Source organism: Aricia agestis, chromosome Z (genome assembly GCF_905147365.1).
Source record: "Aricia agestis chromosome Z, ilAriAges1.1, whole genome shotgun sequence".
Taxonomy (NCBI): domain Eukaryota; kingdom Metazoa; phylum Arthropoda; class Insecta; order Lepidoptera; family Lycaenidae; genus Aricia; species Aricia agestis.
This window is the reverse complement of record NC_056428.1, coordinates 23,250,979-23,537,547: the sequence shown is the minus strand read 5'-3', so window position 1 is coordinate 23,537,547 and position 286,569 is coordinate 23,250,979. Positions and strand designations below refer to the sequence as shown.

The following is a 286,569-nucleotide window of genomic DNA, read 5'->3' as shown; positions in this document are numbered from 1 at the left end:
ATTTGGAACCCAAAATATCGCTATAATAAATGTCATATTTTTCATTCAACATTGCTATCATAATATGAACACGTCCTCCATGTTCGTGTGCGAATATCAAAATGAATCACCCCACGAATGTGTGAACGGTAGTTCGCGACAAAGTTCGCGACAGCATTCGTATACGAATGTTTCGTCCAATCAATGTCGAATGACGAGGCGAATAGCGAACGCGAATGTATAAATGCAGTATTATAGCTGTTATGGTCGGCTTTGCCTGTCCCGAGTCCCGAGTCCCGACCGGGACGAATAAAAAAAATAGTTATGGCAGGGCTTCAAATACCGGTATTTTTTCATAACGTTATTGCTTCAAGGGCATAGATAACGGTATGAACATTTACCCGCTACTAGAAATAACGGTAAAAATTGGAATTAATACCGGTAAATGTTATAACGGTAAATAGGATTTATAACGGTAAATATATGTTCTTTGATAACGTTACCTACCTTTTGTAAAATAAGTACTTAATTTAATCAGTCAATTCAGTATGCAGTATGCACAAAATTAAACTAGACGTGTCTGGTGACCAGTAGGTAGGTATAGGAAAAATGACGTCCAATGAGAATGACATGGTCAGTACTCAGTATCTTTGTTCAAATATTACTAATTTATGGTTTGTATAGTAAATTATTGTATTGTCAGAACGTGCGCCGTGCGCTGGCTGCCGGACTGACTCTGTTGTTTTGCAGACGACGGGGTGAGGTGGTACACAAAGCACACGACGAGTGGAGGCAGTCAGTTCAGGACGTTCGTTCTAGTGGAGATAGAGAGAATAGAACTAGCTGCCGCCTCGCGCCGCCGCGCCGTCTGCGTTACTGCATGTAAACTGGTTTGTGTGATCCACGGACGCCAGGGACCTGCGGAGCGGTCTTTTTGCCCTTGGTGTGCATTGGTAATACATGTTGTAGGATTCTTTGTGCTATCGTTCGCGGCGAAATTGCCCGGTCCGCCCCACCCCGTCGTGTGCAAAGCGCCTCTGATCCGACGCTCCTTAAAATATTCTCCGTGTTATAATACCTACATATTTTGTAAATGCTATCACATAATTCTGTGCTTCCTTTTTTAAATGTGTTGATATTTTTAACTACAGTCTACAAAATATATATGTATTAAACTTAGAATTCTAGTAATAAATACTAAGACATACAAATAATTATCCATATTTTGCCAATCCCCCGCATTCGCCACAATTAAAACAAGTAAATAAATACGGACATAGGTAGGTAGGACCTTGCATAATTTTCTGCATTCATTGACTAAACAAATTGCAGCACCATCTTGAATTGTTAAGTCAAAGTTTTTTTTTAATAAAAATAAGGGGGCGAACGAGCAAACGGGTCACTAGTAGCGTTAGCACGGCGACCAGCGGAAATGCGAAAGTATGGACAAACTGTGGAAATAAACCTAAGGTGCCGTTCCGATCTTTTTTCGTTCCGAAAAATTCAATTAAAATGCCACTTTATGACACACTATAGTATATGTCATAATGGAGGATATTATTTGAATTTTTAGAACTATAGTCTGTCATAAAGTGGCTTTTTAATTGAATTATTAGGAACTAAAAAAGATCAGAACGGCACCTTAAGTTTATCAGTTTGTGACTATAGTCTGTCATAAAGTGGCATTTTAATTAAATTTTTCGGAACGAAAAAAGATCGGAACGGCACCTTAGGTTTATTTCCACAGTTTGTCCATACTTTCGCATTTCTGCTGGTCGCCGTGCTAGCACTCCTGATGGAAAGCATCTTCCGTCACCCATGGACACTCGCAGCATCAGAAGAGCTGCAGGTGCGTTGCCGGCTTTTAAAGAGGGAATAGGCTAATAGGGGAGGGTAGGGAAGAGAAGGGAAGGGAATAGGGGAGGGGATTATGCCTTCGGTAAACTCACTCACTCGGCGAAACAGCGCAAGCGCTGTTTCACGCCGGTTTTCTATGAGAACGTGGTATTCATCCGGTCGAGCCGGCCCATTAGTGCCGAAGCATGGCTCTCCCACGTATAAAAAACTGGTGCTCGGAAGTTGGAAGTTGGGCTGCGAGTGAGATTTGGTGCACGACGCATACCGCATACCCGATACCAGAAAATATCGTTATATTTACCGGTATTTTCATAACGATATTTTTTGGTTATGTTACTAGATTTTGATAAAAAAAACCGTTATCTGGCTACCATTATGAAAATACCGGTACGTAACGATATTTTTTCGGGTATTCGATAACGTTATGAAGCCCTGAGTTATGGTTGGACGAATTAAAAAAAAGTAGTTATGGTCGGCAGTGTTGCCAACAATGGGGATTTCCCACTAAATTTAGTGGAAAAAAATAAATTTAGTGGTAGTTTTTAGGGGATAAAACATTTTGGGGATATTTTGGGGGTAAAATTTTTGAAGAATGGAATATTTTTTTCTATAACAACCTTAAAGTGGCTTTCGAATCTTTGCCGCGAGCGACCGCGACGGACGAAAATTCAAACGAAATGTCACTTTATGACAAAGGCTATAGGTTTCATTTTACTCAACCTCTAGCTTTTACGCCGCCGCCGCGCCGGCGGCAGCATGGGTCGCCACGCAAATGTCAGTAGAAAATGATACCTTTATAATATATTCTATATCATAAAGTAGCATTTTATTGGAATTTTTTACCGGTCGCGGTCGCTCGCGTTCGCGGCAAATATCCGAAACCCACCTTTATGATGGAACTGCCACACAAAGTACATATCTCTATAGTCTATGAGTCGTACCAGCTGACACTGCTGAGAGTAGGCTGACAGATTATTATATTTGTCGTTGTATGTAATGAAAAAAAGATTGAAGTATATTGGTAGGTATAATTAAAAACTGCTGGCCTGTTTGTTTGTTTGGCCTGTTGAAGGTGTATTTCAGCGTTTTGCGCGCTTAGTAGAACACACCCAAATTAATTGTTTTGATTTTTTGGGGAGTTTTGGTTGAAATTTAGTGGGTTTTGCAGTTGCTTTAGGGGGAAAATATTCTGAATAGTTGGCAACACTGATGGTCGGCCCAAAGAGAATGCTAATGCCAAGAAACTTTTGTAGCTGTTATTAAATTTTTGCTACAATTTTGTTTATTATCATATATAAAGCCCAGGTAAACATAAGCTACTACTTTTTATTTTACTCCAATTATAACTACCTATCAATCGCATTATAAATGTATCCATAAGTTCATACTACAAACAATGATAACAGCACTAATAACTCGAGCAAACTAACATCTCTGTCCGTTTCAATGTTTAATCATACCTAAAAATAGAAACGCATTGTGTTGCATCACACGAGAGCGTAAACGTGCGTGCATAACGTCAGTAATACCCTGAATTTGTTACAACTTACAGAGAAATGGAGAAGGGTGGCCAGCCACCACCTTATATGTGGAGTAATGTGCAAAGTATGCAGCCCCCTCCTGCTGCCCCGCCTAGCTACTCTCAAGCCGTTGGGGGAGTGGGCCCATCTAGCCCCTACACCCCACAATACTCACCTAGTAAGTATAAAATTATACTTAAATTTATAGAATAATAATAAAAATAATAATGACCTTCAAAGTATTTTTGAGTATGACTAACACATGCCCTTGTAACAGTTCTTTTGGAGTGGGAAGCTGTTATATATTCTAAATGTGTTTCCTCACTGTGTATGTAATATGTTGAAGATGATTTCAAAACATTGTCTTGTTTATTTAAAACACCTTAAAATTACTGTTATGTATCATACAGACAAACCTACTGAAACATTTCAAATGTCGTTAATATGAGTATTAATAATGTTTTCTATTTTCTATTCAAAAATATGACAAAGAATCTAAAGAAATCGGCCAAGTTCGTGTCAGACTCGCGCATGAAGGGTACCAATATAGAGCAAATGTAGGCAAAAAATTGTTTTTTTTGTATCGATAATATTAACTTACTTAATTAAAATTTAATTATTAATTATTAAAGTACAAATATTTATATTTGTACTTTAATAATTATTAATAAAATTATATAAGTATAAATAATCTTTAATTATAATTAAGTAAAGATTTTTGTGTATATTTCAAGTGCCTAGCTGTTACCATTATTGATTAGGAACAAAAAAACCTAAAAAAATAAAGTTTGTAGTATGGGATAAATATTAAATATTAATTTTATTGTATTTTTAGTATTTGTTGTTATAGCGGCAACAAAAATACACAAGCTGTGAACATTTCAGAAAAGCAGCAGTTCTTGAGTTACAGCCTGAAGACAGACAGACATCGAAGTCTCAGTAATAGGGTCCGTTTTTACTCTTTGGGTACAGAACCCTAAAAACGAATAATTATTGTTTGTTATGATGCTGGTTTATTATAATGTTCATCATTATTATTACCTCAATGCAATTATATTCATATAAAACTTGGAAGTTAGTTAAGTTTTAAACATCATGTTGCTTTTATCACATGTTTCCACTTATTATTATTTACCAGTAGTAAACAATTTAATTCAAAACTTTTTTCAGCATCAGGTCCTGCTATTGTCACAACAGTAGTGCCAGTCGGGTCCCAACCGACCCACATGATCTGCCCGAGTTGTCACGCTGAGATAAATACCGTCACCAAGAAGAAACCAGGACTCATTGCCTACATATCAAGTGCCATAATTGCCCTATTTTGGTATGTATTAATTGAATCATGAAAGAAACTGCATGAAATTACTTTTCTTAAAGTTTTAATGACTTTTAATGGCACAGCACAACAACACTTATAAATTCTATTATCTATCTCAAAGCCATGAATGAAAAAAATTTAATTTACATACTTAAAATTTTATAGGCTGTAATTATTGTGTCTTTCAGACAATTATTAACAGTTTGGACTGCTACTTTGAGATTAAATCTATACTAATATAATAAAGCGGAAGAGTTTGTTTGTTTGTTTGAACACGCTAATTTCAGGAACTACTGGTCCGATTTGAAAAATTATTTCTGTGTTAGATAGCCCATTTATTGAGGAAGGCTATAGGCTATATTTTATCACGCTAACACTAATAGGAGTGGAGAAATAGAGGAAAATGTGGAAAAAAAGGGGGAAATTATTTGAAAGGGCTTATCTACGAACTACTGGAGTAATTTTTCTGTTATTTGGCACATATAAGAATCAGACCACATAAAGGATCATTGGCTATTTTTTGTGGACTAATTTGTCTGTGAAATATATATTTTACGCGGGCTAATATTATATCTGGCAAAAACTTTCATTTTTTTTTTAATTTCAAATCATATTCCCATAAAGTCTCCATTTATGCAAAAAGACGGCAATTTTTTTTACTGTTACAACACTCATATGGTTATTGTGCTCTATTGCCCGGTTCCAATATACACAAAACGAATCGTTTTGCTTACGGATGGTAGATTCGAGGACGAGGCGTAACCCGAAAGTGTTTCTATAAAAAACGTTTCGTAAGCAAAGTTACCGTATGCTTGGTACCTGCGGATGGTAGGCGGTAGGGAGGGCTTTTATAACGGACCGTTAGGTTATTGTATGGGCATGGCAGCATGTGGCGTTTCTATAAATTATTTTGTTACGTCCAAGTTTACTAGACGATAGACGAGACATACCGCGCGAAATCAGGCGGTTGAACGTTGTTGTGTTCTTTAATATTGTGAGAAATACTCATGTCTCATTCAGACAGTGATCAGACTGATCTTAGTCATCTAGAAATTTTATCAGACTGGAATGGATCTGATTCCGACGAAAATAGTGGTAACAATCATAGGATCATTCAGATTTTTAGCTTAGATTTCGACTAGATAAACCGTGCGTTGAAAGCTTACTTGCTGAAAATATAATATACCCTTACTTAAAAGTGAAGGGAACCTGCAGGTATGTATGTAGTGACTGTTTTAATTTGTTGCTTAAAAATAGAATGATCAAAATTATTTTACTTTTGGTGCCTGGAAAGGAACCTACTTACGATGCACAGTGTGATAAAAACCTCAATTTTGTTCCACCTTGTTTTTCTTTCAAAATATTATAGTTGATAGCTATATAAACATTAGAGTAAAACTCCGAGATCGATATTCTTTATAATTTTTTTTAAAGAGAGTCAAATTGGCCTTTTCCGGGTCATTTTGCAAAAAAATTTAGTTTACAAAAAACTAATCAAGTAACATTATTTTTGTTTATACTTACTAATTGAATAAACACTTAATACTATACTTTTTTCCAAATTTGGTTAACCTACTGTGATCAAGTAGGGATATGTTAATTTATTTATTAATTTTAGTTTTTCATTATTTTAAGCATTTTAAATTTTAATTTTAAATATTATTTTAAATGTCAAATCAATGATCACAATATATAATAGGTATTTTGCGTTTTGTTCTCTTCGGCGATAATGGGTAAAACTTGGTAAAACTACATTTTCTACTAAAATGTTTTTTTTCTTCATCGTAACAAAGCAAATTAAATAAAACGCGGATTATTTAAGTGATTATTATGTGATCAAGCCGGTAATAAACATTGGTTACCATAAATTTGAAATGAGTAGGTCTTTAATATCAAAACGCAGTATTACCGTCGGGAGGGCTTCGGTTAGCGCGTTACTAACGACTGTTCGTAGCAGGTAGAAGCTAAAATAACTTTGTGAAACGCCTTTAACGGTTCGTTACCCGTAAGTGAAAAACGTTTGGTAGCTGATGTACAGTGACGATTCGTTAGATATAGGAACCGGGCATATAACAGTGTTTCCCAACCCCTGGGGGTCCGTGAGTATATGTATGGGGGTCCGCGGTGTTGTCTCTGGGCCATATATATTATAATCAGATTTTTTTACTGTTTATTTTATTAAGGGGGTCCCTAAAAACTGTACATAATTTCCTAGGGGACAGTGGCAGAAAAAGGTTGGGAAACACTGCTCTATAACATGCAGAAGTTACTAACACCTTGCTCGAAAATATGGAGGCGAAGTTGATTTTAGCATAATATTGTATAGTTTGTAGTGTAGTTTACCAAAGATAACATGGACCTTGTCATTTAATTTCCAGTTGTATCTGCGGATGCTGTCTTATCCCTTGCTGCATTGAAAGCTGTATGGATGTTCATCACAAGTGTCCCAACTGTGGGACTTATCTCGGCCGCTATAGAAGATAATTTATCTAATAATCTCTTCATATATTATATGCATGTTTAAGGAGTGATGTGAATTTACATATGCACAAAGATTTGCCGTGAATATAAAAAAAAAGTTTGCATGACTCTGAAAACGCCCCTACAAATGATCTGACTTTGCAATCTCTATTTTAAGAGTAGAGTACTGACTAAGTAGACTGATACTAGTTGTTGTTCATCACAGAATAATCACAATCATAGAAGTTAAATTGTAAAGAATATTATAAGTAATATTTTCCAGACATGTCTCATTAAGTAAGGGCTAGATTACAAAAGAATGGTTCAAAATGAACTTTCAAGAGTGGTGATGAGAAACGTGGCGCGATGCAGCTCCAAATTCAAATAAGTTCGATTTTGAATAGTCACCCTAAGAATGTTCCGTGTCACTTATCAATTTGTAATGCTGGAAATTATTCTATGAGCTGTACTATTATCCAGTTAAAAATATATTGCACTAAGCCTCTTTACTACCAATAATATTTAATTTAAGATGTAACAAAAAATATTTATATGGTATCTATTAATTTATAGCTAAGTAATATAAATAAGTGTCCTAACAAATCAGCATTTTTAATATTGATATTTTTATAATATTTACTTTTACAACTTTTATGTCCTTTACAATTTTAGTAGTGTACATAATATGTAGAAATAATCCTCTAACATAAGACTTGCCGTGTAACCTTAGAAGCAATATTTTTAATATTATGAAACTGTTGTCATATATAAGAAACAATAATTTCTTCCAGTTGATTTTCATCTATTTATTAATGTTGACTGATATGTAACTTGTTTGAATGCATGTAGTATTACTTTCTAAGATAGCCTGTTACCTGTATTGTGTTCTGAAAATCCTTAGGAAGTTGTGAATTGAATTTCAAGCTTTTTTATAAAACTTATAAATAAATATAATACATATTATTAATATGTTGTATGTTTTGCGATAATTTGTCACCTAAATACATGTATTTATATTTTTGTTAATAGTACTTGTGTGCAGTGTGTCCCTGTATAATCTATACAAGCAGGCAGCAGTTACTTTTCAGCTAGGTATAAACATAGTTTTAAGGACTTACATAATTTGACTTAATATATAGAATATTGTGATTAATGTTTAAAGGACTATACAACACTACCCTACTTGCCATTATTTAGGCGAGTATGCACCACTTATTTATATTAAAAGTTGTATTTTAATTATACTTACTGCAACTAAATTTACAATATATACATTGATTAACAACTTGTTTGCTTTTTCATTTAGTATTTACAACTCTTTGGACCATAATATGATAATTGATAAGGTATTGTGACTTGTAAGTTGTGCCTGAGAGTCAACTTATGAGAGTTATGAGTAATGCCTGATGACTGATCGACATGTACTTAGCAAAGAGAAGTCATGAAAACAAGTAGGTACCATTGAGGTTTTTTTTTTTGTTAATTCGTCCCGGTCGGGACAGGCAAAGGGAGCGTTGCCCATACAGCCATTTCTATATTTTCTCTATTTAATGAATGATAGTGAAGGCCGAAGCCAATTCTTTTATATTAACCATCTGTAATAGATTTTTCATCAGGCCGAAGCTAATTCTTTGATATCAATCATATGAATAATAAGTTTTTTCATCAGGCCGAAGCCATTTCTCATGTTTTGATAGTATTTTACTGTCCCTTCTTCGATTTGACATATTGCCGTCATTGGTCACAGGTGGGTGAAACTTTCGAACAAAAAAAATTGGGTTCCAAATTTAAACGTAGCAACTAAATTAAGTTGGATAATCTGTGCAATTTTTAAGCAAGATCGACTGTGATTGGTTGACAAAAAAGACGAAGAAGAAGTTTAAAACTCAAAGTTCGATTTTCAGTGAAAATTATTTTGTAGCAACTCTTTCAAAAATTGTAAATTAGTGGATTAATTATTGAAAACAAAAGGTAAGCCATTGTAAAATGTAAATATAACCGTAAATTTATAAATTGAAGCAAAACATAACTATGTCATACTGTGTTCTAATACAAAGTATGTCATAGTGATTATTTGCATAATTGTATAATAATTTACAACTTAAACTATAATAATATGAAAAAGATAGATTATTATTTCATGGAAAATATTATAATGTATCAGTATGTATGCAGTTAATTTCGAAAATGTTGAAATGTGTCTATTGATTTATTGTAGTAATTAATTGCACGTTAAGGTTATGATCTATAATTATTTATGTATGGAAATGTAGTAAATGAAAAACTTTTCATTAATTTCAGATTTTTAGGTCCCTGTACTAGTTTGCAACATTTTAGTCTGCAGGCAATGGTTGTTATGAAGATTTAAGGAGGAGGAGGAGGAAGGTATGGGATTATGAGAGGTGCGGCCACTAAGGGAAAATCCTCTGATCAAGTGAGGTGGTATACAGCTGGCCTGAGCCCACGCGATATATTTCAGCTGTCGTATGTACAAGGTATAACAAAACAAAGTAATAATACTTATGTGTGTATGTATAAAGATGCGCGTCCACTCGGAATCGGAGCGTAAGCAGCGGACGGATTTGTTGCCTAAACCTTGTGGATTAAATCTGTTTTATTGTTTTGTGTTTATTTAGCTATGTACAATATTTTTTATTGAAATAAAACATTTATTTGAGCTCATTTCTTTTTTTTTTTAATTTTTGGCATGTTTAGAGTGGAAGGTTTTGCACTTAAAAATTTTAACTTTAGTTTCAATTTAAAAAAATAATAAATGTTAATTTTTTTTCTTCTAAGTCCGACCTCTTGTTACGTAGTATATGACATTCTCTTTGATTGGTCATTGTTCTCATTATCTTGACTCTTGACAGATGCCTAAAAAGGCTAAAAAGTCTGATATTAAACAGTTCAAAGTTATGTACAACATTTTATTACTAAAACTAAGAAAAACGAGATGAAAAGCAAATATAAAAGAGAATTATTTACAACCACAAAGTACTTATATATAATTAGGAAATTTACAACACATAGGTACCATTGAGGAATATGATTCCTAGGCAGTTGACAGACCAACGCGACGTCATTTGGTCGGATCGTGTAAATATTTAATTTTAATTGTGATCTGTCGGCTGATTTTAACGTAACGCGACCAAACTACGTAAGAAGTTGATACTTAAGCAGATGGGGGACCCCATCTGCTTAGGTATCAACTTCTTTGATAGTACAATAATTCCTTTTGTCTAAAACAATAATAAGAAAAGGAATTCAAGTACTTTCTCGTGAGTTCCTGAATCGTGCAGCATGCTGCGTTACGTGGGGTTTTAAGTAGGTCAACTTGGGGAAGACCGGCATACTTTATTTGAAGTTGGCTTTGAGCTGCCCCTATTTTTGTAATGACTAGAAAGATGGTGTTCACAGTAGATGACAAAGTAATCTTTTATAAACCTAAAGAGGCCCATTCACGGAAGACTGCTGTGCAGTCCTGCCGTGAATGGGCCTCACTGATTGGTTCACACTCTGTGTTAGCGGCGGTAACGCCGAGTGTGAACCAATCAGTGAGGCCCATTCACGTGAATGGGCCCTTTTACACAGACGCTAGATGTACCCACGTATTAATTGTGTGGCAAATAAAGTTGATATTTCAAAGAAACATCTTGTAGACGGACTTTCCTAGTTTTGGGGCAAGTACAAGCCCATCTAAGCTCCGGTTGGAGTATAATTATTAATTATGGTCACAACTCACAGCATACATAATATAATTATTATGGTGTTGTGGGGGCCTTACCTTAACCTTATTCCACCTTTCTAAATTGCTTCCTAACAAAGATGCTAAATGATTTAGTCAGTCAGAAGCTAGACTTTTTCCGATTTAGTACACTAATTATAGGATCCTAACTTTCTAAATGCTATTCCAATTTTCACTTGACTTAATTTAGTTACTAAATCATTTAGACGTCTAAATTTAGTATTTAGCGCTTACTCTACTTATCCTAGCTAGGAAGTCCTAGCTAGGATCCTAAAAAATGTAGTCAAGTGGAATAACATTTAGAAAGCTAGGATCCTAGCTAGGATCCTAAATTGGAAATAAATTGGCTTTAAGCTGACTAAATCAGTGTTGCCAGATGGTTTCAACCTTTTATCTGTAGTGGGAACTGCTAAATCTGTATTAAAGTCAATTTATATTACGTTATAAGATCTGGAATCCATTCGTAGGTAATTTCTTGAGTCTGTTGGTTCCAAGTAGTTCAGAAAGTTCTGAATAATTCATAATTTTTCGTGGAGCAAAAATTCTTTCAACCATCTTTTTCGTCTTTTATTTATTTTTATTTTCATTGAGCCAACAGCTAAGCCTATGAGAAGACCAATTTTTTGTTGCTTTGATAGAACTGGACGCATTAAGAAGACGTCTGACCAAAATGACAACTGATTTCGTCACTAAATTAGGACAAAGGGAATAAGAAGCTTCTAATTAGTCTCCTATGTAGGATCCTAGCTAGGACTTCTAAATAGGACAAGTGAAATAAGCGCTAAAGGTGGAATAAGCGCTTAGTGCACTGGCTTAGTGTTATTTTTTGGGTTCAGGATTTTCAGGAATCAGGGCTATCATATATTTTTTTGACATGGGTAGGGTGTGTCATTTTTTTTCAACTTTCGATTATGTGGCAAAGTCTCTGGCAAAGTACACTCCCGGTGTCCTATGTTTTAGAAAAAAAAAACTTGTCTATGGTTGTCCGGCTGACCTTTGAAGTCTGCTGTCTGTGCTGTCTTGAATTTGGTCTTGAATGTGAACTGGAATTCTAAAATTGTTGTGTTTTTCTCATTTTATTAATTGTTTGATGAATAAAGTTTAACATTTATCAGAAATGTCTTGGTTGTTCGGATACAGTCGGCCTACTCAGCCGCCTGCTGATGAGCCACCGATGGATGGTGGAAATGCCGCTTCTGCTCCCGTAAACCTTACAAAAGCAGAGAAAAAGGCTATGGAAGCGTACAGATTCGACTCCAGTGCACTCGAGAGAGCTGCTGCTGCGGCCAAGGAGCTCGAGCGATCCAGTAAGTAGTCATGATTTTTGAATATAACATCACGTTTTCAAGTATTGCATAATGCAACTCTAACCTCAAATCTTATCATGATGATCGCATTTGGTACATGCTGAGCAAAATTTTTCTATATGTATTTTTTTAAAGTACTATATCATCACGAGCGATAACATTTTGTAAAAAAATAGTCTATGTTTAAATGCTATAAACTTGTATAAATTCCTATAGGACTTGTGTGTAGGGAAGATAGTACTATATTTTCTATATTTTTGCTCGGCTTTTGACTCACTGTGATGTAGTTTTATTTATTGCATGGGCGTAGCCAGGGGGAGGGTTTAGGGGGTTCACAAAATTAAAATAAGAACAGGCGTGCGGCATACCTTAATACTAAAAAATTGACTACACCCATGATTTAGTGTATTATACATTTCATTTGACACTGGTCAATGCTTATTCATTTTCAATACCTGCTATGCTGTTTGATTCTCAATGCTGGCAAATGTTGTAAAAATATTTTTTTTGTGAAATTCTAATGGGCCCTGCACTTAGTGATCTCATTAATTTCCAACCTTTTCTTAGTCAGGGACCACTATGATAAAAATAATCTGTAATCTACTCTGTAATAATCAATTTTAAACTTTAATAAAACCTCAGTTCCTGATTGTTGATGCTTGCAAATATTATAAAAATTTGGTACAAATATTTGAAATTATTTTTACACAATACTTACTACTCCACTCAGACTAACTTTAGGATATGACGTGTTTGCCAAAATCTGTACTGTTAATATTAATTAAACAAGTACAAATTAAACTACATTCAAATAAGACATGAAAGAAGCTTAAAACACTCACTAGATAAACTTCTTTATCTATCTGTAACATAATATTATTTAGAACAGCAATTTGTTATCGTAGTAACCTAATATTTATATACAGTAACCTAATATTTAAGATAGAGATTACAGTAAATATCTTATTTGTACTTATTTGTTACAGTAAATATTGTGTCAAAATCAACCATTCTTAATTATAATTTTTATATGAATAAAACAACAAGAAGCTTGTTTACACCCAAAAACATGTTTGTATTGATTGTTTCATTTCTTATGTATTTGATGTTGATTATTTGATCCTTCTTTCTTTTATTGAAAAAAAGAAGTTATCATATGCCTTAACCACTAGAAAATGGTAATTGTTTCTTTCACTTGCAGATTATAGCATTAAATTCATTAATCAGAAATAAAATATGTCCTTAGCACTTGTTATTATTATTATTAAATTATCATTTAATTATAAGAGTGCACTACCACTAGGCTGCATTTCCACCAGATATGTGTTGCAAGGAATGTGTTTTTAAGATCCAATAGCATTGCCTTGCTGAGCGATGTCATGGCAAGCTCACGTCAATGAAGCGATTCTATTAGTTCTTAAAGACACATTCCTCGCAACACATCTCTGGTGGAAAGGCAGCCTTAAGCTTGAAGTCATATTATTCTATTTTACTATAAAAATATATCTTAAACATAATATTGTCCTTTCACTCATATAAAACTAAAAATCTTATAGGGCATGCAAAGGAGGCATTGGAACTCAGTAAGCTGCAAGAAGCCACTCGCCAACAGGAGCAGATGGCCAAGATCAAAGAGTATGAAGCTGCTATTGAGCAATCCAAGGTGGAGCAAAAGAGGATCGATCATGAGGAGAGACGGAAAACACTACAGGTAATGATTTTTTTGTCTATTAAAGTTGTATATAACTTTAATAGACAAAAAATTAGTATATACGAGTATATATACTACAGTGTTTTTCAACCTGTGTCCTGTGGGTTCAAGCTTTTGTAGAGGGGTCGCCAGAGGTCAAGAGAACTATTTCAATAAAAAAATAATAAAGATGAAGAGACAAGATATAAACTAGCATGTATTCACATTTCACAAACATACATTCATGATAAAAAAGGGAAGGTTGTGGTTATTTTTCCATACCATCATGAAAAATTTTGAAATATACCGATGTACTTTGTATTTAGGTCTTAGGAATTAAGCACACTTCTATTAAGTCACTATCAGCGAGTGACTAGTTAAAATAACATAAATTTACATATTATGAGGTCAATTTGCACTGTGGACATACTACAAACTTAACACAAAATTAAATGCTTTTTCATATTACTAGTGTATTTGTACAAATTCAGGAAAAAGGGATTCAGAACAGCCAGAGATAGAGACAAATGGAATATTTTCTGTGTACTCTATCTTAATAGGTAATTTTATGGTCAGTGGAAAAAAGTTTTTATTTATTTTTTATGCAAATGCAGGAAGAAACTAAACAACATCAAATGAGAGCTCAGTACCAAGATCAGCTGGCAAAGAAGAGGTATGAGGAGCAACTCGTTCAGCAACAGAGGTCACAAGACGAGATATTGAAGAAGTAAGTTGATAATGCAAATTATTATTAAGTGCTACATGTTCCACAGCATTTTGTTTCCTTGAAATTAAAAAAATAAATAAAAACTTCATACATATCTTAATCAGATCAGTGCATGAAAATGAGGAGGTTTATTAATGGTCACTCTTAAGCATTTGTGTAAGTACCTAACTACTAACCCACAAAAAATGTTTTTCTTGACGTCTGTCTGACGGACAGACACGAAGTCTCAGTAATAGGGTCCCGTTTTTACCCTAACCTTAAAAAACGTTGACCAGGAGTAGGTAGTAGCTGATTATAAAAATGTGTTTTATAATCTACAGACAAGAGGAGAGTGTAGCTAAGCAGGAGGCACTCAGGCGGGCCACGATAGAGCACGAAATGGAACTTCGAGAGAAGAACAAACTCAAAGCTATCGAGGCAGAAGCCAGAGCCCGGGCCAAGGCTGACCGAGAGAACAGGGACATCACACTGGAGCAAATAAGACTCAAGGCTGCGGAGAATAGGACTACTATTTTGGAGAGTATACAGTGAGTATACTTGTTTGTCCTTTAGGCTGCCTTCACATTAAGTCGCGAGTCGCGCGGCTGCCGCACTACTCGCGACTTAATGTGAAGGCAGCCTTAGATAAAACTGAAGAAACTTTAGGTTTCATGTTACGTGTCACTGTTACAGAGAGATCAATTTTTTTCTATTTTGTCTTAATTAAACCACAATTAAGACAAAATTGAGAAAATGAGTTATTAATTAAGCACATAACTTAAATAACACACTTAAGCGTGTTGCTAAAACTATAGTTTGTCTAGACTTTTTACCGTTTTGCATAATTTGTTTGTTCACACTGAGGGCCCTATAGCACATCGACTTTAACGCTTGTTAGTCGCATTTGTAACGCGTTTCCTTATCTTCTCCCTAATCGCGTTACGTAATACTCGTAAAAACTTCCAATGGATCTACAATAAGTACCATCGAGGAAATTGATTCCTAGGCAGTTGACCTACGACATATTATGGTCGGCTTATGTCAATTCAATGTTAGCTGTGATCGGTCGGATGATTTTGACATATTATCGCGACCAAATTACGTAGGTCCGCCATCTGAATCAACTTCTCTGATAGTAATAGGATGAAGTAGATAAACATTTTATAACATAAGGGTAATTGCTATTAATATTTTCCCTTATTCCTTTATAATTTGAACAAGCATTGTAACGTACTTTATCATCTGACTATACATAAAATCCACATTTTTTGATTCCAAACTTTTTCACGGTCCTAAAGCCCCCATTTATGAAAAAGATGTAACTAACAATTTTCAAATTGTTAATTACCCACCCACAGACATGAGGGGCCTCATGTCTTCAATTGTATCCATTTCTTGTTAAACAGGACAGCTGGTAGCGTCATCGGCACGGGTCTCAACGCCCTCGTCACAGACTGGGACAAGACGCTAGCTGCGGCCGGCGGTCTCTCGCTGCTCGCACTCGGCGTGTACTCGGCTAAAGGAGCCACCTCGGTGACAGCTCGCTTCATCGAGGCGAGAATCGGTATGTGATAGCCTAGCTGGATATATAAATAGGCCGTATAGGTCGCCGCCAAGAGGCGGCAGCGTCCTACGGGGCCATAAATTTCGTACATGGAGAATAAAGTGGCCTACACTGTTACCTCTTCACGCCGCAAACCGCTGAAATGGTTTTGCTGAAATTTGGTATGGTGATCCTTTGAGTCCCGGGAATAGGACAGTTTTTATCCCGGAAATATACACGTTCTCCAGTGTGCTATGTTTCACAGGCAAACCGACTCTCGTGAACGAGACCTCAAGATTCTCCCTACTGGAGGCAGTCAAGCATCCCATACTGACGGTGTCCAAGGCAGTAGCAGCTTTCAGGAAACCCTCGGATGCCCTAGCCGGGGTGGTCCTAGCGCCAACCCTCGAGAGACGGTTGAGGGATATTGCCATAGCGACCAAGAATACCAGAGTCAATAGGGGATTCTACAGAAATTTACTCATGTACGGGCCCCCCGGTACGGGCAAAACGTTGTTCTCCAAAGTAAGTTTTTAACCACATTGGAGATACTATCAGAGGCATACATTCTAGGCAGGACGGACCTACGTAATTTGGTTGCGTTGTATCAAACGCAGCCGATAAATCACTAACATTGAATTGACACAACCTGACAAAATGATGTGGGTCCACCATCTGCCTATGAATAAAATTCTTCGTCATTGCTTGAAAAAGATCTAACATTGTAAAAAAAAAATTGTCAGTACAATACCTCATATTCATTATTATTATTATGGAAGTCGAGTGGAAGGACGGTCATTGCAGTTAGTGTGGAGCTAAAAATACTTTGGCATTCATAATTTTAAGTTTATATTTGTCTTAGATAATTGGGGCATTTTCTTTTATGCAAGGGCAATACATCTTAAAATTATTACAATTACTATTAATTCGGCCAAAAACACAATTTTAAGGATTAATAAATAGCTGAATACTGAATATTATAAAGTAAAAATTCATATTTTGTATAGTCATTAGCCAACATTACTCTCAGCCTAAACTCTTTAAAGAAGTTTTTTTGTATTCTCTTTAGAAATTGGCAAAGCATTCTGGTATGGAGTACGCTATAATGACTGGTGGTGATGTGGCCCCAATGGGCAAAGATGCAGTGGCGGCTATACACAAAGTGTTCGACTGGGCCAACACCAGCAGAAAAGGTGAGTCTTATCGGTTGCCTGATATGTACTATCAGGGAAGTTGATTCATAGGATGGCGGACCTACGTAATAGACTAGACAGAACTAAGACTTCAAACAAGCGGGCGAATCTACGCGAGTTGGGTGCTAATGTCACTTTGAACATGTTTCACAATGCTTAGGCGGATGAGATGATTTATAACGACCGCCATTCTCAAATTAGGTTCAACATTTTTATTTTTTATTTACCAAATAAGATATACGATTATTAAACTTAATTTAAACAGCATTTAAAGCTAATGAGGTTTGTGCAATGCTATACAGTCCTATTCACAGGTGTGTTTATAAATTAAACAAACTACAAAATATTATATTAGAAGTTGGCACTATAAAGTTATTTTAAATACGTGTTTATAATAGGGATGAAGACAAGGTCAAAGATTAGCGAATTTTGTTAATAAAATAAAGAAATCACGGTAAAAAATGTATTTTTTTTTGCTATGCGCCTTCAAAGTTGGATATTCAAGTCGAATTTTTTTTCAATTAAATTTCTTAATATTTGTATACAATTCGATAACTTATGCAATTAAAAGCAACTTTTGTTATGAAACCACTTTCATAAACGCAATATTTAATATACCTGTCGAACAAAGTTGTCTCCCGATTCGTACAAACTACGAAAGACTGACGTCATACTTTCGTAGCACTTTGTATAGGGCGTTTCAGGCAGGTATTTTTTATGAGGTATTTGAATTGTCATATCTTGGTGAATTTTTATGCTATCAGAGTCATTCTTTCAGCAATGTTTCTATTTTTTAAGTATCTTTCAATTACCGATAAGAAAAATAAAAAGTCATCATGCCTATTAGGAACAAGATAGATAAATATAATTTTAATAAAGCGACTACTGAATCTGTAATTTAGTAGTCAATTTATTTTACGAAAATGTTTTTATTTGCAGGCGTACTTCTATTCATTGACGAAGCAGATGCGTTTCTACGCAAGCGGTCATCGGAGCATATAAGCGAAGACCTCAGAGCGGCTCTTAACGCATTCCTCTACCGCACCTCAGACCAGAGCAGCAGAATTATGTTGGTCCTGGCCTCGAACACTCCCCAGCAGTTCGATTCGGCAATCAACGATCGTTTGGACAAGATGATTGAGTTCGGACTGCCCGGGTATGAGGAGAGGGAAAGACTTATACGGCTGTACTTCGATAAGTTTGTGCTGCAACCCGCTAGTGAAGGCAAGAGGTATGGTTCGGCAGTATTATCTTTTTGATTAAAATAGTTTGCAGGTTAAGTTGACCAATGATGCCTATATGTATATTAAAAATACATATTAGTTAAAACCATCCTATGTCCTTCCCAAGGACTCCAAGTATCCTATAACCAAATTTAATGAAAACAGCATCACACTTGCACAAGCATGCTATAGCTATATTTTGGTCGTACGTTGTCTACCTCGTGTAGCAAACAACGCACGTTTCTGATTCCGATCCCAACAAAAACACGATTGCAAATATTTACAAAGGCGGGATTAATGCTTTGCGATTTCTACCAGCCAATCTTATGGTGATCATGAAAAGGTATAATAGACACATTCCTTACAATAAACTTTACTTACTAAAGCTACAGTTACACATTCATGATTATTTCAAGCACCTAAAAACCTAGCAAATGCTGATTACGAGCATGTGTGTCCACTGTCCATGCATTGCTCAAAATAAGCATGCTTATTTCGAGCATGCTCAAAAATCGACAGGCTTACGATTTTAGAGCATGCTACCTGCGGCGCTGGTGGCGGGGGGCATGGTTTAAGTACGTGTTGACAGGTTTGTGGTGGTATCAATCAGTTTTTCTCTTATAATAAGCATGCTTAATAGAAGCAAATGTATCGAGTTCGAACAGCATGCCTGTTTTAAGCATGCTAATAAGCATGCTGGTTTTGAGCATGTGTAACTGTACCTTAACTTCTGTTTCAGGCGTCTAAGCGTGGACCAATTTGACTATGGTGGTTTGTGCAAGAACTTGGCTGAGCGCACCGCTGGTATGTCAGGGCGAGCGCTCTCCAAGCTCGGTGTGGCTTGGCAGGCGGCTGCCTACGCGTCCGATGACGGTAGACTCACTGAACAGATGTGTATCGAGATTTGTGATGATGCTGTGAGGGATCATAGACAGAAGGTGAGTGTTTCTCTTGAATGTTGTAAGATTTTTTTGTTTATGTGTTTTTTTTAATAGGTACTTTTAGTAACAATATATGATGTAATTTTATCTATACGACTCGACTCGTCCAAACGTAGAAAGGATTCTGAGCCGGCACCTAGACGGTCAATTGTAATATCACGCTTCAATTTTTTGAAGTTTATTTGACAATTAGATTGAAAGCGCGCGGTGTTCAATATCGACCCAAGACGGTCATACACGTATTGCGTAATATACGCAATACGTGTTATTGCGCCATAAAATTGCTCGTCTAGGGGCCCGCTAATGCTACTTGCAACATTTTTGACATTTATTCGCAAAATATAGTCAAACTTTACATCCAGAATATATCTCTGTTGTCTAGTAAATAATAAAATGTTGAACATAAATGGTTAAAAATATGTTTTGATTAAAATAGACTGGACCAAGCTGTGCATTTTAAATATTTTAATTTATCCACAGATGGAATGGTTATCGGCCGAAGAGAAGAGTCGGAGTATGATGCCGTATCTCCTCGACCTGCCGCCACTAGAAAAACCAGAAGAAGAAAAGATAGAAAGAGAAGAAAAGATAGAAAAGGAAGAAAAGATTGAGAAGCAGACGAAAGGCAAAGCGCAGAAGAGCAAAAAAGACAAGGAACCAGAATCGGACAAGTGACCAAAAGAAAATACTATTTCCAATCACAAAAATAACTGTGATACAAGTGTGTATGATTTCACCATAACTAAACTACCAAGTAATATTGTGCTGACTGATCATGATATGATTATATTACAAGAGTTGTCGTTACGGTTGAAAAGTAAAATTAAATAAGGTGAAATATCCTATTTAGGAACTGCAACCAATTCATGTCTTTAAAATTAATATCAGCTGTTTTATCCGCAGTGTATAAATGTGTACTTGCTTTACCATAGTGTATACTGTATACAACCATTAGACATGTGTTTTGTATAACACCGTATATATAAAAAAATATATGCAGTAGTATATTATAAATGCAACTGACATAATATTTAACGAAAACAAATTCAAGCACAAATTTCGTGATCTTTAAATAATAAAATATCATTAAAAGGCAATTTAGATGCAATAATATTCCATTTGAACCAATTTTGTATTTTGAATGCACTGCCAGTGTGTTTGAAAATGTAGCATTTAAAATATATATTCTGCATTTCAATTACCTTTTAAAATATTTTGACGGATTGTAACATTCAAACTTCAAAATAAAATTTAAGATACTAAGGGCCTGTTTCACAACTTTTTTGTCAGATTCTTCATACTTGATCTGTCAAGTTAATTGGTATAACTTTTCATGGTTGTTTGTCCTTGTCTGTCTTGGGACTTTTCCAATTTGTCGGACAAAGACAAACCAAGTATAATAATTGTATTAGTAGTACATTTGTACTAAAACTAAATAGTTTATATTATATACCTACTTCGTTTTGATTTCTTTTGACCGAAATGTTAACAAAGTATGGGTGGCTATAACACAAAAAAATCTTAAGTGTGGCTAACCCGTGACATTTAAATTGGTATTAATTGTCACGGGTTAACCGCGGTTAAGATTTATTTTTTGTTTCCATTTAAAACAAAATTAATTAAAACAGAGTATATTATGTAATTTAAGGAATCAAGTTCTATTGAGTCCTTTTATTTTATTGAAATATCTGTTTATAATGTTTTGTATGAAGCATGGAATGATAAGTAATAAAAAAAGATAAAACTATACTTAGCAATCTGTAAATTCTAATGATAGGAGCATGGCTTTTAAATATTAAACAATTAATACATAACATGTATATGTCGCAGCCGACTGGTTTAAATAGCCGTTCAATCAAACAGCTAGCCCTTTGACTGAACAACGCCATTCAATCACACGTCTAGCTTCAATATTGAATATTTTAGTCGCTCAAAACGTTCAACACTACAGCTGATTCAAAAGCCGCCGTCTTATTGAAGTAGTTCAGCGCGCACCGCTGCGGCGCTAGGTGCGTTATATTTACAATATGGCGTCAACTAGCAGGTGTTTGTTGGTGTTTGTGGTTGTTTTTCGGAAAGAAAGTAGTTATTACGGGATTATGAAATGGATGGACGCAGCCCCCCCCCCCCCAAAAGGGGGGTAGGGGGGGCATAGCCCCCCGTCAAAACAAAAACAAACACAATCCAGAAAGTTTAAAAGTTGGTTAGGTTAGGTTAGAACTTAGACCACAACACAGAGGTAGCCGAGCGAGCGTGCTGCGGCAGCAGCCGGCGACCGTCGTCAAATAAAAGGGGGGCTCGGGGGGCATAGCCCCCCGCCAAACAATCCAGAAAGTCCAAAAGTAGGTTTGGTTAGAACTGTGACTGTTCTGCGGCAGCAGCCGGCGACCGTCACAAAACACGCCTCAGAATTTTTTATTTTTACTTATTGCATTAAACTTTTGGTCACCCCTTTAAAACTTAATCCGAGAATAATCTTTCAAAAAAATACAAAAAGTTTTCCTATTCTCCCAAATTACATATTAAGCTAATGGCCGCCCTAGCTAATTTGCCATTAAATCAGTTGGCTAAGCGTCGTCTAACTGTAGTGTTGAACGTTGTAGTCAACAAGTCGGCTAAACGACGTATAGCCGTGTGATTGAATGGCGTTGTTCAGTCAAAGGGCTAGCTGTTTGATTGAACGGCTATTTAAGCCAGTCGGCTGCGACATATACACTGTAATGTTTCGGAGATTTCTTAAAATATAAAAAGCAGTGCTTTTCGTGGACTTAGTATATACAATATTTTATAAAAGAAAGTACAATACCAAAGTAGAAATGTTATTTGGCGATATTATGTAAGTTATAATAATGGATACAAAATACGAAAATAAATTAGGAATACACTATAGAACTCTTAACTCATTCGCACGGACAATTTTTTAATTCTATATTAATACCTACTAAATAGAAAAGGCCTACTTGAAAATATGAATATAGCAGTAGCTTGTACATACTAGTGATAAAACCATGTTTGCTTGCAAAAAATCGGTTGCGGGACACAAAGAAATTTTTCTATTTTTGTCAATATTTTCTCAAAAGTTTGATAAATCATTGGACGAATTTCTTTCCTGCGACGTGACTAAATTTCCGTACTAATGTAACAGTAAACAAAATAACAGAATTATTAAGTCAACTTGTTATTTTGTCTAAACATTAAAGTGTATGCACAAAAGTCGTGATACAAACTCCTTGAAACGGAGAAAGAAAAAGAAAAGAAGCAAAATAATTAAACACTCGCTCGCTTCGAGCCTAGCTTTTAAAATGCTTTGAGCTGTGAAAAGTCGCGCTGGGTCAAATGTATAATAGCCGTAAAAGTAGTAAATTGTTCGTGTGAATGTAGCATAAAATATGTAAGATGTAACTGCTTTTTGCATTGTTCAAACATGCATACTGTTTATAGGAGGTGTGATTGGTTTACTTTAGGTATCTAGATGTTGTTATGTTGTTGGTATAATATAATATTACCTTTATTATAATTATTGTTTAAAGTCATTCGCTGTTTTATTTCATTCATTTTAAATCTGTGATTATATTTGTTACTTGACCAAAATTACTACATAGCTGCATAGCATACCTACTAGTTGGTACTTTATTTGTAAGGTATATGGAAATATTTTGACAAGGATAATAGTATACTATATTAATTATTATTGCATACCAAGTATGCAATCTTGTAGCACCTCCATCGTGGGTATCGCAGACACAAAAGATTTTCAACTGTTATGCGGCAGTCGGCTGCCGCTTGGGGATTGATGAGTTAATTCACTTAAGTATGTTTTTAAGGAGTGCTGAGAAGAAAATAAAATATACTATAATTATTATGATTTATGATATTCTATTCGCTTTGCATTGAGTAATCAATACAATGGTCTATCTACAAAATGTGAACATAGCTTAGCGCATCGGTATTACATTTCGACAATACATTATTTTAATAAAATGTTATAATAATAATTCGCAAATAGCAATATGATTATGAACATAGAGGAAAGAATGAACAATTATGCTCCCTGAGATCATATCAAAGGGTTTCGTGGTTGGTTACCGCTGTCGATCCTGGCGACAGAGTTACAGGGGTGGGAATGTGGTGGGTCAATGCCCTTAAAATTAGGAAGGAGAAATAAAAGGCACTGTACACGTATAACTATATTACAAAATGATGTTTAATGTTTCTTCTTATGTATAAAACGTGACGTTATTATACTCTCATAACAGCCGTCAAGGATTGTTTATGTAATTTCTGATATAATAAACTCCCTTACTAAGTAAAATAAGTTAACGAAAAACTATATAAAGTTTTATTCTTGCCTGATACATTGGAGAAATCGCTTGGTATTTTTTATTAGTAACGGTGTTAATTAAGAATTGAAACCTACACATTTTATAGATTTAAAATTATTATTTTAAATCAATAAATCGTGTTAAAAGATTTAAAATACAATTAGATATAGGGCGTTCGCTGCGTTGAGACTTGAGCGTGTGCCCGGCGCGGCTGCCCGTCGCAGGCGCCCGCGCCGTGCGCTCGCCATAGTACTCGTGCGACGGCTGAGTGCTGACCCGCCCAACGCAGCGCTGCTCTATAAGATGACATGAAACAAGCACGCCTCACGTGTGGCCGCGCCGGGCGCACGCTTAACGCAGCGAACGCCCATAATCATATAATTAAAGGTTGTACCTTCCCTCATTATGTTTCAATTTTCAGTGAAAATGTAGGAATTCTATAGTCTTCTCTCGTCAAATAACAAGATTTGTTAATCATCAGTCCAATAGGATATATTATTGGTGCAATGTTTTGACGCTAGAGTGCAGCATTAGCATATACAGTAAACAAAAAGTTTTGTTCGATATTTCTGATAATATTCTGATATGACGTGTGCAACATGTCGGATTATTTACTGTATAGTTTTTATTATTCGTTGCTGTATGTGCTAGTAGCCCCCTCTGCTCCGACCGTTGCGTTACATTGCCTATTGATGAAAGCCATTTTGACACTTGCAGTGGCGGCTCGCTGCAGACTTAACGACATTATAGACAAGTATAATACTACCAATATAATATTGAGAAGTAGTCACGTCTTCTCTGCGATTACGTAGAAACATCTCCTCTTCATAATATTAGTACAATGCATCAACAAACAGTGGGTCTGTATGATGGATAATTTTTTTCCCACATATATCATATATATTATACCTACGAAATGGACTAGACTTAGCCAATGACTTGGATACATTTTTTGAATTAATAAGTAAACACTTTTTTTCTGAATACCTCAGACCAAGTATTTAATTTGCAAAAAAATATTTAGCTTATGTTTAAAGTATGTATTTTAACAAAAGATTAACACTTAATCTTTTATTAAGCGCTCCCTAGGCTGCTTATTATAACAAAAAATTATCACTAAATCTTTTGTTAAAATATGGTGCGTTTTACAAATATTGTGTTATACAAATTTTGTTAAACAGTGCGTTATACAAATAGTGAAAGAAATAACAACATAAGTATTTAATTTACTATTAGCTTTTACAGGCATTTCTAAAATCTCCATAATTTTCGTTATTAGATACAGTTTATAATAATGTAAAGTACATTTTACATGGCATATTCTGATATGCATCATTATTGTCATATTTTAACATTTTGTCCAGCAAAACATCTAAATTATAATTGAAAGTGTGACGGCCTCGGAAACATATTATTATATTAATTATTACTTAACACAGAATCTGTATGAAGTTTATGTGTGAATATTCATTAAAATTAAGAAACCATTAAATATCTCTGAGTGCGAATTTTAGAGTAAGTATACTTTTTTATTAAACGCAGATTTAAGTGTGTGGTGGACACTTTAAATTCAATTCTAATTCTGATTCAGATCATAAAGTTAATATACCTAGCGGAATAGAGAAACAAAGGCCTGAGCAAGAGAGATGTCACTATCAGTAACACTCCGTGGTAAAAAGAGACGTGTGATACAGCAATCTTTTTTGACGTCCAGTCGGCACGTGCCACACATTGACAATTTAATCTCATAGAAATCATGTTCAATCATGCTTGTGTAATTGTATATGTACACATATTTTTACATACAGATGAAACCAATTTCGGTTTCGTTTGACAGCTCGAGATTGTTGCTCTATTCCGCTAGGTATATTAACTTTATGATTCAGACAGAGGGCGACTAACAGATTTCTTTGCCATTATTGACTGAGAATTAGATCAGTATTATTTATACAATGATAAGATAAAGACATTTATAAGGAACATCTAGGGCTTTATCCAAGGTTATAAAATAATATTATAATGATTCGTAAAATGATCCTCCTACTATTTACGCAAGAGTAAAAATAATAACAAGAAATATCGAGACGATTGCATAACACTACTTAACAAAATACTTAATTAATAATTTAGTAAGTTTATAATAATTGTTACCGTTAATGTGCGTAAACCAGTTAGACTGCAGATTAACTAGGTATTTTGTAGATTGTTATCTGGGTGAGTCAGTTAAAGTGCAGAAAGTTAATTATATTCTCAAATAAACAGAAAAACACCAATCAAAACAACAACAGTCAACAGTCTTAGGTTGACAAACTTAAGTCAAAGTTTTTAGGACTTTTACGATGGAGGAGAATGCAAGCTAACTACTATAAAGAGCAAATATATAAGCTTTTTTTACTTTTTCACACTTTAACGCATGGTATCAGGGAATCTGCAGATTACCTAGGTAATGTGCACGTTAACGGTAACATAATATGTTAATAATAATTTAGTACTTATTAATAAAGTAATTTTTCAACCATTACGGTACATAATTTTTTCAAGTTTTTATTTCGGGTAAAATTTTACCCAACGGTGTTAGTTATGTAACAAAAAATCACAATGTTACTTGAGTGCTAATGATAAATAAAATTTAATTAGTATGTACATATACAATATTTACAGATTGAAATATTAACTTAATTGATAGCTTACTTTGATCTGTTAGAATACGAATGCTAACCGTAATTCTTGAAATAACTAATTATAGCATATTAAAATTATTAATCATATATTTTAACATTTAATTAACTTCATGTGAAAAATAGCATATAGTCGAATTTTTATAATATTATGTTTGGCTTTTCTGCTTAAAATTAATAGATTATTTGTATGATAGTGTTGATAATATTCATATACTTACTTATATGCAAACATACTTAGATAAGCAGTTGTTGATCATTTGATAAATACTTGCTGCTTCCTATAGTGTGATTGTAGCACAATGATATAATATTATTCTGAATGAGTATATCATTTTGGCAAATAGAAGATTTTTTAGGAAATTTAAAAATTTCAGAGCTGTGTTATCATATTTCACAGGAAACACTATGTATATATTTTTTAATTAAATTATCCTTTTTACCAGATGTGTATAGTCTGTCAAAGTGAAGAAATTAAAAAGTGGCAACATCGTAGTGTCATCCCTTTTTTCTTAGATTGATTTGAAAGGGATGACACTATGATGTTGCCACTTTTTAATTTCTTCACTTTTTTGACAGACTATATATGCTGTATTTAAACTCTCAAAAACGACACACTAACATTTTCAAAATATCCTTTTTTATATTTTTTATAAAAAATTTCAAAGCCGCATTCACAATAACTGTTATATTGTTTTTAAAAATGCGAGGTTACAATAAACGTTTCCAAATATGTAGTAAATATAAAAGGCCGCTATGTACTTTTCGAAGTCATCTGGTTGAATAATAAATATATGATATTTGATTGAAAGAATAGTGAATACATTGAATAAAACCATTTAATTTTATGACTAAAGGACAACTCGTCAATTATTTCACTGTAAATTAAATGGTTTCATTCAATGAGCTAGTTATTCAATCAAATAGAAGATTTAACTAGACGACTGCGACATATTGACAACGTTACATTGCAATAATTTCGCTAACAAATTTCATATGACCAACGCCAATAATGTTAAAGTCCACACAGGCGCAAAGCGGCATTGTGGCATATTATATATAAAATATTTATGTACAAATACATTTTGCATGGCATATAATATTTTGTGAACCAGTCAAAGCACATATTATTATTATAATGAGGATACAACAGGCACTATATTACTATAGTACAAACAGGGCGGGACCGTGAGCTTACGAGGCCCTGGACTGAAACTACTTAGGGCCACAACATTTTAACTGTCATTTCGTAGTATCAACACCTTAATTGTATAATAAACCTTGATCGTAGGATACCAACAAAAATTTTGAAGTCTTTCGTATTATTGTCTATTTTTGACTTAGCTGGGGTGCGGAGGCCCTTGAAATCATGGGGCCCTGGGCTTAACCCCAAATAGCCATATGGTAGATCCGGCCCTGTACATAATCAGCATATTAATTGACAATAATTGTGCTTTTTTCGTTCTAGATGACGCCCGCAACTCCGTTGCCAATTTCGTTTACCGCGCCACCGTACATTTTTCGAGATAAAAAGTATCCTATATTTCAAATTTCAGCTAAATCGGTTCAGCGGTTTGGGCGTGGCAGGTAACAGACAGACACACTGTCGCATTTATGATATTAGTACATGGGCGTACCGAGGGGGAGGGGGGGGGGGGGGCAGGGGGGGCAGCCGCCCCCCCTGGATCATGTTGACGTCCCTACTAAGTACTTTTATCTATAAAAATTAAAAATTAAGAAAACTTTTTGCCATTTGTTTGCAATACAATATTTTTACAACTAAAAATTATGAATTTTTTATTCTTTATAAGCACCTAGCTAATGAAAAATCTGATTTGCCCCCCCCCTGGCCCAGAACCTGGGTACGCCCATGTATTGGTAGGTATGGATAACACATATTTATGCATTCTTATTATGATCCATCCTCCTTCAGACGATTAATATTAATCACATTATCTAAAAACGCACATGAAATGTGAAATAAACATATTAATAAATTTATAAAACAAAATCTGACAATGTAAATTGATACTACTTTATTATAATATAGTCTACGAATAATAAAAATTAAGTACTCCCATATTTCAACCGTTTTGGATTTGGTTCCTTTTCGCACATTAAAATATGACAATAGCTACGAAACACTAACAATGTTTGGCCTTTACGAAATGCCGTTGACAATAATTGTCACTTCTATAAATACACAAAATTGTATACCGAATACATACATAAAGTATGCATGTATTCTAGGGTTGCTGAGGATTCCTCTTCCGCTTCCTCATAATGAGGAAGTTCCGCAATATTTTGAGTTCCTCAACCGCTACCGCATCCTCATAAATAAAAATAAAAAATCCTCTTCCGCTATCGCTTTCTTAAAATTTAAGAGGAATTTATGAGGAATTCCACTGCGCATGCGCGTCGCGTATCCAATCATGGCAACGCACACGCCAGAGCCAGAGAATTGTATTATTCACTCATCTTTTTTGAAGTGCAAACTTCTTTAGCGGCGTTGAGCACTTTTGTGGGATGGGTAAAAACTGTGAAACTCGCGTCAGATTCTCGTGCTGATCGAAAAACCGTAAGACGGTTGGAGAGTAGTGTTGTAACATTGAAATCGATTAATCGAACAATCTTTTTTTTTCGATTGTCGATATTTTTTAATCGATTGTAAGGGTTTCGATTAATTAAAAAAATCGATTTTCATAAAAAATGGATTAAGAATTTAATCGATTGTGAGGGTTTCGATTAATTAAAGAAATCGATATATTAAAATCGATTTTCATAAAAAAAAGGTTAAAAAAATTGTAAGGCTTTTGATTTATTAAAAAAAACGATTTTTAAAAATCGATTTTCATAAAAATGGGTTAAAAATTTAATCGATTGTAAGGGTTTCGATTAATTAAAAAAATGATTTTTTTAAAATCGATTTTCATAAAAAATGGGTAAAAAAAAATAAATTTCATAAAAAATGGGTTAATAATCAAGTTTTCAATTCTGCCGGCACTCCCGGAGTGCAACCCGTCTTTTTTTGTGTTGTGTATGTTACTGAACTCCTCCTTAATTGCTGGACCGATTTTGATGATTCTTAATTGTGTGTGTTTTGAGAATGGTTTAGATTCATAGTTTGGTCCACTGGAAAATGCCCTTTTAATTAATTTTTGTGTAATGTATGTACCTAGTTATGTACAGACAGAACAAAGACTTTTGGGTTGGGTCCGCTAGTATTTATAATTTCCTATCATCCTCTTCCTCATCCGCTTCCTCTTCCGCTTCCTCATCCGCATCCTCTTCCTCAAAAAAATATCCTCCTCCTCATCCGCACCCTCTAAATTTGCGCGTGAAAATTCCTCTTCCTCCTCCTCTTCCTCATAATCACTTTCTCAACAACCCTGATGTATTCGGTACACTAACAATCTTTGGCCTTTACGAAATAAAGCCGTTGACAATAATTGTCACTTTTATAAACACACAAAATTGTATACCGAATACATGCATGAAGTATGCATGTATTCGGGTCTCATTTTGTAGACTCGCGGAACAAATTTTTGACAGTTACTATTCCTTAGTTTTTTTATTCGTAGTATACAGTGAAATTTTCAATACTCATTCGCAGCAAAAATCACAATAGATATCGCATTTCAATACATATTTAAATATATCACATCGCTTGTGCACCTGTGTGAAACAGCCTTTATATAAACAAGAAATCTTATGATGTTGATATGAATTTACACAATCTAAAATTCGTATTAAACTGTAAATTCCCCACTACACGTCAAGGATGTTTGCACACCGACGGCGATGTACGCAAAACAGATGTCTCAAGTTCTAAATGATCTAAAGAACAAGATTGCATTCATAACTCAATACGTAATTTTTTGTGGGTTGATACACAAATGCCTAACAGACGTCGAGATGAGAGTGATAGACTGAGTCTGGAACCTAAATAAAAATGTTTGGCTCAACTCACACTCGGGCAGAGTCGAAGCGACGCGTCCGGCGACGTGTCAAGTACTATCAGAGAAGTTGATTCATAGACAGATGGAGGAGCTACGTAGTTTGGTCGCGTTATGTCAAACCATCCTTATAGTTCTTCTATTTAAGTACAAATTTCTGCTATGAAAATATGGAAGAGTGCATTCACGCCACCATACTATGAACTATCACAGTAGTTTGTACCTAAATACTGTATAACAATCGAGATAAATAGTATGCTGTAGACGGAAAAATATTATGACACGTCGCGTCGCTTCGATTTTGCCCCAGTGTCAGTTAAGCCTAAAACAAACAATTACGTGAAATACCCTTCTGTTAAGCAACACACAATTATGTAAGTTTATTTTCGAATAAAAAATATGGTTATGTTTTTAGCTGTTAGAGCCATTACTCATAAAACTATCAGCACAATCTGGCAACGATGTTCATATTTACCTATGGCCTAAGGGCTCTTATAATATTATCATAGGACAACGCAAAATTACACAAACATCAGTGGTGACACCTCTGAGTCTTTCATACTTTTAAAATTTGAGGCCACGGTGCTGCCTCATCGTAGGCCATGGTGGTTTAAAGGCCTTAAGCGCTCCTATTGGTTATACACGGCCTTAAACGCCCTTGCCCCTTATTGATGATATTACACGACCTTAAACTTAAACGCCCTCATTGGTGACACCGGCCTTAAGCCTTAAGCGGCCTTATTGGTGACACACGGCCTTAAGCCTTAAGCGGCTCTATTGGTGACACACGGCCTTAAGTGCCCTTAAGCTTAAGCGCCCATTTAGGTGACACCACATTGGCCTTCACTTTAAGCACTCCTATTGGTGAAGCAGCACGAACTCTGCGCGGGTGGCTCATCATCAACCACCAGTACTCTGGAGTTTCTGGTGTTGTCTGTCTGTGTGTTCTCCTCAGATTTCACCACCATCTCCTGAGTTAGCTCCAGAAATAGCTCTTCGACTCCTTGGTTGAGTTTGGCCGATGTGTGGAAATGTTTAGCACCGACTTTCTCCGCGTAACTGTAAAGATATAGATTGTTAAAACTTTGAAGCAATAAAATATCGTTAGTTCAATGTTATGCATTCGCACTCGCTGCAAGTAAATATATACCTAATACTTATTTATTATACAAAATATTCTTAATATTATTTATCATTTTATAATGACTGGAATTGGCGTAAGGTATATCACAAACAATACACATTGAGTTAAATTCAAAATAGTTCTAACTCAAAAATAGTTCATACTGTAACATAACTTTTTCTTATAATAACAAAATAATATATTAATAATGCGCAGGAATCAGATTATTAAAATAATAACCACAACAATGTTGAAGTGGTTAATATTGCATTTCCAAGGTTACAGTCAACGCATAAGAACGTCATAAGAACTTATAAACGCATATTACATGAATACTGTTTTTTTGATTTGACACATGAGTTTATGCAAATCGATGTAATGTAATACACACAGACAGATTAAACAATTTTTAATTATGTTAACACTTAAAAAGGTGTAACTCTTTTTAAATGTTAAAAACAGATCTTTTGCGTATTTAATTGCAATTGATAAGCAGAATATAAACAGTAGTATGTTTTTAAATACTGTTGATAAACTCACAAAGATGCTAAAATGTATTATACATGTGAAAATGCGTCTGTATTTTGATGGTAATGAAAATACTTTAAGGCCCGAGAAAGGATATAGCAGTGGTTCTTACTTCTTACCCTTTTAGTTATGAGGGACCAATTTACCAAATGTTTATCTTGCCGGGGAACACCCAGTTGGTTTACCTAAATTAAGGGTTGTTTGATAAAGAAAAAAAGGAAAGCTTTATAATAATTAGCACTCATTTATTTTTAATTTGGCAAAAATTACAATTGGCTAAATTGGCAAAAAAGTTACAGATTTTTATTTAATGTGATTTTGTGACTGCATTCTCTCTACTAAGATGGCTTCGCGGACCACTTGGAAAGCCTCAAGGGACCACTAGTAGTCCGCGGGCCACCGGTTAAGAACCACTGGGATATAGGATAGTTTTTGCGGCGAATACGGTTTCCGCGCGATAAACTAACTTCTGCACACAGAAGTTGCAGGTAGCATCTACTCAATAACTACAAGCATTATTATCTATAGTCACATTTGGCCTATATGACAATACATTTTACAAGACATATAATCAAGATAGTATTATATAATTATATTTTTCAAATATTATATCTACTATCTTGATTCTAGTCCCTGACAATAATGAAAGTAGCAAGCCCCATAGTCTTGTTAGACTATAGAGTAAAGTGTAAACCCTTGTTGCTTTATCATAATATATTACCAATTAAATTAATACTATTCAAATAATCGACTATCAAAAATCAATAATCAATAAAATTAATAATCTGCGCATTCACTATGAAGCGAGGCAGAATTTCCAAAAAATCGCGAAAAAATGTACGGTTACGCTTAATTTTTCTGTCTGTTACAGAGTTCACCAAGTCAGACGCTTGATGTCTTGATAAACTTTCGTACAAGCGATAGCGCGATGTAACTAACTGACAGCGACATCTAGCTGAGTAAACAGAACTAACGAGTAGGCCGACTCAGAAGTCAGAAGAGATCTCGATACGTTTGACCGTTGACGTAGTATGGTCCTGTCCACATCTCCACGTCACGACGTCGTCAACTTGGAAGTTGGAACGGTGCGGTAACGTGGCACGGTACGTTGACGTGACGTGCAAATCTAAGTTAACGTAACGTAAAATGCATGTCACGATATAGGTAGCAACATTAGTAGAACTGCTACATTCTTCTGTCTTCACTACTGATCTAGATGTGGACCACACAATACGTATTCTGCTTTTGCTATTGTTAAAAACGGAGAAAGTGAAGAAAAAAGACGTGCATTTTTACATTACGTTTACGTAAATTTACACGTCACGTCAACGTACCGTGCCACGTTTAACCGCACCGTTCCACGTTGATGACGTCGTGACGTGGATATGTGGACAGGCGCTAAGTCATATCGGTCGGCGCGTGCCGTACTAACGCGTTACTAAGCATTGTTAATTTTAAAGCATTATTAAAATTGACAGTCGCGCCAAACTCGCGTTTGTGTGAATGTACGAACTTACGTGACGAGGCTCCTTAGTTCTGTCTACTCTGCATCTACTGTATTATAATATTTTACACTCTTATGAAAGAAAAAGGAATCAAATACCTTTCTGCCTCCTCCAAGGGAACAGTTCTTTCATGTTCCAAATCAACTTTGTTGCCCGCAATAACAAGAATTATATTTGTTCCAAGCATCTTCCTCAATTCTTTAACCCAATTTTTGACCTTGAATTATAAAAAAAACGTTATAAAACTTTAAGACACTACTTTACTAATAATATGTACAATTATAAGTTTGTAAAAATCAAAATCTTTTTATTTCCATATAGGTAGGTATTTAAAATAAATATAAGTACATATATACTACAGAAATTAAGAACTATTGACATTTAACAATCTATGACTAAACAATGTTTGCACTTGCTTTAACTTAAAGCAAAATTTAAAGCCTTAGAAGACAATTTACCTTGTGTTTCGGAAACAACTTAAATGGTATAATGAATGTTCATTTAAGGAGTGAGCACACTGAGACGGGCCGTGCCGGGGCTCATCGCAAAAATCCGCCTCCATACAATTTGTATGCAAGCGGAAAACCGCTGCACCCCGATACAGTGTGCGATACGCGCATCCGCTTCCATACAAATTGTATGGAGGCGGATTTTTGCGATGAGCCCCGGCACGCTGAGCCCCGGGCCCCCGGCACGGCCCCTCTCAGTGTGCTCACTGCTTTAAGACACTTTCTTAGTTATCCTACTAATATTATAAAGGCGAAAGTTTGTTTGGATGTATGGAATATGGATGTGTGGATGTATGGATGTTTGTTAACTCTTTCACGCAAAAACTACTGAACGGATTTTAATGAAACTTTACAATAATATAGCTTATGTAACATCAGAATAACACATAGGCTACAATTTTAACCGACTTTCAAAATGGGGGAGGTGTTATGTTCGTTTTCTTATGTGCAACGATTACTCCGCCGTTTGTTAACCGATTTTCAAAATTTTTCTTTTGGTATATAGGGTATCATCCCAATTTGGTATTATATTCACAAAAGTGGTGATCTGATGAAGGATCCATAAGTAATCGAGGGAACTCCTCAAAACTTATAGGGAAACATGTGGTGACTTCGGTTTCGTGAGAAGTATTCTTGTACGTGGGAGAGCCATGCTTCGGCACGAATGGGCCGGCTCGACCGGAGAAATACCACGTCCTCACAGAAAACCGGCGTGAAACAGTGCTTGCGCTGTGTTTCGCCGAGTGAGTGAGTTTACCGGAGGCCCAATCCCCTACCCTATTCCCTTCCATACCCTCCCCTATTCCCTTCCCTTCCCTACCCTCCCCTATTACCCTATTCCCTATTAAAAGGCCGGCAACGCACCTGCAGCTTTCTGATGCTGCGAGTGTCCATGGGCGACGAAAGTTGCTTTCCATCAGGTGACCCGTTTGCTCGTTTGCCCCCTTATATCATAAAAAAAAAAAATAAGTATATGCTACCAACAAGTAAGCTTTGTACCTAGATATACCTGGTATACCGTGGTTCGGAAGGTGCTGAGAGAATTCCTGATTCTTTATAGATACAAGTTTGGGAGTTTCGGCGTTGTTTTAAGAACAGAAAGCATATGCTACTATGCAAATTACATTCATCATCATCACCATCATCATCACTACCATATTATACCATTTCATAGTCTTTTAGATCGAGACTCGAGTTTGTCAAGCGATAATTAAAAAAAATCTATACCTACCTAATATTATAAACCTGAAGAGTATGTTTGCTTGAACGCGTCAAGCTCAGGAACTACAGGTCCGATTTAAAAACTTATCTCAGTGTTAGATAGATCATTTATCGAGTAAGACTCATCATTTATCGAGAAGGTTATATTATATTATTACTCTAAGACTAATACGACAGAAGAAACTCAGGAAAATGTGGGAAAAACGGGGGAAATATTTTTTATGGGAAAATGTACCTACGGATTCTGTAAAATTCCTAATTTACGCGGGCGAAGCCGCGCGGGACATCTAGTGTATCATATATCTAAGTATGTTTTAAAGTTAACATATTAGAATGCTTTCTTCCCTAAATCCCTCTAGGAAATAGAAATACTATTTGCTAGAGGTTTGTAGTTATTTAGTATTTGAAGTAAAAGACAAAACTCTGTATTTTAAGGTCTCAGCCTCGAATTTTACAGCTAGCGTAGCGGGAGTGGTGGCTAGGGTTTTCAAACCTCCCGGATTGCCCAGGAGACTCCGGTAATAATGCTCAACCTCTTGTCCTCCCGGAGAGCGATACTTTCTCCAGCTTTTCAAAAAGTAATAATGATTGCATAATATTAATAATAATATTATTATTAATATTATGTGATCATGATATAATATCTATGGATGCTTATATTGACTTAGTGAAAAATTGTAAGAGGGAAATCGCTTGGATTAACGCTGGCCTTATTAATGACTTTTTTACGAAATTGAAAGAAATGGTCCTGAATCCTGATATTAAGTTCTTTATAACTATTTAATATTTTTAAGCTATTCCAGCTTTTATCACTGGCTTTCATAAATAATCTAGTGCATAATAATATCCGCCCCCCCCCCACCCCGCCTACAATTCTCCTTTCTAGAGTTGGCAACCCTAGTGGTGGCGGCAGGCGCGGGAAGCCATCTAGCTCGTCGCGCCGCTGCCTTGAGGCTAGTTCCGTATAAATCTATACATTGGAACGCACCGCTCCCGTGCCTCCACCGTCACCGCCCTGCTTATTTTGAGGCTGAGCCCTTAGTCCTTTATGAAAAAAATACAAAATAATGTAATACCTTAACAAACGACTCTTCATCTGTTATATCATATACCAGGATGGCTCCATTAGAATTTCTATAATATATTGGTCCTAATGCATGGAATCTCTCCTGGCCCGCTGTATCCCATATAGAGAGGTTGATGCGTTTCCCGTTTATATTCAACTTTTTGTTCAAAAAAGTTGCCTGTAGTGAACACAATACAAGATATTTATAAAGTAATATAATATTACAAAGATATTATTAAACTATCAATTATAGACCCCATCAGATAATTTATTTTAAGTGCAACTAGGGGTTATCTTTGTAATATTATTAATTATTAAGGTAATAATTTTAACCAGCAGGATTTGGTATTGTCAGACAGCAATTACAGGCAATAATTTTAATATAATTGTAACTATAATATTACTGGGACAGTTATTTAAACAAAGCAAAGAGAATGCCAAAGTAAAGAAAGTATACACTCTCTTTATCTGAGAGATAAACATCATTGCAAATTGATAGTAAAAGTGCTTCAAAACAAAACATAAACGAGACTAGGGTTGTTAATGTGTAAGTGAAAGAAAGCACTGTAGCCTATACTCTATTGTGGTGTGAGTATAACTTGACTACGCTATGTTACTAAAGACAATGGCTTGCTCTATTGATTAAATTTTGGGTGGGTGTAAATACTTTAGTAATATTGATTTGGTGGTAAATTGGATTATGTTGTGAAACAACACCCACCTGCAGCGTAGTAAGATGTTTGTCGTTGAATTTGTCTTCGATGTACCGCAGCAGGATCGATGTCTTCCCTACACATCCTTCGCCCAGTAGCACAACTTTAAAATTATGCGTACTAGTCTGAGCAGCGCTCATTGTGGTGGTTAAAAAATAACTAGTTACACTGAGTACTGACCAACGTAAATTAACAACTTCCGATCGTATTTATTGATGTATAACTCACGTTTGGACTTATAAATCACTAATAAGTTTTACGAAAATAATCGCGCACCAATTAAGGATATAAATAAATACAATAAATAATTATTAGAGCTGCAATATTTTCTTCATGAGTATTTTAAAGAGGATTTTGCGGATTTTGACATCAATACATCCATCCATCAATTTATGTGGTTTGACATTTTGACATAATGGCTAATTTTTTTTTTTTTAATTTATTGGGAGCTGGAAACGAGTCCTTTGCTCATAATGGCTAATGCCAAGCCGGTGTTGCCAGACGGCCAACTCGGTTTCTCCCCAAGTGTTCCCCGAAATCCCCCCAAAATTCGGGATTTCAAGAAAAATCCCCCCACAAATTATAAATGAAAATTTTTGTTCATTATAAATGGGAATTTCACAAATGGATACGATGAATGTACATTATTTCTGCAATAGCGTCCAATCTTTACAGAATCAGCATCTTCGCGAGCTTCTTGATCATTTTTATGGTTCCGTAAGTCGTAACCAAAGGGTGAAAACGGGACCATAGTACTTAGATTTCGCCGTCTGTTCCCAGACTTTTTCCTCCAACAATCCCCCCAAAAAATTGTTCCCCCCAATTTTCCCCCATCACCTAAAAAACCCCCAAATTTGGGGGGATTCCCCCCAATCTGGCATCACTGTGCCAAGCTCATAGATGAAGTATTATAGTATAGATGTAGTCTTAGCCCGTAATCGCGTGGCCATTTTGTGCTTTTTTTCATACAAGTAGTGTGCGTTTATTTTCTTGAATATTTTTATTTGGTGATTAATTCGAAGCACATTATGATACAGGAAAGAAAGTCAATTAGTTAATGATATCGATTAACTATAGTTCAAGTGATGAGAATCCGTAAACACACGTATAAAGCTATGCCATTTTTATAGCCAAATTATTAATTGAGTTATAATTTTTTTCCTGAATATCTACGGCCACTAATACAATGTCCCTATGTTTTCTTTTTTTTCATAATTTAATTATTAAATAAGATATGAACGTTCAAAAACCCAAAAAAATGGCCAGATTTTCCACTGTGTTCAAACGTCCAGAAAACGGATTTGGATAGATTATACAAAAAAAGCAAAACATAGGAACACAGCTCAAGCCTTTTTTAAATCTTTAATGAAAAAAGTACTTAAATCGGTTAAGTTTTGGAGAAGGAGTCAGGGGACAACGAATCGTTGATTTTCTGGATTTTCTGCAGTTGTCTCTATCGCGTTCTGCGGTATAGGCTTGAGGTAAGGGAGACAGCTATAGATATTACACGTACTTTTTTTTCATTTCTCTAGCCGCTGTTGTATCCTCTTAAATTTATTAATCGAAAGATTTTGAACGTTTTCTGGGACCATTTGTTCCCATTTGAATATCAAGGAGTCACCTCGATTTCTCATTGTTTCCATCACCAGACCACCACTTTTGTGAAGAAGATACCTACTCAGAACAATACAATGTACAACAAAAGAAAAAATTTGAAAATCGGTTCATAAACGGCGGAGTAATCGTTGAACATACATAAAAATATATCCACAGGCGAACGTCTAGACTCCTCCTGTTTGGAAGTCGGTTCAAAATAATTGTAATAAAATATTATGATATTTTATAATATGTATTTAATTTAAGAATAAAATATAATATACTATGTGTGTTGTTTACTTTCAACGTTTACTTTCAATGTAAGGACTGATTTACCAGATAGATTTTACCTGAGTAATAAATAAGTAACTTTATAATGTGTTAAGTGTAAATTATTTACCCCTAATTATATAAGAACCTCATGTCATAACATATCCGACGATTGAAAAATCATTCCAAAAGAAAATGTGTATCTACTTTTCAATCGTCACCTTTTTTTGCCAATTAAAATTTATGATACCTAATTTGAAATACAAATCTGTCAAAGTTGCATATTATTTATTTCTTATCCTAAACTCCGGTAAAATAACTCGAACGGACTAAACTATCGATAGCAAAATACTATACTATCGATAGTAAAATATACATCACTAGCACACGCACACATTGACAGATCGAAAATTGTCACGCATTTTCGAGTTGTCAGGTGGTCTATACGACAGTATATATTAAGTCTATGGTGTTACTGATAGTGACATCTCTCTTGCTCAGGCCTTTGTTTCTCTATTCCGCTAGGTATATTAACTTTATGAGTAAAAGTAAGTATAGTCTGGTTGAAAATGTTGAGGAGGAAATTAAGCGTAAAACGAGTTTAAATGTTATTATTATTACGAGACTTATAATATGGTTCTAGTAGGAATTTATGTTAGATCCGCAAAATCTCTATTCGGCATAGTTGTAGTCAGCACAAACGTTGGTTTCATTTTTCTTAAATCACCAACATAATATTTATTGAACCATTCCATTACGTTAGTTGTTGGACTAATATTTTTGTTTTGTTTCTTTTGTGGATGTAAATAATTTTCTGATACAACATTTTTAGCTGATTTTGTTGGATGATCGTAGCGTAAAGGACTGTTTCCCTGACGACCGTATTGTATATTTCCCGTTCTCAAAGGACCATATCGAGCATTTTTTTCGAAATGATCTTGGTCTGACTCTTTCCCTGTTTCTGGAGGGCCAGTGTCAGGCTCATTCTCTGTTTCTAGTCTGGTAGTGTCTGGCTCGTTTCCTGTTCCTGGAGTGCTGGACTCTGGCTCACTCTCTGTTTTGGGAGTGCTATTATCTAGCGCATTTCCAGTTTCTGGAAGGTCAGTAGGCTCGTTCTCTGATTCTGGTGTGTATGTATTTAGTTCATTCTCTGTTTTTTGAAAGCCATTATCTTGGTCTTTACCGGTTATTGCAGTGGCATCGTCTGGCGTTTCCCCTGTTTCTGACAGATCAGCGTCTGAGTCTTTCTTAGTTTCTGGAGATTCAGTGGCGGAGGTTGTTCCTGCTTCTGTTTCTGGAGTTTCTGGCTCGATCTGTGTTTCTGGGTCATATTTTGGCTCGTTTTCGGTTTCTGGAGGGTCAGTGTCAGGCTCGTTCTCAATTTCAAGAGTATCTAGCCTCTTCTCTGTTTTTGGAGCGCCATTGTGTAAATCTTGTCCGGTTTCTGGAGAGTCAGTTTCTGACACTGACCCAGTTTCTGAAGAGCCAGCGTCTGACGCTTTCTTAGTTTCTAGAGATCCAATATCTGAGGTTGTTGCTGTTACTGGAAGGCCAGTGTCTAGCTCGTTCCCTGTTTCAACATCGCCAGTATCCAACTCTTTCTCTGTTTCTCGAGGGCCAGTGTCTGATTCGTTCTCCTTTCCTGGTAGGAGAGTAGTTTCTGACTCCAACTCTTTCTCTGTTTCTCGAGGCCCAGTGTCTGATTCGTTCTCCTTTTCTGGTAGGAGGGTAGTTTCTGGCTCCAACTTTTTCTCTGTTTGTCGAGGACCAATGTCTGATTCGTTCTCCTTTTCTGGTAGGAGGGTAGTTTCTGGCTCCAATTCTTTCTCTGTTTCTCCAGGCCCAGTATCTGATTCGTTCTCCTTTTCTGGTAGGAGGGTAGTTACTGGCTCATTCTCCCTTTTCGTTGGGCCATTGTCCGAATCTTTCTCTATTTCTGAAGCGTTAGTAATTCTGTTTTCGTGTTTTTGAATGTCTGTAGAAATTGTTTCATTTTCTATAGCAGTAACATTCAGATCTTTGCCGTATACTGGAGGGCTTGGTGAATGAATGGAGGATTTGATCCAGTCTATAGCTGGTGCGATAGCCATGAAGCTGTAATCTCGAGCGTTACCAAACCCATTACCCAATACTCCATATACACGATTGTTGAGAAGAAGTGGAGCTCCCATTTGAAGTTTTCGGAAGGCTTTGGTTGTACAAACATAATAACCGTCGTAATAAGTAAAGTCCATTTCACAATGCTTCACCAATGCTAACGATTTGCTAATTTTGTCATCAAAGCGTATCACTTCTGCTTCTAGACCAAACGCTGATTCTGGCGGGATAGCAATAATGTGCCTCGGCACTTTAGCTACGTCACTATCCAGTTCAATTAAAGCTATAGAATCTTTGCTGCCTCCAATATATTTATACGGGAAATTATGTGGGTAAACATGGGTTTTGTTTAATGCCACTTTCTTGTTGTCGATGTTGATGTATTGACAAGTCTCTGCGCAGGATTTGGTTGTGATGATGAAATTGGACTGTATAGCAGTTCCGATACAGCAAGATCCGTAACATTTAGAGCAAATAAGTTTAAAAATACCTTCGCTGTTATTCGCTAACACAAATACAAAAAAATGCGCAATGTAATAAAACGTTATGTATTTCATAGCGATATAAATATTTTACTTCCCTATGTTTTAAATTGATTTCTGAGCAGGTACCTATAAAACTAAGTATAAGTCAAGAACATACAATTTTTCCTTGATTCGTACGCTGTTTCATATAATTTTTACCACACTTAAAAAAAAAGAGGTTGTTATTATATAATCTTTCCAGTAAGTATTGTTTTATATCTGTTAAAAATTTATCTGATATACCTCGTCATCTCATGGCCTTTTTATTCAGCTTATCCCCTATCATCTAATGTTATATTATACTGTACTCGGCGAAACATGGCGGTAGCGGTCATTGACTCCCTGTGAAAAACTTGTCTTCTATATAAACCGCGATTGACAATGAAGTGTCAGATGTACCTAGTCCATTGTCAATCGCGGTTTATATAGAAAATGACAAGTTTTTTGATAGGGATCAGTCAATAACCGTTACCGCCATGTTTCGCCGAGTCGGCCGTTCCCAATATTTGATCTATCTCTGGTTTTGCACTACTAGAGATAGGAATAACTCACAATTGACATAAAATATATGTCCCTAATGTCTAATGTGAGCTATTCCTATCTCTAGTAGGGCAAAACCAGAGATAGATCAAATATTGGGAACGGCCGTAATAGCAGTGTAGTTATATATGACATTCTCTTTGTAGCAGTCATAAACCTATCTCTTACGAATCTACCAACGTTTACAGTGCACCTAAGTTTTTTTATTTACCTAGAACTTACTATGACCTAAAGTTCTACTTTTAGTAGGTAAATAATAGGCGACGATTTAGAAGTGTTTGTAAGAGACCTAAAAGACCGCTAGGACGCTTTCGCGTTAGGGGACAGCCGACAGTTGGTGAAAACCTCAGTGAAAACGGTAAAGCAATAGAGTAATTATTGACTTTTAATGAGCATTGGTATTTGGTCCACAACACCACTGCTACTCCGGTCTGTCACCCGGATCGACAGCGGTAAGCGACCACGAAAACCCTTTGATGGTCCCAACTCCCAGGGCACATTGCTAAACTGTGGGATCCACAATGAAATTGATCAGAAGAAAGATAAGAGTTGTAGCTTCCTCTTACCATACAAAGACAGCACAAAATAGCAATGACCAAAAAGTCAAATCGCTAAAAGAAGCGCCACGGGAATAAAGAGATTGTCTTTGTCTTTTTCCTATTGCTCTACAGTTCTAATGGTGGCAATCAAAACACTATTATCAATTTATGTTTATTACTCCCGGGTAGTTATTCAGTGCGCGGTCTATACTAAATCACATGGTGATTTATTAAGTGTTCAGGCGAGATTACTGTTCAAGAGGACTGCACACTGAAGTAATCGGCATTTCATTTTTAATGTATCCAGTAAATGATAAAAGTATTATTATTATAGTATCCAAAATCGACATCAACAACAGATTTTACAAAGTTCTTGTTATTAAATCTGCAAACGGAATTGGATTTTTATTCCTTTTTTAGGGTACAAAAATCGGCCAAGTGCGAGTTGGACTCGACCTTGAAGGGTTCCGCAGCAGCAATAAGGATTTTTTAAGAAATTAAAAGGTTTTTGATTTATTTTTATATTTCAGTTGATCAGTTGATGACGTATAAAAATTACTTGCTAGATCTCGTTCAAACCAATTTTCGTTGGTAGTTTTTATGGTAGGTAATGTACGTCATATATATTTTTTAGATTAATCATGACCCTACTTTAGAAGTAAGAGAGGGGGGGGGGGGCATATTTTACCACTTTGGAAAAGTCTCTCTCGCAAACTATTCAGATTAGAAATTAAAAAATGATGTTAAGGGGGCGACTGACCCTAAAGTGTCGATTTTATAATTCATTTTTATACTTGAAAATAATCCCCGAATTCTACATTATATTTCCGAGAGTTCGATCTGAGCAAAAACACGATATCTTAAAATTTTCTCGATAGAAAAAAATCACAAAGATGGATCTAATTTTCACGAATTTTTCTTTTATTGCCATAACCGTGCATTGAACTAAGTTAATATTTTGACACATTTTATACAATTCTATCATTGAGAGATCGACCTAGCGGATTTTTAAAATCGAGTTATTGAGAAAAAACTGATTAAGCGATGAATCCGCGTCGTCCTTTTTCACCTGGCATATGAAAGACGGGCGTGAGTGTGAAGAGAGAAGGACGATGTTTGATTTTTTGGGTTAGTCGCCCTCTTAATGAAAAGTCATGTTTTTACCATTGTAAGTATAGGAAAAAAGGTGGTCCCGGGTGGTAATCTAGAAACCGTTGAAGTAACAGATAATCAACGGTGTGCAATGTATTTCGTTTGTATAGAGAAAATCGCAATAACAAGAGAGTTTTCATGGACAAAAAAGTTGAGTAGCGCAGAATTCCAGATTTTTGTTGTGAGTCCAGACTCCAGTGAGAACGCACCGCTTCGTAGTGGCGCCAGCGCTGACGCATTCCAAGCGTTCCGGAGAAAAGTGCATTCATGTTTCTATTAAATGAACACCCATCAGCAATAAGCACATCACGCGTCACTGCCTCGAAATAGATACGTTCCATTCATAAACAATGCATATCGGGAATTTTATCAGCTTTAACGCATTACAATCCACTCTTGATTCAATTCTGGCTCGAGATATCAGCCCGAGGGAGCATAAATCAAGATAACGTCGGCCAGCTATGCGGATGGGCGGCCCATTGAGATGCCTTCGCGTGCCAAGTTCCTTGCAATTGACTATTAGTTCCGACACTAAATAATGTCCGATGTACGGACGTGCGTAAAAACAATTCTCCAACAACGCCTACGTCGCGAAATGCACGTCATCGATCCAAAACAGAAAAGTAATTTGCTAGTTGCGAATTGCGATTCATCGTACATGGTTTATACTGAAACCAAAATCCATACTAATACATATTATAAATGCGAAAGTGTGTCTGTCTGTCTGTCTGTCTGTTACCTCTTCACGCCTAAATGGCTGAACCGATTGGGCTTAAATTTGGTAAAGAGATACTTTGTGTCCCGGGAAAGGCCCGGGAAAATGTACGGTTCCCACGCGATAAACTAATTTTGACGCAACGGAGTTGCGGGCGTCATCTGGTATCATATAATAATACTAGCTGTTGCCCGCGACTTCGTCCGCGACCCGCGTGGACTTTAGTTTATAGCGCGCGGTGTCAACAAAATTTGTGTCAAAGGTGAATGCCCAAAAATGTATGGACCAAAAAACCGTAATCGATTGAAACCATTTATATGTGGCATAGTAGACTACTTATACTGTATCCCAAATACAATATCCTTTTTGGATTAAGCAATCACCCGAGTACTTTAAAAACGATCATAACTAATTGACTTTTCTTATAGGAATCTATATGATATTCAGGACGACGCGATGCTACAAACGATAGTGTGGCGATTAGTTCGTAGTAAAAACATTTCTAGTACAGATGTACAGTGTTGTAATTATGTATTTATGAATTTAATGTTTAAATATTTATCACTTCTATATCTGACAGTATAGAATGTTAGTTTGGTATAGAAAATAATCTGTATACAGTAGGTACTGTTTTTTTTAGGATTATTATTTATTATATACACGATATCGGTTATATGATCTTTTTTTTATAAAATACTCCTTATTTTATAAAAAAACGAGCAAACGGGTCAACTGATGGAAAGCAACTATACTGTCGCCCATGGAGACTCGCAACATTAGAAGAGCTGCAGCCTGCAAGTACGTTGCCGGCCTTTGAAGGTTTGCAGGTCGTATTAAAAATATAGTGACAGTTTATTTCAGAGTTTTACAGTGCGCAGCAGAAAGTTACGCAAAAAACGCACGGTGGAAGACTGCCACTCATCAAAGTGATGAGGATGGTATATTTTTTGCGTGGAGCGATGGCGAAAAGTTGCAGGTGGTATGATTCCGAACAAATTCTTAGAGCACTCCCCGTGATACAATCGATAGAGGATGTAGAGTGAAGCTACTTGTGATTTAGTTTATTCTTAAAATATATTATAATTGACACACTTTTTTAGGGTTCCGTACTCAAAGGGTAAAAACGGGACACTATTACTGAGACTTCGATGTCTGTCCGTCTGTCTGTCTCCAGGCTCTTACTCAAGAACCGCTTTAGCTAGACTTCTGAAATCTTCACAGATTGTGAAGTATGTGAACAACAGATACTAAAAACTAAATAAAATTATGATTCAAGGGAGGCTCCCATACAAAAAACGTGATTTTTTGCCCTTTTTGGCTCCTAATCTATAATGGCTATATTATGTAGACACATGATTTTTTTACGAAATCCTCAATTATGTGTGTACTTTAATATTTAATCGCAAAATTTAAATAAAATAAATAATTAAGGGGGGCTCCCATACAAAAAACATTTTTTCCCTACTTTCACTCTATAACGGTACGGAACCTTTCGTGCGCGAGTCCGACTCGCACTTGGCCGATTTTTTTTCTATTTAATTGTACATTTTTGCCTATCAACATCGCTTTCACGAGAAAGATCACAAAAACAAAGGAAATAACTAGTTGATTTGAAGTAGATACCATACTGTGTATCTCAGATTTATTTTTTCAAATTATCGGTTTCGGTTATGGTTTAGAAAAAAATGAATTGCATATTTTCAATCTACTATTTATGCTCTACTTTGGTGTACATAAATTATTCTAATCGACTATGGGTTTTTTTTGGGCATTGTCCTTTAAAAACTTTTTAAAACCCTGGTAATCTTAGGGCCGCTCTACACCGGAATGGCAGCGCCGAAAGTACACGCTTCGCCGCTACCATTCCGGTGTAGCGCGGCCCTTTATTAATCAAAATACCCAAAAACAGCTGTGCAGTGTGCACATAATCTATCTGGGGGCACGGGAGTGCCCCCGCCAAGATGAAAGCGAAGCGAAGCGCGCAAGGGCACTACCTACCTTTTCTCGAAACGTTTCGTCGTATTTTTGAACCCTCGTAACTTTGGTTTGAATAATGCCAGATAGTTGAAATTTTTAAGATATAGTGACATGGGTATATTTATTAAATGCACAAAGTTTGAATATCGTAGCTATTATACTTTAGATTTTAAAGGTGTCCAAAAACCCACAATTTGGTCACTGACTCACCGACCATCAAAACTGTTAGGGTACTTCCTGAAGTCTTAGAAAGCTGAAATTTGGTATCTAACATGATATTAGTACTAAAACAACAAAAAAATTATCAAACCCAACTTAACCTATATCCGTACCATTATAGAGCAAAATTAGGCAAAAATTTGTGTTTTTTGTATGGGAGCCCCCCTTGATTTTTTATTTTATTTTAGTATTATTATTAAATATTAAAGTAGACATATAACTAAGGACTTTGAGAAAAATTCAAGTACGTACCTGTTGCCATTATTGATATAGAGCAAAAAAGGCCAAAAAAATCACGTTTGTTGTATGGGAACCCCCCGTTAATATTAATTTTATTTTATTTTTAGTATTTGATGTTATAGCGGCACCAGAAATACACAGTCTGTGAAAATTTCAGAAGTCTAGCTATAGCGGTTCTTGAGTTACAGCCTAGAGACAGACAGACAGACAGACAGACGGATAGACGGAAAGACAACGAAGTCTTAGTAATAGGGTCCCGTTTTTACCCTTTGGGTACGTAAGTACGTAAGTTCAAAGAATAGTCGTAGTCTTAGCATTTCTTTGCAAATATTTAATTTATAAGAATATTTCATTAATTAGATTAATTATAATAATAATAATTAGTTACTTAACCATCAATCTATTTCAAGTTTACTTAAACTTGAAACAGATTGATTAGGAATTTTAGGATAGTTATGCCCGTTTGCACTAAACTTAGGAATCGCCTAAGTCCTTGCCTAATTTGTTTAGGCTACTCCTAGCGAAAAATTTGCTTGCACTAACCTTAAGCCATTCCTAACTCCACTTAGGAGATTCCTAACTTTAAGGGCCCGAATAGGAAGCGCCCAACGAGTAAGGCGATACTTAAGTAGTGTTTTTTGCGTTACACAGCATAGATATCCTTATCCTGCCCAACCTCGGTTGAAAATAGTCGCACAAACCGTAATTTCTCCTCTGCCGTGAAATTGGGAGTTCTTTTGCGTTTTAAACTTTCCATTTTATTAAGGATAAACACTGACCTTTTACCTTTTAAAATTAATAACCACACGATGACTATCTCTGTTGCCAAAAACACTAGACGATGACAAATTCAAACAGATTTTGTTTTTTTAAATAATAGACCATAAACAATCTGTCATTACAATCGTTCGTCATTCATTTATCATTCACTTTACTAGGCAATTCCTTAATTTCGTCAAAGCTGAGACAAAACTGTTAGTGCAAACCAAATTTTATTTAGGCTGCTCTTAATCTTAGGTGTATCATAACTAGGACAAGCCTAACCCAAGTTTAGTGCAAACGGGCATCAGTATACTATACTATAATAGTAAGTCTTAAAAAAATGATTAGTTCTATGTTACAATGAAGTAAAAAATAAAACGCCATCTGTTGAATCGTATTAGAACTCAAATGTTCATTGCATCGATATATTTCTGGATTTTTTATAATATTAAGTATAATTAAAATATATTTAAGATTTTTGAAATTTTATTTTAATACACATCCAAGACCCAGGAACATTGAAAACTTTTTGTTCCGCCTGCGGGACTCGAACCCAGAACCCCCGGAATGAGCGCTGGCCACGCGCAATGCGAATTCATTTTCATCGATATTTTCATGGAAATAAGATATTTTCCCACATCGAAATGTAGCCTATGTCCTTTCTCAGACTATAGAATAACTGTGTACAAAATTTCATTGCAATCGGTTCAGTAGTTTTGGCGTGAAAGCGAGACAGACAGACAGACAGAGATACTTTCGCATTTATAATATTAGTATGGATGCACTTCCACCTTTCGCTACGTCTAATTATTCTGGTATTTGGACTTGAAAGAAAATAGTTAAAGTCTCTTGCCAGCTGCAGTAAAAATTACTTAAAACAATAATACTATGTACATATTATCAAACTGTTGCCCGCGATTTCGTCCGCGTTGACTTCAGTTTATAGTGCGCGATGTCAACAAAATTGGTGTCAAAAGCTTTTATAAAAAAACCCTGGTACCCCTTAAATCAAAACAGCTGTGCAGTGTGCACATATTTCATTTTTAAAAATTAAACTTTATATATTATGCCAAATTTTAAAGCTTATTTAGCCCCCCAATTACACAACTTTACCCATAAACTATTTATCATTGATAGGTTTAAGGTTACGTCACTGTATATAATATAAAGTACTGACTTATTAAATAATGTAAGAAAGAAATAAGAATCGAAAAAAATCGAAAGTCAAGGGTATGATGATACCACCTCTTATAGAAAGATGTTGGGCAAGCGTTAGCGCGATGTAAAAGATGCACGGCGCCATCTAGTATGAATTTTTGGGACTAACTTAATTTGAACAAATTTTCGTATTTTCACCCCCTTACAACCCTTTTTTTCCAGTAAAAAAGTAGCCTATGTCCTTTCTCAGGCTTTAGACTATCTGTATACAAAATTTCATTACAATCGGTTCGGTAGTTTTGGCGTGAAAGCGAGACGGACAGACTGATAGACAGACAGAGATACTTTCGCATTTATAATATTAGTATAGATTATCATTTCCATAATACGGGATAAGTTTTTTGTTTACTTCGACTATAAAAGACTTTCAACTGCTGGATCGATTTCAATGAAATTTATTAACTGACATAATATAGCTAAAGTTAGGTATTTTATATCGCAAGAATACGTAAATTTTTTATGTGCTCTCCCTGGAATTTTCTGTTGCACGAATATAGTCGCGGACATCATTTAGTAGGTACTTACTTCATAAAAATATAAGTACATAAAAAATAAAAATAAACATGTTTTTACAATAATTATGTAACTAAACTTAGTGATGATACTTTAGAGTGTGTATTTCACTGAATAGAGTTAGCTGTGAAAGTAGCTGCGCTGAAAGAGTAACTATTTTTCTATTGTATGGAAAAATTCATGACGCCGGACCCGGAGAGCATGCAGCCCAAATTGCAAAATAAAAGCTTTTTCAGTGCTGCATAGTGCATACACATATACAAGCGACGCCTACACAGTACACACCCTAAATTATTATCACCATGTTTTGTTACACCTTGTATAATAATAAAACAATGATTGTAGCAAAATATTATATTTTATTGTTAATTATTATCATAGAAATATTGGATATAATCTTATACATAGCAAAGTCTTTTATGATCTAAATTTAGGCACACCATATGTTACGTGGGGAACGCCCTGACTAGTGGAAATGGTGTTGAATTGATATTTGCCAAACCCAGAGGACCCAGAAGATCCAGAAGACCCAGAAGACCCAGAGGACCCAGAAGATCCAGAGAACCCAGATGATCCAGAAGATCCTAAAGTAGAACTTGAGCTTGACCCCAATCCAGAGTTAAAGTCGGAGCCAAACTTGTTTGACCCAGAGAGCAAAGTGTCAGACTGGACATTACCAGTTCCTGAAGATTGTGAAGATCCTGGTATAAGAGCAGTCAAGGTACTACCAATAGGTTTTAAGGTTGAAAAATTAATGTTTCCAAAATTTGCGTTTTGGATTCCATTTGAAATTCCACTTGGGATGTAAGAGGGTAGACTTTGCAAACCTGAAGAAATTCCACTTGGGATGTAAGAAGATAGACTTTGCGAACCTGAAGAAAATCCATTTTGGATATATGTAGGTACAGTTTGAAAGCCTGAGGAAATTCCATTTTGGACGTTATTAAAAATTGAAAAAACACCATTGTTTTCACTAGCGTTATCACCAGCACGATTATCACTAGGTTTTGACTCGCTCGTTTCGTCGGCGCTACTTGCTAAGTTTGCCTCAGCGTCATTAATAATGGAATCGCTTGAACTAGTTTGTGAGGCAAAATTTAAAGATAATTCCAAAGGTGAATTATTGTTAGATGATTCTGATGAAACTGAAGTATCTGATGAAATTGACGAGTCTGATAAAACTGACGAGTCTGATGAAACTGACGAGGCTGAAACATCCGTAGGAGCTGATGAATCTAATGAGGTTATTGCACCAGTCGAAGAAACGCTGCTAACGGAAACTGAACTGTCAGACTGACCAGAATTTGAATTACCAAAAACTGATTGAATGGTGCTATCTAGATCACTTTCAGATACTGCAGTGACTGCGCTACTTGACGAACTACCTTCATTGACCGATGAATCTTCTTCTCCTAATTTAGATGTTAAGCTTGACGTACCGGCACCAGAGAAAGTAGCTGAAATGCCTCCTTTATTATAGTCATTAACTATGTTGTTAATAAGAGACTGTGAGTCATGTTTATTGTTGTACTTAATAAAGAATACGTCAGGTTTAGTTGGTGCCTTTTGGTCGAATTTAGGAAGTACAATGTTCTTAGCGTCTTCGGGTTTCTTAACCAAAACGTATACAATAGTTTTTTCTTCGGTTTGTTGAGGCACGGCTATGATCTGAGGTTGCGGCTGTGGTTGCGCTGGTGCCTTAATGAATATGATCTTATAATGTTTCTGCGGAGGAGGCAGAACAATAGGCGCACGTGGTTTATGTTCTTCTGGTTCTTCGGGCGCAGCATGAACGTAATAATGCTTGAAAACTTGGGCTGGTTGGTTACTTTGAACTACATTAACATGTTCCTGCTTATGTACATGGCTTGATTGGTGGTTTGAAATAAATTGGTTAGCAGAGCTTGCAGCTTGGTAGTAGCTGCCAATTTTGTCAAGAGCGCTGGTATCAACGGAAACAGAAGGGATTGTTTGATAGTTGGGAATATAGGAAACTCCTGAACTTTGGCCCCCTTGCAAGTAGTTGTAGTTGGAACCGGTATTTAAGCCAGCTCCAGATCCACCACTAAAGTGTGAGCTTGACAAAGATCCACCGTTGTAGTTAGAACTTCCAGCATTGTTATAATTGTCACTTCCAGCGGTATTGTAGTTGGAGCCACCAGCGTTGTAGTTTCCGGATCCCGTAGATGCCACGGAACTCGCCGTGTTATAGTTTAATCCAGAGCCAGAAGAACCAGTGTTGTAGTTAGAGTTCAATCCAGAGGTGGAAGACACTGAGCCAATGTTATAGTTTGAGTTCAGACCAGAAGTAGAAGAGACAGAACCAGAGTTGTAGTTAGAGTTCTGTCCTGAACCAGTAGAGGCGGCTCCAAAGTTATAATTGGAGTTTAGTCCTGATCCAGATGAACCCGAGTTGATTAAGTGATAGTTTGAGTCACTCGATCCGGTATTGTAGTGTCCGGAACTTCCAGTGTTGTAGTGGGAATTTGATCCGGAGCTACCTGCTGTTCCGAGGAGGTTGTAGTTCGAGCCTGACGTGACACCTCCTGATCCTGAGCTCGGCCTCGAGGACCCGGAAGACGATGTCTCGCTGTACTCGTAGTTATTGCTGGAGAATACGTTGCCACCGTTTACTGGATAGTTGGAGACAACGCTGAAAGCGTTGTTGCCACTTGGAAAGGTTGATGCTGAGCTGAATGCACTGTTGCTGCCGCCGACTTGGTAGATGGGGAGACCGTAGGAGGTGGTCGGTTTATCGTAGTGGTAGCCCAGGCTCACATCTCCAAGCGCAACCCCCACCGTCAGCCCTAGTATCTGAAAATAAAATGATTAAATATTAAATTAAATACATAATATACTGCGAAGTAGAAAAAAAGTGAATTCGCACCGTGATTGATTTATCCATGCTCATAATTTTTTATCCTATGATATTTTTAAACATGTTATCTACTATTTATTCGGAGTCAGGCCCGTCATCATTCAGCTACTAATTTTTAGGGTTCCGTATATTTAATTGATAATATGTAATAAATAATTGTATACCTAAATTGTGCATAAAATGTCAAGTGTTCATTAGAGCAATTTAAAGGTCAAAGGATCTGCAAATAAACTTTAAAATCTTAGATCTTATCAGTTAATTGGTTATTTAAAATATCTTGTTTCGTCTCCGTTTGCTTATTGATATTTTTTGTGATAAATAGTAGAATACTATTTATCACGAAAAAATGTATGGTGTACTTTCCCTTGAATAATTCAAAGACGATTCCGACTTAAACAATAATATCAGTAAATTTATTAAATTAAAGTTATGTTATGAATTAATGTTATGTAATACCATCAATTGTTATCGGTGCCGGCCTCAGAAGTGCCGGCGTTTGAATTATTTTTAACCACTTTATAAAAAAAAAGAAGCATAACATTCTGAATATTATTAACTTTAAAGCCTAAACTTGACACACCCACAAGGTTACAGTACCGGATTTCCTGTAGTATTTAAGTTTCATCATGATGACATAATGACATGACACGTATGATGTAATGGGCTTGCAACTTGCATCTAAGGCTTAATGCTCACTGCTCACTTCGGCAAAACAGTCGATAGTGACTCTTGAATATAAGTCTCTAAACACACTAGGCCGAAGTTACGCGGCGGAAATTCCGCATGATTACGCCCGCAATGTCAAACGCATACAATATATATAATTACAGGCAGAACGCGACGGAATAGTGTGTCATCGGTAATTTAAAATACTTTGCGCGCGTAACTTCGGCCTAGTGTGTTTAGACCATAAAGTTAATATACCTAGCGGAATAGAGAAACAAATACCTGAGCAAGAGAGATGATCACATCCGTAGTGTCGATTTTATTATTCATTTTTATACTTGAAAATAAGCCCCGAATTGTTTCATTCCTAAATTTAGATACTACATTATATTTCCGAGAATTCAATCTGAGCAAAAACACAATATCTTAAAATTTTCTCGATAGAAAAAAATCACAAAGATGCATCTAATTTTCACAAATTTTTCATTTATTGCCATAACCGTGCATTGAACTAAGTTAATATTTTAACACATTGTATAAAATTCTATCATTGAGTGATCGACCTAGCGGATTTTTAAAGTGTTGTATATTTATCGAGTTATAGAGAAAAAACTAATTTGGCGATGAATCAGCGTCGTTCTTTTTCACCTGGCATATGAAAGACGGGCGTCAGTGTCAAGAGAGAAGGACGATGTTTGATTTTTGGGATTAGTCGCCCACTTAAACTGAGAATAGACCGTGACAGTTGACATTTTATTTCATACTCTTTGAGTAACTTGGTGAAATGCAAACGATAATATCCTAGAGTAAATTAAAGGAGTAAAATTATTCTCATGATAGTTATAGGTACTCGTGTAACTTCAAGTTTGATCGCGTCGGGCCTAAATAGTAAACTATTTAATCTATTGATGATTCTCGCCTAAAGGTGTGAATCATAAAAGTTTATTATGCGGGAACCGTATATTTTCCGGGATAAAAAGTATCCCTTAAGAAGAGTCCACACCGCCGTTTTTCCATACAAACGCTGTCCCCTGTTTCCTCCCTGGATAATGCCGGTAGAGTTATGATTTTTTTCCTGAATATCTATGGCCACTATTAGCATGTCCCTTTGTTTTCTCTTTTTTCATAATTTTATTATTAAAAAAGATAAGAACGTCCAAAAACCCAAAAAATGGCCAGATTTTCCTCTGTGTTCAGACACCCAGAAAACAAAACTGGCTAGAATATACAAAAAAATAAAATAAAACATTCTTTTTCTTTCTGCTTTAATTCTTAATGAAAAAAGTATTTAAATCGGTCAAGTTTTGGAGAAGGAATCAGCGGACAACGAATCGAAGATTTTCTGTTCTTTTATTAGAACTTTTGTCGTGTTGTCTCTATCGCGCTCTGCGGTGGGAGACTTGAGATTGGTGAGACAGCAATACATTTTCAAATACCTATTTTCAATTTTTCTCGCCCCTGGTGTATCCTCTTAACGTTTCCCGAGACTGAAAGTATTGCCATACCAAATTTCATCAAAATAGTCTATTGAATAGCTTAGGCGTTAATCATAAAAGTTTATTGTGCGGGAACCGTACATTTTCCGGGACAAAATTAGTATTTCTTGTCCTATCCCGAGACTCAAAGTATCTCCATACCAAATTCCATCAAAAATAGATTGAATAGTTTACGCGCAAAACATAAAAGTATATTGTGCAGCTTCGCCCGCGTAAATTAGATATTTCACAGACAAATTAGTTAACAAAAATAGCCTATGATCCTTCACGTGGTCTACTTCTTCTCTGTGCCAAATAACAGAAAAATTGTTCCAGTAGTTCGTGAGATAAGCCACATTTTCCTCTATTTCTTCGCTCCTATTAGTCTTAGTGTGACAAAATATAGCCTATAGCCTTTTTCGATAAATGGTTTATCTAACACTGAGAGAGTTTTTTTTAAATCGGACCAGTAGTTCCTGAGATTAGCGCGTTCAAACAAACAAACAAACAAACAAACAAACAAACAAACTCTTCCCAATTATAATATTAAAATATAGATTAAGTATAGATTATTATTTTGTTATATTATATAAGTATTATTAATTCGTCGCGCGCTGCAGTGCGGTCCGCCCGTGCGCAGTTGCTTTACGATCACGCGTATTAGAAATAACCTCGTGAGTCGTGTCAAGTGACGTTTTATAACAATAATAATGCCTACAAAGTGTGATAAATGTGATAAAAGTATCACCAAAATAATTCCTGGTTTGGAATACCTCAGCTGTTCAAAGGTTGTGCACGCTACACAAACTTGTGCAGGATTAACCACAAAACAACTCGCTGCAATACGCAATGCTAATAGCCTAGACTGGACCTGTGGCGAGTGTCAGGCCGAGTCACCACGTAGAAAGTCTTCTTTTATTATACCAGATGACGAGGAGGAAGATTCATCCGTACAACTTGGTGATTGTATCGGTAGTTTCGATCCCAGCAAGTTTTTGAATGATATAACGCAGGAAATTAAAAGGGGTTGAAAAAGGAACTTCAACCTTTTGAAAGATCCTTAAACCTTTGTTGTAGCAAAATAGACGAATTATACAAGCCTGTGGAATGTCACGGCGACGAAATAAAACATATGCAGAACAAGTATAAACAAATAAAAAACGAACAATCACATCAACAACTAGAAATGAAAGCTCTAAAACAGTACTTACTAGACAAAATACTAGAAGTTTCTGGAGTTCCACAAACGCCGAACGAAGATCTATCTAGCATCGGAGTCAAAATGGCCGCCGCCTTAAAAATGGATCATAAAAATTTCATGAAGCGATTAAATGGAAGGCAAGACCGTCCAGGCTTAATACATGTAGGATTGTCAAATATAATCGAAACCGAAATCTGGGTGAAGGCTGCAGAAAAGCAACCTATTACCGTAAATAACCGAATTGATGCCGCCTCTGCATTAGACAAAAATAATTCTACAGTTCGAATCAGAAAAGCCCTTTCCAAAAGCAATAAAACATACAAAAAAACTTCGGCCAACGTTCAAGCACGTATGGTTTCAAGATGGAAAGGTCCTTGCTCGTATAGATGACGGTGGGAAGCCCTACGTCGCGAGATGTGAGGAAGACATCGACACGATACTTGAACAAGTAGCTACTATGAATCAGTAAAAGTAGACCCAGTTGGACATGATTTATCATCGAGTCACTGTGAGTTACAAAATTGTTTTAATATTAATGACTTTAGAAAGAAATTTTCTTACATAAATTCGAAGATGATTAAACTTTCGTTATTGCATGTTAATATTATAAGATCGCTTAAGAAAAATTTTTCTAGTTTATTGCCGTTTGTTATGTCATCTAAATAATTATGTATTGATGTATTAATAGGTATTGTCCGAGGTAAATATATCGCATGAACTTATAAATATGTACCAAATAAACGGATATAGATTGCACAGCGAGCTACGTAAAAACCGTAAAGGTGGAGGACTATTTGTTTACATTAAAAAATTGTCATACATTTTCTAGATACGAGTACGACCATGTTACGCTTACTCACTGTGAATCGGTAATAGGTAAAATCAGCACGTACTCCAATTATTCGTCAGTAATCTGTGCAATATATAGACCGCCGTCTGAGAGTAAGCACTTATATATTAGTGAGATTAAGCATATACTGAATAACCCCTCGTTTACTAATATTGATGTATACTTGCTATTGGACATAAATATTGACCTCAAACAAAGAAATAACATGTGTGATTATTATATGAATAAAATGTCCGCCTGTGGTGTAACGAGTGATATATCTGACTACACTAGATTAGAAAAATTAAAAGATAAAATAACCAGATCTTGCTTAGATCATATTTTTGTTAAAACACACTCATTAGACGTTTACTCGGCTGCGTTGGGCACTTGTCTAGCTGATCACCGCGCTGTAGTTATGTCAGAGTAGACAGAATGATAGAGTATGCCGACTTAGAACTGATGTTGACATTTTTAAATTTGACGTATTATGACGAAAATCGTCGCTAGGGTTGTTAACTTGTTACCTACGAATTTAAAAATATGACATATTCGATGGACGTGTTCTTCTTTGGTCGTATTGTTGTTTGTGTTTTGGAACATGCGATTAAAATTGACAGAATCCAATTTTGAAATCTTTATTTTAAATATTTAAAAATAAATTATTATCAGCCAGCGCGAGGCACATTCAGTTAAAAAAGGACTCAACTAATGCCGTGTTAAGAATTGAGTATAATAAATTTAGAAATAAAACACGTAAATTAATAGAAAAATCTAGAAACAGGTATTTCATTGATCTGATACAGCTGCAAAATACATCATATTTAGTTTATACTACACTATCTTTGTTATTAGCTGTACTTCCCCGTGAAGGATGAATAACTTTAGTCAATAGATTATTGGATAAGTTTATTTGTTTATTAGTTTATTACTAGATTATAGTGATATAATGTTGGGCGTGGTGAACTTTCTAAGCTGTACCAGACAAACCTTGCAGGTTTATGGTACACTCTCAATTAGACATAAGTTATAATTTGTATTACTTAAATAAATAAATAAATAAAAATAATTATTATGTAAATGACAACGCAACTACGCCGCTGTTTAAATAAATCGTTATTCACTTACGGCAAAACGTATTGTCTATATTTGTGTATTGATATTTGTCGTATCGTAGGTGAGCGGTAACCCTAACTACTACACGTGCATCGACTATTATGCAATTTAACCCTGACTTTGGGGAGTTCGATGAACTCTAACAATGAACTTTCTTTTGTTATAGTCATTATTGCCTAATCAATATCTCCATACTCAGCCATAGTACTTTTAAACCATACTAATATTATTATGAAACTAGCTGTTGCCCGCAACTTCGTCCGCGTCAGTAAAATGTGATAACAAAGATAATCACATTTTACTGACGCGGACAAAAATACCCTTTTTAAGGTTCCTTTATAAAAAAAGTAAAATATAACCTTCTCCTTTTCGGAAGCTGGTAAAAAAGTAGCCTAAGTTATTCCTTACTACATCAGCTATGTGCCTAAAAAAGTCCCGTCAAAATCGCTCCAGCCATTTCAGAGATTAGCCGGAACAAACAGACAGACAGACAGACATACATACAGACAAAAATGTAAAAAAAAATTGTTTTGGTGTCTGTACCCTATATATGAATATATGCATTTAGTAAAAAACGGGTCTTTCAATTATTACAAACAGACACTCCAATTTTATTTAAATGTAGATAGATGTTAGTTTGTGGTTTCTTTATTCCTGTCTTTACACTTAAATCACTGAAACTGTTTTAAATGACATTTGTATAGTACAGTACCTACACTTGCTATAGGACTTTAACCCGGAAAACACAGAAAGGTTTTAATGGCGGAAAATTGTACGTTTCCCGCGTGAACAGTTAGACTATGCATAATATAAATCGAACCTTAAATAATTGTTTTGCAACCTTTTTAACCGACTTCCAAAAACGAGGAGGTTATACGTTCGGCTGTGGATATATTTTTTTTATGTATGTTTAACGATTACTCCGCCGTTTGTGAACCGATTTTCAAAATGTTTGTTTTGTTGTATAGGGTATTACTCCAATTTGGTACCGTGTTCAGAAAAGTGGTGACTTGATGATGGGATCCATGAGTAATCGAGGGAACTCCTCAAAATTCAAATGGAAACATATGATTTTTTTGGTTTCATATGAAGTATTCTAGGCATATGTTACCAAAAAGTAAGATTTTGCACCAGGATATACCATGGTTCGAAGGTGGTGAACGGAACTCCTTACTCCTTATAGATACAAGTTTGAGGGTTTCGGCGTTATCTTAAGAACTGAAAGCATATACTACTATGCAAATTTTATTAATCATCATCATCATCACCACCATTCCACCATAAATCCATGAGTAATCGAGGGAACTCCTCAAAATTTATATGGAAACATATAGTGACTTCAATTTTTTAAGAAGTATCCTAAGCATATGCTACCAAAAAGCATGATTTTGCAATAAGATATAACATGGTTCCGAAGGTGCTAAGAGAACTCCGGATTCCTTATAAATACAAGTTTGGGGGTTTCGGAGTTGGTTTAAGAACTAAAAGCATATGCTACTATGCAAGTTACATTCATCATCATCATTATCACTACCAACAGTCACCATGAATTATCTAAATATAATACGATGAGCCTTCTCGATGATATAGTCATAGTGCATAGTAAGAAGCATTTTGGAATCAAAATAAATGCCAAGATCCCGTACAAAGTTAGTTCGGTCTATAGGTACGCCACCAAAGTTATATGGAAAAATTAAAACATTCTTTTTGCGTGTGAAACTGATACATTGGCATTTGCCTATTTTGACAGCTATGTGATTTCTACGGTAATAATCGAATAAATTATTTAAATCTTGCTGTAAGAGTTCGCAATCTGACCGAGTTTTTACTAAGAGATATATTTTTTTATCGTCGGCATAAAGTAAATGTTTAGCATATGAGAGGCACCTATTGATATCAAATATACTAGCACTGTATAGTAATGGCCCAAGGTGCGATCCCTGTGGCACACCAGAGGGTATCACAACGTAATCAGATCTAAACCCTCCCAGAATGACCGCCTGTGAACGTTTAGAGAGGTAAGACTTAATCCATCGCAACAGATCACCGTGAATACCGAATCTATGGAGTTTTTTGAGCAGGAGACCGTGATCCACACGATCAAACGCCTTCTCAAAATCAGTGTAAATCACGTCCACCTCCCACCACGTTCCATGTTTTGTAAGACATAAGTAGAGAAGATAGATAAATTAGAAATCGTAGATCGATTTCTTAAAAATCCGTGTTGTGAGATAGGTATCCCTTTGGATAAAACTGGATAAATATGATTAAATACAAATTTTTCAAATACTTTACTTATCGTGTTTAAGATAGATATGGGTCTATAGTTAGAAATTGATGTTCTACTTCCTTTTTTGATAATTGGTATTATGTGTGCTCTCTTCCAAATGTCAGGAAAGATGCATTCTTTGAGTGATCTTTGAAACAAAATTGTAATAGGTAGGCCTAAGCTATCCGCACATGACTTGAATACAATCGGTGGTATTCCGTCACAGCCAGCACCTTTAGTTTTGTCTAATGATTGTTTCGGTGGAAACAGTGATATTAGATATTGAATCTGAGCTTGTGTAATGTGAGTCATGATAGTATCGGTCAGGGTAGTCAGATGATGGAGGAGTGAAAACGCTTTCAAAGAACCTACTAAATGCAGAACATATAGATTGTCCATCATTATACTTTGAAGTGCCTAATGTAAATTGTTTAGGATATTTGATGATGCCTTTTTTTGAACAAACATATTTCCAGAAGTATTTGGGGGAGTACCTAATGTGTTCCTCTGTTTTAGATATAAAATATTCAAAGCATTGGCTCAAAACCTTGTGATGTCTCTTTCTCAGTAAGGAAAATTCATCATAGTCCAAAGGGTTGCCATGTTTTTTCCACGCACGGTGAGCTTTCCATTTCTCTCGTATAATTTTAATTAAAGGTATTGAATACCAAATTGGATAGTACTGTTTGTTGAGAGAATGATGGCGCACAGGTACATGGAGAATAAAGCAATCATGTAATATATTATAAAAATTATCTAAGGCCTCATTCAAAGATCCAACATTCGATTCATTATTCCAGTCAATATTATTAAAATAGTTGTTAAGGTTATCATAATTACATTTGTTAAAATTAAATCGCGGGACATAGCGCTCAGTAAAAGGCTGTAATGAAATGTCAAGTACATTAATAAATAATATTTCAATGTAAATGATTCGATCTTGGTGTTTAGGTTACCAAGTTAGCAAATTTGATCATAAGATCTATGAGGTATGTTATTCTCCTTAAAATTTATAAGGACGATTATAGTTATATTTGAGCATAATATTATATTATGTTGAGCTGATGAGTTTCCTTGAGTGTAATGATAGAAATAAATTCACTGAACAGTACTTTAGAGCCTTTAAAGACAGGCGTATGAACATTAATTTTATCATTGCTTGATTAAGAGCGAGCTGTCGGATCCAGTCACTAAGCATAACACATTAGTCTGTACAAAAACCAGCTTATTAAATATGACTAAAAATATTGAAATTGTTATTTTTAACAAAAAATTAAAACCGACTTCCAGGGTAAAAACAATAATAATTTATAATGAACAAAAAAGTGTTCAATAATTCTTACTCTTTAATGTGCCTTATGCATAACTCTCCTAAACCTCAACTATTTCTATGTACACAATCTTCATTATTTTGAAGTCGGTACCAGTCTTAAATATTTAAAATATTTTGTCATCTAAGAACTCAGCATCCTTAGCTGGTACCGTCTTCAAAATAATGAAGATTGATCTAATATTATGTGAGAAAAGTCGTTATTACAAATTCTCCAATAAATTAATAATTATTAATCTATCTTGGCATTGACATGACGATAGTGACTCATAATAGACAAAATTAATTATGCATACTTTGTTATTGATTATTATAATATTTAACGCATTATTTAAGATTTAAATATTGTGTTGCGAGATCTATTCGACCTCTAGGGTTTTTGACTGAAGACTGATCAGATATTCTCAGGGATAAGCCTTAAAATATAATAGCAGTATTTAGTGTTTTTCAACCTGTCGGTCGCGACTCCCTGAGGGGGCCGTGAGGCTTCTGTAGGTCGCCAGAGGTCGAATGAACTATTTTAGTCTGCCTAGGAATCAACTTCTCTGATAGTACTTTGCTTTGCTATAATATTGTTATACGTTATTTTTGTAATGAAATTTGGGGTTGATCGTATAATTGTGATCGTGTAACCACTCTAATTACTGCCGCACTCAGAATGGAACTAATTAGGTACTTAAATGTAATTAATTCAAAATTTTGACTTAAGCTTAAAAAGGTTAATCATAATATAATATAATTAATACGCGAACGAAAAACTTTGTAACCCTTTTTACGAAAAATGGGGAAACGTAGGTGCATGAAATTTTTCACAGTTATAGTTTATATGGTGAAGGAGTGCATCGAGCTAATATTATTTTGAAATTATGCTTTAATCATAAATTTTTTTAACAAATAAAACATTACACACACTACAACACACACACATGAGAAATGACAGATTTTTGAGTGACAAACCTATAACTACATACGAATTATACTCTTTTATTTATGGTTGAAGTCTGTTGACAACAAGTTGACAAATTGAAAATGGATTATATATTTTTTTAATGAATCTAAGATACTATTAGACAATGCTTACACGGCCAGTCGGAGATCAGCTAAGTCCCAGAGACAAGAGTAGAAAAAAATTATAAAGTCTATATTTTTTACAAAATATAGGTAGTAAGTCCTAATGTCGTTGAATCTAAGGTCGAATTTCGACCATTGGGCGATCTCTAGTCATAATAATTAAATGTATATGAGTACGGCGGTCAAAAGTGGTTTGGCAGCCTAACGTGTCAATTTCCAATTTTGGCAATTTAGCAGAGGGCACTAACGAAAGTTAGTACCTACTCTTAAGTCTAAACTCTAAAGTACCTACACCGTAGTCCGTTCCTATAAAATTGTATCTAGAAATGTGAACAAATCTTTCGGTTTTGTTACATTTCTGAATTATTCTGAATTAAATTAAATGTTTTCCATAATTTCCTAATGGTAATGGATCATCAGAAGCCACATTACGAAATGACATAAATATTAATGTGGAGTCTTTGCCACTTGTACCGCAGTTATAAAAGTTTCCATCAGTATACCAGATATCTGTTATATAAAGTGTAATAAAATCAGTTTATGATATTTTAGGCCTAACATAACCTTTTTTAAAAGTGAAAAATAAATATTATTCGAAACCTTAAACAAAGTAAATTTTTTCTTGGGGATAACTTTAGGAATCTCGTCTCCCACTGCCGGACATTTTTGACAGACTTGCTTCCCGCTGCATGTCACTCAAATAATTTTTTTAACCCTGATGGTTGCGGCCCGCGTCACCGATACCAAAACGTGTTTCTGACCCGTAAAAAAGGGTTGAGTACCACTGCTCTAGCCCTAAAAAATGTGTGAATCTAAAGTAAACTTTGTATCATAGATCAAGTATGGCTCTGGCATTGGCTAGTAGATAACATTTCGCCACCCCATAAAGTTAATATACCTAGCGGAATAGAGCAACAATCTCGAGCTGTCAAACCAAACCGAAATTGGTTTCATCTGTGTGTAAAAATATGTGTATGTATACACTTACACAAGCATGATTGAACATGAATTCTATTAGATTAAATTGTCAACGTGCGGCACGTGCCGACTGGACGTCAAAAAGAGAGTGCTGCTGTCATGTATCACAGTGACGTCTTTCTTGCCTATGTTTCTCTATTCCGCTAGGTATATTAAGTATTAACTTTATGCGCCACCCGGATCCTAAACCAGAAATCCTTGTAAATAATATCAGCTGAAGACGCTTCTGTGTCACGTCACGGTTACGAAATTAAGTAGGATCAAATAATCGGCCAAATGCGAATCGGACTCGCGCACGAAGGGTTCCGTACCGTTATAGAGCAAAAATAGGCCAAAAATTGTGTTTTTTCTATGGGAGCCCCCCTTAAATTTTTATTTTATTTCAATGTTAATATAAATTATTAAAGTACACATGTAAAATTTAAGGCTTTTGTGAAAATTTCAAATGCCTACCTGTTGTCATCATTGATACCGAGCAAAAAATGTTTGAAAAATCAAGTTTGTTGTATGGTATAATATTTAATTTATTTAGTATTTGTTGTTATAGCTGCAACAGAAATACATAGTCTGTGAAAATTTGAACTCTCTAGTTATAACCATACTTAAGTTACAACCCGGAGACAGATAGACAGACGGACAGACAGGCAGACACCGAAGTCTCAGTAGGTCGCGTTTTTACCCTTTGGGTACGGAACCCTAAGAATGCATCAAAATATGGATGTAACTGCAAAACGTATATTATATTATCTCCTAGATGTTGCGCCCAAATTCGTTTAGCGCGGGGGTCATCCATATTATTGCCGAGATTAAAACTAACCTATGTTCTTACTTCTTTCCCAGGCCTTTAAAGTGTATTCATAATTTAAAATTAAATCGGTTCAGTGGTTCAAGCGCATGGGCGTACCGAGGGGGGGGGGGGCAGGGGGGGCGACTGCCCCCCCCTGGATCATGCTGACGTCAATACTAAGTATATTATCTAGTACTTTCATCTATAAAAATAAAATAAAATAAGTCGAAATTTTGTCATTTGTTTGCAATACAATATTTTAATTATTCTTTATAAACACCTAGCTTATAAAAAAAGCTACCTGGGTACGCCCATGTTCAAGCGTGAAGAGGTAACAGACAAACAAAGAGATACATTTCGACATTAATTATAATATTTTATATTAACAAGGATTTTAATTCGACTTGGTCTAGTTTCGCGAGGCCACGTCTTATTTTGGTCATGATGGATTAGGTATTAACAATATTATTATTCTTAATTTTAATTCAGTCAAGTCAATTATTATACGGAATGTACTAAAACTAAGTGATAATACTTTAGAGTGTGTTTAAGTATGTGTTTTTTGTAGAGAGTTCATTGTAAAAGTAGCAGCACTGAAAGAGCTATTTTTGTGTGATTTGTATGGGCAAGCGCTACTGCGTCGGGAATTTTCCCATACAAAAGTTAAAAAGTTACTCTTTCAGCGCTGCAACTTTCACAGCGAACTCAATATAGCCTATAGGGGACTCATACGACATACGTACCCTAAATTATTATCACTTAGTTTTGTTACACCCTGTAGACTGTAGAGAAAGATCACTTAATTGCAACTAGAATGAAACTTTGTCACCTTGTTACTAAAGAAAACTTAACAGATTGTTATAAACCGCTCAAGTTAAATTTGTAATTCGCTTAGCATCACAATGATATATTTTTTTCTGTTTATGGTCTGTTTTTACGGTTAAAAGTTTTTAAGAGCGTTTCAATTAAAAATATTGTCCTATTTTTTATTTTTATCTGTAAGCAAGCATAAGCCGTCATGACTCAAATAAATGTCAACGTCAAATTAAAAAAAAATCAGAAAAAAAATTGCGCGTTTAAATGATCAAGACGACTTCGATACTTAGGGTGTAAGTACGCACCAATATAGAGTACATCCTGGAGCCACCGACTCCCACTACAATATAGAAGACGTGTGTCGCTCCAAACTTGGGGTCTCTCTTATATAGTGTGATGAAATCCAAATAGCCGATGCGTACAAGTACAAGGCCACAAAACCGGTAACAGACGAAAGCTCTTCAAAATAACTAAAGCATTCAATTTTTCTCTCTTTCAAAATATTTGTACGTTGTCCGCTACTTGCGCCTCATCCTGGACATTTTTGCAGGATAAATAGCCTAAATGTATGCCAGGACCCAAAATAATACCTCCGTAAAATAGTATTTTAAAAAGATAACTCTATTTTTAAAAAGATGAAACCGACTTCAAAATTGTACCTAGTTGAAAATTAAAACTACCTGTCTCTAAAACTACTGAACCGATTTTGATGAAACTTGCACTATTCCCTAAGTTTAACAATACCTAGTTCAGCAAAAAAAGAATTACTGAAATCGGAATGGTAGTTCCAGAGATATGGGAACACAAACATAAAAACATACATACATACATACTTATATACATACACTTTTGAAATTTGGCACATTTGTTAAGACGCTGATATAGACTAACATATACGAAAATTGGGTTCTGGAAATATTACATACATACGCGTCGAATTATTGATAACGTCCTTTTTTTGAAGTTGGTTAATAAAACCGACTTCAAAATTATATGTAATTGAAAATTAAAATTGCCTTATCTCGAAAACTACTAAAGCGATTTTGATGAAACTTAAATTATTCACTAAGTTGAACAATACCTAGGTTCAACAAAAAAATAATCACTTTGAAAATCGGACTTGTAGTTCCGGAGATATGCGAACACAAACATAATTATTATTTTTAACAAAAAATTGAACCCGACTTCCAAGGTAAAAACGATATTCTTAAAATATACTAAAAAGTATGAAATAATTCTTATTCTTCATTAGTGCCTTTTTCAAAATTCGACTATACCTCAACTTATTCTGTACTCAATTTTCATTCTTTTAAAGTCGAGTCGGTACCAGCCTTGAACTGAGATACTTGACATAGAACTTAGCCGGTACTTCAAAAGAATGAAAATTGAGTACAGAATAAGTTGAGGTTTAGTCGAATTTTGAAAAAGGCACTAATGAAGAATAAGAATTATTTCATGTAACTTTTGAAATCATTTTAAGAATATTGTTTTTCAAGATAAAAACAATATTCTTAAAATGATCTAAAAGTCGTGTTCAATTTTTTGTTAATTATAATTTTTTTACAAAAGATTGAACCCGACATCCAAGGTAAAAATAAATGTAAAATTCTTAAAAATAATCTAAAAAGGATCAAATAATTATAATTCCTTATTATAGTGCCGTTTGTAGATTTCGACTAAGTAAACTAAGTAAAGTACAGAAATAAGAATTTTAGATTTATTTTTACCTTGGAAGTGGGTTAAATTTTTTGTAAAAAATAATAATTTTACTCTTTTTAGTTATATACAAGACCACAAGGCTTTATGCGTAGGTAACCACTACGAAAATTAACTGTTCACATTATATTACTGTAAGCGAAATTGTGGTAAATGCTTGCAGTTATCTAAGCGATGCTGCAATTTCCAAACATTTTTTTTAAAGGTTCAGGAGTTATGTTAAATGCCTTTGGATAGAAAGGCACCTTCGTACGAAATTATTTCACTTATTTGTAACATATTATATTTGAGTTACTAGAAACAACATCTTAACCACCATATTGTGTGTTTTTATAAAGGAGTATGGGCAAATTTGTATGGAGCATGGGCTATCTGCGGCCGAGAACAATTCTAACATAATATATTCATACTTAGGAGTCCTACAATTATTACAGTGTCGAAATCTCATCGCCGAAATATACTTTAAAAGTGGATAAAATACATTTTTATTTTTCAAGATGATATTATGCATAACTAGATGTCCCGCGCGGTTTCACCCGCGTAAATTAGGAATTTTACGGCAACCGTACATTTTCCCATAAAAAATGGCTCTTATGTCCCTACTATACTCCCTTCACTTGGTCTACTCTATATCTGTGCCAAATATTGCCATAAAAATTGTTCCAGTAGTTCGTTATTTCTATATCGCTTGACAAACTCGAGTCTCGATCTAAAAGACTATGAAAATTACCAATAACATGGTATAATATTATGGTAGTGATGATGATGGTGATGATGTTGATGATGAATGTAATTTGCGTAGTAGCATTTGCTTTCCGTTCTTAAAACAACGCCGAAACTCCCAAACTTGTATCTATAAAAAATCAGGAGTTCTCTCAGCACCTTCCGAACCACGGTATACCAGGCATACCTCGGTGCAAAATCTTACTTGTTGGTAGCATATGCTTAGAATACTTCTCACGAAACCGAAGTCACCACCCTTGTGTTTCCCTATAAATTTTGAGGAGTTCCCTCGATTACTTATGGATCCTTCATCAGATCACTATATAATATCAAATTGGGATGATACCCTATATACCAAAAGAAAAATGTTGAAAATCGGTTAACAAACGGCGGAGTAATCGTTGAACATATGAAAACGAACATAACACCTTTGAAAGTCGGTTAAAATTGTATCCTATGTGTTATTCTGAAATCTGATGTATAAGCTATATTATTGTAAAGTTTCATTAAAATCCGTTCAGTAGTTTTGCGTGAAAGAGTAACAAACATCCATACATCCATACATCTATACATCCAAACAAACTTTCGCCTTTATAATATTAGTAGGATTTAATAAAACTTGAGATCGCCCAATGGTCGAAATTCGACCTTAGTTTCAACGACATTAGGACTATATTTTGTAAAAAATATTGACTTTATCATTTTTTTTTCAACTCTTGTCTCTGGGACTTAGCTGATCTCAGACTGGCCGTGTAAGCATTGTCTAAAAGTATCTTAAATTCAATATAAAAAAAAAAAAACTATAATCCATTTTCAATTTATCAACTTGTTGTCAACAGAGTTCAACCATAAATAAAAGAGTATAATTCGTATGTTACATACTTTATAGGCTTGTCACTCAAAGATCTGTCATTTCCCATGTGTGTGTGTTGTAGTGTGTGTAATTTTTTATTTGTTAAAAAAATGTATGATAAAAACATAATTTCAAAATAATATTAGTTCGATGCACTTCTTCACCCTGTAAACTATAACTGTGCAAAATTTCATTCACCTACGTTTCCCCATTTTTCGTAAAAAGGGTTACAAAGTTTTTCGTTCGCGTATTAATATTATGATATATCTTAGCTTATGTTTAGAGCAAAAGTGGGAAAGTAAGGTGAAATGTTTTTATAAGAAGGTCCAGTGTTTATTTGTACTTGTGTTTAATAATAGCACTTAATTCCGCTGCTGGTAACCTAACCTAACCTAAACCTTTTTTTTTTTTTGATGCGCAGGGGAACCCCATCATGGGTCGCCCGGGTCGGGTGTGTGCCTCAGTTAAGCTGAAGCACCCCCGGGGGAATGTGAGACTCCTACTCACTAAAACCACCTGCGGTTCGCCTTCAGCTGTATAAAGGAGGGATGTCCCGGATCTACCAAACACAGGACTCCCTCCACGACCGGCCGGTCTACCTCAAAAGAGGACCGGACTTCCACCAAAAATAAGGGAACGCTTAGGCAAACTAAAGCGTTCCCCTCGGCGCCGGGACTAGTCCTTTAGCTAGCTAAGCCGGGCAGGTACCCATCCCAACCCGGAGCCCCGTGGGACGGAAGTTATTGGAGGTTCGCATAGCGACGCCTCCGCACTCCCGTCCTACGCCGGCGGAGCGGCAGAGAGGTGGGATCGTCCTCTCTGTTCCGCTCCGCGGAAACCTAACCTAAATCTAACCTAACCTAACCCAACCGAGATATCAGACTACAGATTACATAACGTGTGCGCAGCAGCACAAACTGGTTTTATTGTATTGATTGTTTTGGAAGTTTAGAATGATGCATTGGCATATAGGTAAACATAAATAATAAATAATTATTAAGCTTTATTGTTCTATGCGATCACATTTAACTATTTTCTAAACTAAATGGAATATAATAACACGTCCAAAGCAAATGTTGTTTCTAAATATCAGCGGGGCTAAAATGGTCACATAGCGATTCCTCTCAATCAATTCAGCAAATGAATTGTCAAAACTGTCAAACTGACAAATGTCAAATTAGTACGAATTACTAAAGTGCGACAAGGCTTTAAATGAACGTGGGCGGGGGCGCTGCTGGTGAAGGAGAACTGTCAAAAATGACATTTTTGTATGATGGCAGCGTTAGTTCCTTTTTTCGCCACGTTGAGCTGTAGACATGAATTGCAAGCAGACATGCATTTTGCGATTTAAAAAAAAAACCATTTTAGTCCCCCAGTACTTTTATTTGACACTAATTTCATCAGTGGCCGCCGATAGCCCAAATGTGCCCATACTCCTTTCAAGAATTTTCCTCTATTAATTATAATAAATATCACCCATCATCAGATCATCACTTTCGTAATCGTTGTACCAAATTCGGATTATACCCTATAAGTACAACAACAAAAGAATTTTCGAAATCGGTTCACAAACAGCGGAATAATGACCAAAGACATCTGTCTCGGTGTAAAAAACTATGAAAAACACAAAATATAAGACTAATACTTAACAGAGTCATAATGTGATGTTGCAAGATGTAAGATAAAGAGACGGTGATGATGATTAATCTAATGTACCATTAGCATATGCCTTCAATTCTTAAAACAACGTCGAAACCCCTAAACATGTATATAAGGAGGCCGGAGATCTGTTCACCACCTTCGAACCAGTGCTGTAAATAGGGCGGTGCCCAGGCACAGGCAGGAGGTCCCAGGATTATGGCAGGAGTATTATTTTTCGGTTTGCTCCCGATAATAGTTCCCGCTGCACCCCTAGAGCACGATTCCAACAGTAAAATAGACCTATACAATGCTTTGGGTAATATAATGTCTAAAAAAGCTTGGGCGCAATTGTAGAAGCTCGCACAGGGCGCAAAAAAGACTGTTTACGGCACTGCTTCGAACCATCTTGTATTGGTGCAAAATCTGATTTTTTGGTAAGATTTACTTGGAATAGGTACTTCATTATTTATTCAAAATCACTATACTTACTTAAGTTTCCATTTGAAATACTTTGATTATGAATCGAAATCACAATATCATCCAGATAAATGGGTTTCGGTATAAATAGCGAGGAATTCCCTCGATTACTTATGGATCCCATCATCAAGTCACCTTTTTTATGAACATGGTACCAAATTTTTATAAACCCGATACAATAGCGAAAAAATCTTGAAAATCGGTCCACAAACGGCGAAGTGATCGTTGATCATACAAAAATATATATTTAAACATACGAATATAATATAACCTCCTTCTTTTTGGAAGTTGGTTAAAAACGTACATATATACATACTTTTGAAATTTGGCACATTTGTTCAGACACTGAAATATACTAACATACACAAAAACTGGGCAGTTCAGGTAATATTACATACATACGCGTAGAATTGATAACCTCCTTTTGAAGTCGGTTAAAAATAACTATAAAGCATTTTTTTTTCTTCAAAATATTTATGCACGTTGCCGTTGCCCGCTACTTGCGAGTTGCGCCAAATCCTGGAAATTTTTAGAGGATAAATAAGTAAAAGCGGTTTGAGCGTAAGCACAGAATATATATTAGTAGTACAAAGCGTAAGGAAGGAAATTACAGTCTTTAGAATCTCTAACATTAGCATATATTTAGTATCCATGAAAACTTTAAAAACTCATTGTTTAAATTAAAGGTCTGGCCTTGTAAGCTAAGTAGGTTTTTAAAATATTACGTTAACTTTATAGGTAGGGCTACATTTTTACATGTTTATCTGATGTAAATAGTCATCGCCCGCTATTCGTATAAAGAATAATTCATTCATGTTAGCTTATCTGATTAATCTTGTTCATTTAATTCGGCGGCTTTTTAATACAACTTTTGCAAAATTGTTAACTTACTATGTTTTATGTTTTATAAATGCGACGTTAGGTGTCGGGAGAATCTCATGATTATAATTTGTCACAACTGATATTATAATTGATTAGTAATTGATCTATTAACTCATTATTTTAAACCATTTATTTATAATTGTTATTCCAAATTGCTTTTGTAAGATAAATAATAGGAAGTGGGAATAAATAATGAAAAGTTAATTTAAGTAATTGATTTTTTTATGTTTTATTCTTGTCAATTTGTCGGCCTTTTTTAAATTGACTTTTGATTGAAACTGAACTTTGCGACAGTATAAAAAATATAAAATGTTTAGTTTTTCATCTTATCGATTTTAGTAAGTTTACAGAAAACTTTCGTTTATTGCAGAAAATAATTACATTTATTTTCGATATTATATTGATGATTTAGTGTGGGCCTAGAGCAGTTAATATTTGACTGAAATGTCAAACCTTGAACTCTTTGGTAGAATAGCGATATTGATGAACACAAGATGTATACAATATTTTATTGAGAACAAACAAGAATTTATTAAGAATGTATTATATTAAGAATGTTTTCACTTTATTGTTAGAAATATTTTTAATTTTTATTTAATTGAGCATAGCATAATATTTATTTCTATTTAAACGCTTGCTAGTCTCTGACTTGTATTCTAAACTTTGTAATGCGGATACCTGCAGCTACTCATTCATGGATCTTGCACTAAGTACAAGAATTCTCGGACAAGAAAAAAAATTGATAAGAACTCAAAATTATTTCGTATTTAAAGTAAAGCTCCGTGTAGCTATGAATTTTGGAAATACATAGTATGGTGAGATGTTCGAAATTTTGTCGGTTAGTTAACTTATTTAAAAACAAGTTTTAAATATAAAAATCCTGAACGTCCATATCTAATCAAAACGTTTAAGATTGTGGGATTTAAGCACACAAATAGTTTAACTTTTAAACCCGGTCTATTGAAGTCGGTATAAAAACCCAATATGGTAATTGGGTAAAATCGATGATCGTATATCATTTTATTTATAACATTACTAGGTACCATCGAGGAAGTTGATTCCTACGCAATTGACAGACCAACGTTATTTGGTCGAATATGTCAATTCAATGTTAATTGTGATCTGTCAGCTGGGTTTGACGTAACCCAACCAAACTACTTAGGTCCCCGATTTGAATAGGAATCAACTTCTCTGATAGTACATTGCTAGCATTTGCTACTGTTAGTAGTTTTATAACACGAATTTCGTATGTCTAATTTCTATAATTAAAGACGTGAGTCGAAGAACCACATTTTAGTAACATTTTATAACATAAGGAAAATTACTAATTTTTTTCTCTTGTAATTTTAACAAACCTTGTAAGTTATCTACTTCATCTAGCCAACATATCTGGCTAAACTTAAAACCCACGGTTTTTAACACGCTTTTATTAGCTTTAAGTACTAGCACGTTTTTTTCCTATCTCCAATAGGTAGTCTAATTATTTCGAAACTTTGCATTTTTTATTATTCGTAACTTTACATACGTATTAAGAGCCAATGACAATGCAATAATTTGTTAAAATGTTTGATAAAAAACCTTGCATTTTAGTTTTTTTTAACTAAATAGATTTTTTTTTATTTCAAATCATAATCCTGGCCCTAAGGCCTCCATTTATGAAATAAAAAATAGGCCAAGTGCGAGTCGGAGTCGCGCACGAAGAGTTCCGTATACAAGGTGTAAAAAAATAAGTGATAATAATTTAAGGTGTGTACGTGTTCCTTGTAGCGAGTTCACTGTAAAAGTAACAGCGCGGAAAGACCAATTTTTTTTTTACTTTTGTATGGAGAAACTCGTGACGCTGGGGCGCTTGCCCATACAAAAGTGAAAAAAAATTGGTCTTTCAGCGCTGCTACTTTCACAGTAAACGCTCTACAAGGGACACGTACACACCCTAAATTATTATCACTTATTTTTGTTACACCCTGTAGAGATGTGCCGACTACTCGCTGACTAGTCGGTAAAGCCACTTTTGTAGTCGGCGACTAGTCGACTAGTAAAAAAAAAGGCAAATGGGGGCAAATTAAAAAGGGCCCTGCTGCTTTGATTTTCTTGCAGTTTCACTGGCTTTGCACTAGATTAATTCGAACTCATTTCTATATAGCATATAATATAGCAACTTTGCTTTGTTCTCTGTTAAAACTTTACTCCCTTCGCTGAAATTGATGCTTTATTTTGTTTTTGACCGACTTCGAAAAAGGAGGAGGTTATACGTTCGGCTGTATGTATCTTTTTTTCTTGTATGTTCAACGATAACTCAGCCGTTTGTGATCCGATTTTCAAAATTCTTTTTGTGTTGTATAGGGTTTAACTCGAATTTGGTGCCATGTTCACAAAAGTGGTGATCTGATGATGAGATCCTGGAGGAATTGAGGGGACTCCTTGAAATTTGTATGGAAACATATAGTGATTTCAATTTTTTCTGAAGCATTCGAGGTAAATGCTACCAAAAAGTAAGATTTTGCACCAGGTTATACCCTGGGTCCGAAGGTACCCAACAGAACTTTTGAATCCTTATAGATACAGGTTCGGGGATTTCGGCGTTGTTTAAACAACTGAAAGCATAAGCCAACACATTAATTTATTTGATCATCATCATCAAAATCATAATTATGCCATGGGTCATCCAACATTATGACCCAATTATTGATGCTTTTCGTGATATTTTGCATCGAAGCAGATGCTTTTGATGATTATTTCGCTGTTTGTGGACCGATTTTCAAAATTCTTGTGTTGTTGTATAGGGTATAATCTTGATTTTGTATAATAATTACGAAAGTGGTGAACTGATGATGGGATATATGAGCAATCGAGGGAAATCCTTGAAATTTATCAAAAGACTCATAGTGGTTAAAATGTTGTTTCTAGTAACTTAAACATATTTTACGAATAAGAGAAAATTCATACGAAGGTGTCTCTTGGTCCAAAGGCACTGAACAGAACTCCTGAACCTTTAAAGATAAAAGTTTTTAAATTGCAGCATCGCTTAGATAACTGCAAGCGTTTACCACAATTTCGCTTACCGTAACATAATGTGAATAGTTAACATTCGTAGTGGTTATTTACGCATAAAGCCTTATCTTGTAGATAACTAAAAAGAGTGAAATTATTATTTTAAACAAAAAATTAAAACCGACTTCCAAGGTAAAAACAATAATAATAAGAACTAAAAAGTATTAAATAACTCTTACTCTATAATAGTGCCTTTATCAGAATTCGTCTAAATCTCAACTATTTCTGTACATAATATACTACAGTCATTACTTTGAAGTCGGTACCAGTCCCTTAAAGCTTCAGATATTCTGACATTGACTGAACTCACGATAAAATTAGCTGGTACCGACTTCAAATAATGAAGACTGGAGTATGTACAGAAACATTTGAGATTTAGACGAATTCTGAAAAACTCACTAATAAAGAGTAAGAGTTATTTAATACTTTTTAGTTCAAATTATTATTGTTTTTACCTTGGAAGTCGGTTTTAATTTTTTGTTAAAAAAAATAATTATAGGTATGCCGAAACGAATATCAAAAAAAGACATTTTTAGCTCCACCCTAATGTACAACTCTAAGACAACAAGCTATAAGTAAGTTATATAGCTTTGGCCCTTGTGGTCTCATATGTAACTAAAAAGGGTAAAATTATTATTTTTTAACAAAAAATTAAAACCGACTTCCAAGGTGAAAACAAAAGCAATTTTCTTAAAAATAATCTAAAAAGAATCAATTATAATTCTTATTCCTTATTATAGTGCCGTCTTCAGACTTCGCCTAAACCTCAACTATTTCTGTACTCAATCTTCATGCTTTTGAAGTGAGAATCATGATTTGAATCACAATATGATTAATTTTTTTTAAATAGCAAAATGCAACTCTGCTTGCAATTCATGTCTAGACATAGTAATTTGTACTGATTTGACATTTGTCAGTTTGACAGTTTTGACAATTCATTTGCTGAATTGATTGAGAGAAATTGCTGTATGTGACCATTTTAGCCCGCAGCTTACCTTAGCGTAAGTTCTATGTCAAGGATCTCAGAACTTTTCCGGGCTGGTAGCGACTTCAAAAGTACGAAGATTTAGTACATAAGTTGAGGTTTAGGCGAAGTCTGAAGACGCCACTATAATAAGGAATAAGAATTATTTGATTCTTTTAGATTATTTTTAAGAATATTACTTTTGTTTTTACCTTGGAAGTCGGTTTTAATTTTTTGTTAAAAAATAATAATTAGAATTTGTTGTTATTAGCCCAGTAGGGTTAGTTCAGCCTTGTATGGGAAGCTGAAATTAAATATAGTCAGAAATTTTTGAAGTGAAAACTTCTTTAGCGGCGTTGAGCACTTTTGTGGGATGGGTAAAAACTAAAAACTGTGAAACTCGCGTCAGATTCTCGTGCCGATCGAAAAACCGTAAGACGGTTGGAGAGTAGTGTTGTAACATCGACATCGATTAATCGAACAATCGATTGTTTTTTTCAATTGTCGATATTTTTTAATCGATTGTAAGGGTTTCGATTAATTAAAAAAAAAAAGATTTTTTAAAAATCGATTTTCATAAAAAATGGGTTAAAAATTTAATCAATTGTAAGTGTTTGAATTAATTAAAAAAATCGTTTTTTTTAAAAATCGATATTCATAAAAAATGGTAAAAAAGATAATGCACAACGTTAATAATCAAGTTTTCACTTCTGCCGGCACTCCCGGAGTGCAACCCGTCTTCTTTTTTACCAGTGTTTAGAGGAAGTCACAAATATCGACCACTCTGGGTAGAAACGTCGTAAAAGCCATTTTGGCCAAAATGAGTTTTTAACGGTTTCTTACTCGGAATCGCGAGCTCTATCGATCTGTATATTCGAAATATTCAAATTCGCAAAAAAATGTCTTTTACAGCATTTTTCAAGCCATTATAAACCCAGTTTTCTTCTTTGAAAATGTTATAATGCGCAATTAATTTTTGAAATTTATGTAGTAAGCGACAAATTTTTGATTTCGTGGTTAATACTACATAATATATACAATACCAGGCCTGTCCCACTCGCGAGAATAGGTATCGAACTGTAAGTACCACCCGCGGGTGGCCAATCAGTAGGGACTCACAAGCGAGCGGTGACGCACGCGCAAGATTTTTCGTCGCGTATTTACTGTTTACTGATCATAGAGGAATTTTATTCATGATACTGATTTAACAGCTGTGACAAAATCGTTGTAAATCTTATAAAAATGAACAATTGAGAAAGGCCAATGAAATATGTATTTGAATAAGGTATTTAAATACAAAAAGTAGATAAAAACTATACAAACATAGCAAATAAACCAATTTCATACAAAGAAACGCACAAACTACACAGAAATAAACACAAGTTACTATGTTTAAATTGTAAAAGTTTCCTGCACTATAATCGAATAAATATATAAAACTACTATAAAATAAAGGTTGGGTTACTAAAATTTTATATTACTATAAAAAGGTTTGCTATTCATACCAATAGTAATTAAAAAATAATATTTTGTTTTCTAAAAGGCGAAAACCTTGATTTCGTCAGAAAAGGTACGAGTTATGCGATAGACAGAGAGCGGACATGTAGGTGAATATAATTGTAGGCACCTAGCACTGCGCGGTCGGAATTTGAACTTAATAGTATCGTAACATGAGTCGTTATTTCTTTAAACGGGTTTCGCAAGTGAGACTTCTGTTGGTACTACTAATATATATTCTGTGACAATACTTGAAGATAATACTTTCAAACATTTTGTAGTAAAAGACACGTCACCAACAAATATGGCTTTTACAACATTTTCTCGACTTCAAACATTTTTTTATTCTTTGAAGTTATAATAAACTACTATAGCTCAGTTAGCTTAGATTTTTGGATAGTTTATTAAATAGAAACTCAAAATATTCTACATTCAATAGTTTCAGAGATCGCATGGCTTTTACTACAAAAAATCTAGTTGTGAATGGCTTTTACAACTTTTTTTTTGCTTCGCCAGTTATTCATTTGGTTGTATAGTTTTTCATTATTTTAACGTAAAATTGTACTTTTCCGATAAATTTTAATAAAATTATCGAAATAAAATAAACTTTACCCCTAAATAATGCAAAACTAGGTAAGTATTTAACAATAATAGCTTTAGAAAATCAGTTCTTCGTATTGTTACTCTTGGTAATAAGTCTTTTGGTGGAAAACTTCCTTAAAACATTTTCTCAACTTACACATTAATCAATCTTAGATAGTAAAACTAAAAAAAACATGAAAGTTATTAAAGACGTCTTTGAAAATAACCGAAAATTGTATACAAACTTAACAACAAAAATAAATGACAAAACAATCTTAGCTTTTTAAATGAAGTAATCATTAGAGATATTTTCATCTTTGGAATAATAGTGAATGGCACATTATAATTGTGTTAATTTTATTTTAATAATGTTACTGCAGTGATGAGTGAGTTGAATGAATAACAAATTACGTATGTCGTTTATTTTTTGTTGGTAAATTTGTATACAATATCCTGTTATTTCGAAAAATATCTTTAATAACTTTCATGTTTTTAGGGTTCCGTACCCAAAGGGTAAGAATGGGACCCTATTACTAAGACTTCGCTATCTGGTCGCCTGTCTGTCTCCAGGCTTTATCTTAAGAACCGCTCTAGCTAGACTTCTGAAATTTTCACATATTGTGTATATCTATTGGCGCTATAACAAAAAATACTAAAAACAAAATAAAATTAATATTAACGAAGGGCTCTCATACAACAAACGTGATTTTTTTGGCCTTTTTTGCTCGATATCAATAATGGTCACAAGTAGGCACTTGAAATTTTCACAAAGGCCTTATTTATATGTGTTTTTTAATATTTATTAATAATTTTTGAATAAAATAAACATTGAAGGGGGGCTTCCATACAAAAAAAAAACCGGCCAAGTGCGAGTCGGACTCGCGCACCGAGGGTTCCGTACAAACCTGCAAGGTTTACAAAGTTCGTCAATTAGATCTAAGTATTTGATATGAATTTCAACTTGATAGCTCTACGCGTTCATGAGGAAAAAAGTAATAAGTTTATATTTATTAAAAAATATATATTTTGTAATGTAACTAAAAATTTAAGGTTTTCGGAATTTTTCCTTTATGTGTGCTATAAAACGTTGCTTCATGCCAAATTTCAAGATTCTAGGTCGACTGGAAGTACCCTTTAGGTTTTGATTCCCTTGCGAGTACTTGCGAGTTTTAAAATATGCAGCTTAAATTGCTGTTTCTTTTGATTGCGTTGACATAGAAGTTTGATTTTGTTACAGCTTAAAGGTATTATAGACCTGAGTATTTGGTATGAATTTCAAGTTAATACCTCTACGCGTTTATGAGGAAATGGGTAGTAAGTTTAAAATTATTAAAAAAATATATATTATGTGATGTAACTAAAAATTTATGGTTTTCGTAATTTTTCCTTTATCTATGCTATAAGACGTTGCTTCGTACCAAATTTCAAGATTCTGAGTTCACGGGAAGCACCCTGTAGGTTTTGATTCCCTTGCAAGTGTCGAAAATTTGCGGCATAAACGGCTGTATCTTTTGATTGCGTTGGCTTAGAAGTTTGATTTTTTCACAGCTTCAAGGGACAGTAGACCTGAGTAATTGATATAAATTTCAGCTTCATACCTCCACGCGTTCCTGAGAAAAAGGGTCTTGACAGACGGACAGACGGACAACAAAGTGATCCTATAAGGGTTCCGTTTTTTCCTTTTGAGGTACGGAACCCTAAAAACACAATTTTTGCTCTATAACGGTTCAGAACCCAGCGTGCGCGAGCCCGACTTATATTTGGCAGATTATTTTGATAATTTTATTAAATTTTGTCAGAAAAGTACAATTATACATTAAAATAATGAAAAACTATAAAATAATTTGATATTCGTCACTAATGTTTGTCGCATTTAATACACAAATTACACTTTCTTATTACTACACTTGTCTTTTAATTCAAAAAATACCTTCAATAAAACGTTGTTTTAAGTCTTATACAACCAAATGAATAAATGGTTATAGTCGTGAAGCAAAAAAAAAATGTTGTAAAAGCCATTTACAACTAGATTTTTTGTAGTAAAAGCCATGCGATCTCTGAAACTATTGAATGTAGAATATTTTTAGTTTCTATATAGTAAACTACCCGAAAATCTAAGCTTAATGAGCTATAATGGTTTATTATAACTTCAAAGAATAAAAAAATACGCGTGAAACAAAATTACCATTTTTGTTTTTTGGCCGTAATGTAAAATGGCTATTTGGCTTTTACGACGTTTCTACCCAGAGGGGTCGATATCTTAAATTCAAAAACTTGACCAAATCCGACGAGTGCGTTAGCCGCCATATTGATTTGAAGGTCCTAAAGGTAGAGATAAAGCTAAAAAATCTTTTTTTAGCTTTATCTCCTTTATTTTATTTTTTTACGAAAATGATAAGGACTAAATTTGTTGTAAGTTTAATTTTCTATATTTTGAATTATTATAATTTTCATTGTAAATTCAATATTTACGGAGATAAATGCAAAAAACAAAAAATTGTAGTCTAAACAAAGTTGTAGGTGATAGATCATTGAATTTTTTACTAATTTGATCCCTATGACTTTTTTTAGAAATCAATATATTATAAGCTCGACCTATGGTAAATGTACCGGGACCCAAGCGACTGGATAAAACTGAATATTTCTGACGAAATAGACCCTATAACAATTACGGCACAACCTACACCTGAATCGTTATTTAAAAAATTGGCTAAGTGCGAGTCGGACTCGCTCATGAAGGGTTCCGTACCATTATAAGGCAAAGATAGACAAAAATTTGTGCTTTTTGTTTGCTCCCATACACTCTCTAAATATTTATTTTAGCAGGGTTATTCTTTTATTGTATTTTGTTAGATAAAGTTCGAAAGATCAGTACTTACCTAAAAGGGATGACAGATATGTCCTTAGCTAAAGCCTCCAATTTCGAAGCCCTGAATGTGACAAAAATACCAATATCTTGGCATCCTTGTCACACACATTATTGTTAATTAATTTAATGATGCGATTGGAATATTAAATACTTTTAAAACTCAACACAAAAACGATAATATTATTAATTTAGGAATTTAATAGATTTGACATTTAAGTGTTGTAAATTAATGACATAGATGCCTAATAAATAGCTAATAAGAGCATTTTGCCTACAGGCTACGACCATTATAAATGTAAACATCATACTTTTGTAATATTTTATGTTAAATGGGCCAAGTGTATCACTATTATAGACAGATTGTTTTATAAGCTTCGAATATTCATAATTTAGCCCAAAGACATAGACCGACCACGTGTAGATCCGTTATTTGCTTATGATGATTATCTTTTTGAAGGCGATTCATCTAATAGCACAATAATTTAACTATTTTTTATTATAGCTAACTCTATTTTACCGGTCCTAAGCCTCAGTATCAATAAAAGGTCATAGGGTTTAAAAAAATCTAAAAATAGATCACATGGTTTGTTGACTGCTGGCGGTCTCTAAAACTTTAGTTTCTAGGTTCCTAATATATTTCTCGAGCGTAGGAGGTTCTGGTTTTTTTGCTTTTTGTATGACTACGATGCTAATCAAATCCGTTTTCTGGTATTTACAAAACAATTTGATTGAGAATGATCAACCGCAGCTCAGCCTTGGATATAAACAAAATTATTAATATTGGACACCTTGGATGTTATACCACAAAATTATGTAATGTGGCCCATATAAAAATAAGTATAAATTAGTTAATCTATGATGATATTGATTAATTTTAATTAACCCCCGACAAAAAAGAGGGGTGTTATAAGTTTGACGTGTCTGTCTGTCTGTCTGTCTGTCTGTGGCATCGTAGCATCCAAACGGGTGGACCGATTTTGATCTAGTTTTTTTTGTTTGAAAGCTGACTTAACTGAGAGTGTTCTTAGCCATAGTTCATCATCATCAGCCTGCTCCGTGCTGAAAAATCGCAGTTCATCTGGTTCGTGAAGGGAATATTAATAATTAAGTTGAAGCAAATGATGCAACTTCCAAAAACGTGCTTTTTTGTGTTCCCTCCAGAACTCCGTAGAAAGTTTCAGTAAAGTCTACCACTTATTATCTGAATTGACCGACTTGACGCTTTGACTGCTATGACTTCTTTGTGGACTTTGAATAGACTTTGGACTTGACGATTTATAAACGATGCTGAAAATTGTTAGAATAAAACAAGAAGTTTAATAAAATAAAATAATATTTTTTTTCCGCTATTTACTTGACGGTGGCCACGGATAAATAGCCGAGTGCCAAAATAAGAAAAAAGAAAACAAAAAAAGAACATCCGTTTATTGTTACGAAATGAAATGAAAAAGGAACGAAACTGTATTCATGTGGCATTAAAATAAAAAATAAAAAAAATTGGCGAAAACATCATTCTGGCCTTGACAATGACCGAAAGATTATTCGAAATGATTTCCTGTCACTGGTCACTGAAACAGAAACAGTCTAGAAAAACTTGTCAAATAGACGCTGATAAGCATTAAGTAATTGTGAATCGTGTATCATCCATAAATTTAATATACCTAGCGGAATAGAGCAACTATCTCGAGCTGTCAAACGAAACCGAAATTGGTTTCATCTGTGTGTAAAAATATGTGTACGTATACACTTACACAAGCATGATTGAACATGATTTCTGTGAGATTAAATTGTCAACGTGCGGCACGTGCCGACTAGACGTCAAAAAAAGAGTGCTGCTGCCATGGATCACACGTCTCTTTTTACCACGCAGTGTTACTGATAGTGACATCTCTCTTGCTCAGGCCTTTGTTTCTCTATTACGCTTTATGGTAAGTATCATCCCACAAAAAATACGTATTGAGTTATGAATGTATTTATGTTCTCTAGATCATTTAGAACAAGACTGCAATTATAATTCAATAAAAAAATATTGTGGGTTAAAACACATTTTAATGCTTTACAGCGACCAAATCCTCAGTAAACTCATGTAAATAGTTAAATAAGCTGAACCTCATGTTATTTTTAACCGACTTTAAAATGGTTGTCAATTCAGCCCGTAGGCCGTATCACAGTTACTGTGTACCCTGTGAATCCAATACACTGTATCTTAAGATACAGTGTATTGAATTAACAACGTTTATTGGACTTCTTTCAGCCTGTTTTAACTTACTAATATCACAGTTTTTCTAGTCAGTATGAAAAGTACTGAGATATTATTATATGAATTACACTGTATTTACTCAAAACTTAAGGTCTAAAACGGCAAAACAAGGTATTCAAAGATGCAGTGTATTGCTGAAATAATTTCGACGCGTCCCAAGATACAGTGTTTTGTCATAACGGTTAGCAAGAGCCTCGCGTGACTCGAACGCGCCAATCAGAGCAGTGGCGGGAGTCAAGCTTAATCATTATTGGTTTATCGAGTGGGTTTTGACTGTGGTGCGTAATATTTGTTTATTTACAAATTGAAAGCCGTGTAATGCGCTTGCAGTTTTTTGTTCTTGAAGTTATAAGTGAGGTTATGTGATTATTAGTTCTCAATATGAGTAGTAATCGTAACAAGTTGTTGATTAAGTTATCTCAAAACAGTGTACAACATTATAATAACTCTAATTGCGCTACAATGGTGTCTAATATAAACCGTGATCTGGAAACAAACACGAACCGGCCTACTTGCATACCTTATGACCATATCAAACCTGTACTACCCGTAAGTAACCCTGAGTACTTTCCGAGTTTTTTTGAAGATACAGAACATAGAAACTACACAGAATTAAAAACTGTCGATGTCGTTGGGTCATCATCGATTACTCATAGCTTTAAAATTACAGAACATATTCCGATTGACCTAAACGACGATATTGAATTACCAGTAAATAATGATTTTGTCACAGTAACAACGAAGGCTGTTATAGAGCAACAACCACATTGTAACGAAGTTACATTCATCCCCACTACTGAAACTAAAAAAAGGAAACCAAATGTAATGGATAACATTAATTATGACGAGATCACACCAATAACCGAATATAACTCTTCACTATCAATGAAACGTAAAATGACAAGTAATGAAGAGCCAGTTGATATAGAAAATCAGGAACAGGTAGAAATTTTACAACCTAGAAAATTAAAAAGACTGCGAAATCCGAAAGATATTCTAGAAAATCAGAAACAGAAGCATCCCATGAGACCATCTTGCAGTAACTGTAAGAAGTCATGTAGTGAACACATAAATGATTTGAAGAGAGAAGAAATATATAAACAGTTTTGGAACATGGATCGGCAAAGGCGTCGTGATTTTATATCTAGACAGGTGGAAAAAACAACAACTGCGATCAAAACTGCTGGTTCAAATTCTAGAAGGCATAACACATTAATCCGGATGCTTGATGAAAGAAAAGTATGTAAGCGCTTTTTCTTAAGTACGTTAGGCTATTCAAATGACGAAGTTGTTCAAGCAGTCTTAAAAGCTAATTATATGACAAGAAATGTACATCCAAAAGTAGGGGCAGCACCAGATCCTCGAGGGCATCATCCACCTTCGACTGCATTTTCTAGTGATTACCAACAGGAGATAAAAAATTCATCCTAAAATATAAACCCATTCATTCACATTATAACATTCAACATGCCCCTAATCGCCGTTATCTTCCAATAGGAATTACTTTTTCCTCGATTTATAATGATTTTAAAACTTACTGTCAGGAAAATTCTATGAAAACGTGCAGTTGGACCCATTTCCATAAGGTGATTAAAGAAATGAACATTTCTACTGCAGAGCCAGTACATGACATATGCACCAAATGTAAAAATCATAAAACGGCGCATAAGTCAATGCCACTTCCTTGTAATTGTGTGGAATGTATTGATTTGGGTCAGCATTTAAAAAACAAAAGGAATTCGCGAAGAGATTACAAACTGGTGGAGGAAAAGTGTGAAAACAGTGGAAGTAAGGACTCAGTTTATACAGTTGATATGCAGAAAGCTATTCAAATGCCCCTATTGACAACAAAAGAGTTTTATTTCTCTCGCAAACTCGTACTTTTTAACGAATCTTTCGTTCCGCCAGGAAAAAATAAGACTGCCGTATGTATTCTTTGGCATGAGGGTGAAAGTGGCAGAAGAGCATATAATGTGGCTACGACTTATATATTTTTTCTGAAAAATTATTGTCGTGATCAAAAACATGTTTACTTTTTCCTTGATAACTGTAACGCTCAAAACAAGAATAAGGTTCTAATATCAGCCTTGGTACGGTTAATAAACGATAAAACAACAGATATTGAAACAGTGACATTAGAATATTTTGAAAGTGGTCGCACATTTATGGCAGCTGACACTGTGCATGCGGCTATTACCAAAAAATTTAAAATGACTGGAGAAATTTATGATTTTGACGACTTTGTACACAACATAAAGACTTCGCGAAAAAATATGGAAGTAGCTATACTAACTCACAAAGACATGATAATGTTTTCAAATGACTCGAAGCTGTCATATCCAAAAGGGTATAATATTCATAACCTGAAAGTCATAGAATTTAGAAGGGGGCATCTTTCTATTTTTGCTAAGAATGATTATGATGGAGATTTTAAAGAAATACATTTTCTGAAAAGAAAAGAAGCGCAAAAAATATCTAATGAAATTTCAATTGGCAAGGCCGATCTATTTGAATCATTAGCAAGAGAAAGTGAAGCCAGGGGTGTTAGTGACATTAAGAAAAAAGAATTACTAGAGCTTTGTAAATCTATGCCTCCGACAAGGTCAATATTCTATAAAAATCTCGTTGTTTCGTCTGAGCCTGACCTCGACGATTACAACGATGAACCAAATACTTAATGTCGTGTTCACAAAGTCATCATTTATTACGATTATATAGTCTATATTACGTTTAAGCCTTAAATTTTGTTTTCAAAGTTCCTATTAAGCTAAGTTGAGTTTTTTGTTTTCAAAGTTCCTATTAATCTAAGTTGAGTTTTTTGTTTTCTGAAACTTACTTTGTTTTGTTTTGAGATTTTTTAGTATTTTCTAATTCTTTTGAAAACCCGTAAGACTGATTATTACTGATAAGAGTTATATGACATTGTTTAGATAATTTAAATAATTACTGTAAAAGTATAATTTCATTTATAACAAGTTTGTTATTTTTGTTAAGTTGAATTACTTAATTTGTTTTATAGTTATAATATGAAAATATTATACGATTAAAAATAAATACTTGTTTGTTTTTAGTTTTATACCCATCACTTATAATACTTTTTATAATTACCTGTCTGCTATAATGAATCTCTTACCAAGTCAATACCATGTAACTATGAGATACAGTGTTTTGCTTTATAATTTTTTACGTTCGCATTCTTATGCTTATTACGACAAAACAAGTTTTCTATGATAAATCAATATATTTGATGTAAATGCATATATAAAACATACTTGGCTCGATAGCTGATTTAAATACCTTTAAATTGATATCAAACACTTAATATTTACTAACCAACGATTTAGGTAATCATTCAAAAACTTAAAAAAAAAACATTGGCTTCTTTTTCTCAAAATCAGGTTTTGGCAGTTACAGTGTATTGGATCCACAGGGTACCAGTAGTGTTTGACAAGATAGAGATTTATTTTTAAATAAGTTTTAGAATTTTTAGCTGCTCTTTTACCTGTGTTTGTCGATCTACTATTATACTTATAGCTGTGATTTCAGCATGAAATTCTTTTTTTAATTATTAATTTCAGGCTATGTTGTGGGTTATTTGTGGTTCACGATTCATATTTACTAAAGCAGCACACATAAAATATAAATATATAATTTGAATAATTTGAACATCTTCTACTATTACACTAATTAATATATATATATATATATATATATATTAATTATATATTTAATCTATCGGGATCGGCTGCAATTCGACGACGACAATGCGACGAGCAATTCATGTATATATATATATATATATATATATATATATATATATATATATATATATATATATATATATATATATATATATATATATATATATATATATATATATATATATATATATATATATGTATGTATACATGAATTGCTCGTTTAAAGATATAAGATATGCCAATCTTGCTCCACTTTTTCAAAAATGGCATCAGTTTTGTCCGTAACATGGCGACCAGAGCGACTTCGCGACTTGTGTACTTAATACAATTTTAAAGTGTATCGAATTTCCTCATTAGAATCACTCATTTTAACAATAAGAAAAACTAATGAAAATCTCACATTTACCTAATTGGAATTTGGAATTGTCTTCTGTAAAATTAAAACTTTTTAATGACACCAAAATCAGCTAGATACAATAATTATTGGTATAGCCCGGTATTATCCCGGAAAAATGTACGGTTCCCGCACGATAAACGAGTTTTGGCGCAACGGAGTTGCGGGCGTCATCTAGTAAGTAGTAACTATTAACCGTTTATCACAATTCACAACACTTCAGTTATTTTTAAACATGATGCTAAATCCGGATACCATGTGTGTGACAGAAATAATGTGGAATTCCGGGGAATAACCCATTTTTTTACGAGTATAATACCTATGTTAACGTAAATATGTTACGAGTTAATAGTACGAGCGCACTAGAACATTTTTTTTGGATTAGCTTCATTTTGATAAGACGAACAACATTTTTGTTTGCGAAAAATCTCGAAAGTTGTAGCTAACAGAGATGGAAAGGATTTCATACTTTGAATTAATGGTCCTAAAATATGGACTGTTTTGTAGGACAATGTTATTCTTAAATTATATTATGACTATTAATCTATCAATATTATTACAAGAAATCAGCTCGTTAGGGTTCCGTTTCTGTAATCAACAAAATGTGGTTCATTAGTTGACTACTAAAACCCTAAAACGGAACCCTAGGGCACCCTAGGGCTCCACAGAAGCCTTGTAGGGGCTCCACGACCGATACATAAATAATTGCTTTTAGTTTTTAGTGAAATCATCAGTTACCAGCATGGAGACATTTCATTCAAAGGAAACGCAATATTTTTGGGTGGTCCGTCAAAAATGATGGATATTATGGATATATGGATTCTGGATATGGATATGGATTCTTATATTATGGATTATGACACCAAAAGTTTGAGAACTGGTGGTCTAGTACTTCAATTATTCTGCTATTCAAATCCAACATTACAGCTTTGATATGGTTTTCAATTTCAATGCAGTCTCAGTACATTAATAGAGCTAGGTACTAGTCCATTGAAATGTTACATTTGCTTTGCATTTATGGACGCAATTTTATTTATTTAAAAGGGGTGACACACTATTTTCGTGATATCTCGGAAACTATGTAACGTCTTACAAAAAAATTGTAAGAACATAACGCACCTTTAAAGTAATACCGTTACTAAACGAAATTTTTCATAAATTGAGGTATCAATGCCATCTATCTAAAATAAACGTATACTACAAGATAAACTTGGTTTTTTTTGCAAAATATTGTGTCTTGCGCCATTTAGCGGCAAATCAAAGCGTTACTAAGCCGAGTTATGTTCGGGTCGATAAATACAATATTGTGTCTATACCAATAAGAACATGATCGTGATAAAGTGATGATGGAAGTTTTAAACGACAGTGTGTTTATTTGGATAAACACGGCTTTAAGTCTCAAAATATTTTCTTTTTTGAATAGGTAAAGTGTTTCAATTTGTTTAGACACATTTTTCGTGTTATAAAATAACGCAATTTATAATTCAATTTCATTATAAACATATTTGTAGGCAAAATAATTTGCAACAAATTATGTTTCTACAAATTTTTTGCAAGACGTATACCTAGTTTCCGAGATATCACGAAAATAGTGTTGTTACCCCTTTTTTCAAGATGGCGGCCGTGGGACAAGTGTGGCGACCCCACAAACTTGAGGTTAAGCTTCTATCGACCTCCCCAACACATTCCAAAAATAAAATTCCTCTAATAAATGCAATATTCGGTCCTAAAATTGTAACATTTCAATGGACTGTACAGAAAGTTATAAAATGTCTATCTAACACGTTCTGATGCGATAAAACTCCAATGTGTCGTTTGGCGTAATATTATGACGTATTTTAGAATATTTTAGAATTTATATTATTTTGCTGTATGATATTATGATCCGGACTGGATCGAAGCTATATCAACTTTGGATCAGACAGACTCGGGCCTCGGGGCACATAGGTAAATTAAACTTAGTTCTGTAGTTGAGTTCGCTGGCATTTATAATATATTTTGACCTTATATTAATCAGCTATTTATATTTTGAAAAGTAATTTATTTAAAAATTAAAACTGGTAGCTCAATTTATGTAAATTAGCTCATTCAAAAGGTAAAAGAACGAAGAATACAGGTAGGGGCTTATGGTTTATAATAATAACTAGCGACCCGCCCCGGCGTCGCACGGGTATAAAATATATAGCCACCGAAAAAACGATTAAAATCGATAGCCTATGATCCTTCACTTGGTCTACGTGTTATCTGTGCCAACTACCAAATAACATAAAAATTGCTCGAGTAGTTCGCGACATAGATAGATAGATTAGTCTTTGCGTGATAACATATAGCCTATAGCCTTCCTCAATAAATAGCCTATCGAACACTGTTTTTTTTTTAATCGGACCAGTAGTTTCTTAGATTAGCGCGTTCAAGTTAGCCCTTTCAATTAATTTTAACATTTTCCTCTTTTTCTTCGCTCCTATTAGTCTTAGCATGATAAAATATAGCATATATTATCCTTCCTCGATAAATGGGCTATCTAACACTGAAATAATCATCAAAATCCGTTGCGTAGTTTTAAAGATTAAAGGGAACAAAGGGACATGAGGGAAAAAAAGCGACTTTGTTTTATAATAAGTATAGAACATATAAGTAGATTATTTTAAGGGCCTTTAATAATTTTCCGAATATAAGTAAATTTAAAATCAATGAACATTTTGATTTTAACGCAATGGAGTAAGGGAAATCTATACACACGTCATAATATTATGATCTATATATGTATATTATAAAACTCAAAGGTGACTGACTGACCCATGTCAGTCAGTCACCATCTATCAATGCACAGCCCAAACCACTGGACCGATCGGGCTGAAATTTGGCATGCAGGTAGATATTATGACGTAGGCATCCGCTAAGAAAGGATTTTGATCAATCCCACCTCCAAGGGGTTAAAATAGGGGATGAAAGTTTGTATATAATAATACTTCTTAACGCGAGCGAAGCCTCGGGCAAAAGCTCGTTATACAATAAACGCGAATGTCTCTGTGTGCTTGTTTCCGACCGTTTCACTTCAAAATAGAATAATGAATGTACCTACTATCAGAGAAGTTGATTTATAGGCAGACGAAGGCTACGTAATTTGGTTGCGTTTTGTCAAATAGACTAGGACGAGTCGGCGCATGAGTACCGAAAACTTATTATTTTTTAAAATATATTTTTCATTGGTCGAAAGTACCCAAATTTGAGGTTTTTCGAACCTTTAAAAATTCATATCTTTAATTGTTCGGTTGAAAAATAACAATTCCTTGCAATTGTTTAAACAATGTTTGTTTAAACAATATGGCACCGGGTTGCGCCCTGGCAACATGCATTTATATCATCAGGAGGGCAATTTGAAGAGGATCGCATAAAAAAATTGAGGTGGAATAGTTTTCGGTACTCAGGCGCCGACTCGTGCTAGTCTAAAACCCAGCCGACAGATCTCGACTAACCTTATTAGAATTGACACATTTCGACCAAATAACGTAGGTCCTATCGTATATATATATCGTAGTCAATACTACTACATATTTAAAAATTAACTATACTTTACTTTAAGTCCCAGGTGAGATTAAAGGATACTTTTTACGGCATTTCACATTGAAGACTAGCTGCCGCACTGCAATCTGTATTTAAATGAAGGTTTTGACATAAGCACCATACATTATCTGTAAAATATTCATTGAATTGAAGTTTAATTAATAATTAGAGTGCGGCCGTTAGTAGCTAAACTGAAAGTCTCGGCCAAACTCGTGAGAATATAACTAATATGAATTCGGAATAAAATCACACAGTATATTGATTATGTTTAAAATAACATATTGTATTGAATAATCTGTATGATATTATTACGATTGAGGCACGTGGATATACTAGTTACGTCACGTTACCTTGAACCTTTCTAACTATATGTATAAAATTTGGCCGTATGGTAGTGTGACGCCAAGTCTCTAGCCCGCACAAAACTTAAAATAAAAAGTACTATTATTTTACAATTTTTACTTTAACCCCCTTGCTATTGAAATATATTTTACGATGCGTATAATTCATGGTCCTTCTGCCTTTGCCTTTTATGTGACGTTTCTAACATACCCTTATAAATAATTGTAAAAACGCTTTAGCATGTAAGAAAAAAAAGGTATAACTATGTTATATTGTATTAATATTAGGCTATATCTAAAATTATTTTCCATTGTCTATCTGTGCTATATTAAAAAAATAATTGTAAACCAAAATTCCTGGTAGTTGGACTACCAAATACATACGGTACCTTAATTAGTAGTAGTGTTACCACGAGGTAACACTATTAAATTATAAAAAAATATATTATATTCTGTGGTAACACTAAGCTTTGGATTTGGTTATAGGGGTTATTAACCTTAGTTATTAATAATGAACGCTTAAACTGCCAACTAACCAGTATAGCACAGTTATTAATTCTAAACTAGTTTTATGGGAAATGTATCAAAAACCAGGACTATAATATTTTATATGATACTAAATTGTCTTCAAATATTTCAGCAGTTTTAAAATATGCAGATGGGCAATATAATGCTAATTGACTGTCAAAATAGAACGAAACAAGCATTTACGTCATACCTGATACCAGTCATAACATTGAAATTAATTTTATTGAACTGAGAAACAAAGGAATGACTTGTTTCAAACTTAAAGAACTTTATTTTCCAATTTTTAATGAAATTGGGATGCTCCTTAATGTTAACCCCAGTAGGGTTAGATTTTTTCTTAAAATTGATATAACTAGTCAGAAATTTTTTTGCACCAGTGTTTAGAGGAGGTCATAAATAGCTTAAATTCAAAAACTCGACCATACACGACGTGTGCGTTAGCCGCCATATTGGTTTGAAAGTCTAATTTTTTTTTTAGATTTATCTCCATTATTTTTTATTTTTTTAAGAAAAGTCGCAAATTAGATTCTCTACAATTTTATTCCTTGTAATTTTTATTGTAAAATCGATATTTACAGAAATAACTGCAAAAAACAAGTCAAAATGTAATTTCGCCTGTTCTACATGTAGCGCGATTATTGTCAAATAAGTACAGAAACAAAAATATGGAAGTTGTAGATCATTAAATTTCCTACAAATTTGTTTTCTATGTTTTTTTTCAGAAATCAATATTTAAGCCCTTTTCCGCACAACCGCTGAGGTAAAGCTCCAGGCGCGTTTTTTTACGTGGTATCCCCAGTAGGTTTAATCCACGTTTCATTTGTCGTGAAATCATTTTTTTATATAAATCAGTTATAACGCTCTTGTTCTTTCTATTGATGGTCCTGCCAAATCATCATGAATGGTATTAGAACTGTCCACATAATATCTGTTGGCTTCATTGTCATCGAGTAACTACGGAAGTTCGACAACATTTTCGCAAGACTGTCCACTACAATTTTGACATTTAACGGAACATTTTAAGCCCGACTTGCGCCATCCGCACATTTTTCCGCAGTTGCCCTTGCATTTGCAGGAAATCATTTTTAATAGTGATTCAGGTGCCGGTTGTGCCGTAGTTGTAATCGGCTCTAATCCATGAGCGTTTTTCTTCCAACCACATTCTGTAGCATCCATTTCATATTGGAGCCATATCTGTACTTGTAAATATTATGTTCTGTATTGTACTATGTTGATGAGCTGCTGTTGAGGTAGGTGGAAGTGCAACTAAGTTGAACCTATTTTTAACCCCCGACAAAAAAGAGGGGTGTTATAAGTTTGACGTGTCTGTCTGTCTGTCTGTGGCATCGTAGTGCATCCAAACGGGTGGACCGATTTTGATCTAGTTTTTTTTGTTTGAAAGCTGACTTAATTGAGAGTGTTCATAGCTATAGTTATCATCATCAGCCTGCTCCGTGCTGAAAAATCGCGGTTCATCTGGTTCGTGAAGGGCCGGTTAGCAACTTGCAGTCGTTTGGTGGGCTTTATTGCATTCTAGTTCGTAACATTTATAAATATTTACACATTAATGAAAAGTTGACCTGGTGCTGCAGCATCACCTGGTAATCAATAGGATACCCAACTCCTCACCAACTTAGAGCAATGGTTTCGTGTTTGGGCTCATTTTAATTGCGACAACTAGTAAGACGTAGATAACCAATAATTTTTTGCATGCTGCTGCTACAGCATCACCTGGATTCTATAGGAGCCGAGCTCCATATGAACCCAAAGTGGAGGATTCATGTTTGGACTCATATTGACGGCCTCATCAAAAAGGACATTCCTAGATGGTATTCATTGGGATATAATATGATCCTGTTGATAGGAATTATTCTGCACAATAACCAACACAATATTAAATAGCATGACATAAAATTAAATTAAGAAATTTAAAAAAAACTCGCCAAATAACTTTAAAAAGTAATGAAATAATATATTTTAGTGACTAAGTTTAAATAATTCCTAAGTGTAAAGTGAAATTTTAGTCCATAATTGTTTTTAAGGTGTGTCGGGGGACCGCTAATGTAGATTTTTGATTTCACATAAAATTATAGTTTAAGGGTCAGTTCACAGCGAACCGAATCGAGACAATCAGTGACATGGCGATACAAAATGCAAAAGATACTGTTGGCGGTCCCCCGATATACCGTGACAACAATTATTATGGACTAAAATATCACTTTACACTTAGGAATTATTTAAACTTAAAGTGAGTAAAATATATTATTTCATTACTTTTTTAAGTTATTTGGCGGGTTTTATTTTAATTTCTTAATTTAATTATTCATCGACTTAGTAAAGCATTTGAATCGTAGATGATCAAGTGATCTTATTTCTTGTCCGCCTCTAAATAACGTGATTAAAAAGCGTTCTCCAGCTGATACCGACAAAAGCTTGTTCACGCTGTGCTCTTGAAATAAGTTTAAGTCTGGATTTTTTTTTATCTTTTTCAAAAATTTTGCTTTTCCTACCTTAAAAACTACATTCATCTATAACTTTATTTCTACAATAATTATTTTCGATAAATTTGATAATAATTGTCATACAAGCGAAATTATACTTTGACTTGTTTTTGCATTATCTCCATAGATATTGATTTTACAATGAAAATCATAAGAACTCAAAATGTATAAAATAATTTGTCGTATATTTAATACGACAAATTTAGTCCTTATCATTTTCGTAAAAAAATAAAAAATAAAGGAGATATGTCTAAAAAAAGATTTGACCTTCAAACCAATATGGTGATGGTCGAGTTTTTGAATTTAAGCTATTCATGATCCCCCTAAACATTGGTGCAAAAAAATTCTGACTATAATTAATTTCAGATTTCCATACAAGGCTAAGCTAACCCTACTGGGCTATTCCAGCTTGTCAAAAAAGAGTTGCATGTTTGAAACATATTTATAAACATAGAGTTATTTATATATAATATTGCATTATAAGTTTATGTTTATAAAATTAGATGAAAAATATTATGTCACGATGATTTTAAAAGTGTAAACAAATTATTTGGAAATACGAGGTGAAAATACCACCATTTGATCACGTGTTTACGTTTAAGGCCACGTGTTTTTTCATGTGTCACTGGCTTTTCACAAACAATAGTTACAAAAAAATTTACTTCCAAAAATAAAACCTCCAGTATCGATATCTTTAATACCAAAATAAATTTATCGTGCGGGAACCGTACATTTTTTCGGGTTAAATTTATCCTATGTCGGGAAAGGTCCCGAGTCCCGAGTCCCGACTCCCGGGACTGAAGGTATCTCCATACCAAACAGCAAAATACTTTTAGTGAAGTTTTGGGAAGAGGTAGCAGATAAAGAGACAGACACACTTTCACCATAATTATAATATTATTAGTAAGTATGGATTATTTGTACATTCGACAGTTCGACATTCTAAAGATGTACGAATTTGTTACTATACTTGGTCGAAACTGCTTGTCATGCCAAGCCCGTTGCTAAAAACTCTGTCGTCATAACGATCAACTTAACTGCCGAAATATTGTAATATGACGTTAACCTGACCACGGATTTAGGATTAAAATAGTGTTGTTTACTACGATAAAAGATTTTATATGCCTACAGGAAAATACAAATAAGAAACTTAAAGCGGAGCTATTCATAATATAATATATTATTATTTGCAAACAGTATCCGTGTTTTAATTAATTTTGCAGCTACAAAATATGATTTATCATGGTATAGGATACAAAAAAACCGGCCAAGTGCGAGTTGAACTCGCCCATGAAGGGTTCCGCAGCAGCAACAAGGTTTATTTTTATGAAAATAAGGTCCCGTTTTTTGGTGTTTTTTGCTTACTCATCATAAACGGTGCTTCGTACGAAATTCTCTTGTACTACATAATAAAAGTTAATTAAATTCTCTACAAATTTGTCCTTTACACTTTGGATCTATCTCCAATCATTGCCTCGCTATGAGCTTCTAAAATTGCCGGAGTGTGTTTTTTAGGGTTTCGTACCCAAAGGGTAAAAACGGGACCCTATACTGAGACTTTAATGTCTGTCCGTCTTACTGACCGTCTGTCTGTCTATCTGTCTACCCGTCTGTCTGTCCGTCTGTTTGTCCGTCTGCCTGTCCGTCTGTCTGTCCTTCTGTATGTCCGTCTGTCTGTCTCCAGGCTGTAACTCAAGAATGATAATAGCTAGAGAGTTGAAATTTTCAGAGATTATGTATTTCTGTTGCCGCTATAACAATACATACTAAAAACAAAATAAATTTAATATATATGAAAAAATAGGGGGCTCTCATACAACAAACTTGATTTTTCTCATACAAAAAACAATAAAATGTTGAATATCGAACCTATGCCTGATTTTTTCGTTTAATTCACGTAATTAATTAAGTAAAACAAAAACGCTTAATAGTTTAACAGGTAGTTCTATTATGTAGCGATAAATATAAATACACCAATTATAGTGATCAATGCTTTGCGGTGTAAAAAATTTGTAATGTCCAAAAAAAATTTGTAATGTTCAAAACTCAATCTTGAAGATTTATTGAAAAAAAAAACAAGTTAGTTCACCTATTACATAATATAATAGACATGTAATTTAACAGGTTTTTTGATAATAGTTTTTTAATAAATATTATTCCAAGTGAGAAAATCTAAACATTTATACATTACTCTATAGATTATTAAGTAGGTAAGTAAGTATATAATTATAATATAGAATACAGAGAGGTATTTATGTGTACCAATATTATTTAGAGCTTCAAGACTTTACCTTACCAGTTAGGTATGTCATTAAAGAAACTCGACAGCAATAAAAGCTTGCTAACGCATAATTATTATATGTCCATAAAATATGTAATACTTAACGAAAGTATGAGTCTAGTCCTCGTATACGACATAGTGAAATAGTTGATATTTTCAAAACAAGTTTGTATCCGGGCAACAACATAAGTTTGCTTGATGGCGGATTTGCCTAGATGAGTCTACTGTCTAGACTCTAGACTCTAGAGACTAGACTACAGACTCATCTTGACCGTAAATACTAAATGCCAGTAACAAATAAATAAATATTGTATTTTATAAAGCTCTCCGTGTATGTCGATTTTGCGATCGCACCATCTAGAACTCTTACCGCACTCATTACTCAGTAAAGTTTGATTTTAAAACAACAATTTTTTTATTTTTTTTATTTTTCAGGTAATAAACCTGAAAAATAAAAAAAAATAAAAAAATGTTGTTTTAAATTCATTTAATAGTTGCGTAATACTTTATCATCAAATAAATATTCATTAATAATTATAATATTTAAACCTTGATGCATATACCTATCACCACTCTATTTTTTTTATACGTGGGAGAGCCATGCTTCGGCACGAATGGGCCGGCTCGACCGGATAAATACCACGTTCTCACAGAAAACCGGCGAGAAACAGCGCTTGCGCTGTGTTTCGCCGAGTGAGTGAGTTTACCGGAGGCCCAATCCCCTACCCTATTCCCTTTCCTACCCTCCCCTATTCCCTTCCCATCCCTACCCTCCCCTTTTACCCTATTCCCCCTTAAAAGGCCGACAACGCACCTGCAGCTCTTCTGATGCTGCGAGTGTCCATGGACGACGAAAGTTGCTTACCATAGGTGACCCGTTTGCTCGTTTGCCCCCTTATCTCATAAATAAATAAATAGTCATTAAGGTATGTAGATACTATGTACATGTATTGTATGGGCCTACGTAGCCTGATTTAAATAAATCAATAAATAAAAAAATAATAATTAGCGTAACGGAAAACACGATTCACTTATTTTGACTCGACGGATATATTTTTCGAAATTATGAATATTTCTGGGCTTTTTAACAAATATCTGTTACACTTATTGAGTTACAATCATTAAATAACTTGCACTACTACAATCACACACTTTATAAAGTAATGGCTAAAGAAAATAATTATTAATACCTAAATGTATAAGTTATTTTTTAAGTAATCATCAAAACATTTTTGAGACTTACGAGTTACGACCTTTACTTTCGTGTTATAATTCGGGAACCGTTGTTACGCGATATTGTTCACTATTAGCTGCAGCGTAAAGTACAATTCATGCGGGCATGATTCATGGAATCATTATATCACGATTGGATGATAGCGGGTGTGTAGGCGGGGCTAGCGTGCTTTGATATTTTTGGCAGCCCGGTCTTAAGTTGATTAGGTTAGGTAATCAAAAAATCGGTTAAATATATTATCTACTTCAAAATTGAGGTCCAAAATTCCACCGTAACATACATACTTACATACATACAGAGCAAGTCAAATAAAAGCTTTTAAAAAACATGGTTTTTAGCGTGTACTCGATACATGCACAATTCTGCAGTGGGATCTTAGACTAATAGGCAGATGGTCTTAGACTAATAGGTCGCATTACCTAACGTTATCTTAAAATCTCTCCTAAAAGATGATAGAAAAGCTACAACATAGGCAATAAGAATATGGCATGGATTTAAGAATGAACATCCCACAAATGTGCCTTTAAAAATAAATTAGCAAAGGTGCTCCTTAGTCGCTAACAAAATAATCATAACAAACCGTATGTGAAAAGTTGAAAACAACGTGTAAAATAATGGAACTAGACAGGATTGATGGCTCGTACTGTCTCTGCTCTGCAGGCGTAGCATGGTCACCATAGAAACGGTTTCTTTCTACGGAAGAATCGACATACTGACAGATTTTATCGACAAAATGGCGGATTTCCATTTTCTAACTGTCATTTTGTCTATTCTTGATGCCCAGATGCTACTTATAATTAGGAGGCTGGATTTATATTGTGCTGCCCCGTGTATTATTTTCTCTATGTACTTAATATTATATCTATGCGCTCGCTCGAATGCTTGATTTGGCGGCTACACCGCGAGATTACAAGCAAATGTACGTAAAAAATAAAAGCACGACCGCGCCGCTATTAAATAAATAGTTTCATATTATTGCTTGTGATCTCGCGGATTTGCCGTCAAACCGCGTTTTCGCGGACGCATTTCAATCCAGCCTAAATAATGATTGTATTCTATATTATAACATTATAAAAGCTTAAACATAATAATAAAATTATATACTTAGCATAATATCCCACCATGGGCGTACCGAGGGGGGGGGGGGGGCAGGAGGGGGCAGCTGCCCCCCCTGGATCATGTAGACGTTCCTAGTGAGTATATTATCTAGTACTTTTATTTATAAAAATTAAAAATTAAGAACGAATTTTTGCCATTTCTTTGCAATACAATATTTTTACAACTAAAAATTATTAATTTTTTATTCTTTATAAACACCTAGCTTATGAAAAATCTGATTTGCCAAGACCCCCGGTCTTCCATACAACAAACTCGATTATTTTGGCCTTTTTGGCTCGTAATCTATAATGGCATAGCTACATGTAGACACTTGAAATTTTCACAAAATTTTAATTTATATCATATAAATGAAAATTAAGATAAAATAAATAATAAAGGTAAAATCCCATACAAAAAACACCATTTTCCCTACTTTCAATACCTACTCTATGACGGTACGGAACCTTTCATGCGCGAGTCCGACTTGCTAAATGACATTTACTTAAATCGCTTCAGTGAAAAGGTTACAGCCAAGCAAACAGACAGACAGGAAAACAGATAGACAGACACAGTTTCGCATTTATAACACTACTAATAAGGAATAATTGCCGTAAAATTAGTAGACATTTGTAATGACTAATGAGCGTCATTAATTAAATGATTGGATAGGCAGTAGGCACTGCGGCATATACTTATGTTGTGGGTAGGTATTATATTTCATTTCATTAATCGACTTCATAATTATTATTCTTTCATTTCTTCATCATTATTACCATTCACTATCCTGAATAAGCTTCAAGATACTAAATACCCTTCAACTTATTAGACTTTGAGGACGTGGTCTGGCACTTGGCAGTGGGAACTGGGAAGCAGCTGTCAAAAATGTCCGGCAGTGGGAGACGAGCTTCCCTCAGTAAGAATAAAATTGAGCTTAATTCCTTATCGGAGAACTTAGAACTGCATACCTCCTCAATTAACCCCGCGTCCTATTTGATGTTAGAAACGATCAAAACGCTCAAAATGCCTCCTATTTTGAGCGTTTTGATCGTTTTTAACATCAATTGGAACGCGGGGATATAGCCCAGTCACTATAGGGGGTTGACCTCTGAAAATCGAGACACCCAGTATATTAAAAATACGTAAAAATTTGTAGTTTGGCATCCTAAAACAGTTCTCAAAATTCACATCTAATTGGATGGTCGCAACTCGCAAGTTTTAAAATCAATCAGTCACAAAAATCGATTTTTTTACTGTATTTGCAAATATTTAGTTGTCTATGCGTTTTACGTTTTTCGTATTTAAATAGAAAACTTGTAGAGGATTAAATTCTACGTACGTATTCATACGTTGATAATGTTCTTCTTCATACTTCTTTTAGTAAGGACTAAGGACTAAGCTGCTAAGGAAGTAAAGTGTAGCCTTCTGTAATAATTGTCGGGCATTTAGTTCCTCAGACAAATGAATAAAGTAAAGGCAGTCAGGGAGTGTCGACAAAAATTGAAAAAGATCGTACTCAGATGCGACATCAGCTAACCTTTCCCCATTAAAAAAAATATCGAAAAACTTCATAGAAGTCGCAGTGGTGCGGGAAAATATGACGCGCCTATCACCGATGCCTTTAGAAAAACGTGGCAAGTGGCAACGTTATCAAAGAAGGTGGATGCAGGTGCAGGCGGGCCGATGCGCGGGGTGGGCGCGTGGCGCGGCGTGCGCGCTCAGTAGCGCGAGCAGCCCCGCGCGGCACACACGATGTACGCGCTCCCGCTCGTCGCCGCACTGCTAGGCGCGCTGGCCGGCCAGCCCGGCGCCGGAGCCACCCTGCACTGTGCCATGAGACGAGAGATATCCCCCTGCACCTGCACCCAGAACGACCCCCACACCGGCACCATCATCGTCCACTGCAACAAGATCAACACCTTCGAGGACATCACCCGAGCCCTCACCAACAAGTTCAGCCCCGAGACCAAGATCGACCTCCGCGTCTCCTACTCTCAGCTGCCCGACTTCGAGGACCACAGCTTCCGCGAGCTCGGCCTCTCCATCACCAAACTCTGGATGACTCACGACTTACTAAGGCAAGTGTAGCTAAGGAACCGCGGGAGCCCTTTGTCGGGAACGTGACGTGAAACAGTGCGCGAGTCCAGGGGTGACGACGGGTCCGCGATAGGAGAAGCCGTGGTGATGATCGTTATCTGTGGTGTGGGCGGCCTCACCCGGAGCCGACCCGCTCGTCGATAGATTAGCTCGGGGACCCGGCTCGGTAAATTTCCCTTCGATTAGTGCATGCCGTTTGTCAACATGAAAGCGTATCATAAGCAAGCAGTCCGTGAACGCAAACAAGAGCGCACTGGGGAGCACGCTCGGAGCTTAGATAATGTTTCGGTAATTAAGACAACCGAAAGACAATAATAAAATTGTCCGTGACCCACCCGACCCCTATTGACCACAATTGATCTCTCATGATCTTCAAATCGACACGGCATGGGCAAATCATATAGTCATCTTGTTTAATAATTTTTCAGTAACCCAATCGCTCGTCATTTCTGCGGAATCGTGAGTCACACGCGTCGGTACTATCGTCCTTGTCTCTGAAGGGATTTTGATAATTTCGTCCATTTTCATACTCGTTACGTTGTTACGATAGTTTCATTCGTTACGTTTTAATGCGTGTGCAATAGCCGCGGATTATTTGCCGCAGCCGAACTCCACTTTCGTAAGAGGGTCTGTTCTAAGAGGCAGTGTGATAGTTTGCGGGGTTATCGGGGGTCGCTTCTAAAGCAGTAAAATTGAATGATATCGCATTCGTCGTGTCGTATTCACTATATTTGTCCATTAACAGAACTAACAAATTACGGCTTTTATTGTTTATTTTCACTTGTAATAAATTATTATCGTTTAGTGATAGGAGTGCGAAAATTTGAGAATTGTGACAACTTACCAGAACCGAGCTGCGCGTGCGCCTTTTCTGTAGAGTATTTTGCGAAACTCGCGCTGTGAATTCACGATTTTTTTAAGAGTACTGTAATTTCTTTGGTGGAATGGCTACGAAATCTCAAGTTTAATTGAGTCTAAAGATAAAAACATGCAATGTTTTTCTCCAACTTTGTTGACGTTGACGATAACAATTCTAGAAGCTATTAATAACAAAGTAAAATACAAAAAAGATGTTGAAATGAATGTTTTATAGTAAGAATAGTCTGAGCACTCAGTGAACAGGTCAAATAGGGTGGTTAAAATTAGGAGGTCAAAGTGTGAAAGGAATGTACATAAGTAATAATTTTAATCAAATCGTTTCCTACGACAAAAAGCAGTGCTTATGTGGTTATGAACAACAAGGGTTCACAAAATATAAGTATAGTTTATTTTATGGAATCAGGTACTCTAATTATTATCTCGGTTTACCAATCTGCAATCTCAGGAACCACTAAATCTCAGTACCGTAGTAGTTTTAAAGTATCGACAAACTCTACCAATTGTAACAAAACTAATTTATTAAGTATACTTTAGGTTGTGTATCTGTTCCCTATATGAGTTCACTGTGAAAGTAGCAGCGCTGAAAGAGCAAATTTTTCTGTGATTTCAATGGGCAAGTTCGTCACAAATTTTTCCATATAAAATACAAATATGAAAAAAGTTACTCTATATTAGGTGACACATGAACACTCTAAAGTATTATCACTCAGTTTGTTACACCCTGTATACGAGTAAGATTAAGAAGGCGACATACGCTTGTTACTTTCTTTGTTAGAAGTCAATAAGATATTATCAAAATATCTCAAAGAGAAACTTATATGACACGTTCCTCAAAACATAAGGTCTATATAGATCGGTATTCCTATTTCGAATGATACATTATCGAAAAATAAAGCTCTTAATTGCTTGATGTTGTAACTCTTATCAATGTGAGGTATCTATTTTTTTGTCCTTATTATTCGTGATACGAGCTGTCTGCAATCTTAAATTATTCCACTGTTCTGACATTATTAAGTGGACATAATATTATAATACATAGTTCGTTGGTACTATCGGAGAAATGGATCCATAGGCTGTTGGTGGACTTAAGATTATTTGGTCTGGTTACATTAAGTTAACTAGAGATCGCCCAATGGTCGAAATTCTACCTTAGTTTCAACGACATTATATTAGGACTACTATCTATATTTTTATCATATTTTTTTCAACTCTTGTCTCTGGGACTCAGCTGATCTCAGACTGGCCGTGTAAGCATTGTCTAATAGTATCTTAGATTCAATAAAAAAAACTATAATCCATTTTCAATTTGTCACCTTGTTGTCAACAGACTTCAACCATAAATAAAAGAGTATAATTCGTATGTATAGGTCACTCAAAAATCTGTCATTTTTCCTAGTGTGTGTGTTGTAGTGTGTGTAATGGTTTATTTGTTAAAAAAATGTATGATAAAAGCATAATTTCAAAATAATATTAGCTCGATGCACTCCTTCACCACATAAACTATAACTGTGCAAAATTTCATTCACCTACGTTTCCGCATTTTTCGTCAAAAGGGATACAAAGTTTTTGGCTCACGTATTAATATATAGATTTTGGTCGTGATTTGTCATGTGGATTTGACATGGCCCGACTAAATAACGTAAGTCAGGCAGGTCCACCTTGCGTCTAATAAGTAACTCAGGCAGGTTGAGGCAGGCAAACATTTTCAGCCCTTATAGTATCAAATTAAAAATCATTTGTCATCTGCTTCAGAGAAATAATAATTGCTTTATTTGTGGCGGAAAGGCTCTGTTCTACTAGAGCAGTTTTGAAACAAAATTACACATGAGGTTACCCGTCCCTACTTCTTTGTTTTTCGTGGCTTTCCCTACCTACTACTACAAATACTATTTACTAATATTATAAAGCGGAAGAGTTTGTTTATTTGAACGCGCTAATCTCACGAGCTACTGGTCCGATTTGAAAAATTCTTTCAGTGTTAGATAGCTCATTTATTGAGTAAGGCTATAGGCTATTTTATCACGCTAAGACTATAGCAACGCCAACATTGTCATTTTTGTTTTTTGGATACGGTCAGAGGGCATGCGTCGCGGGCATGACTCACATTCGCTGTTGACTGCGCTACTGGACATTGTTCTCGCAATGTTCCAGTACCCGGTACAAGTATATATCACTTTTAACTCGGTCCAAGTCTCGTTGATCGCAAGATCCCGGTAGGTTCGGTATACCGTAATAGAACCAAAGAACAGAGAAAAATATGGAAAAAAAACAGGAAAAAATATTTGAAAGTGCTTACTTATCTCATGAACTTATAACTGGAACAATTTTCATATTATTTGGCATAGATATAGAGAGGACCACGTGAAGAGGGCACAGACATTTCATTTATGGAAAAATGTACAGTTTCCGTGAAATTCCTAATTTACACGGGACATCCATGACCTAGGAACTTTCAAAAAAATCTTGTTCCGTAGGCGGGATTCGGCGTGAACGTCCTTTTTATGTACTTGAAATCTGAAAACGTCTCATTGGTACACGTCTCCACCGGTCTTCCCACTAGGCCACGATAGACTATGTAGAGTTAGCAGGATAACCTAAGACCCTTCCCCTACGGAGATGCCGTAATTTACCGTTTTTAGAGTCTTATTAACTCATAATTTGGAAGTTACAAATTTATAATAAAACACATCAATAATCTTCAGCATATTATACTCATGATATCAGCTTCCAAAGAAATATCAATTTATTTAAATTCAAGCATACATTCAATATCTCCCTAGTATTTACAAATTACTTACGTTTATTAGAAACACACGCTAATAGATCGACAATGTCATTAACTACATATTTGCCATTTGAATTTTTTTATGTCAATTTTGAACTAAGATAAGTAAAAAAATATAGGATTTTGCTACGATCTCGGCAACGCCGCAAATGTCAATGGTCAAGGTCGTTTGCTCAGGGGATGGCCTTAATGCAGTTATATTATTTTAAACACAAGATCCCAAAGCTCATATTATTTTAACTACATGTAGCCCGTAGTCTGTGCAAGAGTATATATTATGTCACTCGTACATAATACATATTACCTACTGTTACATATAAAAGAGTATATGTAACAGTGATATGTTACTGATTAGCTATACTTTTCTCGTGAATTTTCAATTTGACAACATACTTTAACCATACCTAAATAAAAGAGTACAATTCGTGTTTGTTACTCTAAAATGGTAGTGTGCACATTTTTGTGTATTTAATGTTTTATTTGTTAATTATTTTTAACAAAAAATTAAAACCGACTTCCAAGGTAAAAACAATAATTACATCCTTATAATATGAACTAAAAAGTATTAAATAATTTTTCTTATCTTATAGTACCTTTTTCCGAATTCGGCTAAACCTCAACTATTTCTGTACTCAATCTTCATCATTTTGAAGTCGGTGCCAGTTCCAAAAGTTTTTTGGAAGTCGGTTAAAAATGTATGATAAAAGCATAATTGCATTAGTTCGATGCACTCCTTCACCATGTAAATTTAAACTACCTATGTAAAATTTTTATCAATTACATTTCCGCATTTTTCGTCAAAAGGGATCCAAAGTTTTTCGAAGCGCTAAGCTTTAGATGCTAATAATGTGCTAATAATGTCAAAATTTTATCAAAGTCACTTCAGTACAATATGAGACATGAGTCATGACTCGAAGTAAATAAAAAAGTAAACTGTATGATGATAGCTTTATGTAGAGGTGTCTTACTGTCATATTGGCGGTTCATACTTAGCCTTTCTTGACAAATTAGTAAAGACCGGGACGCTATTTCAATAAATCCTTACATACAATTGCTTGTGTCCTTGCGGTGTAGCGGCCAAACCGCTCGTTCGCGCGGACGAATATAATTGTTAAAGCGGTTTTCGTAGAGCAAACAAAAAATGTAGAGCTCTCTTGTTCGTTAATATTTTGAGGTTCACCAATATAACAAAGCACTAGTGAATTCATAAATTCCAGTGAAAGGACCTCAGAAACCATATAAGGTCCTGTCCGCACTGCGAATTTTCGCCGCGCGATATTTATTCACAGGTACTGCGGAGTGCGGAAAATTTCTAAGTGATAAATGATAGTACTTTGAGGTTTTAGACTGTATGAGACCCCGTATTGAGTACAAATGTGTATAGTTCCCCTTTTATAGAGTTCGCTGTGAAAATAGCAGCGCTAAAAGGGTACTTAACTTTTTTTTCATCTTCGTAAGGAAAAATTCACGACGCGCGGGCGCTTGCCCATACAATCACAAAAAATCTTTTGATCTTTAAGAGGAGTCCACACCGCCCTTTTTTCCAAACGTTGTCCCCTGTTTCCTCCCTGGATAATGCTAGTAGAGTTATAATTTTTTTCCTGAATATCTACGGCCACTAATACAATATCCCTATGTTTTCTTTTTTTTTCATAATTTAATTATTAAATAAGATATGAACGTTCAAAAACTCAAAAAAATGGCCAGATTTTCCGCTGTGTTCAAACATCCAGAAAACAGATCTGGCTAGATTATACAAAAAAAATAAAACATAGGAACACAGCTCAAGTCTTTCTTTAATCTTTGATTAAAAAAGTACTTAAATCGGTTAAGTTTTGGAGAAGGAATCAGGGGACAACGAATCGTTGATTTTCTCGATTTTCTGCAGTTGTCTCTATCGCGTTCTGCGGTATAGGCTTGAGGTAAGGGAGACAGCTATAGATATTACACGTACTTTTTTTTTCATTTCTCTAGCCCCTGGTGTATCCTCTTAAGCAGCGCTGCTACTTTCACAGTGAACTCTATATTAAAAACACATACACAACCTAAAGAATTATCACTTAGTTTTGTTACACCTTGTAGATTACTACTAGAGATCGCCCAATGGTGGAAAATCGAACTCAAATAAAAAATTGAGCTCTTACTTTACATTGCTTTATACTCTGATAAGTTTAGATATCGTTAGAAAAATACACTGTATATAGGATGTAACAAAACAAAGTACAAATTTTTTCGACCTTACTTATATGACGTCCCTTTAAAAGAGTTCAGTTTGAAAGTTTACTTTTTTAATATTTTAAGGGCGAATTCATGACAGTGAGGTATTTTTCATAGAAACATTTCCAAGTTAGTTAAAAACTACAGGATGTAACAAAACATATCGATTAAATAGTTTATCGTAATTCGTATGTACGATTTACGAGTCCTTTTTATAGAGTTCACTGCGAAAGTAGCAGCGTTGGATTTTTTTTTATCTTTGTGTGGAAAAATTAATGACTTTTTAGTTTTTGGTGATTTCTTTGGGCAAGACCCCAGCGTCATAAATCCCATACAAAAGTTTAAAAAAGTTACTCTTCCAGCGCTGATAAGTCTTTTTAGGATTTCCTTGTCCTTGATAAGGACCCATACACACTTGGGGTTAATTTATACTATCGCAGAGTCAAAGTGCATCGAAGCGAATATATATATACATCTGAGAATGAAAAAAGGCGGGCGCGCATCGGGCGAATTCGCCCAAATGCGCCCGACCAACGTTGAATAGTCTCGTAATGTGTGCGTTACGCTCTGGAGTTAAGGTTGAATTTTCTATGTTCAGTTTTTGGGAATTCGCTTGAATGCGCTTCGACTCTGCGCTAGTATAAAATGCGCTAGTAGATGCATTTCTTTTGTATAGATGAGAAAGCTGTGAAGCTTTGCAAGACGTCTCACGCAATTGAAAACTGTCAATTCAGTGAAAATTTTGAAATGCATCTACGCGTTACGTTGCATTGCATTAACGGTCTGATTTGACCCTTATCACTTTTTTTAATCTCTGTATTGAAAAAGGCGGCGTCTAAAGATGCTATTAGTTGTTTTTTATTTAGTCTCATTGGTTCAAAGTTCGCGTGGCGCTACAGAAAAAATAACGCAATGATAACGCTGCGATATAGGTTAGATTGATAAACAGACCCTGACCACCGGACAAAATTTCAGAGTTTAGTACAGTTGGTGGTTGGTACACTGTATAGTATAGTAAAGTAGTGTAGACAATAATCCCTGATGGCTGAAGCAGATTATTGCCACAATCAAATCAAAGTGCTTCACACACAGCAGATATAATATATATCTGCTGTGTGTGAAGCACTTTGATTTTAAATTATAATGTAAAGATATATAATATAGCAATCGAGCTAACAGATAAATCGGCTATTGATACAATATATCTCATTAGCTATGTCCACACTGTGCACTTTCATCTTCAATTTTCGTCATCAACTTTCATATCGGCGCATTTAATAATTGTATGCGTCAAGGAACGCAACGCCAATATTGTAATTTTTGAAATTTTGGATACGGTCAGAGAGCATGCGTCGCGGGCATGCCTTACGTTCGCTGTTGACTGCGCTATAAGTTATGACGCATGCCCTTGATGAAAAGAAAAAGGCACAGTGTGGACAATATATCTATCCAACCCAAGAGCCAGCGACAACTAGACTTTCGTCATTTTATAAAAACTGAAAGTTTTCCTGTCTATGACCCCTATAGAGTTAATAAAAACGATCAGCAACATCTCTAGCTCCATTATTGGAGCTCCGATCATGGTTACTTTAGGAGGGATCTAGTTCTGAAGGTCTACCTAACATACGGTGAATTATTTTATCTTATTTTCTTCGGGAAAGATTCAATTGTATAATAAGAATTAAGACCAATCTGTGCTTCATTCTGGCAATAAATGAATTATGAATTATGAATATAGGATAACTGTAGGAATCTTGCCTTCCAGCATAGCTAGCACAAGCACGTGGACAAACGAAAGAAACTAAATTTTGACAGTTTTACCGGAAAAACATTGGAGAAAAAGTTTCTTTCGTATCTCGATATCTTCCGCTTTTGAAAATCTATCAGTCAAGCATGACGAACCGCTTTTGACGTTTAGTTTCTTGATATTTTTTTATTTTTATTATGGCACTTGGCTATAAAACCATGGCTAGTGTCGAGTAAATGGCGGCAAATTAAAAAAAATCGATGTATAGCAACCCTGTCTATAGCCGGAATTATAGTTTTGATCTACAAACTACGAATAATAAAGTTACTTAGTTCTTATTGTTCGTATTTCGTAGATCAAAACTATAATTCCGGCTATAGACAAGGTTGCTGCACGTCGATTATTTTTAATTTGCCACCATTTATTTGACTCTGGCCATGGTTTTATAGCCGAAGTGCCATAATTAAAAAAAAGAATCAAGAAACGTAAATGTTAAAAAAAATAATTGACGGTTGCTATGGAAAGAGTTTCTTGTCTTTGTCCACTGAAACTCAAGTCGACGGGTGGCGCCATGCTCAAGAAAAAGATATGACAGAAAGAAAAAGACATGGGAAAGAAACTGCCATTACTTTCTTCCGAAGAATCGACTGGGCAACGGCGTGCTAGCTATGCAGTGCCAAGATTTTTTGACAGTTGCTTCCCACTGCCGGACACCCCTAAAGTTTAGAATTTATTAGACCTTGTGATGGTCTGGTAGTGGGCAGCAACTGTCATTAGTGTCCATCAGTGGAAGACGAGATTCCTATAAGATAAAAATTTGAGCTTCATACTTTATCGAAGGTTAGGTACACCTTCAGAACTGAGTACCTCCTAGGTATAATTATATCAATAAAAAAATCCATAGGTATCGAGTCGATACTATCGACTGTACACCCGCGCGATCGAAATAATTATAGCAGAGACGAGTGACTGTCGCGGCCGTCCGCGCCGGGCACACGCTCAACGCAGCGAACGCCCTTAAGAGGATACACCTGGGGCGAGAGAAATTGAAAATAGGTATTTGAAAATGTATTGCTGTCTCACCAATCTCAAGTCTCCCACCACAGAGCGCGATAGAGACAACACGACAAAAGTTCTAATAAAAGAACAGAAAATCTTCGATTCGTTGTCCGCTGATTCCTTCTCCAAAACTTAACCTATTTAAGTACTTTTTTCATTAAGAATTAAAGCAAGGCTTGAGCTGTGTTCCTATGTTTTACTTTTTTTGTATATTTTAGCCAGTTTTGTTTTCTGGGTGTTTGAACACAGAGGAAAATCTGGCCATTTTTTTTGGGTTTTTGGACGTTCTTAATTCTTTTTTAATAACAAAATTATGAAAAAAAAGAAAACATAGGGACATGCTCATAGTGGCCATACATATTCAGGAAAAAAATCATAACTCTACCGGCATTATCTAGGGAGGAAACAGGGGACAACGTTTGTATGGAAAAACGGCGGTGTGGACTCCTCTTAAATAACCCCGACCGACACTCCAATCTCCATAGTTTCGTCGTTCTTGCCTCTATAGGGGCAATACACGAAAACTTCCAGCTTTTATAAAATGACAAAAGTCTGGATGTCGCTATTGCCGGGTCGGGTCGTATTGCATTGACGGATTTTAACGCTCACTGTGCCGGGGCGGGTCGGCGCGCAATGCATTGACGGATTTTGAGCCGAGGCTTGCCGGGCCGCATCGCATCACATCCGCGCGCCGCTTGCTATAGCACACTGTTGCCGGGGCGCAGAGGGTCTTGTCGGGCCGTGTCGCGTTGATGAAAATCCGCCGAGCAAAAATCCGCGCCTATGCGCCCCGACACAGTGTGCGATACACACATCCGCTTCCATACAAATTGTATGGAGGCGGATTTTTGCGATGCGCCCCGGCACGCTGAGCCCCGGTACTGCCCGTCTCAGGTGCTCACTCCTTAAAGGTGGCTTTCCGACCCATACTTCCGAGCCCTTGCCTTGCCCCGATTCCGAGTTTGGAGCCCAGAATATGATGCAAGGTAGTTTTTACCCCGGAATAATGTAAAACGAAATTGCGAGCTACATCTTGTTTCATATTGCTGTCATATCCTTTCATCTGTCACGAATTACTTCAAACCATTTTCGAAAATTCTTCGAAATGCTCTTAGGGGACGCCCATTTTAGGCGCTTGACAGACGAGCTATTATAGTAATTATACTGTATTCGGCGAACCATGGCGGTAGCGGTCATTGACTCCCTGTCAAAAACTTGTCATTTTCTATACAAAGCCGCGATTGACAACATTTGACACTTCATTGTCAATCGTGCCTTTGTATAGAAAATGACAAGTTTTTGAAAAGGAGTCAATGACCGCTACAGCCATGTTTCGCCGAGTACAGTAAGTAGACATTCTTAAGACTCTTTGTGGTACGTGATATAATAATAATAATACCTATACGTATTATTATGATAGTATTAAAATTGTTTATTAATCTATGTGTGATGGCATGTTATATTATGATATACTTATCACATCAATGACACGTCACGTGACTTATCATTATCATCTTGTTATAAACTTATAATCCAGTTGAACATAAAACGATTAAGCATATAATTTTGCCCTCGACTTAATAAGGATAAAAGCCAATATTATACAATACTAGCTGTCCCGGCAAACGTTTCTTTGCCATATAAAGTATTTCGCCCGTATTATTTTATTGAAGTGACTAAATAAGTATGTCACCATGGCAACGTCCATCGCTATCCCGTCGCACAAACAATGGTCGCCGTCAGTCTCGAGTTGTAATAATTTAGTATTATTTATTCAACAAATGCAATTGTTGAATAAATAATACTAAATGCTTGTCAATATAAAAAGTACCCAGTAGCCGATTCTCAGACCCACTGAATATGCATATTATTATGTTACGCTCAAAGACCGAAAACGCTCAGTGAGCGAAAAAATGGCTCACAACGCGTTGTGGTCATGTCTAGTGAAAACGGCCAAGCTGGGTTCTGGTAATCACAGAAATACCACATAGCGAAATTCGTGTTGTGGCTGACGTGCTATTCGACCACAACGCGTTGTGGTAATCGAGAAAAGCCACGACGCGTTCTGAGCATTTAAAACAGCCATGACGCGAATCCTACACGAATAAATACCTACACCAGATTCTACCCGGAAAAGTAATCGACATTGTTTGCTGCCCTTTGAAGGGTTAAGTTAACTCTAGCTAAGATAATTGATAACGATAATATCTGTGTTACAAATACTATCTATTCAGAATATTATACTATCTGTTATGTAATAGCTTTGCAAACCTACGGTATAATATACTGTCTTTTATGATACAGGAAGAATTTTTCAACGCTATCCAAATTTGGACCAAGAGCCAGACCTTCCTGCGTTTAGAAAAGCAGAAAGTTTACTTGTTTGTGGCCTTTACAGAAGTAAGAACGACCAGCAACTAAGGAGTTGCGGTTACTTTAGGAGATATCCAGTTCTGAAGGTCTTCCGTTTTCCTGACCTTCCAGAAAGAGTAAAGCTCAATTTCATCTATACTTTAATATTATAAAGCGGAAGAGTTTGTTAGTTTGTTTGTTTGAACGCGCTGGACTCAGGAACTACTGGTCCGATTTCAAAAATTCTTTCAGTATTAGATAGCCCATTTATCGAGAAAGGCTATAGGCTATATTTTATTACGCTAATACAAATAGGAGCAAAGAAATAGAGGAAAGTGTGGAAAAAACGGGAGGAAATTATTTGAAGGCACTTATTTGAACTCACTAATCTCAGGAACTACTGGTCCGATTTGAAAAATTATTTCAATGTTAGATAGCCTATTTATCGAGGAAGGCTATAGGCTATAGTTTATTGCGCTAAGACTAATAGGAGCGAAGAAATAGAGGAAAGTGTGGAAAAAACGGGAGAAATTATTTGAAATGGCTTATTTGAACGCGTTAATCTCAGGAACTACTGGTCCGATTTTAAAAATTATTTCAGTGTTAGATAGCCTATTTATCGAGAAAGGCTATAAGCTATATTTTATTACGCGAAAACTAATAAGAGCGAAGAAATAGAGAAAAATGTGGAAAAATTTGGGGAAATTATTTGAGAGGGCTTATTTGAACGCGCTAATCTCAGGAACTACTGATCCGATTTGAAAAATTCTTTCAGTTTTAGATAGCCCATTTATTGAGAAAGGCTATAGGCTATATTTTATCACGCTCAGACTAAAAACAGCGAAGAAATAGATGAAAATGTGGAAAAAAACGGAGCAAATTATTTGAAAGGGCTTATCTCACGAACTACTGGAGAATTTTTTCTGTTATTTGACACAGGTTAGAAGTAGACCACGTGAAGGACCATAGGCTATTTTTTGTGGACTAATTTGTCTGAGAAATAGCTAATTTACGCGGGTGAAGCTGCGCGGAACGTTATATTTCGCGTGGTCCCGACATCACGCGTAAACGGCTGGACCCATTTTGCTGAAATTTGGTATTTATTATACTTTGAGTCCCGAAAAAGAACATAGGATACATTTTGTCCCGGAAAAATAACTGTTTACTGCACAATATACTTATATGATTTGCGCGTAAACTATTCTATTTTGATGGAATTTGGAGATACTTTGAGTCTCGAGAAAGGACAAGGAATACTAATTTTGTTCTGGAAAATGCACGGATCCCGCACAATAAACTTTTATGATTATCGCCTAAAGTCTTAACTATTCAATCTATTTTGATGAAATTTAGTATGGCAATACTTTCAGTCTCGGGAAAGGACAAGGGATACTTTTTATCCTGAAAAATATAAGGTTCCCGCACAATAAACTTTTATGATTCTCGCCTAAACTTTTTAATCTATTTTTATTAAATTTGGCATGGAGATTGGAGATACCTCCGAACAGGAAAATAAGGATACTAATTTGAATCTTGGACAAGGAATGTTTTTTGTCCCGGAAAAATGTGCGGTTCCCACACAATATAATTTCTGATTTGCGCGTAAGCGACTCAATCGATGTACGGGAACCTTCAGCTATAAAGTCCACGCGGACGAAGTCTCGGGCAACAGCTAGTAACTTATATTCTTCGTGGTAAGTGGAAGAATGTCGTCTTCCAGTGCCGAACATTTTTTGACAGTTGCTTCCCACTGCTAGACATCCTCAAAGTCTAATACTTTAAGAATGTTTAAGGGTGTCTGGCACCTGTCAGAACTGGATACTTACCTCCTAAAGTAACCGCAACCGAAACTCCATAGTTGCTGGTCGTTCTTACCTCTGTAAAGGCCACAAACAGGTAAACTTTCAGCTTTACGAAACTGAGGAAGGTCTGGCCATCGCAGGCTCTTACTCTATTCGTCTTATGTGCGGCTGTATTTATGTTGCTTATTTATTTTCATAAACTTATAATATTGTATCCACTCTTATAACTTGGATAGTTTTTAATATTTTTTCTGTGTAAGTATAGAATATAGACGAAACCCGAAAATTTACAATGGTTCCGTACGCATTTTAGCTACGCCTTACAATAGGTATTTCAAAATAGCATCAAGGCACTACCATCTCAACTGACCAGTTACATCCCAAAATATGTATATCTAAACTACACGCAAAGTTTACTTAGTCATTGTTTAAAATTGTTTCTCCGTGTATTACCCTTTCTCGCTGATAATTATCTTCCATATTGAAATGTAAGTTGTAACCATTCATTATTAAATAAATTGGACGCTGTTAAGCATTCGTGTACTAACCCACTTAAAAATTACGTATTGAGTGAATGCAGTTATGTTCTTTAGATGATTTAGAACAAGACTGCATTCAAAATGTATCAACCAAAAAAATTGTGGGTTAAGACACTAACGCTTAACAGCGACCATTTAAGAATGGTAGTCCAGCGGAGGTAACGCTAAACGATTACTGAGGATTTTGCGATAAAACTAAACACCGTCCCTGAATCCTGATTCACGATGGGCATTCGACTCGGTTTCGGAAACTTCACCGCACGACATCCAATAAGCGCTCGCCGCCGCCAAGCATTGACCAATGATCGCACGTATAGTTTCCGAATCCGAGTCGAACGGAATCCGTGAATCTGCCCGCAGTTGAGATATTATTGTGCAATTTGTGAATCAGAATACCTGTATCAAACGATCCTGAAAATATTTTAGGAATTTACACACAAACAACTATGTCACATTCTATTATAGAAATTCGTTCAGGCGTTAAAGAATCTATGCCCACTCAGTCACAATTTCATAATTTATAGCGACAGAAGATATTTCAATGATTCGTTTATTATTAAAATAATCATAACGTATAAAAATAGAATTATGACGAGTGAGAACAGTGAGATACATTGGTTATTTATATAATTGCTTCTTAGAGATGTTCTGAGCGCACAGCTGATAGTAGTGATAACCAGCTTCTGTTATTTATTTTATCGGACAAGCGTGTATTCACATGAGCTCTAGAGCATTTTATAAATAAGCTGGGCCCCGATTATTGTGATAAGAATTTCGCTTCGATTCTCGGAGTTTCTTAAGCTTCGAGGTTCGTTTTGGTGTCCAACCCCATGGACCCCAAAACGAGATGCATAAATTAGATAAGAGGCCCACAGCCAAACTAGTACTTCGGCATATCGTCGATGAAGTTCCAACCTTCTAACTGTAGGTGCTTAGTGCTTATTTTATAGGACAGGGGCTCCCAAACTTATTATGTCTACCGCCCACTTTGAGAAAAAAAAAATGTACTTTTAAATTAAAGCCTCTACACAACGCCCGCGTTTTTTTCTGGGTTCCACATCGCCCCTCTTTAGGCCTTCGGCGCCAACAAGGGGGCGTTATCGCCCACTTTGGGAAAGGCTGTTATGGGAGAAGGAAAAGGAAAATCAGCCAAATGCGAGTCGGACTCGGGAACAAAGGGTTTCGTACCGTTATTGAGCGGAAGTTGGCAAAAAATTGTTGTATTTTGTATGGGAGCCTGCCATAAATTTTTATTTTATTTTAATTTTTTCATTAATTGTTAAAGAACAAATATAATTAAGAATTTTGTGAGTTGCTATTTCAAGTGCCTACCTGCTACCATTGATTATGAGCAAAAAAGGCCAAAAAATTTAACGTTTGTTGTACGGTGTACCTATAATATAGATAATATCAAATATGTAAAATTAATTAAATATTTAAAGGGGGATATTGTACAATAAAATTGATCGTCTAGGGGCCCGCTAAAACCGTCAATTACGAGATATTGATCTTGAATCCTTGACGGCGATTTCTTAAAATATGTTAGTTACGAGTATTAGAACTTAGGAGGTATTGGCACTTCAACGACTACATTGTATATTTTTACAGAATTACAAAAACTGTCGAATTTCTTTCTAGTCACAGGCCACAACTAGTCTCTACTTCATGCAATTAAGTTTCCAATAAAGATAGGGTTTTCGTTGTTGGTTAGTAACCAACGACACATGAGTTGCAGTGGTGGGAATGTGTAGTTAAGGCGACGCCTTGATAATTTGGTTATAGCGATATCGATTTTTCTCAGCAATAACCTACGAATAATAAAAACTAACTAAAGTTATGAAATTAAAGTTCATTGTCAGTATTCATCATGTCTTTGTCTTTAAATTACCCATAGCATAACACGATTATTCAACTTTTATAACACGGAGTAATCAATCAAAAAGACCTCTTTAAAAAAAGGGATTCCTATTTTGCCAACAGAGGAGAGTGATTAATTAAGCTCCATTTGTACATAGATTGATTCAAGCATACACTTTAATTTGCCCATAGCTTATATGAAATGTATTTATGGTTTTTATATTACGCGACAAAAACCATTTACGCCCTTTCCATTTTTGCTGTTCCATTGCTTGTTTTCTATGAGAGGCCGGCCCGGTCTCTCATAGAAAACAAGCAATCTAAAACATAATATCCAACACTGTTTTTGACTGTAGGACAATTGGGACCGTAATAATTATTATCCTAAAGACCTTAAGGATTAGCCTAAACTTAGGATATAAAACATTGTAGAGTGCTAGGTGACGCCCGCAACTCCGTTGCACAAAAATTTTTGTTTGTCGCACAGGAACCGTACATTTTTTCGGGATTCAAGTACTAAGTATAACAAATTACGGCCTGTTTCACCACTTCCTGATAAGGCTATCCACCAATTAACTTGACAGATAGAGTATGGAGAATTTGTCAAATAAGCCTATCCGGCACCTTATCAGGAAGTGGTGAAATAGGCCCTTAGTATGGAATTATGGATATGGTTTAGTGTGGATTTTCAAAATCATCATCCCTCCACTGCAGTCGGTTGAAAATCGCAGTATGTAGGTCCAAGTGCAATCACGGGGCAAAGCTAGTCCTCCAATTGGCTCCATTTTGTGATTTAATTACCCTTTGGCCTGGAGACAATTACAAACAGTACTCGGCCTTCTCTCTTATTAAATTATGACATACTAGTTGACCCACGCTACTCTGTTCGATGCGACTATACGTCTCGTCTTTACTACGTCAAAAACGTGTAACAACACATTTTTGACGTAAAGTAAAGAGTGTATAAAGTAAGACGTCACTCAAAAACTAATGATTTTACGGGTAAAATTATGAGTCAATTCAGACCACAACGCGACGAGGCGAGGCGACGTCTGGCGACGTCTTGCGAATCTGTCAATGCATCTACGCCGTCTACGCGTCGCGTTGCGGCCTGAATCAACCCGACTGTAATAATATTTTTGTGGGTTACATAAAATAACCCAAGAACCAGCGACACCCAGACATGCGTCATTTTATTAAAGCTTAAAGTTTGCCTGACTGACCCTAATATGACCCCTATATAATATAATAGAGGCTGGATGATCTACAACTATGGTGTTTCTTCAGGTTTTATAAAATGACGTAGTCTGGCTGTCACTGGCTCTTGATTTAAAAGTGTTAACGTTTTGAGAGACGGATTTTTAATACTGTACGGTGTACCAGTAAGATAGGTAATAATATTATGTACGATCGTAGAAATGGATAGATATTAGATCTACGTATTGTTTGGTAGGTTATATCACTCATAACTTGACATGCGCCGAATAAGTAACGTAAACTTATGCAACTTCTGATATACAGGGTGCAATTAAACCTTCCTGCCAAATTTTTTCCAGGGCTTAGGTATCACTAGGAGAGTCCATTTAATAAAAAAAAATTGGGTGTTATTTTTTTTCAATGACATATTTTATCCTGTTTAAAATTGTTGCAGAACGGTTACTCACGGCGCGGGGGAATGAGAGGGGGTAACGCGGAGGGAGACGCGCGCGCGGGGTCACATGATCACATCACGAGCGGGCGACGCGTCGCGCGTCGTGTCCATTAATTGTAGTGTTTTTAGGATAATCTTCCCAAGCTATTTCTCAACATTTTAGTACTGAGTGATTATAAAAGAAAAAATAAGTGTATTTTTATTTTTAACAAGAATCAATGTATCAAAATTTGGCAGAAAAGTTTAATTGCACCCTGTATTATTATATGTCTTTATCACAGGTATAACATAATAATTATGTAATATAATATGGTTTTCTCCGGACGGAGTCGCGTGCACAAGCATACCAAAAGTATAGCAATATCATATCAAAGACATAGGTACTATTTAACTTTTACAGCTTCTATAAATAGAGAAAATAAATAAATAGAGAAAACTGTAGCGCCTAAAGCTCAAGCGCTCAACTAACTCAACTTGCCTCAAAACTTTACATTCCATAATTGTGTAGAATGTAAAGTTTTTGAGGCAATTTTACATACAAATGTAGACTAAGATGTTAACATTGATCATACCTTGTATAACCTCAAGATATTGTTTATCCCAAGACAGGTATCCGGTTTATTTAAAGTTTTCATTCTTCGATTTCGAACTAGATTGACTTAAAAAAGGCTCTATTTTTGTTTGTTACATAAATTGTCAATTAATTAGTCCTGCGTTTTGGAATTTGGTTAAAAGCGTTAACCAATAATTAATCGATCAATAAGTTTCCGAATTCGAGCCAAAGAACGTTGTAAATTAGGCCCAGAAATTGAAAAGAAGCTCTGAAGAAAGCATAATATTATGTACACAATAATAATTAAAGAATTAGGTAAATCGATTATTTCACAATTTATTACTGCTTCAATTGAGACGTTTGCATATTCATTACTCAGTCCTCCTGCCCGTCAACTTTACCAATGCCGAAAAAGTGTCACATGTTACACCTTGATTTTGGTGTTGTTCGTTATTTTCTTCACTTACCGCATGTAGATAATTACAGAATTTGTACAAATACTAATTGTGTTTTGCATGGCGCTAACAGATGAATCATAATCATAAATTATTGAGTTGTGATATATAATTAATTGCAGTGCTACTACTACTGATACAGAGATCGCGAACATTTTGGCGCCAGGCATGAAACTGATTACGTAGTTCAGGGCTAATGTCATATTATGTCTTAGAAGATATTAGAAAACATGGTCGTACAATTTATTGGCTCGCTAGGGACATCACAATCATTGTACACCTACAAATCTAAATCTAAATATTATTATAATATATTTATTAGAGATGTGCCGACTAGTCGCCGACTAGTCGGTAAAGCCGACTATCCGACCACTTTTGTAGTCGGCGACTAGTCGGCAATAGTCGGCAAAAAGCGCCGACTATTCGGCTTTTTACTATATTACTATTATTGATATTACATTTAAGAAAACCTTTTACATTTAAGAAATTAAGTGAATTGTTTCTAAAATTACTTGCTTGTAAATAAATATCTATGACATTTATTAAATAACAACATAAGATCTTCTTCATTCTAAAAATTTATAATAAAAAAATACGTGTGGCACTGGAGGACTGCCGCGGTAAAGCTTTATGTCATGACGTTAACATAACCAAAACACGATCCGACACGTTCGCAGGCGGCGTACCGCGTATGCGACTTACCCGCGAATCAGCAGTAAACAAAGCGTTACGAAAACATCTAAAATCATAATCGGTTGGCCGACTAGTCGGCCGATTAGTCGGCTTCTTTACAACCGACTAATCGGCTAGTCGGCTAGTCGGCTAAAGTCATGATCGGAACATCTCTAATATTTATAACTCAAAGATGACAGATCGGGCTGAAATTTGGCATGCAGGTAGATGTAATGACGTAGACATCCGCTAAAAAAGGATTTCGATCAATTCTACCCCCAAGGGGATAATATAAAATAGATAAAGATATATATAAGATAAAATAAGGGATAAAAGTTTGTATGAAACTTTGTCAATTTTAGACCAATCGGACTGAGACTTTGATACCTAATTAATAACAATACTTCTCAACGCGAGCGAAACAACGGGCAAAAGCTAGTAATAAATATGGAAGAGTAACTGAGTAAAAATATTATTCCATGAAATGCCATCGAAATGCACATCTAAGTGTACTAATGTCTAATGCACATCTAGGAGTATAAATTCACACCTAGGTCTACAATAATTGCACATCAATTTGTACAATTACTGTACATTTAGGTGTACAAATGCTCATCTAGGTGTACAAATGCACCTCTAAGTCTACAAATGCACATCTAGGTGTACAAATGCGCATCTAGGTGTACAATTGCACATCTAGTTGTACAATTGCACATCTAGGTGTATAATTGCACATCTAGGTGTGCAGTTGCACATCTGGGTGTACAAATGCACATCTACGTTGGTTGTCAATCTCGGATCGGTCAAACAATTTTCGTTGATCTTCGTCTTTATGACAATAACATACAATGATAGTTATCGTTTATTGTACTCTATTCGATATTGTTTGCACATGTCAGAGTACAGCGCGTGTGTCGTAAGTTGGGGAAAACCATGGATGTAAAAGTTATAAAACACTAAATCGCGCTATACATGGAGCCAGCGCATTGTACCAGTGCATTGGGCCAGCTTGTAGAGTATGGAATGTTGCTCCCAACTTACCGTCAAGTAGGCCTAGGTACACTTTAGCCCAATGCGTTGACCGAATATGTACGACAGCTTAAGAAATTACGCAATTTGTATCGAAGGCATATTTTTGATCTTTTAAGCGAATTCAAATTCTTACAGTTTGGTCCCTACTAGAAGTAACCACTTCCCAATACTACTTACAAATTTTTTGCTTAAAAATAATAATTAATCCTATCAATGTTGTACTGCATTTATTGATAGAGTATAGACAAGTCGTATCTCGTTTCGTTTAGGACTTAAGACTTTGACTCTGTAAGATTCCAGTTCATATCCACATTAATGGTCTCTATAACTACGAATTTTGTGCCATTACTCATTTACCAAGAGCATGTTATTAGTGACAAAACAACCTTTGATAAAATTTTATAAGCCAACTGATTTTCTCTTTTTCTACAGAAATAGGCATGACAGTAGTATCAGAATTTATTGGTAATTTCTGGTAGAACGATTACCAGAAGTGCAGCGACCTGCAGCATGTTTGATTTCAAACATAAAGTGAACGTTTAATACATAGTAGAGCTTTAAAATTATTTATCTAGCTGGTTGCCAGAAGCACACCGTGTTTACTCTTGAAACTGGAGTAAAGTTTAAAAAAAATGGTCATTATTATTAGTGGCATACAGGGTGTATGTGAAATTTTTGTTTTGCTTTTGTATGGGAAAATTCGTGACGCTGGGGCACCCATACAAAAGTGAATAAAGTGCTTCAGCTTTTGAGTGTTAAGTCTTCAGTAAAAAAAGGTGGTCATCCCTGATATAACAATTACCAGAAGTGCAGCGTGTATAATCTGGAACCGACAGTTGAGTGTTAAATAGTTGGTCATCCCTGGTATAACAATTACCAGAAGTGTTTCAGCTTTTGAGTGTTCAGTCTTCACTCTTCAGTATAAAAAAGTCGGCCATCCCTGATATAACGGTTACCAGAAGTGCAGCGTGTATAATCTGGAACCGAGAGTTGATTGTGAAATAGTTGGTCATGCCTGGTATAACAATTACCAGAAGTGTTTCAGCTTTTGAGTGTTAAATCTTCACTCTTTAGTATAAAAAAGTTGACCATCCCTATATAACGGTTACCAGAAGTGCAGCGTGTTTAATCTGGAACCGACAGTTGAGTGTGAAATAGTTGTCATCCCTGGTAAGTTTATAACAATTACCAGAAGTGTTTCAGCTTTTGAAAGTTAAGTCTTCAGTAAAAAAAAGTTGGTCATCCCTGATATAACAATTACCAGAAGTGCAGCGTGTTTAATCTGGAACCGAGAGTTGAGTGTGAAATAGTTGGTCATCCCTGGTATAACAATTACCAGAAGTGTTTCAGCTTTTGAGTGTTAAGTCTTCACTCTTCAGTATAAAAAGTTGGCCATCCCTGATATAACTGTTACCAGAAGTGCAGCGTGTGTAATCTGGAACCGAGAGTTGAGTGTGAAATAGTTGGTCATGCCTGGTATAACAATTTCCAGAAATGCTTCAGCTTTTGAGTGTTCAGTCTTCAGTGTGAAAAAGTTGGACATCCCTGGTATAACAATTACCAGAAGTACAGCGTGTTATGTGCGTCTGTTCGACGCCGCTGTGATAACCCGAGGCCGACCTTTCACACTCATGTTTACTAACGTATCACATGTATACTGGATGCATCATAGTGCACTTACCTGCTCTTCCGCACACTTTTGTGGATATACGATGCTTGTAGGTGTTATATGTGCAGATAACACATCTAGACACGCGGTAGCCTGTCAAATCAAGTTTCAGTATAATAGAACTGACGAGCAGCGCCCGTGTGTATCATATGCAAACATCAGATGTCATGTAAAAGTTTTCATGAGTCGTTGGTTTTAAAGTTTTCGAGAGCATTTACGTGGCTTGTATAGTGTATACTCTGTAATATCATCATATTCAAGTATGCAATATTTTCTACGGTAGACAGCATCCGTAACTAGCTACAAACTTAGATACACACACTTAATTTAAGTCGTGTTCAAAAACCGTGTTTTTCTAATTCCCAAACTGTCCTCACGCCAACTTGATCTCAAAACTTGCTTGTAGTTTTTATAACGTATATAACTATATATTTACTTTGATCTATTTCGCATTTCAAAATATAGATTCAATAGACCCAACCTATAAATAGTTATCACTTATCATGAAATAATCGCTTGTCCTATCAAAAGTTCTAATTACCGTAATGCATGCTGTTTTCGGGGCACCCCAAAATAACAGGATTTGGCATATTACTTACAAGTGCACGGGTCGCTTCTCCTTAGCGTATGTATTACTTACATAATATTTCCATCGGTCCACAAACGGCGGAGTAAAATTTAGGTAAAACATAAAAAAAGTAAAAAAATATCCTCCTCCTTTTTGGAAGTCGGTTAAAAAGTAGCCTAAGTTACTAATAAAAGTCCCGTCAAAATCGGTTCAGCCGTTTCTGAGATTAGCCGGAACAAACAGACAGACATACAGACAGACAAAAATTGTAAAAATTGCTATTTGGGTATATGTACCGTATGTACATTCATATGCATGTAGTAAAAAACGGTTCTTTCAATATTACAAACAGACACTCCAATTTTATTTATATGATGATGATGATGATATATATGATATATATATTTATAATTGGGGTCTCGGAATCGGCTCCAACGATTTTCATGAAATTTAGTATATACGTGGTTTCGGGGGCGATAAATCGATCTAGCTAGGAATCATTTCTAGAAGATGTCATTTTCATCGGATACCGAGCAAAGCTCGGTCAAACAGCTAGTTTTATTTATACCTCCTGCTGCTGATACCAAACTTTGTTTGGTATCAGCAGCAGGAGGTATAAACTCCGGGTACTCTACCCTTTATCAACTTTACTACGAACCATTTTATTTAATACAATAATATTAGGTTTATTTATAAAAATACGCATGATAAAAATATAGCTATTACTCACTGGAGCTAGATGATTAAAATATTATAACACAGTTTGTTGTCATTTCTTTGCGCATAATATGAATGAAGAAACGTAAAGCAATATCCATACTTCCATGCTAATATTATTATTTTTTATGAATGCGAAAGTGTGTTTATCTAACTTTAATTCTTCACGTCAAAACTACTGAACGCTGAACCGATTTTGCTGAAATTTTTTATGGAGATATTTTGAGTCCCAGGAACGCACAAAGTATACTTTGTGCTTTCTTGGGGGCTTATTGTATTTTCGGCACGAATGGGCCGGCTCGACCGGAGAAATAACACGTTCTCACAGAAAACCGGCGTGAAACAGCGCTTGCGCTGTGTTTCGCCGAGTGAGTAAGTTTACCGGAGGCTCTATTCCCTTCCCTACCCTCCCCTACCCTCCCCTATTACCCTATGGGAAATAATAAAACGAGCGAATAAAAAATTACTTTGCGACTAATGATGAACATACTGTTTTAATAACATGAGCGGTATTAATTTGACTTAGCGAAAAATAAACTAAACTAACGACTTATATTGATTTATAATAAAATCCAGAACGAGCTTACAAAATCTGGATTGCGATTAATCCTGTATGCGACTGTATTACTAAGTGAGCGACTGGAAATACATAGCGGGCAACTTCAATATTAAATATAGATTCAATTTTTCTAAGTGAGGTTATTTATTACGAGCTACTAAAAAGTTCACTTTGAGCAAACTTTTGTGAGCTGCTTTATTAATGATAATTGGTTACTGATATTCTATTTGAGGCTTTATATTTTATATTTTGATACGTGTTGTAATGAAAACTACATATTAGCAATGCGTGCGAATTCGAATAGGGGCGGGGCGACGAATTGTTGCAGTCAGGTGAGTTGGGCTGCGGCCAATACGACTTTTTTGGGTTAGGCTGCGCTGCGCTATTTCTTTGACGTTCCGTTAAGGTTTATCGTTTGTGTAATTTATTAATGATTTTTTTATATATACGGGGTTTACCCCCACCCCCCCCACATATTACTCCTACAAATACTCCTAAAAATATTCCTACAAATAGAACAATACATATTTTGGGAAAAATTTTACGTGAAAGTAATAAAAAAATATATAAAAATATAAATATAATTATAAATATAAAAAATAGTTATTTCATAATATTCATTTTTTTGTTTTAATGTGTGCTCATTATACTCTGCTCATTAGTGTATTTTTCAAAGTGGTTTTTGTATTCGAAACACTTCATAGATAAAATGCCGCTCAGTATGAAAAATACATTTGCCAAATATTGCAAAAATGCAGGACGTAACGTTGACAGTCAAACAGATATTAGGTCGCTCAAATATTATGAAGCTGCTCATTTTGTATTTTAAGCATTCACTTTTATAAGTGGACTCGGCATAATGGTCTCTACCAAATCAAAATACTGTGGCCGGTCCGCCATTTTATGTTCCGGTTCTTCGAGGTACATAAACTGTCAAAGTGTCGTATTATAGGGATGTCGAAATTGAAAGAAAATATCGATATATCGATACATCGATATTTGAAAAAATATCAATATTGGTCTCGATATATCGCGAAAAAAATAGACACTTGAAATGTTCACAAAATACTCAGTTGTATACATACTTTAATATTAATAATAATTGATGGTAAAATTAAAATAAACTGTAAACACTTCGTGCGCGAGTTCAACTAGTATTTGTCCGACTTTTTGGTAATTTTTGCCCGATTAATGGCAACTTAAATAATAATTAATAAACTTAAAATAAATTAAATAGTTTTATTAAAATTAAGGAGGCTATTTATTATGTTAAAAAAACCGTATTTGCCTATTTTGTCTATATGTACTATAATACATAGAGACAAAATTGGCAAAAATGATATTTTTTTATATAATATAAAAAAAATCATTTTTGATATCAATATAATATATAATATAACAGGAGGCTCACTTATAACATGTTAGTTTATCGATGTCCTCGACAAATATCAACCGAGTGTCCTATCACTATAGACCGCCATGTTTAGTTCTTGGCAATATGACGCCGGCCACACTTTTTTGTAGTTAGGTATGTCGCCTCCATCTGTTTCCTTATTCATTGATTTTAAGTAACCCAAATAAATAATTTCTAAGTTGCAGTTCTGTTAATTTCTCGTCACTCACAGTCAGTCGCTCAAATAGTAATTCTATAACCCAAATTTAGTAATTTTGACAAATAAAACTGTAATTTACAGTCACTCGATTAAATTACCCTTACCCTTACCCTATTCCCTCTTAAAAGGCCGGCAACTTACCTGCAGCTCTTCTGATGCTGCGAGTGTCCATGGGCGACGGAAGTTGCTTTCCATCAGGTGATCTGTTTGCTCGTTTGCCCCCTTATTTCATTAAAAAAACTTTTTATCCCGGAAAAATGTACGATTGCCGCGCGATAAACGTATTTCGGCGCAACAGAGTTGCGGGCGGGTTCTAGTTACTTATATTTAATTACTTATCCTATTTTAAACACATTTTTAGGGTTCCGTACCCAACGGGTAAAAACGGGATCCTATTACTAAGATTTCGATGTCTGTCCGTCTGTCTGTCTATCTGACTCCAGGCTGTATCTCAGGAACCGCCATAGCTAGAATTCTGAAATTTTCACAGATTGTGTACAATATCTGTTACCGCTATCAATAAATACTAATTATTATTTTTTAACATAAATTAAAACCGACTTCCAAGGTAACGCTTTTCATGAAATTTAGTATACAGGGGGTTTCGGGGGCGATAAATCGATCTAGCTAGAAATCATTTTTAGAAAATGTCATTTTATTCGTGTTTTATCGAATACCTACCGAGCAAAGCTCGGTCAAATAGCTAGTTATAATTAATTATATACACCCTAAACTAAGTTACCTGCCTTAAGTATTATCACTAGTCTATAACACCACACGCCACAGTTAACATCTTGACGAGTTAGTCATTCAATTAAATGGCGTCATTAATAAAACCATTTAATGAATTCTAGTCGATTGAAATGTTACAATTTTAGGACCGAACATTGCATTTATTAGAGGACGCGATATTATTTTTGGGATATGTTTTAGGGGTCAATAGAAGCTTAACCTCAAGTTTGTGGGGTCGCCACCCTTGTCCCCCGGCCGCCATCTTGAAAAAGGGGTGACAACACTATTTTCGTGATATCTCTCTAAATATAAGTCCTACAAAAAAATTGTACGTACATAATTTGTTGCAAATTATTTTGTCTACAAATATGTTCATGTAACTTTTTACCCTAAATTAAAAATTTCAAAAGTTATAAGCAGAAACGTGATAATATTTTTTTAAAAGGTTTATTATCGCTCTTTAACTTTGTTTAATACATTTTACAAAAAAAAAATACCTTAGACCAACCTTGTAGATGATCTTTTGAGAAAAAGATCCCTCAATCTCCCCGATCTCATGAAATTAATTTTCTGCAGATGCAATGGAAACTGTGAAAGCATATTATTGTGTGGCTGCTGAAAAGCAGGCCTAAAAAATATGCTCTACAGTGTGCCTACTATTCTGTAAACCTGCTTTTCTGCAGCCACAGTCTACCGTATGCCCACTTTACTACATATGCATACTATATTATAGTATGCTTACTATACTAGTATGCACATGCTAACTATACAGTAGAACATTTGAGTATTCGACTCATGTATACTTAAGGTAAGAAAAATGGACTTTGTCTTTGTCTTATAATTTGGAAAAGATATTGACGAGCAAAAGTACGAAACAATATGGATGGCTTATTCCTTGCGCAATTATTTGAAAAAAAAACCACAGTCGAACGTATAACCTCCTCTTTTTTGGAAATCGGTTAAAAAGTTGTTTCATTTCCATAGTAATATTTCTTTTACGTCGGTTTCGTACATGGGGCGGGGAAAATTAAATATCTAAGGCCATTTTATTTTCGCCTCTCCATATACGAGATCTGTCGGCCCCGTAGGAGGTTCCTGCCCCTAAGCCGTGGCCTAATACGGCCTATATATAAATCCGGGGCTGGTCATAACCGTAGGTCCGGCATTTACTTGTTGATAATTTTTTTTGATGATATCATAATGTATCTGACAAGCCTTTTGTTGTAACTTGTAACAGATAATATGAATGTAAGTATTGTCAAAGCATAGACTTAATATATACTTGTGTCAAAGATTATCCGACCGAATCACACAGCACCACCAACCATCCACCAAGTAACAAGTTACGTATGAACCAACTTCTTTGATAGTATACCTACTATAATAATGGTATTTTAAAACGATAAAGCCGACTTCAAAATTGTGCATAATTTGGAATTAAAATTGCCTGTCTCAAAAACCACTGAACCGATTTTTATAATAAACTTGAAGACGTATTCTCTAAGTTGAACAATACCTAGTACAACAGAAGAACTACATGTATCGGACCTGTAGATCCAGATATATACGAACACAAATATAAAAACATACATACATTACACTGGTAGTTCTAGAGATATACGCACACAAACATAAAAACATATTACATACATACGTACACTTTTGAAATTTGGCACATTTCTTCAGACACTAAAATAGACAAACATATTATACGAAAACTGGACAGTTCTGGAAATATTACATACATACGGGTCTAACTGATAAGTGATAACTTTCTTTTTTTTTAAAGTCGGTTAAAAAATAATATCAATGCCCTTTTCTTTACAGTGACCTGAAAGAAAGCGTCTTCCTGAAACTGGACCTCATCAACTTCCTCTGTCTATCGGAGAATCTGCTGCCGGAAATGCCGAGACACATACTACGACATATACCTCATGTGCACACTCTTGATCTAAGCAAGAACAAGATAACCACACTCACAAAGGAGGATTTCAAGGTATTCCTTTCGGTGATTCTATTTTATGCTTAATTTACCAATGACAATGTTTTATACATAACTATATGACGCCCATAACTCCGTTGCGCCAAAATTCCTTTATCGTGCAGGAGCCGTACATTTTTCCGGGATAAAAAGTATCCGATGTCCTTTCCCGGGACTCTAAGTATGTCTGTACCAAATTTCAGAAAATCGATTCAGCGATTTGAGCGTGTAGAGGAGAGGAAACAGACAGACAGGCAGACGCACTTTCGAATTTATAATATTGAGTATGGATAAAGAGTAGCAAAAGTAAATAATAATACTTTATTATGTGTACGTCTCCCTCATATAGAGTTCACTGAGAAAGTAGCAGCGCTGAAAGAGTTTTTTTTTAATATGTCTCATATAATTAGTGTGTGTCTGACTGCTAAACAAATAAAGACAAAAATTCTTTCTTATAAGATTATTGAAATAAAAAGCAGTATGTTGGAAGCCGTACAAAGATAGTTCCTAATGTTTCGGCACTAAAATATGTATAATATATTCTGTTTACGTAAATAGAGTCACTGTTGTTCGTAAAAAGTAAAAAGAAAAGAAAGAAAACTAAAATCTGCACCCATTGGAAATTATTTGTGCCGGCGCCCATGCCCTGTATACTTATTTTCACTAAATCTTGTCATTCTCTCAGACTAGATCTTTTTTATATAAGTACATAGAGAAAATAAACAGATTTTCCCTATGTACTTATATAAAAAAGATCGGTATAATAATATAATAATAAAACACAAGTAATCTTTTGCTTATATTGTTTGTGATTTTATTGAAAAAATAAAGATTTATTATTCATTATTATTATAATTATGTATTTTAGAAACATAATTTATTACTATTCTATAACATTTTGGAGTTTGGATTTTATAACATGTTCAACGAAATGTAATTTTCAATTAGCGCATGAAAAAATTTAAAAGCATTTTTTTTCTATCTTAGCCACATCCTGCGGCAAACACGCCTATCAAAAAATGTTACATATAAAATACACAAATAACTGAGATACATCTCTTCTTTTCGCCTTTTAGATATTAAAAAATATTAAAGAAAAGACAGCAAACTTCGAAGATCCAAGCAAAAATTGGTCTAAAACAAGATTAAAAAAAAAAAAGAAACTATCGAGCATTTTTTCAGCCTTGAGCATTTAATCTTCATGAACTGAAGTTACTTGTGTCATAAAATCAGTTTTCTAGACCTTACAGATTTTGAGATCTAGGTTTAAGTATGTAGTCAAGTTAGGGTCAGGTGCGCTCTTCAGTATGCTAAATTGTTACGCTTTGCGCTAAAGGCTAAACCGATTTTTTAACCCCCGACAAAAAAGAGGGGTGTTATAAGTTTGACGTGTCTGTCTGTCTGTCTGTCTGTCTGTCTGTCTGTCTGTCTGTCTGTCTGTCTATCTGTTTGTCTGTGTGTGTATCTGTCCGTGGCATCGTAGCATCCAAACGGGTGGACCGATTTTGATCTAGTTTTTTTTTGTTTGAAAGCTGACATGATCGAGAGTGTTCTTAGCTATAATTCATCATCATCAGCCTGCTCAGTCCTGGACAATTAGGTTTTATCTGGTTCATGAAAGGCCGTTAGCAACTTGTAGTCGTTTGATGGGTTTTATATTTCATTCTAGTTCGTGACATTTGTGAATATACAATATACGTATACACATAATAATGGAAAGTTGACCTGGTGCTGCAGCATCGCCTGGTAATCAATAGGATATCCAACTCCTCGCCAACTAAGAGGAGAGGTTTCGTGTTTGGGCGCATTTTAATTGCGACAACCAGTAAGAAGTAGATAAAATACCTATAAACAGTAAATATTTACATGCTGCTGCTGCAGCATCACCTCGATTCTATAGGAATCGAGCTTCGTATGAACCCAAAGTGGAGGTTTCATTTTTGGGCTTAACCCCCGACAAAAAAGAGGGGTGTTATAAGTTTGACGTGTCTGTCTGTCTGTCTGTGTGTCTGTCTGTCTGTATGTCTGTGTGTGTATCTGTCCGTGGCATCGTAGCATCCAAACGGGTGGACCGATTTTGATCTAGTTTTCTTTGTTTGAAAGCTGACATGATCGAGAGTGTTCTTAGCTATAATTCATCATCATCAGCCTGCTCAGTGCTGGACAATTAGGGTTTATCTGGTTCATGAAAGGCCGTTAGCAACTTGTAGTCGTTTGATGGGTTTTATATTTCATTCTAGTTCGTGACATTTGTGAATCCTACTAATATTATAAAGGCGAAAGTTTGTTTGGATGTATGGATGTATGGATGTGTGGATGTGTGGATGTATGGATGTTTGTTACTCTTTCACGCAAAAACTACAGAACGGATTTTAATGAAACTTAACAATAATATAGCTTATACATCAGAATAACACATAGGCTACAATTTTAACCGACTTTCAAAATGGGGGAGGTGTTATGTTCGTTTTCTTATATTCAACGATTACTCCGCCGTTTGTTAAACGATTTTCAAATTTTTTCTTTTGGTATATAGGGTATCATCCCAATTTGGTATTATATTCACAAAAGTGGTGATCTGATGAAGGATCCATAAGTAATCGAGGGAACTCCTCAAAACTTATAGGGAAACATGTGGTGACTTCGGTTTCGTGAGAAGTATTCTAAGCATATGCTACCAACAAGTAAGATTTTGCACCGAGTTATACCTGGTATACCGTGGTTCGGAAGGTGCTGAGAGAACTCCTTCTTTATAGATACAAGTTTGGGAGTTTTGGCGTTGTTTTAAGAACAGAAAGCATATGCTTCTATGCAAATTACATTCATCATCATCATCATCATCATCATCACTACCATATTATACCATTTTATAGTCTTTTAGATCGAGACTCGAGTTTGTCAAGCGATAACATTTATTTTTTATTTTTGTCTATTTGTCTGTCTGTCTGTCTGTTTGTTCCGGCTAATCTCTGAAATGACTGGAGCGATTTTGACGGGACTTTTTTAGGCACATAGCTGATGTAGTAAGAAATAATTAAGGCTACTTTTTAACCGACTTCCGAAAAGGAGGAGGATATATTTTACTTTTTTTATAAAGGAACCATAAAAAGGGGATTTTTTTTCTCTTTTTTATTATCTTGGTCATCACATTTTACTGACGCGGACGAAGTCGCGGGCAACAGCTAGTATACAATATACGTATACACATAATAATGGAAAGTTGACCTGGTGCTGCAGCATCGCCTGGTAATCAATAGGATATCCAACTCCTCGCCAACTAAGAGGAGAGGTTTCGTGATTGGGCGCATTTTAATTGCGACAACCAGTAAGAAATAGATAAAGTATAAACAGTAAATATTTACATGCTGCTGCTGCAGCATCACCTGGATTCTATAGAAATCGAGCTTCGTATGAACCCAAAGTGGAGGTTTCATGTTTGGGCTCATATTAACGGCCTCATCGAAAACGGAACCATAAAAAGGGGATTTTTTTTCTCTTTTTTATTATCTTGGTCATCACATTTTACTGACGCGGACGAAGTCGCGGGCAACAGCTAGTATACAATATACGTATACACATAATAATGGAAAGTTGACCTGGTGCTGCAGCATCGCCTGGTAATCAATAGGATATCCAACTCCTCGCCAACTAAGAGGAGAGGTTTCGTGTTTGGGCGCATTTTAATTGCGACAACCAGTAAGAAGTAGATAAAGTATAAACAGTAAATATTTACATGTTGCTGCTGCAGCATCACCTGGATTCTATAGGAATCGAGCTTCGTATGAACCCAAAGTGGAGGTTTCATGTTTGGGCTCATATTAACGGCCTCATCGAAAACGACATTGATAGATGGTTATCATGAGAATATGATTCTGTTGATAGGAATTATTCTGCACTATAACCAACACAAGTTTAAAAAGTATGAAATTAAATGAAATTAAGAAATTTAAAAACACCGCCACCAAAACAACTTTAAAAAGTAATGAAATAATATTTACTGCCTTTAAGTTCAAATAATTCCTAACTTGTGTAAAGTAATATTTTAGTCCATAATAATTGTTGTCAAGGTGTGTCGGGGGACCGCTAATGTAGATGTTTAATTTCACATAACAAGTTTAAGGATCAATTCACAGCGATCTGAATCGGGATAGGTAATTAGCGACTTGGCGGTTGTAGGTTGTAGTTTACTTGGCGGTCCCCCGACACACCGTGACAACAATTATGGACTAAAATATGACTTTACACAAGTTAGGAAATATTTAGAACTTAAAGGCAGTAAATATTATTTCATTACTTTTTAAAGTTGTTTTGGCGGGAGTTTTTTTTTTTTATTTATTACCTATATTCAGTTAAATCAAGTCCCAGGAAAAGTCATGAGTAGGAACTTTAGGCAAAATGTATGGTTTCCTATGTTTGTAATTAATTGATCAATTTCCAAATAAGTGGAGGTTCTACGTTCGGCTGCATATTTATTTTAGTAGGCTTAATATTTTAACACCTGATCATTTCTATTTCAGGACATACAGGAGGTAGATTATATCGTGCTCGTCGGTAACGAGATATCAAGGATAGACACTGACGCCTTGCCGAAGGCTCTGAGACGCATCAGTTTGGCCGGAAACCACCTGGTGACGCTCAACGGAACCCTGAGAGACATGGAGCATATGGAGTGGATGCTGATCAACAACAACACCATACAAAGCCTTGACAACGAATTGCCTATTGTAAGTAAACTAAGAGCCAGGGGCGTAGCTACCGCCGTATCTGCAGTATTATACGGGGTCCTCGTGCCTCAAAGTGCGCAATCAAAACGTCCCCTTTATTTCACAAATGACAAAAGTAAAAAAAAATATTTTTTGTGAGAAATTTTTACACTTCCTAATAACCGCCAAACTTTATACAGGGCGTAACAAAACTAAGTGATAATACTTTTTTAAAAGAGTAAATTATTATTCTTTACTCTTGTATGAGAAAATTCATGAAGCTCAGGCGCTTACTTATACAAGTCACAAAAATTGTTTAGAGCTATTCCTTTACAGTAAACTCTATACAATTTTTTTGTTTTAGGATTAGCAATCAACAATCGCTCTTAGTACTGGAAAATTTGGGTTTTAAATCTATTACATGGAAAGCAACTTCCATATGATCGTTACAATATTATTATGCCTTCTGATTGCCCGACACTAGAATTTTCATATCGGCGTTCCTTTTAAATTTCTTCATTTTTTTTAGAAAAGCAAGAGAATCGAATACATTCATGCACCGTATAACGAGCTCCAGAAACTTCCTCAAGATCTAAGACTGATGCCGTCTTTAAGATCCCTCTATTTCTACGCGAACAAAATACAAGCAATAGAGGGAGCCATACAAAAGTCATCGAATTTGATCAGACTGACTTTGGCGGACAATCTTATTAAAACTGTAAGTATACAAAAGCTGCCTTTATCAAATATCACAATGTATGTGAAAGTTGATAGATATGTCGCAGTCGACTGGTTAAAAAAGCCATTCAATCAAACAGTTTATTTACCATTTAACTAGTTGGCTAAGCCGCCTAAGCGTCATCTGGATGTAGTGTTGAACGTTGCACTTGGTTGCAGTCAACAAGTCGGCTAAACGATGTACAGCCGTGTGATTGATTGGCGTTGTTCAGTCAAAGGGCTAGTTGTTTGATTGAACGGCTATTTAATCCAGTTGGCTGATCACAGATAGCCAGATCGATGTTTAGCCCGGCCGCACATTGTCCGAATCCTGATCAGAAACAGTTGAATTTCGCCGAACCGCCACCCCGCACACTATCCGAAATATCCTTCCGGCGAGTTCGAGCTCACTCGGCTCATTACAAAATGTGAGACAGCGCGGACGTTCAACTGTTTCTGATCAAAAATTTCGGACAATGTGCGGCCGGGCTTACACTATTCCACGCAAAAACTTCTGAACCCACTTTAGGCGGAGGATCCGTGTATTAATTACACTCCGTCCGTACGATCCGTGTAAAAATTGTAAGTGTTTTGTGTCTAAATACCAACATTTTTAGCTTGCAGAGGATGAGTTTGAGGAAGCACATTCACTCGAGCATCTCGATATAGCGAACAATCAGCTGGTATCGCTGAACGGATCTCTCCGAAGTCTCGTCTCTCTTCGGTATTTGAACCTTACTGGTAATCACCTGCCAGAGTTCTCGCTGCAGGAGATAAAGGGGCTGACGAAACTATCGCTCATCGATCTCTCCTATAACAAAATTACACAAATCACGGGCAATTTGCAGGTAAGCTATTTGGCAATTTACTTGGGTTACGAGTAAATAATTAAGATAAATTGCATCTTCACATTAATAGCTACAAATATGAAATATATCATGAATTTTTTTGTAAATAGCAACAATAAAAGTGATATTTTAACGAGGAAACATGTTCTAGTTTTTTATTGACTGAGCTTCAATACTACTAAACTATATTTAAGGTATAATATTACAGTATAGTATATTTTTGCTGCGACAAATGTACGGTTCCACAGGATACGAATTATGGTTCTCTTTTTGTAAATTAACAATAACATTTTCATAATTACAGGAGGATTTTTACAACGACACAAAAGTATTAGAACTGAGGTTGGACCATAACTACATTCACACTCTGGGCAGCGTGCTTAAGGGGCTGCACGGGCTCATGAGGCTGAACCTCAGCAACAACCAGCTGCAGCAGGTCTCCTCCGACGACCTGATCGGCCTGGACAGGCTCGAGTTACTAGACGTCTCCTATAACCATATCACGTCATTCCTAACTTCGAAGGTTTGTTTTGCTCCGCTCGCGCGCTTCGCGAATGCTGATGTCGCGTCTTCTTCGATTACTGTGTCATGCAACTTTCTTGTTTTTTCAGAGATGCCTGCCGTCTTTGGAGGAGCTGATTGCGCATCATAATAACGTGACAATTCTGGACAAAAATCTCCACGGTCTGCCATCTTTGTGCACAGCAGATTTCTCGTACAATAACATCAAGTCCGTCAACCAAATGGTGGTCTCGAAGTCCAGTTGCACGATCAACCGTGTTCCCAGCACGCTAAAGATATATCTGCAAGGTTGGTTTGATTGTGAAATTGATACTATCATTACCGAATAATTTGCTATGCTACGCTATTTTTTGCTTCTAGCAACTTTTGCGCTGCGAATTTTTGTGTCATTAATTGATTTTTCCTTGCAGTTTTTTCTATTTAGTAAATATTTTCCTGTTGCCGTGTTAAATAGTTTATGTAACACGACGAGACAGTTTGTAATTATTGTGCTTATTAGTTATTTGTATATTGATAAGCAGCATGAGTAGTGTAAAGTATAAGGTTTGTGTCTATACGCCCTGTCTATGCTGTTGCTAAGTACTGACACAATTTTTCCGTCCTTGTATTTTGAATTTCTGTCAATAACTGTGCTGTTATGCGATTTTAATATGTTTTATGTTGTACTACTCATATTGTGCTACTTTTATCTGGATGTAGAAGATATAATATTGTGAAATCTCATGTATCGAAATGTATAACAATGAAAACATGTCAAGTCCAATTATTTAAAATTTTAATCACCCGGCTTATCGACTATTAACAATAAACAAACCGATTTAATCGCTTTATCCAAATACCAAAATCTTTAGTCCCAGTATTACTAGGACTAAACGTTTCGGTATACCCTAGTAACGTTAATGATCGTGAATGATTTTATGATCGTGCTCTTTCAGATAACCCTGTGCTATGCGACGATCGTTTTTTCGACCTCAAAGCCACGCTGGAGAGAATGAACACGCGCGTGATCGGCACATCGAAGTGTAGTCGGCCTCCGACGTCGTTCCGGACTCTGAACGACATCGAACCCGACACGCCCGTCATAGTCGTCGCGCAGATGGAGAAGCGGGTTCAGATGATTGACGGCAGGGAGGTGCAGCCGCCGCAGTTCTCGTACCGCCGGCTGGGCACGATAATCGGCCACGTGCTGCCGGAGCGCGAGGGCGGGCTGCCCGTGCTAGTGGAGCCGCCCGTCACGCTGCCCTCGGAGAACTCCAACGTGGTGGTGAAGTGGCCGGACGAGAGGAGAGATCTCCAGACCCTGTCGGAGCACCTCCGCCTGCGGGACCTCAACGCGAACACACAGTGAGCGCGCTGGCTCCTCGCCTATAAACTGAGTTCGCCCCGAGCGGGCAGGTTCGGTCGGTCGGTGTGAATACGTCCACGATGCCGAAGCGTGTGCCGTGTGATTTGACTGTGTGAATGTTCCATACTCGTGAGCTCTCCTCGGACTTGGATGTGTATACCATAGTGGAAATGTACGAAATGTATTTATGTAAAATGTAACTGATAGAGTTAGTGAATATTACGGAGGCTACGTCTGGCGACGATTTGCTTAAAGCGATACTAACTGTAGTATAGGTTTCGGCTGTACGTAATGGTCTCTTCCAGTTAACGTGCTTTAAATTAGTATACTACAATGTACGATTTATTTATATTATCTCTTTTTCGGAGGTCGCTGATTGTAGCTATAGTATTTGTCGTACGGAGATAAAATAACTTTTGTAGTTGCTGTTTAAATAAATATTATTATGTAAAGTATGGTTCTTTATTTACCATTTGTAACTTATTAATATTAACAGTAATAATACGAGTTAAAAATAAGTAGGTATCATCTTTCCCTTCGCTTTTTGACTTCTATTACGCAAACGTCAGAATGGGCTGACCAAAAACACATATTATGTAGGTACATATTTTGTAGATTATTTTTATTACTATTATGTATATTGTATACATTATGTTACCGTTAGAATGCAGAATACGTTACTGTGCACATTAACTAGGTAATCTGCATTACATGATACCATCCGTTAAAGTGTGAAATTTAAATAAAAAAGCTTATATTCGCACTTTACCTAGTTAGTTTGCATAGTAACGAATTGTACATCGTTAAATTGCCGAAGATAGTAAACGAAACATTTTTGTTTCGCTCCTCCGCTAGGACTGCGTCCCTCTGTTGCCGCGTTCGATGATTTCATCAGTTATATTTTATCGGTGGAGTTACATGGTAGTTAAAATTGGATATTTTAATCCTTAGTTGTTTTTTGTTATGGCGCATTGGCAGTTGGCTATAAAGAGTGTAACAAAACTAAGTGATAATATCTTAGGTTGTGTATGTGTCCCTTATAATATAGAGTTCACTGTGAAAAGAGCAACGCTCGAAGGGAAAAATTTTTTTGTGATTTGTATGAGCAAGCGCCCCCGCCCGCGCCATTAATTGGTAGTTTTTATAGTAATGTACACCATATATTTTTTTAGACTTATCATGCCTGCATACTTTAGAAGTTAGAGGGGGGGGGGGGGGGGCACACATTTTACCACTTTGAAAGAGTGTATCTCGCAAACTATTCAGGTTAGAAAAAAATTATATAGGAAACTTCAATGTAATTTTTGAAGACCTGTCCATAAATACCCCACACGCATAGGTTAGATATTTTTTTTGTTAGTTTAAGGTAAGTATACCATTTATGACGTATAAAAAAACTACTAACTTACTCTCGTTCAAACCAATTTTCGATGGTAGTTTTTATAGTAATGTACATCACATATATTTTTTTGAACCATCATAGAGTTGGTTTCCGATGTGCCAGATAGTTTACATTCGCAGGGTATTATTTCAATAATAAACGATGATATGGGTGACAGTTCTCATGTTCCTTGCTACGATTTTTTTTACAACAAAACAAAAAAAAACAAAATATATTCCATCTTTACAAGACCCAATTTACAAAAAGAACCAAAATCCCACCAAAAATATTTCATGTCAAATGTTGCCAAGATGACCACATAAAGTTTGCCCTGTGAAAAAGATATCAGATCTCATGTAGAGCCAAGCTTTTGATACACGGCCTAACTCTACCGACCCTAACTTAAACAAATTCTACATATCACTAATATGTATGGCTCGGCTGTTTCGCTACGTCCTTCAGATCAGAAACTAAATACTCTTATCACCTCCACAATGGTAGCGAAACGGTGAAGCAATACATAATATTTACTGTTCGAGGAAATAGCAGTATAGCTGTAGGAAATAGCAAACCAAACTACGTCACGTCGTAAGCGTTTTATACTCCTTTTTTAAGAAAATACTACTTAAGAGGATACACCAGGGGCGAGAGAAATTGAAAATAGGTATTTGAAAATGTCTCACCAATCTCAAGTCTCCCACCGCAGAGCGCGATAGAGACAATACGACAAAAGTTCTAATAAAAGAACAGAAAATCTTCGATTCGTTGTCCGCTGATACCTTCTTCAAAACTTAACCGATTTAAGTACTTTTTTCATTAAAAATTAAAGCAAGGCTTGAACTGTGTTTCTCAATGAGTTTCTAAAATACTAGAGTAGCAATGTCTTACAAAAGATTCTCAGAGTTACGTTAGTAACATAGAATATCATTGGTGTTTCTATGTTTTATTTTTTTTGTATATTCTAGCCAGTTTTGTTTTCTGGGTGTTTGAACACAGAGGAAAATCTGGCCATTATTTTGGATTTTTGGACGTTCTTATCTTTTTTAATAATAAAATTATGAAAAAAAAAGAAAACATAGGGACATGTTGTGGCCATAGATATTCAGGAAAAAAATTATAACTCTACCGGCATTATCCAGGGAGGAAACAGGGGACAACGTTTGTATGGAAAAAGGGCGGTGTGGACTCCTCTTAAATATATTTATTTAATGTTATAGACCTCTTTGGCTCAGTGGATAAGCGTGTTGTCAGCGCTCATGTCGGGGGTCGCGGGTTCGAATCCCGCCGACGGAACAAAAGTTCTCTATGTTCCTGGGTCTTGGTGTGTATTAAAAATGTCTATCATATATAATATTTTTTTAAATACTTATATATGTATAGTATAAAAGTATTAAATGTATTTCCGTTGTCTGGTACCTACTACCTGTAACACAAGTCCTTCAGCAGTCAAGCACGGGCCAGACCAGCGTGCTGTGAAACGTCCATACATGTTATTATTATTAAAAATAACAATATCTCTAGAAAATTATTGTAACCAAAACATCACATACTTTTAGAGTGACGTTTGATTACCTAAAACCCGGTTTAAATCGATTAAACCTCCCCGATTATTGAAGAGTTTGACAGAATATTACGTATGGGGCTTATGTCAAAATGATAATAATAATAATATCTTTGGCATTGTAGCACCAATGCAACGTAGAGTCTACGCCGTAGCCCGCGCTACGCTTGCAAATTGCAAACCGTAGCACGTAGCACCACGTGGAGCTACGAAGTTATTCTAAAAACGTAAAAAGTTCAGATGCTCCCCCTACGGAGATGCCGTAATTTACCGTTTTTAGAGCCTTTTTAACTCATGATTTGAAAGCTACAAATTGTAATAAAAATACAGCAATACTCGTAAGATGTTCCTTCAGTATAAGAACGTTCCTTTAATAGTTATTAATTTAATATTTTGGTTTTTTATACTCATGATATAAGCTTTCAAAGTAATACCAATTTATTTAAATTAAAGCATACATTCAGTATCTCCCAAGCATGGGCGTACCGAGGGAGGGTTGGGATGCAGCTGCCCCCCCTGGATCATGTTGACGACTAAGTATCTTATCTAGTACTTTTATAGATAACTTATAAAAGACAGGAGCGATTCTTCACGGAAGACGTAATAAATCGATTTGCCGAAGACCGTCAAAAATTACTTACACAATGTAACCTGGTTGAAGAAATTATATAAAAAATATTATGTATAACTTAATGAAAATAGATAGTTTAGAACTATAGCTACACAAAACGCTCGGTTTGTGTGGATTTGCAAAGCCGGAAGTAAATATTTTTTTCAGTTTTGCCCTCATCATGTGCACCTCGCACTGGTTTGCCTAAAGTGTAAAAAATAGAAAATTTCTTTACCTTTCAGGAAAAAAATACGCAAACCAATTTTTTTGGCCGGAAGTGAGTCAGGCAAGCCTCTATAATATGTGCGTGATGAGGGAGGTTTTTTGCCCTCATTACATGTCATGATTTTTTTTAAATTTGTTCCTTTCATTGTCTTCTTTAAGATTATGTGGGTTTGCGGGCTCAAAAACAGCCGGAAATGTTCAGCAAACCACCTTAAAGTTCATTGACTCTGAACTCGTTTTCTATAAAGTATAGCGAATAAATATTTTTTTACCGTGGGAGAGCCATGCTTCGGCACGAATGGGCCGGCTAGACCGGAGGAATACCACGCGCTCACAGAAAACCGGCGTGAAACAGTGCTTGCGCTGTGTTTTGCCGAGTTTACCGGAGGCCCAATCCCGTACCCTATTCCCTTACCCTACCCTCCCCCGCCCTATTACGCTATTGCCTGACTCACTTCCGGCCAAAAAAATTGGTTTGCGTATTTTTTTCCTGAAAGGTAGAGAAATTGTCTATTGAATACACCTTAGGTGCACACGGTGAGAGCAAAACGTTTATCAAATTTTTTTTTTCAAAAAAATTTTTTACGTACTTCCGGCTTTGCAAATCCACGCAAACCGAGCGTTTCGTGTAGCCACGGAATATATAACACTAAAGGAAAGGGCATAGCAAGTAAGTTTCATTGAAACTGCTATCGGCAAACTCACACAGTAACATTTTACGCACACAAAAGAAATAACCAATCACAAAGAGATTTTTTTTTTAAATACAATGTCGTAAAAACAACCCTAACCCTTTTGAAATAAAGAAGAATTTAAATTTAGCAATACCGGCTCTGACTACCGAGTTCAGTTATTCAACGCTAGACAGCGCTTGACAGCTAAATATGATAAGACTTGAAGTTGTACGCAATTTTACACCTTACGTCAACTAACGTAAGGCTTAAATCCGTACTCACGAATTTCCTTTTGCGTGTGAGTTAAGTTATGTCCAGCTGGACATAACTATGGCACGCGGGCCACGCCCATATGCCCTTTCCTGTAGTGTTATATATTCCGTGCGTGTAGCTATAGTTCTAAACTAGGTATCTATTTTCATCAAAAAATTTCATGCACCTTTGAGATTTACAGCTCCCGGGCCATAACTAGCGACCCGCCCCGGCGTCGCGTCGCACGGGTATAAAATATATTATATTGCACGGGTATAAAATATATTATATAAAAAATTATTAAAATCGATAGCCTATGATCCTTCACGTGGTCTACTTCTTATTTGTGCCACGACCAAATAACATAAAAATTGCTCCAGTAGTTCGCGATATAAGCCCTTGCCCCTTTCAAATACTTTCCCCCGCTTTTACCTCATTCTCTTATTACTTTTAGCGTGATAAAATATAGCATATAGCCATCCTCAATAAATGGGCTATCTAACACTGAAATAATTTTTCAAATCGTACCAGTAGTTCCTGAGATTAAGGCGTTCAAGTTAGCCCTTTTAAAATAATTTTCCCCATTTTTTCCACATTTTCCTCTATTTCTTCGCTCTTATTAGTCTTAACGTGATAAAATATAACCTATAACCTTCCTCGATAAATGGGCTATCTAACATTGAAAGAATAATCAAAATCCGTTGCGTAGTTTTAAGGATTAAAGGGAACAAAGGGACATGAGGGAAAAAATGTTACTTTGTTTTATAATAAGTACTAGCTGTCCCGACAAACGTTGTTTTGCCAAATATATTTTTTTTTTGGTATGAAAAATAGATGTTGGCCGATTCTCAGACCTACTCAATATGCTCACAAAATTTCATGAGAATCGGTCAAGCCGTTTCGGAGGAGTATGGCAACGAAAACTGTGACACGAGAATTTTATATATTAGATAGATATAGATTATACATCTTATAAACTGGGTACGCCCATGCTCCCTAGTATTTACAAACTAGCTGTTGCCCGCGACTTCGTCCGCGTGGACTTTAGTTTATAGTTGTTCCCGTACATCGATTGAGTCGTTTACGCGCTAATCAGAAAAGTATATTGTGTGGGAACCGCACATTTTTCCGGAACAAAAAATATTCCTTGTCCCAGATTCAAATTAGTATCTCCAATATCTATGCCAAATTTCATCAAAATAGATTAAATAGTTTAGGCATAATCATAAAAGTTTATTGTGCGGGGACCGTACATTTTCCGGGAAAAATTAGTATTCCTTGTCCTTTCCCGAGACTCAAAGTATCTCCATACCAAATTCCATCAAAATAGATACGAAATCGCGCAAATCATAAAAGTATATTGTGCAGTAACCGTACATTTTTTCGGGACAAAATGTATCTTATGTTCTTTTTCGGGACTCAAAGTATCTTTATACCAAACAGCAAGATGAGTCCAGGCGTTTACGCGTGATATCGTGACCACGCGAAATATAACGTTCCGCGCAGCTTCGCCCGCGTAAATTAGATATTTCACAGACAAATTAGTCCACAAAAAATTGCCTATGATCCTTCACGTGGTCTACGAGGTCCAAAAGTTCGCGGAATTAAAGGGTTATTAATAAAATATAACAATAAATTTATTTTTCCTTTTCAATATAATCACCCTTAAGTGTAATACATTTATTTGATCTATGGATTAATTTTTCTAAACCAAAAAATTTTTTCGAAAAAATATTTTTTGTCTTTGGCCTCAAAATGCGCCGAAATTGCCTCCTTCACTTAGTTATCGTCGGAAAATTTCCTTCCCCTTAGCTCTTTTTTTAAATTTGGAAACAAATAAAAATTGCTAGGGGCCAGGTCTGGACTGTAGGGTGGGTGAACAAGTGGTTCGAATCCATGCGTGTGAAGAGCAGCCATGGCAACTCGGCGACAACGCACCGGTTCACAAGAGTGAACCGGCGCGTTGTCTTGAAAAAGCAACACACCCTTGGCCAATTTTCCACGACGTTTTTCTTTAATTGCCTCCTTTAACTTTTCCAATATTAATGCGTAGTATTCTCCGGTTATAGTGGTACCTTTTTTTATAATCAATCAGTAATATTCCCTCACAATCCCAAAAAACAGTGGCCATCAACTTTCCAGCCGATTCTGACACTTTGAATTTCTTGGGAGGTGGTGTACCCTTTTTGTGCCATTGCATGGACTCCTGTTTTGATTCAGGTTCAAAGTGATGAACCCATGTTTCATCTCCAGTAACAATCCGCTCCAAAATCTGCACAGGGTTGTTTCCACACACCTCCAAAAAGTGCTTAGACGCGTCGATGCGCTGCTGTTTTTGAAGCGGCGTGAGCATTCTCGGCACCTATCTTGCACTGACTTTAGTCATGCCCAAGTGGTCGTGCAGGATCCGCAAAATGGTTGTATCTGATACTCCAACAAATGCAGATAATTGGTTTTTCTTTAAACGTGTGTCTTCCAGTACAAGTTTTTCGACTTTTTCGACGATGCCTGATGTGGTGGCCTCAACTGGCTGCCCAGAGCGAGGGTCTCGACCATGTTTGAAAAGTCCATGCCACTTATAAACCATTGTTTTACCAGGGCACTGATCTCCATAAACGGCTTCCATTTCATTTAAAATGGTTTGAACGTTTTTTCCTTGCTTGGTAAGGAATTTTAACACAGCGCGATGTTCAATTTTCTCCATAGTTGCAGTTTGCTTCCGGATTAACTTGTTTAGCAGGCGAGTACTCGTAAACGAATGGCGCTATAGGGTTGAGATTTTATATATATACTAATTATGAGTGCTCAATTAGTATGACACTAAGCGAGCTACCCTATCCCCACTCCATCCCCTCCATTCCGCGAACTTTTGGACCTCCCCTCGTACTTCTTATCTGTGCCAAATAACAGAAAAATTGCTCCAGTAGTTCGTAAGATAAGCCCTTTCAAATAATTTCCCCCGTTTTTTCCACATTTTCCTCTATTTCATCGCTCCTATTAGTCTTAGCATGATAAAATATAGCCTATAGCCTTTCTCGATAAATGGGCTATCTAACACTGAAAGAATTTTTCAAATCGGACCAGTAGTTCTTGAGATTAGCGCGTTCAAATAAGCCCTTTCAAATAATTTCCCCCCGTTTTTTCCACACTTTCCTCTATTTCTTCGCTCCTATTAGTATTAGCGTAATAAAGTATAGCCTATAGCCTTCCTCAATAAATGGGCTATCTAACACTGAAAGAATTTTTCAAATCGGACCAGTGGTTCCTGAGATTAGGGCGTTTAAACAAACAAACTAACAAACTCTTCCGCTTTATAATATTATAGTATAGATTACGGTTATTTGAAACACACTCCAATAGATTGACAATTTAATTAACTACATACTGGACGTTTGAATTATTTTAGGTCAGTTTTGAAATAAGACTAGCCGTTGCCCACGACTTCGTCCGCGCCAACATAGTATACCTAATAACAAAGATGGATAGTCCGCTAACAAATATGAAAAAAGTAAAATATAACCTCCTCCTTTTTGGAAGTCGGTTAAAAAGTAGTTTAAGTTACACCTTTCTACATCAGCTATAAGTCCCGGCAAAATAGCTTCAGCCGTTTCAGAGATTAGCTGGAACAAACAGACAGACATACAGACACAAATTTTAAAAAATGTTGTTTTGGTGTATGTAGCGTAGGTAAGTATATTAAAGATTCTTAAGCATGTAGTAAAAATCGGTTCTGTCAATATAACAAACAGACACTACAATTTTATTTATGTAACAGACACTACAATTTTATTTAATATGTATCATGTATGGTGCATGTATGTATGTATGTATGTATGTATATATAGATAAGTAAAAAAATGGGATTTTGGTGCGATCGCGGCAACGCGGCAAATGTATAGTCAAGTTCGTTTGCTCAGGGAATGGCCTTAAATTCCAAATCCATACTAAATTACTAATATAATGGATCATTATTCTCTTTGATAAAGGTATTAAGTAATAATATCGTTATTGACAGTTTTCACGTCGTGATAAACAGAGTTTTGCCCATAGACTTAATATATATACTGTCGGTTTTGCCTAAGTTTTGCCGTTTGCGTAATCAGATTCAAAGATATTATTATAATCATTATTCACTAAGTAGGTAAGTACGTTTCATCTACGTTTTAATCAGATTGACCGACTGGTACAAGACTGGGGTCTGGGAGTAGGTACTTAGAACCACGGATTAGGTATACCGTATATATTATACTTAGAACAATGCACCGGGAATTCTAGGAATAATCAACACGCAGCTAAAAATATCATAGCATATTTTTCTATCTCCCCTATAAATCGATAAATGCAACACACACATGCGCAGGGATTTATTAACAGTGCTGCCAGGTTGTTTAATAGGTTTTAGCTTTAGAAGATAAACTAGAAAACATGTATAATTAAATAATGATTACTAAAGTATGTAATTGCTTGTCAAATGTAATTATTGAGATATTTTTGGTTTACACACAATAGGTGTTCTTTATCCCCTAGTTAAGTATACTGGTTTTCTTTATTTTGTACCCACCTTCAGCATAAAAAAGAAACAAGATACATTGAACTTCAAGAATATTATATGTATAAAAAAAGATATATTATTGATAACGCTAATGACTTCACTAATTTAAATTTTAAAGTGACAACTTTAAAACAAACAAAATAATAAAAATATAAATTGGTACTGGCAGCACCGAGAACAACTGAAATTTCGAAATGAAAATCTAGTTTAGCTATAGTTATATTATCTGTGCCGCGTGCGTAGAAAATTAAAAATATATATTCATTGTCGTTGCGTCGATCAAAATAGTTCTTCGCCTTTCTCGATAGGATTCTTGAATATATTTTTATCAAAGATATTCCTTTTCAATTATCTAGTGAAGACGTAATAAAACTGCAACAAAATGGGATTTTCGCTAAAAGTAACATAAGTAGTTTAAAAAGTTTACAACTGGACATAGTGATTGTTCATGATGTGGACACAGCGAGATTTATTTTCTTTGTACGATAACTCGCCAGACAGATTGTTTGACCTGTGTATGGACTATATTGTGGTTAACTTGAACATCATCACTGAATTAGATCCAGCAAGTCGTTGGCGCAAGCTCAAGGATGACATCATAATGCCTGGTGAGATTTGCGAGAAATTTCTCCAATATTATCAAAGAAAAAATCGTGTCAATGACAACATAGCTAATGTATTCCGGGACACGGAAAACACTACACTACGCTCGATAAAATTACGAAATTCGCGGATAACCGACGAGGGTTTGCGCTGTCTTATGGCTCATAGGCCTGTGCAGCTGGAGTTGTCACAGTGCGACTACTTGTCACAGCATCAGCTAGAGATAATTAACAACAACGCTGACCGCCTGGTGTCCCTCAAATTCGGTCCACTCAATTACACTAGTGATCAACCAGATGAAAGGGCAAAAAGAGGACCATACATAGATGCCCCTATGCTTCAACATCTCACCATTCAGTGCAGAGGAGTAGCGATGTTTCCACTAATCCTGCTGAAGAATTTAAACAATTTAACTCACTTGGACCTGTCTGAATACTCGTCATCCGGTTCCGCATGGGTCCTGTACGAGATGAAAAACTTACGTTCTCTGGTGTTGCACTGTGTGCCGTGGTCTAAAGAAGTGATAGATTGGATTTGCATTCAGAGTCAGCTCAGACATTTGGATATTTCGCAAGCCAATGAAAGATGTGGTAAATATGTTAGTCCAAATGAAACATTGGCAAAAATTATAATAAGTTTGCCACATTTAGTGTCATTGGATATATCTGGCACAAATTTAGCTGGCACTGGAGCAGCTTTGTGGCCAGATTTATCACCACCAGAGGTTATAGAAAATCCAATAGATATTGAGACCCATGTGCGCTGCGACATACCAGGTCTGGTTACCAGAGTCTATAACCCTCTGGAGTTCCTCGGTATGTATGGCACTCATCATGGAGCCTGTAAACGCCACGACATACCTGCCAAAGTGGTAAGTTTCTTTGTGTTTTTATTTTATTACTGGTTGCTATTAATAATTTGTGTATTAACCCACATTTTTTTTAAATTTTTAATTATGAATGCAGTCTTGTTCTAAACTGTTTAAACATGATTGCATTCATAATTCAATATATAGTTTTTTGTGGGACAATACACAAATCCATTTATTATTATCAGTTGACAAAAATTTTCATCATATAGTCTTATAATTTGTGTTTAAACTAAGCAGTTAAAGCTCAATAGTTTTCAAAATTAATACCATCAATTAAATTAATCTATTTGAGGTCTTATTCAGAATAAATAAAATAAAAATAGCCTTTATTTTCTGCTGCAATTTACAAGCATGATTAATTATTAACAATTATAAAGTAGTAATATTCATTTCAAGTAGTAGTCGCCTCTACGGCGTAGGCCTCTCCTAAATCCTTCCAGCAGTTTCTACCCCATGTCATCCTCATCCATAGGGTTCCACATCTCTCATTAAATATATCTCTCCATCTTTTATTTGGTCTTCCTCTTTTCCTTTTCCTGTCTCTCGGTACCCACTCTGTTAAACGTTTCGTCCATCTATGTACCTGTATGTCTGCATACATGTCCTACCCAGTGCCACTTAAGTAATCTGGTCCTTTTGCTCGCGTCTATTACCATTGTTGCCTTCTTATTGTTTGTATTATTTACCTTGTCCGATAATTTGAGGCTGAGCATGCTTCTTTCCTTTTTCCTCTGACTGATGGCTATGCTTTCCTCGTCTTCCTTTCTTAGGGACCACGTCTGACAACCATATGTAAGGCATGGCAGTATTGCAACTTCAAAAACCTATTTTCTTTATTGCTATAATTCATATTTTTATTTTTCATTTTCCTTTAGTGACCAATATTTCTTCCAGCTTAAAGATAATTCTCTTTTTTATTTCCTTTTCCATGTTGTTTTCAAAAGATATTAGCTGTATACATATTCAATTTTTTCATTATCTACTATTATTTCAAATGGTTCCCCGTTGCTCAGAATTTTGGTCTTGGATTTATTCATTGACAATCCTTTCTTTTGACTTTCTGTTGCTAGTTCGGTTATCATACTTTCCAATTCTGTAGAGTTTTCTACAAAAATTACAATATCATCTGCAAAGTGTAAGTAGCTTAGCATTTCTCCGTCAACCCTTATTCCTTTCTTATCCCAATCTAGTTCTCTAAAGATGGATTCAAGGACAGCAGAGAAAATTTTTGGGGACAACGGGTCCCCTTGTCTCACCCCATTTTGAATTTGGAATTCTTCTCCTTCACATTCAAGTCTTATCTTGGATTTACACTTTTTGTAAATATTTTTAATATTGTTGACGTATTTTTATTCGACTCCTTGCTGTATAAGTGTTGTCCATATAGCTTTGAAATATAGAGAATCAAAAGCTTTTGTATAGTCTATAAAACACATGTTACATATAGTTTTCCTATATTCTTTTGATTTTTCAATTAGTTGTGTTACTACTTGTATGTGATCTATAGTTGAGTAGTTTTTTCGAAAGCCTGCTTGTTCTCGAGGTTGATTTTCCTCAAGTGTTTTCGTTAATCTTCCTAGCATGATCTTAGCGAAGATTTTATATAGGTTTGTTATTAGACTTATTGAGAATAAGGTAGATAAATTATTAATTGGCCAAGTGCGAGTTGGACTTGTGCACAAAGGGTTCCATACCATTATAGGACGGAAGAAGGCAAAAAATTGTGTTTTTGTATGGGAGCCCCCTTTAATATTTATTTTAATTTTATTATTTATTATTAAAGTACAAAATAATAATTAAGGATTTTGTAAATTATTCAAGTGCCAACCTTTTGCCATTATTGATTAGAAGCACAAAAGGTTAAAAAAATCATGTTTGTTGTACGAGATAAATATTGCTTTTTTTTATTATTGTTGTTATAGCGGCAACAAATATACACAATCTGTGAAAATTTCAGAAGTTAGCTATAGCATTTTTTGAGATGCAGCCTGGAGACATACAGACAGACATAAAAGTCTTAGTAATAGAGTCCCGTTTTACCCTTTGGGTACGGAACCCTAAAAAGCAAAAAGAAAGAAATATTTTTAATAGCTTGCTATTTAAAATATATATATATATATATATATATATATATATATATATATATACAAGAATTGCTCGTTTAAAGATATAAAATTAAACAAAATGTTTGATGCAACTACCATACTTTAAGCAAGTAGCCATATTTTTTTTCATGTTGAAAATAAATTGGAATAAGAAAACAGGTTTTTGACTAGAGAATAACAAGTAACTCAGTATAAATTGATGTCCATTTGAGCATAACAGCTAATAAAATATTCATTGTCACTCTATAAAGGTGCCAGACCTACTTGCTATTGAAATCTATGCACTGGTAGAACCTCTGTAGCGTTCAGAATTGAATTGAATTTTTGCAACTGACCTTAGAGTTCATTGTAAATGTATGTTGCTGTATATATAATTGGAATCTCGGAATCGGCCCCATCGATTTTCATGAAATTTAGTATATAGGGGGTTTCAGGGGCGATAAATCGATCTAGCTAGGAATCATTTTTATTAGAAAATGTCATTTTATTCGTGTTTTATCGAATACCGAGCTAAGCTCGGTCAAATAGCTAGTTATATTTATAAATAAATTCTTATTTTTAAAGCACAACACGACAAAATATCATGAATCAAAATTCAAATCATAAATCAAAATGATGTTTTGTTCAACACCTGGGCCACTGTAATCTGTATGCATTATACAACCAGGTACTATTGTTATACAGTATGAATACATAAACAATAAGACTATTATAGCGATTCTGATGCTGGGGGACGCTATATATATATATTATATTATATCTTAGTACCTGGATGACCGACCTTTACTCGGTATAGCAAACACTCATTGACTTCGTGTTACTTAATAACGCCATCTGCTGGTCGTTAAAACAATTAGTTGCTTACAAAATAGTATTATTATTCGCCAATAGATGTCAGGAAGAGTCATATTTTTCAGTTTATCGATTATCGATAAAACACGAATAAAAAGACATTTTCTGAAAATGATTCCTAGCTAGATCGATTTATCGCCCCCGAAACTGTTGCCCGCGACTTCGTCCGCGTGGACTTTATAGCGCGCGGTGTCAACAAAATTTGTGTCCAATTTAAAAACTTTTTAAAACCCTGGTAAGTGGTACCCCTCTTAGGGCCGCACTACACCGGAATGGCAGCGCTGAAAGTGCTCGCCTCGCCGCTGCCATTCCGGTGTAGCGTGGCCCTTAATTAATCAAAATACTCAAAAACAGCTATGCAGTGTGCACATAATCTATACTAATATTATAAATGCGAATGTATCTCTGTCTGTCTGTCTGTCTGTCTGTGAGTCTCGCTTTCACGCCAAACGCCAAAAGTATCTCTGTCTGTCTGTCTGTCTGTCAGTCTCGCTTTCACGCCAAACGCCAAAACTACCGAACCGATTGTAATGAAATTTTGTATACAGATAGTCTAAAGCCTGAGAAAGGACATAGGCTACTTTTTTACTGGAAAAAAGGGTTGTAAGGGGTTGAAAATGCGTAAATTTGTTCAAATTAAGTTAGTTCCAACAATTCATAATAGATGGCGCCGTGCGTCTTCTACATCGCGCTGACGCTTGTTCAAAAGTCTTCCTATAAGACGTGGTATCATCTTACATTTAAGTTTCGATTTTTTTCGATTGTTATATCTATTCTACGGTATTAAATAACTCAGTACTTTATCTGTGCAGTGACGTAACCTTAAATCTATCAATGATAAATAGTTTATGGGTAAAGTTGTGTAATTGGAGGGCTAAATAAATTTTAAAATTTGGCATAAAATATAAAGTTTAATATAAAAAAATGAAATACTTATTGTGTGCACACTGCACAGCTGTATTGATTTAAGGGGTACCAGGGTTTTTTATAAAAGCTTTTGACACCAATTTTATTGACATCGCGCGCTATAATCTGAAGTCCACGCGGACGAAGTCGCGGGCAACAGCAACAGTGTTACAATAAAGTAAAAAATAAAACGCCATCTGTTGAATCGTATTAGAACTAAATTGTTCATTCCATCGATATATTTCTGGATTTTTTATAATATTATACATAAAATATGTTTAAGATTTTTGAAATTTCATTTTAATACACATCCAAGACCCAGGAACATTGAAAACTTTTTGTTCCGCCTGCGGGACTCGAACCCAGGACCCCCGGGATGAGCGCTGGCCACGCGCAATGCGAATTCATTTTCATCGAAATTTTCATGGAAATAAGATATTTTCCCACATCAAAATGTAGCCTATGTCCTTTCTCAGACTCTAGAATAACTGTATACAAAATTTCATTGCAATCGGTTCAGTAGTTTTGGCGTGAAAGCAAGACAGACAGACAGACAGACAGAGATACTTTCGCATTTATAATATTAGTATGGATAGTATGGATTAGAAATGCAGTAGGAGGTCTACATAAGATAAGATAGATTGATTATTATTATACCAAGTGATAATATTATTAAACATAATATTCTAACGTATTAAAAACTATAAACAAAAACATACTAACTAATAAGTATGATTAGTTCTATGTTACAATAAAGTAAAAAATAAAACGCCATCTGTTGAATCGTATTAGAACTAAAATGTTCATTCCATCGATATATTTCTGGATTTTTTATAATATTATACATAAAATATGTTTAAGATTTTTGAAATTTTATTTTAATACACATCCAAGACCCAGGAACATTGAAAACTTTTTGTTCCGCCTGCGGGACTCGAACCCAGGACCCCCCGGATGAGCGCTGGCCACGCGCAATGCGAATTCATTTTCATCGAAATTTTCATGGAAATAAGATATTTTCCCACATCAAAATGTAGCCTATGTCCTTTCTCAGACTCTAGAATAACTGTATACAAAATTTCATTGCAATCGGTTCAGTAGTTTTGGCGTGAAAGCAAGACAGACAGACAGACAGACAGACAGAGATACTTTCGCATTTATAATATTAGTATGGATAGTATGGATATGTGTATATATATATATATATATATATATATATATATATATATATATATATATATATATATATATATATATATATATATATATATATATATATATACAAGAATTGCTCGTTTAAAGATATAAGATAAGATATATAAAATTCTCGTGTCACAATGTTAGTCACCGTACTCTTCCGAAACGGCTTAATACTGATTTTTACCAAATTTTATGTGCATATTCTGTAGGTCTATCGGCTACTGGGTACTTTTTTTTATTGATACTTATCAAGTATAGTAAATTATTACAATTCGAGACTGACGGCGACCATTGTTTGTGCGACGGGATAGCGATGGACGTTGCCATGGTGACATACTTATTTAGTCACTTCAATAAAATAATATGGGCGAAATCTATACTTCTATACTAATATTATAAATGCGAAAGTATCTCTGTCTGTTTGTCTGTCTCGCTTTCACGCCAAAACTACCGAACCGATTGTAATGAAATTTTGTACACAAATAGTATAAAGCCTGAGAAAGGACATAGGCTACTTTTTAACTGGAAAAGGGAGTTGTAACGGGGTGAATTTGCGTGAATTTGTTCAAATTAAGTTAGTTCCAAAAAATCATAATAGATGGCGCCATGCGTCTCCTACATCGCACAAGCGCTTACTAAAAATGTTTCTATAAGAGGTGGTAAGGATAAAATATCTTTTTACGTTTTCTTTGAAGTAAGTTAAGAAGAGTTGATGTTCGACTTCAACCCCACTCCCCAGTTTTCAACCCCCTACGCAAAAATTGGGGCGTTTTATGTGTGACGTGTCTGTCTGTCTGTAAAGAGTAAACATTGAAGTTTGAAGTAAGCGTACCGGGGAAGCACCTATGTCGTGCAAATTTTGCAATTTTCAGTAACGTAGCCAACATGGTTCAACGGGAACTACTGCGCACTATAAGCTGAAGTCCCGGTGGCGGCGGGCGGAAAGTCGCGGGCAACAGCTAGTACTTTATATGGCAAAGAAACGTTTGCCGCGACAGCTAGTAATACTATATACGAGTATATAACGTCCCCAGCATTAGAATCAGACAAATTGTCAAATGCCAATTTGAAGATACACAACGTTTAGGTTACAAATATTTATATAGATTTTTATTTTCCGAATAGATTAAAGCCATTTTTAAATGTATTTTATGGGTATAAGGGTGTGCATTTACAGTAGGTATGTCTATCCATTTTTAACATTTCAATTTGATTCATTCGATTTTTAGCATTTTATTGTTTTCCCATACATAAACAAATAAAATAAATAAATTTTCTTAAGATTGCCATATTAATTATTACACACTTGCTTTCGCTATATTATTATATTGATTGATGCAATACTACAGAATGTTTTCTTGTACATTTTTTTACCTTCTACCCTCATTTACTTTTTTTACCACGGTTTAGAGATTTTTCGTCACACAAAAAAAATTCATTTTCACGAGTTTCCCCATACAAAAGTTAAAATTATAGTATATATATATATATATATATATATATATATATATATATATATGTATATATATTTATATATATATATATATATATATATATTTAAATCGCCGAAGACTTGTTGCGTCTTTTCAAAGTCGAACCCTATGGCGTCTACCATTTCCAATGACTTTTTAATTGTTATTCGTGCGAATATAGTTACATTGCTGTCATGTGAATTCTATTGTCGACGAGAAATTTTGTTTACGTACGAAAATTAGATATTCAATTTGAAATAATTCTCGCTGGTTTTTTGCTTCCGTTCTCGATGGAAATCATGTGACACATTGTATATTTTTGTATTCGTTCCATGCATTTAATCGTTTTTCCTACATCCATTTAAATGTATGGATATATTGATACCGTATATTGTACTATATTAATTCCATGCATTCTACTAATTAAATGACTCCTTACTATATTTGAGATTATATCGGTACCGTATATTATTTTTGTATGTACGCCATAAACTGTTGAGTTTGTTGCTTCCTCCTAACCTTATATGTTATATCGATACATACATAGGTATCTATATAATAGATCCCAATAAATTCATTGCGTGATGTGGTCTCTGTCTACCCCAATGAGGTTTATACGTGGGAGAGCCATGCTTCGGCACGAATGGGCCGGCTCGACCGGAGAAATACCACTGTTTACCGGAGGCCCAATTCTCTTTCCTATCCTCCCCTATTCCTTTCCCTTCCCATCCCTACCCTCCCCTATTACCCTATTCCCTCTTAAAAGGCCGGCAACGCACCTGCAGCTCTTCTGATGCTGCGAGTGTCCATGGGCGACGGAAGTTGCTTTCCATCAGGTGACCCGTTTGCTCGTTTGCCCCCTTTTTTCATAAACAAAAAAAAAAAAAAAAATGAGGGACAGGAGTGACGATATGTATGTATGAATAGAGAATCATCCCTCTTTATGAAGTCGATTAAAATGAAATACTTATTTCTATAACTTGGAGTACATAACAGACATTAAAAACAAGTTATCCCTATATTACATAGTTTAATTAAATTTTAAATTATAATTAGGTAAGTCCGCTAGGCTAACTAAAAAATATTAAGGATAATTATGATAGATATGATAATTATGTGAGCGTGTTTCTTCTGAACTTAAGTATGAACACAAAATAAAACAATTGTTCCGGTAGTAGGTATTTTTAAGTTTTATTGTTTAAAATCAAGTAGGTACAATAATAAACCCATAGTCATAATAATCAAAGTGTCGGACAAATCAAATACACCGGAATAGGAACATAAAAGTAATTTAAGAAATTAACAATTTTAAGAACGACCAGTTGAGAGGCTAATTTACTGTGACATTGACTATAATTAACTTGTGTATGTAAGCAATACTAGTTTTCAATCGTGGCTCTGCCCACGTGACAAGTTGATAAAATTTAACAAATTGAAATTCGTTATTAGCCGTTTAGGCGTTAAAAAAATAAAACAAAAATGCTTAGAAAAATATTAACCTGAAGAATCACATATCAGACATACCTATCAGTACAAAGTCTCAAAAAAGGCCCTTTAGGCGTCGAAAAGAAAAATAAAAACGCTTAAAAAATTATTAACGCACCTATCAAAAATAAGATAAATCAGTCCAAAATCTCAAAAATTTACACAATTACACAAAAATTACACAACAATATATATACTTTGTTTGTAAATTTAAATTATGGTTATTATCTATAATAGTACCTATTATTTCTGTTCATTTGTTTTGTACAAAAAGAGGACGGTATTTGATTATAATACAAGTTCACAATAATAATAAATTTTTTCGTAAGTAGTAGGTTAACGCGCGCGCGTAAACAAACACGACGCGACGTTGCGTTCTGTGCTGTGACAGTCATAGTCAATCATGGTTGTCGTGATTGATGTAGATCGTTTCGATCGTTTTTTGTATTGTTTATTGTATCTTCTTCTTCCTAGTCGTATCCTCATGGCTGAGGGACGTGACCACCAAAATTTGCTTTTTGGGATAGGGCTCTCCACTTGTCTCTATTTTTGGCCTGATGAAATGCCTCCTGGAACGTGCAGTCAGCAGCCTTGACAATCGCGTCTGTCCATCGTGTAGCCACTCTGCCTCTTTTCCCCTCTAATTGCCCAGCTAGTATGAGACTCTCAAGATTATTAGGCTCCCGGCGGGCTATGTGGCCAAAAAAGGCAAGTGATCGTTGTAGACAAAGCGTGGACAGGCGGGTGGTAATTTTGAGTTGCTGAAGTATAGACGTGTTGGTCCGGTGTGCGGTCCAAGGGATGCCGAGCATTTTACGCCAGCACCACATTTCAAAAGCGTCAATCTTAGCTCGAGTACGTGCTTTTAGTGTCCATGTCTCGGAGGCATATAAAAATATTGAAAAGATTAGGGAACGCATTAGTGTTATTTTTGTGCTACGATAGATGTTCTTATTCTTCCATATCTTTTCTAAGCGCCCAACCGCAGATTTAGCCATCTGAGCCCGTCGGACTGAGCCTCTCGCAGTTAACATTGTTGCTAATCAACGATCCCAGGTAGACAAACTCCTCTACGGGTTGGAGATCTTGTAGTAAGGATGTCTTTTGTATTTGGTTCAGCTTATCGATGTACATCAGTTTGGTTTTATTGCGATTGATTTGGAGGCCAAAGTCTCGACTAATCTTTTCGAGCCGCGCTAGAAGTTCAGCAAGTTTCACTTCGCAAGTACTTATAAGCGTGGTGTCGTCAGCGAACCTTAGGTTGTTGAGAAGGTATCCGTTAATTTTAATACCATCCTCCCAATCTTCCAACACTCGACGCATTATATATTCGCCTACGAGGTTGAACAGCTGTGGAGAGAGGATGCAACCCTGTCTGACACCACGCTCTGTAGCAAACGGCTCTGACAGATCATTGTCTAATCGCACCCTTGATCGACCTTCCAGATAGAGGTTTTGTACCAAAAATATGAGATGATCGGGGACGCCCAACTCTCTCATCACCTCCAGCATTTTGGACCAGACGATGCAGTCAAAGGCCTTAGCGTAATCCACAAAACAGAGTACTATTGGGACATTGAATTCTCTGCTCTTTTCTATCAGCTGACGGATGTTTAGGATTTGTTCTCGGGTACCCCTGCCCTTTACGAATCCCGCCTGCTCTTTGGATATCTGTCTAGTTATATAGTGTGCCAATCTGTTGTTTATAACATGGAGAAGAATCTTACTGGCGTGTGAAATTAGTGAGATGGTCCGATAATTTCCACACTTTTTAGTCGACCCTTTCTTATGTAGTGGTATCACGAGAGATTCTGTCCAATCGTCTGGCCACTGTCCTGTTCTCCATACTTTAAGACATATTGAATGCATTACTCTAATTCCAGACTTACCCAAGCTCTTAAGCACTTGTGCCTGTATACCATCTCCACCGCAAGCTTTTGTTTTGAGCTTATTAATAGCTGCTTCTACTTCATGGAGAACGATGTCGGGTTCTTTATCTGTAAAATCTAATCTAGTGTCAGGTTCATCAGCATCATATTTGTACAGGTCTTGGCAGTAGTTCCTCCATCTTGTCATCACTTGTTTCTTGTCTAAAATCAGGTTACCCTTTTCATCTTCTATTTAATTTTTTTTTTATTTTACAATTTATGTACACACAAATAGAAGTTAACAAACCAGCTTAGAACTAAAAATATGTTTGTACAAAGGTACATCTTATTCCAAAATGGAATGTCTTCCAGAAGACCTGACTGAAAATAGGAATGAGTGATTGTAAAAATATAATATGCAAAAATTAGTGTCTATGTTCCAAGATTTTGATTTTCGTTCCCGTGTGAGAATTTTCACCTTTTGGAACATGTCTCTTGGATGTAGGGTATCAGAGTGTGTTTGTATATCTCTACATATGGAATTGATATATGCATTCTTGTCATGTCTACAGAGACGCTGTACTAGTGAGTCAAGTTCAGAGTATCGCTGTTGTTCTTCCTTTGAACGAATTCCTCCAGTCTTTAGAGCCTTTCTTTGTGCGATTGCCTCCCAAGTGGTCATCCACTCAGATCTAGGGTGTTTTACTTTCCGTCCATTTGTGATTGTTCTAGTTGTCTCTTCTAATGCGGCCTTAAGCTGATTCCATGATGTATTGGCTGAGTCAAATGGGCAACTGTCCAGTCAAGTTTGTAGTGTGTCCTCAAAAGCTTTCGCTTCTTGTGTTAGAAGAATATTTTTGGATGGTGGAGGCTTTGAAACTACTTTGAGGCGGACTCTGTATTGAGCTATTAACAGCTGATGGTCGCTGCCACAATCTGCACCCGGAAAAGTCTTTGAGAGAGTTATGCACGACTTCCATCTGCTGCTGATTAATATGAAGTCAATCTGATTTTTATGACCTGTTGGCGATCGCCATGTCCATAAGCGTCTTGGATGTTGTTTATATGCCGTGTTAGTTACGAATAGTCCTTTTTCAATGCAAAACTCTAACAACATCTCACCTCGACTGTTGCGGGCTCCTAAGCCGTATTCCCCAATAACATTCCTTAGGTGTTGATCATTATCAGTGTGCCCTATCTTAGCATTAAAGTCTCCCAGGATGATAGTACATTCCTTCTTTGGTAACGCTTTGCAGGTTAATTCTAGCTCGTGGTAAAATTCCTCCATCTCTTCTTCGGTGGCTACAGTGGTCGGCACATAGACCTGTACAAAGTTAATTGGGTGTGGATGGGCTGAAATTTTTAAGGATATAATTCTATTGTTGATGGTATTATACCCCAATACCTTGTCTCGTAGCCAGCTAGCAACTATGAAGCCCACACCACTAAAACTATTGTCTTGCCTGTCAGAGTAGATTACCATATTTCCTTCAGGTGTGATGTGGTATCCGTTATCTTTGACATGGGTCTCACTCAATCCTAGTATAGCCAGATTATAGCGCTCCATCTCCGCTTCAACAACTTCGGTTTTTCCTGGCCTTAAAAGTCCACGGACATTCCAGGTTCCTATTGTTATTGCCCTTCCCTTGGGTGTTAGTTTGCTAGAGTAAGATGTTATGTTTCCAACAGTAGCAGAGTTTCTGCAAGCAGCCTGCTGGTTAACTGACCTGCAGCCGGTAGCCAATTTCACACCAGTCGGCCCGGAACTAAGCTGGCGCCGAGCGTTAGTCGGGTCGCATGACATCATATTATCTCTGGTGGCGTTCTTAATCATGGTGGTTTTCTTGGGATTATAGTCGCGGTAGTTTCCCGTTGCTTTCCGCGCTAGACTTTTTGAGGGTATTTAGTCCTCAAGGCCACTACTGCCTAGGAGTCAGGTTATCATATCCGCCGCCTGAGACTCGGCGTTGTTACTCGTTTAGCACCACCCGGGGGACACGTGTAGGGTAGTAAAAGGTAATTCCTACGGACGCGAGTAACCACCACCCCCGTTTATTGTATCAAGTTTGATTAATTTTAAACATTGATTTAATTTGTAATCTAATTTTAATTGCCTGAAATGTAAAATCAGCGATATGCGATCAGTAGTTGGGAAAGGGTCCGGTGGCTTTAACACAGGTTATACTGTAACCTAGCTAAGCTGCCGGTTGCGATCTTAACATTCTAATATAAAAAAACCATTGAAAATAAAATAATTTGCATGTTGTAATTGTCTAGATTAAGGTTTTTATGTTATCGAGCTGAATAAAAGTACATTATTATTATTATAAGTATGCCATCACAGTTACTATAAATCTTGTCAAGGGTGTCGATTTATGAATGAAGAAAGTCACCAAGTCAAGATTTTAAAAAAATCTCAGAACACTGTACAGTGTACAGCCTAGCCCATGACCCGGTAACCACTTGACGTTGAGTTTCGATGCACTTGTTTGGGCTATTTTCTCATTACCGTGGCTTTCTAATAGTGAAAGAATTATTTAAATTGGTTCAGTCTCGTAACTCGTAAGTTAAATAGTAATAAGCAAACGATTAAATATTTCGTCTCTACAATATTAGTAAGTATAGATATTTAAAAATACATTAGTCCCAACCCAATTCGCAGTCTAAACTCAGTCACTGATGGGCTTTTGTTTAAAATATACAATAGGTAAGTACTTATCAAAGAAAATCATATACGTAGGTATGTAGGTAGGGACATAGTAGTTAATACAACCGATCCAAAATACTTTTAGACAGGTAAGTATATAAACAGTTCAACAACAAACAGGACACTGGACGTCAGGATAATGATCGTAAATTGCATATTTATTTGTAAATAAATATGCTGCACCAGAAAAATGAAGATTTATATAGCGATTTTATGTTCTTTCGTTTCATAGGTAGAACAAAATGATTTGTAATAATATTGATATTATTCTTGGTCGTTGCACCACAATTAAAACATTTTTTTTTGTATTACAAAATGGGTCGACGGCCAAGGCCATTTTATTTTGTCTTTAAAATAGTTTTTAAAATCACTTCTTTTAAAAAAAACGATCTACATGAATCACGACAACCATTGACACGACAATCTAACACTGAAAGAATTTTTCAAATCGGACCAGTAGTTCCTGAGATAAGCGCGTTCAAATAAGCCCTTTCAAATAATTTCCCTCCGTTTTTTCCACATTTTCCTCTATTCTTCTATATCTTCGCTCCTATTATTCTTAGCGTGATAAAATATTGCTTATAGCCTTCCTCGATAAATGGGCTATCTAACACTGAAAGAATTTTTCAAATCGGACTAGTAGTTCCTGAGATTAACGCGTTCAAACAAACAAACAACCTCTCCTGCTTTATAATATTGAAGTGTAGATAACATTTTTACTACTTTTCTTACTATTCTACTACTATTTTTCGAAAATGTGTCAAATAACTACCTAATTGTAATATCGACATTACATCGATTCGATATATTTGTTCCTGTTTTCCTGAAATACAGTTACAGATTTGATCATTATTCTGAATGATCGTCATTATATTTTTAGGGCTATTCAGGAAAAAGACGTTCGGGAAAATGAGGACTTACAAATGTTGCGGGCCTTTATAACTTGGTATAAAAAAAGTAGTGAAAAACAGACAAATGTTGGCACACGTCGAGAAATGTAAATGACGTCTTATTTGGAAATTTTTGTAGAACGTATTTCAAAGAGAGAGAGAGAGCATAAAACGAAGACCTCTATCCACACCAAAGCACTGCGATCAAATAAAGTGAGCCAGCAGATTTTATCGCAAAATAGGTTTCAACCCGTCACGTTGAGTATATCGGCAAGGCATTCAAAACAAACAATGCGCAGGACAATGACGCGAATTTTATGAACATTTTAAAAATATAATTTTTAGTTATTTAATGTAAGTTGATGTGTTATTTGTTGGTATCGGATTCTTCTCTTCTTTATCTTCAAATTAACATTAAATTTTTAATCCTTTCTAGCTCATTTTTTTTTAATAAATAATAAATTGTGAGCGGCAGTATCGAAACGACACGCAAAAATTTCATAATGTGGTACTTTTTTTTATAATAACTTTTGAAATAATAACTCTACTTTCAAATAGTTTTAGCAGTATTTTTGTAAGTTAATTAGACATTGAAATGTGTAATGTTACATCAAATTCACGAAGGCGTTGTGAACCCAACTTTGAAGACATGAATTTAGTCTCTCTCAAATATTCGCCCCACTACACAATATTTATACCACAAGCGTCATTACGTCCGCGCTGGCCGGCAAAAAATATAAACAAAAACATGCCCTTGCATGTCGCGTGCGAACTCCGCCCCCTCACCTCTGTCACCCCCGCGTTTCCTCTGGGACGATGTCGTTTTGTGGGACGTAATTAAATCACACATTAGAATTGATAAAAACTTTATTATATACAGGAATCCACATTATCGGCGTGTTATACGTAAACAAAGTATCGAATATACGCCACCGATATACGGCGCACAGTAGCGACCTCCAAAATTCGCGCGCCAAATAGCGGAACTAAGAAATACGCCGAAAAGCACTCCGGTGACAAAACAACGTCCATGCCAATATTTCACCCAGCCATTGTACTAACCTTAACACTACTTCTGGCTGAATTTGAGAGAAAGTCAATCTTGCGTCCGTATACAGGATGCAACAAGTCAGTCGGACGCAATATCATCGGTAAAAACCGCCATGTAGGACGTAATATCAACTCAGGGGTGGAAATATATATATATATATATATATATATATATATATATATATATATATATATATTTTTTTTTTTTTTTTTATTTTTTTTTTTTTTCACTAAACTAAACTCATGTACAGTCTACGCAAAAGACTATGATAGACTCATGTCTAATCTTATAATCCTTAAGAAATACATTTTTTAATTTCTAGATCACAGGCGATGCCAATGAGGAGCAGATATTGACCGCTGGAGCGGTATACATGGAGAGGCCGGCTATGCTGACCAGAGTACTCAATGACTTGTACTATCTATTCCGTAGTACGGATAGATATAATGCCTACGTGGGCCGAGCCCTGTGTGTCGTTCTGAAAGCTATGGAACTACATGTGTCTGAGAAACATATACAGATCTCTGGAAGGTATGTACACAACCTGCCTTCAAGTTGTCATTTAATTTCAGTTTCATTCATTTCATTACAGTTAAGTAATTTATATTCGTCTCTGAGTGAGGCAGTCAGTGTAGTCTATAAAGCTATAAAGATTTCATCTTGTGATGTTACAATTACATTAGTTGTTAGGGGGAGAATAATTTCGTTATTTGTTCCATTCAGTGGATGTTTTATTAAAATAGTATTATTACTACTGTTATACTACTGCTACTGGCACTGCGTTTTGTTTTTCTGTTCTGTCTTTAAATATAATTTATTTAAAAATGCCTACAATTCTTTACGATGTCACTTTACGATAATGCAATAAAAGTGCCGATAAATTAAATTGACGCAATAAAGCCAAGATAATTAAAAGCCAGTGCAATTATATTTTTTATGTAAAAATATTTTCTGTTGTATGAACTCTAATGCTTCATTTACTGTTTACCCGGGTCGATTTTAGTCGCGTGGCAAGTCACCAATCGAGTCGCCTGTCCAAGCCGAATTTACACATTCTACAAAAATCGCCTGTGCCGCCCGAGGCCTGCGCTCGCTACAGTGCCGACAAACTATGTATTTGCAGCAAGCGATCGCTTGCGACTGAGCGTTTGCACGGCCGATTTTAGTCACCAGCCGCATGTGGCCATTGGCCCCACGACTTTGGAGCTTGCGGCTTTAGCCGCATGCGGCGTAGTCGAATTGCCATTTAGACGGTCGATTTTCAAATATTGACTTTATTATTTTTTAGACATGAGCATTTCTCAAAAAAAGTGTACTTTCTATCTAAATCTTTGTCCCACATTTTAAAATATGTTTTTCTATAAATAAAATAGATCGTTACCCGTTTCTATTAAATTGTATACGTATTAAGTTAAATAAATTCAGTAAAAAACATTTACAAATTAGAATTATATTAATAAATTATTAACTATAAAAATATTTTGAAAATCGGTCTAATCTAGTCGTATGAAAAGTGAAGTGTCCCAATTTCATACCTTCCCAAACAATTGATTGTATTTGTAAGGCCTTGCGGAAATTTTTGGAACAACTTATGTATTTATTTAGGGCTGCAAGACCCTAAATCATTCAAAAAGAATATTTGGTCGTATTAAACCAAATTTATTTAATAAATAATGTTTTTATTGTATCGCGGAAGAAGTTCCTCTTTGAAATTCCTTTTTTGTGACTATATTTTTTAAAATTTTGGAGTCTATTTTGGTATAAATATGTTTCAGTATAGTGGCAAAATTGTTAAGCGCGATATCCATCTTATTTTCGTTTTGATATTTCTTTTACGTTCCACGTGCGCAAACATTTTATATCTGAAACCAACCTCTATTCCAAATTTTGTAGACATTTACCCATATCTTAAAATAAAAAAATCGGTAATATTTAAACATTTTTATTTTATCATATTTTCTAAAAAAGGGTACAATTTTTTTTTTAAACGCTCACATAATACCTGCGCATAAAGTTAATATACCTAGCGGAATAGAGCAACAATCTCGAGCTGTCAAACAAAACCGAAATTGGTTTCATCTGTGTGTAAAAATATGTGTACGTATGTCGTATACACTTACACAAGTATGATTGAACATGATTTCTATGAGATTAAATTGTCAACGTGCGGCACGTGCCGACTGGACGTCAAAAAAAGAGTGCTGCTGTCATGTATCACACGTCTCTTTTTACCACGCAGTGCTACTAATAGTCACATCTCTCTTGCTCAGGCCTTTGTTTTTTCTCTATTCCGCTAGGTATATTAACTTTATGAAAGTCAAATGATGACAGACTAGCCGTGTAATAATTGTCTAACAGTATTTAAGATTCAATAAAAAACTAAATCTATTTTCAATTTGACAACAGACTTCAACCATAAAAACGAAAGAGTACAATTCGTGTGTATAGGCTTGTCAGTCAAAATCTCCTAGTGTTTGTGTTGTAGTGTGTGTAATGTTTTATTTGTTAATTAAAAATGATTAATATACATTTTGTATTCTAATTCTTGACACATATTAAAGCGAAACTGCAATTCCGCGATTTGTAGGTGTTCAACCACATGTAATTCTTACCATTTTAGGCTGCGCCGACGCAAGCGAATGCGGTGGTGTAGTTTATATTCATGTTTATTGTAACGAGATCCGCCAATCTGTGGTTAGTTTACTGTGCACTAAATCTCGTGATTTAGCGCATGTATGTAATGTATGAACACTTTTTTGGTCTAACATCACTATAATTTGTTTACAGCGCTACACTATTCTACATAGTGAAGGGCAAGGAGAAACAGCGTATGGGTATGAAGCTGAAGCGGCGCATCATTACAGCTCTACTCGATGGTATGGACGCTCATCTTGGCGATGATACGATGATGAGAAACGGCTGCCTCACACTATGCCAGTTCAAGATACCAGTTGATGTGGTGGGTATTGATTTTATTAGTGTATTAACCGACTTCAGGAAAGGAGGGTTCTGAATTTGACCGTATACATATCGACGGGTGAAAGGGGAAGTGGCGTAACTTGAATTTTGGCCAAAATCACTTTTTAATTGATTGTTGTATAAAAAACAATTCTGCGTCGAATGGTCTATATCTCGTCGTTCTACGATAAATTCTAGTAAAGATACGACCATGGATTTTTACCACCTTTTAGCACAGACCTTAAAAAAAATTGTCGTAACTAGACGAAAAACTGCAATTTTTGGATAAAAGATATTACGAATTTTAGAAGTAAGTAAGTTATAAATTAGAAGATACGGCAATGCGTGAGAAATTAGAAAAAGATACGACACAGGTTTTTTAACGCTCGAGTTTGATTTGAATGAGTTACGACATTTCTGTCGCCTAAAATACAACATTCCCAAGGATACGACAATTTCGCTGCGGGAAATGTTGTGTACTTTTATAGTTATTACATTTTAAACACATAATTTTAATCTTAAACCTATACTTACAACCAACTAATATAGTTGAGTTATGTGTACAGAGATAAGTATCGCCATTTCATCTCCCTCCCGCCCCTCTATGATACCTTCGCCGGCGCTCCCTATATGCCGTTCTTAACGCCTTTTAGTTGTGCACGAGCGTCGATTTGAGAAAACGAGTTTGTTGCTGTATTCTTAACACTATTGTGTCAATGCACGTTTATTCGTGTCATAAATGAAGTTTAATCAAATTGTAGTGAAAGCAGTGTGGGCCTTTTTTGATGGGCAGGGCAACCCATCATGGGTGCCCCGGGTTGGGGATGTGCCTCAGTTAAGCTGAAGCACCCCGGGGGTATGTGGGACTATCACTCACTAAAACCACCTGCGGTTTGTCTTCAGCCGTATACGGAGGGATGTCCTGGATATGTCTAACACAGGACTCCCTCCACGACTGGACTTCCTTCAAAATAAGGGAACGCTTTGGCAAACTGAAGCATTCCCCTCGGCGCCGGGACTAGCTAAGCCAGTCAGGTTCCCATCCTGACCCGGAGCCGTGGATTAGACAGAAGTTTGGAGGTTCGCGTAACGACGCCTCCGTATTCCCATCCTACGCCAACGGAGCGGAACGGAGGATGGATCATCCTCTCGCACGCAAGGACGGTTTCGTAGAAAGGGACCGCCGCCTGCCGGGCCTCATCGCTCTCGAGCATGCAGCGAACCATGCTCGAGAGCGAGAGGTCCCGCCCAAGCACCACCAAAAATCATGGTGCTGCACGGCCCAACAAACGCACACCTCGAAGGTGTACTGGGCCGTGTTCTTCGCAGCACCGCACGCATGGCTGGCTGGCGTTGGCTCCCTCCTGGCGACATTACACAAGTACGCACCGAAACATCCGTGTCCAGTGAGTACCTGTGCAAGGCGGAAGGTGAGGGGTTTTCTTTTGCGGTGCCGCAAGAACTGGATACAGAGCCTAAGCAGTACGTTAACCGTACTGGGCCTGCGCCAGACCCTCACCCCACCTCCTCAACTGGGATAGCAGTGGCTGCTATCCCAGCTTTAGGACCCGACGGAGCTCCTCCCAATGTAGGTCTTCGCCCCGTGACCTCTCTGAAACGAGGAGGTGCAACTCGGCAGAGACCGTCGCAACAAGCTCTCACGCCGGGTTTTCCACCAGAGCAGTGGCTGCCGCCCAGGACCCTCACCGCAAAGCCCCGCTGCGCTCTTCGCAGCTGGGCCTCTCATATATTCTTACGAGCGGTGAGGGAATGCCCAAATTGAGGCACCGTACAGGGCTATCCTCCGACAGACTCCGGAGTATAGCCGCTTGCAGGCTTTGCTGGGCCCTCCTACATTAGGCAGAAGCCGGCCCAGCGCTGACGCCGCCCTCACGACCTTCGGTCCCAACTGTTGGAAATGTGGGCCGAAGGTCCACCTCCCGTCCAGGATGAGTCCAAGACATTTAAGCGTCAGACTCATCCTGGCCTCCGTCTCTCCGATAAGGAGTCGTGCTCCGGGTGGGGGGCCTCTCCTCCCGGGTCCGTGGATGAGTAGGGTTTCGGGCTTGCCTAGGCGTACCCGAAGCCCAAGCCACTGTATGCGGCTGACAATGAGGGATGCTCTCACCTCAGCCAGCCGCGCAGGTCTTCTCTCGGATTAAGACATAGGTGTGGTCGCAGTAACAGACGAGCACCATGCTCGAGAGAAGAGCACACCGCAGGACCCAGTCGAGGGCAAGAAACATCCAGATGCGAACCTTATGGGACACCGCACTCCACCTTCCTCCTCTCTAAGTACCCCAACCCGTCCTCGTAGAAAGTAGAGTGGGCCGGCTTCTAAAGTGTGCTCCAGAGTTGGCTCCAGTCTTAACACGTCTTTTTCGTTTCTCCTACACTTCTGGCATTGTCCCGGCTTCTTGCAAGACAGCTTTGGTGTACCCGATCCCCAAAATAGGTGACCGCTCATGTCTTTCCTACTATAGACCAATCGTTATAACCTCCGTATTCTCGGAGATTATGTAATCCATTATCAATAGCCAGCTCTTTCGATACTTAGGCGGCTTGGGATTACTAAGCGACAAACAGTACGGGTTCAGAAAGGGTCGCTCGGCTGGTGATCTCTTGGTGTACCTAACTCATCGTTGGGCTCAGGTGATTGAGTCGAAGGGAGAGACATTGGCTGTTAGTTTGGACATTACAAAGGCCTTTGATCGGGTTTGGCAAAAAGCGCTGCTATCAAAGCTTTCATAATATAGGCTCCCCGAGAATTAATGCAAATGGGTCACAATTTTCTTAGCAGATCAATGACATGTTACAGACCAACGGCATTTATTGCTATGCAAATGATAGTACAGTTAATTCCCTATATACCAGCTCCCCCCTTATTTTTCTAAATGTCATTGAGAGTCGAAACGAACTTGTGTCTGAAATAGAGAATTCACAGGAGAAAGTCTCTAAATAGTATCGACGTTACTTATTCCAATTCAACCCCGCCAAGATACAACTTTACGCGTTCACCACTAAAAAGTCACCAATAGTCATATTATATCTCCCCGTTTTCAAGGTACCTCTTTAACAATCTCCCCCAGCATTGAAATACTTGGCGTAAACATATCGAGCGAAGTCCAGTTCTGGTGTCATCTAGAGGGTGAAGCCAAGCTAGCCTCGAAAAAGCTTGGTGTTTTTAACAGAGCGAACAGTATTCCAGTCCGGGCTATCGTCTACAACTCTACAAGGCGCAGGTTCGGCTTTATATGGAATACTCTTCTCATCTCTGGACAGGGGCGCCAAATACCAACTACTCCCTTTGGATCGTATCCAACGAAGAGCCGCTAGAATTGTTGACTGGCATAGTATTTCAAACAGGCTTGACCCCTTGGAATTACGCCGAGATGTAGCTGCACTCTGATTCCTCTATCGGCTGTATCACAGGGAGTTCTCCTGCAACTTTTCGCCATCATTCTTCACGGTGGAAGACTGCCACTCATCACCTTAATGAGTTGCAGTCTTCCACCGTGCGTTTTTCACGTAATTTTCTGCTGCACACATGTAAAATTTCCTGTTTTCTTATATTATAAACAAATAACAGTAAATAATCGTTTTATTTCTCATAATGACATTCTTTTAAAACAAACAATTCATTTACTTTAAGATACAGCATTCAATTTTAACAACGTCTGTCGCCGATTTTGCACTTAAACCAAAAGTTGTAATGCAATTTAATTAAGTTAACAAGATACGGCAAAAAGAAATTTGTAGGGGCATATTATATTTCGTATAGATACAACAGATCCGTCGCTCAAAAAAAATTGCTTTTTTAAGTTGTCTGTACATTTCCTCTCAAAGATACAACTTTTCTGCTGCATAACATAGAAAAATATTTTATCGTAACTTGTTTAAAATCAATGAAATATCAACTTTAGAACAATTTGAACAAACTCATCGTATAGGCCTCAGATTAATATAAATACGTTCCAATTTTTAACGTTCTATGTTGATAAATATAGAAGTTATGAATTTTTAAAAAAGTTTTTTGGCTCTACTGTAAAGTTGGGTTTTTCGAGATACGCCACTTTTGCTTTCACCCGTCGATATGTTTTTTTTTGTTTGTTCACGGATAACTTCGCTTCGTTTGTTAGCCGATTTTGACGATTATTTATTTTATGGAAAGAGGATACTTCACAGGTGGTCCCATGATGAGGTTGCTGGTTGGAGTAGGGTTTTTTTGTTACGAATATCATCAATATTTCGTTTGCCGCCAAGTGTAGCCGTAGAGTATTTCGTTTCAATTGCTATGTCACACAGACATATGACAGCTATATTATGACATCTCTTTGACACGACAATGGTCACGAAAGCCCTACAGCTTCTCAGTGGTGAAAAATGTATAATAAGTAATATTATAAATTACTAGCTATTTGACCGAGCTTTGCTCGGTATTCGACAAAACACGAATTAAATCACATTTTCTGAAAATGATTCCTAGCTAGATCTATTTATCGCCCCCGAAACCCAATATGCCAAATGAAAATCGTTGGAGCCGATTCCGAGATTCCAATTACATATAAATATACAAGAATTGCTCGTTTAAAGATATAAGATAATATATCTATGGACTCTTCACATCACGTAAATCTGGACTCTAGCCACAATTCCCATATCCAGGTACCAGACAACGGATACACATAATATTATTTAATACACATGACTTAGGAAAATTAAAAAAAAAATGTTTTTCGTGGGATTCGAACCCGGGAGCCACAGGGATCGTCACAGGGATAATGTATGTCTATTTATTTTATATTTTAAGATAGCTTGTTGTTACGTCCTATAGACCCATCAGTCTATTCCCCATCTAACCAAAGATTTTCGAGAAACTCCTTAAACGTTTGTCAAGTGTTATCAGCCAGAAACATCATCCCCTAACAATTAACATCAATTTGGCTTCCGACGTTTACTTCCTTCTTCTCAAGTCCTTCGTAAAAGACAGAGTATTTCAAGTTAAATAATCTGACTCAAGGTCTGGCTTTCATGAAATCAAAGCAGGTATACCACAGGGATCCAGTCCTCGGCCCCTATCTCTACTCTATCTTCACCTCAGTAATCCCGACACCAGGCCATGTTAAAGTGGCCACCTACGCAGACGACACTGCTATTTTGGCTAACCACACGAACCAAAACATGGCTTCAACGATGCTTCAAGCTGCACTAGATGAAATAACTAAATGGTTAAGCAAGTGGCGGATAAAAGCAAGTGCAACCATGTCTTCACACGTGGCCCCCTATTTTTATACATTGTTTTATTATTAAGGGGGCGACTAACCCTAAAGTGTCGATTTCATTTTTATACTTGAAAATAAGCTCTGAATTGTTTCATTTTCTAAAATTAGAGCAAAAACACGATATCTTAAAATATTCTCTATAGAAAAAAAACACAAAGATGCATCTAATTTTCACGATTTTTTCATTTATTGCCATAACCGTGCGAACTAAGTTAATATTTTAACACATTGTATAAAATTCTAGCATTGAGAGATCGACCTAGCGGATTTTTAAAACGTTGTAGGTATATATGTAATAACTCCATAAATTTATTGAGAAAAAACTAATTTGGCGATGAATCCGCGTCGTTCTTTTTCACCTGGCTATGAACGACGGGCGTGAGTGTGAAGAGATAAGGACGATGTTTGATTTTTGGGGTTAGTCGCCCTCTTAACGTGACTATTTTTAAGTAATAGCTCCCCGTCAATTTGCCACGGGCCCCGCATGTTATAGTTACGCCACTGGGTAGTGCTTCCGACTCCAACATACAAAGATACCAAAACATTATTTTGATCTCCAATTCACACTGGTAACAGCAAAATCCAAGAAGTTTTTAAAAAATCCATCAAGAATCGCTTGGATATCCGTCCCAACGATCTTGCTCAGAATCTTCTGAATAAAAGATGTCACAAAAGACTGAAACGATATAACATTCTAGACCTTGATAAGAGATTCAGAGAATAAAGGTAAATAAAATAATATAGAGTTCCAGTCACTGGATCCATCTGCTCATAATCCGTGGATTGATCGTAGATAATACTCAGAAGAAAAAAAGGAAAGCTTGTAAGCAGGTCCCGGTGATTTGATCTGTTCAATATTAATAAATAATAAATTCTAATTAAGAATTAGAATAAACAATATAAAACATAAAGTAAAAACGCAGTGTTGCGACACGACACGAGGCGACACGTTCCATAGGACTGATGTTTGAGAAACGTCCGATTCGTTTGTAAAGTTCCGTGGAACGTAATGTGTCGCCTCGTGTTGTGTGGCACTAGTGCGGCTTCATCACCTTTGTAAAAGCTTTGAATTGGGAGTTAATTTTACTTAACCCTGGGTCGGTCACGTGCCGACTTTAGAAGCCCGGAGATTGCGTAAACGAGACTTTAAATGTTATTTAGGGCCGGTTTCACCACTTTCTGATAAAGTGCTGCATAGGCTATTTACAACTGGGAGAGAACTTTATACGTGGGAGAGCCATGCTTCGGCACGAATGGGCGGGCTCGACCGGATAAATACCACGTTCTCACAGAAAACCGATGTGAAACAGCGCTTGCGCTGGGTTTCGCCGAGTGAGTGAGTTTACCGGAGGCCCAATCCCCTAACCCCTACTCTATTCCCTTCCCTACCCTCAACTATTCCCTTCCCTACCCTCCCCTATTACCCTATTCCCTCTTAAAAGGCCGGCAACGCACTTGCAGCTCTTCTGATGCTGCGAGTGTCCATGGGCGACGGAAGTTGCTTTCCATCAGGTGACCCGTTTGCTCGTTTGCCCCCTTATTTCATAAAAAAAAAACTTTTTTGACAGATTCTCCATACTTCATCTGTCAAATTAAGTGGTGGATAGCCTTATTAGGAAGTGGTGAAACAGGCCCTAAGTTTTTCAAATTTCAAGCTAAGTTATAGTAAATTTAACTGCGATTTTAGTTGTCTTCACATTTTACAACAATTTTAAAATTATATAGATTTTTTTTTAATTTTCCTGGAATATTAAGATCTGCAGTTGAATTTTTTGACTTCTATAGGCTTCTTGGATATCGTCGAAACTCGGGCGCTTTTCTCATTTGATTCTCATACAAGTTACTGCACTTTTTTGGTAATTGTTTATATTTTTAGCACAATAAAAAGTAATGAGCCAAAATATTATTGATTGTGGATTTCATAATATTTCCGCAGACTTTTTCCGCGGAAAATCAGTACTCATCGAAAGCTATATTTACTTAAATATCATGAAATATTCTTTTAAATTCATTGAATATGATTTTTTACTTTGTATTTATTTATTTGTAAGATCATCTCCTTAGTTATTACTTATTACTAAAAACAGGTTGTTTACCTAATTAAACATTATAGAGCACAAACTAATTCCAAAGCAATCATGTTCATGAAGTATTCGAAATCCATGATGATGGAGAACGAATCATCCGTGTAAAAGTAATACCACAGACCAGAGTAGGTAATCGACTGTACGACGTGAAAGTGGAGCTATGTATTGAATAATCTAAACAAATATATTCAGCAACTTTTCAACTATACATGCAAAATAAAAATGGAAAATGCAGATGTATTTCATTATCAAAGAAATTTTTCTTTGATTTTTATGATTAATATGTAATATAATAAATTTACTAGATGACGCCCGCAACTCCGTTGTGCCATAACTCTTGCACAACAGAGTAACCGCGCGGGATTCGGGAACCGTACATTTTCCCGAGACAAAAAGGATCGTATGTCCAGTGGCGTAAATATAGGGCTGGCAAAATGCCACGGGCCCCCGACTCAAATGGGCAAAAATTTTTTGGTACATAATATGTATTATAAACGTGACGATTTTTATTGATAGAGCCCCATAAATTTGCCACGGGCCCCGGATCTTATAGTTACGCCACTGTATATGTCCTTTTTCGGGACTCTTAAGAATATATTATGGAGTTATCCATGCCAAATTTCAGCAAAATCTATTCAGCAGTTTAGGCGTTACGAGGTAACAGACAGACACACTTTCGCACTTATAATATTATTAGTAATATCAGTAATTAGTATATTAGTATGATAATATTATAAATGCAAAAGTGAATATTGAAGGAATGGGTATTGTCCATTTTTTTTTAATTTTGCTCATTACAAAAATATTTCGAGGAATAAGGTCAGTGATCGTTTTTCTGTATATAAAAGAATAAAATACTCGTATCAGCTTTCACATAATGAGAACTTGCATTTGACGAAACAGCCATTATAAATAAGATTGAAAGGAAATTTAAAACACTACAGAGGTCAATTAGCCGCCGATGATGACGTCAGAGCGAAACTTTAAAAATTTACTGAAAAAAAACTAGCCAATGAATTTCAAAATTATTTAATTTGTATTCTTAAAATACCCTATTTTAACGAAAAAATATATAAAAAGTATATATTGCCTGAATCTGCCACTCGCCGCGCCACTAGAGATTTCCAAGAGGCCTATATTTTATCGTGGTTTTAAGATGTTCAAAATATTATATTTTTATTGCATCTGATTGATATTGAACAAAATAACATTTATGCATAAAAATAGTTAAGAAATAATATTATATAAAATGCCATTTTTATGTCATTTAATTTTCGGGCTCTCAAAGATCCCAGGTGACCGGCGGCGTTATTCTAAAAGCGCGACCAACTGAGGGTTATACTTGTGGCGGTACCCACAATTCGCCTATCACTCCTGCATCACGCTATCGAAGTTTCGGAGAACGGCAAGATATATTACAACGTCTGAAATGACATCAGTGGGCTTCGGCCTGTCCGAGCATGCTATCTCTCTCGGTCGGAAGATCTTCCTTTTCGGCCGCCACTAATATCGTTAAATACTTATTATTATTTTTTAGTTGTTCGAGTACGAGCGTGTAGTTCACATACTACTGAACGGTGTTGCTGACGTGAACCAGGAGAGCTTCGTGCAGCGCATAGCAATATACTTGCTGAACTCGCTGGCCTGCCAAGTTGATGGCACTCAGAAGAGATTCCTGGGAAGTAACGGGGCAATCTCGGTACGTTCACTTTCTTAAGTATAAAAATAATACATTACATATTATATTATATAGTATAATATATCTAGTATAATATATACAATTATTATTATGATTGTTGATTGACGAAACTAAAAATATATATTTTTATTATTATTATTTTTCACATTTTTTTACAAATTATTGCATTGCCTTCGGCTCTTAATACGTATGCAAAGTTTCCAATTAATAAGATTACTGGATATAGGTATAAATCGTGCTCAAAGATTCCGTTACATACATACAGCCCAAGCTAGTAAAAGCGTATTAAAAAACTTTACATAATTAGATGATAATGAAGCATATTTTAAAGCGATTCACTTATCCTTGCCTATTGATATATGTATTAATCATAGCTGGCATGAAAAAAATAATCTTTACTTCATTTACTTAATTTACTAGCTTAGCACACACATGTAGGTACAAACTACGCCTTCAATAGCGTAGTTAAACCCACGTGAATATAACGCTAGTGTTTGCATAATATGCTTTGTATTAAGGTGTTGCTTTGCGATATTGTAATTACTTTGTTCTCTGAGCTATAAGTTAATATTTTTTATATCTTTTAAATAATATGTTGTCACTTGATGTTGCTTGCATCTTCTTGGAATAAACTTTCACTAGCTGTTTGACCGAGCTTTGCTCGGTATCCAATGACAACGACATTTTCTAGAAATGATTCCTAGCTTTTTATATATATATATATATAAGAATTGCTCGTTTAAAGATATAAGATATACAGCGGCAACTGCAATCCATATTAATCTTAGTGAAATCAGTTTAAAGCGCTATGCGATTTGGTAATAATTTTTAGATATTTTGTTATGAATTTTGATTTTATTGATTATGGCGCATGCAAATTAATAATATACAATTGCTGGTATTTAAATTATAAATAAATTTAGAATTTTAGTTTATTAGCCGATTCAGCAAATATTGTTTTATCATATACGATGTGGTAACACTACGCTACGAAGTTATTTCATAAATGAAACATATTTGACCGATTTTTAGATAATATCTATGGATAATAATATCTATGGACGCTTCACACCACGTCAGTCTGGCCCCGTGCTAAGTACCTGAAGGACTTGTGTTACAGGTACCAGACAACGGAAATATATTTAATACTTTTATACTATACATATTTTTAAGATTTTTATTATATGATAGACATATTTAATACACATCAGCTTGAGCTACCAACGCACTCACCACTGAGCCACAGAGGTCGTCGATCGATTTAGATCGATTGAATAAGCTCAGAAAGTTTTAACAAAATCGGTCCAGCCGTTTCGGAGGAGTTTGGCGACTAACACCGCTACACGGAAATTTTGTATGTAAGATTTCATTGCGAATTGCGAAAAAAATTAATAATTGTATATTAATAAAAAAGTAAAGTAGTACTGAAGCGAGAAAGCAAACTGAAAGTCTACTCTTAATTAAAAAAAAACGATGTGCATTTTACTTAAATGTTTAAAGCTTTTGCGATTGTAGTTGAATTAAAGAAAGCCTGTTTTACCAAATTATAAATACTGTGTTTCATCATAATAAAGAATGCTCCCATTTTCTTTGCTATTGTAACATACGAAAGGCTTTGTGAGACCTTTGCCCAACAGTGGGATGTGCTTATGCAATTGCGATAGCAATTCATTGTTTTCCTACAGTTTATTATATAAAACAATTACGGAAAATTGTCAAAATAAAATATTGTGCTTGTAATGTTATAATTTAATCAGTATGTTATATAATGTATTAACATAATTATGTAGTACTGCCAGATATTTACGGGAAATTATATTTTTTAGATGATTGCTCTTATCGTTTCAATCAGGTCTTTAGCAAGCCTATATCCAGGATTGGCGCCTGGAAAGCAATATATCCAATAATTTATCACGGGCATTGTCCAAAAAACTCATATGTGCTTTTTATATCTTTTTCGTTGAAATAGGGTATTTTAAGAATATAAATTAAATATTTTTGAAATTCATTGGCTAGTTTGTCTTAAAAAAATGTTTAAAACTCCTACCTACCCCCATGTCCTAAAAATAAAATTGCGTTCTCTAATAAACGCAATATTCGGTCCTTATATAATTGTGACATTTCAATGAACTATTGTAGTGTATGTCACACCATTATTAAGTTAGTTAATAAAGATAAGTCGCGACTAAAACATCTCTTTCAATCAGTATCCCCTAAGCCGCACATTGCACTATGTCCCGATGAAGTTGTCTTATGTCATTTCTCAAGCGATACCTACGTATTACAATAATGAAGATAAAGTTTAAAATCATATGACACTGAAAGTGTTCGCCGCGCCGCTGCCATTCCGGTGTGGCGCGGCGCCTAAACAGATCCTAAATCCTGAATCTTTTCCTGATTGTGTGGAATATTCCAGAAAATGCTCAATCTAATCTCTGACCGGCTGGAGCGGCGGGTGTGCGACGATGTGCTGGAGGTGGCCTGGTCCACCATGTGGAACGTCACGGACGAGACGCCTCAGAACTGTCAGCGGTTCCTCGAAAATAGAGGCATGGAGTACTTCCTCGCCTGCCTCAAGGTATGTACCTACCTACAGCTTTGCTTTGGATGCGTAAGTGTTAAAAAGTTTTTTGTCTGTAATGTCGGTTTACAGACGGTAGTTTGACGTGACAACTACGAACTGAGCCGATCACTCGCGATGATGAACGTTGTCACGTCAAAAATTAACGCAATACAATGGCGCGGGATCACTGGGAGCATTCGCATGTGAGGTAATGCTCAAATGTACGGGGTTAGTCGAATGTACGGGGGTCGGGGTGTCACAAATCTAAGTGATAGTACTCTAGGATGAGTGTGTGTTCCTTGAAGGGAAATCGCTGTGAATGTAGCAGCGAATAACAAATTGTTTTCAATTTTGTATGAGCAAGCGCCCGAGCGTCACCCGTACGCCGTACTCAGAGTAATTTCTCTGGCTCTCATATTAATCTGAACTATTAATATTTCATAAGTTTTCTGACCATAAACTGTGATGAACATAAATGAGAAGTATTGGTCAGAGTAGTATGAAAGCCCGAGAAAAACTAAATAATAATAATAATATCTATGGACGCTTCACACCACGTCAGTCTGGCCCCGTGGTAAGTACCTGAAGGACTTGCGTTACGGGTACCAGACAACGGAAATATATTTAATACTTTTATACTATACATATTATATTTAAATTTTTTATTATGTGATACACATATTTACTGAAATGGCTACCATTTTGCAACCGTGAGAGGGAAAAATATTTGAGGGCCAATTTGTCGATAAAATATTATGCCCTACATCACGACATTAATGGATCGGACACTGGTGTCGGGACACATTATATAACGAACTAGCATTTTAAAGTTTCGAAAGTATGTGCCACGTAATGTAAAATTATGATTACAGTGTTTCCCCGATAAAGAGGAGCTACTCCGCAACATGATGGGTCTCCTGGGTAACGTGGCCGAAGTGCCCCAACTCCGGCCCCAGCTCATGGACAAACTGTTCCTGTCCGTGTTCTACGAGCTGCTGGAATCCTCCAGCGACGGCATAGAAGTGAGTACTTAGAGCTTGATCACACCTATACGACCTGCCAATCTTCAAGAAGAAAGCGTATGCCCTCTTAAAAGGCCGGCAACGCACCTGCAGCTCTTCTGATGTTGCGAGTGTCCATGGGCGATGTTTTTTTTAGTTAACGTTAATAATATAGTGATAAATTGCATTTTTTCATCACATTTTTATAGACATATTTTCTTTAATTTAACTATGATAAAACAACTGGATTAGGTTATTATTTTGACATTTGATAACTAAACTAACGATAACCTGTCAAAATTGACAGGTAAATGTTATATGACTTATGACCAGAGTAGACAGAACCGAGGTAGGCGAGTAGCGAGTACCTCGACTTCAAACAAACGGGCGAATATACGCGAGTTGGGCGCTAGTATCACTTTCGACATGTTTCACAATGCTGAGGATTTGATACAAATAACCAAGGTGTTCACACGGCGCGCTGCGTCGTGACAGCAGCGCGCAACGTACACATGACGGACAGCAGCGGGCAGCCCCCGAGACGAAGCGTGAGGGGGTGTTGACGTTAAGACTGCTTCGTAGTAACGCTGCGGTGACGCAGCTCCCGTGTGGCTGGCTATGCGTCAAACGGAAGCGCTGCATCGACGCAAGGCACACATGATGGACAGCAGCGGGCCGCCCCCGAGACGAAGCGGGAGGAGGTGTTGACGTTAAGACTGCTTCGTAGTAACGCTGCGGTGACGCAGCGCCCGTGTGGCTGGCTATGCGTCAAACGGAAGCGCTGCGTCGACGCAACGCTGACGTAACGCGGCGTGTGGACTGGCTCTTAGTATGGCGCGCGCCGGCCGATATGACATCCCAAGTAGCATTTTACTCCATTTAAGAGTTTACATTTAGTTTACACGTGTACTTTTAGCATTAATGTAGTGTTATTGTAGATCATCCGTGATGTTTATGCTGTATTATTGCGATAAATTCACCTAAACTTCTCTAAAGGTATTAGGTATTAGGTTATTAAGTATATAAGTGTAAACTACTATTGAAAATATAATACACTATAAATACAGCTCCATTAGTCTGCTGGCTGATTAAGAGCATTATACAGGGGTAGATCTGAGCTAATAGATGTTAAGCATTCCACTTGTTCTATAATATAGAACTAGCAATTTAAATGGTCACTGGTGCAACTTACACTAAAACTATCCTATGTACTAAAGACCTCAATCTCATTTACTCGTAGGTAAGTTACAACGCTGCTGGCGTCCTCGCTCATATGGCGTCAGACGGTCCCGAAGCCTGGACAGTGGAGGAACCGGCCCGGGAGGCGGTACTTGAGCGTATAGCGGCTGCCGTGGAGCGGTGGAATCTTCGGGTCGAGAGGAATATAAACTACCGGTCCTTCGAGCCGATACTCGGTCTGCTCAGCGCTCATCACACGCCGCAGTGCCAGCACTGGGCTGTTTGGGCGCTGGCCAACCTCACCACCGTCTACCGTGAGTATTACAATAAGAAATAGACGACGCGCCGCTGCGCCAAAATTGATTACGGCAACCGCACATTTTTCAGGGGTGAAAGTGTCCTTTCCCGGGATAAGAAGTATCTCCATACCGAATTTAAAAAAACATGGTGAAGAGGTTACAGACAGACAGAATATACACTTTCGCGTTTATAATATTAGTATGCATACATGATCATATTAATATCTATCCCCTTAGCTGAAAACTATTTTGAATTATGTCTTCCACTCTTCGCAACGCGGGTCAGATACGCGCAATGACCTTTGTTAATTAAATTATTCTTATATCAATTCAATGTTAGTAGTGATCTATAGGCTAGGTTTCACATAATGTGACCAAATTATGTAACTCTACCATCTGCCTATGAAATATATTTAAGATTTTTATTAAATATGAACATTGAACAACCCTAAAACTTACTGCTAAATATTCCAGCGGAGAAATACTGCAGCCTGGTCGAAGCAGAGGGTGGTATTGGTCTGCTCTATGGTCTGCTCAACAACCCCTGCTCCTACAACATGATCAAGGAGCTGGCCTGGAAAGTGATCGAGAACTGCCAGAACTACTCCCTCCGAGGAGAGACCGGGGATCCACCGGCCATAGCTCCGGACAACTAACTAATGGACTTCTTCGGGGAAATCGATCCCGAACTTGAAGAACAGTGAATAGTGTGGACCGCAGTGGCTATCGAGCTTAGTGTGTGCTTCAACTAAACATAATTGATTTTTTCATACGAGATTATATTATTAGCCCGGGTTCCCTGGAACATTTTTTTGCCTTGATTACTATCAAGCAAATTTTTCGTGAGCCTCATTTTGACAAGACGAACAACAATTTCCTCTGCGAAAAGTTCGAAAGTGGTAGCTAACAGAGACAGAAAGGATTAAATATTTCGATATGATGATCCTAAAATATGGATTCTTCTATTTGTAGAACAATGTTACTGAGTTATATAAATATTAACCAATTAATATACTAAAAATCAGCTGGTTAGGGTTCCGTTTTAGTCAACAAGTCCTTGTTGACTACGGAACCTAAAAAAGGTTACTAACCAGCTGATTTTTTGTATATTAAACTAGCTGTCCCGGCAAATGTTGTTTTGCCACAAAATAATTTTCCCTGTTTTCCTGCTTTTCTCTTGAAGTTTTTTCAGATTTTTTTTCTATAGACCTCACGGAGCCCGAGACCCTTCCAACGAATGCAAAACCGTGGAAATCGGTTCGTGCGTTCTAGAGTTATAACGTCAGGAAGGAAAACCCGACTTATTTTTATTAATATATAAAAATGGGTAATATTGATCTGGAGGGATGGCTATAATTTCTCCTTTCCATCTCTGTTAGCTACCACATTCGAGAATTTTCGCACTGGAAATTGTTGTTCGTCTTATCAAAATAAAGCTACTCACGAAAAATTTGCTTGATAGTAATCAAATGAAAAAAAATGCTCTAGGAAACCCGGATTATATTAGTTTGTGTCGTTAAATGCATGCCGCCCAGGGCCTCATTATGAAATTTAACAATCAGCTGAATATTTTGATCTTCTTATAAAAGGGGAACATTGCCGTCTTTGAGGTCTAAATGAAGACGTCAAATTCATAAACGTTTCAACTTTCTAAAACAATTAAAAAGTAAGAATGTCAAAATTAAAGCATTAAGTAACTTTTTTTTTCAAAAAGTTCAATCATCAGCGACTTCAAGTGTTAAAATTCGTAATGACCCAGAATGCTCTGTGCCCATATAAATATGACTATGTGTAATTTTATTAAATTATTTAGAGTTGAGATGCATTACACCATGTAAATAGCGTGCAATCTGACTAAACGTATTCGCATCGCCCAACTATTTAATAAAATGATTAATATACCTATTTTACTGCATAATGGGAAACTTTTAAACTTAAGTACGAGGGTGGCCGACATTTTCGTGAGATACATTAGGCGCCAACTTTCTTTTGAGTTTGTTTTATTAAATATTAAAATTATCTTTGTTAAAAAAATGTTTGTTTAATATTGTTTGCGATAATAATTGTATATTATTGTGTAAATTTGTAGTTTTTTTCTAATAGAACATCTTTCTTGGAGAATAAGCTGCTATCTACATAAAGACAGCAGCATAATATTTAAAATTGTATATAATATATTTTGCATGATTTTATTTTCTGCTGGATAATGTGTTACTAAAGTAAATATGAATGTGTGTAAATCTACCGTCTTCTTAAATTTTACTGTAGTATTTTCATGTTGCTTTATGTCAGAGTTTAAATAAGTAATACAAAATATTTTCATATTGTAATGTACTATCAGATGATTCATAGGCATATCGCGGGCGGGTTGCCTTGTGTCAAACCCAGCTGATGATCACTAAAATTGACACAACCCGACAAAATTACGTGAGTCCGCCATCTGCTTATGAATCAATGTCATTGATGGTACATTATTGTTTTATTATATTTTATACTTTAGCAATTTTTTTTTTCAATTTGCAATGAGATTTTAACCTGTATTAAAATAAGAGACAGACAAGGCTTTAATTAAATGAACGTGGAACTAACGCTGCCATCAAGGACAAACCCCATTTTTTTCACATGTTTTTGACAGTTCTCCTTTAGCAGCAGCGCCCCCGCCTACGTTCATTTAAAGCCTTGTCGGTCTATAGTTAATAACTTACATTTCATTGTATTTTACAAACTTGGTACATATTGTAAATTATAATTTAAACAAAATTTACAAAGCTAAGAAACAGTCCTTTGTCAACTTGTATTCAATAATTTTGACAGCGTAGTTAAAAATTTAAAAAAAATGTTTTTTTTCATAACGCGACTCTTCCGACATCTTATATCAAATTGCATATTTTTTTTATTTCTAACTTTCCTGCGTTATTATCGAATGCATGTTGACTTAATACCACAGCCAAATATTTTTAATATTTATCAGCCTAGGTATCTTGTTTTCGTTATGTAACCCAGTTTCATTTTGTGTTACTCAATCCTAAATTTTACAATTATTGTTATAAGTCTACGAGTTATCTCAATAGGCAGTAGATGTGTCAATTCTAATAATACAATTATGGAAAACTCTTATGAAAGTAATTTGGATGATAAATAAATTAGGCAGCGTATTATGTCGCCGTTCAATCTGTGATTCGATTAATTGACTAGCGCATTCATTGACTGACACTTCAATTGAGTGACTCTGCCGAACGTTGATTGAACAATCGTCACGTAATTCAATGTATTTCATTTTTTCTTACTGCGGTGGCGCTAGTAGTAGTTTATAAGCCAAAAAAACAAACATGGCGTCTAACCGCTCGCATAACTTGTGTTGATTTTTTTTAGATTAAAGAAGCAGGGGCACTTCGTACCCACTAATGTAGCACTTTGAGACACATACCAAATGAAAGGGCTTGAGAAGTTGAACATTTCATTGTATGACGAAAAATCTCTAAACCATGGGAGAAAAAAGTTAACGAGGTAGGTTAGGTAAGAAAAAATCACAAAAAACACTATGTATTATTGCATCAATTTATAGTTAGTTTATAGTATTTTTATTTATAGTAGCTGGTAAGGAATCATTTCTGGAAAGTAATCGTATATAGCAAACTTAAGGAAAGTGGAATATTTTAGTATATTGTTCAATATTTTTAAGAAATGTATGGAAAAATAATAAAATATTAAAAATCTAACCTTGTTACCTTGTAGAAATTGTTTATAATAACTAATGAGCAATACTTGCGACTGGCGCAATAATACAGGATGTAAATTGTTTATAATAACTAATGAGCAATACTTGCGACTGGCGCAATAATACAGGATGTAAATTGTTTATAATAACTAATGAGCAATACTTGCGATTGGTGCAATAATACAGGATGTAGAAATTGCTTATAATAACTAATGAGCAATACTTGCGACTGGTGCAATAATACAGAATGTTTCATTTATATAAAAAAAGAAAAAAAAAACTGTATTATTGCACCATTCGCTAGTGTTGGTAATTTTTAACAATATCTCCAAAGTGATGATAGCATTTGATAAAATCAAGGAAAGGCCCGATTTTCAGTATTTTGTTGTTTTCTCATATATTTATTTTAAATATGAAACAATATATTAAAATAAAACGCTTTCCTTAATTCCGCCATATACGATTACTTTCCAGAAGTTATTCCTTACTTGCAACACTATAAATTGATGCAATAATACAGGATGTTTTTTGTATTGTGATAAATAAAACACCTGTATTATTGCACGATTCGTTAGTATTGCTAATTATAAACAATTTCTCCAAAGAGATAATATACGATAAAATAAAGGAAAGGTTTGATTCAGGCATCTTATTGTTTTCTCATACATTTCTTTAAAATATGAAAAAATATACTTATATATAACACTTTCTTCAAGTTTGCCATATACAATTACTTAACTGATTTCTTATCAGAAACACTATAAATTGATGTAATAATACAGGGTGTTTATTGTTATTTTTTTTACCTTCTACCCTCGTTAACTTTTTTCTCCCACAGTTTAGCTTTATACGACCGGAGAAATACCACGTTCTCAAAGAAAACCAGCGTGAAACAGCGCTTGCGCTGTGTTTCGCCAAGTGAGAGAGTTTACCGGAGGCCCAATCCCCTACCCTAGTCCCTTCCATACCCTCCCCTATTCCCTTCCCTTCCCTTCTCTACCCTCCTCTATTCCCTTCCCTTCCTTTCCCTACCCTCCCCTATTACCCTGATCCCTCTTAAAAGGCCGGCAACGCACTTGCAGCTCTTCTGATGCTGCGAGTGTCCATGGGCGACGGAAGTTGCTTTCCATCAGGTGACCCGTTTGCTCGTTTGCTTTTATTTATTTTATTTCATTAAAAAAATCTTTCAGTCAAGACAAACGTAGTGAACGTCTTGTGTCTTGACGAGTTGTGCTTTAGTCATTTAATCAAATGGTGTTATTAAATGAACGCGCTAGTCATTCAATCGAAATGCAGATTTAAACCAGAAGACTGCGACATAAGTACATAAAAGTATTTAAATTAATAAATTGGATATAACTAAGTATTATTTCGCAAGTTTTTTGCCTTAACTTAATTTTATTCAGTCTAAAGTAACTAAGGCGAAAAACTTGCGATCTCCCAATTATTTTTAAATAATTTTCTTGTCAACATTTTATTTTGCATTTTAGATCCATAAAGTAATATATATTTTTAATGGCTGGTCCCACATTTTTATTTTGGTTCAAGTGGTTTTTGTATTTTTAGTTAGTTTTCAATAATAGATTTGTCTGATTCAGGGCTTAAAGCCGGTTCAACATTAACCTGTATTTTAAGGGCTAAACTAATTTTGTCATACGGTTTCGTTCCGGATTGTAACCAAATAGGAACGATACTTGAAACCTAAACCGGTTTATAGTGAGATCGGCCGCGAGTCGCGACTTGATCGAAGTGCCTATTTTCAGCGCTCGCAAATGCTCAGTCTGTTCTGTGTGAATACTGAATAGTATAGTCGACCATTACGCACATTCCATGAACATGGGCCGCAAATCATTTCCCGGATTGAAAATTATAACCGGTTAATAAAAAAATACCCATACATATTCTAAAAAACCGGTTTAGAAGGACGAAACCTTTTTCAAAAATTTCCGTTGGTAAATTCGTCATACCGGTTCAAAAAAATTGGTCTCCAAGCCCTGGTCTGATTAGTGGATTACCAATAGTTACAGAAAAAGCTAATCTTCTTGTAAGGATGATTTTATTTTCGTAAATTGTTGCTGGAAATATTATATATTCTTTGCTGTTCTTACAATATTTTAAGTTAATACAACTTCAGTTTTGAATTAATATAACTCATCCATGAACTCGTGTGGAAGAATGTTTGGAACGTATTATTCGAATGTTGTTGGGATACGACCTTTTGGAGTTGTGTTACGCGTCAGTGATATTATTGATCACTCGCACACCAATCGGAGTTGCTATTGGTCGTTATCGCCATATGAAGCTTCAATCCAATCAAAGGTCTATCTTTAAAAAAATGTCTGATATAATGTAATAGTTATTAAAGTACTCGACGTATATGACAATGTTTGTGAATATTATTGGCTAGTCAAATATTGTTTATTCGTAACTAAACTAGCGCCTACCATTCTAACAAAATTATTTGTATGTTGTCTATGGCAAATATTATAACGCTCTAGCTTGTTCCTTCCCCTTATAAAATAAAATAAAAAAATTTAGCGGCAACTATCGCACTTTATAAAATTGTTTACAATCACTGGTATTTTAAGAGGAAACAAATCTATGTACAATATGGAAATAAAACTATTTTAATGTGTTATATGAAAGTGGTTTAGAACCTTTATTAAAAGTACGATTTATTCCCTTTTCAAAGGATAATATTTAAGTAGTAACTATTTTTGTATAATATTTAATTTATTAGTTTTATTAGTTCTTTTGGAACTTTTCATTCAATCATGAAGAGTTAAATATTATTTAAGTATTGAAATTTTATCTCTTATAATAGGTGTGTAGATTTAATATAAAATTGACTAAGAACAAAAATGTAACCATAACATGTTTTTACCAAAAGTCCATTTCGATGTCAGTGTGATTTTTCATGCAAATTATCTTTAATGTATTTAACAATAATTGAATATCATCCTGCACTTTTATTAATCAAATTTTATTAATCAAAATCTTTTATCTTTTATTAAGTCAAAATTTTATAAATAAAAAATTAAGTATTAATAAGAAAAATAAAACAAATCATGTTTACATTATGTTTTCCCATTTTATTCGAATTTCAATTCGAAAAAAGTCTTAAAAGTTGTATTTTCCATAATTTGTGTTTTTACTAAATCTTTAGTGCTCTTATCTACCTCTCACTGTTACTTTCATGACTGTGCGGTATAGGCACTTGATCACAATAGCATAGTTCTCTTCTAAGGCCTACCATTCAGTGCTAACTTCGGAGCAACTGTTATAAATTCGTGTTTAATGTTTAATGTAGTAACTAGTAATTCTATCTTAACATTAAATGTCGTACAGTTACATTATAAAATAAATTATTATCCGTCAATATTATTATTCTTTTATTGTGTACCATAACTGACATTGTAACAAATTGTTATTTTAGTTCAAGCCCTGCGGCTTGAAAGTTGAAACCGGTTCAAAATTAACCGGTATTTTAAGGGTTAAACCAATTTTGTCATACGGTTTCGTTCCGGAGCGGAATCAAATAGGAACAATGCTTGGAACCTTAATAAACCGGTTTAGAGTGAGAACGGCCGCGAGTCGCGACTTGGTCGCAGTATCTATTTGCTGTGTGCGTCGCTCGCGCTTGCAAATGCTCGTGTGTTCAGTTTGTGTGACCATTACGCACGTTCTATGAACATGAGCCACAATTGCCGCAAATAATTTGCCGGATTGAAAATTATAACCGTTTGCAGGAACGAAACCTTTTTCAAAGAGTTCCGTGGGAACATTCGTCGACCGGTAAAAAAATACCGGTTTCCAAGCCGTGGTTCAATGTGCAAAAAAGAATATATCAATGCTTGTTAGAGAATGAGGAAACTGGAATTCTTCCTACTTCTATTTTTTTCTGATTAATTTCGTTGCCGGTCTCAAGAAAGTTTTAGCATGTCCCTCGGGCTCCCTGAGATCTACTTATACAGATCTGTTACGTCCATACTATTTTCCGGCTTAAATCTCTTCCGAACAATTTTCAAATTCAAAATTGAAAACATTGACAAATTTGACAGATAAGTGAAACAAAAGATACGAAAAACCCAGAAAAACCATTTACATATTCGATTTTTAAGCGTCTAATCGTATCGCTGTCTCTTTCTTCGCCTGAGCTATGACGAAAATTCGATTTTTGCCAGATTGTTCGAAAAAATAATTGAAAATGTAAATAATCGAGGTATTTATTGCAATCAAGACATATTGTGGTAAGAGATTCCATGTGTTTTGTTTGTTTTTGAGTCATAATTATTGGTACATTTTCGAAACGCACACGACGTCATTTTCAATTTATTTAGGTAAGACAAGACGCGGCACGTTCGTGAATGCGCTCGATGCAGACTAAACAACAGACGACCCGATTGGGCCGTATTTGAATCTTCACAACGCGCGCGGTAGTAATAGTAGGTACTGCTATCGTTTGTTAAGTCATTTCATACCGACCAAATTTTTGTCCAGCGGTTGCTTAATATTTATCAATCAATATAATCAGCGTCACTCGCCGCACCCGTGGTGGAATGTTAACTGAGAGTATTTCAAAGTTGTAAAAAAAATAATTGTGAAAAGTGATTTTATACCGAATGAAACTTTTATGGATGATTATTGAGGTCATGCTCAAACAAAAATGCACCGTCAGCCGTTTCGCAGACGGGGGATTCAACGTCAGTCGCGTTACTGAACTATGTTAAAAAAATTAAAATATAAAGTCATTTCATACCGTACAAAATTTATACAGGTGAATGTTGATACCTTTTTAATAATAAAGACCACCGTCAGTCATTAATATGCGGGTGGAAAGCCCGTCAGCCAGCGATATAAGCTATAAACATTATAGCCCTACTTCGCGCTCAATGTATCCTAGGACGTCGCGTAGACGACATTTCCACCTGCAAATATTCAGCTGACGGCGATTTTCGTTTGAATTAACCATAAAATTGTCTCACATAGCAATTTTAAGTAATTAATTCGATAGTCAATATTTGTGAAGAAGAATTATATACATTTTACTTTAAAAATTGTCATCTGTTGTTATATACTAAAACTAAAATAGCACCTACCGAACCTAAACGTGTATAATCTAGATATGAACCTTTATTGGGTGCGAATTGGGATCTTTTTAATGTCAATTCAATACGATTCCCAACAACAATTTTGAGATACTCTTATTCCACCCATATTGGAGTAGCTGACGATCAAAACTCTTATGTATTAATAGAATAGTATTATTGTCACGATTTTCGCTCGGTATGAAATGACTTTTTAAAATGAGCGCGACCTCCCCTACTATAACATATCTGCTTTGAGTTTTTCATCATTGCTGAGATAATATTATTAAGTATAGATTTTCGTGGTGTCGATCCTGTTGACACGGGAGATACTGTGGTGGGAATGTGTGGGGGGGCCGATTTAGTTATTATTATACTAGTGCCAAAACTTAAAACTACAGCAAAATAATTTTTGAGGGGAAAAAGTCCTAAAAAGGGAAATGTGAATTGAGGCGCGGGGAAATGAAATCATTAAAGTGGAATCACTGGTCATTTGAGTCATAGACTTTTGAATGGAAAATTTTACACAATTCGGATATAGCTACCAAGAGGGTCAAACAATCGGCGTCGTGTCACGTGTGCGCGCTTAGAAGAACGTCGTACTGGTGCCTTACTCCCGAAAGTGATATCAACTTGATACGAGTCTGATTTCGATTTCGTTTTTGATGTCATTGTAACGCGTAGGAATTCCGGAACAAAATCGTATCAAAATCGAGATGTTGACATGGCGTCTTGTCAACGTCGTTATGGCAACGTTGTATTGTTATTTAAAATTATTAGAAGGTTACGAAAAATATGAAATATTCACGGACGAAAAAAAAATAATTAAGTACCTATGTAATGTTTGTGTTTTTTCGTCATACCATAAAAAATACATTTCTTTAAAAACAATAGATGGATGTGCTCATTTTCTACTTTAGTGGGTTTAAAATGGTTATTTTAGTTAAGGAACATCTTGACATTAAACATCACGGATAGTAGTGGTATATACAAACTTACCTGCGATACATGTCAAGGAATATATATAGGCCAAACGGGTAGAAAATTTAAAACTAGAATTAAGGAACACTTAACAGCATGGAAGAAGAAAACTGACAGATCTACATTTGCAGAACACCTAAATAATAATGGCCATTTCTTCGATCCTGATAAAGGCATTAAGTATCTACACATTTTACCAAAAAGCAGGAAGATGGATGCATTAGAAGCGCTGGAAATAAATAGACACAAGAAATATGGGAATCTTCTTAACGATCAGACATGTCTCTCAAATTCTATATTATTACAGGATACTTAAGAGGATTCCACACCGCCATTTTTTCCATACAAACGTTGTCCCCTGTTTCCTCCCTGGATAATGCTAGTAGAGTTATAATTTTTTTCCTGAATATCTACGGCCACTAATACAATGTCCCTATGTTTTCTTTTTTTTCATAATTTAATTATTAAATAAGATATGAACGTTCAAAAACCCAAAAAAATGGCCAGATTTTCCACTGTGTTCAAACGTCCAGAAAACAGATTTGGATAGATTATACAAAAAAAGCAAAACATAGGAACACAGCTCAAGCCTTTTTTTAATCTTTAATGAAAAAAGTACTTAAATCGGTTAAGTTTTGGAGAAGGAATCAGGGGACAACGAATCGTTGATTTTCTGGATTTTCTGCAGTTGTCTCTATCGCGTTCTGCGGTATAGGCTTGAGGTAAGGGAGACAGCTATAGATATTACACGTACTTTTTTTTCATTTCTCTAGCCGCTGTGGTATCCTCTTAACATTTAATATTTTGGACATAATTTTAGTTTAAGTTTGACATTTTAATTTAGATATTAGAAATTTTATATTTTGACATTGGCATTATTTTGACATGATTTATACGAATTTATTATCTTATGACATTATTTATATAAAGATTGACATTTTATGAATTGTTAAATATTATTATTTATTTATTATAGTTATAGGACATTTAAATTGAATTGTTGATTTATTTAATGTAATTATTGTTTTTTAATTTAATGATTTTCTGACCAATTTTATATTTATGTTGCTATTTAAGTACAACTCCTATTTTAGTCATTAATTTATCAATATCAAAGGTTTATATGAAAAGGTTTTACATTTAAAATTTTATTTGTTTTTTGGTAGAAAAGTATTGTTTTTGGTAGAAAATTGTACTAAATGGTAGAAAAATTTTCATGACGCTGACAACCCTATTTTTGTTTACCAATTATTTAAAAATTTAAAATTACCTGCACTACACCTGATGATGATTTTATCGAAACCGGTCGTGTAAAACATAATTGTTATTAATAAAAGTGGAAAAAGTGCATGAAAAGTGTATATTATTACTGTGAAACATGAATTTCCACCAAGAAGTTACGGTACATTGAATATCATATTAAACAAATATGTAAATTCTCTTTTGTAGTTACACTTAACATTGTCATAAGTACCTATACATATTCTAATATATTTTGTAGACATCAAAAGCAGAGTAGACAGAATGATAGAGTATGCCGACTTAGAACTGATGTTGAAATTTTTCAATTTGACGTATTATGACGAAAATCGTCGCTAGGGTTGTTAAATTGTTACCTACGAATTTAAAACTATGACATATTCGCTGGACGTGTTCCTCTTTGGTCGTATTGTTGTTTATGTTTTGGCACATGCGATTAAAATTGACAATCTAATTTTGAAATCTTTATTTTAAATATTTAAAAATACCTAAATTATATCAGCCAGCGCGAGGCACATTCCGTTCATGTTGACAGATATTAAAACCTGTCTGTTTCTTTGCAGTCGAACTACTGGTCGTTATGTCTATTGTGGCACGATCGTGCGCTATTTTAGATGTCATTATGTCTAAAGCATGTCTAAAGTGTCAAAAACCGTTGAAATCGAAAATCGAAATCGATATCAGTTTCGGGAGTAAGCCCCATAAGCATCGGCCGACAGTTTGCCGATGGTTAAGTTTGGCAATATTATAGAATATAATATAGCCCACAAACTTAATTATCGGCCGACTCGGTATCATACTGGGCCTCTATCATGAGCTCTTAAATCCATTCACTTTACGTCCTTATACAGTAAGTATGAGGACGTAAAGTGAATGGATTTAAGAGCTCATGATAGAGGCCCTGGTCATTGTTCAAGAACGAAACTAAACTATCGGCCGATTATGAGTCTGCAGACTGCGGGGGCTCTAAGCGAATAGATAAATGAAACAAGATTTAAAACAGTAAGATTTATTTTATACTTTTTTTATTTCCATAACATAACTAAATAGTATATTATCAAATATCGCATGCTAGCCAAATGGTTATATCTATAATAATTAATAATTAAATTTAACATAACATCAAATATATTCGTGCTACATGTACTCTGGCTAGATATACACTTTAGTGCAACTTAATTTCATGTGGTAAGTATATATAAAAATGTTAGTCGATAAGTCCCGTTAGTAGATAGGTAGGTATATGGCGTCAAAATTGACAATACTACTTCTATTATAAACCGTTATTATCTAGTATCAATAAAGAGTTGGTAAAAATAATGATATGTGCTCATCGTGTATACACTTAATTTAAACATGGAAATAACAATAATATTCATTATCACATATTATTCGTAATATATTACTATCTATGTATAATATCTCGTGGTCCATTGTAACGTCATGTGTCGCGTCGCATGGAACCATTCTCAATTCCTCTCTAAAAATTAAAAAAAAACAATTCGAATTCATCTATTCTAAATACAAAATCGTTTTATAAATGCGTACCGTACGCCGTACAGTGTGCGTTCTGTCTAGTGTGTAAACATTTTATGCGTTTATTACAATGCAACAGCGAAACGCCGTTTCGGCTACCGTGTAAAATTCTATATAAGTAATATCCTATCCCTAAAAAAGGCCACTAGCTTATAAACAGGCATTTCTATTGTACTTCTTACTATAATATTATTTTAATCCGGTTAAAACATTACAATTATGGATAGATATCACTTAAAGTTTTTTTTTTTATTTATTGACCGGATTATATTCTATCGCTAGCGCGTTTGGTCAAAAATTAATGACAGCTGTCAAACAAAAGGCGACAGCAGTCAGATAGAGGCGACAGCTGCCAAATATAGGCGACAGCTGTCAAATAGAGGCGACAGCTCTCGAAACGACATCTGTCAGATCGTATTCTCGTTTGACCGAACGCGTTACAGACGCTATCTGACACATGACATGTCGCGGATGACACGTTGTTATTCGTTGAGGATGCAGGTGCGCATGAGTGCGTTGATGACAGAGTACGGGTCGCAGTTGGACGCCGGCCGACGGTCCTCCAGGTAGCCCTTCTTGTCCTCGGCCACGCCGCGCGGGATCCGGATACTGCTGCCGCGGTTGGCGACTCCTGGAAATTATGTCAGTTTAGCCACAGTAGACACAACTAAGTGGTACCTCGACTTCAAACAAACGGGCGAATATAGGCGAGTTGGGCGCGACTGTCACTGTCGACATGTTTCACAATGCTAAATAATGCGACTGATACGGGCGATAGTGTTTCATATTCTCTACTGTATGCCAAACATAATAAGGTACAAAACTACAAACCTGCGCTAAAGTCGTTAATACTGGCGGTCTCGTGGAGGCCTGTGAGCCGGCGTTCGTTGTCCTTCCCCCCGCGCGGGTCGTATACCTTGATGTGCTTCATGTGGACCTTCGACAGTTTGTCAATGGCCTTCTCGATCTCACTGTCAATAAAATATTTTTTATTTATAAGGACAAATTAACCGCTAATGCAGCATAATATTCATATTATTAGCGAATGCATTTTGGCTAAGGACTATATTATATTCCGAGAGCCTATGGATCAGATACAATAACATTTTTTTAATATCGTCGAGACTATGAAGAGTCCAGAATTATTTACTAGGAGTCTAGGACTACTATATAATATGACTTTAATCGACCAACTTCACATTCCTAAATATCGGAACAAAACATTTTTTAGCTTCTTTCCTATATGCTAGTACAGGCTCGGCGACAAAACCGCAACCGATCGAGAGGATACTCACATAATACCGTTGTCTTCCCTCATCTTCTTTGTGGAGAAGTTGGTATGCGCGCCCGATCCGTTCCAGTCCTGGACTGGTTTGGGGTCGAATGTCACAATGACTCCGAACTCCTCCGCTAGCCTGTGGAGGATGTATCTGGCGACCCAGAGGTCGTCACCCGCGGTCACCCCCACTGAAGGTCCCACTTGGAACTCCCACTGGGAAGGCATCACCTCGGCGTTGGTGCCCGAGATTGGGACGCCGGCGAAGAGGCAGCACCTGGTGATATAACAATATTTTTTATGAGCATATACTATCCCACTGCTGGGTTCCAAGGTCCTCTCTCTCCTCCTCTAATAATATTCTCGTTCTTCTCGTTCTAATAATATTACCTCAAGAAAATAAATTGTACCATCGGAAACATTGATTCAGATGGATTCTTTGTGTTTTGGTCGGGTTACGTGTAGACGTTAATGGTCGTAACTCGTGACCTGTCGACTGACTGGCCTGACCAAATCACAGGCCGGCTATCTGCTTATTAATCAATTTCTCTGATAGTACTTAATATTAATTTTACTGATGGTTGTTTCAATTTGTGCCCCAACAACAAATCTAGGCATTTGTTAAAAATTTGCCCATACATTATTAAAAAACAGTATTTTTAGCAGCGCTGCCACGGTGAACTCTACGTATAAGGGGGCACATACACATTACACAGCCCAGGTTTTGGTTGCGTTATCATTACGTTGTGCAACCACCAATGCTATTGTAAAGATAAACTCCTATCAAAACAACCTAAAAAACTGGACATTCTCTTGAATCGTGTCTCGGTAAGGTATTTCTAGTTACTATAAGTCACGTCATGATGTGCTTTAAATCAAATAAATTTAAGAGGACTAAAGTCGTAAAAGCCGTTAAATACAGTCATTAATATTTAAATTAATACACATAATGTATGTACACTACATAGACAGTAAAGTTGATAAGTTATTGGCAAACTCCACGCATATTATATTTGTATTATTTATAGAGATGTGCCGATCATAGTTTCGGCAGTTTCCGTAACGCTTTTTAGTGCTGTTTCGCGTCGCACACGCCGCCTGCAAACGTGTCGAATCGTGTAAAGTATGTTTACTTCGCGTACGTTACTTTATTTTGTTTAGCTCTATGGTTTTCAGTAAATATTTCATGTACATGATATTTCGATTTAATAATACATACTTAATTTGTAGTTAAAATTATATTTACAAAAATAATTTCTTTACTAGCAAGTAATTTCAGAAACAATTCATATAATTTTAAAATGTGTAACATTGATTGAGTGTGATCTGAACACATTATAATTAATAATAATAATTAAGGTTTTTCTACAACATAATTTCAATAACAGCAAAAAAGTAAAAAGCCGATTAGTCGGCGCTTTTTGCCGACTATTCGCCGATTAGTCGCCGACTACAAAAGTGGCCGGATAGTCGGCTTTACCGACTAGTCGGCGACTAGTCGGCACATCTCTAATTATTTATAATGGCACCAGAGCAGCTATTCTTTATTGTAGAGCTCGAGGTACCTCTTCATTCTCTACCTAAGTTGTGTATTTGGTTTAAGTAAAACTTTGTTTATTTTCAAGCAATATTAGAATTACTTTTTAGCCCAGGAGGTCACGACCGCTAGATTTGCGATAATCATAACTCAATACTCATTTAAATATAACGTGACTATTATGTAATATGCACTCCTAGGTATGAACTAATGCATTGTGTAATATGCTAATAATAATAACGCATATTGCAATATTGCAAGATTATTTCACTGCACATAAAGGCTAGGTTTATTTATTTTATTTTACCAGTGAAAATTATCTTATAGCCATGAATCATAAAAAAAACATACCTACAGCAGAGTACTAAACAGTTAGTAACTAAAAATTATCTTCTTACAGTTGTTATGGTTAAGTAGGTAACACTTTGTTATGTAAAGTATGGTATTAAGAAGGCAGTAAATGTTTTAGGTATTAAAGTGACCACTCACGTGTATTTTTTTGAGTTCCGTACCTGAAGGGTAAAAACGGGACCCTATTACTGAGACTTCGACGTATATCCGTCTGTCTGTCCGTCTCTAGGCTGTAACTTAATAATCGCTATAGCTAGACTTCTGCACAAATTGTGTATTTCTGTTACCGCTATAACAACAAATACTTACTAAAAACAAAATAAAAGGCCTCAGTTATATGTCTACTTTAATAATAAATAATAATATTTAAATAAAATAAAAATTTAAGGGGTCTCCCATACAAAAACACAATTTTTGGCCTATTTTTCTTCTTCTCCACTACGGAAACCTTCGTGCGCGAGTACGACTCGCACTTGGCCGATTTTTTAGCATTATCTATTGTCTAAACGACAACGAGGTCTCTACTCTTTGACATTAATTTAATGAGGTAAAGGCATATTTTTCCTTGGACGTCGACAACTTTGTATTATCACAACTGGAAAAGCAGGTTTGCCTGCCTTTGATATGGCATTGACTGTATATAAAATATTGGAATATAGGTGATGGCCATACTAAAGATAACTATCAACATTGCAATATTGTATCGAGGAGGTTAAAATTGGACGAGTATACGACGAGTTTAGCAGCAATTATCAACCAAGATAAACAGATAACTTATATTGTATGGAAAGATATGGTAAACAATGTATTATCTTTTTATTTAAAATTATTTTTTAATGGTAAAATAGTAAAATGTAGTAATGCCTGAGCATTACTCATAGAAACAGAAATCACAAGTGTCAAATTTTTCAGCGCTGCTACTTTCACAGTAAGCTCATATAGCATAATATAGATACACATATTATACACCTAATGTATTATCATTTTGTTTTGCTACATCGCGTATAAAAGATGAGAGAAATAATCGCAAGATCTTTAACGTTAACAGAAATAAGACATTGAATAATTAGTATTAACATTTAAGTATGTCCGAACTCCGAACCCAAAAAATCCACCGGTATATAAAACCTTCTTTAATCCCCAAATCCATCGGTATATTAAGAGCGCACCTGACCCTAACTTGACTTCACACTTAAACCTAGATCTCAAAATCTGTAAGGTCTAGAAAACTGATTTTTTGACACAAGTAACTTCAGTTCATGAAGATTAAATGCTCAAGGCGAAAACACGATTACTGAAAAAATGCTCGATAGTTTCTTTTTTACAAAAGACCTTGTTTTAGACACATTTTTGCTTGGATCTTCGAAGTTTGCTGACTTTTCTTTATCTTTTTAATATCTAAAAAGGCATTGATAAAACCTAAATTTTCTCAAAACACTTTTTTCATAATCATTATAGTTCGCCTTTTATTCAAGTAAAACTAACTGGGCGATGATTCCGCGCCGTCCTTTTTCACCTGGCATTTGAAAGACGGGCGTGAGTGTGAAGAGATAAGGACGATGTTTGATTTTTGGTGTCAGGAACGCTCTTAAAGTTAAAACTTCCCTTTCTCCCAACAAATCCATAACATAACCTCTTTTCTCCGTAAAAACCTCACCTGTAATGTGCTTCCACGAGATCCCTAGCGAAAACCTTGTTCGCGCCAACACCGCAGTAGTACGGTCCCTGGGGAGGGGGGCAACCGCCTGGGGGCCAGCCGAAGGGCCTCAGATCTGCGTCCAGAAGAATGTACTCCTGTTCGATACCAAACCAGGGTTCATCGTCCTTGCATTTGTCCGATGCTTCTTGGCATTTTACTCTGTTGTTGGTGTCTGTGAAAGATGAAAATTGTATTTAAGACCTCGATCGTGCGAATCGCAGACACAATAGATTTTCAATTGTTATTGTCGCATAACAATTTAAAATCTTTTGAGTCTGCGATTCGCACGCCGGGTGCCGCTTGGGGATTGATGGGATAAGAGGTAAGACTATTAATATTATGTGGTAGGATGAAAGCTCCAAATTCCAATTGATGATTATAAATAAGTAGATTGAGACCCTTGTAACTTCATTCTGGCAATAAATTATTTCTGATTTAGAAGAATCTACATACAATTGGTTATCTAACACTTCGCTTGAAGAATACAAAGTGATATTTTAGAGCAGTCATTCTGAAAGTCCTGAGGCTCCGCAAAGGCATTAGAGGTTCCGCATTAATTGTTTTTAGAACCATCAGACACCATCTTGGAGACAGTAATTCAAAGCCATTTTTTGGGTCCGTCAAAAACAGCTTGAGAATCGCTAACTTAGCGAGACCCTAGACGATCAATTTTATTGTGCAATATCACGTATTGCGTAATATTATTGACCGTCATGAGTTGATATTAAACATCGCGCGCACTCAATCTAATTGTCAAATAAACTGATCAATAACATTGAAGCGTCATATTGCACAATAAAATTGATTGTCTATCGGCTCGCTTAGAGGTCCCTCGCTGGAACTTAATTAGACATACGGCCATACCTGTGGGTTCCATGTTGTATTTGTAGGTGTCGCACATAACTAGTATATGGTTGCCGCGACGGAATGGGTCCTTGTACATGGCACGGGCGACGAGGAATGTATCCGAGTTGTGACCGTCAGCCTGACCTGTCGAGCTACCGTCGAAGTTCCATACTGGCAGATCTGAAAAGATAGATTCAGGGTGTCATTGACATGGTATCCAATTCTCGTAACTCAAATCTCACTCGAATGTTCCACACCAAATAAAACAATTTCAAAATACATACTAAATTCTATTTTTACAAAGCTGTACTTTACTTAAACATGAGCTCCATTCCTCGTAACTTGAGTCTCACTCGAATGACAAATGAACTATCAGGTAAATTGATTCATAGGGAGACGGAGGGCCTAGGCACAGTATAGCAGGGATAGTATAGCAGGGATATTAGGGTATTGCTATACTGTGGCCTAGGTACGTATTTATCGTATGACGTATCGTAATGTAATGTCAAACCCAGCGGCCAGCCGACATATTTTTACAACAGTTGTGAATTCAATGTTAGTAACTAACATTGAATTAACATAATGCGACCAAAAAGCTCCGCCATCTACCAATTAATCTATTTCTTCGGTGGTACAAATAAAAATAATAAAGTTCCATTTACTTAAACGTTCTACTTGTACAGCAGTACATTACTCTAAGTACTTACAATTTCTACTTAATAATACGTTATTTTTTCATGTTAAACTCTTTTAAGCCTTTTTAAACCCCGTTCCTTATTGACACTGGGGTTGACTAGGAATTTATAATAGAAAAACCCTGGTAATTGCTAGCAAACACTACATAATAGTATAACAAAGGAAAAGGTAAAGGTATTTTTTCATTTTACACTAAACTAAAATCGATATCGATAGTATATAGTTACACAGCGAGTAAGTACACAAGGTCTTGCCTTTGTCTGGCTTAACGAAAAGTCACATGACAGAAGGAGACAGCGGACCTAGTTACAATAACTTTACATGCTGTATAAATATTTTATCAGTAAGAGGTAAGAACAGGGCCTCTATCATGAGCTCTTAAATCCATTCACTTTACGTCGTTATACAGTCAGATAAGGACGTAAAAAGAATGGATTTAAGAGCTCATGATAGAGGCCCAGTACTTATATAGTATCTGTACTACTGAAGTGTATTAACCTATCAGAAGCCACAATCAAAACTTCAAATTACATTTGTAAGACTGCTACACAATATCGTTAAGAAACCTTGTAAATTCTCATCGTAACTATCTCGGTTCTGTATCAATTTCAACTTGCAGTCTATATCGAAATCTCTTTCTAGACTCTTCGGTGAAAAATATGGCGTCTCATAATATTTTCCGTACGACGCTCTCAAATTTGCGAATGTTTCCTCCATACATTTGTCAGCTATTCCTTCTAGGATTCGTGTCAATTTATCTAAAATTACATGGTTATGAATAGACATCGGATTATATGCATTTGCATACTTGCATATGCAAATGCATATAATGGCACTTTTTAGGCGATAGTGCATATTTTGGCAATTTTTCGTTGATAGTGCATATTTAGGTAGTTTTATGCCCTCGTAGTCTTCAAACCAGCTATCATGATAAACACCGAGGCCATTAAACAGAGGTACGATAGATCAAAACACTTCTTATTATTTGAAGTGTTTTGATCTATCGTACCTCTGTTTTGTGACCTCGAAGCTACTGCTCCATCCCCATTTAAAGAATGCAATACTTACTCCCAATAGGTACAATATTTTTCCAGAAACAAAATTTTTCTTTGTAGTTGGTTCAACATTAGTAAAAAATTTGAATAAAATAGTTAACGATTTAATGGAAAATGTTGGTAGAAAATTATTATTGGTGCTGTATATGAAAAATCCTGGATTTGAGGAAATTATTAAAATTGGCGCTTTTATTAACGGGGCCACCGGAAAACCTTTAAAAAATAATAATATTTTAATATGAAGTGACTTTTGATTGTGCATATTTTGTGCATATTTCGGCCATTTTTTCGTGCATATTTCGGCACTTTGATCGTGCATATAATCCGATGTCTAGTTATGAAAGATCTTCATGGCCAAAATATTGTGATCTTTAATGGCAAAGTCTAAAATGACATGCTTATGAAGTGCCAGAACCGTGCTCTATTTTATGGCAAAATGTTCAGCTCTACGCTAATATTATCGCCAGCAAAATGGAGCTCACTTTGTAAGCAAAGTCTTTGTAAGATTCTTTTCAACAACCGCTTTAATTTATTAAACTTTATGTAACATTTTAGTTATAATTAACAGAAAACGCTAACTGTTACACAAGGTTACATCAGAGCTGTACTAATTATTAAAATTGCTCATTTTAATGGAGGTGTAACATTACAATGTAAAACTATATTAGTGAGAGAGGATGTTCTAACAACTGCTATTATTATAATATAGTCCAAACCAGAAAACGAGCAACAGAAATTCACATTGAAGCGTGAAGACTGACATTTACTAAGAAAATTTGTGACTAGTGTCGTATTTCGTCTCAATTATTACAAATTTTATTTTCAGTGTCCAATTTAATACCTACCATAATATTATTTTAACTTAGGGTGGGTTGCACCAGAGGCGTGGTTATAGTTACAGTTATGGTCAAAGTTATGATTATAGTTAAGGCTAACTTAACTTTACCCTTAACTTTGACCACAGAATTTGACAGATGTCTGTTGCTGGTCCGATAAGGCTAATGAACGCGGGCGGGGGCACTTCTGGTAAAGGAGAACTTTAAAAAATGGCGTTCTTGTATGATGGCAGCGTTAGCGACGTTTATTTAAAGCCTTGTGGTGGGTAGCTATTTTTTACTTTAACCAAAGATTTGACATTTTGCATTGTAGTTAATAGTTAAAGTTACAGTTAGGTATAGTTAAAGTAAGTTGGTGCAACCCACCCTTAAAGTTTAAATCCATGGTTATGGATCCATATTAATAATATTACATTGATAACACAGAAAAAAATTGGTTTAGTAAATATATTACATTTTGTTCTGGAAATTCATGTATATGTTATAAAATAATTATGTAAAAATGTCCCTGTCTGTCTTTTTGTACCTCGTTCTTGTACCTTGTCGCGCTTGAGGCGTTAAATCGATGTATTTAGTTTGGTATGGAAATAAAATTTTTAAGTCTTGTGGAGGACATACGACATACTTTACTACGTAACATAGAATAGACTGACTGTCTGAATTAACTTTGTAATTTGTATGGTCACTGGTCAGTAGTAAGAGACATAAAATTTTTAATACAAAATTGCAAAGCAATAATCGATAACCTTCTACAGTTTTCAATTTCTATTTATAATTAGTTTTAAAATACAGTGTTCGTGACTTTTAAAATTAGTCACGTTATCTCACATTGTATGTTCTTAACCATGCACATGAGATAAACATAATATTAGTGACTGACGACTGACTGACTGACGTGCGGCCTAACTCACATAATTTTTAGGGTTCCGTTCCCAAAGGCTGAAAACGGGACCCTATTCATGAGACTTCGATGTCTGTCTGTCTGTCCGTGTGTCGTCCCTCTGTCTGTCCGTCTGTCTGTCCGTCTGTCTGTTTCCAGGCTGTATCTCAAGAACCGCTATAGCTAGAGTTCTGAAATTTTCACAGATTGTGATTTGTTTAATGTGTATATCTGCAGTTGCCGCTATAACAACAAATACTAAAAACAAAATAAAATTAATATTATTTAAAGGGGGCTGCCATGATTGATTTTTTGGCCTTTTTTTCTCGATATGAATAATGGCAATAGGTAGGCACTTGATATTTTCACAAAGGCCTTATGGTGGGGATTAATCTCAATCCATAACGATAACTTTGCACACAACCAAAGACCAAGCGTATGCGTACATACGCATCGCAATAAGATTCATTTTAGCTTAGCATAAAACTGTAGTTACTCGGGCGGATCTTCTCTATTTTTCATGTTTTTTTTTAAATATCTTTGGAAATAAACATTAAGAAACAAAATTGTTCGGTTAAGGACATTTTAATATAGATTTACTAATAATTTATTCAAATAAAATGTATAATTATCCTAGTTAATACTTATATTTCGATGAAATAGATTTTTATCGGAGGTGAGTTTGTAAATTAATTACAGCCAAAGTATTACGTTTTATGAAAATGTTTATGGTTTAAGGTATTTTAAATATTGTGCTTTATATCTCATATCTTATATCACTTCGTTATTATATTGGAACTAGGTAAACCGGGAGTCACGGAATAACAAATTGGGGTTTATCCTCGGCTTAATTATATGTCTACTTCAATATTTAAGAATAATATTAAAATAAAAAATTAAGGGGGACTCATATACAAAAACACAATTTTTGATCTATGTTTCCTCTATAACAGTACGGAACCCTTCGTGCGCGAGTCCGACTCGCACTTGGCCGATTTTTTAACTTTAATAAACATTTTGACAAGTTCAAAATTATCCGTTATTAATGTGGCATGCCGGTCGTGGACTACGTCAGGAGCAAGACCCACTTCGTCTTGAGGTTCGAGCGTTTGGAGTCCTGCCTCAAAGTCAATGTTAGCACCTTTGTGGTCCCGACGCATCATCTACCGACCTTCGAGAAGGAGTAGTCTGAGCTGTCTGACTTCTGGCCGATTGGAGTCGTCTACAGGAGGTTCCGAGGACGACTTCCGAACACGAATACGTGTTTAGTGTTAGTGTTAGTTTTAGTATAAATGTATTTATAGACTAACAGATGCCTAATTTAAATAAATAAATATAATAAAAAATATGTTACTTAAGGCGGGGATTAATCTCAATCAAAAACGATAGCCTTGCAAACAACCAAAGACCAAGCGTATACGCATCGCAATAAGATTCATTTTAGCTTAGCATAAAACTGTAACAACAAGGGCGGATCTTCTCTATTTAACATGTTTTTTTTAAATATCTTTGGAAATAAATATTAAGAAACAAAATTGTTCGGTTAAAGAAATTTTAATATACATTTACTAACAATTTATTCAAATAAAATGTATAATTATCCTAGTTAATACTTATATTTCGATGAAATAGAGTTTTTTCGGAGGTGAGTTTGTAAATTAATTACAGCCAAAGTATTACGTTTTATGAAAATGTTTATGGTTTAAGGTATTTTAAATATTGTGCTTTATATCTCATATCTTATATCACTTCGTTATTATATTGGAACTAGGTAAACCGGGAGTCACGGAATAACAAATTGGGGTTTATCCTCGGCTTAATTATATGTCTACTTCAATATTTAAGAATAATATTAAAATAAAAAATTAAGGGGGACTCATATACAAAAACACAATTTTTGATCTATGTTTCCTCTATAACAGTACGGAACCCTTCGTGCGCGAGTCCGACTCGCACTTGGCCGATTTTTTAACTTTAATAAACATTTTGACAAGTTCAAAATTATCCGTTATTAATGTGGCATGCCGGTCGTGGACTACGTCAGGAGCAAGACCCACTTCGTCTTGAGGTTCGAGCGTTTGGAGTCCTGCCTCAAAGTCAATGTTAGCACCTTTGTGGTCCCGACGCATCATCTACCGACCTTCGAGAAGGAGTAGTCTGAGCTGTCTGACTTCTGGCCGATTGGAGTCGTCTACAGGAGGTTCCGAGGACGACTTCCGAACACGAATACGTGTTTAGTGTTAGTGTTAGTTTTAGTATAAATGTATTTATAGACTAACAGATGCCTAATTTAAATAAATAAATATAATAAAAAATATGTTACTTAAGGCGGGGATTAATCTCAATCAAAAACGATAGCCTTGCAAACAACCAAAGACCAAGCGTATACGCATCGCAATAAGATTCATTTTAGCTTAGCATAAAACTGTAACAACAAGGGCGGATCTTCTCTATTTAACATGTTTTTTTTAAATATCTTTGGAAATAAATATTAAGAAACAAAATTGTTCGGTTAAAGAAATTTTAATATACATTTACTAACAATTTATTCAAATAAAATGTATAATTATCCTAGTTAATACTTATATTTCGATGAAATAGAGTTTTTTCGGAGGTGAGTTTGTAAATTAATTACAGCCAAAGTATTACGTTTTATTAAAATGTTTACGGTTAAAGGTATTTTGAATATTGTGCTTTATATCTCATATTTTTAACACTTCGTTATTATATTGGAACTAGGTAAACCGGGAGTCACGGAATAACAAATTGGGGTTTATCCTCGCCTTAACTTTAATTTTAGCTATTGGCATATCACTAAAAGAGTATGTACGGCAGTAGCACTAACTCCATGGTTTCGTCTACATTCTGAACACAATGAGGGACCATAATTATTGGTGATATGTAGCCGTAGAGTCTATCGTGTCAATTGTAGTGTGAAACGGCTCTATATGTCACGAAATAGCTTCCATATGTCACGACTCACGATATAGCTGTCATATATCTGTCTGACACGATATTTGACACGAAAGACCCTGCCGTCCCTCTAGCTCTGGTGGCAAATGATAATATATCGAAAGCCCTCATTTATTCGAATTCGAACCTTACCTTTAGGGGATTTAGGTATGAAGTTGAGCGTGCGGTCCTTGCACCTCAGGTGCTCGCCTGTACCATCAATCCATATGTACGTAGCGAGGATCTTATCGGCCGGTAGAGGGAGATCATTGTATCTCCCAAGCAGGGTCTTGGAGAGGACAGCGTTTGGGGAGTTGGTCAGCACCGGCCCCGACATAATCTTTGGGTTATCTGAAAATAGAGATTTAAGTATGTATTTGAACCATTTTTACTATCAGAGAGTTTATTTATAGGTAGGCTGACCTACGTTTGGTCGCGTTATGTCAAATCCAGCTGATATAGATTTGAAGTGCCTGCCCAAAAATCCCAAAATGTGTCAAGTGACAGGTCTCGCCTGCCAACTTAACAGAAAATATTTAAAATTATAATTATCTTGATTAGTACTTAACTAAATTTTAACTTACAACAGCTTGTGTTTACATGCAAACAATAATTTAAAATTGAGTTAAAATTAAGTTAACTACTTATCAACTTAATACGTGTAAACCAGCCATTAGACAAAGGAAATCCGCCATTTTGTCACTAAAATCTGTCAGTATATCCATTTATTCCCGTTTCTAATGTTGTTATGCTAAGTCTGCTGGGCTATGTCCTGTCTGACCGGTATGACCTGTCAGAGGAAGAAAAAAAAATGATTCCATTGCCATTTGCCACTGCGTCAACTTGGAGACGCAGTATTAAGTTTATTAACCCTTTGAATAATATATTTACGCTGGGCATAAGTCAAATCAAGGTCCGATATTGTGTCTGTTAAAATATTGTGTTTTTCAAAGTGCCAAAGAACAAGCAGATCTTAAATTATAAATATGTATAATATTGTATAATTAATAATTATTATATTATGCTGCGTATTTTTATTAGGTACTGCTACTACTGCCGCACTCAGAGTCACAATAGACATAACTACACTCTGTCAGAGTGGAACATTAATTTCTAAAATGTTAATTCAAAATTTTGACATAAGCCCCATACATTATCTGTCAAACTCTTCATTAAATTGAAGGTTTAGGTTGGGTTGCACCAGAGGCGTGGTTATAGTTAAAGTTAAATATGGCGTCCAAACACCCCATATTCTCATACGACATCTGTCAATTTTTCCGGTTATAGTTAAGGTTAAAGTCGAAGTAAGTTGGTGCAACCCAGTCTAAGACTTAAGAGTACGACGGTAACTCTATTACCGCTGTACTCAGAGACAATTTAACATGCGGCAGTTAGTATTTAGTATCTAACTTGACATAGTAGGATCATTATTATAATATTGTTATCTATTGTTTCACTAACATCAACTGTATGTACCTATTAGTATATTATTGCTTCGATTAAATTATGCAAAAACAATTACTGTTCGTGTGACTACCAGCGAATGACTAATAAATTAATAATGAGTAAGTCAGAGGTTAGTAGAATAATATCACTATTATTTAGATTGTACTTGTAGAGGCTAGAGTAGTTTTCAAACAAATATAAATAGAATACAAGTTGATGACATATCCATACTTCCATACTAATATTATAAATGGGAAAGTATGTCTGTCTGTTCGTCTGTCCGTCTGTTACCTCTTCACGCAACCACAGAATCGATTTTGATGAAATTTTGTATGGAGACACTTTGAGTCTCGGGAAATCACAAAGGATACTTTTTATCCCGGAAAAATGTACAGTTCTCGCAATATGAACGAATTTTGGTCCAACGGAGTCGCGGGCGTCATCTACTTGGTAGTAAGTAGAGCATAGACTAAAGCAGGGGTTGCCTATCTTTTTCAGCCTATTTAGCTGTATATAGTTCAATATTTTGTCACGGCGCCCTTGTTTACCTAGCTATTACGAAAAGGTACATAAATATATTAATAAGTAACCTTTAATGATTATATTATTATAGTTAGGTTAAGCAGCTAATTAATAATGAACAAATATTTAATCTTCTGCCTGCTTTGTATAATTCATATTATAGTTAATTTTATATTAAGTATATTATATTATTTTATGGTTTCGGATAATGATGGCGGATCGCCTCTCGGCGCTCCTCTTACCTTTCCACGGCGCACCAGGGCGCCGCGGCGCACAGTTTGGGAACCCCTGGACTATAGAGTATAATTATAGACTACTAGCTGTTGCCCGCGACTTCGTCCGCGTGGACTTCAGTTTATAGTACTTTATAGCGCGCGATGTCAACAAAATTGGTGTCAAAAGCTTTTATAAAAAAACCCTGGTACCCCTTAAATCAATACAGCTGTGCAGTGTGCACACAATAAGTATTTCATTTTTTTATATTAAACTTTATATTTTATGCCAAATTTTAAAGCTTATTTAGCCCTCCGATTACACAACTTTACCCATAAACTATTTATCATTGATAGATTTAAGCTTACGTCACTGCACAGATAAAGTACTGAGTTCTTTAATACCGTAGAATAGATATAACAATCGAAAAAAATCGAAACTTAAATGTAAGATGATACCACGTCTTATAGAAAGACTTTTGAGCAAGCGTCAGCGCGATGTAGAAGACGCACGGTGCCATCTATTATGAATTGTTGGAACTAACTTAATTTGAACAAATTTACGCATTTTCACCCCCTTACAACCCTTTTTTCCAGTAAGAAAAGTAGCCTATGTCCTTTCTCAGGCTTTAGACTATCTGTATACAAAATTTCATTACCATCCGTTCGGTAGTTTTGGCGTTTGGCGTGAAAGCGAGACTGACAGACAGACAGACATACAGAGATACTTTTGGCGTTTGGCGTGAAAGCGAGACTGACAGACAGACAGACAGACAAAGATACTTTCGCATTTATAATATTAGTATAGATTATGTGCACACTGCACAGCTGTTTTTGGGTATTTTGATTAATTAAGGGCCGCGCTACACCGGAATGGCAGCGGCGAGGCGAGCACTTTCAGCGCTGCCATTCCGGTGTAATGCGGCCCTAAGAGGGGTACCACTTACCAGGGTTTTAAAAAGTTTTTAAATTTGACACAAATTTTGTTGACACCGCGCGCTATAAACTAAAGACCACGCGGACGAAGTCGCGGGCAACAGCTAGTTAGTTAATATTAACGTGTATAACAATCGAAAGAATCGTAAAACCTACCTCAACATGGTACCACCTCTTATAGAAATACGCATGAGCAAGCAATAGCGCGATCTAGGGGACTCTTGGCGCCATCTGTTTTGAGTTTTTTGGAACTAAGTTAATTTAACCAAATTTACGCATTTTCACCCCCTTACAACCCCTTTTTCCAGTTAAAAAGTAGCCTATGTCCTTTCTCAAGCTTTAGACTATCTGTGTACAAAATTTCATTACAATCGGTTCAGTAGTTTTGGCGCTGTTGTTTTTGAATTTGATGTCTAAGTTGGTAGGTGAGTTATTAGTTAATAACGTGTATAACAATCGAAAGAATCGAAAAATCTAGCTCAATATGGTACCACCTCTTATAGAAATACGTATGAGCAAGCAATAGCGCGATCTAGGGGACTCTTGGCGCCATCTGTTTTAAGTTTTTGGAACTAAGTTAATTTGACCAAAATTTACGCATTTTCACCCCCTTACAACCCCTTTTTCCAGTTAAAAAGTAGCCTATGTCCTTTCTCAGGCTTTAGACTATCTGTGTACAAAATTTCATTACTATCGGTTCAGTAGTTTTGGCGTGAAAGCGAGACAGACAGACAGACAGACAGAGATACTTTCGCATTTATAATATTAGTATAGATAATATTCTAACGTATTAAAAACTATAAACAAAAACATACTAACTAATAAGTATGATTAGTTCTATGTTACAGTAAAGTAAAAAATAAAACGCCATCTGTTGAATCGTATTAGAACTAAAATGTTCATTCCATCGATATATTTCTGGATTTTTTATAATATTATACATAAAATATGTTTAAGATTTTTGAAATTTTATTTTAATACACATCCAAGACCCAGGAAAATTGAAAACTTTTTGTTCCGCCTGCGGGACTCGAACCCAGGACCCCCGGGATGAGCGCTGGCCACGCGCAATGCGAATTCATTTTCATCGAAATTTTCATGGAAATAAGATATTTTCCCACATCAAAGTGTAGCCTATGTCCTTTCTCAGACTCTAGAATAACTGTATACAAAATTTAATTGCAATCGGTTCAGTAGTTTTGGCGTGAAAGCAAGACAGACAGACAGACAGACAGACAGACAGACAGAGATACTTTCGCATTTATAATATTAGTATGGATAAACGTTCCACGCGGCTCTACCGGCGCGGGCGTACCGTGTAAATATGGAATTTCGCGGAAACCGAACATTTTATCGCAAAAATCAAAATAGCCTGTGCCCTCTCTCGCGCTCTATTCTGTAAGATGTTTTTTTTTATGAAATAAGGGGGCAAACGAGCAAACGGGTCACCTCACGGGGAAAGCAACTTTCGTCGCCCATGGACACCCGCAGCATCAGAAGAGCTGCAGGTGCGTTGCCGGCCTTTTAACCCTCGGTTGGTCGCGTTTAAAGACTTAAAAGCCCGGAGTTTGCGAAATCGAGAAAAAACTATATTTAAACTAGATGTCCCGCGCGGCTTCGCCCGCGTAAATTAGGAATTTTACAGAAACCGTACATTTTCCCATGAAAAATAGCTATACTCTCTTCACGTGGTCTCCTCTATATATGTACATATTATGTGCCAAATATTGCCATAAAAATTGCTCCAGTAGTTCGTGAGATAAACCCTTTCTAATATTTCCCCCGTTTTTCCCACGTTTTCCTGAGTTTCTTCGGTCGCATTAGTCGTAGCGTGATAATTATATATTATATAGCCAATAGCCTTACTCGATAAATGAGCTATGTAACACTGAAATTAGAAATAAGTTTTTAAATCGGATCTGTAGTTCCTGAGATAAGCGCGTTCAAGCAAACATACTCTTCAGGTTTATAATATTATAAGTATAGATTTTTTAAATTATCGCTTGACAAACTCGAATCTCGATCTAAAAGACTATGAAAAGTACCAATAATAGGCTCATAATCATGGGACGATGCATGGTATAATATGGTAGTGATGATGATGATGATGAATGTAATTTGCATAGTAGCATATGCTTTCCGTTCTTAAAACAACGCCGAAACTCCCAAACTTGTATCTATAAAGAATCAGGAGTTCTCTCAGCACCTTCCGAACTACGGTATACCAGGTATCTCGGTGCAAAATCTTACTTGATGGTAGCATATACTTAGAATACTTTTCACGAAACCGAAGTCACCACATGTTTCCCTATAAATTTTGAGGAGTTCCCTCGATTACTTATGGATCCTTCATCAGAACACCACTTTTGTGAATATAATACCAAATTGGGATGATACCCTATATACCAAAAGAAAAATTTTGAAAATCGGTTAACAAACGGCGGAGTAATCGTTGAACGTAAGAAAACAAACATAACACCTCTCCCATTTTGAAAGTCGGTTAAAATTGTAGCCTATGTGTTATTCTGATGTATAAGCTATATTATTGTAAAGTTTCATTAAAATCCGTTCAGTAGTTTTTGCGTGAAAGAGTAACAAACATCCATACATCCACACATCCACACATCCATACATCTATACATTCAAACAAACTTTCGCCTTTATAATATTAGTAGGATTAATCGTAGCATCACTAGCAACTCCGCTCTTTAGGTAGCTTCCTAAAAGGAATTATATTTCGATATAATTGCCACTAATCTGAGCTCGCGTGCATGTATTATGTTTTACAGATGTGTTTATTCACGCTGGGGTCTTTAAAGACCCCAGGTGACCAACCGCGTAACTAAATTCGATGTGATATTTTCATACAGTTTTCACACCGAAATGGGTTTCTTTTGTGATTTTTCTTGTATTTTAATAATAAACCAATTAAAATGTTCGTGTGTTAATTCATATTGTTTTATATTGCCTAGAAGAAGTTTTAGACGCACTTTTCCAGAAATGCATATTTTGCTTCGTAGATTGTAGACCAAAATGATGATGATTATTTTTTGGTGATGATTAGAAACTAGTTGTCGGTATACCATACGTTTAAAGTATTAGAACAGGAGAATGTATAAAATATATAAGGTTTTGTTGCTGAAAATTTGTCAATGTTTAACATTCAATAGTTTTAAATATGTTATTAGGACTTAGCTTTTTAAATTTCAATCAAAGTTATATGAAATTTAACTGTCATTTTAGTTACCTACTCGTTTTACCACAATTTTAAAATAATGTTGATTTTTTTTTTAATTTTCCCAACTCACGGTTTCCACTTGAAATTTTTTGACTTCTATTTTTAATTTGTAAGTTTTGGTTATAAGTATTCAAAATAACAATAATTTACAGAAAAAAGTTAAGAAATATATAAATTTATGCCATTTTTGTCATTTAATTTTCGGGCTTTCAAAGACCCCAGGTGACCAACGGCGTTATTTTAAAAGCGCGACCAACCGAAGGTTAAGAGGGAATAGGGGAGGGTAGGGACGGGAAGGGAAGGGAATAGGGGAGGGTAGGGAAGGGAATAGGGTAGGGGATTGGGCCTCCGGTAAACTCACTCACTCGGCGAAACACAGTGCCAGCGCTGTTTCACGCCGGTTTTCTGTGAGAACGTGGTATTTCTCCGGTCGAGCCGGTCCATTCGTGCCGAAACATGGCTCTCCCAAGTATATAATGTAACAAAACTAAGTGATAATACTTTAGGATGTGTATGTATTCCTTCTTGAGGTTCACTGTGAAAATAGCAGCGCTGAAAGACCATTTTTTTAAATTTTGTATGGGGAAACTCGTGAGACGTGACGTTCGGGCGCTTGCCCATACAAAAGTGAAAAAAAGTTGGCCTTTCAGCGCTGCTGCTTTCACAGTGGACTCTCTACAAGGAACACGTACACTCTCTAAAGTATTATCATTTAGTTTTGTTACACCCTGTATATCTGTGCCAAATTTAGTAGTACGTATAGGATTTGCACGTTTAAACAAACAAACTCTTCAGCTTTATAATATGAAGTAAAGATACGTGCATTTATTTCTGTAATGGTAATTGTGCCAAAACTAATAATCTAGTTGTGGGAATAATTTGAAGGCCAAATTATATAAATATCTGTAGTTATGCCCTTAAGGCGTTCCCAAATTATATAAATGTCTTTAGTAATAATGCCATTAGGATACGACGCGATGGTGCAGTGATTATATTGTTATTATGGGCTTCAACAAATAGTACCAACATCATTATTTCGGCACCATTGGTAGAGCAATCACTACTTATTTTATTGGTGAGCAATGGGAACCAAAAACTTGGTTACCCATAATTACGAATGTGTCAATTCACGTCATCACTATACTCGATCATTAACACGGGACATTATTCTAAACAATAACTTAGCCACTATAAAAGGGTTTTTATGTATGGAAAAAACAGACAAAGTGACAGATTGACAAAGACAAGAACAAATTTTATTTGCAGCTACCTTCGATCACTAATACGGCTACAGCTGTGATCATGCTAACTGTAAGTCCACTTTTTTTTAATATAAATACTGACGCCCGGTTTCTGAAAGGTCTGTCAAATCATTACTTAACTTAACAATTAACACGGATGTCAAATCCATTTGAGTTTCTGAAACATTGATCAGACGAAAATTAAGTAATCAATATAATAATATTATTTTATAATTTGACTTGCGATTTGATTAACTTCGTTCAATAATTCATTCTTAGCTGTCAAAAATACTGTGCACAATATCTTTCATACACAAAGTTAACACGACTAGTTACCGACAGTACCGTCTGTCGTGCACAGTGATCATGTTTGACAAGCGTGTCAGGCTTGACAAGCGTTACGAAAACCCAAAATTCTCGAGTTAAATTGAACAGCCATGTCAACTGACAAGCTGATTAAATTAACTAACTATAATAACGATGCTAGCAACCCGATTGGTACTTGACAACGACAAGAGATTTAACAGGCGATTAGTTGATTTTAGCGTTGATCTGCAACCTTTCAGAAACCGGGGGAGGGTACTTATTTTAAATAAGGTATAATAATTAATAAGTCGAAAGGTAGCAAAAAAATAATTACCTTTTCCATAGAAAAAAAAGTCACGTGACCAACAAAGTTTCTATGGAGAATCAATATTTTATCGTGAATTTCCAAATGTCGTAGAACAAAAGTTGGTCATTCTGAACAACTTTTGTTATACGACATTTGACAGAATGACCCCCTGAAGGCTCCCACACATAAACACGACGTAGTAACGTGTCTTCTCTTGTTAATAAGAAAACGAAGAAAGAACAGACTGATACTCAGAAGATACTGGATCCACCCATTTCTCTCAACCATGAATAACGGGAGTCACTTTATAAAGAAGTACAATGCCTTAAAAATAGACCACAACTTTTTCGTGACACGTTACATGTGAGAGCCCTGAGTCACCCCATGTCGGCTAAGTATACCTTATTTGAAACATTCTGTAAGTATTGAGTCAAATATATAAGTATTATTATATATTTGACTCAATATTGCTATTGCTGAAAGGGATTACAAAGTGGTAAAACTAGTCCAAAGTTAAAACTACGATGTCAATAGTCGTTATAACTTATAAGTACGGTTATCAAAAAGTTGTATACACAACCGTGTTCAAGGTACTTGAAAGTTAAAATTTAGCTACGGCTTTGAAAACCTGTTTTAACAATGAAACAAATTTTTACCATCCAAAAAAGTAGTAAACTTATTGAGTGTCATGTTCTGGCATAATTGTTAATGGAGGCATCTCCTTTGGAAATAATTTTGTTTAGAAAATAGTAGGCAATTTACTCGGTTAATACTAATTAAGTATTTAATAAACTTTAAAATTTTGAGGAATGCGCGATAATTGAATATTAATATTTGACGTGAAACTTCATTGTCTAGGCTTGCCATTTTTTTTTTTGGCAAAAGCAATTGAATTCGCACGCATAATAATTTTGCCCGGGAAAAAATCTTAACCTTTTCAAAAATTTTACTAATATAACAAAATAGATAAGATAGAAAATTCTTTATTTGTATTATAAATTATAAATGTATAAATTATTAGAGTTTAAAGAGCTCGCGAGGGCCAGAGCTTCCTTCGTTTCGTAAAGCAGAAAGTTCACCTGTTTCATGTTTGTGACCTCTTCAGAGGTAAGAACGACCAACAACTATGGAGTTTCGGTCGCGGTTACTTTAGGAGATATCTAGTTCTGAAGGTCTACCTGACTTTCGAGAAAGAGTAACTCAATTTCATAGATTATATTATTTGCGGTAAGTGGAGGAATCTCGTCTTCCAGTGCCGGACATTTTTGACAGTCTCTTCCCATTGCTAGACACTTTCCCTCTTACTAATAAACGCTGTATAAGCTTTAAATAGTTATACAGTGTTTTGTCTTCTTCAATCCAATTAAAAATGTCACTTGTGTGACAGGAACAAAACACTGTATAACTATTCAAAGCTTATACAACGTTTATTAGTAAAGGGGGTCTAAGAAAGTTTAAGGGTGGGAATCAACTGTCAAAAATGTCCGGCACTGGAAGAAGAGATTCCTCCACTTACCGCAAATAATATAAGATATTAAATTGAGCTACTCTTTCTCGAAGGTCAAGTAGACCTTCAGAACTGGATACTTCCTAAAGGAACCGCGACCGAAACTCCATACTCCATAGTTGCTGGTCGTTCATATCTCCCTAAAGGTCACAAACATGAAATAGTTGAACTTTCTGCTTTACGAAACGAAGGAAGGTCCCTCGCGGGCTCTTGGTCCATAATATTATTGTTATAATAATACATAATAATACAATAATAATTTTAAAAATGTAGTTAATGCTACAATAAATTATGTTAAATTACATTGTTTTGCTTACCTTCAATTTTGGCGTGTGCGTGGTCCGACATTGTGAATTTTTGTTATAAACTGGAACAAAAGAACAAACATTTAAAAATCGAAAATTATATAACCTTATTAATTTATTATACAAATTCCAAATGTAAAAAAAACGGAATGTACAATTAAGAAAAACGGAATGTACAATTAAGAGAAACGGAATGTACAATTAACAATACATATTTTTAATAAAATATAGAAGATGATATAAATTCGCTTAATTTATTTAAACATAGGCATGGCACAGACTACCATAATTTATAAAATATAACTAGCTGTACCGGTGAACTTCGTGTCACTTTAAAACCTTCCCTGGACTTCTACGAATATTTTTAGACTAAAATCAGCCCAATCCGTTTAGTCGTTTTCGAGTTTAAGCGCGACTAACACATTTGAAAATCCATTTTTATATATAAGATAATTTAATTAACAGTTACTCTTACTGAGAAACATAACATTATAATGAAAACTTTATTTTGATAACTGAAGTAAAATGCAAGCAGAAATTTATTGCTAGTTATAAAAAGTGACTAATATAAAACTCAAATCGTAATTGGTCAGGGGCGAAGGATCATTGGCTATTTTTCTGTGAAAAATCAGACTAATTTGTCTGTGAAATATCTAATTTACGTGGGCCGAATAACAAAAAAATCCTCCAGTAGTTCGTGAGATGAGCCCTTTCAAATAATTTCCCCCGTTTTTTCCACATTTCCCTCTATTTCTTCGCTCCTCCTTCGTAGCGTGACAAATTAGCGCGTTCAAATAAGCCCTTTCAACATTTTCCTCTCTTTCTTCGCTTTTATTAGTCGTAGCGTGATAAAATATAGCCTGTAGCCTTTCTCAATAAATGGACTATCTAACACTGAAATAATTTTTCAAATCGAACCAGTAGTTCCTAAGATTAGCACGTTCAAATAAGCCCTTTCAAATAATTTCCTCCCGTTTATTCAACATTTTCCTCTATTTCTTCGCTCCTATTAGTCGTAGCGTGATAGAATATAACCTATAGCATTTTTAGATAAATGGAATATCTAACACTGAAAGAATTTTTCAAATCGGACCAGTAGTTCCTGAGATTAGTGCGTTCAAATAAGTACTTCCAAATATATTTCCTCCCGTTTTTTCCACACTTTCCTCTATCTTTATCATTAGTTACTGTATATTAAGTTCAAAGCCCTGGCGAATAACAAAATGGCCAAGCCACCGATTTTGACTAATGTGTAGAGTTTTTAGATTCTTCTCGTGCGGCTGACACATTATAATATTATTATCAAATATTTTGCCGCGCTTTAGGGTAAAATTAAGGTTTTTAGTTTTAGGGTTGAGTATGTAAGGTTAGAAACTAGGTTCTACATGAGATCTCACTACTTTTTGACACGACGAACTATAATATTATGTTCTCATCTTGGCAACATTTTTACATGAAAATGTTTTTGGTGGGATTTCATTTCTTTTTGTAAGCTGTTTCACGTTGTTTTTTCTTTTAGTTAATTTTTTAGGGTTCCGTACCCATAGGGTAGAAACGGGACCATATTACTGAGACTTCGATGTCTGTCCGTCTGTCTGTCTCCAGGCTGTAACTCAAGAACGGTAATAGCTAGAGAGTTGAAATTTTCACAGATTATGTATATCTGTTGCCGCCGTAACAACAAATAGTAAAAACAAAATGAAATTTATATTTAAGGGGGGCTCCGATACAACAAACGTGATTTTTTTGGCCTTTTTTGTTCTATATCAATAATGGCAACAGGTAGGTACTTAAATTTTTCTCAAAGTCCTTAGTTATATGTCTACTTTAATATTTAATAATAATATTAAAATAAAATGAAAAATCAAGGGGGGCTCTCATACAAAAACACAAATTTTTGCCTATTTTTGCTTTATAATGGTACGGATATAGGTTAAGTTGGGTTTGATAATTTTTATGTTGTTTCAGTACTAATATTATGTTAGATACTAAATTTCAGCTTTCTACGACTTCAGGAAGCACCCTAACAGTTTTGGTGATCGGTGAGTCAGTGACCAAATTGTGGATTTTTGGACACCTATAAAATGTAAAGTATAATAGCTACGATATTCAAAATTTGCGCATTTAATTACTATACCCATGTCTTAAAATTTTCAACTATCTGGCATTATTCAAACCAAAGTTACGAGGGTTCAAAAATACGACGAAACGTTTCGAGAAAAGGTAGGTAGTGCCCTTGCGCGCTTCACTTGGCTCATCTTGGCGGGGGCACTCCCGTGCCCCCAGATGTACTCGTATGATGATAGCACGCTGCGCCGCTAACGCTCCCCCTACGGAGATGCCGTAATTTACCGTAGTATTATTAACTCATAATTTGAAAGCTACAAAATTATAGATCATTCCGTTCTCCTTTATTAATTTCCTATTTTTATTTTATAAACTCATGATATCAGCTTCCAAAGTATTATTTTAATTTAAATTCAGGCATAAATTCAGTATCTAGAAATTGCCTAGTATTTACAAATTACGTTTATTTGAAACACACGCCAATAGATCGACAATTTTAATAACTAAGTACATAATATTTGCCGTTCGAATAATTTTTCAAATCGGACCAGTACTTCCTGAGATTAGCGCGTTCAAACAAGCAAACAAACAAACTCTTCCACTTTCTAATAATATTAGTATAGATTTGATATTCGCCTCTTGACGCTGTGTTACAGACCATTACACAAAAGGTAAAGTTTGTTTAGGGTTAAATTATAGGTCGAGACTCGAGGCTTTCCCTCAAATCGCCCGTACACTAGCAATTTACGTAAAACATTACTGATAATGACTGTAGAACAAGTGCCTGACTTTGTGAGGACAATTATGGGGATGTAAGTGCCGAATAGCCGATCACATAACTTCCTCCATTTTTTTGTAAGTCGGTTAAACACGTCATGGTAATAGCGTGCAGCACGCCTTAAGAATTGATAAAAAATCTGATGATAACGTAGCTTGCATAAGTAAACCTGTTATTTAGTAACAGCCCTGGGTTTACAAACAGGCCGTATAGGCTGCGGCCTAGGCAGCGACTGAGTGGGGTGGCACTGGCAGCGTCCTAGGCGGGCGGCAGATTTCGTACATGGGGCGGCGGAAATAAAGAGGCCTACACTCTTAAAAATATAAATCCGGTACTGTTTCTTAATGTCATGATCATAAATCGAAACCGGTAACAATAATTCGCAGAAAACAGAAATTAAAATATGTACTTAATTTAAATAATATTTTAAATACAAATAACAAAGTATTTTTTAAAGTCAAACAGTAATTATATATTGTTTTAATTGCGTCTTATAATCTTATTGTTTACTGTGAAATCCGTGGGAAAGGAACAAAAATTCACATTTAAATATCTCAATTGCAACAATTATTACTCAATAATTATTATTTATTATTGTATTATTCTATAAAAATTACAAGTTTTTTAAATAACAAGAAAACCTGGGACTCCTTTTTCGATTCACAAGTATTAAGTATTAAATTTGCGACAACTGACAAAAGCAAGATAGGTGAAAATTTCCAGAAAATTTACCACAAACACGGGGAGAATTAGTATGGCAACACTTATTGGTAACGGGGCCCTTGACACCAAGACATTGTATCGATTGGCGCGCTGCCCAACTGTGACGACACGCACGCTTCGGCTTAACACGCGTTGCACGCATGCTAGCGGCATGCAGCTTCGGCCTTCGCGCACATTGTAAAGGAGTGCACCGGCTTAGGCCGCATTTTCCAAACATTACCGAGTACGAGATGGCCGATAGGCAGGGCCCCCGTAAGGGATACTGGCGCCTGTGTGCAAAAAAGGACTTTGGCATTTTGAATCTTTTTTTATGGTAGGAAGGTGAAATAAAGCAGATAAAAATCGGCCAAGTGCGAGTCGGACTCGCGCACTGAAGAGTTACGTACCGTTAAAGTGCAAAATTAGACCAAAAAATTTCTTCCTTGGTTTTGGCGCCCCTTAAGGATGGCGATTTGGCGCCCGTGCGCATTGCACACATTGCACATAATATGGTAATTGGTAGAGGGGACCCTGCCGATAGGTCATAATACTCATAATTCATAAATCATAATCATAAGTCATAACTCATAGCAAAAATTCTCGTCGCCCGCTGCGTGATAATGTGCGCGTATCTTAGTAGTGGACAGTGGTTGTACCAGTTTGTTGAGCGACTTAAATATTAAATTAAAAAGCTAGACTTGATTGAATGGCGTTGTTCAGTCAAAGAGCTAGCTGTTTGATAGAATGGCTATTTAAACCAGTTGGCTGCGACACATACATATAATTGATTGGAGCTTGATAACAGTTTCGAGTCTATGTTTGTAGCGTAAAAACGCGCGTAAAACGCGGTATCTGGATGCAATAGAAATTGAAACGTGCGGATGGACTTCGTGCGTAAAACGCCTCATATGGACAGGCACTAACGCACTACCAACGCGCGCTTTCAATTATTACTTTCAGCAAATAAAAATCTTGAAATTTTATAGTACAGGACCTACTTACTCCGATTACCGATGCAATGTTTCAAAGGTCATCTGGTCAAAGGTCAGCTGAGCTGAGTGCTTATTCAAAAATGATTTCACATAAAGCAGCGCTAAGATTTGACATAACGAATACGATGCGTTATGTCAAATCCTAGACATTTTTGACGTCTAACTTCGTATCGCTATCGCTATTGAAAGTGGCGAATGCATTTTGACTAATTACCTACTTATTTATTTATTTATATCCTCACTTATTTAGCTACCATTACAGGTTTACCCCTGTTGAGAATTATAAACACATATACTTAAAAATTATTCTTTATTTCAGGTTTCAAAACCAATATTATATTCAGACACGTCGTTTCTCACACATTTTTATTGTCGTTCCAATTTTGTTCCAATATTAACTTTTTCGGCAATTGACATTAATAAATAAATCCTCTAAAATATCTATTGTGCCAACCTGTAACAACCCCAATGCGTTATTTATGCGATAGAAATTAGAAACATACAAATAAAAACGTTATTATTACTAATAACGACCCTTCCCAATATTAAATCTATCTCTGGTTTGACATACGACCGATCGCAGCTAACATTGAATTGACATAAAATATATGTCTAATGTGAGCTATTCCTATCTCTAGTAGGGCAAAACCTGAGTAGATCAAATATTGGGATTTGGGAACGGCCGTTAGTCAGTGATCAGGGGGGCTAAAATGGTCGCTTTGAAGAATCATGATATGAATCATAATATAATTCATTTTTCTAAAATCGCAAAATGCAATTCTGCTTGCAATTCATTTCTGTATTTTTGTACTGATTTGACATTTGTCAGTTCAGTCAGTTCATGTCATCATCAGTTTTGACAATTCATTTGCTGAATTGATTGAGAGGAATTGCTAAATATGACCATTTTAGCCCCGCAGGCTGTCCTAATCTACATCATTGACGTAGCCAGTATCGATTTCACTCAAAACTACAATACATGATTCGAGCCTTTTGTAATAAGTTTGTGGCCAAAGCTTTAAGTTAATTCATAAATGGTACCAGGACCTGTAGGGCTAAGATAGTCGATTTGGAGAATCATATTATGAATCATAATACTTATGATTCATTTTTTTCCAAAATTTATGTCTACTTAATTCGTACTAATTTGACATTTGTCAGTTTTGATAATTCATTTGCTGAATTGATTTAGAGGAATTGCTAAAGACCATTTTAGAATTTTAGCTGATGGCAAATTTGGACGGCAGATTTTCAAAATATCCTTGATCATTGGATACATTTTTATATTTGCATTATGATTTGCATGTTGCACACACAGAATAAGCCGCTATAAGTAAGGAAAAAAAGGATCAATACGGTATATTTTATTCCAATTACCCCAGTATTGCTAGAGTCAATTTATTTTCTCACTTTATGCCATAAGTTTGTGGTAGACCTATACATTTTCTTGGAAAAATCTTTCCCTGAGCAACTTATTCTACATTTTAGATCTTAATGTTGCCAGTCGCACCGAAACGAGACGAGTCTATGTGGCAATGCATAAAAGCAGTACCAAATTAGTTATCTTATATCTTTAAACGAGCAATATATATATATATATATATATATATATATATATATATATATATATATATATATATATATATATATATATATATATATATATATATATATATATATATATATATATATATATATATATATATATATATTATATATCAAATAATATCAAATCTTTCCTCTTTATAATAGTAGTGTAGATAATTCAAATATATTTCGCGGTCCGAGACTCGACCTTTCGCGGTCCGCATACGGACCGTGGCCCGCCTGTTGCCTACCACGGCTGGTCTAAAATGTGAAAAGGAAAACTAGTTAACAATTTTAACTAAGACAATTAGACAATTCCAACCAAACGTTTCTGTCAACAAATACTCTTGTTAAAGTATCCCATTTAGATTCCATCTAACTTTCCATAATAACAATAATGTGCACAGATGCCGCTTTGCGATAACAAACGACAATATGACATCCAACTTGGATGTCTTACTGTCGTATGTTGTCTTGGATGATCCATGAGCTACGTATTAGTCGTATTCCCAAAAATCGTCCAGCTTGGGAAAGAACTTTTAGATGAAGTAAGTATTGCACACGAGATAATAATATAATGATAATAATAATATTATGTTGTACCAACTTTTATTAATTATTATGTTTTAGTATGTGTTGATAAACTTATCATCACCTAGCGACTATTGTGTATACTTAAATGAAAGTTCGCTAATACAACTTTATTACTCATTGAGTTATTAGTCATTGGTAGTAATCACTAGTAAATAGTAATCACACTAATATTATGTTCATGCGAAAGTTTGTGAGTTTGTATGTTTGTCACTTCTTCACGTCCAAACGGCTGGAGCGATTTTAATATAATTTGGTATGGAGTTAGTTGATACCCTGGATGAACACGTATGACGTAGCCCATAGGTTACTTTTTAGAGCTGGTGCGCACTACGACTTTTTGTCGGCGACTATTTTACCGACCGACCAAAATTCAAATAAAATGTTACTTTATGAAATAGGCTACAGATTTCATTTTCTACCGAATATGTCGGTAGAAAATGAAATCTGTAGCCTATTATATATATGTCTAGCGACCCATTCTGCCACTGCTTTTCAATGGCGTAGAGCAAAATGAAATCTATAGCTTATGTCATAAAGTGGCACTATATTTTGAATTTGTGTAGGTCGATAAAATTTAAATCGCGCGACTAAAAGTCGTATTGCGCGCCAGCTCTTACGGTGGGAAAATATCACAATTTATTTTCCCTAATAAACAGCTAGTAAAATATACAGGACATTACAGAAAAAGTAATAATACTGTGGTCGGTGTGTCTCTATAACTCTCTAGTATTTTATAATAAAAATATCCTTTTTTAGGGTTCCGTAGCCAAATGGCAAAAACGAAACCCTTATATATTCTTCATGCCTGTCTGTCTGTCTGTCCGTCCGTATGTCACAGCCACTTTTCTCCGAAACTATAAGAGCTATACTTACTATTGAAACTTAGTACCTAAGTAGATGTAGTCTGTGAACCGCTTTAAGATTTTGATACAAAAATTTATCCATAGATACAACTGAAACAAAAAAAAAATCATCTAACCTATGAGTGTGGGGTATTTATGGATAGGTCTTCAAAAATCATATTGAGGTTTCTAATATAATTTTTTTCTAACCCGAATAGTTTGCGAGAGAGACTCTTCCAAAATGGTAAAATGTGTGTCCCCCCCCTTAACTTCTGAAGTAGGGGCATGATAAGTCCAAAAAAATATATGATGTACATTACTACAAAAACTACCAACGAAAATTGGTTCGAACGAGATCTAGCCAGTAGTTTTTTTTATATTTTTTCATAAATGGTAAACCTTAATTTAACTTTCATTAAATCAACTGAAATATGAAAATAAATCAAAAACCTCTTAATTTCATAAAAAATAAACCTTATTGCTGCTGCGGAACCCTTCATGGGCGAGTCCAACTCGCACTAGGCCGTTTTATTTATTACTAGCTGTCCCGGCAAACTATGTTTTGCCCATATTTTATTGAGGTGACTAATTATCGACTATTATAGAGTCTCTTAGGCATTCTAAAATATTTAAGAAAATATTAATAGCGTGTAATATTCTTGCTCTGAAAAGAACTAATAGATCTAAACTCCCCTTGATGACGCCCACTTCGCAACGGGCCGTGCAGTAGAAATCGTAATATATATTTTAATTTTGCCATAACTTGGTACTACTAATATATATTCTGTGCCATAACTTCAAAATCAAACGTCCAATTTTAGTCATTCACAGACCAAATATTATCTACATAAATTACTGTACTTAGTGATTAAATAATTTATTTTGATAGGGATTAACATCATGAGTAAAATAAACCCGTTTAAATGTAGTCCAAAAAAATTCAAGATTTTTAAATAAAAAAATTGTTGTGCCTCACTCGACATAGATAGGTATAGTGTGTCGCGGACTTTTTTGTTGATATTTATAAGATCTACAATTATATAGAGCATTTTATGGTTCTATCTTTTATAGTTTAGGCAGCGTACGCAAAATAAGTAACTTTTCTGGTCGATTTTTTACACCTTGTCTCCGAAAAACCCAAATATCTTACCTTAAGAAACCTATTTTTTCCTAAATAAAATTTAGCCTATGTTACTCGTGGATAGTGTAGCTTTCGAATGGTGAAAGAATTTTAAAAATCGTTCCAGTAGTTTTTGAGCCTAATAATTACAATTATACAAACAAAGTTTCCTCTTTATATTATTAGTATTAGTATAGAAGTATAGACAATGAGTATATTTTTTTTGTAATGACTAGCCAGTGGCCCAGTGCCCAGTAACTGTACTACTTTAAAGTTTATCTATTTCGTTTCATCCTTTTATCTATAAGGCCAAGGCTACACTATATTCTATAAGGTTATAGGGGGGGTTATATACCTACACGCGTAGGTATATAATTTGTATGATAAAGCGTTTTTATCTTTATCATTAACGTTTATGATGCCTAAAGTGTACACTTTACAGAGATACACAAAAAATGTTAATGAGATATCTTTATATACCAATGTGATATAATGCAGGTCAAATTTTATTGCCTAAGTTAGTTATTACTTATTAAGTTCATACTGATAGCACGTCTTGTGGTTACCATAATATCTATTGGGTAGAAAAATATTTCGCACAAAATATTTTACTTAATGAGTCATGATATTATAATTTAAAATAATAGATCTAGTAATCAGAAAGTCAATACACAGTCTATTGGTCAACTGGTAATTAAAAGAACAAATCTCGTAAGATCTCGAGGCCAGATTTTGTGGGACAAGAGAACAAACTTTTTAAAGAAGAATCATAAGCTAGCCAATAAAAGAAGTAAGAGTTATAGTAGAACTTTGGTCTGTATGGAACTGATAATTATTGTATTTTATTTGGCAACTGTCAACTTTGGGAAAAAATAATTACTATACTGTGTCACATAAACCAGTTTTGATACTTGATTACATAATTACAGATACATCCATTCTGGTCTCAAGTTTTATAGGTCCGACTAGGTATATTATCAGTGAAACGACTATGCAAATGATTTGGAATCTGGGTCAAAACTCCAAGGCATTATCACAATCATTACTATTCAGTAATTTATACGGGCTGTCCAGAAAATTTAACTACAACTTTAAAAAGTCCCAACTTTTTGAGAAGTTAAATTTTCAGGAAAATAAAAACTGATTATGTGTCAGGTTCTTAGACACCATAGCTTAGTAGACTAGAACGAAAATATTATAATCGGAAACTTAGGGCCTGTTTCACCACTTTCTGATAAAGTGCCTAATAGGCTATTCACAACTTTTTTGATAGATGCTCCACACTTCATCTGTCAAGTTAATTGGTGGATAGCCTTATCAGGAAGTGGTGAAACAGGCCCTTAATATCTTTTAACATTTTATCAAACACTGCTATCTATCTGGACCAGCTGACGCAAGTATCGTTGTTCAATCGATAATAATATTAATATCGTATGGGTCACATCATACATGCTCATCTTCGGTTATAAACATATCGGTTAAAATCTATAATTTTAATAAATAATATTATAATTCAGTTAATAATCGCAAGCACCATGACACTTTAAGCAATACGTTATGTCAATTCCCATACATTTTTGATAATATCAATTGGCGAATCGATTTCGATTTAAATGTACTCAGCTGTCAAACAGAAGTTTTTTGGCTGTTTCAATTGATGTTAAAAACGATCAAAACGCTCAAAATACCTCCTATTTTGAATGTTTTGATTATTTTACGACAGTATATATTATGTCTATGATTTTTAACATCAAATGGGACGCGGGTATACTAAAGTGTAGGTACTCGGGGAATCGAGACAGTAGCAGTCAAAAAATTTGTCATTTTCGATATAAATCTTGATTGCCAATGTTCTGTCTACTCTGATGAAGACGTGTCAGATGTCCCTAGTCTAACCTGGCGATATCGTATTTTGCATACTCGATGTGAACTGATTACTGAATATAGTTGGGGAGGGGAAGAGGGGAGTAGCTCGAGCGTGTCAGATTTAGCTTGCATAGGCTTCCGACATGTGTCTAGTTATCATGGTATAGAAATCAGATTTCTCACGTGGTGGGTAAAATTTTCTTTTTTTAATATTGAAATGTCGTCGGATCTGTCAGATTAAGATAGGGGATGTTTAGACTAAATTTAGTATAGGTACCCCAAAGAAGCTTCCATAATAAAAAGCACTGACGATTCAAAGGTTAATTAAGCCTGTAGGGACATTTTAAAATATAAAAAAATAAAGCTTCATATTTTCTTAACTAAGCTTCGCAGATATTTTATTTTGCTCTAAACTAAATGATTTAGTCCTTGTTGTCTAAAATATATTTATAATTTACATAAATAAGCAATTTTCTTAATATATTTTCTTTTTCAAAAGTTTAAAATGGCTGCAGTTTCTGAACCCACCGCGTTAATAAAAAATGTTCTAATAATTTTTTTACCAGTTTCACCTAGTGTAAAAATTTACTAGGTCTCCATGACGCTCGAGTGACTACAAAAAAGCACCCTCCCCTCCTGATATGAAGCCACTACGAACATTGGAATGGTTGGGTTGGGAAGTTGGAGATTATCATTCAGAGTTAGGTACAAAGAGGTTTTCCCATGAATCTGTAATAATCTGTGTATTTAATGTTTTATACAGGGTGTAACAAAAATAAGTGATAATACTTTAGGGTGTGTACGTATTCCTTGTAGAGAGTTCACTGTGAAAGTAGCAGCGCTAAAAGACGAAAAAATTTTTTCACTTTTGTATGGGCAAGCGCCCGAGCGTCACGAGATTCCCCATACAAAAGTGAAAAAAAATTTTGGTCTTTCAGCGCTGCTATTTTCACAGTGAACTCTGTACAAGAAGCACGTACACACCCTAAAGTATTATCACTTATTTTTGTTACACCCTGTATATAGTGCGAGCAGTTTTCATTTAGCGCCTAGACTAACAAGGTCAATGACCGCTACCGCCTCGTTTCGCCGAGTACAGTATAACTGTGTTACTTAAGGGGGATATTAGATTATCATATATATTGGATCCGAGATCATTGAGTCAATGATATTGGATAATGTAATATAGACATATGATTCATTTCTTCCTTGATCATAGATTTTTGACATTTGCTGAGAGATTGGATCCAATACGGTCATAGCAATAGGTGTTGCCAGTTATTTAATATAAAAAAGAGTTTTTAATTTCTTGTTCGTTAAAACGTTTCAAACAATGTAATGTAATAATTTTTCTAATTATATACTTGGATAATCTTGCTGAAATAACAAAAAAACAAGCGATATTAAAAATGACGATGTCTTTTGACAAATCGAATTCTCTGAGATCTAGTAACCCTGATAGTACCTGTCAGCGTTAGCGCTCTCCATTGGCTATTGAAACCAAATATGACGTAAAATAGGATCAATGAAATATGATAATGTAATACGCAGATATTATGATCGAATGATCATATATATTGGATCCTATATATGATCATAGAAATGATCCAATATAAATGATAATGTAATACCCCCCTTAGAGATGAAGTTTATTTAGTTCTTCAATTTAATGAATATTTTGACGTAAGCGGTAAGCCCCTCATGGCCCTCATCTGTCGAACTCTTTATTACTTACATTAAAATTTAATCATCATTCAATGGCTCTGAGTACGGCCGTTATTCATTTCTTTTGGCGCCTGTACACGTCGAAACACAATAGCCAACAGGTTGACAGTTTGACAATAGTAGCTAGTGATTTACTACTAGTATACTCCTTTGTAAATTACATAGAATTATTAGGCGCCATTTTGAATATTGATGTGAGCACGCGCACCATTAAGGGAGATCGCAGACGACAGACTTTTTGTGTCATCGAGTCTGCGGCGTCCATACTCTATGTATGGTCACAGAATATATTATATTAGTAGTACCAACAGATTGCCCACTCGTGCAACCCGTTTAAAAAAATAACAACTCATGCTACGATACTATAAAGTTCAAATTCCGACCGCGCAGTGCTAGGTGCCTACAATTATATTTGCCTACATGTGCGCTCTCTTTCTATCGCGTAAGAGGCACCCGTTCTGACGAGATCAAGATTGTCACCTTTAAGAAAATAAAATTATCTTCTTTTAATTACTATAGCTACTCATAGCAAACTTTTTTATAGTAATAATCAAATAGTAACCAAAGTAAAAAGTTTTATATTCGATTACAGTATAGGAGCTGGTCAGGATTTTTTTACAACTTAAACATAGTAACTTGTGTTTATTTATGTGTAGTATGCGGTTTGTTTGTAACAAATTAATTTATTTGCTATGTTTTTGTATTTTTTTTTAAATCTTTTTTTGTATTTTAAAGTCTTAAATTACTTTATTGAAATATTTCTTTGACTTTTGCAATTGTTCATATTTATCAGATTAATAACGATTATGTCATAGCGGTTAAATCAGTACGTAGATATATGCGACGAAAAAATCTTGCGCGCGTCACCGCTCGCTTGTGAGTCCCTTGTGATCTGCCCCTTTAAAGGGGTACTTACAGTTCGATACTTAGAATAATTATTCTAAGGTTCGATACCTAAACACGCGAGTGGGACAGGCCTGGTATGGTATACTGTATGTACAGTTCGACAAGGCTTTATTTGAACGTGGCGAGAAAAGGAACTAAACGCTTCTATTATAGAAAAACGTCATTTTTAACATCTGTTTGACAGTTCTCCTTTACCAGCAGCGCTCCCGTCAATGTCACCCATGTTCAAATAAAGCCTTGTCGAACTATATACCTACTGTATGGGCGCCGCAGACTCGATCGCACAAAAAGTCAGTCGTCTGCGGACTACGATCTCTCTTAACAAGTTCAATGCTATTTTACACTTGAGAAGATCCTTATAGCACTGACATTTAAGGATCCTTTTTAGGGTTCCGTAGTCAAAATAAATAATTAAATCCCATACAAAAAACACAATTTTTTCCTTATTTTCGTTCTATAACGGTACGGAACCGTTCGTGCGCGAGTCCGACTCGCACTTGGCCGATTATTTATACCAATAATGACTCACAAAATTACGCTCGTGTAAATGAAGTAGGAATTTTATATGAAACTGAATAAAGCAGGATTTCTGCCAACCGTAATTCTGCGACTCACGAGTCTCGACTTACGACTCACAAAATTACGCTCGTTTGGCCTCACCCTAAACATTAACGGTCTTACTACAAAATATTTAAGCACCCGTTGAACAGCAGATTAGAGAAAAATTCAGTACCAAATGGTCTCAAAACAACTGTTCAACAGTTGTTTAATCTTTTGTGGTAAGACCAAAAATATTTACGGTTAGATTTCAAATACGCTTGTTTATTTGCAAACAAAAAATGGTCGATCAGTCTTCAATGCGGAATTAAATAATGGTACTTCAAAGTTCAAACCTATACAATGCAAGCAATTTACGCTGAGGCAAACAAAAAAATCGGCCAAGTGCGAGTTGGACTCGCGCATGAAGGGTTCCGTACCATGAGCAAAAATTGGTAAAAAATGTGTTTTTTGTATGGGAGCCTCCCTTTTAACGATTAACTTTATTTAAATTTTATTATTAGTTATTAAAGTATAAACAGACGGACAAACAGACATCAAAGTCATAGTAAAACGTTTTTTACCCTTTGGGTACGGAACCCTAAAAGTCTTTTAATACGGCAGCCCTAGAACATTTTTTTATTACTATCAAGCAAATTTTTTGTGAGAAGCTTTATTTTGATAAGACGAACGACATTTTATAGAGCCTGCGAAAAATCTTGAAAGTGGTAGCTAACAGAAAAAGAAAGGATTCCATACTTTGACTTGATGGTCCTAAAATATGGATTGTTCTATTTGTAGGAAAATGTTACTCATATTAAATAATAACTATTAACCTATCAATATACAAAAAATCAGCTTGTTAGGGTTCCGTTTTAGGGTTCAGTAGTCAACCAAGTTTTGTTGATTACAGAACCCTATAACGCAACCCTAACGAGCTGATTTTTTGTATATTGATAGATTAATAGTCATATGATTTAAGAATAACATTGTCCTACAAATAGAACAGTCCATATTTTAGGACCATCAATTCAAAATATGAAATTCTTTCTATCTCTGTTAGCTACCACTTTCGAGATTTTTCGCAAATAAAAATGATGTTTTTCATAACAAAACGAAGCTACTCACAAAAAATTAGCTTGAAAGTAATAAAAAAAATTGTTCTAGGGCTCCCGTACTATCTATTATGGTTAAAAAAAAACAAGTATTTTATTTTTTCAATGCAACGGTTTTTAAAATAAAGTAAATAGAATTGGAATTAATTATAAGTCGATCTTTTTTCTTCGAAAATCATGAACTTTTTTTTAAATCACAGAATTAAAATTTAAATTGCAGTGGATTTTGGTGAAGCCGGTTTTGGAGCTTAAAGCACGAAAGCAGTTATACAAGTGCACTTGCTTCATAGCGGTCATTGGTCGCATTTTGGTCGCATAATATTTTCTTATACTTTATACGAAATAATCTTGTAAGTACTAGATGTCGCCCGCAACATAACATAAAGACAGACAGACACTTTTTTGCATTTACAACATTTAACATTAGTAATGTATACTAAATATACCGTATAGATATTATTATGCATGTCAATTATTATTATGGTATTAGTTATTACATTGTTTACAATCAGACCAAAATGGAAAGGAATATTCAGGTAAATATATTGATATTTGATATCAATTAAGGACAAACAAAACGTTGTAACAATGTCAATATTAGTAGTTAAATGAGTGTAATATGTTTACGTGTTAAGATGCGATAACAAAACAATTATAGAACTGAAGGAAAACAGCGAAAGAAAATGTAAACAGCAGTAATTTATAAAGTAGGTAGTTCATTTAACCTTAAAGGCAAATAATACTCGATATTTATCAAGAATATACTATACAGGGTGTAACAAAACAAAGCAAAAATTTTTATAATTTAGGGTGAATGTAAGTCCCCTGTATTGAGAATACTGTAAGTAGCAGTGGCAACTGGCAAAATAGTTACTATTGAATTCTAAGTTTCTATAAGAAGTAAGAACCGCTCCGCTCAAACTTATAAAAGCGTGTTAAAAAAACAGTTCGATTTGGCGGCCTTCTGCTGGGAGCAGTATCTTCAAGTCAAACGAAAAACTAATAATTGTATTTACCCAATAAAAATTTAAAAAAGTAACTTTCAGCGTGCTTACTTTCACAGTAAACTCTAAACTAAAGGGACACAAACACGCCAAGTATTATCACTTAGTTTTGGTACCTTGTAAGTTGTAAGTTGTATCATGTGTATTGTGTACCTACGGACCTATACCTGCTGTATAATTATTCTATACTAATCAGGCTATAAATATATCGTATACCTACTGTATAGTCTATAACACTATTATACTAAACAGGCTATAAATAATACGAGGGGAACCACCGCCTGACCTAGAAAATGCACACTGCACAAAGTCAGATGACGCTGCATATTGACAAGGACGTGTATTTACAGAGATTACACACACAATTGTGATAAAACAGTTGCGCTAATGGAACTAAATCACTAAAATTATATTATGCAGCTGCTAATAATACAGTAAAAAAAATTAAGTATCTTTGTAGAACAAAGATTACGCCCGCAACTCCGTTGCGCCAAAATCCGTTTAATACGCGGAAACCGTAATTTTTTTCGGGTTCAAAAGTTTCCCAGGTCCTTTCCCGGGACTCAAAGTATGTCCCTAGCAAATTTCAGCAAAATTGGTTCGGAGGTTTGGGCGTGAAGAGTCACAGGTAGAACACACCTTGGTCCATGGATGTATTTTAAGTTATCTGCACCATAAAAATAATTATTTAAAGTGCATTAAAATTAGTACAATGCCTGATAAAAATGACAATAGCAATCAATAACAATAATCAATAATTTAATTATGAATTTTAATTACAGTATTGATTAGCTCTGCATAATTTTGTTGATATTATGAATCCAAAATATTTAGGATAGCAACGTATGTAACGTAAGTATACATATTAATGTGTAATTAGAAGCGGGATAATATTATGTCTCTTCACTTTTATTTTACACTTATAATCCATGCTAATATTATTATAAATGCGAAAAAGTGTCTTTCTGCATGTCTATTGAGGTAACAGCTTATACCGCTGACCCAATTTTGATATAATTCGGTATGGAGAGTATATTATGTACTTTGAATCACGGGAAAGAAGTTAGAACTCGTTTCATCATGGAAAAATATACGTCATCTAGTAATGGGGTAAGTAAAAGTATCTTTATTACTTATGGTAATGTGAATTTACGATACAAAACAATAACAGTGTCAACTAATTAATTATATCTATTATCTATCTTTAGTAGGTGTTGGCGATCTAACTTACATTATTCATTATCCTATTGTTTATACTTTGTTAATTTAGTATTCTATGAACGTTTCTAAGATTCTTACTACAGAATGAGCTACATGAAAACACTTTGATCATAACAGCTTGCCTTTTCGATAAACGAAAACGTTGAACAGTAAATAGTACAGTGCATAAAGATTTTTTTATTTTTAATTATCCCAATTATCCTGAAATTTTGCTTTCGTGATTTCAAGGAAATAATCAGTTTAAAATATTACTAATAGGGTTGTCAAAATCGCAAACGGCAGAATTGGAAGCATCAAAGAAGTACCATCGAAAAAAATTGATTCATTAGGCAGTTGACGGTTCACTAACCGTCAACTATTACGTTACGTGTTACGGAGTACTAATAATTATATTATTACACATATTCTGTGGTTAAGGTACAAGTTGGAAGCCGGCTACATAAAGCGGCAGCAGACGACGTGTCGTCGCGAAAATTATACTGGTTTCTATGTATTTCTATGAATAAGTGTCACTAGCTGTGGTCTGCCTGCGCACAGTGTTTTAGAAATCCCCAAAATCGGACATGACTATGTTAATGCAATGAGTCGATGGCGTCTTATATTCCAAATGCAAGAGTAGAACTCCCGTGTGCGCATTTTACTTCGTTTTTGAGAAAATCAATTTTTAAATTAGTCATTTTTTGACTCCCTGAAAACGAAATTATTTTATTTAAATTAATTACGAGGGTTTGTAAACTAGCTACCCAGTTGATTAGATTAATCATTAAGAGATACACATTTTGTACTTTATTTTATTCCTACAATTCAAGTAGTTCCTGAGATTTTAATGTTTTTAATTATTTAGACTTTATTTTTTTTATGCTTTCCTATATGATTTCCGCAAATTCTGTCCAAACTGAAAAATACTTTGGTATAGTCTTTACACTACAATATTTTTATTTTTTGTGAATCGCGTCTCATACCAGAGATTTACTAATTTCAAATTTTTATTCGCGCCTTAACAATTTTAAGAGCAAAGTTTCATCGAAGTGTTAAAAAAATATCATGTGTTAACATGTGGACAGCATTTTTGACGACCAATGTGATAAAGAATAAAATGTTTTATTATTTGACTGATTAATAATTGACTGATTATTTAAATTGTAAATGTTTTATTATGTGACCGATTATTAAAAAAAATGTTTGATGAAACTTTGCTCTAAATATTTTTAAGGCGCGAATAAAAATTTGAAATTCGTAAATCTCTGGTATGAGACTCGATTCACAAAAAATAAAAATATTGTGGTGTAAAGACTATACCAAAGTATTTTTCAGTTTGGACAGAAAGTGTGGAAATCATATAGGAAAGCAGAAAAAAAATAAAGTCTAAATATTTAAAAACATTAAAATCTCAGGAACTACTTGAATTGTAGGAATGAAATAAAGTACAAAATGTGGTATCTCTTAATGATTAATCTAATCAACTGGGTAGCAAGTTTACAAACCCTCGTAATTAATTTAAATAAAATAATTTCGTTTTCAGGGAGTCAAAAAATGACTAATTTAAAAATTGATTTTCTCAAAAACGAAGTAAAATGCGCACACTGGAGTTCTACTCTTGCATTTGAAATATAAGACGCCATCGACTCATTGCATTAACTTAGTCATGTCCGATTTTGGGGATTTCTAAAACACTGTGCTGCGGAGGGTGTTTCATAGAAATATCAAATATCACTATGTACCTTAGATGAATAAGGTCTCGCGCTCGCTCTACGACGCGCGCGCGAGACCTATCATTTATCTAAGCTATGTACATTAGAAACCAGTGTCGCGAGTCGCGTGTCGCTTGGTTCCAACTTGTAGTCGTGATTTGTCGGCTGAGTTTGACATAACCAAATTACATAGGTCCGTCATCTGCCAACTCAACATCAACTTCTCTGTTATAGTAGTGGATAAGTTAGATCTGTTAGAACTACTATTACTATACCTACTTGGGTAAAGCCAACATTTTATTACACTTTTAGATTTTTGTTGGCGTCTAGTGATAAATAATGAAACCATAATATGAGTAATATATGACGAGTTTTTGTTTTCGATTGTTACATTGATGTATTTACTAGTTACGTAAATATCAATTTCAAACGTATACGTTTATTTTGTTGATAAAAAAATTAAAACAAATTAACTACAACAACAAAATGTTATACAAAAAGAAATGTCCTTTTTTTGCTACCCAAATATGTCGAGTACCCTAGTGAAATTTCTATAGCATTAATATTTAATACTTAACTTTCTGATTCATAATTAAGCGTGAGGTTACTGGAATGACGATTTTGTTACTTATGATATAAGATTCAAAGTAAATTAGCATTTTTTTAGGTTTTATAATGTTGTCCTTGATTGTCGTGCTTTTACGTTACCCTATTTACATTACTTAATTTATATAAAATTTCTGAGCGAATCGCAGTAGTTACTATTTTTTTTACACTAACAACACGTATAGGATCTGTCGCCGGTTCTTCTCGCCGGGTTAGTTCCCGAACCGGTGGTAGGCACCGTAGTATCGACGTTCGGTTAAGTTTTTGTAAAAAAATTACTCTGAATAAAAATATTTTTGATTTTGATTTTTTGCTGTCAGAATTCTAGGTGTCAATCATTTTGTTTGATTTGTTTGAACAAGTGAATCGGCGGCGTATTTAAGCGATAAAAACTATTTAACTTGTACGGTCTGTGATTTACAAGGTATGTTCCAAGATAAAAGAAAGAAAAAATAATAATAAGTTGCCGATAGTCACATAAATATTTTTTCGACTGTCGATTCTCACACGATCAATCTGAAATTTTTCATTTGACAACCCTATCTGTATGTATGTCATGTTTTGCAATTTTAAAACCTGTCGGCCGTTTGGAAACATGCACCGAAAAGTGAGTCAGAAGGAAAAACCCTGCATCGTAATTCGCATGATATTAATTTAAGTTGCCAAAAAAACTTATTTATTGTCTTCTCAATTTACTAGTTTTATTTATAATTTAGGTAGGTACATCATCATAATAAAAAACTTTGAATCACTTTTAACGAAAAATGCGGAAACGCAGGTGAATGAAATTTTGCGCAGTTATAGCTAAGATGGTGAAGGAGTGCATCGAGCTAATATTATTTTGAAATTATGCTTTTATCATACATTTTTTTAGCAAATAAAACATTACACACTACAATGTTGCAAACTACCATCTTTTTGAATGACGAGCCTATAATACATACGATAAAGCACCCTTTCGCTACGTAGCTGTAGGTAAAATTTGAATAAAGCCGAAATAAATAAACCTTTTATACATGGGAGAGCCATGCTTCGGCACGAATGGGCCGGCTCGACCGGAGAAATACCACATTCTCACAGGAAACCGGCGTGAAACAGCGCTTGCGCTGTGTTTCGCCGAGTGAGTGAGTTTACCAGAGGCCCAATCCCCTGCCCTATTCCCTTACCTTCCCTTCTCTACCCTCCTCTATTCACTTCCCTTCCTTTCCTTACCCTCCCCTATTACCCTGATCCCTCTTAAAAGGCCGGCAACGCACTTGCAGCTCTTCTGATGCTGCGAGTGTCAATGGGCGACGGAAGTTGCTTTCCAGCAGGTGACCCGTTTGCTCGTTTGCCCCCTTATTACATAAAAAAAAACCTTTTGCTTTAATAATAAAAAATCGGCCAAGTACGAGTTGGACTCGCCCTTGAAGGATTCTAAAAGGAAATTAAAACTTTTTTGATTTATTTTTATATTTCAGTTAAATTACTTAACCCTTAACTACCTACCACCTATTTCTGTAACATAACCACCTACGTGCGGTCCTGGAGACCGCTCATGAACAATCACCTTAAATTCAGGTTCTATGGTATCAAGAAATGACTTAAATGAGTAAAATACTTATTTATGCTTTGGACTTCTATTTCAGACCTTCAAATAACATAAACTATAATAACATCTTGATATATATTATAATCTTTCAAGACTAGTAGTTTTAACAAAAAAATATACCCTTCTTAAATTAAGAGATCTGACAGACATAGGAACTTAAATAATCAACTTCTTTTGACTTATTTCTATAAACTAAGGAGTTCAACTATAAAATCAAATAAAAAAAATTTAACATTAATCTTCAAATTCAACAAAATTGCAACCCCCAAATATTTATAATTTTTCGCGGCAGTCGGAGCATATTTTTTTGGCACACTCCAAACAAATTATTAGCACCTTGCACATAATTCCATAATTATATTATGGTATTATACATAAGTAAGCAGTTTTGCTTTTCTTTGGATCACACGTGAAATATGTTTTGCAAACTTAAAGTTTTTCCACATCAGATGTGCAGTCTTCAACCTGAACAGCATACTCGACTGAATCGGGTTCCACGTCACTACAATCTTCGTCTGACATAACCTCGTCGTCTGACATCTCCTGTTGCAATCATCTTTCTATATTATCGGTTTTGTCCATTCGCAAACTCCGGGCTTTTAAAGACCCCACGCGACCAACCGAGGGTTAACGGCGTCAACCTTTTACAATAACTAGAGATCCCAATGGTCGAAATTCGACCTTAGTTTCAACGACATTAAGACTAGTACCTATATTTTGTAAAAAAATATTGACTTGATCTCAAACTGGCTGTGTAAGCATTGTCTAATAGCTGTATCTAAGATTCAATAAAAACCTATAATCCATTTTCAATTTGTCACCATACTTCAACCATAAATAAAAGAGTATAATTCGTATATATAGGCTTGTCACTCAAAAAAATGTCATTTTTTCTAGTATGTGTGTAGTAGTGTGTGTACTATTTGTTTAAAATAGTACACTATAGTACACTATGTGTGTTATTATAATAAACTATGTGGTTATTTGTTTAAAAAAGTATGATAAAAGCATAATATCAAAATAATATTAGCTCGATGCACTCCTTCACCATATAAGTAAACTATAACTGTGCAAAATTTCATTCACCTACGTTTCCCAATTTTTCGTCAAAAGGGATACAAAGTTTTTGGCTCACGTATTAATATATAGATTATTATTATTGTAACTTATAAGACATCCGAGTCACAAGGAACCCATAATATGCTTGGACTACCTTAAGAACCAACTCTGTTTATGAAAAACATGCCCAAAATACTCATCTTAGTTCACTATTTTCCCAAGTGATCTAATTCGTGGGTAAACAAAGTTCGTCAGCCGAGCGCGTCCAGAGGAAAATCACCGAGTCACCCAAAAGTCACTTGGATGGCAAAAGTTTATTAAACTCATTCTAAACCTTGACTTAGTATTTTAAGGACGCTATCACATCTTTTCACAAATATCAGCGATTTTCAGGTTTTTAAAGAATTAGGGGTGACACTGCGAGGATATTTTGGTTTCAAATGAAAGATAAAATATTCATCTCCACGTTTCGGGGGCGAAAAATCGATCTAGCTAAGAATCATTATTTTCAGCTAATGTTATTTTATCGGTTTTTTATCGATAATCGATAAACTGAAAAATATGACTCTATTGGCGAATTATAATACTATTTTGTTAGCAACTGATTGTTTTAACGACCAGCAGATGGCGTTATTAAGTAACACGAAGTCAATGAGTGTTTGCTATACCGAGCAAAGCTCGGTCATCCAGGTACTTTAAATTAATCTTAGCAACTCCGCTCTTCAGGTAGCTTCCTAAAAGGAATTATTTTTCGATATAATTGCCACTAATCTGAGCTCGCGTGTATGTATTATGTGTTACAGATGTGTTTATTTACGCTGGGGTCTTTAAAGACCCTAGATGACCAACCGCGTAACTAAATTCGATTTGATATTTTTTCTTTTATGATTTTCCTTGTGTTTTAATAATAAACCAATTAAATTGTTCGTGTGTTAATTCCTATTGTTTTATATTGCATATAAAAAGTTTTAGACGCACTTTTCCAAAAATGCATATTTTGCTATGTAGACCAAAATGATGATGATTATTTTTTGGTGATAATTAGAAACTAATTGTCGGTATATTTACCATACGTTTAAAGTATTAGAACAGGAAAATGTATAAAATATGTAAGGTTTTGTTGCTGAAAATTTGTCAATGTTTAACATTCAATAGTTTATATGTTATTTAAACTTAGCTTTTTAAATTTCAATCTTAGTTATAGGAAATTTAACTGTTATTTTAGTTACCTACACGTTTTACCACAATTTTAAAATAATATTGTTTTTTTTTTAATTTTCCCAACTCACGGTTTCCACTTGAATTTTTTTGACTTCTATTTTTAATTTGTAAGTTTTGGTTATAAGTATTCAAAATATAATTAATCTTTTGATTAAATCTGATTAACATTGAATTAAATATCAATAGTTTATAGAAAAAAGTTAAGAAATATATAAATTTATGCTACTTTTATGTCATTTAATTTTCGGGCTTTCAAAGACCCCAGGTGACCAACGGCGTTATTTTAAAAGCGCGACCAACCGAGGGTTAAAAAATTTGTCACTGGAAGTTGGAACCCCTCGCGACTATACTCAGGTATACCAGAGGCCGGGTCGGCTTCTCATAGAAAACAAGAATTGGAACAGCAAGAAATGGAAAGGGCGTAAGCGACAAAATGGTTTTTGTTGCGTAATTTTAAAGGCATAAATATATATTTTCATATAAGCTATGGGCAAATTATAGTATATGCTTGAACTAATCTTTGTACAAATTTTGGAAGCTTAAATCACTCTCCTCTGTAGGCAAAATTAGAATCCCTGTTTTTATAGAGGTCTTTTTGATTAATTACTCTGTACAAGTTGACAAATCGTGTTATGCTATGGGTAATTCAAATAGATAAAGACATGATGAATACTGACAATAAACTTTGATTTCTTAGCCTTAGTCATTCTTGAGAAAAATCGATATCGCTGCAGCCAAATTAACAAGGCGTCACCTTAATTATTCAAAAGCGCAATTGATTGGATGAGCTCGTACAATATAGATGCACTACCGATATATAAATTACAAAAAAAATGCTATTGACTTTTGTATAAAGAAAAATTGCGTATGAAAAGTGTATTGTGAATTGTGTATGTGATGAGAAGAGCGTAAAATAAGCCAAGTGCGAGTCGGACTCGTGCACGAAGTGTTCCGTACCGGTATAGAGCGAAAGTAGACAAAAAATCTGTTTTTTGTATAGGAGCCCCCCTTAAATATTTACTTTATTTTAATATTATTATTAATTACTAAATTAAAAATATAATTAGTGAATTTGTGAAAATTTCAAGTGCCTAACTGTTACCATTATTGATTACGAGCAAAAAAGGCTAAAAAATCACGTCTCTTGTATGGGTGCCCCCCTTAAACATTTATTTTATTTTATTTTTAGTATTTGTTGTTATAGCGGCAACAGATATGCACAATCTGTAAAAAATTCAGAAGTCTAACTATAACCATTCTTAAGTTACAGCCTGGAGACAGACAGACAGACAGACGGACTTAGTAATAGGGTCCCGTTTTTACCCTTTGGCTACGGAACCCTAATAAGTATTATGAGTGATATAATGAGTCAATAACAGTTGAGTAGTTTAGACTTTAGAGTTTAGTTAGAGTATAACTGAGCTATTGGTAACATAAACTACCGAAAAAAACCCGGACACAAGTCCTAAAAAGAAATTCACGTTAATACACTAAAATAGCTGGTGTCAGGAATATTTATGAACCGACCTGACCTCTAGTCAGCTGACCTGAATCGATACCTTATCTTAGTGGTGACTTTTTCTTTTGCGAATAAAATGTAGGTTATAAGAAAAATTACATCAGATTTATCTGATATTAACTATAATATATTTTTATTCTTACTCCCCAGAGGTGAAGACTGTTTGCCGACTACTCTTGCAGTACCTGCAATATTATTTCGTTCGCGCGATTTTAACTGAGGGGACCCTAAAAGTATTTTTTTTATATATTTGATGGGTCCGTTAAGTTTTTAATGGGTCCCGACGGTGTTGAGTTGTTGACACGGTCAAGTCTTAATTTTATTTAATTTTCTTTTCAGGGATGCGCTAAGCTAAGCCTAGTGGAAAATTAGTAGAGATATCTCCTTAGATAAATGATTGGTCTCGCGCTCGACTAGATACCGCGCTGTATAGAAAACACAGATTCCCGAATGCGGCACCTCAATATTGTAGTATGTGTAAAACAATGCACAAATATTGTTGTGTGCGTAGATAATTGGGTTGCCAGATACGTGACTGGTGCCCAATCAATGGGGAAAAATTAGTTGCTGTGGTCTTGTAATTTATTATTGTTGTATAGTAAGTGCTGATTTTTCAATCACCGGATAATCTTTACCATTGGAATAAAGTCCATTCGAAAAGAATGCGATAAAATAACAACGTTGTTTAGGTCAACGAAATATAATGGGTACAATATTGATGAGAAAACAATACAAAAACAATGGTAGGAAGTTTAACGAAAGTTAAGAATGAGTCATAAAAAGCAAATGTTAAATTTGTTTTGTGTATTGTGTACTTACATAAAATATAAACTGTATTTAAGATTTTTATTATAATATGATACTCATATTACATTTTTATTAATACACATTCATGATCCAGGAACTTTGAAAACTTTTTGTTCTGTTGGCGGGATTCGAACCAGCTACCCTAGCTAGAGATTTTAATGCGCTCATCCACTCAGCCACTATGTATATATAAAAAAATAAGATATAATAAATAAATGAATAAAAATCACAATCTCAGAAAAATTTGGGAATTTTTAGTTTATGGTAATTGGCAACACTGAACATCAAGCGATACTCCGATCCGAATTTTCAGGTTTATATTATTTTTCTGTGTTTATGACGATTTATATAATATTTACTGATGGTATGTGATGCCAGTACCTTTCTTGTTTCTTGTAGTGTTATTATTGCAGAGTCTCACTACGCAAACTGGCATTTTGCTACGGACGTAACTTAAAATTTCGAAAATTATCGACACATCTACCTCACCCGAAGCTTGCGGCGCGACTGGCGCGGTTACGCCTTATCAGGCGTATGATTTGTTGCCGCATTTTTTCAAGTACTCCGACGGTATCTAGTCGTAGCGCGAGCGCGAGACCAATCATTCATCTAAGGATATCTCATTCCTATAAAGATGATCTATAAAATTTAACCTTCACAGTGAGAGGAAGTCTAAACAACTATCTTCACTTTCTTACCTAGTAAACAAAATATATTATGTGCTGTGCCTAATGCCTATGTAGTTTACAACAGAATTCTTTGTGTTGCTTTTGGTATAACTTTTAAAGAACAATTTTAAATTATTATTTTAATATACTTACAATTAGATACAAATAAACTTTGATAAAGCTAACGGAAAGTGTCATTAACAAATAACAATATGAAGCGTTCAATATCTTGATTAAATACGGTGCAGTGTCGTTATCTTAATGTGTTAACATATTTTTAGTACTTATCTGAGTACGTTAAAGTGTAATTATGCTAATAAAAATACTTAATGGAAAAGATAATTTTAAAGCAGACACGACATATTAATTTTGTTTTTATTATTAAGAGGATACACCAGGGGCTAGAGAAATGAAAAAAAAAAAAGTACGTATAATATCTATAGCTGTCTCCCTTACCTCAAGCCTATACCGCAGAACGCGATAGAGATAACTGCAGAAAATCAACGATTCGTTGTCCCCTGATTCCTTCTCCAAAACTTAACCGATTTAAGTACTTTTTCATTAAAGATTAAAGAAAGGCTTGAGATGTGTTCCTATGTTTTATTTTTTATTTTTGTAAAATCTAGCCAATTCTTTTTTCTGGATGTTTGAACACAGCGGAAAATCTGGTCATTTTTTTGGGTTTTTGAACGTTCATATCTTATTTAATAATTAAATTATGAAAAAAAAGAAAACATAGGGACATTGTATTAGTGGCCGTAGATATTTAGGAAAAAAATTATAACTCTACTAGCATTATCCAGGGAGGAAACAGGGGACAACGTTTGTATGGAAAAAAGGGCGGTGTGAACTCCTCTTAAAGTATTACTCAAAAAACTTTTCCCTCTCTCAGAATAATTTCGCAATGCCAATAATACCAGTTGTTTGCTGTTACCATGTAAATTGTCAGCTATATCAACATTATAATAATAGTAATGTTATCAAAATAAATACTGTTATCAATAAAAAGACAATAAAGTAATTGAAGGACTTTATACAGATAGCCTAGTTTCAATAGTGTTTACTGAGCGAATTGATAAATATTTTGTACGACAGTAGAATAGGCTATTGTGTTGTATTTTTTCCAATATTATAAATTAACACCGTACTAAATTGAAAAACTGACGAAAATGTATATATAAGTATTAAAAAAATTGCATATCGCAGCACATACTCTCAAAGTTTGCTCCGCGGACCCCTGACTCCTGAGGCTCCGCAAAGGCTATGAAGGGGCTCTGCGAGCGCGGAGCGATATATAAATTGCTTTTAGAAATGTCACCACTCATCAGTCATCAGACACTGCAGGCTTAGCGTGTTCACCTTGATTGAAAGGTTTATTCTTATCGTAAAGTAGATTTAAAAAGGAAATATGTCAGTTTGTCCCTAGGAATAATAAAAATTAAGGAAAAGTAACTCCGTCAAAAAACATGTTCTACAATACTTGTCAAAAAATGTGTACCTAAACGTACACATTTCAATACATTTGCAATATTTAGGTGGCCTTGAGCGGTATCAGGCTGACGTTACATGACAGCTTGAAAGGAACCTTTAAAACGGTAATAATATGGGAGTTACGTTTCCTTAGTTTTTATTATTCGTAGGTTTGTCCCCAAAAACTGTCAGCATCTCTATTCTTTCGCTAAGCCTGCAGCATGGAGTCAGTTCATTCAAAGACGAAACTTTCATTTTCTGGGGGGTCCGTCAAAAATCTTCTTAAATGGGTTCCGCCACCACATTTTGAGAGCCGCTGGTGTATACGAGTACCTTCGTCTCTAACTTTCAGATAACTCTGGTGATACAAGTGATGATGATACGGCCCACCAAGTGATGGTGATGATTGGTGATGATAAAGTCCACATTACTAGATGATGTATGATGATGATGATGTTGATCGTATGCAATCGGAGCGTTCCGAAGGGTGCGAATGACCGCGCGTGAATCATGTCTGTTTTTATTTTTACGATGTTTTCGTCATCGCTTGATAGCGTTCACGAATCACGTGAACGGGCAGTGCACAGGGACCGTGCAGTGTGCAGGGACCGCGCAGTGTGCAGGAGTACTGATTAACTGGCCATATAAACTAAAGATAACAACCGGCCAAGTGCGAGTTGGACTTGCGCACGAAGGGTTCGTTCCGTACCGATACATGTCCGTACGATTGACCAAGCGCATACGGCATTCTCGCAATATGGTCGGCCTAGTCCAGAGGAATGAGCAGATCAATACGTCAGGGATCAATACATAATTATTGATTATACTAATAATTAGTAATTAGGTATTAGATGACGCCCGCAACTCCGTTGCGCCAAATTTCGATTATCGCGCGGGAACCGTATATTTTACCGTGATAAAAAGTATCCTATCACCTATGTCCTTTCCCGGGACTCAAAATATCTCCATACTAAATTTTAGAAAAATCGGTTCAGCGTGTAGAGGTAACAGACAGACAGACAGATAGACCGACAGACATACACACTTTCGCATTTATAATATTAGTATGGATAAGTAAATAATCCTATTTTCTTTTCTTTTCATGACGTATACGGTATAATATTATGTCCTGTGATCAAAACTCCAATTCTAATTTTTATCCTATAGGTAGGTACCTTAATTTGTTATTAAAAATGCTTCTACATTTTGACAATGTACAATTAATTATTTGCTGTTTGATTATGAAAACTGTTTGACAGTATTGAATGATCAAAATCAAATAGCAGATTCGAAGTTCTCTATGATTTCAAGACATTTAACAGACCAAAAGGCGACCAGAGCAAGCCGGATTCCGACACAGTTTTTCCACCACAGATCACCTCCAGACATTAATCATTATATTGAACGTTTTACTCATAGGACCTTACGCAATAGTTTATACTTTATCGTAGTTTATAATAAAAGATAAGATGAATGTTTTTCTGTGCCATCAAAGAAAAAATATTTTGATCAAAACCGGATTTCCAAGAAGACAAATAAAAACGTAAACAAAATATAGTTTTATGTTATTCTTAGTTTGGAAAATAATGACGCAATTTTTTTTTTATGAAATAAGGGAGCAAACGAGCAAACGGGTCACCTGATGGAAAGCAACTTCCGTCGCCCATGGACACTCGCAGCATCAGAAGAGCTGCATGTGCGTTGCCGGCCTTTTAAGAGGTAATAGGGGAGGGTAGGGAAGAGAAGGGAATAGGGGAGGGTAGGAAAGGGAATAGGGTGGGGATTGGGCCTCCGGTAAACTCACTCACTCGGCGTGAAACAGCGCAAGCGCTGTTTCACGCCGGTTTTCTGTGAGAACGTGGTATTTATCCGGTCGAGCCGGCCCATTCGTGCCGAAGCATGGCTCTCCCACGCATTTACTGAACTCCAAAATCAACGGATAAATTTACATTTTCTTAATTTCAAATTAATCAAGACATTAATTATTACAAAGAAATGCAAATAACCTCATGATACCTAATAACCTAAGGGGGCCGCAGAAATAAACAAGTATTTACTTGTAATCTTAATATCATAATATTAATTCCTACGAAAAAACATGCATAATGAAAAACCCAAACGCATAATCAGAGCGAGCGAATCCTTAGTATATCCCACAACCTTTACATTTTGTGGTACACTTTACGGAAAAACTAACACGCCTATTAAATATTGATTTGTGCTTTAACATAGTAATTTTTATTTATAATTATGTACTTTGTAGATGTGTTATCAACAGTCAGTCAAGGTGTGACGACGCGAGCCCTCACAAAGTGCGGCTTTTAGTGAGTATAAATCAATGTGATAGGTTCTGAAGGTAAACAAAGTATATTTCTGAAGAGCTGGACTTTGATCGCATTGGTTCAGGGAATTGTGCGTGCATGTGTTGGCCGACCTGTCTTATTCACTGAGTATTTCCGTTTCAGATCTGTGGCGTAGGAGCTTTTTGGTCCGGAGTTTTTCCTTGAATAACTTGGAATACGTGATCAAATACAAGTATAATTAATGACCTATGCTCAGATGTCTGTATCTATCTATTATTTTGTTACTCTGGCTAAATTTCGAGAAAGGCAGAACCGATTTGGCTAATTTCAACCTTGAAATATTCGTGTATGTCCAGGAAAGGTTTTATATTAGGAAAGAAGTGGTAGGAAGTTGACCGGGTCATCTAGTCCTTTTAATTTTGTTTAATTACACCCACGTAGGTAGGGTAGTATGTATATTATGTTACGGTCAAAGACTGAAAACGCTCAGTGAGCGGAAAAATAGCTTACAACGCGTTGTGGTCACAGTGAAACAGACACAACGCGAAATTCTCGTTGTGGCTCTGAGGAAAACGGTCACTTGGGCCCTAACGTAACAATACAGTAGTCGGTAAAATCATTGAATTATTCATCGACTGCTTCCTTTGTTTGTAAACAAACACATTCTGGGCGATAATTTAAGCAGTGTATTACTCACAAAGAGGCTGCTCTAATTGTTCGTCAATTATTATAATCATGGTCAAGTCATTTTGACTACGTCATTTTGACACATTGTTAATGATAATACTCATGAAAACGTTTTATTTAGTAGATTCTTTTAAAAGCCTCAATTTTTTTTCACCTGCATCTTCTTCCCTTTTTTGTCAGATATGTTTAGATTAAACACAATAATTTTACGTTTACTACGAGTTACGACGCTCGCCGTATTCTTGATAGGGCGAAAATGTATGAAGAAAGAGAGCGTTTCTCATTTTTCTTATAAATGGAAATGCTATTTATTTATATATAAAATATTTAGCTATTCGTACAGGGGAATAAATAGGCAACAATTTTTTGTATATTTATTTTCCTTACTTCAGTGTAAATTTAGCCCATTTTTTTTAATCTTTTGCAACTATTGTGATGGTTAAAACATATATATTTGATATTTTGTATACGTCTATAAAAATTTTATAGTTTAGACGTGGGGATGAATATATTATTATCTTTCATTTGAAACCAAAATATCCTCGCAGTATTTTGAAGAATTAGGAGTCACACGACTCCTAATTCTTCAAAATGGTACCTGAAAATCGCTGATATTTGTAAAAAAATGTGATAATCTCCCTAACTTTAATTTACATTGGTAATAAAATTGTGTTTGTGCCTTATGTAGACAATAAAGAAATGAGAACAAAGAAGAAGACAATGTTTTTAAAATTACAATTTATTTTCTAGATAATTCTAGTAAGGAGCTCAGAGAAATAAGGCGCAAGCAAGCTATTTCGTACATAGAAAGTCAAGTATTTATTGATAAAATATGATAACAAATCAATTATCTATTTTATAGATATTAGCTCTTACTCAAATAGATACATACATAATTTTCAGGGTTACGTCTCTTCGTACTTTATCGTCCGACGTCCTCCAACCTTCTTGCTAATTAGGCTCAGAGATTCATAGGCAGATGGATCAATACAAATTTGGTCGCGTTATGTGAAACACATCTGACAGATCACGACTTATGCTAAGTACTGACATACGGTTTAGCTCGATAGTTTTACTCCAAATCGAGCAATAACCACCGTGTGGACCGCAAAACTGACAGCTCGAGGGCTCGCTTCGAGCCGACTCCAATGGAATTAAATATGTCAAATATGTCATTTCCTTCGATTCGGAGTAAAACTATCGAGCAAAACCGTATGTGAGTACTTAGCATAACATTTACCTAATTGACATAACGTGACTAAAATATGACGATAGTATAACTATAAGTTGATTCTAGTAAGTGTTATAATATATTATTATGTATAGTGTTAGTATCTTTTGTTCTCCCTTACACTCGAGACATCTATTCAGACAAGAGCCTTTTGTCTGTGATGACGCCATAAGGTTAATTAAAAAAAAAGTTTTAACAGGCTAATCCCAATTTCCATCTTATAGTACACATACACGTAACACGACAAACAAGCAATTTTTCGAGGAATTTTGAAGAAAAATCGAGCAAGTTCTTGGATAATGAATAATGATCCAATCCGAAAATTTTATTAAAATATAATGTGGAAATGTTCAGTGTTGATTGTCGATAGCACTTTGCGTAAACTATCCACGATAGCTGTTATGTAGTACTATCTACACGTGGCTGGCGCATGTCTGTTGGACATTGATTGACAAACTGCCTTCTGCCAAATATTTGCCACAGTAACGGCTCATTACATAATTATTAACGACCTCTGTGGCTCAGTGGTGAGCGCGTCGGTAGCTCAAGCCGGGGGTCGCGGGTTCGAATCCCGCCGACGGAACAAAAAGTTTTCAATGTTCCCGGGTCTGGATGTATATTAAATATGTGTATGATATAATAAAAATCTTAAATATATGTATAGTATAAAAGTATTAAATATATTTCCGTTGTCTGGTACCTGTAACACAAGTCCTTCAGGTACTTAGCACGGGGCCAGACTGACGTGGTGTGAAGCGTCCATAGATATTATTATTATTATTATTATTATTATTATTAATTTGATTGATGAATTAATTTGAGTATAACTCATTTAAAGAGTATGTTTAGGGTGAGACCAAACGAGCGTAATTTGTGAGTTGTGAGTCGCAGAATTTCAGCTAGCAGAAATTCTGCTGAATTCAGTTTCATACAAAAGTCCTTATTGATTAACACGAGCGTAATTTTGTGAGTCATGATTTGTATGAAAAGTTATTTACGCCGTACGCGGCAGAAATTCTGCTGCATTCAGTTTCATACAAAAGTCCGGTTTGAGTAACACGAGCGTAATTTTGTGAGTCATGATTTGTATGAAAAGTTATTTACGCCGTACGCGGCAGAAATTCTGCTGCATTCAGTTTCATACAAAAGTCCTGTTTGAGTAACACGAGCGTAATTTTGTGAGTCATGATTTGTATGAAAAGTTATTTACGCCGTACGCAGCAGAAATTCTGCTGCATTCAGTTTCATACAAAAGTCGTGTTTGATTCACTATGATATATAATATTATTTATATAATATATTTGGTTCTGTTCGAAAATATATTTACGCGGCAGAAATTCTGTGACTCACGAGTCACGACCCACAAAATTACGCTCGTTTAGCTTAGTGTTTAGATTTATGTGTTTAGTGTTTAGTTTGTGATGAGAGTACACTGCGCGTTGTGTCGGTGACAAAATAAAAGTTTTCTATGGTACAAACGGCAAGATGTCTTGCACTATTAAGTATCTATTCTGTGAAGATATTTTGTGAATTGCGTTCCAGTCGGAATATAATGTACACCGGGCATTGTTCTCAGTTTCTGAAATTTTGTGGCTACTCCTACAGACCTACCTCCCTAACATATTAAGTACTTAAATGATTGTGTGCTAGGTGATTAAAGATAATAATCAATGATATCTAAAAAAAGTTGCTTCGATTAGCTTATCTCAAAAATTTGTGATTATATGTATATAAATAGATATTCAACCAGTGCCTACATAAAGTTTTTGTTACCATGCAACAATGTAATGTGGTGATAATTTTTATCTTCTAAGCAAAGCAATACAATCTACGACTACTTTAGTTGTACAGTTGTACTACAATTTGCTAAAAGATATGAAAGATTAGCGGCATTGTCAAAAGACTCGTACCTACTAAGTGAGAAAGTAAGTAAGTAAATATTTGGTACTCAATCATAGAGTCATATAGATATGAAAAGATTTATTTCTTGAAAGATAAATATATTATATACTTAGTACAATAATTTATTAAGAAGTTTAAAAATTAACGAAAACAAATCAATAACTTTAATTCTAAGTTCAAATGTCGAGGTTGCAAAAGAAATTTTATGTTTATTCTGTTTCAAAAATAAAATACTGTTCGGTTTTTCTAAAGTACTAGGTAGGTGAAGAGTGAGGGTATTGATAATAATTAAAATTGAAATAAATACTTAAATAAGAATAAATTATAAAAAAATCAGTTTAAATACCTGTTTCGAGAAGATGGTCGCTCTGGTGTATTGAAAGTTGAAACACAAATCATGAACTTTCATTAACACTTCATTTTGCGCAGAGTAGGTAACCCGTTTTTAATTCCCACTTGCCAGGAAAATTGGCGTTTATTTTGAGGGGGGGGGGGGGGGGGAGGCTGCCCCTACAATGAAAGGCAAAGCATAGCCCTTCAGTACTTGTGGTATTACCGGCCTTACCTTCAGTGTTAGATTACGAAATGCAACCGCTTACCAGTATAATGTGCAACCACAGAACCAAGGTTCATCTTGTTAACATATTATAAATTTTAATATACGAGCTGTTGCCCGCGACTTCGTCCGCGTGGACTTCAGTTTATAGCGCGCGATGTCAACAAAATTGGTGTCAAAAGCTTTTAGAAAAAAAAACCCTGGTAAGTACCCCTTAAATCAAAACAGCTGAGCCGTGTGCACATAACATTTCATTTTTTTAAATTAAAATTTATATATTATGCCAAATTTTAAAGCTTATTTAGCCCCCCAATTACACAACTTTACCCATAAACTATTTATCATTGATAGGTTTAAGGTTACGTCACTGTATATAATATAAAGTACTGACATTAAATAACGTAAAATAGAAATAACAATCGTAAAAGTTCGGAACAGGGTGTACGATCTTAGAATGTTTGACACGGTAACATAAGAATTTTAAACCTCCAAAATAAAGAAGACCAGCCAAGTACCCAATTATTGTATGAAATGCTTACTTTTTAATTTGGTAGGATAATAATAGTTAATAACTCCGTCGCAAAATAAGAGATGGCGCTTGTAAAGCTTTCGCATCAGATTTTATCATAAATTGTACTAGATGTCACTACTGAGTTATTTGTAACTAAAATACATATGTAAATATAAAAAAATTGAGAATCTTTTATGAAAATAGTATTTTAAAATAAAATATTTTCAATAAAAGGTACTGTGTTGTATTTTTGTAACATAACAGCTATAATATTATTTTTCCTTCTGGTAACATCGATAAAAAATATCCCAACAAAGATGTCAAAGTCAATGAAACTTTTTGCTTTCGAGTGTGGTGCTAAAGAAGCATGTAAAACAGTGTGCTCTACAATTTGTATAAGTATATATATATATATATATATATATATATATATATATATATATATATATATATATATATATATATATATATATATATATATATATATATATATATATATATATATATATATATATATATATATATATATATATATATATATATATATATATATATATATATATATATATATATATATATATATATATATATATATATATATATATATATATATATAATTGCTCGTATAAAGATATAAGATATTCTAGTTCTATTATGACAACACTAAACAATTACTTTAGAAAGGTTAGGTGGCTTGATGTTGCTAATATGCCTAATCCCATTACAATAAACAAAGTGGAAGATAATAGTACTTTGTAGTTTTCCGCATTTGTTTCGGACTACAGTCTAATTACACTAATTATTCACGCTAATTGAGCATAAATTATGACCATATACACCGTCATAGCATAGCATGCACACAGCACAATAGATGTTGTAGAACAGCGGTTCTCAAACTTTTTTAGTGGCGTAACCCTTTTAAGAAGTGACAATTTTGACGAACCCCCAAAACAAGAATTATATTTCATCTTTGAATGAAATTTGGTCTCCATGCTGGTGTCTGATACAGGGCTTTGCGGAGCTCCCCAGGGCTCTGCAGAGCACACTTTGAACATGGTTGTTGTAGAATTTCATTCCACGTAAATTTCAAAAATCCAAATAAAAAACGTGACGTTATTTTCAAAAACTATTTTTTTTTATTAAATATCTTGCAAATCGTGACGGTTCTCAAGAATGTCAAAATTGATATAGTCAGGACTTTGGTACCTACTACCTACTTGATTGCAAGTTTACTTACATTCAATAAAGATATTTTCTGGTTCCAATAATTTATACTACGATATGATTGCACTCATTAAAATTGTTTTAAGGGAAAAATTGAGGAAAAGATTAAAAACGATAAGAATTCCAAACTGGTACTAAAATTAAACTCGTTATCTGACCTGACACCGATCTGAAATTTTACAAGTTTTTGGTTTCGAAAGTTTTAACAAGTTATTCCACCCAATTTAATTGGTAAGTATATTTTTTTTAGTATCTCGATCGTGGGATTCGCAGACACAATTAATTAAGATTTTCAATTGTTATGCGACAGCCGGGTGCCGCTTGGGGATTGATGGGTTAAAAATAAAATATTATACAGTACTTACCTATATTAAACTTGTTTTGTTCTTCTTTGGTAAATAGTTGTAATTTGTGAATATTTAGTGAGTACATAATTTTATACAATAACTAAACAAAATATTTTAACATCACAATAGTACAATACACATACATATAAGGTATTAAAATAATGTATGATACCTATTTATTTTAAGCATGTCTACGGAAATTCTTAGAATTCAATTAAAATATATTTATAACATTACTTATGTATTAACTTTTGTTCTATAACTTGTGGTAAACACTAAACCTTTCAGTAAAATAAAATAATAAACTACTGAAACTTATTCCTTGTCGTTATCCTTTTTGAAATAGTAAAAACTTTTTCTTTCCAAAATGAAATTATCCTTTTACAACTCATCAATACAACCTCTATAATTATTTAATGGAAAGGAATGGAAAGGACTTCATAATTTTTAGGTTAAAAAGTTCGCAGAGCGTAACTCGAGCAAACGAACGTCGATTTTAATTCGCATTGCAAACGCGTCGGGAATTCACATTCATTCGTATAAAAAATATTTACAGTACCTTTGTATATAAACGACGAAATTCCTTGAACGTTCCGCGCGCGAGTTCCACGCACGGCGATCACAGATTGACTGATGAATTTTTGTTGTGACCATGTATTTATGCGCGCGCAGAGTTGCGCATGCGTGGGGGGACGGTTTACTGTGATCCAGTAATCGGTCCCCATTATCTCATTCAAACGGCCGCAGTATAATCTGTAATCTATGATTCTCCCTGTGACATTTCATGACACTGACCATAGACATAATATATAATGACACTGACACTATCCTGTTCCAGGAACAAAGTACAAACAATATTTCAGAACGGAACTATGGAGAAAAACCAGAAATCAAGATCAAAATTGTTTTATTTTTGAAAAAAAATTAAAATAAATATTCTCAGAATGTCCTACGTGGTGCCTACTACCGGTTCGGGAAGTAACCCGGCGAGAAGAACTGGCGTAAGAAACTCGTACGGGGCTCACTTTTTTCTTTTTTTTTAAATAAAGTACCTATACAATTTTGTAACTTAATATTAAAGGTATAATAATAATAATTAATAATAATTATTATAGTTTCTTGTATAAAAATTGCGATGATATGTAATTCTAATTACGTAAATAATATGAGTTTATTTTTCAGTTTCTGAAGGTTAGATAGTTAATTCAGAAGAAGGTCAGGGTGATCCCACTTTCCTTTGTTCTCTTAAGTAACTATAATTAGTCACTAAAATATGTGATAAAATAACACAAAAATGTTATACGTACTTACTTTTGAGACGAGTTGCCACTTCTTTTTTTCTCAGAAAAAGTCGTTGGAGTGAAAAAAAAATTGACGATCCCCCAATTTTTTGCTTTTTTATGTAATTTTATTATTTATATAATATATTATATATATCCTTTTTTTAATTTAACTACAGTTTAATAAAATATTATGTTATCAATATTTTTTAATATTTATTATTTTTACTGAAATAGTACCATAGACTTCCGGCGAACAGAAGCTTCGCGACCCCCTGAGGAGTCGCGATCCACAGTTTGAAAAACACAGCTTTACTAGGCCTTATGGACTTTTAGCCCAGCCGCACATTGTAAGCCAAGCCTCGACAAGCGTAGAAACGCAGCATTAGTATCAAATCAATATCATTAATGGGGAAATCACTCAGGAAATCACTGCATAGTAAAACAAAGTTTCTTTTTCTGTCAGTTTTATCCATACTAATATTATGTATTATATTAAGTATACATATACGAAAGTGTGTCTGTTTGTCTGTAACCTCTTCAGTCCTCGCGCCTAAGCCGCTGAACCTATTTTGCTGAAAGGTATGGAGATAAGTTATGTATAATTATAAATTCTATTAATTTAATTTGAACTTAATTATATTTTGATCTGACTACTGCTGTGAGTTATGACATGTTTTTTAATTGTATATCTAATTTGCTATTCTGAACAACAAAATGATGTAATTACTTCATTGCTTAAATGTATAATTTTAATTCGAACTTAATTTTATCTGATTTGATCGAGCAAATTGTAATAATTGTAATTGGCAAGAAATAAAACGCTTTTTTTTTTTAAATTTATTATGGAGAGTCCCGGAAAAGGTCATAGGATACTTTTTATTCCGGAAAATGTACGGTTCCCGCGCGATAAACGAATTTTGGCGCAAAAGACTTGCGGGCGTCATATAAAATCTTCAAAACTACGCAACGGATTTTCATGCGATTCTCCAAAAGCAGAGTGAGTCAATCGGAAGAACAGAACTTTTTAATTAGAAATAAATTTCTATTAAAAAGGGTGTAACAAAACTAAGTGATAATACTTTAGGGTGTGTATGTATCCCTTATACATAAAATAAAATTCACTGTGAAAGTAGCAGCGTTGAACGAGCGAATATTTTTTTGTGATTTGTAATTTGTATGGGCAAGCGGCCCAGCATGAGCGGCAAGCTCATACAGAAATTAAAAAAAAGTTACTCTTTCAGCGCTGCTACTTTCACGGTGAACTCTATACAGGGGACTCATACACATCTTAAAGTACATTATCACTTAGCTTTGTTACATTCTGTATTTTAAGTGATAGAAAAGAGGGATTAAAGTTCGTACGGAAGTATCAATGACGTTTTTTAGGGTTCCGTATAAAAAATGGCAAAAAACGGAACCCTTATAGATTCGTCATGTCTGTCTGTCTGTTCGTCTGTCTGTCCATCCGTATGTCACAGCCACTTTTCTCCGAAACTATAAGAGCTATACATGGCTATACTATTGAAACTTGGTAATTAGATGTAGTCTGTAAAGAGCAAGATTTCGATACAAAAATGGGAAAATTATTAAAAATTTTAGGGGTCCCCATAGGTACAACTACACTACAATCAAAAATTTTTTTTTTTCATCTAACCTATGCGTGTGGAGTATCTATGGATAGGTCTTCAAAACTCATATTGAAGTTTCTAATATAAGTTTTTTCTAACCTGAATCGTTTGCGAGAGAGACTCTTCCAAAGTGGTAAAATGTGTGCCCTTCTAATTTCTAATTAAGAAGGGGCATGAAAATTCTAAAATAAAAAATATATGATGTACATTACTATAAAAACTACCAAGAAAAATTGGTTTAAACGAGATCTAGCAAGCAATTTTTTTTTATACGTCATAAATGGTAAACCTTAATTTAACTTTCATTAAATCAACTGAAATGTAAAAATAAATCAAAAACCTTTTGCGGAACCCTTCATGGACGAGTCCAACTCGCACTTGGCCGGGTTTTTAAGGATTTTTTTAAGGAAATTTATAATTTATATCAAAACTATAATTATTGTTAATAGATTGGACATAATTATAAATAAAAAATGTTACCTTAATTTTAGCATAATTTAGTGTAACTTTTTTTTAATAGGGTGGTTCAAGGACAACTCCGCCATCTGTGAGGCGATTTTCAAATTTTCCTTCGTTGCAACTTGCAAGGGTTTGTTTCAAAATTGGTCTTTTCGATATTCTTAAGTCTTAACTCTTAACCCATCAAGCCTCATAAGCTCACCGGTGAGCGAGACACAATAGAATAACAATAGATTTACAAGAATCCACGGTCGAAGGATTAAACCACGTTTACGAGGGAAAGCAGCGTAAGTTTGATAGTCTTAGGTTGGGTTGCACCAGAGGCGTGTTTAAAGTTCAAGTTATGGTTATAGTTAAGGCTAAATTTAACTTTAACTATAACCTTAACTTTGACACGAGAAATTGACAGATGACAGCTCGTCCAACAAGGTTATAAATGATCGTGGGCGGGGCGCTGCTGGTAAGGGAGAACTGTCAAAAATGGCGTTTTTGTATGATGACCTGTGACCTATGAGTTACTTTTTTCGCCACGTGCATTTAAAACCTTGTCGAGCTCTATGGTTATGGCTGGTTATGTTTAAATATGGCATCTTCATAGCGTCCATTTTTAACTTTAACCAAAGATTTGACATTTTGCATTGTAGTTAAAGTTATAGATAAAGTTGTAAGTTGGTGCATACAGTCAAAATGCAGGTGATCGCACATTTATCAGGCACGCGCCGAACGCGCCGCAGTTTAGAATTCGTTGTATGAAATGACTAAATGTCCCGCGCGGCTTCGCCCGCGTAAATTAGCATTTTTACGGAAACAGTACATTTTCCCACATTTCGTGTATAATTATGCGGTGCGTTCGGCGCGTACGGGTGCTGGCAAATGTGCAATCAGCTTAATAGCTCCAAAATATGTTGTTGACGGAAAAACATAATAAAATACGCAATAAAAACATCATAACCCCTATTGCCTTGAACTAGACGTCATATCTTGTGAATATACGATTATATATGCGACATTTGTAGCTATGTGTCGATATTTACAAAATTAATTGACCAATCGATAATGATTCTGTAACATTTGATAATAATTAACAAAGAAGTTAAGAACAAAGTCAAACTAAGTATATTTACAAAATACAATTTACCAAAAAAGAGTAGCTAGAATCTAGACGTTGAACATCATTTTTATATGGTATGGAACCATAAAGTTAATATTACCTATCGGAATTTAACTTTATGTATCGAACATAAAGAGTATAAACACTTTATAAAATTAAAATAAATAAAAGATACGCCCATGAAGGGTTCCGCAGCAGTAATAAGGTTTATTTTAATGAAATTAAAAGGTTTTTGATTAATTGTTATATTTCAGTTGATTTAATGAAAATTTTACCATTTATGACGTATAAAAAAAACTAATAGCTAGATCTCGTTCAAACCAGTTTTCGTTGGTAGTTTTTATAGTAATGTTCATCATTATATTATTTTTAGACTTATCATGCCCCTACTTTAGAAGTTAGAGGGGGGGGACACACATTTTACCACTTTGGAAGAGTCTCTCTCGCAAACTATTCAGGTTAGAAAAAAACGATATAAGAAACCTCAATATGATTTTTGAAGACCTATCCATAGGTATAGGTTAGATGAAAAAAAAATTTTTTTGTTTCAGTTGTACCTATGGGGACCCCTAAAATTTTTAATAATTTTTCCATTTTTGTATCAAAATCTTAATGCGGTTTACAGACTACATCTACTTACCAATTTTCAATAGTATAGCTCTTACAGTTTCGGAGGAAAGTGGCTGTGACATACGGACGGACAGACAGACAGACAGACATGACTCACATGACGAATCTATAAGGGTTCCGTTTTTTGCCATTTGGCTACGGAACCCTAAAAATTACAGGATTATGAGAAGTTTGGGAACATCAGCTGCCTTAATCTTTGAAGATTTCAACAATACTTAATCTCAATGAATTTTTTTTTGGTTCCTTTGCTGTCCCAAACATGAAGTTAATATAATATTATTATAGTCTGTCGAGAAAGTGAAGAAATTAAAAAGTGGCAACATCGTAGTGTCATCCCTTTCAAATCAATCTAAGATAACAAAAAATTAAAACCGACATCCAAAGTAAAAACAATAATAACATCCATATTATTAAATGAACTAAAAAGTATTTAATAATTTTTCCTATTTAATATTGCCTTTTTCCGAATTCGAGTCATCCGAATTCGAATGACGCTACGATGTTGCCACTTTTTAATTTCTTCACTTTCTTGACAGACTATACCTAGCGGAATAGAGCAGCAATCTCGAGCTGTCAATTAACGAAACCGAAATTGATTTACGTCTGTGTGTAAAATTTTTTTTACATATATATACACTTACACCAGCACCTTTCTCAGAGGTTAAATTGTCAACGTGCTGATAAGTGCCGACTGGACGCCAAACATTTAAAAAAAAATTGGTTCTGCTGTCATGTATCTCACGTCTCTTCTTACCACGCAATGTTTGGTAGTGACATCTCGCTTGCTCAGGCCTTTGTTTCTCTATTCCGCTAAGTATATTAACTTTATGGTCCAAAAACTATGCTATTGACGATATTGTAATTATCTGAAATACAGGAGCTGGCTGTTCAGATGTCAAAATTAAAGCCCGATCAGTCTCAAAACTTTGCCTTTATAATATTAGAACGCCTTACAGAGCAAAACGATTGCAGACTGCTACACTGCGACTACTACGAGATCAAAAGCAGGTTATAATAATCCAATCAAAAACGTTAATTCTTGTAAAATGTCGCCTCGACGATCACATATTATTATTAGGTTTACCCAGTGAAAAGATATGAGATCTCATGTAGAGCCACTAAAGCCAAGTCAGCCAAGCTTCTGAATCTACATGGCTTAACTCTACTGACCCTAACTTGAACAAACTCTACATATATTAGTAAATAAGTATGGCTTTGCCGTTTCGCTACCGTCGCGGAGGTGATGTGAATATTTAGTTTCAGATCTGAAATTAGTAACGAAATAGCCGAGCCATACATATTTACTAATATTATGTAGAATTTGTTTAAATTAAGTAGAGTTAAGCCATGTAGATTCATAAGTTTGGCTCTACATGAGATCTCATATCTTTTTCACAGGGTAAACCATAAATTTAATATTCCGCTAGGTATATTAACTTTATGGGGTAAACCCTACGGTAAACCTAATATGTATTACCTATGTCGTTGTCAAGGCAACATTTTACAAGAATTAATGTTGATGAGATTTCAGTTCTTTTCGTATGTTGGTTCGTGTAAGTACTTATTTAAAGGTTTTTTAGTTACTGTCTACAGTATCGTGTAAACTCTTACGTCCTAATTCATAAAATTGGTGGAAGTCCCATATAAACCTCCACCCCCTATTTTAGGGGATGGGTGGCAAAAAATACAAGTTTATGATTTTTTTTGTTGGTTGTATCACAGTGCAATAATTAAATAGATAGTTGTATACTATACTTAGATTACATACCAAATTTCAGTTTTCCAGCACTTCAGGAAGTAGCCAAACATTTTGATGATCATCAGTGTGTCAGTGTATAGTGTCAGTGACGAAATCGGTGTATTTTAGATATTGAAATAAAATCTAGAGTATTAGAGCTATTTAATTGAGAGATTGGATGTTTAAATAATCTATTATTGACATCATATCCTGAGAATATGAACTATCAGGTACATCGGGAACCAACTCTATGAGGGTTCAAAAAAACGACGAAACACTTTAGGTAGCGCCCTTGCGCTTCGCTTGGCCTGTCTCGGCGGTATATAATGTCTATACCTATATAATAGCCCTAAAACCGCGCGTTCGCGCCGCTGCTTACAAATCCTGCCTAAAACGCGAACGCAAATTATGCTTGACTTTTTCGAACATTTTCCTTGTAACGTTTTTCAGGTCATTACCATAAGTACGCGCGAATTGAATATATAGATATATAACAAAGTTTCCACATACTTAATTGTGTCATCTCGTTTTCTGTGTGTGACTCTAATTGGCGCTAATATATAGTGAGCTCTAGCCGGATTGGAGCACTTAGGCGCTAATTTTCCTGCAACTTTTGTGTTAGCACGATCCCACGAAATGGACGCGTGGTAGGGCCCGGATTTACATTATGTAAATACATTAGTTCGTTTCGTAGTTTTCGGCCTAGAATGTGTTTTTTACATGAATTATCATGTTTAGGCTGCGAAAAACCAAGTTATATTTTCCATATTTTAGGGTTTTACAAAGATAAGTCCATAAAACAATAACATAACTAAATTTAAACTATGGATTTCCGGAAAGTAACGCCTGATTCCATTATCTATTATTTATTGTAATTTAATACAATTTTTTTCCATATCGTTATTTTTACCCGACTACAGCAAAGCAAAAGGAGGGTTATGATTTTGACAGGCTATATATGTATGTATGTATGTATGTATGTATGTATGTATGTTTGTATGTATGTATGTATGTATGTATGTATGTATGTATGTATGTATGTATGTATGTATGTATGTATGTATGTATGTATGTATGTATGTATGTATGTATGTATGTATGTATGTATGTATGTATGTATGTATGTATGTATGTATGTACATCTGTTCTTTCGTAACTTCTAAACTACTTATTAGAATTCGACAAATGACATATCATTAGAAGCGTCTTAATTGTCCGCTGGTTATAGGCTATATGGGGTTTCACAAAATCTAATGTGGCGCCCTCTAGCGGACAAAACATACAGAGTAAAAAAATAAAGTTAAGATACATATGTCGTGTTTGGTATCATTTGAATTGAATTGATAGCATTTGTTTGTGACTTTACCTGTATTCATGGGCTGATTGCATATAATTCACAATATCTTTTCGTTCATAGCTTCTTTACTACTTATCAGAATAAGACCACTGCTGTACCATTGAAGGGACTCGATATTCTGTAATTTATCGAGTGAATCTTAGCCCCAAAATAATTGAAATAAAAATAAAGTTTAAAAAACTAATACCCGACTACTAAAACACGCTCTAAAAAGTATGAAACAAGAAAACAGTTTATAGGGATATGGAAATGTTTAAAGGATAGCCGTGGTCGTATGCCACCTACTATAGCAAAACAGATTCATTATAGATAATAAACATACGACCACGGCCAATGATATTCTATGTTACTAACGTAACTAGATTGGAAGTTTACGGTAGCAACGCGTTGCCACTTCGAAGATGCCTGCAGGCATATCTCACATACATAATGACATAACGAATATATGACTTGACATTGTCTTTTGAACAAAAAAGTGGTAACGCATTTTTGAGAATCTTTTGTAAGACATTGCTACTCTAGTATTTTAGAAACTCATTGACCACGGCTATCGTTTAAACATTTCCATATCCCTATAAACTGTTTTCTTGTTTCATACTTTTTAGAGCGTGTTTTAGTAGTCGGGTTTTAGTTTTTTAAACTTTATTTTTATATAAGTACTCCATATTTTTTCCATTCCCTTCCCATCCCTACCCTCCCCTATTACCCTATTCCCTCTTAAATGGCCGGCAACGCACCTGCAGCTCTTCTGATGCTGTGAGTGTCCATGGCCGACGGAAGTTGCTTTCCATCAGGTGAACCGTTTGCTCCTTTGCCCCCTTATTTCGTAAAAAAACAAATTATATATTCTCTCTCTCTCGGCGGGGACACTATACCGTGTCCCCAGAACGGGCACTGAAATGCACTGGAATGCTGGATTGGCATAATGTAAACCCGCTATGAAGGTGAGAAACATAACGATTGCTCGAAGGTCGCTCTTATCAGTCAAAAGGAGATAGTAATCGAATAATGCGACAAAATGATAAATAACGTGCGATCTAACCAGATGTAACCAGATTTTCGGCTCACGTGAGCAACTGTTGTTAAGTATGACTGGTTTCGGAGAGGCATTTTAAACAAATCCTGTGCGCGACGCGTAGATATGCATTTCTAAATTTGTATTGAATAGACAGATTTTAATTGCGTCCTCATTGCAAATCTGTCAATTCAATACAAATTTAGAAATGCATATCTACGCGTCGCGTTGCAGTCTGAATTGACCCTTAGCTGTCAATAGTTTCTGCGCTCACAAGCATTTAGGAAAAGCATTGTGACTGTGATGTAATTGGCATACTTAATACTTATCCCATTTTGTCCCAAAATGTAGTACTTATGTCCAATACAGTGTGTTTGTGTAAACACCGTTGTCCTTGAAACCATCAAATGAGACCGTCAAAATGAACAACTTTTTCTATGAGAACAATTCTGGGAACTCAAAAATAATGCCCGGATCGGCAATTTGAATGGGTATGTAGACGGATTTTTTTGAGTTCCCAGCATTGTTCTCATAGAAAAAGTTGTTCATTTTGACGGTCTCATTTGATGGTTTCAAGGACAACGGTGTTTACACAAACACACTGTATAGGAGATATTGGACATTCCTTTCGCTTTCTTCTGATTAACTTCATTGCAGGTCCCAAGATAGACTTAGCAAGTCCCTCGGGCATCTCTGAGTATGGCCACAGAATATATATTAGTGTATGGCTGAGATTATAAATATTATCAAAGTGTTTTTCATGGTTACCGCTGTTGATTCTGGTGAGTTGCGACTGTCCGGGTAATTAACGGTAAAAAAAGATATTAGTGCGCCTATCTGTTCTTGACTCGTGACCGGTGTCAAATAATCTCTTGAGAATATATACCCAAAATTTCAGGCTGACGTATGATAATTGATACTATTCGATATATTCGCGCAGCGCACAGGATTTGTTTAAAATGCCTCTCCGAAACCAGTCATACTTAACAACAGTTGCTCACGTGAGCCGAAAATCTGGTTACATCTGGTTAGATCGCACGTTATTTATCATTTTGTCGCATTATTCGATTATTATCTCCTTTTGACTTATAAGAGCGAGCAATCGTTATGTTTCTCACCTTCATAGCGGGTTTACATTATTCTAATCCAGCATTCCAGTGCATTTCAGTGCCCGTTCTGGGGACACGGTATAGTGTCCTCGCCGAGAGAGAGAGAATATATAATTTGTTTTTTTACGAAATAAGGGGGCAAACGAGCAAACGGTTCACCTGATGGAAAGCAACTTCCGTCGGCCATGGACACTCGCAGCATCAGAAGAGCTGCAGGTGCGTTGCCGGCCATTTAAGAGGGAATAGGGTAATAGGGGAGGGTAGGGATGGGAAGGGAATGGAAAAAATATGGAGTACTTATATAAAAATAAAGTTTAAAAAACTAAAAACCCGACTACTAAAATACGCTCTAAAAAGTATGAAACAAGAAAACAGTTTATAGGGATATGGAAATGTTTAAACGATAGCCGTGGTCGTATGTTTATTATCTATAATGAATTTGTTATGCTATAGTAGGTGGCATACGACCATAGAAATGCATATCTACGCGTCGCGTTGCAGCCTGAATTGACCCTTAGATACCCAATTCAGACTGCAACGCGACGCGTAGTGCATTTCTAAATTTGTATTGAATTAACAGATTTGCATGACGTGTCATGCAATTAAAATCAATACAAATTTAGAAATGCATAATATCTACGCGTCGCGTTGCAGTCTGAATTGACCCTAAGTACCGTAACATCATCGAATTTCTAGTAAATGTATAACTCATGTATAATCACAAATTCTGCGTAGTGAATACGTAGCTTAACTCGATCGTGCTTACATAATTATTTTGTCCAACTCATAAACTAGTTATTGGTTACTAAGCAAGCTGACCTTGACATTGAATTTGGTGTAAAGCTGGCCAAACACAGGCCGTTAATCCAAGTAGTGCGTTTAGGATCCAAGATCCTCTCTATCTTTTAAACGCCTTTTGTTTGATATACGTACCATCGAGGAAGTTGATATGCAATTGACAGATTAACGTTATTTGGTCGAATGTGTCAATTCAATGTTAATTGTGATCTGTCAGTTGGGTTTGACGTAACGTAACCAAACTACTTAGGGTCCCCGATTTGCGAATTTGACAATAATCGCGATACAGGTCGAACAGGTCGAAATTATACTTTGACTTGTTTTTGCAGTTATTTCCTTAAATATTGATTTTACAATAAAAATAATAAGGGCTAAAGTTGTAGAAAAACAAATGTTCGACAAATTTGATCTTTATCATTTTCTTGAAAAAATAAAAAAAAAGGAGGTTAAAGGAGATATAGCTAAAAAAAGATTGAACCTTCAAACCAATATGGCGGCTAACGCACACGTTGTGGCTGGTCGAGTTTTCGAATTTAAGCTATTTGTGACTTCCTCTAAACACTGGTGCAAAAAAATTTCTGACTATAATTAATTTCAGATTCCCATACAAGGCTCAACTAACCCTACTGGGCTACTAGGTTTTTCACAAAAAGCCATTAATTAAAAAATACTGATTTTTTTCCTTAAACTTTGGTTTTTCTATGTTTAATTCACGGAGCTCATACAAAGTATTAGCTCCGTGGTATAATTCCACTAAATTCATAACATATTGCCTGTGTAAGCGTAGTCCACATGACGCGTGTTTAGCTATCAAATCAATATCAAATGAAACTTTTTTTATTTTCTGTGTATTTAAATATGAGAAGTATCGGTCAGTTTAGACTTTAGTGTGAAAACCCGAGAAAAACTAAAAAACCAGCAGCACCCCCGCCCACGTTCTTATAAAGCCAGCAACGTCTTCTGTCAAATTCTGTGGTCAAAATTAAGGTTAAAGTTAAATTAGCCTTAACTATAACCATAACTTTAACTTTAACCACGCCTCTGGTACAACCCAACCTTAGTAGAATAAATGATACCAAAACATCAATAAGTACCTTTTATCGACAAGTTATATTGTGAAATAATTCATTTTAAAATTTCCATTTAACATAAGTACGGTACTTAAGTAATTTTTGCCGGAAGTGTTACAATTTTTGAGAATTCGCCAGAATTGAGAACTTTTTACCAAGGATGAAATGAAATTTTCACAGAATTCTTTATTATGTTATGTGTACTTAATTATTTAATAATAAAATTAAAATTAAATTAAATGTTAAGAGGCTGCCATACAAAACACAACTTTTAGCCTATTTTTTCTCTATAACGGTACGGAGCCCTTCGTGCGCGAGTCCGAGTCGCACTTGGCCCATTTAAAAAAAATATCCCACCCCATTACTCCCACTACCTCCCATGGCCTGCCAAGTGCCAGCGCGCAGATTATCAGGTCTGTCTGTCTGAAAGGGTTGTTCAAGGAAGTAGCTAACGGAGTTTCATTAGCTGCTAAAATGTAAAAAAAATGTAGCTGAAGCTACATTTTTTTTACATTTTTGCCCCACCCCACTTCTCCCACACCCACCGGCCACGGCCTGCCAGCACTAAGATTATCAGAAAGGGTTGTTCAGGTAACTTTTAATACAGCTGAAGCCACATGACCGATTTGGTCGCCACTCGCCAGCTCTCCGTCGATTATGTTATACATACTTAAATCTGTTCAGCTATTTTTACCGTGAACATAAGACAGACATAATATGGATAGACTGACACTTTCAAGAAGCACACTTTTACATTTATAATGTTAGTACATGTTTATTGTTTGTAGTAGAGTCATTCCAAGGGAATTGTTCGTGTATTACCAGCTTCATATAAAATAATTTGTATTTATTTTTACTAATAAAAGGTTGTATAATAAATAGTATATCCACCACGTGTTGGATATGTTGATTGATAGCAATGGAACAGCAAAAAATGGAATGGGTGTAAGCGAGAAAATGGTTTTTGTCGCGTAATTTAAAAACCATAAATACATTTCATTTAAGCTATGGGCAAATTAAAGTGTATGCTTGAACCAATCTATGTACACATTTTGGAAGCTTAAATCACTCTCCTCTGTTGGCAAAATAGGAATCCCTTTTTTTTACAGAGGTCTTTTTGATTGATTATTCTGTGTTATAAAAGTTGACCAATCGTGTTATGCTATGGGCAATTCAAAGACAAAGACATGATGAATACTGACAATAAACTTTAATTTCTTAGCTTTAGTCATTGCTGAGAAAAATCGATATCGCTACAGCCAAGTTATCAAGGCCTTAAGTATATTATTTAGAGCTCTACAAATAAATGGAAAATTTATGAATACAAGTCCAGATTTTTAAATATATTATGTATTTATTATTTCTGACAATATATTACCTAAAACAGACGTGCGTAATGCGTATAATCAGAATTCAGAGTTCAGACCGGATTTAATTTTATTTAAAATTATAATTCTAAAGAAAATCAGTAACGAATAGGCCAATAATAAGTAGTATTCAGTTAAAAAAAATGATCTTTTTTTTTATGAAATAAGGGGGCAGACGAGCAAACGGGTCACCTGATGGAAAGTAACTTCCGTCGCCCATGGACACTCGCAGCATCAGAAGAGCTGCAGGTGCGTTGCCGGCCTTTTAAGAGGGAATAGAGTAATAGGGGAGGGTAGGGATGCGAAGGGAAGGGAAGGGAATAGAGGAGGGTAGGGAAGGGAATAGGGTAGGGGATTGGGCCTCCGGTAAACTCACTCACTCGGCGAAACACAGCGCAAGCGCTGTTTCACGCCGGTTTTCTGTGAGAACGTGGTATTTCTCCGGTCGAGCCGGCCTATTCATACCGAAGCATGGCTCTCCCACGTATAAAAAAAACTATTAATTAGACTACCTGCCGTGATAGGCAGGGCCGTAAATAGGGCCACCGGTGCCCAGGCACAGGGCGTAGACTCTGGGGGGCGCAAGAATGGCCTGACCAGGCAGGATTCAGGACTATTATTTTTTCGGTTAGCTCCCGATAAGTTCCCGCTGCGTTCCTAGTGCTCGATTCCAAAAATAAAATAGGCCTATACATGTACCCTGGGTACATATTAATAATATCTTAAAAAAAACAAGGATCCAGTTGTAGAAGCTCGCACAGGGCACAAAAAAGGCTGCTTACGGCACTGGACTGATAGGTAAAAATCTTGTTCAAAGATTCCGATACACCTACATACAGCCCAAGCTAATAAAAGCGTGTTAAAACCCGATGACACCCAATATTATTATTACCTAACCCTAATAATATTTTAATTGTATAAATGATGACTCGAAAATCTAAATATTGTATACGAGCTTTTGCCCGCGGCTTCGCTCGCGTTAAGAAGTATTATTATATACAAACTTTCATCCCCTATTTGAACCCCTTGGGGTTGGAATTTATCAATATCCTTTCTTAGCGGATGCCTACGTCATAACATCTACCTGCATGCCAAATTTCAGCCCGATCCGTCCAGTGGTTTGGGCTGTGCGTTGATAGATCACTATGTCAATCAGTCAGTCACCTTTGAGTTTTATATATATAGATTAATCAAACTCATAAGAATCGAATATGGAATAGAATCCTTCTTTTGCTCTTATTTTTTGTCGCAGTCGGACAAAAGTACCTTTTTTATCTGCTACAGTCTGCGCACAAGTCTGTGACATCTATCCTACCAAAAACGTAAATCTAAATGAGTGCCAAATTCTATGCAAAATCTAAATTTTGCTGTGTCAGCGCTGCCACTTTTACAGTGAACTCTATACACTGTACTCATACACACCCTAAAATATTATCACTTAATTTTGTTACACCCTGTGTATTGTTTTTTTTATCATAAAAATATTACTTATAGCTATGGTGATCAAGCTTAGGGTATCAGAGCATTTTATGACGGTCATTATATTTGTTCCCAAAATATTATTAAGTATACTTATTGTTTATTCGCTATTAGTTATAACTTTTATGTATCAATGATTTTTATTGAACGGCTTTGGTAATGTGTTTGTTTTGTGAGGATAATATCCATTTGGGTGTAATGTAATGTCAATATTGACGACGGAACATTAGCCGAAGTGACATTTAATGGTCACTTTTCACAACTTTGAGAGACGGGACAGGACATCTTAAGATAAGCTCTGTTTTGTTTGCAGTCTATATTGCACGGTTCCGTTGCGAAAAACGAATAAATAAAGTGTACCTTACAGACCGACAAGGCTTTAAATAAACGTGTAAAAAAAGTAAATAACGCCGCCATACGAAAACCCCATTTTTGACATGTTTTTGACAGTAATTATCCTTTACCGGCAGCGCCCCCGACCACATTCATTTAAAGCTTTGTCGATCTATAGCTTTGTCGACCATGTAAAGTGCACAGATTGAAACTGCAGTACAACTGGCTGATGATGATATACGAAACAAAGGCCATCAGCTAATGGACGATAACATTGTCTATTGTGGTTTATTGATAGCGTCCGGTTATTACACAATTCCATAAAGCCTAGGTCGTCTGAGTCAACGAACTTATTATCTAGGTTTAAAGGTTTGCTTGTAGTCGATACTGTCATAGTCATAACATTTTAATATTTTTTATTGGACTCATTTGAACTTTAGCTATGTTCACACTATGCGCTTTCGTCTTCAATTTTCGTCATCTTCTTTCATTTAATTTTCTTTTTGGCGCATTCAATAATTAAATGCGTCAACGAACGCAACGCCAACATTGTCATTTTTGTTTTTTGGATACGGTCAGAGGGCATGCGTCGCGGGTATGCCTCACGTTCGCTGTTGACTGCACTATAACGCATGCCCTTGACGAATAGAAAAAGGCACAGGGTGTACAAAGCTTTTCTTAGAGGTTTCTCACAGGTGGCCTACACCCCCCCCCCCCCCAAATCTAAGGTAAATTTGAAAAAAAAACCCCAGAACCGTCCGAGAGCGCAGATAAAAAAATAGTGTAGTGACTAATGAGTGACCCCCCCCCAAAATTTCAGGCTGCGACCGCGCCTGACAACACTGTGAAGTGTGAGCCTTATGTCAAATTTAATATTAACGATAACCGACCAAATTGAGTGGTTACGGTTAACGTTAAATATGGCGTCATTTTAAATATTTAGACTTTTATTTTAGACATTTTGTTTTAGTTATAGTGAGTTGGTGCAACATACTCTTATTATTATTATTTCTAACATCAATCTTAATGATTCCTTTCACTGCTGGTAAACCCTAAAGTTAGACTTAGATACCTGGCCATGGAAGTGCCATAACTCATAAGTGACCGGCAGTGGAACGAAATTCCTAAAGTTATCCCGAAGAAAATAGGAAAAATACTTTGAAAGGAATTTGAACGAATAGTTCCTTTATACTTCGCCGAATACATTTTTATAGTTGATCGACTATTACTCAAATACCTGTGAAGTCTTCTTAGCCGTGATAGTTCTCCTTTTAAATTCAGCATACTTCCTACTCCCGTGCTCCTACTCTTTCACATTTCCAGAAGCAACCGTTTACTGGTAGAAAGGAAGAGGAGTTTAACGATTTTCTACACTTTAAAACTTAATATTTCACAAACGGATCCCTAAATCGAAAAACTATCTATGAATACTAATAATATTTAAAAAAACCGGCCAAGTGCGAGTTGGACTCGCCCATGAAGGGTTCCGCAGCAGCAATAAGGTTTATTTCTATGAAATCAAAAGGTTTTTGATTTATTTTTATATTTCAGTTGATTTAATGAAAGTAAAAAAAAAATTTTACTAACTTTTTAGGTGTGGAAAAAAAATACTATTCGATAGATTTCCTAAAGAGTAACAATAAATCCTCCATAAGTTTTGTACAAAAATGATGTTGGCGAAAAAAAAATAATTACGAAAATTGTAAGGGTATAATATAAGTATATAAAACGAGTCCTTAAAAAGCAAAAATACTTATATGTATTTACAAACATGGATAGCAAAAACAAAATAAAACTAAAATTAACTACTGACTAAACTATTGTAATTATAATAAAATAAAAATTGTTACACACACTAATAACTCAAACAATTTCAAATGAAACTTATAAATAAACAATAATAAATAATAATCAATTAAAGCAACGCGTTTTACAAGCATGATGGATCTCCAATGCTATCATCGCCTTGTAATGACACAACTTCACTTTCTTCGTAATCTTTAGCTGATAAAAGAAGTCTTTCAAGCAACAGGTCGACTGTGTCTGGATAGAAATTCTTGGTGTTTATTTTTAGACAACTTTGGACGAATGTGAGACAAATATGGATCAGAGCTTATTAAAAAGTTGTGCAACAAATCTTCATTAGTTTCTGCTCGACTCGTCTTTTTAGTATGCATCTCTCTAGTATTTCTAAATTCTTTATTCCTTGCCTCTGAAGCTTTATACAGGGTGTAACAAAAATAAGTGGAAAAAAAATTGGTCTTTCAGCGCTGCTACTTTCTCAGTAAACTCTCTATAAGGAACATATACCCACCCTAAAGTATTATCACTTATTTTTGTTACACCTTGTATACATATATTATACCCTTACAATTTTCGTAATTATTTTTTTTTCGCCTTAAAACATCATTTTTGTACAAAACTTATAGAGGATTTATTGTTACTCTTTAGGAAATCTATCGAATAGTATTTTTTTCACACCTAAAAAGTTAGTAAAATTATTTTAAAATTTTGAACCCCTCTACTGCAAAAGGCTGCACGTAAATTTTCGTATTTTTTTTTCTAAACCTTTTATACCACTAGAACTTTACTAGTTTTAAAAATGAACCAGAATGACTTAGTAGTTTTTGCAAAAAATCTATTTATAGATTCTTTTCCATACAACATTTTCGTAATAATTACGAAAATGTGTTTTTTCACCTACAATATACATTTTTATAAAAAACTTAATAAGGATTTATTGTTACTACTCTTAAAATCTATCGGATGGTATTTTTATCCACACCAAAATCGAACTTTTTTGCGAATGTCCACTGTTTAGCGATTTCGTACCACTCTGCACCGCGACAATAATTTTGAAGCGGTACCGGTAGCCCCTCTTACATTTTGCCGTCTTGTCCCGGACAATTGTAATGCCTCTTGTAAGTCCTACCCAACACTAGTTGGGTATCTACATCACACTATAATTGTTTGATGCGAAGATGTTTGATATAGCCGTTTAACTTTTAGGTATAGGTTTCCTTCTTTGAACTAAGCGATATTATTTACATCCTAAAATTAAATAAATATTTGCAAAGAAATGCTGACACTATGCGTTACGACTATACGAGTACTTTGAACTTACATATTTTTAAGACTATTTTTAGAGAGAAAAGTTCTCTTTCCCTTTTTTTATGAAATTATTAGGGGGCAAACATGCAGACGGGTCAGCTGACGCGGCGGAAAGCAACTGCCGTCGTCTATGGACGCTGTAACATCAGAAGAGTTGCAAGTGCGTTTTCGGCCTATTTATGAAGGAATAGGCTAAGGGAATAAGCAGAAGAGAATAGGGGCTGTTCGCCCATATCCTTTTTTTGTTATCTTAGTATAAGTATAGGTTTTTCTCATGGGATAGGTTAGGTTGGGTTTGATATTTTTTTTTGTTGTTTCTGTACTAATAGTATTTCAGCTTTCTCAGACTTCAGGAAGTACCCTAACAGTTTTGATAATCGGTGAGTCAGTGCCAAAATTGTGGGTTTTTGGACACCTATAAAATCTCAAGTATTATTATACTTGAGATTTTATAGGTGTCCAAAAACCCACAATTTTAAAACTTTTTGCATTTAAGAATTATATTCATGTTACAATATCTTGAAAATTTCAACTATCTGGCATTATCCAAACCAAAGTTACGAGGGTTCAAAAATAGGACGAAACGTTTCAAGAAAAGGTAGGTAGTTGCGCGCTTCGCTTGGCTCGTCTTGGCGGGGAGTGCCCCCAGATAATATAAGATTTTTACTAACAATAATGGCAGTGCCTGTCTTAGCACTACCAGCGCCCTGGGCGAGATTTATTCGGCACCCAGAGTGCTGGTGCTTGGTAGTGCTGAAAAAATTAGCGCCCCTTTTGTTTGCCTTTAGCGCCTCTTTTTGTCCAGCGCCCTGGGCGGTCGCCCAGCGTCGCCAAACGTCGCTACTGAATAATGTAGGTATGCTTAAGTTGTCCGAAAATAAACATTTTATTTTTATAATTTTTATGAGGATAATTCTTTTGTAATCTAATTCTATTACCATGTGGCTACTTAAATTCTAGTGCAAATTCGATCTTTGACTTCAGTTGATAATACTATCAGCACGCCTCCACTACGTGTATATGTACTTACTATCACGATAATTGACGTTCGCAATTTAAAAATAACGAAAAACATTCCTGTTACAAACATGACAACAAATTGTTACTACACAATTACAGATATTATAATGCGATTAAAACTCCCTAGTAAAACAAAATAAATTTTGTAGAGAGTTTTAATAAAATTAATGCTAGCAGGCAGCAGCTTTTCTGACCTTTTATTCTTTGTTTAAATTCTAGTTGTCCAATGTCCATATCTATGTATAGGGGGCTTCCCCCAATATGCTTAATATTTTGTCTCATTTCTTTTTTTATTATTATTTTTTGTACAGAGTAGCATCATAAAGCGACTGAAGCTAGAAAGCCCAAAGGGCCATTAAACTTTGTTTATTGTAATTTGTAACCAATCCGACGACGGTTAATTTTTGGAGAAACGAAGCGGATTGGTCGGATACCATGATTGGTAAGGTATCTTCGGCGTAAGGTTGTGGTGATCCACAACCTTACGCCGAAGATAATCGCGAAAAGTTACTTTGTCTAAAACTAGAATGAAATATATTATGTTTGTATCGATAATGTGATAGGTATCCCATCCCCTAATAAGTTGATTAATTTCAACAGTGAGTTGATCAATTTAGAAATCTCTTCAAACTTTTCATACCTTTCTGTTGCCGGGTAACCGGTGAGAGTGAAAAGGCGGCTTTTAATATTGCAGGCGCTGGGTGGAGTTGAGTCTGCAAAATATGTGTGAAGCCATGAACTGTGAATGGGGTTTAGTTCGGGAAAGCATGCCGTTTATGATTCTGAATTTTGCTAGGAGTCATGTTGGTTAATTTCTTTGAACTGGGTGGGTAGTGTAAAAAAATACTAATACGACTCCTGGCAACAGTAACTCAGCATACTTTTCTGAGTTCAACCCTATTCACGGAATACTCAACTCTACCCAGTGCCTCTATAATAATATAATCTAACGACTAACCTAAGCTTCGTCTACTTACTAGTCTAGCATCCATTGTCTTCGCAGCTGTAAGCATAGTTAATCAGAACCAATCAATATTTGAGACCACCAAAAGTTATTCCTCTCCTTCTGAACTGATAAGAGCCGGAGATCAGTCAGATATTATCTCTTACGTCAATGTGTTATTGACCTTCTTGATATAAGTACACTTTTTACGCGCCACCGTTTTTTACTAGATTATACATTGGAAAAAAATTAGCTGCTCAGTGTATCTTTTTATCCAACTACCATCTTTTCCACACGATTTTTTGCCTTATCAGTGAGATCTGTTTTTAAAAGAGATTCCGTACAATTTTTTTTTTTTGGATGGGAGACCACTATCTAAACTAGCTAGCGATTTATTAAATTCACCGGGACGCCATGGCGACGTGGCCAGCGACGTCGCCAACTACTTCTAATGAGATTTGAGATGTATGACGATTGACGGGTAACTCACCTGACGACCGACTGGCGACGTTGCCAAGTAACCAGCGTAGCCAGAGTCGACCGCTCCGTATGCGGCAACTGGCGACGTTGCCAGTTGTTTTCACGTCTTTGTTCCATCACTCAATCAGTCGCTGATTTTAGCACAACCACAAAACGCCGCTACCGGCATATTTCCTGTAGTTTTCATACATTTTATATGGACTCGCCGCACACGGTTGACGAATGACGCCACACGTAGGGATTGCAATCCGGAAAACCAGACCCGGATATTCGCAGGATCCGGCGTCATTTTAGGGGTACCGGAACCGGTCCCAATATACCGGATCCGGAGACCGGATCCGGTGTTAGCGATTTGTGGCAATAGTTAATAGAATCAGGCGTTACTTTGCGGAAATCCATAGCCTAAAATTTTGTATATTAATATTTTTAGCAAAATTCTGCGAAATAAACACCAACCTGTAAGTAAATAAGTGAGTGTATGCCGTGCTGCGCATGCCTATGCGTACACTCACTCATGTACTTACAAGTTGGGATTTATTTCGTGGAATATTGCTAAAAATAATAATATACTTTAATTTGTGGCATACTGATATGCCACAAATTAAAGTATATTATATATAAATGCGTTACCCCTGGATAAGCTTTTTCTCACTTTTTTAGGGTACTGTAGTGAACAACGAACCGTTATAGTTTCGGTCTGTCTATCCGTCTGTGTGTCTGTCCGTCTGTCAGTCCACGGTTTTGCTCAGAGACTATATATAGGACCTACAATGCTGTAAATTGGCATGAATATACATATTAATGATTCCAACAAAAGGGTATATAAAATCGTAAAAACATATTATATTTTTTATGGTACCTCCCATACACATGAAGCGGGGATGTTTTTTTTCTTTCGCGTCCACCCGACCGTGTGGGGCGTTCGCTGGATAGATTTTAAAAAATATTACGAGTATTCTTAGATCATTTTCCGATTTAGGGATCCATTTGTGCAATATGAAGTTTTAAAAGGGAAAAAATCGTTACAGTCCAGTGTCTCCCCCTCCCTTCTACGAGCTAAACGTTTGCTTCTAGAAATTTGAAAAATCACGGGAGTAGGAAATGTGCTGAGTTTACAAGTAAAATTATCACGGCTAAGAAGACTTCAAAATTATTGAGTAATAGTCGATCAACTAAAAAAATGTATTCGACGAAGTGTAAAGGAACTTTTCGTTCAAATTCCTTTGAACGTGACTGAGATGATGTTGTTAGTAGTGTAAAATACGTCATAAATCTATATTCATTGGCTATACAAAAATTATCAAAAACTAGCGGTACCGTACTACGGAACTGCAGCAGCTCTATTAGAAGCTATTATATATATATTAAGCTAAGTGACGCTTTAAAATGATGAGCAACAAATGGATGTATATTGTTAAATATCAACTCGCCAATGACTACAGCTACGTATGGTGGTGGGGAGGGTGCAATTAACCTGCTCATTCTTCTAGGCTAGGCCGACTATGTTGCCATAATGCCGTAATGTGCGTGAGCAACCATACGGACATTTAAAATATTATTCCATGCTCTACAGTTTTTAAAGAGTGGTTGAGAGCGCTTTGAAAATATTGCATTAATCAGCTACAAGTGATGCATATATGCCTTGTTTTTGAATTAGAATGCAAAAATAGAATGATTTTCGGTTTTTAATTCAATTTCATCAATCCGGCCGGACCCGACCGGATCCGGCCGGATTGACGGTAATCCAGTCAAATCTGGTCCGGATTGAAAATGACGCCGGATTGCAATCCGGCGTCATTTTCAATCCGGATAGCCACACGCTACAACGATTTACTTTACGCTTTACGCCGATAGCCACACGCTACAACGATTTACTTTACGACCAATAGACTAGCTTAAAACGGCGTTTGTGGCTGTCGCGTGTGGCCTGTGTGCGGCGACACTAAGTGATATCCTCAGATAATTGAAAAAATTTTCAAGGTATTTTCGTAAATCTGCATAGAATTTTAGAAAAACACCGCTCTGTGGCGACGTAGAGAGTAGAGACGCCAGACGTTGCCATGGTAACGTCACTGGCTACGTCGTCATGGCATCCCGGCGAGGTATGCCGTATGCAGCGTTGCCAGACGTCCCGATTTTGGCTTGACGTCCCGATTTTTTCATCAAAATTAAATGTCCCGCGCGGGACAGGCTCAGTCCCGCTTTTCGGGGAAAGCCCAAACGTACGTGCAGTGCAGCGTGCTGAGAAAGAAAGGTGCGTAATCGACGAAGATAAGACTGTGGGACGTAGAGGGGTGGATTTTCTTTTGCCACTTTAGCTATCTATTGTCATTTAAACGTTATTTTAACGCAAAGAAAAAGATAAAAATTAATAAAACTTTATTTTATACTTTTTTTTACCTTTGTCCCGCTTTTGACTGAAGAATCCCGCTTTTTCACTCAAAAAGTTCCTATTATTAACACGCTTTTACTAGCTTGGACTGTATAATATTGTGGTATACAATACAGTCTATGCAGTATGTAACGGAATCATTGAGCACGATTTTTAACTATCTCCAGTAGTTTGAGAGCCAATGTCAATGTAATAATTTGTTAAAAATTTTCAATAAAAAAAACGTGTTTTTTTTTACTTTTTTCAACAATTATTTATCTCTTATATATTATAAAATTCTCGTGTCACAATGTTAGTTACCGTACTCCTCCGAAACGGCTTTACTGATTTTTACCAAATTTTATTTGCATATTCAGTAGGTCTGAGAATCGGCTACTGGATACTTTTCATATTGATAAGTGCACTTGTTGAATAATTAATAGTAAATTATTACAAGTCGAGACTGACGGCGACCATTGTTTTGGCGACGGGATAGCGATGGAGGTTGCCATGGTGCCATACTTATTTAGTCACTTCAATAAAATAATACGGGCGAAATACTTTATACGGTAAAACAACTACAGCTAGTTACTTATATATATTATTATATATATAAGACTGATCATTGGTCAAGTTCACAACCAAGGCGAAGGTCTTCTCAGATCGAGGCCATACTGCTACTGTGCGTTCAGCGTTGCGTTGTCCGTGTCGCAACGGGAAAAGCAGAAAAGTAGTTGCAAATGGTTCGTGTAATATTACACACGGTGCTGCTCGCCAGTTCTGTTATGCTGGAACTTGGCTTGACACGCGGTAGCGTGCGGCGTGTCTAGATCGAAGGGGAAAGTATGTAATCTTTGTGCTACACAAGTTCGCACAACAAAATACACAGGTACAACCTAGGTGTAACAAAACAAAGTGACAATAAGGTTCCGTAAGTGTCCCTTATACTTCACTGTGAAAGTGGCAGCACTGAAAGATCAACTGCTTTTTTATATATTACGATTAATAGCACGATTGGTCAATTCGGGCACCGCTAAGCTCCGCTCCGCTTTAGTGGAAACGCAGCCTTATTCTTGCACTTCATCCTAAGCGCAGGCCTTGATGCAACGCATCAATGTAGCATATTATTATTATGAATTATTATCTTTCTCTTTATGTAATATAATAGCTAATGGATTTTAATAATAATAATAATAATATTTTTTTTATTTGCACATACAAAAGAAAATACATAAAAGCACATAAAAGAGAAAAAAAAAGAAATAACAACAACAAAAAAAGTATTTAAAAAAATTACAAAGTTGTGCAAAAAGGCGGTCATACTGCTTTAAGCAGTTTCTTCCAGACATTTTTTTAATTAAGTATTAAAAAAAGACAAGGATTTTAATTTTTTCAAGTCTCGCTATAACTCGAGAACAGCTGGACCGATTTGGATAATTATAATCTTAAAAATATGTTCGCGGAAGTCCAGGCCGGAAGGTTTATATAAGGAGAAAAGTGATAAGTTATATGTATAACATAGTATTTGTATTGAGAGCGGCTGCGGTAAACGCAATGCAACGCAACGATATGGCCTCAGTCCTCACAACAAAAGGTCCTCTAAAATCCATTGGCTTGAAACATTAAGAATAGATTTCCTTTAATTTACCATTGGTCTCACGATAACATGAGGCCGAAAAGCGGAAAAATCCTCAACAAATATCATTATCTTGAGCTTTGTTTCGTTTGTTTATAAATTTTGCTGATTGTGTATAAACTGACCCCCTCTGAAATCTGATAATTTGTGTTGTGTCGTTACCTCAGTCTGTATTAAATTACGTCATTCAATATTTTTGATAAATGTTATTGGGTTAAAATTACACTTCGCACTTTTTAGACAGCAAAGTTCTATAAGTTTATAGCTGCATTATTTATATAGGTCTACCAGGATGAAGGATCTGATGGCAAAAAGTGAGAAAAGAAATTGTCTCTATTGCTTACGCCAGTATTATAGTACTCTGTGCTATGGCTATAGTACCTGAGAGAAACCGAGGTTATTGGAATAAAACATTTTAATTCTTTTTTCGGCGGTTGATTCTGTGTGTGAAACAATATAAATATAAAAATTTATCCAATGATCAAGAATATTTTTTGAAAATCTGCCATCCAAATTTGCCTCCGATCCTGGTAGACCTACAACATTGGCAACAATTGATTCATAGACAGACCTACGTCATTTGGCATGGGTTATGTTGCGACACAATATGGTTACTAGTTACTACTAATAACATGGTTACGACGGTCTGTCTGTCTGTCGGTTAGGAAGGTTTGACAAAACGCAACCAAAATACGTAGGTCCGCACCCGCCAGCCTGCCGCCTGTCCACATGTCCATGTTACGAGTTACGACGTCGTTAACGTGGAATGATGCGGTAACGAGGCACGGTACGTTGTCGCGACGTGATATTTACGTCAACCTAACGAAAAATGCACGTCACGATGTAGCAACATTGTACGTCACCATACCTTGTAAAACTGCTACATTCTTCACTATTTACCTAGATATGAAACGCACCTGAGATTTAGGACAAAAAAGACGTAAAATGTTACTACACGTACACAGTGACGCCCCTTTTTACGTTACGTTGACGAAAATTTTCACGTCACGTCAACGTACCGTGCCACGTTACCGCACCGTTCCACGTTGACGACGTCGTGACGTGGAGATTTTTGAATTTAGTACAAAACACAAACAATGCACAATAATTTAGAGCACAAGTACGTGTTGTCAACACGCATGGCAATTTGTTTCAGCAGTCAGCATGCAAATTATGCACGCGCGAAACTGCACTAGAGCTACACGACATAGAACTAATAATTTTGTAATTTTTTTTGTACTATGGAAGTGAAGAGACGCGTCGTGTCGCTTTAGTGCGGTCTCACCTTTATTGTGTCTCATCTTATGCTTACCCACAACTAATACTATCTAATATATTTATTCTATTTTTGCAATATTATCGCCTATTCAACCTACTATAACTCATAGGACGTTAGACGACGAAAGATATAGTTTAGTTTATAGGAGATTAGAGATATACCTAGGGGATGCCTAAATAAAGGATTGTCTTTGAATTTTTTCACATCTCAATCTATATATGTATATAAAACTCAAAGGTGACTGACTGATTGACATAGTGATCTATCAACGCATAGCCCAAACCACTGGACGGATCGGGCTGAAATTTGGCATGCAGGTAGATGTTATGACGTAGGCATCTGCTAAGACAGGATTTTGATAAATTCCAACCCCAAGGGGTTCAAATAGGGGACGAAAGTTTGTATATAATAATACTTCTTAACGCGAGCGAAGCCGCGGGCAAAAGCTCGTGTTCGTATATAATATTACACCTGTTTAAAAATACTTTATTTAGTAAACTGTTTAACATGTTACCGTAAAATAAAGGACAATCCACTTTTACGTGTGCCCAGAGTCGGGGATGGAAATAAATGGTTTCAGCTATTCGTAAAATATAGGCCGCATAAGCCGCGCCCTAGGGGGCGGCAGATTCCATAAAGTCGCCTACACTCATAAAAAAAAACCGGCACTGGATGGTTTTCGTAATTTTATTTTCAACAAATGTGCTCAGTCTCCTCTGGCATTAAAGTAAAATACTGTAGTCTGTACTCGTAACTAATGAACAATAATGAACCATAGCATGCTGCGTGAGTGTTTAACTGTCATCAAGTAAAACAGCAGCATTATAGTGATCCTGCATCATCATCTCTCCGGACGCCGCAGCGGCCATATTTTGCTCTCTAAAGTATTATCATTACTAGTAGGTATAGCAAATGCTTTTATTAATATTACTAGCGACTCGTCCCGGCGTCGCACGGGTATAAAATATATAGCCACTGAAAAAAATATTAAAATCGATAGCCTATGATCCTTCACGTGGTCTACTTCTTATCGGTGCCAAATAACATTTTTTTTAATGAAATAAGGGGGCAAACGAGCAAACGGGTCACTTGATGGAAAGCAACTTCCGTCGCCCATGGACACTCGCAGCATCAGAAGAGCTGCAGGTGCGTTGCCGGCATTTTAAGAAGGAATAGGGTAATAGGGGAGGGTAGGGATGGGAAGGGAAGGGGATAGGAGAGGGTAGGGAAGGGAAAAAGGTAGGGGATTGGGCCTCCGGTAAACTCACTCACTCGCACTCGTGAAACAGCGCAAGCGCTGTTTCACGAGTGCGAGTTGTCTGTGAGAACGTGGTATTTTTCCGGTCGAGCCGGCCCATTCGTGCCGAAGCATGGCTCTCCCACGTATATTTTTTGCTCCAGTAGTTCGCGAGACAAGCCCTTTCAAATAATTTTCCCCGTTTTTTCCACATTCTCCTATTAGTCTTAGCATAATAAAATATAGCCTATAGCCTTCCTCAATAAATGGGCTATCTAACACTGAAATAATTTTTCAAATCAGACCAGTAGTTCCTGAGATTAGCGCGTTCAAGTTAGCCCTTTCAATTAATTTTCCCATTTTTTTTCACATTTTCTTCTATTTCTTCTCTCCTAATAGTCATAACGTAATAAAATATAGCCTATAGCCTTCCACGATAAATGGGCTATCTAACACTGAAAGAATCATCAAAATCCGTTGCGTAGTTTCAAAGATTAAAGGGAACAAAGGGACACGAGGGAAAAAAGCTACTTTGTTTTAGTATAATAGTCGGTCAAAATAATAAAATAGAAATATGAAAATGTAAAAGATAATTCTAACTTTGAAAACGTGTTAATAGGGTTAAGTGTTTATGTAGTATTTAAGGTTATTAATTAAATATCTGTATGTTTTTATAATAAAATAAAAAAAATAGAATAAAGGTAATTATTATATTCAAAGTTTCACCACCTGCTGCAGGCTGCAATGAGGCACTACTGATAGAAGTCGCTTGCATTTTTACCGACTTCCAAAAAGGAGGAGGTTATACGTTCGGCTGTATGTATCTTTTTTACACGAATAATCGTGCAAGAGTTATAACTCAAAGGATAATATTAGACACGAGCGCCAGATTGTTTTAACAAGTTTATTCTGGTGAACTCAAATAAACAAATAAGCTGCAATAAGCGCATGTTTTATTATTAATGTGATGTGTGTTATTTAGTGACCGACCGAACTTTCGGTTTCGGTTTCGGCCAATTTCGGCCAAAAAATCTAGTTTCGGCCATAGTTTTGGTTTCGGCCAAAATATAGCCGAAATTTTCGGCCCCACCGAAACTCATGCATCGTTCGGTAAACTTCGCAGTTAGCTCGTGCTTGCTTGCCAGCGAGGCCCCGGCTCAGTTTTGAGATTATGTTTTCCAGAATAGTCCCAAATCAAAAATTAGCACTTCGTTTTATTTTCATTAAATTGCCTAAACTTGTTATTATCGAAATTATATTATTGAATTTTATTTCTACAACAAACGCAGGCTTATTTAATATGTACATAGCAAATTACGTGCTATTTTAAGAATGTTTTCCAAGCAAACGATTTAGTAAATGATATGATAAATTGATTAGATATTATTGTGTATGAACTTTATTTACTTAAGAATTTTGTTTGACTGTGAGATTATAGATAGGATATATTAGGCGAATCTTGCGAGATTTATCTAGTAAATCATTTTGCCTCACTCTTTTCCTTTTACCACGCGTTTTATTTAAATATTTAAAATTAACTACTTACTATGAACACGCAATCTCTTAGACCGATCTGGAAATAACTTCTGCTCTTGTTTCTTAGGGTAATCCTTCGTCGTAATACATTAGGGGAAATTCACCAATCACACTTAAAACTTCTTTTTATCAAACTTAAGTTCTCATTTATTTGGCGACGTAAAGCTCGTTTCAAATAGATTTACATTCTTCGTTTAATCGCGATTAATGAATCTAAGTTTACGTCACGTCACGCGATGATTTTTATCAAAATAGCAAGAAACGATGAATTAGCTAACCAAACGCATCTGTGAAAACTATCATCTTAACAATTTTTTCGTCTGTTTTTCGATCTGACAGGACACATCACTAACAGTCGGTTAAAAAGTTTCCAGGGAACATATTCGAGTCCCAAGATTAATAATATTTATTTTAAGAAATGTCACAAAAAGTAAAAAATTCAATGTGGTACTTTTTCTTTGGTTTTAAAAGTTGTTTAAATTTATGTTAAAAATCAATAAATTTCAGTAAATAGTCGTAATTATAAATGTTTTAACAAGTTTCGGTTTCGGCTGAAAAATCAGTTTCCGTCGGACACTAAATTTTTATTATTTTTTCCGTACAATAAAGGTCTACATGCTATAAAATCGTTATTTTAAATCAAAATAATTCTAAAAATTTACAGAGGTTTTAAATTTGCAAATGCAAACGAAATATACGGAAAAAAAATTTTTGGGTAAGAGCTCTTGCACGTTTATTCGTTCGGGCCATCAAATTGCTCCATATTGCTCCACTAATTGCTCCAGATCGTTCCATTCGTGATTATTGCCGTAATTATTGCCCGTGTAAGCGCTTCTTAAGAGATAGACATATTAATTATTATATAATACTAGCTGTCCCGGTGAACTTCGTGTCACCTTCCCTGGACTTCTACGAATATTTTAAGACTAAAATCAACCCAATCCGTCCAGCCGTTTTCGAGTTTTTTGAAAATCCATTTTTATTTCATTATTATCATCAGAGCAGCAGAGTTTTCTGTAGATCTTTTCATTATAGTGTACAATACGTCTTAATACCTACATTATTTTGATAAATCTCGTAGGGTTCAGTCTGCATTTGCAATGTAAGCGGGAAAAAATATAATTATTTACGACATCATATTATTAGAAACCCCAAAATTAACAGTATTTCTCCGCTATTTAATTAATGTTATTATACTTATAAACCTTCCTCTTTAATTACATACTCTATCTATTAAAGAAAACCGCATCAAAATCCGGTGCGTAGAGATAAAAGAAATTTACAAGACATCCCCCAAGCCTCTACACAACGCCCCCATTTTTTTCTGGGTCCCACACCGCCCCCTGACCTTCAGCCCCCACTGAGTTTTATCACTTAGTTTTGTTACACCTTGGCTTGTATATTATGTAATATCTAGGTTTATTGTAATTGTTAATTAACTGGACAGTTTGGAGTAATTACACCACATCCTGCACATTCAATGTAGATAATAATAGCCACCATTATCATAACAATTTAGCGGTGACACTTTTAAATTATTCTGTTTACCTGTTAAAGTTTTAACGAGAACCAATTATTGTTTAATGAGATATTTTAAACACAATAATTATTGTGTGTATTTTAGCATGGCAACTGTAACAGAATATGTATACAATAGCCTAAAGATCGTAAACCCAGCTTGATTTGATTGGACACTAATTGAGGCCAAGCGCTAGACAAACTCGTGTGTTTAAGGGCGCGATCAGACGTGCGCGTGTTCTGCGCGCAAGCAGAGAACGTCGCAGACGTCTGATCGCGCCTTTATGGTGTGCACAATGCACTGATTGACCGACCGTTTCGAAGACCAATGTAATGCAATACAAAATATTTCAATCCAAATGGACGTACGGACGTACATTTTTACTTATCTAAGTTTTAGGAGTGATGACCAGCCGTTTTGATTAAATGGACAAATCGCAACCTTAGTTTAAGCAATCCGGCTACAGTCTATGATTGTCGATGATGCTCCCCATCAGGCGATCAGACTGCTCGTTTGACCCCTATTGATTCCATAACGGAAGCAGCTAACCTCGAGTGCCCTGAGTACCATTAACTCCCCTACGCCAATTACCCATTTGCTGTCTCCCCTATTCGCGTCACAGGTACAATTCCAGTGTGAGAATAAGAACATAAGGCCGATATCAAACTAGTGGCTGGCGAGCGGCTTTAGGGCGGGGCAGGTAGCGAATACGCTGCGAACACACCGCGACTGGGCACTGGTGAGTATAAAAATAATATATTTTCAGGTTTTCGATTCTTTTACGGGTCTACTAAGTCTTTCGGCGCACTCAGAGGCATTATCTCTTTAAATTAATCTCTCTTCCTAGTCGTATCCTCATGGCTGAGGGACGTGACCACCAAAATTTGCTTTCTGGGATAGGGCTCTCCACTTGTCTCTATTTTTGGCCTGATGAAATGCCTCCTGGAACGTGCAGTCAGCAGCCTTGACAATCGCGTCTGTCCATCGTGTAGCCACTCTGCCTCTGCCTCTTTTCCCCTCTAATTGCCCAGCTAGTATGAGACTGTCAAGATTATTAGGCTCCCGGCGGGCTATGTGGCCAAAAAAGGTCACATAGCCGATCGTTGTAGACAAAGCGTGGACAGGCGGGCGGTAATTTTGAGTTGCTGAAGTATAGACGTGTTGGTCCGGTGTGCGGTCCAAGGGATGCCGAGCATCTTGGCTCGAGTACGTGCTTTTAGTGTCCATGTCTCGGAGGCATATAAAAATATTGAAAAGATTAGGGAACGCATTAGTGTTATTTTTGTGCTGTGATAGATGTTCTTATTCTTCCATATCTTTTCTAAGCGTCCAACCCACGCGGCCACGGAGGTAATACGCTCCGTGCTCCAACCGCAGATTTAGTCATCTGAGCCCGTCGGACAACCTCCCTGTATATACGTGAGCCAAAAACTTTGTATCCCTTTTTGACGAAAAATGGGGAAACGTAGGTGAATGAAAGAACAATGGCCAAATCGTACCAGTAGTGCTAGCACGGCGACCAGCGGAAATGCGAAAGTATGGACAAACTGTCGAAATAAACCTAAGGTGCCGTTCCGATCTTTTTTCGTTCCGAAAAATTCAATTAAAATGCCACTTTATGACAGACTATAGTCACAAACTGTGGGGATAAACTTAACGTGCCGTTCCGATCTTTTTTAGTTCCGAATAATTCAATTAAAAAGCCACTTTATGACAGACTATAGTTCTAAAAATTCAAATAATATCCTACATTATGACATATACTATAGTGTGTATATACTGACTATAGTCACAAACTGTGGAGATAAACTTAACGTGCCGTTCCGATCTTTTTTAGTTCCGAATAATTCAATTAAAAAGCCACTTTATGACAGACAATAGTTCTAAAAATTCAATTAATATCCTACATTATGACATATACTATAGTGTGTCATAAAGTGGCATTTTAATTGAATTTTTCGGAACGAAAAAAGATCGGAACGGCACCTTAGGTTTATTTCCACAGTTTGTCCATACTTTCGCATTTCCGCTGGTCGCCGTGCTACCGCTACAGGTGGGCGGTGGCGTCTCGACATGCCATTAGTAGCAAAAATTCCCTAATATTTTAAGGCATCGAAAATCATTAGAAATGTATCTATAAATAGCCACAAAAAAAGATCAATATCTTTTAGTTTCGTTGTGTTCAGACAGCCGGCGATCATTCGCATTCGTTCTATTATTTGGGTAATACTCTAGGAAAAATTGAAATAATTAGAAACGAGATCGCCGAATATACACTTGTAGGCTACACCGCAGTCGGGAAAAAGGTAGTTCTTAAGTCTAACCCCAAAATAATTGTAAACGTTATTAATTATTATAAAAAAATCGTGGCTATTTAGACATAATTCTTAAACGGAATTATGTTTAGAGCATAATAACTACCAAATCTAACTATAGTTTATTTTGGGACATCAAAAATAAAAGTTGAGTCCAGCTCCTATACAAATTTGGCCATGATTCTTTGCACAGTTATAGTTTAGTACCTGGATGACCGAGCTTTGCTCGGTATAGCAAACACTCATTGACTTCGTGTTACTTAACAACGCCATCTGCTGGAATAGCTTTAGCTGTTGTTGTGTCGTTAAAGCAATAAGTTGCTAAAAAAATAATATTATCATTCGCCGATAGATGTCAGGAAGAGTCATATTTTTCAGTTTATCGATTATCGATAAAACATGTATAAAAAGACATTTTCTAAAAATGATTCCCAGCTAGATCGATTTATCGCCCCCGAAACAGCCTATATATTAAATTTCATGAAAATCGTTGGAGCTGATTCCGAGATTCCAATTATATATATACAAGAATTGCTCGTTTAAAGATATAAGATATGGTGAAGGAGTGCATCGAGCTAATACTATTTTGAAATTATACTTTTATCATACATTTTTTAAACAAATAAAATATTACACACACTACAACAACACACACACTAGGAAAAATTACAGATTTTTGAGTGACAAGCCTATACATACGAATTATACTATTTTATTTATGGTTGAAGTCTGGTTGAAAATGGATAATAGATTTTTCATTGAATCTGAGTTACTATAGACAATGCTTACACGGCCAGTCGGAGATCAGCTGAGTCCCAGAGACAAGAGTTGAAAAAAAATATGATAAAGTCAGCATTTTTTTTTTACAAAATATAGGTAGTAGACAGTAGTCCTAAGCGGCCTAAGTGAAGTAAGCGGCCAAGTGCAAGTTGGACTAGCCCATGAAGGGTTCTGCAGCAGCCTAAATACCTACTCTACCTATGGACACGCTCCACAGTATAGTAATTATTATTATACTAGCTGTTGCCCGCGACTTCGTCCGCGTTAGTATAGTAGATCACGTCCCAACTATTATTTATTGTACAAAAATATTCAATGTTCAACAGCATTGACTTTCCTACGATTTTATTATATATAGATGTTCCGCGCGGCTTCGCTTGCGTAATTTAGGATTTTCACGCGACCGTACATTTTTCCGCTAAAAAATGTCCCTTAACTTGGTCTATTCTTCATGTTTGCCAAATAACATAAAACTTGCTCCAGAAATTCTTAAGAATCTTAAGATAATAAGCAATTTCATATAATTTCCCCCGTTTTTTCCACAGTTTCCTCTATTTCTTCGCTCCTATTAGTTGTAGAAGTATAAAATATAGCTTATGGCCTTTCTCGATAAATAGGCTATCTAACATTGAAAGAATTATTCAAATCGAACCAGTAGTTCCTGAGATTAGCGCGTTCAAATAAGTCCTTTCAAATAATTTCCCCCCGTTTTTTCCACACTTTCCTCTATTTCTTCGCTCTTATTAGTCTTAGCGTAATAAAACATAGCTTATAACCTTCCTCAATAAATGGGCTATCTAACACTAAAATATTTTTTTTTAATCGGACCAGTAGTTCCTGAGATTAGCGCGTTCAAATAAGCCCTTTCATATAATTTCCGCCGTTTTTTCCACATTTTCCACTATTTCTTCGCTCCTATTAGTCTTAGCGTGATAAAATATAACCTATAACCTTCCTCGATCAATGGGCTATCTAACACTGAAATAATTTTTCAAATCTAACCAGTAGTTCCTGAGATTAGCGCGTTCAAATAAGCTCTTTCAAATAATTTCCCCCCGTTTTTTCCACATTTTCCTCTATTTCTTCGTTTCTATTAGTCTTAGCGTGATAAAATATATCCTATAGCCTTCCTCGATAAATCGGCTATCTAACACTGAAATAATTTTTCAAATCGGACCAGTAGTTCCTGAGATTAGCGCGTTCAAACAAACAAACTAACAAACTCTGCAGAATTATAATATTAAGTATAGATAGATTGTAAATAGAAAAAAATACATGTAGCTCGCCGATGAAAATCGGTGGCCGTACATAATATTATATTGTCGATTGGGCAAGTAAGATGGATAGTAATGGGGGGGTCAGGACCCCCAAAGACACCCCCCGTTAATACCCCATGTCTGTATGTAGTAGGTACATTGGAATTAGGACGACGGGATTTGGTACCTACGTTTAAAGCATGAAGCATCGTGTATAGTTTTTATTGGACATTCAAGTAAAAAAGGCATAAACGGGTTTTTAAAACCGACATTGACAAAAAACCAAATGACCTTCTTAACATTATGGTATCCTTTGTAGGATTCCGTAGTGAACAAGGAACCCATGCTTATAGTTTCGGCCTGTCCATCCGTCGCGTCTGTCCGTCTGTCTGTCCGCGATTTTGCTCAGAGACCTACAAGGCTGTTACACCATCCTAACTACGATACACCTCAATATAAGTGTATCCACACCTTTATTTTAATATTCAGAAACCCAAGTGTGCACACAGCTTTACCGCGCTGTACCGCACACGGTGCAAGATTTCAACATCAATTCGAGGGAATATCCAAGTCAGCAGAAGCGGCCACCACCATCGTGCGACCAGCGGAGGACCTCATTCTTTTACTCCACTTCAGTAGGGAATCACTCTTAGTTTGTAATTCGTAATTAGTAATTTTAATTTTAATTAATGTAAAAGTTATAATTAATAAACTATTATTTAAAATTTGCTTTTTTTTGGCACCCACGGCTGCAGCTATCGTTACTGGCGCAGTCTTGTGGATCTATTCGCGGGCCGGTTCGCGAAATTCGGGATAATCATCATCGCGACGCGTACCACCCGTGTGGTAGAAGAACCTACGGTTGCAGCCTACGGGGAATCCAGACATTGATTCGGCTGAGAAAAATGCAAATGTAAGTACCTTGAATCTTTCAAGTTCCTTACCAAACCTATCCATAAGTTTCCTATTAAATATAAGTATTCCTTATACCATAAAAATTATATTGCATAATTTTTGTGTTAATTTTAGAATTAGGTAGATTTATTCTTTTGACAGAAATTAAATCGTTTAATTTTTGTGTTAATTATAGGATTAGGTAGATTTATTCGTTACATAAAAATTAAATCGCATAATTTTTGTGTGAATAATAGGATTAGATACATTTTCTTTTTAATTAAAGTTATTTTAGTTAAAAATTTTATTTAAGTAGTATTTCAAAATTTTTCATCCAAGAGAAAATAGTAATAGTAGGTTAAGTGAACGTAGTTCTAGTAGGAATAGTGCTTTTGACGAGAACAGGGATTTTTCAGAAAATATGTCTCAATACGAATTAGATAACATTTATAAATCAATGAGGATGTTACCCGAATTTGACGGGAACCCTCACGTTTTAAATCGTTTTATTAATCTTTGCGATCAAATAGTTTTAACTCACCTAGGCACCCAGCCAGAACATAATTTAGGTAATTTAGCTCTACTTAATGGTATTTTAAATAAGATCACTGGTCCCGCAGCTAGATTAATAAATGCAAGTGGCATACCAGAAACTTGGCAGGGCATAAAAAATGCTCTCATAAATAATTTTGCTGACCACCGTGACGAGACAGCACTCTATAGTGACCTTTCGATGCAGACCCAAGGTTCCAGTACACCACAGGAATTTTATGAGCGTTGCCAAAATCTTTTTAGCACGATTATGACATATATTTCTTTGCATGAAACTGTCAGTACTACTATTGCGGCTAAGCGCACATTATATAAAAAATTAACACTGCAAGCTTATTTGCGAGGCCTTAAAGACCCCTTAGGTTATAGGATTAGGTGTATGCGACCGGAATCTATGGAAAAAGCATTACAATATGTACAGGAGGAATTAAATGCATTATACATGCAACATAGAAATGATAGCAGTCATTCGAGCAAAAAGGAAATTAATAATTCAAACCAGCATAGTCAGAATTTGCCTCTCAATAATTTTGTTCCTAAACCATTTAATTTAAATACGTCTAATTTTCCGCGACAATTTGTGAATAATTTTCAGGGTCCTTCAAAATTAAATTACCATCCCCAAATGCAACAGCAACGTGGTCCCACACGTACGCAGCAAATAATGCGTGCCGTACCCCCAAATTACAACCCCCAAAGTAATATGTTCAGAATAAATAGGCCTTTCATGCATCAAAATTATAATAATAATTTTAATCATCATAATCAGCCCCGTCCCATGAGTGGCGTTAGTCATTTTGTTCCGAGAGTTTTGCCACCAACCCTTAGTGGACACGATTGGCGTAAATCCGGCAATCCCCCACCAACTAATTATTTGAAATCGCGTGAAATGAATTATAACGAATTTGACAATGAATATAATGACTTATACGAGTATTACGACCAAGACTGTTACTATTCTGACCATGACCAAAATTATTTGACATGCGAACAAACTGACTACTATGAAAATCATGATCCTTACCCTGAAACAGTGCAAGTGACT

General features: G+C 35.6%; 8 protein-coding genes and 2 long non-coding RNA genes across 13 annotated transcripts; 4 read left to right on the top strand and 6 right to left on the bottom strand.

The window, feature by feature from the left end:
• The first annotated feature begins 3,061 nt into the window (after window positions 1-3,061).
• LOC121739439 (LITAF domain-containing protein) lies at window positions 3,062-14,451 on the top strand. 2 transcript variants are annotated; one of them, XR_006037447.1, is made up of 5 exons: window positions 3,062-3,141; window positions 3,389-3,534; window positions 4,527-4,680; window positions 7,053-7,387; window positions 14,437-14,451. XR_006037447.1 is itself a non-coding variant. In XM_042131920.1 (4 exons), exons 2-4 carry the CDS (start codon window positions 3,393-3,395, stop codon window positions 7,156-7,158), a joined length of 402 nt encoding a protein of 133 aa, XP_041987854.1. In that variant the 5' UTR covers window positions 3,062-3,141; window positions 3,389-3,392; the 3' UTR covers window positions 7,159-7,477. The 2 variants fall into 2 exon arrangements, 1 of the variants encoding a protein (XP_041987854.1); XM_042131920.1 differs by lacking the exon at window positions 14,437-14,451 and having other exon boundaries at window positions 7,053-7,477.
• Window positions 11,896-20,671, top strand: LOC121739436 (ATPase family AAA domain-containing protein 3A homolog). The gene is made up of 10 exons (XM_042131917.1): window positions 11,896-12,186; window positions 13,743-13,897; window positions 14,491-14,603; window positions 14,924-15,130; window positions 15,989-16,146; window positions 16,391-16,650; window positions 17,195-17,318; window positions 18,258-18,549; window positions 19,281-19,479; window positions 19,963-20,671. Exons 1-10 carry the CDS (start codon window positions 11,997-11,999, stop codon window positions 20,155-20,157), a joined length of 1,893 nt encoding a protein of 630 aa, XP_041987851.1. The 5' UTR covers window positions 11,896-11,996; the 3' UTR covers window positions 20,158-20,671.
• A 9,851-nt stretch (window positions 20,672-30,522) lies between these two features.
• Window positions 30,523-37,445, bottom strand: LOC121739098 (ras-related protein Rab-21). Of its 2 annotated transcripts, XM_042131423.1 has the most exons (5): window positions 37,112-37,445; window positions 36,401-36,568; window positions 33,693-33,811; window positions 31,248-31,497; window positions 30,523-31,201 (listed from the first exon to the last, which is right to left on the bottom strand). In XM_042131423.1, the coding sequence occupies exons 1-4, from the start codon at window positions 37,241-37,243 to the stop codon at window positions 31,287-31,289; spliced, it is 630 nt and encodes a 209-aa protein (XP_041987357.1). In that variant the 5' UTR covers window positions 37,244-37,445; the 3' UTR covers window positions 30,523-31,201; window positions 31,248-31,286. The 2 variants fall into 2 exon arrangements, with proteins under 2 accessions (XP_041987357.1, XP_041987356.1); XM_042131422.1 differs by having other exon boundaries at window positions 30,523-31,497.
• A 2,119-nt stretch (window positions 37,446-39,564) lies between these two features.
• Window positions 39,565-41,659, bottom strand: LOC121739097 (protein P200-like). The gene is made up of 3 exons (XM_042131421.1): window positions 40,502-41,659; window positions 39,796-40,456; window positions 39,565-39,753 (listed from the first exon to the last, which is right to left on the bottom strand). The coding sequence occupies exons 1-3, from the start codon at window positions 41,621-41,623 to the stop codon at window positions 39,620-39,622; spliced, it is 1,917 nt and encodes a 638-aa protein (XP_041987355.1). The 5' UTR covers window positions 41,624-41,659; the 3' UTR covers window positions 39,565-39,619.
• An 8,207-nt stretch (window positions 41,660-49,866) lies between these two features.
• Window positions 49,867-65,226, bottom strand: LOC121739325. The gene is made up of 2 exons (XM_042131717.1): window positions 65,187-65,226; window positions 49,867-52,279 (listed from the first exon to the last, which is right to left on the bottom strand). Exons 1-2 carry the CDS (start codon window positions 65,199-65,201, stop codon window positions 49,883-49,885), a joined length of 2,412 nt encoding a protein of 803 aa, XP_041987651.1. The 5' UTR covers window positions 65,202-65,226; the 3' UTR covers window positions 49,867-49,882.
• A 34,497-nt stretch (window positions 65,227-99,723) lies between these two features.
• Window positions 99,724-136,158, top strand: LOC121738992 (protein artichoke-like). Its single transcript, XM_042131292.1, has 8 exons — window positions 99,724-100,113; window positions 127,418-127,586; window positions 132,089-132,295; window positions 132,804-132,992; window positions 133,609-133,839; window positions 134,144-134,362; window positions 134,451-134,649; window positions 135,297-136,158. The coding sequence occupies exons 1-8, from the start codon at window positions 99,788-99,790 to the stop codon at window positions 135,707-135,709; spliced, it is 1,953 nt and encodes a 650-aa protein (XP_041987226.1). The 5' UTR covers window positions 99,724-99,787; the 3' UTR covers window positions 135,710-136,158.
• Window positions 136,159-145,240: 9,082 nt separating this feature from the next.
• On the top strand, window positions 145,241-178,874 carry LOC121738338 (protein zer-1 homolog). Its single transcript, XM_042130317.1, has 8 exons — window positions 145,241-146,435; window positions 161,294-161,502; window positions 163,759-163,930; window positions 172,836-172,997; window positions 175,414-175,575; window positions 176,433-176,582; window positions 177,802-178,054; window positions 178,514-178,874. Exons 1-8 carry the CDS (start codon window positions 145,410-145,412, stop codon window positions 178,693-178,695), a joined length of 2,316 nt encoding a protein of 771 aa, XP_041986251.1. The 5' UTR covers window positions 145,241-145,409; the 3' UTR covers window positions 178,696-178,874.
• Window positions 146,908-162,036, bottom strand: LOC121738341. The gene is made up of 3 exons (XR_006037275.1): window positions 162,024-162,036; window positions 154,696-154,704; window positions 146,908-147,010 (listed from the first exon to the last, which is right to left on the bottom strand). It is a non-coding gene; the product is annotated as an uncharacterized LOC121738341 (long non-coding RNA).
• LOC121738340 (glutamine synthetase 2 cytoplasmic-like) lies at window positions 171,019-249,868 on the bottom strand. 2 transcript variants are annotated; one of them, XM_042130319.1, is made up of 10 exons: window positions 249,778-249,868; window positions 212,782-212,831; window positions 202,903-203,100; window positions 196,349-196,510; window positions 195,443-195,656; window positions 191,917-192,174; window positions 191,453-191,592; window positions 191,063-191,252; window positions 178,693-178,695; window positions 171,019-171,030 (listed from the first exon to the last, which is right to left on the bottom strand). In XM_042130319.1, the coding sequence occupies exons 2-8, from the start codon at window positions 212,810-212,812 to the stop codon at window positions 191,104-191,106; spliced, it is 1,152 nt and encodes a 383-aa protein (XP_041986253.1). In that variant the 5' UTR covers window positions 212,813-212,831; window positions 249,778-249,868; the 3' UTR covers window positions 171,019-171,030; window positions 178,693-178,695; window positions 191,063-191,103. The 2 variants fall into 2 exon arrangements, with proteins under 2 accessions (XP_041986253.1, XP_041986252.1); XM_042130318.1 differs by lacking the exons at window positions 171,019-171,030; window positions 178,693-178,695 and having other exon boundaries at window positions 190,079-191,252.
• Window positions 249,869-266,844: 16,976 nt separating this feature from the next.
• LOC121739057 lies at window positions 266,845-272,090 on the bottom strand. The gene is made up of 3 exons (XR_006037388.1): window positions 272,010-272,090; window positions 269,685-269,689; window positions 266,845-266,856 (listed from the first exon to the last, which is right to left on the bottom strand). It is a non-coding gene; the product is annotated as an uncharacterized LOC121739057 (long non-coding RNA).
• Between the last annotated feature and the right edge of the window lie 14,479 nt (window positions 272,091-286,569).

What these genes read in the sequence shown, in the direction of transcription:
- LOC121738992 (XM_042131292.1), top strand. Translation starts at nt 99,788, where the DNA reads ATGTACGCGCTCCCGCTCGTCGCCGCACTGCTAGGCGCGCTGGCCGGC. An exon ending in ATGACTCACGACTTACTAAG is followed by an intron (nt 100,114 to 127,417) that starts GCAAGTGTAGCT and finishes TTTTCTTTACAG; the next exon opens with TGACCTGAAAGAAAGCGTCT. An exon ending in AAATCACGGGCAATTTGCAG is followed by an intron (nt 133,840 to 134,143) that starts GTAAGCTATTTG and finishes TCATAATTACAG; the next exon opens with GAGGATTTTTACAACGACAC.
- LOC121739439 (XM_042131920.1), top strand. Translation starts at nt 3,393, where the DNA reads ATGGAGAAGGGTGGCCAGCCACCACCTTATATGTGGAGTAATGTGCAA. An exon ending in CACCCCACAATACTCACCTA is followed by an intron (nt 3,535 to 4,526) that starts GTAAGTATAAAA and finishes AACTTTTTTCAG; the next exon opens with CATCAGGTCCTGCTATTGTC. An exon ending in GCCATAATTGCCCTATTTTG is followed by an intron (nt 4,681 to 7,052) that starts GTATGTATTAAT and finishes TTTAATTTCCAG; the next exon opens with TTGTATCTGCGGATGCTGTC.
- LOC121739098 (XM_042131422.1), bottom strand. Translation starts at nt 37,243, where the DNA reads ATGAGCGCTGCTCAGACTAGTACGCATAATTTTAAAGTTGTGCTACTG. An exon ending in ATGAAGAGTCGTTTGTTAAG is followed by an intron (nt 33,812 to 36,400) that starts GTATTACATTAT and finishes TTATAATTCAAG; the next exon opens with GTCAAAAATTGGGTTAAAGA. An exon ending in CCCTTGGAGGAGGCAGAAAG is followed by an intron (nt 31,498 to 33,692) that starts GTATTTGATTCC and finishes ATATCTTTACAG; the next exon opens with TTACGCGGAGAAAGTCGGTG.
- LOC121738338 (XM_042130317.1), top strand. Translation starts at nt 145,410, where the DNA reads ATGATGTGGACACAGCGAGATTTATTTTCTTTGTACGATAACTCGCCA. An exon ending in ACGACATACCTGCCAAAGTG is followed by an intron (nt 146,436 to 161,293) that starts GTAAGTTTCTTT and finishes TTTAATTTCTAG; the next exon opens with ATCACAGGCGATGCCAATGA. An exon ending in TCAAGATACCAGTTGATGTG is followed by an intron (nt 163,931 to 172,835) that starts GTGGGTATTGAT and finishes ATTATTTTTTAG; the next exon opens with TTGTTCGAGTACGAGCGTGT.
- LOC121738340 (XM_042130319.1), bottom strand. Translation starts at nt 212,812, where the DNA reads ATGTCGGACCACGCACACGCCAAAATTGAAG. An exon ending in ATACAACATGGAACCCACAG is followed by an intron (nt 195,657 to 196,348) that starts GTATGGCCGTAT and finishes CATCTTTCACAG; the next exon opens with ACACCAACAACAGAGTAAAA. An exon ending in AGGGAAGACAACGGTATTAT is followed by an intron (nt 191,593 to 191,916) that starts GTGAGTATCCTC and finishes TTTTATTGACAG; the next exon opens with TGAGATCGAGAAGGCCATTG.
- LOC121739097 (XM_042131421.1), bottom strand. Translation starts at nt 41,623, where the DNA reads ATGAAATACATAACGTTTTATTACATTGCGCATTTTTTTGTATTTGTG. An exon ending in GCCTTCCAGTAACAGCAACA is followed by an intron (nt 40,457 to 40,501) that starts ACCTCAGATATT and finishes GCGTCAGACGCT; the next exon opens with GGCTCTTCAGAAACTGGGTC. An exon ending in TCCAACAAAATCAGCTAAAA is followed by an intron (nt 39,754 to 39,795) that starts ATGTTGTATCAG and finishes AAAAGAAACAAA; the next exon opens with ACAAAAATATTAGTCCAACA.
- LOC121739436 (XM_042131917.1), top strand. Translation starts at nt 11,997, where the DNA reads ATGTCTTGGTTGTTCGGATACAGTCGGCCTACTCAGCCGCCTGCTGAT. An exon ending in GCAAAACGTTGTTCTCCAAA is followed by an intron (nt 16,651 to 17,194) that starts GTAAGTTTTTAA and finishes TATTCTCTTTAG; the next exon opens with AAATTGGCAAAGCATTCTGG. An exon ending in TGAGGGATCATAGACAGAAG is followed by an intron (nt 19,480 to 19,962) that starts GTGAGTGTTTCT and finishes ATTTATCCACAG; the next exon opens with ATGGAATGGTTATCGGCCGA.